This window comes from Onychomys torridus, chromosome 3, assembly GCF_903995425.1.
Source record: "Onychomys torridus chromosome 3, mOncTor1.1, whole genome shotgun sequence".
Classification (NCBI taxonomy): Eukaryota; Metazoa; Chordata; class Mammalia; order Rodentia; family Cricetidae; genus Onychomys; species Onychomys torridus.
In genome coordinates, this window is record NC_050445.1 from 102,475,449 (window position 1) to 102,763,806 (window position 288,358).

General features: G+C 46.5%; 1 protein-coding gene and 2 non-coding genes across 7 annotated transcripts; 2 read left to right on the plus strand and 1 right to left on the minus strand.

Annotated features, from left to right (window-relative positions):
• Positions 1-8,648: 8,648 nt before the first annotated feature.
• Srgap3 (SLIT-ROBO Rho GTPase activating protein 3) lies at positions 8,649-233,543 on the minus strand. Of its 5 annotated transcripts, none has more exons than XM_036180553.1 (22): positions 233,055-233,543; positions 116,605-116,797; positions 102,269-102,431; positions 84,057-84,119; positions 70,608-70,793; positions 66,001-66,129; positions 64,903-65,124; positions 62,531-62,632; positions 60,283-60,480; positions 57,169-57,253; positions 48,331-48,358; positions 39,240-39,270; positions 38,143-38,203; positions 35,906-35,983; positions 28,349-28,483; positions 25,371-25,476; positions 24,942-25,169; positions 22,295-22,374; positions 17,818-17,998; positions 16,284-16,433; positions 13,969-14,296; positions 8,649-9,456 (listed from the first exon to the last, which is right to left on the minus strand). In XM_036180553.1, the coding sequence occupies exons 1-22, from the start codon at positions 233,119-233,121 to the stop codon at positions 9,043-9,045; spliced, it is 3,228 nt and encodes a 1,075-aa protein (XP_036036446.1). In that variant the 5' UTR covers positions 233,122-233,543; the 3' UTR covers positions 8,649-9,042. The 5 variants fall into 5 exon arrangements, with proteins under 5 accessions (XP_036036446.1, XP_036036444.1, XP_036036445.1 ...); XM_036180551.1 differs by lacking the exon at positions 39,240-39,270 and adding an exon at positions 43,206-43,308; XM_036180552.1 differs by lacking the exons at positions 39,240-39,270; positions 233,055-233,543 and adding exons at positions 43,206-43,308; positions 124,047-124,089.
• Positions 106,529-106,601, plus strand: Trnaa-ugc. Its single transcript has one exon. It is a non-coding gene; the product is annotated as a tRNA-Ala (tRNA).
• Positions 233,544-255,314: 21,771 nt separating the features above from the next.
• LOC118581003 lies at positions 255,315-255,519 on the plus strand. The gene has a single exon (XR_004944643.1). It is a non-coding gene; the product is annotated as a small nucleolar RNA U3 (small nucleolar RNA).
• Positions 255,520-288,358: the final 32,839 nt, after the last annotated feature.

Genomic DNA, 288,358 nt, shown 5'->3' on the forward strand with positions numbered 1-288,358 from the left:
TTCTTTGTCCTTCCAATGACAAGATAAAACATCTCCTCAAGTTATACCAAGAAATGGGGTAGTCTCTCAGTGATTTCATGGCAGTGGGGTGGATACATACAGGTTGTTCTGATGCCAGGTCCACATGACTTTGTTCTTGGAGGCTCTGGTCTCCTCCATGGCCTTTCTACAACCACGAGCTTTGTTCTTCACACCTCACCTCTCCTGACTCAGTTTCCTGTTGTCCATAAGTGCCACCTCTCCATCTCTGACCTTGTCAGTGAGGCCTTCTTCCTGTCTTTGCTCCTCCCACTAATCACCCAGCATTTTGTAACTTTTTTGTTTTGTTTTGCTTTTGTTTTTTGAGACAGGGTTTCTCTGTGTAGCTTTGCCCCTTTCCCGGAACTCGCTTTGTAGACCAGGCTGGCCTCAGACTCACAGAGATCGGCCTGCCTCTGCCTCCCGAGTGCTGGGATTACAGGCATGTGCCACCACCGCCCAGCCATTTTGTAACTTCTCATGGCTCAGCTCACTAAGGGCCAGGGTTACCATCCAATCAACCACACTTCCCGTTGGGTCAGTGGCCATCTATGACTCAGGCCACTGGGGCAAGGAGATAAGGTTGACACCGAAAGTGTTCCCTAAACTCTTGGGGCATCAGGCTACTTCCTTTAAAAAGCATAGTGGGCAGAGCAGGGATGATTGACATTCCTTCTCTGACTCTGCAGCCTCTGACCATACAGCAAGTGGGCACTCAGAGCAGGAGGAAATGATATCAGCCTCCCCCAGTCCCTTGTCATAAGGAAACTCAGGTAGCCTGGGAAAGATATTTTCTCCAGTTAGCAGCCAGTGAATGGTGGAATTTGAACTAAAGCTTTTCCCTTGAAGCAAGTTTGAAGCAGCCAGTCACTGGAGTCCAGCAGTGTGCTCTGCCTTTCTACAGAGCACGGAGAGAAAGCAGGCGGCAGTGCCACCAGGGCAACAGAACTTGGGTGGTCTATGTGTGTGTCACAGATCGGCCTTTGGAAACCACTGTGTGAGACAAGCCTCTTCTCAGCCGCAGGTTCCTAACAAAGGGAGGCTCCATGGGTTGTGCCACTTGCCAAGGTCATTTATTGGTGCCAATCAAAGCTGAGGTCGACATGCAGGTCCAGGTGACCCCAGAGCCTTTGCAGGTAGACTCTTGATGGAAGCTGGAAGCTTGTCAAACCTGTGTGCAGGAGCTGTCGAAGACTGGAGTGGGTATGCTCAGTGTATGTGTGAGAGAGTGGTGGGGGCGGGGAGCAAGGCCTTGTCAGGATAGCCAGAGGCCTCTTTTCTTCCTGTTCCAACTAGTTTTCTGTTTGTTTATTTGTTTGTTTGTTGGTTGGTTGGTTTTGGTCAACTTTTGTCAACATAAGTTGGTGTTATCTGGGAAGAGGAAAGTCAATTGAGGTGGCCTCTAGGCAAGTCTGTGAGGCATTTTCTTGATCGATGGTTGCTATAGGAGGGCCCAGGCCACTGTGGGAGATAGGTCCTGGGTTATAGCAAAAAAGGTAGTCATGCTAGGCCACTTCCTCTCTCTAGGACTTGAGACTCAGGTCTGAATCCCCCCTGTCTTCAGTTTCCTATCTCATATGCTTAATATCACACCTACTGCGCATCCATACGCTGTGTGGAGAGCTAAAGCAGGAAAGAAAAAGAGGGAACAGAAAGTGTTTTTATGGGCTGGAGAGATGGCTCAGAGGTTAAGAGCACTGGCTGATCTTCCAGAGGTCCTGAGTTCAATTTCCAGTAACTACATGGTAGCTCACAACCATCTGTAGTGGGATCTGGCGCCCTCTTCTGGCCTGTAGGCATACGTACAGACAGAACACTGTATACATAATAAATAAATAAATCTTTAAAAAAAAGAAAGTGTTTTTATAATAGTAAGGACCAACATGGCACAGTGTAGAGAATCAATTAGAACTATTCCCATTATCAGCATTGAAAGGAAATTAATGAAGGGTCAATCTAGTCCCCAGAAGAAGCTGGAGCACACTTAACTCACTTAGCAGTTGTCAGTGTAACCAGCCTTCCAGCAGCAGACACTTGGTGACCACAGAATCCTGGGGACTGTGTCCTACAGCAAGCAGGGTAGCAGAAATGACACTGTGGAGTCCTAGTTGAGAGTGTGAGTTTACTCAGTTGTAAAGGAGGGAAACAGAATTTACCTCCATGGGTGCTTGTGTGGATGCGGACAGGGAAGTCATGTGAGGGGTTTTATAAGAAAATGGCCTCCAAAGGCAGTGGCACTATGTCAAGGTGTGGCCTTGTTGGAGGAAGTGTGTCACTGTGGAGGCAGGCTTTGAGGTCTCATACATGCTCAAGCCATACCCAGTGTCATAGTCTACTTCCTGTTACCTTCTGATCAAGATATAAGCAGCACCATGTCTGTCTGCATGCTGTCATGCTCCTGCCATGGACTGAACCTCTGACACTGTAAGCCACCCCAACTAAATATTTTCCTGCATAAGAGTTGCTGTGGTCATGGTGTCTCTTCACAGCAATAGAAACCCTAAGACAGCATGTGAAGCACTCTGCACACAGCACAAACTTGGTGGACGTCATCATTGGTAGTAGAAAACGTTAGTGTACTTGATTGAGCATTCTGTAATGTATCAGTTAGTGACCGCTGTGTAATTACCACCCTAAAATTGAGTAGGACTGAAAAACCATTGCTATGTCTCATTACTCACAGGCCTACAGGATAAGGCAGCTCTCAGAATCTCCTGTGGGAGGCTATTCTATGCTGACAGTCTGGATGGGGATGACAGTACCCTTGTAACTAGGAGGTTGTCTATCCCAACTTATAGCTGTCCATTCCCTCCATTAGGGATGAGCTACTTTAGGGGTAAGCCTGTGGCTCAGTTCTAAGGATAGAGAATCATGCCCAAGATGGTTGTTCTCCTGGGGCTGAAGAGGTGCAGCTAATAGAGGCTTTTAGCACTGAGTAGCCACTAGGCTGTGGTGGGCTAATGAGAAAAATCGCCTAAAACAATGCCCATCTCAACCTTGCCTCATCCTGAACTTGAAGATAGCTCCAGTCTGGGATTTCTAATAGTGCCAATTCTCTCTTGCTTGGGGCTGCTAGGGTTAGGGAGTTTGTTATTCACAAATCAAAAATTCTTAAACAGATCTGAGCAGGAAGTAAACATTTCAGCTACTGATCATGCGTACTTGCCAGTAAAGCAGCCGGACAGCTAAAATTTTCCCTTTGTGCAAATTTTGTGCCTCAGAGTTAGAGGCACTGTTCTGTGAACTGTTGAGTCAGAATTGATTGGGGTGATTGTTTTGTGCAATCAGGCTGTGAGCAGTGAGAGAACTGGAAGGATAGAAACCGGTGTCATCCATCTGTGTCCCCAATAGCTAACTTGGGGCCAGGCACATAAAAAGATAATCGTCAGATGAAAGGCTTCTGATTTGGGGCTCCTGGATGAGCACGGTTGCTATGACAAATAAGTGGATTGTGCAATGCATATAGAAATGTTCCATAGCCAAAGAGCCTGGCTTAGCAAGAGGCTACCATGGCTTGTGGGATATGGGTGGGTATGGTAGGCACTGGGAATGTGGAAAAGACCCATTCTCTTTTGTACAGAGATTGTTCCATGGAGATCCACCAGGGGTGGTGGAGCCTCAGGCCCTGAAGTCTTCCTTGACTGCAGCAGGTGGCTATAAGACCCTCTCTAAGGATCCTAGACCCAGTTTGGGGTCAGGAGTACATAAAGGCAGCATGAAGCACATGAAAAGCACATGGTTTGGTAAACAGATGGTTCAAATCCTTGCTCCTGCGCTTCCTACACAAATTGGTAAGGCAAGCCAATTAACCCCCAAGACCCTCTGCTTTACCTCTTGCAGGATTGAATCTAATAAAAACTTCCTGCAATGGCTGTTTTGAAATTAGATGAGGAATTTCCTGGGGGAGGTGTAATCTACTGCTTGGGACAGAAATGATTGGTTAATGGTACACATATATGCACACATCCATACCTACACCTATCTCAACAGTCCAAGAGGCTGTATTATGTTTAGACAACAAAGGATAAAATTTTGCCTATGCCTTGATACTAGACGTTAGTGCGCTGTGGCTCTGGCAATTGTTCCTTACATTTTTAGGACACTTCTTGGAATGTCAAACAGCTCCTGCTTGTCCCTGTCTTCCTTTCCCAAGCCCAGTCCTGTTTCCAGCTGTCTTCTTAGCTCTCTACACTTGAAGCAGTCAATCTTTCTTGAAACTTTGACCTTCAGCTGAAGTATGTCTTCAGGGTTGCCGGTGGAGGAAGGATGCCGTCAAAGCGAACTGAAGGCAGGAGTGCCACTCTGGGCCTTCTACCCACAATGGTCCCGTCACCCTTGCAGACAACCACAGAATATGTTTGAGAAAAAGTTAAGCTGTTTTATTTCACAGGATAGCTCCACATCAAACCAGCAGGCACCATCAGAATACACAACAGAGGATCCAATCAGACACTCTATAGGACGGGCATTTGGTCATAAGGTAGAGAAATGATACCCAGAAGAGGGCCACAGTTAGCATCACATGGGGACAGGCAACCAGCAATTCCCTAAGGTGGTTTCAGTTTGTTTTTCCTGTCACAATTTGAGGGAAGAAGGAAAGCAAAGAAAACAAAATAGACCAGCCACTCTGAAGCAATCAGAAGCAAACCTATTGCCAAACCATGTAAACAGTCACACTGCCTGGAATGAGGGCCTGGGCACAGAGCTGGCCTCGACCCACTTCCATCTAGGAAGGAAAGTGCACTCTGGCAGTTCCACTTCAAGGAACAGCTTTGTGATTTGCCTAGGACAGTTCACACAGAAAGGAGTTGTCAGCAAAGGGCAGCAATGGCCATTTGGCCAGTCCCAGATGATGGGACCATAGAATACTGCCAGATCAACCTCAGAGAAGCCAGGAGGTCTCAGACTGACAGTGAAGTCCCTTCTGGCAGCTCCCCTGGGCAGCTTTGAGTAGGAGGAACTCTCCACCTGGAACTCAGCTCAGTGGAGAAGAGACCCCAGAGAACCAGGGAAGTTGACCTGCACTGTCAGCATTAGCATGGCTAAGCCCCGCCTCAGCTCGCCCCTTCCTGTCTTTTCTTTTGTCATGCCCTTCCCTCCCCGCCCAGCAGGACCCACGACCACAGCTAGAAGCACCGCCCCCCTCCACCCCTGTCTGGGTTTCCCAAGAGAATGAGGCATTTGCTCTATCATGGAACCATCTGGAAGATGAGAAGTTAGGAATAGAGAGGCTAAGAGGGAGGGCCATTGTGTGAGTCCTCAGGGTTTCCCATCACTTGTTTCAAACGTATGTGCCCTGGCCACTCGACGATGACCAGGTACCAGGTCACGAGATGTCCTCTGCATCCATGCCTCCTGAATCAGAGGGTGGCACCCAACAAGGCACTCCAGGAGATGCCAATGAAGGGAGCCCTGTGGACAGGTCTCTCTCCCACCAGCTCCCCTTTGGTACCACAAATGTTTTAAGTGTTTATAAGGCAGATCTCTGAACTGCTGGTTCCAGCGAGTAGCCAATGGATGGCTCCGTTTCCCTGTGTCTCTTCTCACTCCGATTTCATTTCTTCACTGGACATAAACCTTTCCGTCCCTTAGGAATCAATCCATTTCCCTCCTGACCCCTGCTTTAGTGACTTCAGAGAAAAGACTCTCTGGTCTTAACTCCCAAGCCCACAATTCCCTCCAGTTGTGTGCTCTGTCCAGGTTCAAAAGGCGCTTCAAGGTGAAAAGTTAGCACTGGAAACAAGGAAAGGCGACAGTTGTTCCCAGGATCCCACAGCTCAGAGCAGCTCGATGAGGGAAAGAGGGAGGGCGGGGAGGGTGAGTGGGGTCGGAAGCTCAGCTTGTTCTCAAATTGATCGGAGAAAGGTCTTTAGTGGCAGCTGGGCCACACAGTGCCCAGGAAACTAGACCAGGAATTAATTGTCTTTGGTCAGTTTTAATTAAATGAACATCTTGCTGGTTCATTCCTAAAACAGACTAAACACCGGTTATACATAAAGACAAAAGGCTTGACCTCGGATGAGTTGGAAGTTAAGAAATCATTCTGTGAAGCCAAAATAATTTTTTTAAATGCCCGTTATCAACTAACTGATCAGTACAGCTTTCAGTAATGGTGATGAACATTGGTAGACACCACTTCCCCTTGTACACTTGGCTATATTGAGGACTACTAACTATGTTACTACACCCCCACCCCAATCACTGTACAATTAGGTTTCTGGTATTTGTTTTTACATTGATCTATCTACTAGGTGCAAAGATTTGGTGAGTGGCATTGGCTATAATGTAATTGTAGCCTTCTTTAAAAAAAATTACAGTTTCACATTTTAACAGTTACTTTCCAGCATTTAACAAATACAGCAATATATAGTGGACTAAAAACAGGCAGGAGTTGGAAGGGATGTTCACACTTGATAGACACGGATGGGACTGAGTTGGGGCCTGGGGGTAGCGGAGACATGCAGGGGACTAGATGAAGAAATGTGTGTGTGTGTGTGTGTGTGTGTGTGTGTGTGTGTGTGTGTGTGTGTTGGGGATGGGGGTGGACAGTGTTTTTCCATTTGTTCTTCATTAAAGCTCAGACTGGGGGTTGGAGGAGTTGGGGACTCGTCTGCCATCTGTGCATGCGCTTCCCCAAATGTGAACTCATCAGCCACTTGCCAATGGGGGAAATAGATGCTTAAGGAAAACAGCTGAGGCTCTGCTCTCGGGACATTTGGGGAGAGGCAGTAAGGAAAAATGAACCAAGTCAACCCAGAGACCAATCTGCACAGCCTAACTGGCATTAGGGGTGCCAGGTAACAGATTTGTAAACTCAATGTTTCTCTTATCCAGTATTCAGGCAGAGAATGTTCATTTTTGCCTGGGAGGTAAGTGGACTTCAAAATCTGGGACTAGCCCTGGGATACCAAAGAGGAGTCTTATCTCCTGGGCGCATAGCAGAGATAGAAATGAGGGCTTCTGGAGCCTCACACAGCCCACTAGGCCATCTGCCATGTCTTGCACAGATTCCAGCCCACCCCCAGGCTTTACTCTCTTAAACTATAAAATGGAGATATCATTATGTGCTCAAAGACAGAGGGGCCCATCATAGAAAGAGTTGAGAGGGAAGGAAGGTTTGCTGGCTCAGGCCTCTCCCTGACAACATTCTCATTTTGTGTCCATTCATGATCCTCCAGGCAAAGCAGAAAGCAATCCTCCCCCCACCCAAGTACCAGTGACTCACTAGGTCCCTCCCTGGGACAGAGGGCAAGTTGCTTTTTAATGGAGGACCCAAGAGATGGTAGACGCACGCCCATCAGGGAAGAAATGCCCAGGATGGCATCTCAACATGTCTGTAGGTGACAGAAGTGCTGTGTCCAAGGGTCACACAGCTCCTGTCTGGTGGGAGCTGGGACTCAAATTCTGGGTTTTGTACTATAAAACTCAGAGGCAGGCAGAAGGGGTGTGTGTGGGTGGGGGCAGGGAGATCCTTGGTTTGGCAAGAGGAAAGAAGGTAGACATGGTCCCTTAGGGGTAGATTTGCCTGTGATGCATTATCCAGAAAATCTCGAGGTATCTGGAAAACGGAGACAACAAAAGTGCAGGTAAAATGGAACCCAAAAGAGCCATGCAGAAGGCTTTCGTCCTGTTGCAGAATCATGTACCGTGTTTCTACCGCCATGTTTTGTCTACATTAACTGCTTTAGAAGAAGTGGAGGAAGAGGAAGGGAAGGGAGCATGGAGAGCATTTCCATTTTCATAAAATCTCAGCCCACGGTGTTTCCCAGCACAACCCTGCTAGGACGGAGGCCAAGGGCTGACTGGGCACTGAAGGCTCCAGTGGGGAAGCACAGTGTGCTGTGGCCTAATTTTCAAAGATGGTGTGACTCAACCCCTCCTTGCCCATTTAGTTCCAAAGCTGACATAGCCTAATTAGTAGAAAGAGGAAGAAGAAAAACAGGAAATATTTTGAAGATGAGAAAAGTAAACTTCTATAGTCACCACAGATTTATCCCTACAGCATGTCTGGGGTTTAAAATTCTCCATACTACTATTTTGGTTCTTGTGGAATTTGTTGTTGTTCTCTTTTCCCTAACCACGGGTAATGCTGTGCTATGATGGGACATAGCATCTCACCATCCTGCTTCTGCATACAAACCCAAGGGTCTTCACACCAACCTCCCCTGTGCCTTTCAGGGCACAGTTGACCTTTGGCCTTTGGGTGGCAGGGCAGGGTCTCTGGGGGTAGATGAAGGGTTTTCTGTGAAGGGTTCCCCACCTTTAGGAGCAGCCTGCTTGGGGGTACTGCCTGCCCCACCCTTCCTTGAGGGGCAGGCTGTTCTGGAAGGCCACGACTTCTGGAGACAGCTGGAGACTGTTTCTGGTTTTGTGTCTCTGCAGGTTAGTGGTATATTGCTTCGTTCGCAGTTACTGTGGGGCCTCTAAGCTCTCCCAGAGAAGTCCCTGCAAACCCCACCGAATACCAGTGGGAGATGTTTGGTGGCATGGGTCTGAGGTAAATCTAAGTTTCATAAAAAGAAAAAAAAAAAGGAGCGTCTATATACAGTTAGCATGTGTGTATGTCCAGCTCTCTAGTATATGTATATAGATGCATAAATATATATACACACACACCTACAGACACATACGTACACATATGCGTATATATGCACGTACTTATATACACACACATATATACGTATGTAGAGAATATCGAGAGAATAATTTTCCAGTGACAATATGAGAAGCTGGTAAGCATCTGCCTCAATCTTAGGAAACACTGTCCCTGGGACTGATCTTGCTCCAGCATTCCTTGGCATGTCTATTTGCCTACAAGAGGTCTGTGGCATTCACATGGCTGAGTCTGAGGTGCAGCTAACGCCTGGGCCTCTGCTCTCCACAGACATACACCCTCCCAGGCTGACCTTCTAGGATCTGCCCTCCAAGGCCAGGAGCTCCCTGGGAAGCAAGTGGAAGCCACCGAGGCCACCCAAGGCCATGGTGTGCTGCAGTGGGCCACGGCGGTGTCACTGGTCCTGCAGGTCACATAGTGCCAGACTTGTCTGAGGAGCTATTGGGAAACATCTTCTCAGTAGGTGTCACGGCCGGGCTGCCCACACCCGAGCTGCTGCTGCTGGAGGATCGATGCTGGACCACGGGTCTGACTGGACGCATTGGGGGTGGACGCAGCTGGGCACCAGCCAGTCGAGCCGACAGGGCAGGCTTGAAAGTGGTCATCATTTCTGTGGATGAGCTGCTGCTGCGGCGCATGGCAGCGTCAGGGTCTCGGATGACAATGGTGTGCAGGGGGCTGGCAGGCTCCGAGCTGATGGGGCCTGGTGGATTCTTCAGGGGCTCCAGGGTGTCCAGCACCACATCTGGCGCCTGCTTGACGGTGTTCTGTCTCTCAAGTTCCCGCAACTCATGCAAAGCTGTGCTCATGGTCTTCTCGATGTCCTGAGGACAGAGAGGGCTCTGGTCAACATAGGTTCTTCAGAGCTGTTAGCTAGTTCAAGACTTTCCAGAGGATGTTGGAATCCCATGCCCCAGAGTGATACCAGATCCCAAAGGTATCTTGTAACCAAAGCAGGGCTCAACATGAGCACCCCCCTGAACCTGCCCTGCACAAGAAGTCACCATCATAAAGGTAGGTCAGGTCGTAGCAGACAGACATTCATTCAGAAACTGACTCTGCTACTTCCTTGCTATGGAATGGCATGTACTTCTCTGAGCCTGAGAATTCTCACTGGTAAATTTCAGACAGTTATAATACTTACCTTGGAGGGTTGGTGAATGTATAAAACTCAAATCCATGCATGGCACCTGGTACTCAAAAACAGTAGTAATGATCCCCATAGCAATGATACTTAATGCTGAGCACTGACCCAAAGCTTTGAATAGCTTACTGATAAGGTAGGGACAACTGTTACACTAATTCACACATAAGGAAACTGAGGCTCAGATTAGTCAAGTACCTTGCCCAAGGTCACACAACTAAATAACACAGTCCAAAGTCAGGTGTCTGGCTCCAGAGTCTCTGCCCTTGACACTATTTTTTTTTCCTTAAGAGTCATTTTAGGGGTAGAGAGATGGGTTGGTGGTTAAGATTACTGTCTGCTTTACCAAAGGACCCCATGTTCAATTCCCAGCACCCACACAGTGGCTTTCTAACAGGCTGCACCTCCAGTCCCAGGGATCTGTCACCCTCATCTGTGTCTGGGGGCATTGCACACATGTGGTACACGTATACATGCAGGCAAAACACCCATACATGAAATCAAATGAAAAAAAAAAAAAAGTCCTTCATCCTAACATACAGATATTGAGAGACTTCACACTGTATCCTATAGAATTGTATAGTTGTATGTTGGTTTAAAAATGAAAAGAAATCCTTACCCACAGGGAAATTACTACCTACAAAACATGCAGTGTGCATCCCAGAGTGACAGGAAGACCACTTTCCTCTCAGCATTATGATCTAAAGGGCTTGTTTCTTGTTTAAAAAGTGGAACAAATTTAAATGGCACATAGGACATGGTTGTATCTGCAGGCTCATCAGAAAGAGAATACCTCAGGTGACAGATGTGAGGCAAACCAGGCCAGCCCGAGGGCCATGTACACCAAATCCAGGGCAGGGCGGGGCTGGAAAGTAGCACTGATCTAGAAGCTGGGCGAGCACCAGCCACTCTGAACTGCACTTCATCCGTCTGTGGAAAGCCCACATTTGCTGTGAAGGTGTGGTGAGAGCGTGGACATGAAGCTCTACAAACTGCCAGACAGTGGCCATCCAACTCCTCAGAGAGCAAGAGTCCTTGTTCACAGGGCTTTTAAGGGGCGGCCTCCACATCTGATCTGACCCAGAACCCACAGAGGGCACAAGGAACCTGTCTTAAAACCTTCACTCACAGGTGCCATGCCCAATCTGAGGGCACGCTCGCTCTTCAGCCAGCCCGGGAAGAAAATGCATAGCTCTGGGGAGACAGACAGGGCTAGAGCCTGGAAATACTGTAGAGGCCTCTATCCATCCGAGTCTTCATCCTCTCCTTCCTGGATCTGCAGGCAGCCTCCCTCCTTCCTGCTAGACTCCAGTGTGCCCAGGACACGTCCCCAAGCAGACTCTTGCTCACCTCACTACCCCAGTTTATCCCATTTGCTTTCTGTGTCCTGCTAATGACCAACACCAGCTCTCACGCTTCCCTGTCATGGTTAACTCTTTGCCTACTGTGCTGGCCATTTTAAGAAGGGGCCTTCAGGAGGTGCTTTATCCAGAGGCTTAGTTGTGGGTGACTGCAGGAAGGCCTCTTCTACCCATCTATTGTAGACATACTTGCAGGGTCACCCCAGCCTCCAGCACTGTTCTGGGACTTAGTCTCCTATTGCCCTCACAATCTCCCCTCCTCCCCAATTTGCTCCAATCCAATGGGAACTCAAATGTAAAAATGTCAATAACTAAAGTGTAATTTTCTCATGTCCCCATCCTTGGTAGAGCGTGAATGGGAAAGACAGAAAGCTCAGAGACAGGTGGGCTGAGGGGTTTAGGCTGCAGCCTTGCATTAGTCTGATGAGGGGTGCGTTAAGTCTGCCGGGTGAGGCCGCGGAGAGGCAGTGGGGCCTGGGACACAGGTGGGAATGGACTCGGTTTTCACCTCCTCCCCACTTCGGAGGACAGTATCGCTTATTTCCAAAACAGCCTCTTTACCTGGGCTTCAAATCTACTTTGTTCACATCTAGGGTGACTCCACCTACTATTCGGGGTTCTCCATACCACCTCCCCTTTGACTCCAACAAAGTCAAGGGCTCCTCAGATTGAAGCCGAGCAAGCGGGTGGCCATCCAGTGTCTTCTTGACTGTTTTCCAAGAGCGTCACTTTGACTTCAATCCATGAAAAGCACTATCCCGTTAGAGTGGGCGTGGACGCTGACACCGCACGGAGTACTGCTATGTGTATTTCCTCAGCTAGGCTAGCAAAATGCTCCTCAGATAAAAACTACAGAAGTCTAGAGATGGGATGTACCCGGTTCTTGCTAGAGTTCCACAATGCACAGCAAACTATTTCAAGGTTCTAAAACGTCTGTAAATATGTCTTTCTACCTGGTCAGAGTACCACAGCATAAATGATGCTCTAACTCTACTCTCTCCACTGGCATCCCGGAGTAGTCTGTGATGTATTAGGCACAGTGCCCCTGACTACGTCTGACTGTCCATGTAAAGGACCCTAAGCCAGCTTTAGGAAGCCCCAGCCTTGTTGTGATGGCAGTCTTTAGAAGGTGTTGGGTACTAGGGTGATGGTTCTCAAGAGGGTAGCCTTCAAGGATGGAAGGCCAGGTTGGCTGTCTCCTCTACTTGGTCTATGCCAAGACACCGACCCCAAGGACTCCCTGGAAATGGGCATCAGGATATAAGGTAAAGGCCATGTGTGCATGTGGAGTTCTAGCTGGTGGTGCATTGCTTCCAGCCAGGGGATTCTCTGAGGATCTTCCCTAGAGTCTTGTAAGACCATGAGCAGAAGCTTACAAGCTCATCTCATCCCCTTCTCAATGGTGTTCAAAGAGACTATCAGCACAGCAGATTCTCCCCAGCCTGCAGGACCTGCTCGTCCCTGTCTGTCACCTCTTCTAGTCCCTGTCTGTCTGTCACCTCTTCTAGTCCCTGTCTGTCTGTCACCTCTTCTAGTCCCTGTTTGTCTGTCACCTCTTCTAGTCCTTGTCTGTCACCTCTGCTCGTCCCTGTCTGTCACCTCCTCTAGTCCCTGTCTGTCTGTCACCTCTTCTAGTCCCTGTCTGTCTGTCACCTCTGCTAGTCCCTGTCTGTCACCTCTGCTAGTCCCTGTCTGTCACCTCTTCTAGTCCCTGTCTGTCACCTCTTCTAGTCCCTGTCTGTCACCTCTTCTAGTCCCTGTCTGTCATCTCTTCTAGTCCCTGTCTGTCATCTCTTCTAGTCCCTGTCTGTCATCTCTTCTAGTCCCTGTCTGTCATCTCTTCTAGTCCCTGTCTGTCTGTCACCTCTTCTAGTCCCTGTCTGTCTGTCACCTCTTCTAGTCCCTGTCTGTCTGTCACCTCTTCTAGTCCCTGTCTGTCTGTCACCTCTTCTAGTCCCTGTCTGTCTGTCACCTCTTCTAGTCCCTGTCTGTCTGTCACCTCTTCTAGTCCCTGTCTGTCATCTCTTAAATGACAGACAGCATTGAGGGAGGTACATAATGGACCCTTGCCCAAAATTACAGCTAGGGGAATAAAAAGGGAAGCTTTTGGGAATATGATGTCAAAAACAGACACAACCAGTGATGTGAACTCGCAAACAAACTGATTCTGTTCATCTGGCCAATGGGGGGAAAAATCATCCAAACAGAAAACATTCTAGAAGAGCCTGGAATATTCTCCATTGTGCTTCAGCTATTTAGTCCTGCTCATCTTGGGTCTTGGGTCATACCCAAGGGAATTACTTCCAAACTGTAGACTCTCAAAACATGATATACCCTCCCCTGCTAATTAAAGACACTCAGCCCTGCCGCCATTTCGGGATGGCAGTTCTCCTAAACTACAAGCTCATGTGGGTAGGGCCAGAGTACATCAGGTCTCCACTGTACTTCACTGTGAGTGGTGAATGTCACACAACAGGTGCTCAGTCAAGATTCGTCAATAAATGAATAATGGATGAAAGATGGATGGATGCATGCATAGATGGATGGATGCATTGATGGATACATGGACTCAATCACAGCATCTTGTGAAGAGGCCTGCTATTACCTCAGCCCCATACTCTGGCTACCCTCTCTCCAGCCTGGACACTGGGGGGGGGGTCTTTCAGTCTTTATAGGAGCTCTAGCTAGTAGCATGGGAAGGAAGCCAATTCACTGTCTTGTCTGGCTCAGTCTCAAGTTCCACCAAGGCCACTGTGGTTGCCCACTCAGAAGTTCCCACCCTCTGTCCCACTGAGTCTCACTGGCCTAACTGTCTTCTGTGGGGCCCTTACTTCTGCCAGGGCCTCAGCCTCCAGGGACTTGTGGTCCCCTAGGCTGCTGTGCCGGGTGGAGCCGCAAGTCGACCTCATGGAGAGCCCTTCTGCCAACGCCTTCTTGTCAGGGTAGTTGATGCTGCCAGCGCTCCCGAATGTCGCCATCCTCCTCTTCTCAGGGCTCTCAATCCGTCCCCGGCTGAGGGGGATTTTGTGGGGGCTGCTGGGGCAGGCAGCAGCTCGGGGTGGCGTGTCTATGCTGGGACCCAAGCCCCGGGGTGGGCTGTGTGTGTCGCCCCCGCTTCGGCGCCTGGGGATGGCCGCTCCGTCAGACCGTAGTCGTACTCTGCAAAGGAGCCAGGGGCAGGGAGCATGGGGCAGAAGTCAACCCTAGCCAGGCTCAGAATGGGCCAGCCAACCCCCATGCCATAACTACATGCTGATCTAGAGGAGCTAGCACAGTGAAGCCTCATTCAGCCAGACTGTACAATTTGGGCGATGAAAGGGCTAGCTCAGACCTGTGACACGTTCCCTAACGGGGAAGAGTAACTTGGCCCAGGGAGGAGGGCTGAGAGTGGGAGCCAGGCTGGCTGCACCGCTAACCAAAATCTAAGTCAGGTTCGGGCAGAAAGATTCCAAACCGGAAATGCTGTGGCTAGCTGTGGTCATACATACAGTCTGACGCCTTTCAGACTCCGGCTGGTTTGTAACACTGAGGCTTGACTGTACCAAAAGGCCACAGTAAGCACCCCTGGGAACGAAATACCTGCTCTCCATTGTCACCCACCAACCTCCAGAGAGCAGGGCTGTCTATACAGATTTCCCAGATGTCAGAAAACAGGTCACTGAAGGGTGAATGCCCCTGCACCTTACGTCTGTGGGTACCTTGTTCACCTCCGGGGCTCTACTGGTGTAAAAGGGTGTGAGCTGCTTATCAGCTCACGTCTGCCACAAGCTTTTCTGTATTCTCCCCAAATCCATTCTGTGAATCTGCTACATTGATGGACTATACCTCACCTGCCCAAATTTAAGTGGGTTTAGCAATAACTTAAAGACTACTGTGTCCTATAGAGGTCACCCAAGTTACAGAGGCCTCCACGAGGGTGGGGAGGGCTGGATGTGGATGAGGGTAGGGAGGGATAGTGGCTGGGAATGGACCAAGTTCCATGGGACTGGTGGCAATTCAAACCCTCTGCCCCAGCAAAGCTAAGCAAGCCTGTGGGTGCCCCAGTAGGACCAAAGCATAGGTGTTGGGGAGGAAGAGGCTTTAAGAAAGAAAAGAACAAGGTTAAGAGAGGGAAGAAGGGGAGGAAGAGAGAGGCAGGAGATGCTATGGTCCTTCTAGGAGCTGGGGACCACACCATTCTCCTCTATGGACCCAGCCTTCGACTTTCCCAACCCTGGCTTCTATAATCTTGCAGTGTCCAAAGCTGACTTGAGTAGACATCACTAAAAAGAGGCTTCAAGACCTCAACTAGAATCAATTTTTTTTATATCCAGTGTATGCTGCCAAAAGCATCTCTTGCTCTCTCTCTCTCTCTGTAAAGACTGGGTTGACCACAAGACCCTTCAGGCTGCAGTGGGGGTTAGGGGGAGGCGGGACAGACTTGGACCATATAAGAGGACAAGGCGTGGGTCGGGGGAGCAGAGCGAGACTGTTAGCTTTTCCTCTCTTCCTATTCCCAGGATGACTTGCACAGCTCCTTGCTGGTATATGTGACACAGTCCAGCCTCAGTGACGAGACTGGCATATCTGTTCCTACCACCCAGGGAGGTGGAGTCGGGTATTGATGGATTGTGAACTCTGTTTAAGTGGTGTGTTTCAGGGATAGGGGTCTGTGGGAGCTTTACAATTTAAAAATATTGTAACAACAGAAAGCTGGAAGGAGGCCGAGGAGCTGGAGAGAGAAGAAAAGCACTCTCCAATTTTCATCATATGTGTGTCTCTCTCTCATTATATTAAAATTCTAAGACAGTCTTACTATGTAGCCCAGGCTGGCCTACGATTAATATTTAAAAAATAAGAAGCTCTTTGATGCCAGCATATGTCTCCCTGTTCCTTCTTTCACACCTCCCTACTCACACCTGGAATCCTTGGGTCATTCCAGCTAAACCACCCAGCTGTACTCAGGGTCACCGTGTAGAATCCAGGGGCTATAAGAATCTCCTCCCCTTCCTGTTCTCTTGCTTCTCCCAAATCTCTCTCTCTCTCTCTCTCTCTCTCTCTCTCTCTCTCTCTCTCTCTCACACACACACACACACACACACACACACACACACACACACACACACATGGGGCACTAGCGGGACAGAAATGAACCCGCATTTCCTACCGGCCCATCACCCCCCCAAAGCCGTAATCAGAGATGTGCTCTGTGGGGGACTGGAGGTCATTCTTGGAGGAGGCCTTGTCATCCAGCAGTGGCCCGCTGCTGGCCTCACTGTCAGCCTTTTGGCTCAGGCTGTCGGAGAAGGCATCGTCCCTGGGGAGAAGAGAGACATGAATTGGCGGTGGTCCCTGTCCTCTGGGGGAAGGCCCAGGATGCCCAGGGCTCCTCCAAACCTGTCTGCACACACCTATGACTAGCTATTGCAGCAGCCCAGGCTGAGCACCTCCCCTCCACACATGCCTTCCACGATGTTCCAATGGCCAGGCTCTCTAGTAGGTGGCTCCCTTGCACTCCACCCCAATTCCATTGTTCCTTTTCTCTTTCTAGCTTGTTTTCTCTCCTAGACCCTCTCAATGATGGAGCAGGGTGGAGAAATGGGTGTGAAGAGTCTGCAAGCTGGAGCTGGAGAGATGGCTCAGCCACTAAGGGCACTGACTGTTCTTCCAGAGGACCTGGGTTCAATCCCCAGCACTCATGTGGTAGCTTACACTTGTCTCTAACTCCAGTTCCAGAGGATTCAACATCCTTACACAGACATATACTCAGATAAAACACCAATGCTCATAAAATAAAATTTAAAAAAAAGAGTCTGCAAGCTGAGCATAGGGTGCTGAGTGCTGAGTCTCCTAGCACAGGGTGCTGCATGCTGAGTTTCCTATGGCTCCATGCTCAGAGCCAAGCAAGGGGGAAAAGCTACCTCCATCCCTTACCTCCCTATCTGGGGTGCAGGATACTTGTGAGGAGGCCCTCTATTACAGCATCCCCTTTCTCATTCGCTTGGCCTCAGCCTTTGCTCAAGCTCAGCATTTTCTCTCCTACATCACAACATAGGCTTAGGGTTCCCTTCCTGTGGAGTTTGGCTCCATGGCCGCTTCCAGGACAGGTCAACTCCCCTAGGCCAATCCAAGCCAGAAGGCAATGAGAGCCCAGAAAGGACCTCACACAAAGTGCTGACTTCTGGAACTTTCCGACAGTGCCGGTTATTTGGGATGCGCGGTGTTTTAAACTCTTTAAACCATTAAAAATGGTTAAAAGAAAATGGGATGTTTGTGTTTCTCCAATCCCTGAGAAGGTCACATCTGGAACAGAGGGCTGTGGGCTTAAGCAGTGGTGAGCTGGTCACTAGCTCCAGGGAAAGCTCAGGATAGTGGAGGGGTATGAAAAGACTATGGGATGCTAGTGACCATAGTGGGTGGTCAGTGCCCTGGTTGTGACTCCTAGGTCTGGATGGTGGCTCCAGACCTAATACTATCTCTATATCATATGAAGGATGAGCAATGTGTGTATTTCTTCTGTAGATTTCCATTTAAAGAAAGTTAGTAAAAGAAACTCCATTCTTAGAGATCATCAAGATTTGATATTGATGCTGGGAGAACAAATTGCCAGCATATAACCCAGTATTCCCCTTCTACTGCCCATTCCAGACATCACTAATCTATTACCTCATTCTTCACAGAAGGCCCCAGTTCTCACTCACATGTCCTGTACAACTATGTACTGATGAGGGATGAGTCCATCCACACCATTGTGACGGCCCTCCCACCAGTCCTCTGAGGCACGGTGGTACAGGAGCAATGAGGCCCCTTTTTTGAAGGACAGCTCACGAGGGGACCGCCCCACATAGTCAAACTTGGCAATGGCCTCAATCTGCTCCACTTCTGAAAGAAAATAAAGAGAAAGAGCATCTGTGAGGTCAGAGGGGTGTCCCAAGACTCAGACAGCCTGAGCTTCAGTGAGGAAGATGGGTGGCAGGCGTGATGAGCACATGTGGGCTGGGGCTTGGGACCCCAGTACCCTAGGTTTAAACTCCTCCCTGCTGTTCAGTCTTAGGCAATCTATGTAACTTCTTAGAATGTCCAGTGAGTACCATGCAGTGGCGTAGACCTGGAATCTCAGTGTTCTGGAGCCCAGGGCAAGAAGACTGAGTCTGTAACCAGCCTGGGCTATATAGTGATAACCTATCTCATAAAAAATTAAATAAATGAACAAATACAAAAATTCCACAGGGAGCAGGCATGCCAGTTCCTTGTTTCCCATTGCATGATTATTGAAACTAGTTTGGCTAAGTGTGGTAATGCCTACCTATAATCCATGCACTTGGGAAGTGGAGGCAGATAACAGGAGTTTGATGCCAGCCTGAGCTACATGGACCCCATATCAAATGTGTGTGTAAATGTTTGAAGAAATTCATTGTTTCCTTTTACACCTCAGCATAATTCTACCCCCACTTTCCCATGAGTCCTTTTCTCTCTTGTCCACTTACACATAAGCATCACACACTGCCTGCAGGGCTAGATTCCCATCTCTGTTCACTCACAATACTTTCAGTGGCTCTTCAGCTGCCAAATGGTGAATGGAAATAAGGACACAGCACAATCAAAACTCATGGGTGCAGCTACTGCTTACACGGAAGTTTAGAGTAGAAAATGACTGTGCTAAGAAAAATCCTAAACCAATAACCTCTACCTCCACCTTAACAAACAGGAAGTGCAGGAGCTGGAGAGATGGCTCAGTGGCTAAGAGCAGGCTGCTCTTCCAGAGGACCTGGGTTTGATTCCCAGCACCTACAACTCAGCTCAGCTTCCAAAGGATCTAACGCTCTCTTCTGGCCTCCATGGGCACTGCATGCACACAGCACACAAGCACACATGAAGACAAAACCTCATATACATAAAATATATATGAACTATAAAAAATGTAAAGACATTAGAAGTGCAAACAGAAGCTAAAGCAAGCAGAGGGGGGAGTCGGACAGATTAAAGGAGAATTAAATGAGACAGAGACTAGGGGAAAAGATGAGGGCTAAGCCGCTTCTTTGAAAAAGATCAAGGAAATTAACAAACATTTGGCTAAATAAACTAAGAAAATAAAATAGAAAAATCACATTAATAAAATATAAAATCATAAATGGAAAAGGAACATTAAGGTCATTGGTTTGGAAGAAAAAGGGGAAGGAAATATAAATAATAAGGAAATATTACCAACAATTATATATCAACAAATTAGGTAAGTCAGATGAAATGGGCACATTCCTAAAAACGTAGACTACTGAAACTGACTTGAGAAACAGAATATCTGGGGCCAGTGGGATGGCTTGTCATGGAGCCCGAAGATGTGTTTGACCCCTGAGTCTTATATGGTAGAAGAAGAGAGCCGACTCCTGCATGTTGTCCTCCAACCTCACAAGAACAAACCACGATATAGGCACCCCCCCCCCACAATAGACAAATGTAAAAAACAAAATTTGAACATCTGGGGCCAGAAAGATGGCTCATGATGTACACATCGAATGACCTCAGTTCTTGCATTAAACATTGTAGAAAAAAAAAAGCTGGATACAGTGGTCCACATCTGTAATCTAGCACTTCTGTGGGAAGATGGGAGGGGGAGACAAAAGAGTCACTCAGGAGCTCACAGGTTAGACAGCCTATAGCATGAAGGGGCAGAAACAAGAGACACCCTGCCTCCACAAGATGAAGGAGAAAGTTGTCCTCTGACTTCTATGTGCATGCCATGTCATGCATGTGCCTGCCCATCACACATGCACACACACACATGCTAAGAATACATTTTTAAAAAAGAAATAGAAAGCCTGAATGGGTTTCCAAGAACACGAATCAACCATCAAAGCACTACTCAGAAAGAAATGCCCAGCCCCATATGACTTCACTGCTGAATTCCACCAAACATTTAAACAATAATAATTATTCACCAAGTTTTCCAAAAAGCACAAGAAGGGGAAACACTTGGTAACACATTTCATGAGGCAAGAATTATCTAACACAAAACCTGGAATATATCACCAGAAAACTGCAGACCGACATCTCTGATGAAATTTTTCTCTACAAAGTATTAGCAAATTGGATGCAGGGGTATGTAAAAGGAATTGTTCTCTATACCTGAAAAGAATTTATCCCAGGAATGTGAAATTGGTTTAACACCTAAAATTTCAATGAATCTTATCAGTAAAATAAAAAGGAAAAAAATGACATAATCATCTCAACAGTTTGCATTTGGCAAAGATCAACATCTTTTCCTAACGAAACACTCCACAGAAGAGGAACAGAAAGACACTCCCTTGACTTGATAAATGCACCTCTGAAAACCTTACTGCTGTGTGGGAGAGATGGTTCAGCCATTAAGAGCACTTGCTGTATGATCAGGGGACTGGAGTTCAGATCCCAGTATCCATAAGACAAGTCAGACATCTGTCACACACCTGAGACCTCAGCTCTGAGACAGATAGAGACAGAAAGGTCACTGAGGCTTCCTGGATTCTGGTCCAGCTGAAAATATGTGAGCCCAGGTTCAGAGATTCTGCCTCAAAGAAATAGTGATCATGGAGGGCACTCAATAACTTTTTTCTTATCTTCTTGTGTGCGCCAGGCATGAGTACACATGTACACATATGCATGAGAACACATATACACAGACACGAAAACACGAAAAAAAAGAAAGCAAAAGCCCTGGCAGCTAAAATTATACCTGTGGTAAAATGCTGGCTGCTTTCTCTGTGTGGTGGTTTGAAATGAGAATGGCCTCCATGGATTTGTATGTTTAAATATTTGGTTTCCAGTTAGTGGAACTGTTTGGGAAGGAATATGAGGTGTGGCCTTGTTGGAGAAGGTGTGTCACTGGGGGTAGATGTTGGACTCTAACCCTATGGCACTGTAAGCCCTAAATAAATTCTTTCTTCTATAAGTTGCCTTGGTCATGGTGTCTTATTACAGTAATATAAACTAAGACACCTCACAAGAAAGAAGGCAAGACAAGGGCCTTCATGAATATCATCAAAACAATGAGCAACAAAATAAAAACTGGATGAATTGGACTGCATCAAAATTAAAACCTTTTGTGCTTCAAAGGACATTTGGAAAGCAATAAGCAAGTCTTATAATAGAAGAAAACATCTGAAAATCATATGTGAGATAAGCAACTTATATTTATATATACTATAAAGTATTTAGTATTTATCAATACTAAAAAGACAAATTTAAAATGGGCAACAGACCTGAAGGCAGAATATTTACCGCTGCTTTCCCAGGAGATAGAAGTTTAGTGACATCCCTCAGCACCATGGGTCCTCGGGTAGTAAAGGGCAGTGGTGCTGCTTGGAGAGCAGTGGGGCTGTGGAGGCTAGCCCCATGTGTGGAGGCTAGCCCCATGGCGGGCTCAAGTAAGCAGGAGAGCCCTGCGAGATATTAGACCTAGACTCTGCCCACTATGCCTTAATGCGTAAGAAGGCCTGAGCCCCTTTTACTCAGATTGCTCATCTGGATGGTCCGATTTCCATAGAAACTAGCATGACTTCTCAGCTGGCAAGAGCAGAGGAATCAAGGAGATGGGTCCCCCCCCCCATCTCTACACACACACACACACACACACACACACACACACACACACACACACTTCTGTTTCTCTCCACACTCCTCACTACTGGAGCAATTCTCAGGTGCCCGTACATGGGGGACATCCCTGTAATCTCACATTGTCAGTCTGTTCTTGAGGAGCTGCTTCCAATCTGTTGAGGTCTGCTGAGAAATGAGGAACTCCCTGAGGACCCAGCTCATTCATCACCAGGTCCCAGGTCTCAGCAAAGGCCTGATGCAGAGCATATCCTTGAGTTGGGGCCAGGGATAGCAGAGAGACAGGACACTTTTCTCTTAGACACTTGTCTCTGGGGATTGGTATTGAACCCAGCAGGACACACAGCAGGTGACATGGGCCAGGAGTGGTATGTAGTAAATGCACAGCACCCACCAGGATCTGCTCTATGTGCCTACGCTGGGCCCAAGACTTGTATTAAGGCTTTCCTGGGTGCTTCTCTATGCTGAAGGACAACTGTGCTGCTTGGAGAGCTGTGGGGCTGTGGAGACTGGCCCTGTGGCTGGCTTCAGTAGGCATGGGAGGTCCCTGGGAGATTTTTTTTGCCCTAGACCCTCCCCTCTACTCACCTTCATCACTGGTGTGAGGCTCTGTGCCATTGTCATGGTCAACTTCATCAATGGTCCCTGGCTCACTGTGTGGGCTGTCACTGCAAGCAAACATAGGAAGAGATCATGTTGGGGACTTTCCTGAATACTCCTTTAGTGACCCCTAGCTCTGGAATTGACTAGATTGTCAAATGCTTGAGTATGAGGCCCGCGTGTATTAGAAACATCATCCCTAATGCCACCTTGTTTGGAGGTACAATCTAAGTAGAGGTGATTAGGCCACAAGGCCTGTGTCATCAGAAATGAATTGGTGTTGACCGAGGTTAGACTTCCTGTGTTAGCCCTGACCCCTTTGGGCTATCTGGCTTGTTCTCACTGTTTCTTTCCCTCTGCCTTCCACCATGGGATGATTTAGCATGAATGTCCTTGCTGCATGTAGTATACCTCTTAGTTTTCAGAACCTTGAGCTACACAGATTTCAGTTCATTATAGACGACACAGTCTCAAGTACAGTAGCAGACATAGGCTGAAATGCTTATGTGTTCAATGAGATTCAGATGGCAGTGGGAAACCACAAGCGTCTGGAGGCCAGGGCTGTCCTCATGGTGTGTGTGTGTGTGTGTGTGTGTGTGTGTGTGTGTGTGTGTGTGTGTGTGTGTGCACTAGGTTTTCATCAAGATATTGACTGGGTTCTAATACATACCACTGTATTAAGTAGAAAGGACACAATGACAAATCAAATGGACCAGGTCCCTGACCTCACTGTTCACATTCTAGGGAGAGAAAACAGCCCAGGTAATGAGGCCAGTGCATAAAACAGCTGCAAGATGAAATAATGATTTATAAGAAAGAACCAGGCTGACATGAGAGCAGCAGAGGGACCAACATAGAGTGATCTGGATGGCTTTTAATAGGAGGTGACATTTACGATGCCATTTAAAAAATGGTTGTCGGCAGCTCAGCTGGTAGTGTCTAGCACGTACAAAGGCCTGCCTTTTCTCTTTGGCCCCACACAAACCTGGCCCGGTAGTGCATGCCTGTAATTCCAGCTCTCAGTAGGTAAAGGCAGGAGGATCAGAAGCTCAAGTGAGCTTCGACTTATAATGAGTCTGGGGCCAGTCCAGGCTACACAGGACTGTTTGTAAAAGGACAAAAAGAAACAGACTATATTGTGAATAATTACCCATCGCCACCAGGATTAGATCCAAATCAAGGCCATCAGAACCGGCCTCCAGCTGACCTGTGTAGCCTGGCACCTCACCACCCTCCTGTCACACACCCCATCCCAACAAACCAGCCACTTGTCACTCTATGCTGCAGGCCTCAGAATTTCTCAGCTTCGTCCTCTGTGAACTGGCCCCAGTTTAAGTTGCTAACTTGGATCTTTCTTTACCTCCTTGAGAAGCCTTTCCTGATGGCCTGTGATTGGCTCAGAGGCCCCTTCTGAAACAGCTTGCTTCTGTCCTCTCAACAATCTTCCCACTGAAGCTAATCTTGCTCAGGTACCATCCCTGTCACCTGGAGATGCAGTCCCCAGAGGATGCTGTGTGGTCATGGGGGGCACTGCTGAATAAGTGTGGGGGTGGGGGAGACTGCTGAATGAATGGATTATGTCCACTGTACTGAGACCTTCCTTTTTAGTTTTGGAAATACCTTCACAATGACCATGTAATTGCTAATTTTCCAGTCTCATGGGAAGTGAAGAAAAGTGTAAAAGTTGCAAGTGTGTATTGTACATGTGTAGTTTGTGTGTCTAACCTCTCTTTGTGCTGAAATTGTGTGTTCTAGCTGCATAAGGGGCCTGTACAGTGTTAGGACAGAGAACTGTGACCAGACAACATTTGTGGCCCTTCATTGCAATTAAACACATCCATCTTCACTCTTGCAGGCTTAGCTTGGGGAAGGTAGCCATGCCTGGTTCCAAAAATGTTCTTGACTATTTCTCCTGATACAGGGAGAGCCATAACAGCTAAGAGAGCTAACCAACTAATGATCGTTGACCTGAGGTGGGACAGTCTCTGGAAGAGAGAACGTCTGGGTAGGAGAGGTTGGTGATGGGTATCACTTTCAGCTGTTGAGGTTCACAGAGAGACACCCACCCCTCCGCTTCCTGAGATAGGCCTGTGATACCTGGCCAGCCACAACATTATGAGAGCTCCTTAGACTCAAATGGGGTCCCCAAACAACTCCTGGGAACTTCCTATAGGAACACCTGGGAGAGAGAAGCTCTTCTTCTGCAGAGAATGGGTGACAAAGAATGGAACCGCTGGCTGGCTGCCTTCTGACAGCCACTAAGGGAGAGGCCGTCTGAGATGGAAGCCAGCACACAAGGCAGCAAAGCCAAGGGGCTGAGACTGCAGGGCTGGGTCCTGCTGACAACCGCCGAACCGCTGGACCCACACCTGAAGACACAGCGCCACATACTTCAGTTAAGTAAGCTGCAAATGCACAATGGGCTTAGGCTATCTGGAGGTGTGTTTCATTCCTTGAAACTTACACAATCTTGGCTGATATCTCTGTCTCTCGTGTGGGACTGCTGTGAAGCTCTCATGAAAAACTATGTATGATGAATGGACCCTAGTGTCATGAGAAAACTGGAAGGCTTCTGACTGTTCTTAACAACAACAGGATGATGTTAATGGTAATATTAAGAGGAAGGGCGCCTTACCAGTATTCTTCCCCTCCAGCCATGCATTTTTCGTACACAGGTCCCTCTAGCTCCCGCGGGCTGGGGAAGATGGCTTCATGGTGGATGATGATGGTTTTGATGACTTCATTGACATGCGCCTGGCAGGATACAGGGTCCTGCCCATCAGGGATGTGCATGAGGGTGGGCCCAAAGCAGATGGCCAAGTTGTAGGGATCCATCATGTTCTCATCACTGTACTGGGAAAGGCTAGGAGAGAGCAGGTACCCACTGTTCACCCACAAGGCAAATCCTCTCCCATGTTTCTTTCTTTTGAGGGGGAGGGAAGGACTTGACTCAAATGCAGGAATATTCTATATTCCAATTTATAACAGTAGCACTCATAAAAGTCTTGGGACACCCCTCCCAGAGGAGGCCAGTCCCAGAGGGCTCCCCAGGCCAGGTACTCACTGATTGAGGAATGCAAAGAGGTATCTCATGACCACGATGACCACGCGGGGCAGGGTGATGAGGATCTGCTGGATTGGGTGCACCCTGTCAGCTGGGTTCTCCAGTTCTGTAAGGCACAGGGGGTTCAGGATGCCTGTTACCCTTAGAAAAAGGCAGCGGTTATCTCCAGGCCTCACCTCCTCCATCAGCCTCATAGGGACCAGTCAAGATGGCTCTACTTTCAGTTGAGATTTGTGTGAGATCCTGGCCAGAGCCAATCAGAACAAGACAGGTTGGGGGTTAGCCTACTCTGAACCGCTTCGAGCTGGTCTTGAGATGGTGGAGAAACCTATAGCGAGGTGCCTGGAATTTGGGTAGCAGAGAATCTGGAGCAGCTAGGGACTGCCAGGAAAGAGCATTCTGCCTGAGGACCGAAGGAGTGACACAAACCTAGAATGGACATGGAAAGTCCAAAACGGATGGCTCTCCAGCTTCCTGGTAGAGGAACTGACATACTTCTTTTTATGGACTCAGATAGTCTCTGTCACTGGCAGCCTTGGAGTCCTGATGACACAGGCAGGGATGGTGGTTTAGTAAAGTGTGACAGGCACCAGCCACATCACAGGCCTGGCATACCACAGTCACTCAGCAAAGAACAGTGCAAACATAGGCTTCTCTTGAGTAACCTATTGACTAGATGGCTGGCACCTGCCCAGGATCTCATCTGAGATCTGTTCTCAGGTTGATCCTAGAGAGTCAAATGCTGGTATTATGGTCTGGCAGGCTGAGTAGTACCTATGGAGTTAGCAACCTGGACTATAAGAAGTGAGGTGCCAGTTCAGTGTGCTGGGCCAATGACGAGCCACACATTGTCAGTGATGTTTTCCTCACAGAGCCCCAGCCTTCTAAAGCCCTCTTTCTCCTCAGCAGCCAACATGACAGAGCTAAAGACACTCTTGCCTGCTTCGTCTCCTGGCCACCATTCTCCCCTGGAGTCTGAAGACTGTCTAGAGTCACGCTTCTCCATGAGTTGCTGTTGTCAAAGCTGGGGTTCTTGCTTCCTGACAAGGCATTGTGTGGGTATGTATAGCAAATAGAAGTCCATTCTGGCATCAGCACCCACATGCCCTGACTATGGAGGGCACGCAAATAGATGTTGCCAACCTTAAATTTCAACAGGGTGATCAATCCCTCTAGCTCACCTTCAAGACCTGACTGGAGGAAGCCTCACCCAGGTCAGATCACAGTCAGTTTTTTATGCATAAATAAATTCCATGGCTCCTCTACAAGTCCTCCAGGCCCTCCTGTCAGTCATCCATGCCAAGTACAACCCCTGTGGCTATTAACTACATTGTATTCTTAAAGACATTTTTTAAAAAGATTTATTTACTTATTATGTGTACAGCGTTCTGCCTGCATGTATGCCTGCACTCCAGAAGAGGGCGCCCGATCTTACTGTAGATGGTCATGAGCCATCATGTGGTTGCTGGGAATTGAACTCAGGACCTCTGGAAGAGCAGCCAGTGCTCTCAACCTCTGAGCCATCTCTCTAGCCCATCTCTCTCTCTCTCTCTCTCTCTCTCTCTCTCTCTCTATATATATATATATATATATATATATATATATATATATATATATATATAAAAGAACTCATATCACTCTGTTCTGAGAAAAAAGGAGAACCCTTTGTTATAATTAGGAGGTGGCGTACAAATATGTAACAGTGGGGATATGTTCAAATATATGCTGAGGGCAGGGATAGTGTCAGACCCCGTCTGTACCATATCCTTTATCATGCACATCTTTGGTAAATTTTACCTCATGAAATAGACACACAATTAATAATGAAAGGGAACAGTTATAGCAGTACACAAGATAAAGATCATTTAAAGTAATTCTAATTCTAGGATTTTAATTCTAGGATTTCCCATTCAAAACCCCCACACTGCAGTTAACTGGGGGTAACTGTAACTTTTGAAATCAAAAGCACAGAAGAGGGGTCTATTGCTCAATAAATGTAATGGGGTGCCACTAAATTACAGGTAGACTCTATTTACAAAGACTTCTGAAGATGACCCTGGCCATTGCGTTTGGAAGGAGGCTGATGTGTGTAGGTTTCTCTGTGATATACTCATAGCCCTGGACAGAACAGAAAAGACCCTCACACCATGTGACTCTGGTCGAGCACAGTCATGACCCATGCTGGGCCTGACTCCTTATCCACTCATTGCCCTGCACAGGACCTGAATTATGGGGATGTGGTCTAATGATACCGGCTAAGCCAGTGACATGGGGCTCAGACAGGATGGAGCCTTTGTGGCCTGGGGTTCAGAGTTTGGTTTAGAGTTTGGCATAGATCTTAAAAGATGAGCAGGAAGGAAACACTGAGGAAGGTGATGGACCAAGAAAGAACATGGGAGCTTAAGCATGCCCCTTCTTCTGTCCCACTCCCGGGACACATCCTGACTGCCAATATCTCTTCTGTCAAGTGCTCTCATGGCTAGCAGTGTGAAGATAATCTCCCGGGCAGTTAACTACCACCATTTTGCTTGTCTGCTGACCTGATCCCTAACCCTTCCATGGATCCCTATCACCCAAGGCACAAAGCTGTGTGGTCCTTCAAAGACACTCTGCTACACCTGATTGCACCAAACCTCTTGCACCATGCACTGTTGACCCAAGTGGTCCACTGCCCCCAACCCGTTTAGGTCCTCCCCCCACACCCCGCTCCCATCTTCTTGGCAGGCTTGCTCACATCACCCAGGTCTACTCTGACCCTAGGTTTCCCTATGCTTCTCCTCTTCACTCTGTTGTACCTAGGGAGCATACCATGTCCACTAGTCCATCGTGCCACTCACACAGCTGAGTTTTTAAGCTCTCTGAGGCCCATACTTCTCTCCTAGTATCCCTCTCCTGTGCCTGACAGGAGGAAGAGCCAGCACTTCAATTTCTATAAAGACCTGTGGAGCAAGGGGCCGTTCCACCTGGAAAATACTTACTAATAGTAGATATCAAATCTTGAAACCTTTCCTTAGGAAAGAGTGGGTTTTCCAGTCCTCGGAAATACAGTTTTAAAACACCAGCAACTGAATTGATATCTCGCTCATTTTGGTCGTCCACGAGGGGGTCTTCACCTGTGTGGAGACAATGTTTTAGCCTGGTGAGAAAAGGCAATCTCTCTCCAATATTGGAAGATACTCTGTTGTCAGATGGAATAGGAGGTGACCTGGCCAGCCTGGACAGGAGAAAAAGAGTATGAGAAAAGCCTGAGAACCTGCGATCCTCAGTCTCAGCATGTTTTAAATTTCCTATTAGAAAATGTTCAAATCCTCAGAAAAGGGATAAGCATCCAATCATAAATGTCCATCACCTTTTACTCTCCCCTCTCCTGAGTTTTCTCTTTATTATATACACCATGGCTTAGAGATCTGAGAACTTTTGACATCATAACACATTTCTCTTATGGATCAGCAGATTCTCAGCTAATAATAACTTTATCTAACTCAAGAAATAGACAATCCCTCCAAAAATAACATCGTACACAGCCCACATTCAAACCCCACCCACTCTGTCTGTCATGGAATTGTGTTTTCAAAATAATAGCACCATTTATGAAAGGTCCCACAATTCATGTAGGAGTTGGTAGTTGTTCTTTCTGTTTGTTTGTTTGTTTGTTTGAGACATGGTCTCCATGTAGCCCTGGATGGCCTGGAATGTGGGATAATCCTTCTGCTTCTGCTCCCAAATGCTGGGATTTCAGGCATGTGCCTGGCATGATGGCTGCCTCTTTGGTTTCATAAGTATAAAATGAACACCACTGTTCTTTGAGTGCTAAGTTTGTGTTTGATGATGTAGTTCTTTCTGTCTTATAGAAGACAGAGTTGCCTCATATTCTGGCTTTCTCTTATTTTCCTCATGACGCGATTCAGGTTGACTACTTTGGGCAAGAATAGAGACACACATGCCATATGTGCCCTGCTACTGGTGACACAGAACACCATGTTAAGGGGTTAGTCCCCCTTTTTTTTTCTTTAAACACCACAAAGGTATTTCCTTTTTGTAACAAACATGAGACCTGTGATGTGAGACTAGAAGTCCGGGCCCTTTACGCCCACCTGAGTCCCTGTGACCAGCACGACACACCCCATGGAGTCCATCTCCAGTCTTGCCTTGTTACCCTAGGAACTCACTGATTCAGTCAGCCTGGCTGGCCAGGGAGCTCCAGACAGCCACATGTCTGGACTCCCCAACACTGGGGTTTCAGAAACCTGCTGCTGCCCCTGCCTTCTACATAGATGCTGGATATCTGAACTCAGGCCCTCAGCCCCTCAGCCCCCCAAATCAGATTTAAAGTTTCTTGGAGAGAAGGTCCAACTTTACCCTTTCTCTCACACCTTACACATCACCATTTTCTTCAGTCTGACTTGCCTGCTGTGTTTCCTTTACAGCAGATAAGCAAATGTATGTACAGTCATCCCTCCCTACTCATAAGCTGTATATCTGTGGATTCAACAGTCATCCCTCCCTACTCATAAGCTGTATATCTGTGGATTCAACAAAAGCGAATGAAGATATTTTGAAGAAAAGATTGCCCCTGGGAACCAGGGAGATGGATCAGCAGGTGGCTTGCTGCACAGCACATTGATCCAAAGCATCCATATAGAAAGACAGATGTGGTAGTGTGTGTAATCCAGCACTGAGGAGGGGCAGACAGGAGAACCCCTACAGTTCCAAGGCCAGCCAGTCTAGCCCAATCAGCAAGTTCCAGATTCAGTGAGGGGCTGGGTCTTAGACATATAAGGTAAAGAAGGAAGACACTTAATGTTGACTTGTGGCACACACACACACACACATACACACACACACACACACACACACACACACACACACACACTCAAGAGACCCTGTCTGCACTGAACGCATGCAAACTTGTCTTTTGTATCTCTTCCCTAAGCAAGAGTTTAATCACCACATATGGCGTTTCTATTGCATTGAGCATCGTGAGTCATCTACAGAGGATGGGTGGATGTGCCTGCTGTGTGGGGGTCAATAAAAATGCTACATTTCAGAAGTGCACTGAGCACTGTTGGTTTTCTATCTTCTAGGGTAGTTCTTGAGCCAGCGCTCTAAGGATGGGAATGGCTGTTTATGTTCTTTAGACCCTTACTTCTACACAGAATGTCATTACATAAACTTGTTCCTTAGCGTCAACAAATTCTGGAAATTTCTCCAAATTACTTCCCAGAAGTCTTCTCTCTCTCTAATGGTGATGAAGAACCCTGTCACATAGGGAGGCCACACTTGACTCCCTTGACTTCTTACAGGTCCACATTTAACTTAATTTTTAGACTATAATTCTTTATTTAGCTATTTGTATGTCTATAAGAAGGTGCACACCTGGAAGTCAGAGGACAACTTGCAGACGTCAATTATCTCTACCCTATGGAACCCAGGACTCAAACTTGGGTCATTAGGCTTAGAAACAAGTGCAGTTATATCCATTGAGCCATATCACCAGCCGCACACTTGACTTCTTTAAGTCTCCTGCTGTGATCAACACTGCCATGGTGAATACCCTGCATGTGTGCATTTGTATTTGTGGAGACAGGTCTCTTCTCAGTTCCTGGAAGTGGGCAGCTTGGGTCATCTTGGGTGAGGTTCCTCACCTATAGTCAAAGCCCTCTCATGGGGCCACACCTTTGTACTCCTGCTAATGACAACTTCTTGAGAAGGCTTCTTCTCCAGCTCTGCCCAAGGCGTATTGCCAATCTCTTGAAGTTTTGTCAGTTGGATGGGGAAATATGGCATTTCAGAGGAGTGGCTCTCTGCAGTTTAACTGAGGACTGCTAAGCTGCTCTATTACTGGGAATTTTCCTGGGGGAAGTGAAAGGAAGCAGACAGTAATCTAACACCTCCCTGAAGGTGTTGAGGGAGGTTTGCACTAACAACCAGAACACCTGGCAAGCCATGAACAGATCTGGTACCCAACTTGGATCTCTTTCCTCTGCTTTCAGAGGAAGTGGACGTGTGTCAGCGGCAGCCTCTTCTAGTCGCAATGTGTTTGAGTGCCAATCAGAGAAAGTCTTCTCCTGTTCTGTACTGGGGCTTGCAGCTTATAGAGCATGAGCCAGAGACAGCTCCCACCCGCCCTGAATAAGCATATGTGGCAGCCCAGACACTGGTGTTCCCTAGGTTAACCTCTCAGATGTCCCCACCAAGGAGGCGAGAATGTTTCTCCCTTAATACTTTCTTATGAGGAAGGAAGAAAGAACACATTTAAAAATAACTGCTTTATTAACATGTTAACTTTCTATATGTGTATATACACAGACATATACATCATGCATACATACAAACACACATCATCATCATCATCATCATCATCATCATCATCACCATCATCATCATTTCTTGCCTGTTTCCCAGAAGGCACTTAATCCCTGAATGGAATTACCCTGGTGTTCCCTACCATCAGTCCAAGCCTCTGGTCTTCTGCAAGACCAGTCTATCTGGGTCAGGAATGACAATTCAAAGCTGAAGATCATGCAGATGATGGCTTTATCTAGAAGGAGAAGGAGAGCCAATGTTCCAGGTAAGCCTGATGGAAAGCTATGTCCCACCAATGAATCCTTGTGGAGGACTGAACTCCAAAGAATAAGGCAGCTGGAAGAGGGAGAACCATTGTGGAATGGGAGGAGAGGAACCAACTGCAAATATGGAGGAGGAGAACAGAGAACTCTTTGTTTCTTTTTTCTCTTTCCTTCCTCCCTTTCTTCATTCTTCCTTCTTTCTTTCTTTATCTGTGGCTGTGATGTGGGTCAGGAGATTCCCACTAGATGGGGACCCAGGCCTTGACAAGAGCAGGGAATTCTCTTCACTCACATGTCACCTCCACACGGGTACCCACGCAAGTGTCAGGAAGTGCTGGCCTTAGCTGAGAGCTGGGGAAAGGGTGGTTGCCCATTGCCACAAGCTCACCAACAGAGAAAGAGAACACAGGGAAAGGTTGGGGTAAGGTCCTGCCAGGGTGCCGGTCCTCTCCAAGGAGCACACCAGAGAATGCAAACAGGGAAGGTTCTGGAACAGTGTTCTGTCCATTTACAAAACTGAGGATTAAGGTCACTGTGGTGTCGAAAAGGGTGAGGAGTAGATTCTGGACATCAGGAGAGGTCGGGGCAGTGAGGCATGACACTGACTTCCTGGCTTTGCACATGGTGTTCCCTTGGCTTGGATGACTTCCCTTCCCTTTGCTTCCCTTGGCCCTATGCGTCAAGCCTCAGCGTAGGCACTTCCTCCCTGGAAGCCTTCCCTGGCTCTTCTCTCCTTTCCTCCATTCAGGCAGGATCAGGGGCTCCCATAGTAACCAGTACTCACTCCGTTCTGGCTCAGACACACCATTTGTTCATTAGCCTGGCCTCCCTATTCATAGGGACAGTTCTGCTTAGATTCTATTTCCAGGCCCTGGTCCACAGTCTCCTACAGTGCTCTTGCTGCATGCTTGCTGAGTGAACAAATGACTGACAGTTGCTAAAAAACAGCAGCATTTGGGGGCCTTCTGGTGTTAGATGCCCGGCATTCTGGAATGTTCCCCAGAGATGAAGCTTCCCTGTCCCCGAGAAGGCCACTGGGTGCCACAGCCAGTCAGAATTGCTCTCAATACCCCAAACCACAGACTGTTTCCTCTACCCTGAAGCCAGACATGCTCTATAGTGGAACTGAGGGTCTGGTGGACAGAGGCTTCACACCTTCAAGGAAGATAATAAATGTGGGAACTGGATGGCTACAAGTCTCACAGGGACTCGCTCAGAGCTCGGCTAATGGCATTACACCCTACACTCCTAAGCCAAGGAGGCTCCCATAAAAACAGATCAGAAAGTGCCTGCTAACCAGACCGGGAGAGCCTGAAGTAGGAAGATTATGAAGAGTTCAATGCTATGAAGCATGCTCCCAGCCAGCTGAGTATGCAGAAAGGAAAAGGAAAACAATGTGTGTTTCTTACTTACTGCCACTGGGATGGGATGTGCTGCTGGGACAGTGTTCTGGGATCACAGTCCTCAGCATCAGAACCACCCAGAGAATAAGGAAGTCAGAATGAGGAGGGATGTACTACATGTCTTTCCAAAATGGCATGAAACTGGAAGCCAGGATTCAGTCTGGGTTGCCTGCTACCCAGCTCTTTCAACTGTCCCTGAACTGAGGATGTGGGATGACCAGCGTGGGGCTTGACTCTAGAACCAGGGATTGAGATGTCTGAATGTGTTTTCTTGAATAAAGAGGCCTGAATTTCCAGTTCTACTATGGCAGTAAGCTGGGCACTGTGCAGGTAAAGGAGGGCATTTGAGAAGTGAGCTTCTCATGACACAGTGGGTCCTTCCTTTTCAGGGACACTGTCACTAGCCACCTGTCCTCGTCAGCAATTCTGAGGCCAAGGGAGGCTGCACTCAGTCAATCATCTGTACCTGTCCTGTCCTTACCACCTCTGTGTCATATCCTTCATTAATTAAAGTGGGAACTAGGAGGGGGACAGGAAAATACATGGTTGATTCCTCCTATTGTGTAAGTTGCAAAAAACACCCCCAAACAACAACAACAAAAAAAAAAAATAGTGCATTGGAAAAACAAAGAATTGGGCTAGTCTAGAAGCTACTCTTCATCTCCCAACTTTCCTAAGGTGTAGTTTCCCTTATACATAGAAACATGCCAAACTTCTTTCCAGGTTCTTCCGCCCAGACACCATCGTAAAGCCCACTGGAGAGTTACCAGTAAGAAGTTATAACTCAGGGTGAGCATCCTTTATCCGTCAACTTGACACAGCTGGAGTTATATGGGAAGAGAAAATGTCTCCAGAAGATTGACCTTGAGTAGTGATGGATGCGGAGGACCCAGCCCATTATGGATGATGCTACCCCTGGTAGGTGGTTCTGGGTGTAGAAGAAAGCAGGCTGAGCAAGTCAGTCTGCAGCATCCCTCCACAGCCCCTGCTTCAGTTCCTGCCTCCAGGTTCTTGCTTTGAGTGCCTGCCCTGATTTCTCCCAGTGATGGAGTGTGACCTGAGAGTTGCAAGCTGAAACAGACCCTTTCCTCCCCAAGCTGCTTTTGGTCATGGTGTTTTATCACAACAATAAAACCCTAACTAAGACAACAGGGTATGAGAGGCCCAGGGTGGTAGCTCATGTCTGCAATCCCTGTAGGCAGGAGGTTCAGAACTTCAAAATCTGCCTTAACTATGTAGTGAGTTAGAAGCTAACCTGGGCTATCTGAGACTCGACCTCAAAAACATAACAAGAAGCAGGCTGGGAAGATGGCTTAGTTGATGAAGTAAGTTCTTGACATACATAAGGACTTGAGTTTGAGCCCCTAAATCCATCTGTGTAAAAAATAAAAAGCAGCAAAAAATGTACAAAAATACAAACAAACAAACAAACAAACAAATAAATAAATAAATAAATAAAATCAAAACCAGTCAGGCACAGTGGCATGCTCTTGAAATCCCAGTGCTGAGGAGGTAAGGGCAGTCAGATCTCTGGGGTTTGCTGGCCAGCCATTCTATCCCAGTGTGTGAGCTCTAGGCCAGTGAGATACCCTGACTCAAAAACAAGGTAGGCAGCACGTGTGAGATGACACCTCTGGCCTCTATAAGCCATATGCTTTGCACATTCAAACACACACACACACACAAACACACACACACAAGTGCATATGTATACCTGTACATACATGTATACTCACACAGTCATGAAAACACACACACACCATGTGTGGAAAGTCAGGTCTGATAGCTCACACCTGTAATCTCAGCAGTTGGAAAGTAGAGACGGGAGTATCAGCCAGAGTTTAAGGCTCGTCTAGACACTATCTCGAAAATAAAGTAAAATAAAGCAAAGGCTAGTCTAGACATTATCTCAAAAATACAGTAAAATAAAGCAAAGGCTAGTCTAGACATTATCTCAAAAATAAAGTAAAATAAAGCAAAGGCTGGTCTAGACACTATCTCAAAAATAAAGAAAAATAAAGCAATAAAAGTATCAAACACTAAAGTGGGTGGGGCCAGAAGCTTTGGGATTTTAGAATCTTGGTGTCTTGGAGTGAGAGCAAGTATCCATATAAAAATCCACCTGAGTTGCACACACAGCCTGATGGTTCTTTGACAAGGTATCACTTGTGCAGCTGGTTTTGGCTGTGTCTGCTCCATGAAGTCAAGTGTGCGACTTTGCACTTGTGTGTTACACCAACGCTTCAGTGTGTGGAAGCGGAAGGTGGGTTAGCAATGCTCAGCGTGTGGTAAAAAAAAAAAAAAGGGAGAGAGCTGGGTGCTCAGAGGAGGACTGTTGAGAAGGATCTTGGGGTTTGCCAGTTTCTATGGCGTAAACACTTCCAATATGGCTATTTCCAGCTACCATCACTGTGTCATGGGGTGCAAAGTGAAGAAGAATATGAACACACAGCTCTTGAAAGCCATTATGGGCCCAGGGTCCCTGTGCACTACTGCCTCTGAGACCTGTGTTAACCCTGGCTTCTCCTGCCTCACAAGCTTGAGATGGTCAGTCCACACTCACCTCTCTCAAAGGAATTCTTGATGTCATTGACTTCAACTTGAGACCCTGGAACTCTGAATATTCCCTGCTGCTGGAGTCCTACAAAAGAAATAACACAAGCAAACAGTAAATGTAAGTAACACAAGGCCTAGAGTTCATCTAGCTCCTGGAATTATTGGCGGTTCTCTCCCATGCTTATCTCTTTAACCTTTCATTTTTTATAACAGCCATTCCTGGTGACAGCTCCTAGCTGAAACCCCAAGCGAGCATTGACGATGAACTACAGCTGGCCCCAATACTCAGACACGTGCAGAGTTTCATGTCTGTGAACTTCTCCTGGTTCTGACGGAAAATGTTGCCAACTACTTCTTCCCTCCCGCTTGAGTAAGTTCTTAAGAAAACCTAAACTTCGGAGTACATTCTGACTTGGGATTGGGGAATCAGAGAGTTGGAGGCACAGGTCAGGGGCAGAGTGCTTTGTCTTGTGGACACTAGGCCCTGGGTTAGGTCTCCAGCACCAAAAATTAATAATAAATACAATAAACTGGTTAGCTGGACAGAATTGCTCATATTATAGTCCCAGCGTTATCGAAGCTGAAACTGAGGTGGGAAGATTTTTCAGAATTCAAGGCCAGCCTGGGCTATAGAATAACACCCCTTTCCAAGAAAGAAAAAAGAAAGAACATGGACTCAATATTAAAGAGCAGCCACGCTGCTCAACGTGGAGTCTGACAGGTGGAGCTGTGAGGACCTAACAGCGACCCACACAATTGCAGGAATCAGAGGACCCGCCTCTTCCAAATGAAAACGACTGCAGACACTGTACCTTCCCCCGTCTCAGTTGTTTTGGATAGAACAATTCTTCATGCTACAATTTATTGTTTCCCCTTAAAGGTAAGGGTTCAGTGGACATTGGCATGGGCATGCTATGTGCTTTGGTTGGTTTTTGTCTGTTTATTTAAGCCTTTTCCACCGAGGCTAGCCACTAGATGGCCAGGGACTGATACCAACAGCTTCGAAATTTTCTTCATGTGTCATGCTTACTGTTAAACAAGGTATGCACCTGGATATTTAAGTTGTGACATGATGTGTCCAGGTTGACCTCAAACTTACAAGGTAGCCCAGGCCAGCCTCCAACTCTTGACGATCCTTCTGCCTCAGTCTCCCTAATGCTGACATGGCAAGCACACACAGTCACTTTTGAGTGCGGTTTTGCTTAGCATTTTTACCACCCCAGAGTCTTCTCCCAGTCTTCTGGGTCATTAGCCCTAACCACCCCACTGCCCTTCCTTCTGCCTGCCATCCCCCATTCTCCCCACCCCAGTTGCATGGCTGCTTTCCTTGGGGTTCTTCTCCCACTCCAGTCAAGCAGCCTACCCCCAAAGTTACCATCTACCTTCCTTTGAATTAGTTCCATGGCCGTGTCGCTATGAGACATTACATTATAGTCTACTCTATCCATGAGCTACTATGTTTAGTGACTCAACTTTAACAGCAGCTTGGAAATTCAAGAAAAAGTTGCATCTGTATTAGACATGTATAGATTACTGCTTTACTAGTGCCAGACAACATGATTATTTCTGTGCCATTTCCACAGGATTTGGTCCTATCTGTCTCTCTGGGTGGCTTGCTATCTATGGGAAGATTATATGGGTGATATGTAAAAACCACGGTATTTTATACAATGGACTTTTAAGTCTGCTGATCTGGAGGTCTGCAGTGTTCTAGATCTAAATCCCTAGAGATGCTAAAGGGTACTTACTACACTTCTTTTCCTGCTATGGACTTCCTTGTCCTGAGACTGTTACCCTGCAGGGATGACATGGTACTTGCTTCTATCGCTCCTGCATTCCTCACAGCCAAAATGGAGCCTGCTATCTTTTGAGGTGACTGAGTAAGTTAAACACAAGTAGCCCTCTGGTAATACCATGGTTAACAAATTCCCAACACCATTCCCTTCATGGCGCTTACAGTGTATCAACCCGAATGACTCTGAGTGAGGACAGAGCTGGAATAGTCCTTCTGTCCATTCCATAGCTGCTCCCCTGTGACCTGAAGTGCTGGGCCCCTCATACAACCTTCCTTCTCTCACCCCAGACATGCAGACTCCAAAGACAGTGCTCCAGGTACCAGCCATTCCCTGGAGCAGAGCAAGGACAGGAAGTCTTCCAGGATGATGGAGAATATCATTTTCCTCCAGAACAGTCCAGCACCTATTCCACAGTGAACTGAACACAGTGAGCTGAGAAGGCGCTTACCATATAAATTGATGAATCGAATACAGCTCTCGACTACAAGTGGTATAGCTTGTCCTGAATCCTTAAGAAAGAAAGAAATGGGAGTTTTATCAGGCTTGGCATCCAGCCACAGGCAAAAGACATTGCAAACATGATGATCAGGTCAAGCCAGAAGATTAGTACCACGTGATTAGTAGGAAAACAAGCAAGGAACTGCTCACTCTAGTCTCCAGGAATAGTTACCATACAGCCTTCGGTTAAGTGCAGAAGAAGGAAGGCATAGGATAAATTCAAAGAAATGCTCTCTCTTCTTACCCAGCTGCCAAGGAACTGGGCTCAGCTTGACAGGCAGACTGAGGGCAGGAGAGATGGAAGCCAGTGTGTGGAGGTGGCTGGAGTCTGAGCTTGAAGGATGACCTTCCTACTCCCACCTCCACTTTGCCCAAACTCAGCATCTTTTCCCAGGGCTTGGGGACGAAGAGGCAGATCAATACCTCTCTCTATTACTAAGGTGTCTCAGGTCAGAACTGAGAACACATTGTGGGTGAAGAAGGCCTGGCCCTTACAAGCCCTGTGAGAAGGGAAGGTAAATCTTATTCATACTGTTGCAACTTAAATACCCAGGTACATATTTTGCTTAACAGTAAGCATGGTATGTGGAGAAGTTCTAGAAGGTGTTAATATCAGACATTGGCCATCTGGTGGCTAACCACAATTTAAAAAGCTGAATAGGATGTAATTTAAATAGTTGTACCTAGGATGTGAAAGGACATTCAATTACACCTTTCTAGATAAGTCTACAGTTCCTGGTTGGGCAAGGGTCAATTTTCTTTCAGGGTTCTAAAGCTGAGTGACCTGTTGTTACTTCAGGTCACATCATGAGTACCATTTAAAACACAAAACAAAACTTGCTTTTAAAAGGGCTACATTAAATCACTAGCCTCCCCAGAAGCTAGTAACTTGGTGGGCTCTTGGCTCTACACCCCCCACCCCCGCTGATGCTGCATCTGGGGGTAGGATAGGAGACAGGCCCACTAAGCAACAGGGAACGTGGACCTTGCTCTAGAAGGCATTGATCTACTAGGTGCATGGGGCTTGTGGGCCTATCTAGTAAATACCTGGTTCCTGGTTCGAGCATTTCTTCTTCCTCTGATAACAAAAAAGAAAAAGAGACAGGCAGCAAAGCAGGAGAAAAAGAAAAGATTATGCAGGAGTAAGATCAGTTAGAGTATGCAGATCCTTCAGAGTCCGTGAATGCCAAAATGCAATGGCAGCCAGCAATGGTCCTGGGGCATTTGCCCAATAGCCTGCCCATGGGGAGGGGTCTCAGCCTTGGGCCTCCTAGGACTTCCGGAGCAGTCCCAGCCAGCATTCTAATGGGCTGCCTAGCCTCTTTCCCAGATATCAGTGATGGAGGGGCCTCTTTCAGTCCTTGTCAAAATGTAGGAAATGTGTGTCAGCATCATTCCCTATCTATGTCTAGTTTCTCCTCAACACAAGGCATTCACCAATGAGCAGAAGTCCACAGAAGACCTACATGGTTAGCCCATCTGCCCACAGACGGGATCCTTCATGTCTATTGCAAGCTGCTCTTAGAATTCACCTCTGGAATCTCCACTCTTGGACAGATGCTCTACTTCACAAAATCTTAGACACGGTCCAGCAGGTTGCACCAGATTCCAGACTCGAAACACACCTTGACATCCTTCTCTGGGTGGAAGCGTGGTTCTGCTCCCCTTCCCAGCTCTCTACTGTCATCCTGGCACTGAGACCCTCTGGGGACACAGAAGCTGGGAAGGATCAAGATGAGCGAGAGAGTAAGTTGGAATACCTTTACAACCTTGAGGGTGCACTGAAGCCTTTCTTCCCACATTGGGAGTATCTGCCTGATTTTCCTGGTCATGTGGGCAGTGACTTAAGGGTCTAGGCCGGAGCTGAGTCACACCCAAGCTCAGTGAAGTAGCCACGCTGACTAAAGGGACATGTGACTTCTTGGGGCACAATATGTCCAGTCTTGCCATCTCAACAATTGGGATCTGAGTTGCCATGATGTCAGCTAAACCCACATGACTTCCAGAACCCAGCAACAGCCTGGTCCAAAGGACTCTAGATGGTGTCCTAAAATGAATAATAGATCAGGCTTACACAGAGCCAGGAGTGTTCTAGGAACATACATGTGTCAGCTCATTCTATGCTCTCCTAAACCCACAGGGAAGAAGATTCCTCTCATTTTATAGAAGCCAGATGGGGACTCTCCACCCACCCTACAGGTGGGCCTTCTAGGCGTTACCATGGACTTATAATATAAATGGGGTCTCCTTAAGTCTGAGAGGGTAAAAACACAAGGGTTTGGGTCTTTATAAGGGCTTGTCTCAGGTAGAGTCCAGGAAGTTCCTAAGTCTGACTCCAAAAAGGCTTCCCCATAACTGACTTGGAGTTCCTCTCTGGTCTGCTAGGGCATTACAACCCCAGCAACACGGTGGGATTATCTGACCAAAACTCTGTCCATAGGCCTGTGTTTTTAAAGCTGAGGACTCTGTTGCACATTCAGACACAGGAAAATTAGAATAGAAACTTCAGTTCTACTCTCAGCAGTTGAAGGAGTGATGACTATAGATGCTGCCTTTCACTCTCTGGACTCTGGGATCCTTTGGAGTAAACCTGTGCCGTGCGGAGCTCTGGCGAGTCTGTTCCTAGTATGTCCGCAGCTGAAGTTGTTGAACTTCACTGATTGGAGGTAGCCCAAGTACAGAGGGAGTATTAGGGCATGCTGTCGTGTACCACAAACCACCTTCTGCTCCCTAGGCAAATGGCTATTATTCCGCCAAGTAGTCTGACGTTCACTCCAACAGAGTTGGGTCATCCCTCTTTGGAGATTTCTCTCCAAGTCGGTTGGCCCGTGTACTATACCATACTTCCTCTAGCCATTTCATACCTCAATGGCGCCACAAAGCTGAGCTTCCACTGAAGCTTGTGTGTGTCATAGTGATAATGGTGGAAGGATGTGCACGCATGCACACGTGTGTCCTACGTATGTGTGTATGTGTGTATGTGCCAAAGGTCAACCTCACAAGTTATTCCTCAAGCACCAGCCACCTTGATTTTGAACTTTCTAATTAGGCTAGGCTGGCAGCCAGGGAGCCATTGGCATCCATCTGACACCCTGGCGCTAGGATTCCAAGTGTGTGTTGCCATTCCCAGCTTTTTAACACCGGTTGTGGGGATTGAACTCATGTCCTCATGCTTGCAGGCCATACCTTATAATTGCCATGCCATCACCTCAGCCCTGGAGCAGACCAAGTATCCATTCTAACAGGAAGTTTTGGCACCAACGGTAAAGGCTGTGTACCAGGCTCTAAAGATTAGCCAAAATACCATTGGGGCATGGTGATGTAGTAGAGTAGCAAGATGGCTTCCCAAAGTAACCACCTGAAGGGGCCAACAAACACAGAGTTGAAGAATGTCTAAAGTGTCCATCAGGTACACTGTTAAGTTGCTTTATTGTCGCACTAGGAAGATAGTGAGTTCCACTAAAGATAAGACTTTGAAATAGTGTCAAATAAGAGTCAGTTTCTTCCGCGTACACTAACTGATCTCCCATTTCCAGAGTTCAGAGACACTCGGGGGAGGAGTCCCATCTCAGATCTCATTGCATCTTTCCCTCCTTCAGGGACCCCTTCTCTCCCGATCCTCTCTTTATCACCCCCCACATCCTTCCAAGCCCCTGGCAAGGCCACCCGGGCCCCAGCTCACAGCTCTTCTGCTCTGAACTGCAACAGCATGTTCCTGTGGGACTTCCCACGTGCCTCCCCTGCACTCTCGGCCCAGGGCTAGGCTCTGTAAAGACGGGAAGTGATCAGCCAGGAGCAAGGCTGAGTGGGAGGGAGGCACAGGAGAAGACAGAGGATGATGAAGAAATGCAGCACTCTTCTGACACAGCCCCACCTGCCGTGACCCTCACACAGTTCCTGGGGGACCTCTAATTTGTGGCCTTCAGTCCCCTGAGGCATCCTAAGGCACCCCCACTGTCCTTGTTCAGGGGAAATCCCTCCTCTTTCTCCAGCTCTTGTGCTGTTGTTCTGAGGACTCAGTCTACAGGCAGAGGTAGTCCTTTGACTTTGGATGGCCCTGCCTACCCAACCCATCCTCGAGGCTGACTTGGGCATGTCTGTAGCCCTTCTCTGTCCTCCAGGTCTGGCTACATCCTGACAGAGGCCAGAGGCCAGAAAGCTTGTGCATGGAGGCAGCCCCTGTAACTCCAAAATCATGACTGACGCCATGAGACTCTACCCTTCCCTACCTACAGTAGTCCTCTTTTCTGCAGAAATTGTCTTCATTGGCTAGTGGTGGGTTTTCAAACAACTGGTGACGACCTACCCTCCCTTTTCCCCAAGAACACATCTTGACTCTAACACCACCTTTGCCTTGTTCAGTTTGATCCTGGATGCCGTGATCTTGTACCCACTGCGGGTAGGGACAGGAAAAATGAACTCAGCTAAAACATTTCAATTTTTAACTTCAGCTCAATGCCAAGGGTTAAGCTAACACTTAGAAGGACTACCTCAACGGTACTCCCACCGTTCAAACCAACTACCAAAAGCCAAATTAAGTGGATGAAACTCTTCTTATGAAAACTCCAGGGCTTCCCATGCTCGTAGATACTTAGCCAACAAACTGTAGTTGTCTTGTATGGAAACCCACAGGGGCTCCCTTTGTGCTGTTCTCAATTAGTCTCCTAATGTGGGAGGAGGGCGTGAAGCTGAGGGGTGGAGTTTCCTCAGCTGCCCTTCAGGTGTTAGGACTACAGCCCCTGTGGCAAATGAGGCCAGCTGGCTGGGACCACTGTGCTGACAGTCCACCTCCTTTGTGCTTACATGATCAGACCCCTCCCCTTACAGCTGAGACGAGTGGCCACTTAGGGACCACTAGTCAGAAGCAGAATTCTCCAATGGAATGCTTCACTGAAGCCAAGAACAGATTAGAGTGAGAAGCTAGCTCCGTGGGGCCTGGCTAAGGGACAGGGAGAAGAGAGGCTGCCATTACTTTGGACTCATTCGCGGACTCCACGGCTCCCCAGCAAGTACCTTAATGAATGCTTCCATACTGCCGTTAAAGAGTTTATGGCTATACACTGAAAGAGGCCTAGGTCTCCTCATTTTCTGTGGTTTAGGGGGAAGACAGGGGGGCCTAAAGGAAAACGGAACAAAAGAAATCAAGAAAGCAACCAACATAAACATACCACTGGGAGAGATGCTCTTCAAACCCACAACTGGAGGAAAACACAAAACACAGAGGGGAGCCTCTGGGCCCTCAATACACTGGTTTCCCATGTTCCATCTGAAGGCCTCCGGATGGTTTAGATCTTAGTTTACCACAATGTCAAGCAGGAACAACACTCACAAAACACAAATGCATTCTACATTCTCAGGGGATGGGATGAATCCAAGAAGCTCCTGCAATGCCAACCAGAGGATGGCATCCTGCAGACCAGATGGAGGGGGGTCAGGGGAAAGGAGTGTCATCTGTAGTCCAAAAAAGCAAGAGACTTTCGAACATAACCGAGAGGGTTAATTTTCATAATTTTGGCTTGCATCTATCACCAAGGCCCAACTCCCAATGTACTGGGGGCACTGTCTTCCTAATGCCTCTTGGCATTTCAAAAGCATATGAATCATGTTTATTGCATAGATCTGAGAGCCAGATAGCTAGATGCCAGGAGGCAAGCTGCAGCTTCTTTAGGATCTGTAGGTGGCCTGGGATGTTATTATCCCACTCATCAATCAAATACACTTTTGATTGGAGCATTGTCAAATCCATTATCACACTTAACCCAGTATCTTCCCATTACACATGGTTCTATCTACAGAAAGGAAGGCCCAGAGAGAGCATCAGTCAGACATACCTCCATCCCCCTTTCCCTCCAAATTCAGGTTTTTTGGGTTTTCTTGGGGGGGGTTGTTTGTTTTGTTTTTTTTTTTAATTTCAAGTCATGGACATGGCACTGGGACACCTTGTCATTTCTAATGACAGACTCTCATCTGTCCCATTAGTCCTTGTCACAGGGGTCAGGTTGAAAGTGTCTTGCTTTGTTTTCAGATCTCTGTTCCCTGTGTTCTGCTTTTATCCACAGGGAGGGGAAACCTTATACCACAGTCCATGAGGAACAATGAAATGGCCATAGACACCAGACCTGTGTCCATAGTTGCTCGCCATGCATAGGCCTGGGTTGGCTTATTTGCTCATTTCACTACATAAACTGGCCTGACTCAAAGCTGCTGGCTCTCAGGGAGAAAGGTGAAAATGAGAAGGAAGCACCCTCACCAAATAAGGCAGTTCATTTTCAAATGGTTTGCTTCAAACTTTAGGAGCAACAAGTATATACTCAGCCAGGCAGATAACAGTCATATACAAGAAGCAAAAACCTGCCCCTTCCCCAAGTCTTGATTGATTTCTATATATGGGCAAGAATCTTCTGTATGTTTGTTTCTGAGACAGGTTCTCATGTAGTCCAGGGTGGCTTCAAACTTGCTATGTAGCTGAGTATGACCTCATACTCCTGATCCTCCTGCCTCAGTGCTGGGGTTATAGGCATGCACCTCCATGCTGGGTTTTATATGGTGTTAGCAATTGAACTCAGGGCCTCACGCATGCTTAGCAAGCATTCTATCAACTAAGGTGCATCTCCAGCTCACAGGCAAGAATCATATGGACTGTGGAACCAATGCAGATGAATGAGGGCTGCCCTGCCTCTCTCCTGTGGGTTTACTGTACTCAAGTCCTTTAGCAGTCCAGCCATGCAGGACAATCTAGCCAAGTCCTCCTGGATGTTTAAGTGTTGAGCAAAGGCTGCTAACTCCAGGACATGCATGGGCAAAGACACAGTTGAGTCCAAATAGCATGCCACCCAGTCAAGAGAACCAAAAGAAAAGCACAACCAAAATTCTGAAGAGAAACAACAGGCAAGATTATCTCCAGCCCATCTTGGATCTATGTGGATTTGGTTAGCTAAGTCCATGTCATTGCCTTTAAAAATGCAGTACATCTTTTTCTGAGGATGTGTGAAAACAGGGAGGGGAATTGCATACAGTAGATCTGCTTTTGAGTTTTCAAGTGTAGAAGCCAAAACATGATTGTCAAAAATGTGACACAAAGCCATAGGATCCAAATTTAGGGGTTAAGAATAAGGAGGATACAATATCCATTTGTTTTCGTAGTATTTTGGACTCCAGGGTCACTTCTTTATCTCACGTTGCAGGATTAACCTCCTCATGAGCCTGGGAGGCAAAGGAGGCCACAGAGATTTAAAACTTTGCCGAAGGCTACACAGGTGGGATCCGTTCAGAGCTGGGAGTTGAGTGTAGTTCTTCCTACTAGAGGTTCCAGCACAAGTATGAGGTTGAGAGAATGATTTTGCCAATTGCCTATTAAGCTCTCGTGGCCAGCAAGAATGGGGACCTTGGCATAGGTACTGAAAATGCAGAATCAAAAGCTTTAGAGAACCCAGGTGGAGGGTTTTCATAAAAGATCTCATAGGGATTCCTGGGTTTTGTTTTGTTTTTTAATTAATTTTTTAATTATTTGCAGAGTAGAATAAAAGGAAATAAATGTAGAGTACGCTTCCCCGTTTTCCCTGCCAAATCCAGAGTGTAAAACAAAATGAAGTCATATTGGTTGGTCCCTTTGTCCCCCTGTGGTGCACTGGGCACTGCCTGGAATCTCTGACAAGGAAACATAGCTATCCCAACTTTGAATGACATCAAATCGGTGTCCACTTACTGGAAGGCTGGGTGGGACACAAGGTGGGGAGGGTGGGGGCAGCTCAGCCAGGGGAAGTGGGGCAGCCTAAGCCTTCCGTCTCTTCTGCTGCTCAGTTGCAGAGCAAATAAAAAAAAAAAAAAAAAAAAAAAAAGGAAAGAAAGAGAGAGAGAAGCCGGGAAGACAGGAACAGAGAAGACCACAGAGGGGAGAGAGGGGAGGGAAAGGAAACCAGAGACCAATGTCCCCTTTCTGCCTTTCAGCTGGGAGGAAAATTAGTATCTGCTGGCAACACAGGCGTGGCCTCAGAATTAGTCTGTGACAAAAAGCGAGTGATTAAGAATTTCCCCTAAACATCCCAACAGATGTGGGTGTCAGTATCCAAAATGGTGGTGGCACTGATGCTCAGTGGCGGTGGGCTCTCGGAAGCTGGGGCTGGATGTGCCCTGAGCTGTGTTTGATTGGTCATGACATCAACTAGCTCCCTCTAATCAGGACTAGACCCTCCTGTCGACCCGGTTAAGGAGGCTGACCTCTCTTCAATGCACAATGATTAACAACTGGCATTTACATCCCACTTTGCTATGTTTAGCAATTCTTCAAAATACATTAGCACCTCTGGTCAGCCTGAATCCCAGGGCAGTGATGAATTGAGGGCATTAAAAATACAGCTTTTAAGTGTGAAAAAACTGCCCTTTAGACAGGGGCGAGAGCAAGTTGGCTGAGGGAGCCTGCACTGATGATGGCCCCAGATGACCCTGACCGTGTCTGAGAATCTACAGTTGGCACAGCCAAGGTGCAGGGACATCACCAAGGACCTCTGAGACTCATTTTAAAATCACTTTCAGATTGAACAATGAGGTCCACAAGTTTAATAATGAGCCAGAAAGTATCTGGCTAGGTCTGAAATTTAAGACAGGCTGCCTAAGTGGGAGGTCTAGCAACCTGAACTTGGATTTCTCAGGCCCTAGGCCAAAGCAGGTAAGAAAGATAGTATTTCAGAGGGAGTATTTAAATCTCTCTCTCTCTCTCTCTCTCTTTCTCTCTCTCTCTCTCTCTCTCTAGAGAGAGAGAGAGAGAGAGAGATATCCTGGGCTTTCCAGGGGTGAGGGATGAACCTGAGACTGGGCCAAGAGATATATTAAGGCCCCTGTTCCCATCATTCTGCTGGAGTAAGCTCCTTCTACTTGTATTTTGGAAATTAAAAGGCAGTGCGCCAGTTCATCTCACTTTGGTGTAAAATGGCTTCTGTCCTCTTAGGACTATAGTAACATTCTCCTACCAGAAAAAAACAGTAACAAATTTGGATTCTTCAAGAGTGGCCTACTCATCTGCTGTTTCACATGTGGGAGGGTCCTTGCCTGTGAATCATCTCCATGTTCCCAAACTGCCTGGGCCCAGATAAACAGCTGGATTCCTGAAAAGCCCTAAATCTCCAGGTCCAACATATTAAACTCCACAGCTTCCCAAGCCTTTGCCACGCCTACGTGCTTCTCCAAGAGCAGGGGAGAGCTGAAGGGTCATCTTTGCTCTTGCCAAGTAGGTCAGCTTTTCAGGATTCTGAGTCATTGGGAAGAATTGGTTTGGAAGGAGATAATATCATTGAGTCACTGAGCCCCACTACATGAGGTTAAAAAATAGCTCTCAACTAAAAAGTAGCCACACATGATAGAGGGCAGACCTCTGGGCCTCTGCTGGATTCATGGTGAACACTCAGATGCCAGGGCAGTGCTGGCTGCTTAGGCATCTAAAGCCTATGGAAGGCTGAAAGCTGCCGAGTGTGTGTTCACTGGCTCTGGTGTGCTCAGGGAAAGCACAAAGGGAGGTGGGCAAGGAGCTAGAAGGCAGCATGAATTGCCTATATGATTGGCCTCGTCAGTCCATCCAGTTCCCCCTGAACTTCAAGCCAATGTATGATGGGCAGTGCGGGAGCGGGGCGGGGGTGGGCGCATAATCTGGGCACACATCCATGTGTATGCAGCATGCACGTGGCCATCTGTGCACAGTATCAGCCAAAGCCTTAGCAACTGAGTTCCCAGGCTGGACCTGGACCACCTATAGGGAAGTTTGGGCAGTGGCCATGTAATATATCCAAGAGGAGAAAACAGCCACCCTATGGCCTGTGGCCTCTGCTAGTGCCTTTAGACACCCTGGGATCAACTACCCTCCCACTGGACAGGACCTCTCCCACTGTCCCAAAGCAGCTATGAAAGCCCCCTCCCTGTGGCCAGCCTGCAGGAGCGTGGCTTTGCCAGTCTAAAGCGAAAACAAGCAAGGCTGCCTCAGTAGCCACCGGACCCTCCCCCATCACCCCAAAGCCCCCAGAGGTGGTGAAAACTATCCAGCTCCCCTAGTTCCCGAGAGGCTATCTTCACCTTATACATCTACCCACCCACCACACCCTCTTAGACTTCAGGCAGCCAGTACAAGAACCCAAGATTCCCCAACTCTCACCTGGTTGTGCCGCACTCTGCTCTCTCCCCTGGGGAAAGAAAACAAAATTGCATGTTGATGGTTAATTGGCTTTGGTTGTGGTTTTCACCAGAGAACTTTCTTTCCCTTAAAACAACAACAATATCAGAATGAACTCATGTGTCTATCTACAGTCCTTCATTCCTGCCTCCTGCTTCAGGCAACGGCTAATCGCTCTGTCTCTCTGCAGGTTTGATAGGTATTTCATAGAAAAAGAATCACTTTCCTTGTGGTTTCTCTCCTGAATCTGGCTTCTTTAGCTTACCATAATTTGTCTGCAGTTCATCCATAGGTCATGATTCAGTAGTTCGTTTATTTTTATGGTTGAATAATATTCCATTGTGTGGACAGACCACAGTTTCTTTACCCACCTGTTGTATAACAGGTTCCTCAGAGTTTGAAGCATTGTATCCTGCAGGGAAGCTCCTTAAGCAGGAAGGTAAACAACTCAAAGTACTTTCAGGAAGTCTCTGAAACTGAATAGATTCACTAGCCAACCCCCCACCCACCCCCGACCCTGGCCAAAGTAAATATAAAAGCTGAGAGTCCCTCTTAGACTGGAAGCCAAGCTGCAAAGAGGACTTGATTGAGACCATACCAGCTGCCTGGAAGAAGCAGAAACCACAGAGCTCCCTGGAAGAGGTTTAGACCCACTGAGGCACCTGGAAAGGACCCTCTAACTTATTCAGCTGCCTGAGAGCAGTGCAGTGTGCTCCAGGTTTCCAGCTTTGTGACCTCTTCCCCGAGCTGGTGGTGGACCTTGTTGATGCAGCTGTCTTTGAGTAATGTCTGTTCCTGTGAGTAACCCCTCACCCATGTTCCTGTTAGTAACCCCAATAAAACTCATGGTTCACCAAGTCAGACTTTGATCTGTCATGGTATCCCTATATGGGGTAAGTCACACAATGCTGCCCCCCAAGGATCTCCATCCTTTAAATGTTCCCCAAAATGCTCTTCCCATGTCCCCAAACTATTCTGATATAAGTCTTCAACATTTCCATAAGTGACCCCCTCACCTGATCACTTCAATTGGAAGTCAGAGAACAGCTCTTCATAGCTCTCTGCCCTTTTTAACTTCAGTGGCCCACTCCCCTCCATCTTGGCATCACCATCTCAGCCCAGGTTCCTATCATCTCTAGCTGGAGCACTTGCCTTTAAAGTGGAGTTCCTACTTCACTACAATCTATTCACAGTTCAGCAGCCAAAGAAATAGCTTTGAACAGAATATGTCACTTCTTCCTCTTGCTTTCTAGAGCCCCCTGTCACATGTAGAATAGAACACAAGCCTCATACTCTGCATCCATAAGCTCTTCAAGCCACTGTTACATGTACATAGACTTCTTCTTCCTTTGGCCTTGAAGCCCCTGCCACAGAGTCCTGCTAGGTCCCTAGCTTGTTTGCAGGGCTTATCTTGCCCCTAACGTTTGTAGGGCTGCTTCTTGCTAGCCTTTTGCATCTCAGCTGAAAAGGAGGATCCAGAGCAGAGCTTCCTCCATCTGCAGTAGACAAGGGTTTCCCCAGAGTTCCTCTGTTGGCGCTGTCTTCACTGAAGCTTCACTTGTTTACTGCCAGCCTGTTGTCATTAAAAAGCACCATGTTCTATGAGAGACTCACATCTGTTCACCAGGAGAGGTGGTGAAGAACAAGTCTCATGTAGCCCAGGCTGGCCTCAATCTCACTATGTAGCTGACACTGGCCTTGGACTCCTGACCCTCCCTCCCACTCTCACTTTCCAGGTGCTGGATTACAGGTGTGTACCACCATGTTATTAAAACTCCTAAAGGGGATAGGAGATGGCTGGGTTGATAGAAGTGCCCGAGTCCAGATTCCCAGCACACACTTAAAATCTAGGTATGGCAGCATGTGGCTGGAGGCCCAGCACTGGGGGATGGATACGAGGGGACCAGGAGCCAGGCTAACGAACAGCAAGCTCCAGGTTCAATGAGAGATTCTGTCTCAAAATAGAAGTGGAGAACACACTATGCTGATCTCTGGCTTCCAAACATGAATGCAAAGGCAAATGTACCTGCACACATATATGCACATGCTGTGGAGTGTTGTTCTGTATGCTGTGAATGTGTGTTGCTCTGATTGGTTGATAAAGGATAAGCAGACAAGGAGAATTCTGGGAAGAGAAAGGCTGAGTCAGGAGTCACCAGCCAGACACAGAGGAAGCAAGATGACAAGGCAGAACTGAGAAAAGGTATCAAGCCATGTGGCTAAACATAGATAAGAATTATGGGTTAATTTAAGTGTAAGAACTAGTCAGTAATAAGCCTGAGCTAATGGCTGAGGAGTTATAATTAATATTAAGCCTCTGTGTGATTATTTTATAAAAGGCCATGGGACTGTGGGTGAGAGATCTGTCCCAACCGCAGGCCAGGCAGGAGACAGGGAAACTTCTAGCACCATGCATGTGCGACACACACACACACACACACACACACACACACCTTTGCTAAATACAAAGGTTTTGAATATTGTTTGGCACTAAGTATGAAATCATTAAAGGTTTATTGAATGGGTAAGTGAAGGAAGACCCCCACACACACCTTCAAGATGCTCCTTGATAAGTGACTATAATAGCCTACAAACAAATACATCCTGAAATAGGGGAACACGTGTCACAACACCAGTGTACATGGAATACCGTCCCCAGAACAACACACAAGCAAGAAGATCAGAGCAGGCAGAGTGACTTACTCCAGTCCCTGCTAAAGGGCAGTTTAGATTCCAACATAGGTTGTCTGACTTTACATCTGCAAACCTGGTTCCACCCACACTCACAGGTGGGTGAAAGCAGATATTTGCAGTAGAATTTGACTCAAACCCAATGACTTCTAAAGGTGGTACTTAGTTTTTAATAGTATCCCTTCCTTCTGGGCTACAGAGATCCCTTACCTTAGAAGATGCTCCCTAAGTAGGGATGAAGTGCTCAAAACAAGGAGAGAAACAGCATCTCCTTCTCCCATTAAACTGCACTGACAATGTAGAAGTCCAAGTCCTTGTACTAAGTTTTATCAAGTCACCGTGTGATCCTGCACAGCTTGCTGTCTTTTGGGGGGGCCTTGACATCATCGGTTACATTATCCCCAGGCACTGTGAATGCTCACATCCATTATCCACTCGGGAACTGTGGATGCTTACATCCATGAGTTTCACTTGCTGAACAGCAATAATAGGGATTTGTTCCCCTGGCACATCAGTGTCTAAAAATGGCCCCCATTTCCCCAACACCCCAAGGAGAATAAAACTCCCCACCTGAGGTCCTTTAAATTAGTGCTGCCAACAGAAATGTACTGCAAGTCACAGATTCTAGAAGCCAAGGGGCAAAATAGCAAAGTGAAACAGGCAAGGTGAATTCAGTGCTTGATGATTTAAAATTGTATCCTGCTTGACCCAAGTTATCAAAATATTGTCATTTTTTGTGTGTATATAAAAACCACACCACATATATATGTTATAGAATATTATTTTAAGGTGTGCTACATTTGTTTATGCTCTAGAACATCTTAATGATGCAAAGGTGTGTTGCATTCTTTTATGTTGCATTTATTTAACTCTATGAGTTAAGCTGTGTTGCTTTGCCCATCTTAAATACTTGATGGTCTAACAAAGTACTGAACAGCTAATTATAAGGCAGGAGAAAGGATAAGAGGGCCTGGCAGGCAGTGAGAATAAATAGGAGGAGAAATCTGGGAGAAAAAGAAGGAGGAGCAAGAAAAGGAGAGAGGACACCAGGGGCCAGCCACAGAGTAAGAGAAAAAAGGTATATAGAAGCAAAAGAAAGAAAAACCCTGAGTCAAAAAGTGGACGGGATAACTTAAAGTTAAGAAAAACTGGCTAGAAACAAGCCAAGCTAAGGCCAGGCATTTATAATTAAGAATAAGCCTCCGTGTGTGATTTATTTGGGAGTTGGATGGTGGACCCCCCAAAAGAGTAAAACCCCCCAACAACATATATATGTATGTATGTATATACATACACATACATCACTATCAAGCAAGATACTTTATATTCTCTTCCCTGTAAGCTAACCCTTCAGATTTTGTTCATTCTGTTCATCTCAATGAACACGACCAATCCATGTTTAAAGTGTTCAATGGCCAATGTGGTCCAAGGCCTTCACCTTGGAGATACAGCTCTAGATGGAATCTGACTCAATATTTGGATAAAGTTTTTTTGTTTGTTTTACTGTTGTTGATGGGGGGGGGTAGAGTTTCATGTAGCACAGGTTAGCCTCATTATATGATGGAGAATGACCCTGAACTTTGGATCCTCTTGCCTCCACCTTCCACAGGCTAGGATTACAGTAGCTGTTTTTTATGCTGCCTTAAGTATTGAACTCAGGGCTTTGTGCATGTTAGGCAAGCACTCTACCAACTAATCCCCAGCCCATACTGTTTGTTTGTTTGTAATAAAGAACCTAAGCATGTTTTTCCTCTATAGAAAGCAAGGCAGTATAGGGACAGAAAGAGGAATGTCGGGGGAGGGGGGTAACCTGAGGTCTGAGAATAGAGCAGTGAACAAACTGACTTTGTTCCTCAGTCCCTGGCCAGGGCTAACTGCAGAGGGTTAAACTGAAGCTATGGACCCAAGCAGGGGAGAAGTCAGGTAAAGCAAACACATTTGCTCTCTTTAGTTTGCTCGTGTGTCTGGCTCTGGGTTGAGCTAAATTTTCACGCAGATGGAGGCCTGTGAGAGCCCACAGCATCCTCGAAGAGGCTTCATGATGGCCTGGGATTGTTCTAGGGAAGGAAGGCCAGTCATACACCCATCCTTTCCCTCAGGGCTGCAGCAGCTGCTCACCGAGTACCCAGTAGTCTGTAAGGGCATTTCTGATCCTTCCTTTGTTTTCCAAACGATCCACTCTTCTTTGGGCTCGCTCTGGTCCAGTCACACTGTCATCCATCATTTCTCCCAACTCACCACTATTTCCTCTGTCCTGACCCCTCCTTCCAGTCTTTTCACACAGATGGCACCTTCTCAGGCACAAGGCGGGCCATAAATATGATGGTGAACTCATCAGTGAGAGTGAAACTGAAAACCTGTGTCTAGTGATAACACAGGCATCACAGGTCACCACGGTGTAACACATTCTCACACTGGTGGTGACACTGAAGTCAGCCCTGATGTAAACATGCCTACTACCCTGTCCTTATACACGTGGAGCACATACAATTACATGCAGCATGTAACACTTTATTGATGTGATTTCTACTATTTATGCTACATTAGATAACATTCTTTCTACTCCTAAAACCATGGGTTAACTGTGACACAGTGTGGTGTGTTATACCAACAGCACCCTCATCTTGGGTGTCTCCTGATCACATCATTTTCTCTTTTACTTGACTTAATCTCTTGCTGTGATCTCACACATGTATCATATGACCCAAGGGTGTAGCCAGCCTTGGTTTGTGTCAGAGCTGCTTGTGACATTCATACAGTGACAGAATTGCCTAATATATTTCTCAGAGGATATCTTCATCATTACATAATGCCTGCATACAGCTGACTGACTGCATGATCAAGAGGTAGTTCTTCCCTATGAGGATGGGACATCATTTGTCTGTGTGTCATGGCACCCTCCTCCAGGCCTGCAGAGTCTGTGCTTTTGGATATACGAGAGACATCTGAGGGCAGGGAGGAGGTAGGAATCAAAGGTTTAGAGCATGGTTTTGGGTGCCAACACACAGTCAAGGAATACCACCCCCTACCTTTCAGCTTTCTGCCTGCTTCCTCGCTCTCTCTGCCAACAGCTTTATGAATGTGGATTATCACTTCAAACACATATCAGAAAAGTTTGTTTTTAAAGCACTGTCCTTAACCCTCAGGGACCTGTTGAGGTTTTAAAAACATATTATAAAATATTGTTGGTACCTGAGTCCTAGGTGTTTAGTTCTATGACAAGCCAGACCACTTGGACCTGATAAGGCCCTGTTCCATCTCTGTTACAGATATTAAACTACTCAAACTTGAAGACCTTCAGCAAAGTGGAAATGGATAAGTATCTCAGGTAGAAACATTGGAACTTACAGAATACCCATGCCCAGAGTGACAGGGAGGTCACAGGAAAAAGACTCAGGGACAACAGCAAACTTAATTCTCTGGGCACTGAAATGACTACCACACAGCCAGTATCAGACTGGGAGTGTGTGCTCCCAAGAACAGCAATGCCAATCTGATTGGTACCCAGCAGCCTTTTCGAAATTCGCTTGTAAATGGAAGTGACCTAGAAGAATTTGTGCTTCTTTTAACTGGCAGGTTCTCTCAAAGTGATACTTTGGAGAAACAGAGGCACCACATGACATCATTAAAACAAAATAATATAAAACAAACAAATTAAAAAAAAAACCAGCTCAAATCATTTTGGATATTCCCTGGGGACTCTATTTCTCATTGGTTTTTAACCTTTTTTTTTTCTTTCTTTCATTTTATCCCTCTCAACATGAAATAGCTCTCTGACTACAGGAGAGGGCCAGAGACGAGGTATAACCATACACTAAGCCTGCACTTAGACCATCACCTACTGAGTGAAGAATCCAAATGCTCAGGTGGGGGTAAGGTTAACCCAGCATTAAAATTTAGAAGAATAGGTCTGGTATGGTGACACATGCCTTTAATCCCACCATTAAGGAGGCAGAGGCAGGTGAATCTCTGTGAGTTCAAGGCCAGCCTGGTCTACACAGCAAGCTCCAGGCCATCCAGAGCTACATAGTGAGATCCTGTCTCAATAAAAACCAAAACAAAAATTTAGAAGAATGGCTTTGATAAAGTTCTGAGCTCTGGCTGCCCTGCTCAACTCAAATTCTCCTGGTTGCTTTACTCAATGTCCTAAGAATCCATAACATACCTTTGTTGGATCATACATATGTAAAATAAACAGTGGTTTGGTGTAAACTTACTCAGTCTCTGTGTTTTGAATAATTCGGTGTTTATTAACTTTAGTTTATAATAGTGTATCAAAGACAGGCATGGTGGCCCACGCTTGTAACCCCAGCACTGGGGAAGCAGAAGGATCAAGAATTCAGGGCTATCCTTGAATTCCAGGCTACATATCAAGTTTGAAACCAGCCTAGACTACATAAGACCCTGTCTCAAAAAAACAAAATATGTATTTATATTCACTAATTGTGGTATACCATACTGACATAGGACTAATAAAGGGAAATTGAGGATGGACCGTATGAGAACTCTACAATTTTTAAACTTTCATGTAAATTAAAACCCATTCTAAATAAAATATTCATTTAGAAGAAGAAAATCTTCCCTAGAACTGACTAGTCTACCAAGATCTGTCACCATGGTCAAAGGAAGTACACTGGGCTTTTCTATGTCTGATGTGCTAGATGAGACCCAGTGGGGCTTCTGGGTACCTCTTAGCTGCTCCTCCATTTCTGAAGCAATGTTTTCCTAGAGCTCTTCTGGCCAACCAGCTCAAAACTCCATCTCCGAGTGAGGCATGGTTGATAAAACCCGGAAGAACAAATAGACCAGGAGCTATGTCAGCCGAAACATTATGATCGAATTGAGGCCATGCAGACAAGGGCAGTAATAGATTAGCACTCAGAGGGGAACAGGGAAGGGAAATCCCATAGACCAAGGACTCAACCAGGACCTTGGATTTTCAAAAAGTACTTGGATTCTAAACTTGGAAATCTAATTCCAAAGCACTAGTAGCTGCCCCTCTCAATACTGGCCCAATACTGAGATGTCAGGATGGGCAGAACTTAACAGATGAAGTCAATGCAGCTAACTTCTCCACACCTGCAATCCTAGCACTTTGCAGGCTGCAGGGATTGACTACAAAAGGGACTTGAGGCTGATGGAAATGTTTTCTATCCCCAGCTGGGTGATGTTTCTACATGGACATTCAAAGACAGCAACCTGGCTGGAGCATACTAAGGGAAGGGAGGATGATGGACAGGGTCAGGGAGGGAGGCAGAGGGTCTTGTGTGCTCTGGATATCTGGGGTTTTACTCCAGTGCCACTGGAAGCCTCTGGGTGGCTTCCAGCCTAGTTTTCTGATCTCTTATGGCCTGAACCCTACCATGTATGTATTTTTCTTCTCTGGACCTAGAACCTTGGTGAGACCCTCCAATAGGTCCCCTGGTGTGTGCTGAGAAATGCTGGTCCATGTGTCCTTGGATTCTGTGGGAGCCTACAGTGGTTTCCTAGTGAAATCTGAGCTTGCTTTACCCAGTAGGACTGCATAAGAGCATGACTCGAACACGGGCCTGGGTACCAGGTGTTTGGAAGGGTCCGTACTTGGCTGTATCTAGTAAGGGGGAGGTCTTTTGCCTTGCCCCTCAGTATTGCTATAAAAAGCCCTTTTGAGCTGGGCAGTGGTGGCACATGCCTTTAATCCCAGCACTTGGGAGGCAGAGGCAGGCAGATCTTTGTGAGTTCGAGGCCAGCCTGGTCTATAGATCATGATCTGGGTATTGACCCAGGTCCTCCCAAAGCTATCCTGTGTTTCTGTCTTTCTTCTTCTCGGCTAAGCCTATCATTTTATCTACAAGTTCCTTATTCCTCTCTCCTCCTCACAGGAACCCTGTAAAAGGTGGGTCTGGTCACCCACAGGATTCCCACCTCCTACTTATGGGGATACATCCACCACTTGGCCTTGCCTCTTCTTGCAGCCACATGGAACCCATCCCAGCCCCTGTACCAAGGTGGTTTTCCCATCCCGCCTAGTGAAGGCACAGGGGCTAGCATCAGGTTTTCTCTGCCCAGTGCTGGGTGTCTTGAGTTAAAGTGGCTCGGCAGCTCTGGGCCACACAGCAGTGCCCCTTGGGCTCTCTCCCACCGACTCACCTTCACCCAGTGTCTGCTTGAGTAAATCATGCTTGGCTTGCAGCTTGGTGATGAGGTTACTGCCATTCACATATTCTTTAAATTTCTGTAAAACACACAGGCATAAGGAAGTTAAAGGCCACACAGCCAAATGATGTTGGGGTCTCTGATTCTAAAACTCATCTTCCCAGCAGGGAAACCAAGTAGATGTCAGGCTATCCAGGACCTGGTGGAGGACAAGCAGGACTTTGTACCTGTTTTGAGCTATTCCAAGTGCCTATCTAAATCTTGGGGATCCCTGGGCCATGTAGGTTGGGTTGGGCACATAAGAGGCAGGAGAGTATGGCAGCAGTAGAGGCCACGTCTCCAGTGAGGGCTGTGGGCAGCACAAGGTGAAGGGCCCTTTGGTGACCAAAGCTCCACTGTGCTTCTAGGACCAGAGCAATAGGAAGAGAGCCATGCAGAGGCCCTGCAGCTAAGGCCAAGGGCTATCAGAGCAGAACTTAAGATGAGACTTTTTTTTTCCAAATGAGGAAGGGCTGTGCAGGCCACTGAGAAACCTTGCATCAGAAGGTTTATCAATACATATCAATGCACTGGAGACATGATTTTCTGGGAGGATGAGGTAAAGGGGTGTGCAGAAAGTGCTTTGTCCCAAATGCCAGAGAGAGAGAGAGAGAGAGAGAGAGAGAGAGAGAGAGAGAGAGAGAGAGAGAGAGAGAGAGAGAGAGAAAGGAGCCTCTCCATGATCTCGGAGGACAAATGGAGAAAGCTTGATTGTACTTATTCTAAAGAAACAGAAGCCTAGAGTTGGGTTCCATGCCGTGCAGCCTAGAGTGCAGCCCTTCCCATATCTAGATCCTCATTAGCTCCTCAAGGTAAGCCAACCATAGATTTAGGATGTCTCTCCAAATGTGAAACAGAGGACCAGCAACTTCATCACCAGTTGGGAAGACTGTTAACATGCAAATTTCCATTTCAAGATATCTTGAATCTAACCCTTCATTTCTTACTTGGGGAGGAATCACAGAGGCCCTTACACTTCCAAGTTTCAGAGCCCTGCTGAGGAAGATGAGAGATGAAATACTTGAATTTTAACTGAGTGCCCTGGCTCTGGGTAATGCACACCTTTGCTTCAGTTAGTAAATACTGACTTATAGGCTGGTGGGGGAGGTGTCTAACAATACCCTCCTCTGATTTCATCATGTCTAGGAATTAATAAAAAACAGAGGTGAGGTGTACACATAAAAGGTTGATTGTGCCTGAAGCTGTTGTCTGGCCTCCAGAAAATATACATACATATATGTATTTATATATGCATATACACATATCCATATGTATATAAAACATACACAAAAAACCCCACAACATCTTCTGATCTTGGTCAAAGACACTAGATTTCTTTAAATACAAGCAGGCTGGACCCCTTCCTCTGTTTCTGCTGCCTAGATTTTGTTCTACTACTGAAGTGACTTTCTTTTTATCCCTATATGCACTCCCTGCTCCCTAGAGACAATAACTTCTCTTTGTCAACACAGTAGGCCTCTAACAGGAGTAGTAGATGCCAGGAGTCATGAAGACTAGCTTTGTTTCCTTTCTTGACAAGGTCAAAGAATACTGATGGAAGAAATGAATGTCAACTATTGGATTGTAGCAGGGTTTTGAGTAAGGCTTACCAATTACAGTTGTATGCTAGAACTGGGTTAATTTGTGACAGGTTCTATGAGTATAATCCAGTCAACATCAGCCTAGCTGTGTGTCTCTAGTGACCTGATTGCCAGCCTTGGCAGTAGCCTGGCACAGCCATTACATTTTCTTATTAGCTACCTTTAAGGTACTGGAGGACATGCTCCATGAATCTGCACATCATACAAGATCTGAAAAGAGCATAGAGGTCTAGGGATTAGATTAGGATGCTGACAGTCTAGACCTGTGACATGAATCGATCAAGAGCATAGCTTGGGGAAGACCTGGCTACACACAGAGAAGTGTCAGCTGATACCACCTTAGCTTAAAAATAAAACAAGAGCCAGGTGTGGTGGCACACATCTTCAGTGAGTGTTACAAAGAGAAGTATTCAGGAGCTACTAGAGTGCAGAGGCTGCTTGAACCAAAGCTTATAAGGTAGGGCTAGAAGAAGCAGGGCACTCAGCCTGGAGGAAGGAAAAATCTCAGCTTTCTACAGCCAGGGAAAGACTGTTAGGTAGCATCAGCTTCACTCTGGTCACCAAGGAAAACAGCATCAGGACCAGTGGCCAGGAATCCTAGGGTGATACATTTTCCAAAGATAATAAAGATGTCAGCCACAACTCAAGCAGAAGAACTATGTGGGTGAACGAGAGCTTTTCGCCCTGGGCATTTGAGCAGAGTCTCCATGAGCTTTTTGTGGGATGTGCACCAGATGGAAGGTAAGTCCCTTACAGCCCCAATCTCCATGTTCAATAAGCCCAATATGAACTAAAATCTCAATTTCCCTTCCCCACTTTCCTCCTAGCCTCTGGCCAAAATGGAGGTCTGTAACTGGGATTTTTACAGGAGGGAGGTAGCAACTCATGAATAACTTGTTTGCAAAGATGAGGTCCTCATTTTCAAAGCTCAGTCACCAATTTAAGACAATAGCATACACAGAACTCTAGGTTGTTACCTGACTCCTTCACCATGTTCCTCTAACCCAGAGGTTCTCAACCCTTTAATACAGTTCCTCATGTTGTGGTGACCCCCAACCGTAACATTTCCATTGCCACTTTGTAACTGTGATTTTACTACTGTTATAAATCATAATGTAAATATCTAATATGCAGGATGATCTCAGGAGACCCCTGTGAAAACAGCGTTGTCTGACCACCACCACCACCCCACCAAAGGGGCCATGACCCACAGGTTGAGAATCACTGCTCCAATCCAACTGAATAAAACTCTTTGGTTCCTTCCAAAAGTATCAGTGACCATCACTCAAGATTAACGTTAATACCACCCACTACACTTCAGAAAACCAAGCCAGGCAACCTAATGGTAAAAAGCATGTTAGGAGATTTATGTCCTATTATTTTGTTGGCTCTCTCTCATTCTTTCAGGCTGCTTCCAGAGCCACAGGCAGGGAGTCAACACTGGCTCTGGGTCCCAGATGCTACTCACTGTGAAATAAAACATCTCTGTTTCCTGCTGGTTGGCTCTCCTTTTGGCGATGTTGATTTTGCTCATGTAGGTCTCAGAAGCGGCTGACTTTATAGACTCTGTAGATCGGCTGTGTTGGAAGGCGTCAGAGACATCGAAGTCCTCCACAGTCAGCATATCCTGTAAGGTCTGCATGGTGGCATCTAGGGTTTTCCTAACCTAAGGAAAAGCAGCACAAACACCTTTATTCTCCTAATGCCTCTGACGCCACTAAGTCCTTTTCCTGACAGTCACTTTGTTCCTTCACTTAATGTCTCTAGAAGGTAGGCAGGACAAGATGGCTGCTCAAAGGTAGTGAGGCCAATTGGTCGTTGGTCCAAGACCAAATAGCTGGCAGGGTGAGAAGCCAGATTGTCCATTCTAGGGTCATTTATTGGATTGCTACTGACTGAGGGACCTTGGGAATATCATGAGGCTAATGGAGTCAAGTTTCTCGGCTTGTGTCCCTGGTCTGGTTAGATAGCCTAAAGGAGGCTCCCCCTGTGGGTCACTTGGGCATGGTAGTCAGCAGACATGCTCTGGTGTCTTATCTCATTTCAGGAGGAAGGCAGCATCTGAGGGAGGGCAGAGGTCTGCTGGGACAGGAAGTTAGTTTACTGTCACAGGGTTTAGTTGGGACTCCAGCTTCCATCCTGGGTCCAGTGAAGTCACATATCACAGAGACTCCAAAAGCATGAGGACCCCAGCCTCACAGAAGCCCTGGGACGAGTGGGATCTCAGTGGCAGGCTCTATATCCCAGAGGTAGGTCAGTCCAAAAGAAATCACTGGCAGAAAACCAGACTCCATTTATTGTAAGACCATTGTCGCTCAAAGTCTGTCCCACTGCTCCTCAGCTGGAATATCACCCTCTAATGCTGTCAGGCTCCCTAGCCATTCATGGTCAAATGTTTTCCCATATGCAGACACTCATTGGTCTTTATGTTTTCATTTCTGGTGTTTTCTCATCAGAAAGAGGAAGAACTGTGGGGCTGTGTTCCTTTGATTTATTCTCTACCTAGAATAATATTTAGCATGTATTATGTGAATAAATATTACATAATAAAATACTTGTTGAATGAGTGAATAGATCACAATCAATTCTTTTTTCCAACATAGACCAATAGGAGCTGATTCAAGAACAAGCATATCCAAGCCCATCCACAGCCCACAGAGAGGGCTGGGTGCCTCACTCTCCTCCCTGTGGCCCTGATTTCCATCTAAATTCCATTAATGGCACTATCCATGTGAACCATTTAAAAGCCTTTGTGGGGAGACAGAAGATAGAAAGCAAGCAAGCAAGCATTCTGCCTAGCTCCTGTCTCTCTCTTGCCAGGTTAAAAGACGAGTCAGTTTGTCTTCTTATGACCTTCCCTAGACATGCTTTAGACTTGTGTTATCTCGGCTCTGTCCTAGCTCTGCCCTTTATAGACAAACCAGGCACAACTGTCCCTACTGTCCAGGATAGCCTGCATGACATCTGAAGACAGTGACCATGCCTTCTCACTTTCCACCATGACTGTACTTCTTGGGCATAAGTTTGTCACACAACCTTGGGTGGCACTGCCCAAATGCTGAGGTCCTTTCTCCAGGGCCCTAGGTTGGCTGGTGTTCCTCCTCTGGGTGGGGTATTTAGGTCTTAGTAGGACACAGCCTACCTGGCCTCTTCAGTCCATGTTAGAACAGACCCACCCAGTGTGATGCTGTAGCACGATGCAATATGGGAGGAATACTGAGCTAGTGAGACTGACCCATCCCCCGGGGCTTCACATCCATGATACATTTAGGGCAGTCTGGGCTATCTAGTTCACTGTGCAATTGTAAATACTTGCTCTGACTTCTGATGATAACCACAGAAACTGAGTGCCGAGAATGAGGTGAGAAAGCACAGAGTCAGTGGTAAGCACCAATCCTTCTACAGCTGAGATGGAGCCAAGGTTCACACTTTGAAACATTTTCCTGTGGGCTTTTCTCTATGCCTGCAGATCCGCAATCATTCTAAACATAGAGTCCTACTTCCTCCCGTTTTCTTTCCATTCCTGTATGCATTCTTGTACATTCTTGAGATCTTGTATGCAGCCTTCAGGCCATTAAAGATTTTTAGTGCAGGTAGGTTGTGTGGTTATATAGCCTCCCACCAGTGAACCACCATTTCCTATATATTCCAGGGCATGAGACCCCCGCCCCAACACAAGACCCAGGGAACTAGACCCAGGGTAGCAGCTCACTCACCTCCTCATTCTCAATCTTGAGAGTGGCCAGCCTCGACTGCAGCTGGTGGTACCGCATAAGCAGCTCTGTTTGGACGGGCTGCTGTGCACTGACCTGGCATACCTACAGAAAGAAACTCTGTCACTGCAGCTGCATGGAGCCAGAGTGGAGGCTATCATTGACATTCCACCCAGAGCCCAGGACACAGGTCTAGCAAGGCAGAGTGGTCTGCCCTGGGTCACCCACATTGGACACAACAAAGGCAGTACCAGATGGGAGCTAGGGTCCTCTTACTCCAGAGTCTACCCTCTTGCTGTGGCCCATGTGGCTTCCCAGTCACAATCTTCTACAATTGCACAGTAACTGTGGGCTAATAAAGACCTTGAACGTAATCTTGGCAAGCCAAATGAATCCACTGCAAGGCAGGAAGTTGTGGAATGAAAGCACTGCTTGAACAGCCCGTAGCAAGTACAATGAAGCAGAAGCAGCTGACAAGTGGCCCTGTCACCACAGGAATGCATAAAGATGTATCAGGGAGATGACTTTGACTATCACACTATTGGTCCTCTCTGTCCACAAGTTTCATGTCCACAATTCAGCCAACCAAGAACTTAAAGTGTACATAGGAAGGGGAAAAAACAAAAAAACAAACACCTGGACTAACATGGGCAGGCATTTTCTTTTATCATCCCCCAGACAATAGAGTACAACAACTATGCACAACGTTTGCATAGTGTTAGGTATGCTCCATAATGCAGAGATGATTTCAAGTATGCAGGAGGATGTGCACAGGTTCTTTGTAACCACTGTGAAGTTTTACATAAGGTGCTCATGGGGAAGCAGTCACCCACAGATACCAAGAGCAGCTGTGCTATTCTTCTGGAACCTTCCCTTCCAAAGCTGTTACCACTGTGGGCTAGGCTACCTGGTACACTGTTGTTTCTCACCGTTCTAGAAACACAAGCTAAGATCACGCGAGATAATAAGGCTGTTTGCTGAGTTAGTTATTCACTGTTAACTGCTAACTAGGTGGTCCAAGCTTCACAGTAACCTCTTCAGGAATAGATGACAGGCCAAAGCGCAGACCTGGGACAGTGGGATGTCTCAGGAAGAGTGGTGTCACCTTGTAGAAGTCCTCTCTTGTGCAAATGAAGGAAGTGGGAAAAGTCATGTAGAGTGGCCGCTGTTGTCATCTTCTAAGATGTCCTCTGTCCCTCCCCAGAAGCAGATGTTACATGTGGCCCAGCTGAGCTCCCCCTAGGCTTCCGGGGCGGGCTGGCTGGTTCTGCTCTCCTGTGGTTCTGCACCCACTTGCCTCCCAACTCCCAGAGGGAAAATGTTCCAGGAAAGTACAGGGAGCTAAATTCTACATGGGGACAGGAGATAGTGTCATCTGCACACTTCCTTTGTTTCCCTCTCCAGACCTCAGGAAGAGTCTGAGCAGCATGAGCATGGCAGGAAAGTCAGCTGTCTGGTGTGTGAAAGGCTCATGGTACGGTAGAGGGCATCAGATGAGGGCATCTAAGGTCTAAAGAGATAGAAGACTATTTCTAGGCAGACTGGAGCATCCTTGAGGTCTCCTAAACACATCTAAGAGGCAGCCTAAGGGAGGCCAACGTCCTACAGTTCTGTACGTGGGGATGTTAGCCAACAAGACAAGATGATCACCTGAAGAAGCTTGTGAATTAAGAGCTGACCCTAAGCCTCTGCGGTAAATTAATGGCATATGTACTCAAGGCTTTTTTTCTCTTCCCACAATGCTCTAGGAGCATGGGAGAGAACCGAAATAGTAGCTATGACGCTAACATGCCCTACTTCCAAATTTGAGGCATGGGAAACATATTCTCAAAGTCATGTACAAATGGCATTTGGAGGTGGGGCTGCTGGGAAGTGATTAGGACTACATGAGGTGGTGAGGGTAAGGCCACCATGATGGCATTAATGGCTTGATCGGAAGTAGAAGACAGACTGGAGCTACACACTTGCTCTGCCTTGCCATGTGGTAACCACACCACATCCTTGTGCATCATGATGGCCCTCGTGAGATGCCAAGCAGATGCTGGCACCATACTTTTAGACATCCTAGCTTTCCTCCCTCCCTGTGAGCTGAAGAAGCTGCTATTCCAATACCCTAACAATAGAGTTCCTCATGTTGTGGTGACCCCCCCAACCATAAAATTATTTTGGATGCTACTTCCTAACTGTAATTTTGCTACTATTATGAATCATAATGTAAATACTTCTGGAGATCAAGGTTTGCCAAGGGGGTCGCGACCCACAGGTTAAGAACCACGGCTCTATTCTAGGTTATTCAGGTTTAGGTCCTTCCATGTGGTAATGGAAGCCGGACTCATACAGCTAGCCCCCAAGCAGGGTTCTGGCAGGAAGCCTACCTCATCCCCCATGTGGGGCTGGAACTCGAACTTGAGTGGGGGGCAGAAGACCTGGCTGCACATGTCCATGACTGTGTGCTTGTCGCTCCGGGAGTCCAGGTTGTCCACGGCATTCTCCAGGACGTCCAAGCCCTCGTGCCGAGAGGTTTCCAGGTTATATTCTGCTGAGAGGTAGGTCCGAAAGGTGCGGGCCAGACTGGCGTGAAAGCCCAAATCACAGCACTTGGGGAGAGGCAAGCACAGAGGGCGCAGGTGAGGGCTGGGGCGGTGACCCGCAGTCACCTTTCAGTCCCCAGCACTTTGGAGTTCGGAATAAGCCATAGCAAACCCTCAGAGGGAGCTGAGAGCTGAGACTGGGGGACAAACCGAGCACTTCTGCTCCCCAAGCCCAACACAGTCTTTCATCTCCAGGTTTTCTCCATCCATGCTCTCTGGAATGTTCTCCAGCTGCTGTTTAGTTTATAGGTCATTTCCTTCTGGAAGTTTTCCTTGATGTTCTCCATACCAAGTTTGGGGCAGAGATCCACATGCCCCCCCTCCCTCCCTCACTGTGACCCTGGCCACATGCCACTATAATTGTCTATTAACTTGCCATAGGCAGGTGTGCTCCATGGGGCATGCTGGCTCTTGCCCACCACTGAGCCTCAAGTCCTAGACCACAGTAAGGTGCTTGGTAAACATTTGGCAAGTGAACAGACGAAAAGGCCAAAAGGACATTTGAGAGCAAGGTAAGATGGGGGTGGCTTTACGCCATTGGAAGGCTTGAGCAGACTGCCGCCCACCCCCACCCCCACGCTATGACTTCCAGAATAGGATATTCAGGGTTAGAGGAAGAGAATCCAGTACCCAGCCTCTACTGAGTGCCTACAGGACTGGATCCCCCACTTATCATGGAAGGGGAGACAGAGAAACCGTCCCAGTGCTAATGCAGGTGACACAGTCTCCCATCACTGCCACTTATAATATCCTTCTTCCAGCCTGGTGTTCTCCAGGGAGCCATGCACAGCCAGCTCCCCAGAGAGTCAGTGTTCTACTCTTTAGTGATCAAACTCATTCCTCCCAGGAGAATTTCCCCACCCAGCAACCCAGGTTGCTCACATCGATGAGATCGGACACATCGTGGATGTAGTATTTGCTGATGGCTGCGTTGGTGGCTGCCAGATTCAGCAGGTAGTCATTGCGAGCCTTCGTGCACTTGAGCTTGTTCTCAGAGTATTTGGCCTGTCTCTGGAGGGAGAAGAGGGAGACATCAGAGCCAAGCCGGCCAGAGGGAGGACCTATGATCTCCACAGGAACTGTCTGACAGTGAGGCTCACCTTCCAGGGATGAGATGCTTCTGTGCCAAGGGAGCACACTGGATCCTGAACTCAGCACTATACCTCATCTAGCACAGCTGCAGCCAACAATGATGTCATTTGTCACACAGCAGCTTCTGTGTGGTCTCTACCAGGTGGGTTATAGATAAGATACCCCACCCTCAGTACCTTCCATGGGCTTCCCAAACTGTTTTCAATGGCCCAGAGGTCTTCCAAGAAATGGGGTCTAGCCACCACTCCAGATCACCATTCCAGCCCCATCTTTCTGTATACTCCCCTTCTCTCATCTAACCTCTTGTCCATCTTCAAGAGACCAAGTCTATTTCTATTTTGGGTCCTTCAGAATCCTCATAGTCACATTCCTGAACTTGTATGTGGTCGGTTCCTTGATGTCACTCAGGTTCTTACCCAGAGTGATAGCCACACAAGCTACTGATGATGGCCTTGTCTGGTCTCCTGCATCTCTACTACTCTCCCCTTGCCCTACCACGTTTTCATAAGCTCTCTGCTTATGTGTTGACCATTGGTACCCCACAAGAAAGTGAACTCCATGAAGTGGGTGCCATGACTTGCCTTGCTTGTGGGTGGTGGATCCATAGCACTCAAAATAGACCAACTAAGGTAAGTCTTGGGTCTTTTTAAGAAAGGGGGAAAGGGAGGAAGAAGAGAAGAAGAAAAGAAAGGAAAGAGTCTGGGTCTAAATGGCAGGAGGAGTGGGGCAGAGTATCCAGAATTTTGCCAAAGCAGCTTTTGTCCTGGGCTAGCCCAGAAGGGAGGAGGCACAACGGACAATGCCTCCGCCCCTTTCGGATGATGAGTCTTGACTGGGTCTTTAAAGAAACCATGCCTTCAGCTAACTGCTCTTTCCAATTTCTCATTCCACATGAAAGCCAGCTTTGGAGCAGACCAGTCCCACTGCCAACCTTTTAATTCTCCCCAGACATCTTACATCCTCTCACTCTGGGACCACTCAGCAGATGTCTCCTGGAACTCACATTTTGTGCCAGCCAGGCACCTATCTGCAGAAAGTCTGAACACTCCTGACCCTATCTAGGGGCCCATTATGACCTTGAGACTGTTTTTCTGGGTTGACTTCATTTTTATAATTTTTATAATTATTGTGGCATCTTAGCTGAACTCATCTATTTATAGAGGAGGAAATGAGAGCTGAAGAAGGAAAGTGGCTTGTCCATGAGCCAAGTGGCTAATTAGCATATGGCTGCACCAGGAAGGAGCCTCTAGAATCCCAGTCAGTATCTTTCCACCCCAGCATTTCCTCTGGAGAGAAACCTTGCACCATTGAGCAGCCACTTATTATCCTCCTCTTCCTCAGATTCGGAATACCAACAGCCTACTTCCTGTGTCCATAGGTGTGTCTATTCTGGACGTTTTATGTAAGTTAATTTGTATAGTTTGGGGCCTTTTGTGTCTGGCTTCTTTCACTTAGCATGATATCATTTGGGTTCATTCACATTGTAGCATATATCAGGACTTCATTCATTTTTATGGCTGAGTTATGTTTTTCAGTAGCTGATGTTTGAGTTGTTTCCAGTCTTTGGCTACTGTGAACAGTGCTGCTGTGAATACTCACATACAAATGTTTATACAATTATGTTTTCATGCCTCTGGGGCAAATACTCAGGAGTGGCATGACTAAGTCACATGGTAGCCTGGTCCTTGTATATCTAACATCTGAAGAGCTGCCAGATGGCTTTCCACAGTGACAGAACCACTCACATAAACAACCTGCCCCTGACAGCAGTGCAAGATCTTCTGATTTCCATATCCTCATCCCTGCCTCTTCCTGCCAGCCTTTGTATCCTGGTCCTCTGGGTAGCTGTGAAGTACTACTGTGCTGTGGTTTTCATTTGCATTTCCTTCATTGCCAATGATGCTGATCAGATTGCTCTGTATTATGGACCACCTAGACAAGTTCTTAAGAATTGTCTATTTAAGGCTGGGTGGTGGTGGCACATGCCTGTAATCCCAGCACTCGGGAGGCAGAGGCAGGTGGATCTCTGTGAGTTTGAGGCCGGCCTTGTCTACAGAGCTAGTCCAGGACAGGTTCCAAAGCTACAGAGAAACCCTGTCTAGAAAAACCAAAAAAAAAAAAAAAAAAAAAAAAAGAATTGTCTCTTTTAAAAGATGGCTCAGCAGTTAAGAGTGCTGGCACCCATGTGGTAGCTCAAGATTGTCTCTAACTCCAGTTCCAGGGGATCCAACACTCTCTTCTAGTCTCTTAGGGTACCAGGTATAAAAGTGGAAAATTTACATACATACTGACAAAACATCCATACAATAAAATAATTTTAAAAAAAAGAAATGTCTATTTGTGGTGGTATTGTGTTTCCCAAAATATTGTGTACTCTAATAAACTTATCTGGGGTCAGAGAACAGAACAGCCACAATATTAAACATAGAGGTTAGACAGTGGTAGCACATGCCTTTAATCCTATCACTTGGGAGGCAGAGATCCATCTGGATCTCTGTGAGTTTAAAGCCACACTGGAAACAGCCAGGCATGGTAACTCATGCCTTTAATTCCAGGAAGTGAGGGCAGAAAGCCGAAAGGTATATAAGGCATGAGGACCAGGAACTAGGCTGGTTAAACTTTCAGGCTTTCGAGAAGCAGTTCAGCTGAGATTGATTCTGGATGAGGACTCAGAGGCTTCCAGTCTGAGGAAACAGGATCAGCTGAGGAATTGGCAAGGTGAGGTGGCTGTGGCTTGTTCTGCTTCTCTGATCTTCCAGCATTCACCCCAGTACCTGGCTCCAGGTTTATTTTTATTAATAAGACCTGTTGAGATTCCTGCTACAGTCTATTCAAATTCCCTGCCCATTTGGTATCAAGTCTTTGAGTAGATTTTCCTCACTTTCATAAATTATACCAGGATACACACACACACACACACACACACACACACACACAAACACATTTTTATATGCTTCCCAGTTACCCAGGTTCTGTTACGCTTTGTTCCTACCCAGTCTATAATTTTCAGAGCTAAAGGATCCTGTAATCATAGAATTAGGCCCACAGAAGAGCAGATAAACATCTGACGCAATGGCTTGCAGACAGAAGAACTCTGCAAATGTTTCCTGGTTGTGGGGAGTACATGGATATGGAATATTCAGCAAGAAGATCATAGCCTTTGAAGAAGAAAGGGAAGTCACAGATGGGTCCTGCCCTTCAAAACTCCCTGGCCATAGCAGACATCATTAAGTGATCTCAGTACCTTTTCAACTAAGCCTTGATAAAGCTTCAGAATCCTCAACAGAGCACTCTGGCCAGCCACTATCAATATATCAGAGCCAACATGAACAATAAGACTTATTTATCAGAAGCTCAGGGAGAGGTGTTAATATAGCATTTAAAACCCCAGCTTATATGCTGGGGAGAGGGCTGAAGGGGTAAAGTGGTTGCTGTGTGTGCATAAAGACCTGTTTGGATCCCTAGCACCCATGTGAAAACTGAACTCAAGTCTGTAACTCCAGAGCTGGGGAAGGAGTAGAGCTAGGAGACTCCTGGGGGCTTGATGGCCAGCCAATCTAGTCAGTCAGTGCACTACAGGTTCAGAGACAGACCCTGTCTCAAAGAGTAAGGCAGAGAGAACAATAGAGGAAGGTACTTGACGTCAGCCTCTGGCCTCTACATACCTACACACAGGTGAGGAGCACACCTGCATACAAATGTGCACACACTTGCACACAACATACATAAGTAAATGAACAAACCAACCCCAGGCTATCAGACTCCAAATCTTGAGCTCTCTCTACTTCATCTACAAAAATGCCTTGTAGCACCCATCCACAGTGATTCTGAAGCTTCGGTCTTTGACATGGCCATGACAGTTTTACAATGAGCCCATAATAGCTTTAGATGTTATTTGGCACAGCCTAGAATTACCTGGAACAGAGTCTCAGTGGGGAGTTGTCTACAGGGGTTGGACTCTGGGACTTAGGAAATTATCTTAATTGAGTGAAGTGAAATGGGAGGACCCACCCTGAATGTGTGACACTATTTCATTGGCTGAGTCCTGAACTTTGTTAAGTGAATAAAGCTAACTTTGTTAAGTGAATAAAGCTAGCTTAGCATAAGCAAGCACTCAAGTGTGTTCATTTCTCTCTGCTCTTGACTATGGATGTGTTATGATTAGCCATTTTCAGGGCCTGCCACTTGGATGCCCCTGCTGTCATGGACTGTAACCTAGAACAGTGAGCTAAAGTAAACTCTTTCTCCCTCAAGTTGCTTTTTGTCAGAATATTTCACCACAGCAGCACAAATGGAACCAGGACAGGGCCCTTTATCCTTCATGCAAAGGGGAAGGCAAGTCTGTAGCTGAGTGCATGGCTCTCCTCTTCGTGCCTTGTCCCATTTCTCCCACTCACCTTCTCCTTCATCTTCTCAATCTTCTTCACAGAGCTGCGACGTTGGGGCCGGTCCTCATGCCGAAGCAGGTTCATGCTGAGGTCTCCTGACTTGTTGAACTGTTTCTCCTCCTGCTTCTCAGCCTCCTTCAGCTTGCTTTCTGCACTGATGCTCTCTGAGTGGTACATGTGGTAGGTTTTCATGACCTGGAGACACATGCGTACAAGAAACCAGTAGCCTGTTATGGCTCAGCGTGGTACATCTTGTTCCTGGCCCCACCCCAAGTTCCACATAATTGTCTTCCTTCCCGTCATCCACTCATCTTAATTTTTTTTTTTTACTTCTGCTCAGACTCCCTGAGGGCTGGAAATGAAGATGCTCCTCAGGTGTACCAACTTTATCATGAATGACATCATCATCACCCTCTTCTTCATCATCATCAACATCATTGAGGCTCTACTAAGTGTCAAGCATGAGCTAGTAGATGGGAAATTAAGAAGAGCCATCACAACCCACAGGTGGTATGGCAAGCTGGGCCCTCATTAGCTGTCCTCTGCAGTCCTGCTAGCTGAGACCCTTATATTCTACCTCCCATCTTTACTCCCAAGTCAGTGGAAAAGCCCTTAAAACGGGCTTTGCAAACTGCCCTGTTATATAATCTAATAGATACTCTGTGGTCCCTGGAATACGTTCAACCTTGGCTATACAAAGAATTCCAACAAAGCAAATTGCACTCTGCTACTCATATCCTATAACAAAACAGGATATGATTATAACGGGGAATTCTGAGCCCAAAGTTTCATCCTGAAACCTTTCCAAACTTGCAAAGTGTCCTATGAATGAGACATACAGTCAGCATTTCCTCTCAGATCTTGGTGGAGACTTCTCTACAGCCCACCCACATGGCTCACTTGCAGTTTTTCCCCAAAGCCACAAGAACCCACTTCTCCCTGATTTCACCCATTCCAGTATGCCAGTTTCAGGAAACTCTTGCAAACCCCCACAGCCCATAAAGTATCCTTACTGGAACATGCTTGACATCTAGTGGCCAAATGGAATGACTGCAGCCTTAACAGGTGAGCAAAGACGTCCTGTTGTTCCCAAGGGTCATTAGGCCATAGTTGACAGAAAGGGCATACGGTCAAGAACTGGAAGTGTCTACTGCAGTCTTTTTGGGGTTCCCACCTTCCCCTGTGATGTCCCTCCATCCCTCTGTGCTCAGAGGTACTCAGCTCTGTGGCTTTGCTGACACGCTGCGGCTGCTGCTGTTTGGATCTAGACACACACACCCCTCCTGGGTTTAGTGATGATTGCTACATTAACTTTTCTACTCCAGCTCTCTGAGCGTGCTCATCTCAGTAACCATCTATCATCTGTACTGAGTAGTTTATGTAGGTGGTAGAAGCATTGCTATGTGTGTCTAGATCAGTGATTCTCAACCTGTCAGTCCCAACCCTTTTGAGGTCAAACAACCCTTTCACAGGATTTACCCAAGACCATCAGAAAACACAGATATTTACATTACAATTCATAACAGTAGCAAAATTATAGTTGAGATGTAGCAACAAAAATAATTTTATGGTTGGGGATCACCACAACATGAGGAACTGTTCTAAAAGGTTACAGCATCGGGAGGGTTCAGAACCACGGCCTAAATCATCGGCCCCATCATTCACACGTGCCTCTGTCTAACTGCTCCAGGGTGGCTTCCCAGCTGGGTGTCCCCACTTCCCATGTTTTCCTCTGCCTCAGTTTCTCCCCTCACATTGCCTTTTTCTTTCACTCCTCTTGAGCCACACGGTGTTCCTTCTGTGCCCTACAACCCGAACTTCCTGGACTGTTCTGAAATTCCCATGCACGAAGAAAAACAGAGCCCCGGAAACTTGGGGCCCAACTGCCTGTGATCCCACTGAATCCTGAGCCCAGGTCGATAGGGGGTTTGATTGTACAGGATGACACGTCAGGCAGCTGCTGCTGAGGAGTTTATTTGGAGGCCTCTCTGAAATGAGTTTATTTATACCAGAGCCCTCTATTGTTGCCTTTATTTAACGACGGTTATCCTTTGGTATTCATGAAGGGCTGGTTCTCAGAACTCACCACGGATGCCAAAATCTGCAAATGCTCAAGTCTCTTATATAAAACAGTGCCATAACTGTATAAAGGCTGAGTGTGTCCTTCTGTAGACCTTAAGTCATCTCTGCATCACTGGCAATAAATGTTACATAATAGATGCTATACTATGCCGAGATAATTATAAGGAGAAAGTCTGCCCATGCTCAGTACAGACATTTTTTTCTGAATATTTCCTGAAGTTTCTTGAATATTTCCACAGATGCAGAACTGACAGATACCCAGAGCCAGCTGGACCTGAAACACAGGCTTCATCAAGGAAAGACTTCAGTTCAACAGCCTAGAAGAGTCTGCTTGATGTTGCCAATTCAGGATGTGTTAAGTCATATTTAAGCTTATCTGGTACTTCAGAGTTTACAAATATCTTTCAATTATCTGCTTCTATTGAAGGAGCATTTCAAACCATCCTTAGCATACCCTAGGAGGCAGTATGTTATCAATTAAAATGGTAATAGCTCGGGTGCTGGTGGCACACTCCTTTAATCCCAGCACTCAGGAGGCAGAGGCAGGCAGATCTCTGTGAGTTCGAGGTCAGCCTGGTCTACAGAGCGAGATCCAGGACAGGCTCCAAAGCTACACAGAGAAACCCTGTCTCAGAAAATTTAAAAAAAAAAAAAAAAAGCAATAGCACCTAAAATTTACTGAGTATTTCCTCCATGTTGAGCCTTGATCTAAGCTCTGCATACACCACACTATTTATTTTTCACAAAAAGCCCATGATAAAGGCACCTGTGATCTCTGATTTATACGCAAGGACCTAAAAACAGCTCAGCCAGCTTCCTTGAGGTCAAAAACGCTAGCACAGGTAGAGTCAAGGTTCAAAGCCAAGATGGCTGACCCCACTGTGGGATCATGGGCACATGTTTGTAGCTCCTTCTTGGTACACTTCCTTCTACCATACAAAGGGATGTCAGCATCCCAGAGCTCACAGGGCTTCAGAAGAATGTGGAGTCTAAACCATCCTACTACATTCTAGGTGTCTATGGAGAGGATGTATGTATTCACGCCCTCCTGGTGATGTTCAGACAGGGGTAGATATAAGAAAGAGGAGGTGCAAAGTGACTGGCCTTTGGCAGCTGTACACTAGGATAGGGCATGTGTATGTGTGTGGTCCAGAGGCCTCCATCCCACATGATCCTAGCATGGGGGTTCTAGGGAACAACCTCAAAAGAACACATAAGTTGGGGCACTATCTTGGACTTGTGTGTTCTCAGAATGTAAGAGCCAGAAGGTCCTCTAGGAATCCTGATGTATTAGTCACTCCTTCAAAGAGACAGACTGGAGACTGGGTCTTTTGCCCCCTAGGCCTGGTCTTTTCTAGTAATCATGCTACCTTTTGCTGTGTTCACATGCCTTTCATGGCTTCCCAAATACCCAGATTCTGAAGGAGGGAAGTGGTGGAGATCTTTTAGACCCTCATTTAAATGCAAAAGATAACAGAGAACTTGGAAGTCAATAGCATCCATACGGAGACATGCTTTGTAAGGCATCAAGAAGATCAGCTGTTAGGAAACGTTTTCTCAGAGATGCAGTCCAGGTGTGCCTTGATCCTTGGGTAGGGCCAGCCCAAGGCACATCAACCTCTGCCTGCAGCATTTGAGTGTGAGTGAACTCCTGGGCCAATCTGTTACTAAGACATCTAAGAAAGAAGGGACGTTCTACAATTTGTTTGATCACCCACTGGAGTGACTTACGATCCCCATAGAACTTAATCTCTATTTTCACTTGCTCATTTTTCATGTCTATAGGCTGTCTGGTCCCAATGTAAAGTCCTGAGGTAGAACCTTACCTCATTCCCTTTACTAGAGAGCGGACAGGTCTCCATCAGGTGTCACTGAATATCTGCACACGTGCATGCATGCATACATGCATGCATGCAGGTGTAGATGGATGGTTGAATAGATGGAGAAGTGGAAGGGTGAATGGAGGGATCCACAGGCAGAAGGTGGAAGGGAAAGAGATGAAAGATAAAGGAAAGGATGGAAGAAAGGCAAAATGGGGAAGATACAATTCATTCTACTGCTTTTGATCTGATGACACTATTTGGAGTTAAGGAGAAGTTATATCCTTCATCATTAAATACTTCTTCTGTAGCTGGTACTATATTAGGTACTCTATCAGGAAATACTACAGAGTATAAGCCATATGCAGTCTAATAGAATATACACCGTGGTGGCAACATGAACAATGTTACTAGTTACTATCACAGGAAGTGGTAAGAGCTGTGATGTGGGACGTGCAGGCACTACCGGAAAACTTCCTGGGAAGTGATAGCTAAACCAAGCCTTGAAGAAGGATTGTTGTTATCTGTATGAACAGGGCTCAGGGCTCAGGGCAGGGATGGGTGGTTTAGACAAGGAGACTTTAGCTCAAGAGAAGCAGGAGCTGAACAGAGTTGAGGAATAACTGATACATAGAAAAATAGCAGGTGACTGGTCATCAGAGCCATACTGCCTTAGCCGTCACCTCCTCGCCCTGCTGTCCCCTCAGTGGACATCTGTTGTTTTTCTCTGCCTGGGATCATCTAGTCCCCCTCCAAGAACAGCTTCCTGATTTTATTTGAGGAAACCCCCAAAATTCCCCTCCATTATTCTCAGTCCCATGAAGTTCATGGGAAACTGACATGACCTCTAATCCTGGCAGTGGCCATGAGAGCCAGGCCTGGCCAACTGGCAAACACCATTTCAATCTGGTCATAAGGATGGGGGCTAACAATCCAAGGCAGACTAATTAGATGCTACCCTGCAGACCTTATGTGAAATACCAAGAAGAGTGTGGCACTGTGATATTAGGAGAGTAGGAGGTCAAGAGGGGACAAAACTCAATAGGAGACGTTCCCACAGAGGAAAACTAAGGCAAAAGAAGGAGCTACACGCTGGCTCCCAAATAAGGAAGGAAGAAAGGAAGGAAGGAAGGATGGATGAATGGATGGAGGAATGATAAATGGGTAGGTAGATGGATGCACAGTGAATGGGTACATTACAGATGATGGATGGATGGATGGATGGATGGATGGATGGATGGATGGATGGATGATGGATGGATGGATGATGGATGGATGGATGGATGGATGGATGGATGGATGATGGATGGATGGATGATGGATGGATGGATGGATGGATGGATGGATGGATGGATGGATGGGAGAAAATAAGGAAGAGAGGAAGAAAGAAGAAAGGAAGGAGTGAGTGAGGCAAAGTTCTCCCACTTTAGAACTAGTGAGTATGTTGGAGGAGAAGGAGATCTACACTTCACTGTGATTAAATATTTATCAAGCAGCTGTGTGCCAGGAATATACCTAATGCCCTCAAAATATCATAGTATAGATGACAGAGGGACCCTCTGCCCTCAATGTACACACTGTATTGATGAGCTGGACCATGAAATGATAGACAAGTGTGTGGGTCCAGATATGCCTGAGCCACCAATAGATTGTAATGTTCACCTAATTGGTGCTGTGGTGTGAATGGGTGCCCCAAAGTTCGGGCATTAGAACATTAGTTCCCCAGTGCAATCATGTTGAAAGGTGTGGGTTGGTTATTACAAGCGTGAATTTAATGTGTCATAAGACAGATTCAGACTCTTCTCACTATCTGTGGCGGCGCTTTCCTGGCCTCCTGTTTTCTGCCCCAGATGGCATAGCATGAGAACATTCACCATGTGCCAGTGCCATGCTCATGAACCTCCCAGATCCCAGAGCCTTACACCAAATAGCATCTATTTTTAATAGATCGCCTACCTAGTCTTAGATACTCAGTTATAGCACCACTAAACACTAAAACAGCCTGTCTGCGCTGGATTCCTGGTTTCCTTCCCTTCCAATTGACCAGTTCCCCATATCAGTCCTGACCCCAACCTGTCAAGCTTAGGGCAGCTCTGAATACTGCTGACTGGCAGAGCACAGGCCCCTCCCACATGCCAGCAGCTGCCTCCCTGCTGCTTCTTGAGGCCAGGTGCCCCTCCCTATCATGCTCTGTCAAATGCCATCTCATCTCCCTTGACTTTCTGGCTCAAAGATTTCACCAGGCCACCTCACTTCTCCCATTCCCTCACACTGTGTCAGATCCCCACACAGGAGTTCTCTTCCGTGCCTAGCCACATCTCATCATCCACACACAGATAAGCAGCAATGGGTCCACCAGTGGCCGAACAAGCATCTCACCGGACAGCTGGGAGAGGTGAGAAAGCCACCCAGAGAGAGACCACACCCCAGCTGGCAGGTGATGGCCCGACAGAGCCACCTCCCTCTGAGTCTAGACTCACTCCTCACATGTTTCCTCATGGGCAGGGTGGCATAAAGGGGAAGTGCAAACAAACAAAAGCCCTCCAAGTGCCCGAACCCCAGGCTAGTTGACTATGTAGGGTCAAGGCATCCCCACAGGTAGGGGAGAAATTTCCATGTAAGCCAGGTGATTCTCAGCATCCCTAGTGTGTTATGAACCCCCTTCAATGCTCCTGGGACCCTTTTGGTGCACATGGGAACTAAGCCTCACACTGATGCATCTTCAGTGCTTGTCTCTGCCTACAGCCACCCAACAACGGAGTGAGGCTACATTTCATGGCAGTTGCAGAATGCTTCTTATATACCAGGTTGCCTTGTGCTGCTCAGGTGAACTATACCATCTCCTTCTAAAGCCTGCCTGTGGAAATCCAATTGGCCCTCTGTATCTAGGTTTCCACTCCCTCATGATCAATCTACTGCAGACCGAAAATAGTCAGAAACTATTTGTACCCCTACTCAGCATGGACGTTTGTTTTCCTTGTTGTTATCCCCTAATGAATGGAGATAATGACTGTTTCATAGGGTCTCCTTGCACTGAGCATCAGACATAAGCAAGTGTATCTGAAGGATATGGGATGGTTTGTGTAGGTTCTATGCAAGTACTATGTTGTTTATGTAGGAACTGTGTTCTTAGACTTTGGCATCTGTGGGGATCCTGGAACCAGTCCCCTGTAATTACTTGGGACAAATGTAGTTGGCATATATTTATGTAACTAGATAATATATTTCCTTAAGTCCCTCAGGGATGGGTGCTTGAACCTAGGAACTCTGGCACAGGCTCAGCCACTCCCCAGCCGGGTGACCCTGGGCTTGCCACCTGACTCTTCTGTGCCTCAGACCTACCATCCACCATATTATTGTGGTAACAATGCCTCCTCCTTCCGAAGATCATGGTGAGAACAAGACTGAATTAGTACAACGGGAGCATACGGACCAGCACCTAGCCTGTGACCAGCACCTAGCCTGTGACCAGCACCGTATGGGGGAGGAGAAAAAACAATGGCCATGGAAAGGGTGTGTGGGGACAGTGGCTCCCACTCATGGGAACTGAGTGTGTGAGGCATGGCGGACATGTGCACCGACTTGGAAAAAATAGCTATGGAAGGAGACCCCACTAACAAGACGCCAGTAACCTAGCAACTGAGGTGGTGTGGGGGCAGGGAGAAAGCCAGGCAAAGCAGGGGGAGAGACTTCCTGCTATGCCTCTTTCCGTAACAGTTTAATTATGGTTGTTTCTATTGTTTATGGAGAATCCATATTATCTATTTCTAAACTTTTATGAAGCCTTTTCCCCCATTGTATGTGTGGTGTGCATGTATGTATACACATGTTTGCATATGTGAGCATATGGGAGCCTGAGGTCGATATTAGCAATCATCCTCCAACACTCTCCCACTCCTTCCAGGAGGCAGGGACTCTCAATCAAACCCAGAGCTCTCTGATAGCCACTGAGCTCCTCATCCATCTCCAGAAGAGAAGCTGGAAATAACCATGTGTTCCCAGGAAGAAGAATCAGGGGCTCTTCTGATGGGGCTTATAAAGCCCATGTTTTCATTAGTGTACAAGGCTGCTTTTCCACTAATTAATTAGGACAGGGAAAATTTAGAGGAAAGTATTCGATGAGTTAGAGGACCCAATGGCATGTAGACACGATACGGGTTGTGCCTAAATGTTATTCTAGAAGATGCAGGGGACGCTCTTGACCAGCCAGCCTAGTCTCTCTGGTGGGCTCCAGGCTGGTGAGGTATCCTGTATCAAAGAAGGTGGATGGTGCCTGAGGAACGACGCCTGAGGTGGTTTGCTATCCTCTACATGAGTGCACATACATGTACATGCACATACACACCGTCACAGGAAAGAGACAACATTACGAATATTTTCCTGGAGGCCCAGAGTGGATTTCATACCCTGAGCCTAACACACAACTAAATCAAGTTTGACCTCTACAAGGTACAGCCTATTCATTACTCCAGTTAGCATCTATCAGCCACTAGCTTCGGCTAGTGTGGGCACCTGAATGAAGCCCTCCCCATTTTGCTCTCAACAGAGAAACAGGGTGTCTCCTGCAGCCAGAGCAGAGCTACTGAGCACAAGGGAGGGCTGAAGTGGCCTGCCCAGGGTACCAATCAGTTACCAAAATAACAGTTGTATCTCATGACCTAGAAATATAATGAAAACCTAAACATAATGTTAGCTGAAGTTGTTGTTTCGGTTTGTTTTTGTTTCTTTGGAAGGATTGCACCATGATCCACAATCTCGATCTGTGCTCTCCTTTTCTTCCAAGTCAATATGTGATCAAAGACTATAATGTGGAGGGCTGATGGGAGTTCAGAGAAGTAGGGGGTTGACAGACAGATAGAATTGATCGACATCATCATTACCCTCAGCAGGGCCCCTAAGCAGACAACCTCTTCCATGGACCATTGAGAAGGAAAAGAATAGGGCTGACTGAATGCAGAGTTCTTCTCTACCCCATTCATTCCTTCCTTAGTCACTATGCCTGTGAGCCTAGGGCTGGGGAAACAAAGGGAGCTGGGAAGATACGTGCAACCAGGATTTTAAATAGAAACTTCTAGCAGTAAAGTCCAGGAAGTCCATAACGCTCCCAGAAGCTGGGTGGCTGTGACAGCCAGCCAGACACTGCTCAGGCATGACTTTAGCACTGTGACTACAGAAAAACAGGGAGTGTATTTTTTCTATCTCAGGACCTGGGAGCTTTACTGTAACTTGCTTTGGGTATTAGCAAAAGCGGTTACTAGCAGAAGTTTGTGTATTGGAGTCCACTCACTTTGGGTTCCTTTTTCTTAATCATCCAGAAAACTGCCACCACATGACTGGCTGCAGCCCAGCTCAAATTGCCAACCCAGAGGCTCACAAGCAAATAACATGGTAGGTTGGAGGCAGTTTTTTAAAGAAGCAGTTGAGCAATCAGCATGCTCAGCCTCATGTTCTGTCACGAGCCCATGCACTTTAGTCTTGCCTGCTCGCTCCAATCTAACACTCCTTGAGGCAAAATCCATGACGTTCACTGTCTGCATGGCGTTTCCCATTCCTCTGCTCTAACCAGCACTACGGGAGCATCAAGGATGGGAAAGATGCTGACAGAGAGAGACCAACTTCTCTGCTGTCGTTCCCAGTTCCTGGACAGCAAAGATTCTCTGCTGCCACAGTGGGAGGCCTGGAATTTAGGGATTAAACTGCATTTCTAAGTAACTGTGGTCATCCCTCGGTATCTATGGTGATGGTTTCAAGACACCCTTTCACACATATCCAGATACCAAATTCTGTGGATGTTCAAATCCCTTATATAAAATGGTGCAGTGACTGTAGAGAACCTACACCCTGCACTCCCTAACTCAGATCATCTTGACAGTTCTCACAGTACCTAACACAATGTTTCACTGTATAAATGGACATTATACTGTGTTGTAGTACTTGGGAAATAACAAGATAGCTGCATGTGTTTGGTAATATACCATATTTAAAAAAATATTTTTGACCCAAGGTTGGTTGAACCTATGTATGTTAGTTAGCTGTTGTCACTATGGCAACGGTTGAGAGAAATTGAAAGAGGTTTCAGAGATTTCCATCCATGCTTGGCTGATGCCTTATGGTGACACAGAGCATAATGAGTCAAGAATGTTTGTCAGAGCCAAGCGGCTCACCTCCTAGCAACCACGAAGCAGAGAGACACAAGGGGGCCAGGGACAAGACACCTTTTAACGCCATGTCCTCAGTGACCTGCTTCCTGCAATCAGGCCCCACCTTCCCTACCTCTCAATGCTGTCTTTAAATAAAGCTGCATCGGTGCATGAAGCCTTTAGCATATGAGCTTTGTGTGTGTGTGGGGGGGGGGTATTTAATACTCATATGGACACAGGGGGCCACAGTTAGCAATATGGAGTATTTATTGTTGGTACCTGAGGCCCCCTCTTCTTCACACACACCCAAAGAAGAGAGAGTTGTGAGGCACTGGGCCCTTCCTCTCCACCAGCTCCTGGAGCACCCCCAGCAGGCCACTGTGAGCATAGCATGGCAGAAAGAGCCTCATGGGGTGAGCCAGCCACCTACGTGTATGTCTGATGCCAATAGTGTTTCTGTCCAGCTGCCCTAACTTGTGGACAGAATGGGCAGCTAAATACACAGAACCTGCTGGGTTCAGGGCACCAGTACCATGAGGGACATGAGATGGCATTATCCTCTCAACCTTTGACACCACCTGATGCTATTGAGTCTACAAACCATAGGAAAATGATCAGCCCTGGTTTTCACAGACAAAACTGAGAGGCGAAGTCATGTTGCCAACACCACACAGTCTTTGAGATTTAACAGTGTCACTCACTCATCAGCAAAGACATGACTCCGGAGAAGACACTCTACCACAAGGGAACAGGTGCAGACAACACGAGGTTTTTATAAGGCTACAATAGGACTCAAAGCCCAGAGGTGGCATCTTTCTGAAGGTGTTAAAGTTTGGGTTTAAAGTTTAAACTGAGTCTGACTCAGATGGACAGAGGATAAAAGCATACAGTCCACACAGGCAAAGGAAACTGCAGAGTGAAGAAGCAGAGGAGGAGGTACTGGTGGAGAGTATAAACAGTTCTCCTGGCTAGTTTTTATTGTCAGCTGACTATAACCTAGAGTCACCTGGGAAGAGGGAATCTCAACTGAAGAACTGCCTTGGTCAGACTGGCATGTACGATTGACTGTGAGAGTGTCTTGATTGATGATTGATGTAGGAGGGCCCAGCCCACCTTGGGCAGCACCATTCCCTGGGCATGTGGGCCTGGGCTGAATAAGAAAGCAAGCTGAGTATGAGCAAGTAAGCGATCCCGAGAATGTGGCAGTAAACAGTGGTTCTCTACAATTTCTACTTCAAGCTCCTACCTTGAGTTTCTACCCTGACTTCCCTCAATGATGAATTGTAACCTGGAAGTATAAGCCAAATAAAAAACCCTTTTCTCCCCAAGTTGTTTTTGATCAAGTTTTTTTTTTTTTTTTATCACAGCGACAGAAAGCAAACAAAAACAGACAAAATGAGGTTCCCAGATGGAGGATAGAGGGAAAGTTAGAGACCCAGGCAGGAGCAGTGAAGTCTGTGCCTGGAGCTATGGTGCAGGACTGCTGTGGAGAAAGTGTTCCATTCTTAGAGGGACTGAAGGAGCATAGGAAAGGCCTAGCCTGGGTAATGACCAGTGTCAGGAAATCCTCTACAGAATCCTAAGCTAGACAATCCATTTATTCACCAACCTTACACACTCATCACTGACCCCATCCCTGTGAGTACAGACAACAGCCTATCACACCCATTGAGGGTGATATAATAATGGCAGACATGACTAACGGAACACAGACTCTCTAGCTGATTGTGTACTCTTTTGTACTAACGTTAGTGTGTGTGAGTGTGTGTGACCCCCTCAGTGCAGTTGGCCCTCTATAGCTGTGCTCTCCACATCCCTGGAGTCAACCAACTGTAGGTTGGAAATATTTGGGGACGAAAGTTTTATCTATACTAAGCATGAACAGACTTTTTCTCACCACTAAACAACACAGCATAACAACTGTCTGTGTAGCACTGAAGCTGTATTGGCTGTAGTAAGCAATTTAGGGATGGTTTAAAGTACCTGGGAGGATGTATGGCATGATACCACTTTATACAGAGACCTGAGCATTTGCAGAATCCCTGTAACCATGAGGCTTTCAAGAACCAATTCCTCCAGAGACTGTGGGAGGATTCCACTGTTCTTTCTAGTTGAAAATTAGATTTGACCCAGATTCTGACTTCAGACTGTCTGCTTTCTCTTCACCTCTTTTCTCTGTGGTATTGGGGTGAATCTAGGGCCCTGGGCATGCTGGATAAGAGCTCTATTACTGAGCTAGACACCCAGGCCTATCTTTACTTTTTTATTATTATATTTTATATATTATAAGACATATATATTATATATTATAAGATAAGTTGTTCAGGCTTTGCCCATACTCTGTAGCCTGGGCAGGCCTCTAACTTATATTCCTCCTGCCTCAGCTTCCTAAGTAGATGGGATCAAAGGTCAGTCATCTATCTATCTATTTATCTATCTATCTACCTATCTATCTATATTGAAGCAAAGTTGGAACATACTCTCCCTATTTGATATCAGTAAAAATAAAAGTCTTATCCTAGGTCCTAGAGCTTCTGGGGTCAACACTGGGCTTTCCACCTGAAGTACAGGCCCTGAGCCTAGGCTCTTAGCCCCCGATGAACCCATTGCTACCACCATGGGTATAAATATAGAAAGATAGTAATAACAAAGAGAAAGGGCTTCATGCAGCCTGTACATATTCACATGTTAAATTAGGACTTTTATAAAGAACCCCTGCATACATAAACATAACAGTCTACCTGGCACTTTTCCTGTTGGGCCTACTGTTACCCAAGGCTATCTATGGGGCTCTCCACACTCCTCACCAAGAAAGCCAAAGTCTGTTCTTGCCCTAAAGTCTAGGCAGTGTGTTCTCCACTCCACTGCCTTCCTCAGTTCTAATGCCCATCTCAAGTGGGTTAGGCCTTGACTCCAAAGCAGGCAACAAGGTCAGCCATGGGCTAAACTGTGGTGTTCTCCACCAAAAACAGGCATGCTCACTATTTCACTTCAAGTTATTCTCAGAGCAGGGTTCCACTGTACAGACAAAGACAAAGGGATCTAGGCAAGCTATGAGCCTGTCTAAGACCATAGTCTCTAAGTGGAGCCTATGTCACCTGACAGCCAAGTCCATATCCCTGCCCTCTGGATATGGAGCCCTCATACCGTGTTCTTCCATCCTCCACTTCAGGACCTTTGTGCTCATAAGTAACACATCATATGTCTGGAAGATCATGTTACTCTCTCACATACTTTTTTAACTTACTAAACACGGCCAGGACCCATTCCAAACATAAGTAATCAGGATTTGGGGTCATGAGTCATACCTTCCTGATGACCATCTGTCACTCCAAATTCTGACCTGCCTCCCTCCAGATATGGGTGCTAAAGACAAGAGACCCAAACAAATAGCAATGGTCCTGGGTAGAACTTACTGTGTAGAGCTCATTGGTCACCTTCAGCAGCTCCTCATGCATCTGCAGGCCAATCTCTTTGCTCTGGAATATGAAAGAATAAATGTCAGCACACAGAAATGGTCTGGTTGTCCCTTCAAGTCGCCCAAAAGTAACACACATACACCCAACCTCGTGATTTTGAAGTAGGAGACAACATCTTCCAAGGCTGTCAAGATAAAACTTTAGATTTACCTCATCGATTTTTAATTATCCCTTCTCCTCAATCCAATCTATCACCATGTCCTACCTTCAAACTGCTCACTCCTTTATACTGTGTAGCAGGAATTGGGGGTCCCCTCCCATCACCCACCTCTACTCTCCCTACTTCCTAGTAGAACCATGTGTTCAGTCTGCATTTGTCCCTCCAGCCCAGTTCTTCCAGGGAACCTCATCCTAACTCCACACGGTGGATTGTTCTTTGTGCTCATATAGTCCTGGGCTGTCTTAACTAGACAGAGAAGCAGAACTTGCATGATGTAAGAGAACATTTTAACCCTTCTACCAAGTGCAAGCAAAATTCTACACAGCCCCAGTTGGTACCAGCGGGCATATAAAGACAGAAAGAGGATGCTGCCTTAGGAAGGCAGAGTAAAAGCAGCCTGGTTCCTTTCATTACTATCTGAGCACTGATTGACCCCCAAACTCAGAGCCAGCCTCTAGTCTCCATCTACTTCTGTGGCTTAAGACATGTTAGCCTACGTTCTCCTGCTACTGTAGCTAGAGCATCCTAATGCACACAGCCTCATCTTCCATCACCCATTCCTAGAAGAAGACATCCTCACTATAGACCCAGGGCTCTGAAGCTGCCTTTTTGCCTAGGCTGGGGTAATATTATGGAGGCTGATAAGGCTCTGGCTTCATTCAGAGTGGAACTGGGACCCACTGAAGGCTTTTGAGTGGGAGAATAGTATGCTTAGGGTCATACCTCAGGAAGAGGAACATGTGCATAAAGTATGGACTGTGGGGAGGGGTTGGGATGGGGCTGGAGACGTTCTTGTATTTCCTCAAGAGAACTGTAGACCAACATATGGGACCTGCTGAGTCTCAGCTCATCAACTCCTAGGCACCTCCCCGGAGCAGCCACAAAATTGATGCTTGGCAGGCAGCCCTCAAAGCATCTTTATTATTGTTATTTTTTTCCTTTTTAGCCAGAGCTGGTTAGGGAAGGGAAATATTCCCAATTACAGTTCCAAATACTACTGAGTAATGAGCCCAAACCAAACATTCCATCAGGGACAAGAGGCCAAAACCAAAACGATCTTCAATGGGTCACCACACCCAAACCTTAGGGACTCAAGTGACAACATATCGGGCCTCATTGCCCACATATTTTGCATTATTTTCATGCCTACAAAGGGCACTGGATGGAAGGCAGTTCCTTCACATACAAGGTTGGGCCAGAGAAGGCTCAACCATCCCAATCTTGCCTTTCTGACATACTGACAGTAAACTAAAGCTAGCCAGTTACAAGGGCCAGCCACCATGAAGCAGGTGTCCCCAGACTCTTTCTCCTCAAAAGCTAATCCCAGCTAAATTTACTTAGGGACAACTAACTCTTTATCTGGAACACATTTCTATGAATGGATGACAAGATGATGGGCAGGCTGCCTGCCTCTTCCTAGGAAAAACCCTACCTTTAGCCTGAAGTTGTGACCATCACAATCATTTCTAGGCTTTGCCAAATATCCTGGGCAGCTAAAATCATTTCTCAGCAAAATACTGTCTGTCTTAGGCAAGGCCTCCAAGCAGCAGCTTCTTTGGCCTGCAGGCATATTTTGCTTGGCCACTTGGTGCTTCTAGAAAGTCTGAACTCTTTCCCAGCATTTAACAATCAAGATATTTCCCTCATAAACTCCAATGTTCAGCTACTCTGGAAAGACTAGATGGTCCAGTATTCCAAGCTCTGTGTCAAGTATGGCAGTCTCATGCCTTCTGGCTGTCCATGGGGCCCAGGGCCTCTGTTCATCAGGCCATGACCTCGGCTTGTCCCATAGAGGTGTTTCAATTTATGATTCAGAAACCAGAAGTCATTTTAGAAAGGAGTGGCCATCTGCACCTCCAGGTGCTCGTGAGGATGACAGCTGCAGGGCCAGGACATCTAGGATGAGAACGGACTTCAGGACAGATGCTGCCAGGATCCAGAGTAACGGCACAACTTTCAACCCAAATTGGATTGCTGAAAAACTCGATCTGAGAACAGCCATCATTGTGCTGTCAAAGGTTGACACTAGGCGAAGACCTGAAACCCAGCCTCATGCCATGGGACCCATGACCCATGTGGATTCACAGAGCCCTAAGCCCTTGCTTGAGTCTATGTTCTCTCTCCAGTTCCGCCCTAGCTTTGGATCCATTCACACCTGCATGGAATATCTAGCAGAGACCGGCCTCTACCAGGCACCGCAGACAAAGCTGAGCAGAAAAGCCCTGCTTTCAAGCAGTATTTAGCAACAGCATTTATGAACATCTTCCATTTGCTCGATACTGTTCAGAGTCCCTTCTAAGCACTGTCTAATTTAAACCTTTAAGGTAACTACTACTGTTATTCTCTTTGACACATGGGGAAAGCTAGAGGTTCAGAAGGCTTGAGCATCTTGCCCAAGATGGCATACCTGGAAAATGGTAGAGCCCAGAATCAGCTTTTGGTTGGTCTGGCTCAAAAGCCTGGTCTGCTTCTTCAGGACTCAGTGCAAAGTGAGGACACACAGGTGAAAAGTAGCCACAAGTCCAGACCACAGGCAGGTGGGAAGAAGGCCAATGTTGCAGGACACTGCCTATGTCTCTGATATCCCTTCTCTATCTGCTCAGGTATTGCCATGCCCCCACCCTCAAAGAAAGTCTGCTCCTTTTTTTGTTGTTGTTCCAATTGCTTTTCCATCCCTCCTTCTAAGAGAACATGAGATGTGTGTGGACTGGTCTGTGCCTGACTGATCCACTGGACATGGACTGGCTGTGACAGAGTGACCTGGAAACTTATCGCAGGGATGGGAATCACAGAAAGAATTGTGGCCCAGGCTGAACCAAGAAGATTCTTCCTTGGGGGCATTTTCTGTGAAATGTTGCTCACAAAGACTTGCATACAAGAGGAACTCTATAAATGCTCACAGATACTTTCATGGGTGCAGTTTAAAGTTAGAGAGAAATAAAAGATGGCCATTTTTATCCTTCTTCATCAAAATAAGCAAACATTAACTTACATCAATGTGATGAAATGACAGAGTTTCTCTTGTAACGACACAGTTCATGAGTGAAATCAATTCCATTGCTATGAAGATCCATGTGTGACTCGATTTGGTTTTGAATGCATGGCTAATTATGTTTTTTTGGGAGAAACCCTTACGACTTTATTATAGAACTGAGATATAGCTCAGAGGTGGAATAAGTGCTTAGTATGCAGAGGATCTGGGTTCAGTCTCCAGTACCACATCCAAAAATAAAAACTCCCAAAATAGGCCTGCCTTAATATACCCTAGGACTTTATGAGGTACGTTTAAAAAGTTCTGTTCTTAAGGAGTCTGTCCACATCCCCATATAACTAAGTCAAAGACAGGCCATTTTTCTAACACTAATATCATCTTCTATATCTCCTACCTTTGGAGTGTTCATCCCCACCCAAACCATGCTGAAAGCTAACCCTTCAAAGCCATGTGGGAATAATATTGAAGGTAGTTAGGACTGGTCAAGGTTGGGAGGATGGGGCCCCCATAATGGGATTAGTGGCATTTTACAAAAAGAGAGATCCCAGGGAGCTGCCTATGCTGTCTCACCATGTAATCTCTGCACAGTCTTGGGGTTCTGCAGTATCCACCAGCAAGGAGGCCTTCATTAGTTATCCTCCACCCTTGGACTTCCAGCCTTCAGAACTGTGAGCACAGCAAACCTAAACTCTTTAAAAATGACCTACTCGGAATCTTTTAGTTACAGCAACACAAACAGACTAGGACAATATCCTAGACTAGCATGGCCTAATTATGTTAAGTGAGGCCTCACCTATGCCCCAAAGACAATAATCACATGTTCTCTCTCACATGAAGATCCTAGCTTTGAACCTTTTTGTTCTGTGTGTTTAACCTACAGTACTACATGTGGAAGCCAGGAAACTGGAAACAGGCTACTAGATATGAGTGCACGCTTCTAGAGAGGGAATAGTAAAATACAGGCAAAATAAAAGTGAAAAGGAGGAACACTGGAAAGTTCAAGGAAAGGTCTGTGTGGAGGGGGATGGGAGGATGAAGGGACGAGGTGTTGGCTGAAGGCTTAACCAAAATGAAGGGTGCATGGAAAAAGGAAACACGGAAACCTACAATCTCATAACTCAAGAAAAAAATTTCAATTAGCGTAGATAAGAGAATACAAGTGTCATAAAAGGAGACAGAAGAAACCCCCTGAGTAGAGAAAGGGGGATTGAGGAGAGGAGAGCTTAGGGGATGGATTAGTAAGGATCCATGAAAAAGCCCTAATATGCATTTGTTAAAGGAGTTTGAACACAAGGACCCTACATGGGTGGACAGTGCCACTTCTACAATACATGGGCTATAAATGAAAATCTCAGTGCCATGCATGGGCTACCTCTCCACGAGTTATTAGTCAGGAAGGCCCCAAAGGCTCCAAAACAACACAGCCATTGCCACTGCCCTTGGCTGTCCACCAGAACTACATGGTTAGATCATACTGCTGAAGACATCATTCACTTTAGGAGCCAGACATAGAGAAATCAACATCAAATTGACCAGGAAACTCTCCCTGCTGGCTAATTTACATAGTAACCGAAGGTGCTATGTAAGTTGGGGAGAGTGCAAAAACCAGCAATGGTCTTACTCAGCACAGGACCCTGCATGCTGCCATACCGACCTGCTGGAAATACATGCTCACTGGTGCAATAGGGATATGATGGGTATGGGGGTAAAGTCTTCTGGCTGAACGTGAAACCGGCTCCATAGGAGGGATTTTTGTGCTTGGTACTGTGCACCTGGTTAAAAGCCCAAGAGAAGAGATCACAGAGCCTAAGAAACAACCTACTGTTGCTGTTTTACTAAATGATCCTGCTGTCAAGCTGCATTCTAAATATTTCTGTTGACACTCACAGATCTGTGCTGCCCTCCCCCTCCGCTTTGGTCACAGGGCTTCTTTTCATGTGGGTTAATGCAGAGACTCATAACTGGTCAAGGCACCGCGTATGAGTAACTGTGAGTGCTCACCTATGGATGGGTCGTCTGTATCAACCTCCCACCCTCCAAGGCTCAGGAAACTTCACAGAAGGAAGGGCAGAAAGGATGGGGAAGGAAGTTGTGGCATGAAGACTTCTGGATACGACATGGTTTCTGCCCATATCAACTCACAGAACTGTTGTAACCTGCACAGTACCATCCACAAGATCAAGGCAGTCATGGTTCCAGCATGGATCTGGGAAGGGGCCCTGAGGACCCACCCTTACATAAGGAGCTCTATGGCAGTTGATGCCTGCTGAGGAAGGGAGAGCCACACTCCCTTGAGGACGAGGCCATGGTAGGTTGTCCATGCCCAGTGGAAGGCCTCATACTCATGTGCATGTGGGCAGCACGGACTGGACTCAGCGGGTTATTAAAAACAATTTATAAAAGAAGTTGTCCCCTGATCTCCACATGTGTGCTATCACATGCACACATTGCACACACACATACAGTGCTATCACATGCACACACATGCGCATACACATACACCAGTCAATTAATGTACATTTGTAAATGTTGATTTAAATAACAAGACTCCTCCCTTCACGTCTCCAAGGAGACCATTCTAAATAGTCCTCTAAAACACTCTTGGTGAGAAATAACTTCGATCGACTCTCAGTCATCCCTGGGGGCCTCTCGTCTGTCTTTGTTTGACTAGATGTTCTCATGCCGTGACCTCCAGGGCCATCCTAGAGTCCTCCTCATCCTGGGGTTACAAATAAACAAAAGTGAACAAATACAATGAAACAACAGGAACCTTCCTCTCTTTCCATCCTAAGCCCTGAGCACCCTTCTACTGTCTCCCATCCTCTGGCTTGTTTGCTCATCAAATCACAAACTTAAGACTTGTGGGTGCCTGGAGTATGGAGCACTGGCCAGTGCCCAGAACCACTGTGTTCTTTCTTTTGTCCAAAGCAAAGGCTTAAAGTCATGTCCCAGAGGGTATGGGCCTATCCTGCTTGTCCTGGAAGGTCAGGGTCCCCTGAACATAGCTTTCTAGGCTCTGTGTGTTATTGCCTCACCCCCTTAGAACATCTCCTCAGCCTGGTTCCTATCCCGACCTTAGATAATCTTCTACCTGCTACTAGTTGACTTTTCCCTGGTCGTGACCACCCTCAGGGGTCTTCTTCTTCTCTCAGAACTAACTCTGTTCCTGCTGCTGCAGCTCCCAATGTGATCATTCCTGTTTCAGCAGCAAACCTGGCCTCAAGTCTACCCCCACCTTCTCCTCCTCCAACTCAGCTGTGGTTCTCAGTCTCTCCTGGGGACCTTTACGAGTCTGAAAGCTTCCTTTTCAGAGCTGCTACAATAACTGACCCAAGGACACCCAGAGATTCCTACAGCTGTGCAAAGGCCCCATAGGCTCCTGGAGTTGAGCTTGCTTCCCAGCTGGTGACACTGTTAGGGAAGGTTGTGAAGCCTGAGGAGGCAGAACCTTGCTGGAGGAAGTGGGGCATTGGGAGTGGGTCTTAGAGTATTATAAACTAGCCCTACTTCCTATCTGCTCTCCGCTTCCTAAGTCTGGTCCAATGTGACCCCTGCCGCCAAGCCTTCTGCATGACAGACTGCATCCCATCCCCAGCTGTAAGCCAAAGGAAACCCCTCTCTTAAGTAGCTTCTTGGTGGGTATTTGGTCACAGGGATGAGAAAGTAACTAACATAGCTATGAAAGAGTGACCAACGTGGTCAGGATAGAAGTTTCTGGATTTCTAGTACTGCTACTACTACTATTAACCACAACACCTGCATCATCACTCATAACAGTGTTTAGTGCTATTACTAGGAATGGTACTTATCATTGTAGATCATGACAGTACTAGCTACTGTTCCTGGGCCACCTATGTTATGCTGAGTACCGCACTAACTGCTTTCTCAGCTGATGCCTGTGTAAGCCTAGATCAGCCCTTTGCGGGAGACACTGATCAGACCCCACTTTGAAGAGAAGGATGCAGAGACTCAATAAAGGGACATCATTTGCCCACTATTACTGAAATAATAACAGCATTCTAGGCCGTTCCAGTCTGATGCCTCAGTTTTTCTGTTTGTTTGTTTGTTTTCTGGTTTTGGAAATATTTAAAGATAATACTAGCACATGGATGTCCCTCTGCCTTGCTCTGCTTCAGATCATTGTAAATACCAGATAACATCCAGCCCTCAGCACCAGCTTGTAGACTCAGTTGTCAGCAGTGAATAAGTTCCTGCCCAATCCCCGGCCTCCCTGCAAGCAGAGATGGTGCAGAATGCTGGGCTGTGTCTCTGTGGGCATAGAACTTGCCAGAAGTAATCTTTCTTGACTATGTCCTGATGGTGGCTGACAATTTTCCATTTTCTTTTCTTTTCTCTGCTAGAATCTCTTACAGATGAGAAACTAATACCTGAGTGGGACAGCTTCCTGTCCTGGGAGTAGGCAAGACAAATTTCTGATGAAACCCTCCAGCTCCTCAGGTCTGAGTTCGGGGTTTTCTCCCTCTCAGTGCTGACTTAAAGCCTATGGATGCTCTTGGGTTTATCTGCTCCATTCAGAACTCTCTCCATCATGTATTACCACTAAGTCACTGACCTAAGACACTGCTTTAACTCCCCATCACTTTCCAACATGATCTTCTGTTTGCTTACATGGTTTGTGGACAGGAGGAGAATGAGAATTGCACTGGCATTTCAAACATGCCTTTACATGTGTGTTCACTCATCTATTCACCACCTTTCACCCATTCACCCACCCACTTATCCACCCACTTATCTATACAGCCAACCATTCACCCACCCACCCACCCATTCATCCATGTACCTAACCATTCATCTACCCATTCACCTACAAATCCATTCATCCATCCACCCACTCACCACACTCTCACCCACCCAGTCATCCATTCACCCACCCAGCTACACATCCACACTTTCACCAACCCACTCATCCATTCACCCACTCACCACACTTTTACCCACCCACTCATTCATCCACCTACCAACTCATCCATCCATCCACCCACCATTTTCATCTACCCACTCATCCACTCACCCACTACTTTCACCCCCCCACTCATCCACCCACCCACTCATCCATCCTTCGACTCACCCACACATCTACCTATCCATCCACCCACTCACCTACTATCCACATTCCACCTCACATCTACTCTCCTTCCTTTCCATTTCTATGTCATCTTCCCTATCCTGGCCCTGAGAATATTCTACTACTAGCAGTATAAATTACATGTAAAAAACACACGGAGCAACAGGTGACTTCCCCTTTTGGGCAAAGATATAAAATGGACGTGGCAAATTAGTCACTCTTTAGCGTGACACTGAGCACTTCACCAGTGAGACAGAATTCTTGGATGAATGAAGCTCAGTCAAGAAGTTCCAGCAGCTCAATGATGTCTAGAAAATACAACCCAAACCTCTCTGGCAGAGACACTCAAGAGCCTTCCTGACCCAGCTTGCCCTTACTGATTTCCACCCACACTTCAAAATCCCCAATACTTAAAACATGCAGAAAGCAGAGAACACATTACTTGAGTTTAATAATTATTAAGATGTGGGCCACTCTTTTTCCTTTGAAACTACTTTAGGAAGTAAACTGTTACAGAGACAGTTGAAGTCTTTGGATCTTTCCCAAGACAAGAGAAATCCTTGGGTCCTTCCTCCCCCTCATTCCTCAACAGCTGTTCTATGGCTGGTGTGTCTGCTTACAGGTCTACAGTCACCTGGCCTTATTCCAGACAGGGGCCTAAAAACATACAATTTTCACCGGGAATCTACATTTTACTAAAACACTGCTCTGTGTTAGAAAAGAGACTGTTGAGATTGGCTCTCTCTAGCTCATGCTGGCTTCAAACTCAACATCCCTTCTGTGCAGTCTTCTCAAGTGCATACAACATTGTGTGTGCAAATGGCTTACAACATTTTCAGGTTATATGTGGTAGTTTGATTGTATTTGGCCCCCATAAGCTCAGAGGGAGTGGCACTATTAGGAAGTGTGGCCTTGTTGTAGGAAGTGTGGTCTCGCTGGATGAGAATGGATGATACAAGCCTTTAATCCAGACCTTAAGGCTAGAGGACACATCCTCAGACTGGGCCACACCTTCTGTTGGAAGTGGGTGAGCTTTGAGGCCTTTTTCTCAAACTTCCTCCTAGGAAATGCTGTCCAAAGATACCATGGTTGAAGAAGCAGTTTGCCTAAGCATGCACACACACCCTTGTAGAGACAACCCACAAGCAGTAATTAATCAGCACAAGGGCCCAACCTCTAGGCATAACTCAGCAGGCGTGTCTCTCAGCTTCTTTATGACTCCACCACACACTTTGCCCCTTGATGCCTCCTGCTCCTCATCCTTTTTCTTCTGCAGGTGGGACCCCAACCTGCACTGTATCTCCAGCTGAGAGTCAGCTTCCCAAGGAAGCCAAGCTGGGATCTATTCTAACCATCAAGGTTCACCACAGCACTGAACCCTCAATATCATGCCTTCCTTGAACCTCCTTCTAAAGGAACTTGGGTAGGGATGACCACCCCTCCCCATTGCTTCCAAACAAATCATTTCTTTGTATCTACCTCAACTTCTATAGTACCCTGTTAGCTCTGCAAGGGGGGGCATTGTATTTAAATTGTTTGTCCTGTTCATCACCTGTCTCTACCACTGAGCTAGACGTATCTGAAGTAAAACTACAGCTTCTACCTTCTTGAGTTTCCTTATCTGTAAAATGGGACAATGGCAGCATCTTCCTCCCAGACTTGAAGAATTCAGTGCACACAGAATGCTCAGGGCCCTGCCCAGAATAAGCACTCACTAATGGTTTTTTGCTACAATTGCTTATCTGCCATCATACTAGCACTAGTGTATGTGTACTGAGTGAGTAGGAAAGGCTGCTGAGGCCTGTTTCACAGGCTGTCTCCCTGGGAGACAGTGGAGACAGGCTGAGGTCCCTCATCTCTTTGTTCTCCCCACCCCAGTGCAGACCTCACCGCTGGACCCTCCAGCATGCAAACCCTCACTCTCTCCTGCAAGAAAAAAAAAATGAAAAATAAACTTGGCTTTGAATCCAAGGCCATGGCTGCTTTTGATCTCTGTTACAAAGCAAAGCAATTATTGGACACAAAAGCCCTGATTTATTTATGAAATGCGATGGACATCTTCGAGGCGGGGATGAGAAAACTCACTGAAGACCAGGTCCTTGTTGCCACACAGTGAATGGCTGCTTTCAAACACAGGCCCCCCAAATGCCCTCTCGTCTCTGCTAAGAGTCTCTCCTCATTAGCGCTTCTTCCAGAATGCTGCAGCTTCCAACAATCAAATTCACATCACGGCCAGGGCAAGTAATTAAATTCTACAGGCATCGGAGTGCAGAATAATGGATGGCTATTGTGAAAGTAGCCGGAGGAAACGGAATGAGGCTGCAAATGGGGTGGGCTGCAGTAGCCAGTCTCGGAACAGTCAGGGGTGAAGAGGTATGAGTGGGACACACAGTGACCCTCCCAGCTGGTATACTGAATGCAGCTGGATTCAGAGCTGGGTCAAATACCTGGGTTTGGGGAAGAGTATTCCCTCGGCAGACATAGGCCTTGGCTTCCTTAACTGCAGAACAAGGAGGCTACCCTGGAAGCCCTTCCCATGCCAGTTTCCACAATCAGCTGAGAGCTGGTTAGAAATGCAGATTCCCAGGCCACATTCTAGACTGACTGGCTCAGCAACTGTGACTGTGGATCCCGGAAATCTGCTCCTAACACATCTCTAGGGGACCTGCCCCAGGCTAGACGATGACACTCACTGGCAGCTAATGTTTAAAGGTGAGACCACAAACTCAAAGGCAGGCAAGGCTGTGGAGAGGAAATAAAGGAGTCAATACAACATTCTGGACAACAGTAGGGAAGCTGGGCAGCAGAAAGCTCTGTTTGGTTTGGTTTGGGTTTGGGCTTTGTGAGACAGGGTCTCTAGTAGCTCAGGCTTGTCTAAAACTACTATGTAGCTAAGGCTGGCCTTGAACTCCTGATTCTCCTGCCCCCATCTCCCAAGTGCTGGGATTATAAGTAAGTGCCACCACACCTGGTGTGAAATCTGCAAGTTTTAAAATGTTGGATCTTCATGAAGTGGTTCTCAAACTGTGGGTTGTGACCCCTTTGGGGGTCAAACAGCCCTTTCACAGGGGTCACCTGAGACCACCAGAAAACACAGATACTTACATTACGATTCATCACAGGAGCAAAACTGCAGTGATGAAGTAGCAACCAAAATAATGTATGGTTGGGGGTCACCCCAACATGAGGAACTGCATTAAAGGGTTGCAGTGTTGGGGCATTGAGAACCACTGTCTTAATGTCATAACCAAGCACGTTATGTTTAAGAGCTGAATTCACCTGAGACTGCTGTCTGCACCCTCACTTCTGGTGTGCCTCTGACCTCCGTCAGGATCCATCTGTTCTGTCTCCTGAGCTCCTGCCTTGCTCCAGAGCTCCCAACCCCCTCCCCTCACTTGGCAGACTCCTATTTACCCTTTAACACTCTCACTGTTAACTCATTCCCAAGTCTCGGTCCCACTTTCTACATCCCGACTGAAAACAGAGCCGACAAACTGTCACTAGAAGGTGTATGGGTTACTTTCCTATGGCTGTGATAAAACACCAGCCCCGAGGCAACTTCTAAAAGAAAGGGTTGAATTGGGCTTATGATTCCGAGGGGTTAGAGGCTGTGGAGGTAGGGTGGACACTGAGAGATCACATCTCCAACCACACACAGAAAAGGAGCCTTTGAAACCTCAAAGCCTGGCCCCAGGTCCATCCCTCCTCCAGGAAGGCCACACTTCCAAATCCTTCTCAAGCAGCTGCTAAATGGGGACCAGTTCTCCCCATAGAGTGTAACAGGCCCCCAGACCTTAGCACAACTGACTCCATGATGGAAGTACCTACCATTCAGGCTGTAAAACTCATTACATAGACAGCACCTGCCAAAACTAAAACAAAGGCCTAATCCATCAAAGTCCATAGTTCTGGGAAAGTTTCTAAATGTACTAACCTTGCTTTTTAGTTTCCGTGGTTCCGCATCTGGCTAACTGTTCTTGTTATGTGAAGTATGTCAACTTGGAACATGGTTTTGTGCTCAAAAGCTCATCCTGAGAAAGGCTCAGTGCTACACTGGGATCCTGAACACCCAGTGTAGTAATGGGCCAGCTAACAAAGACTTTGGCTTAAACCCATGTCCAAGTAGTCTTCTCTGGTGAATACCCCACAACAATGGGAGACGGCTCGTTCAAATCACCACAGAAGGTAACACATGCAAGGACAACATGAAGACCTTATGACTCGGGCCTTCCCCACAGAGGAGGAGTTCATGCCTCTTAAGAAAACTTCCTTCTTACGGCCTGAAAAATCACTCAACTGACTTACCAGAATCTAATAAGAAGAAGTTTTAAAAAGACAATCATGGGGGGAGCTGTGCAATTCAGGCCAATTATAAAGTTGATGGAAAAGCAAAAATATCTGGCGGTTTCAGCTGAGACATGAGTGTCAATCGTGAGCTGAGACTGCCACCAGAAAAACCAAGCATTTTCTTTCTTGGTGCTACTGGAGTTGAAGTGTTTGAGCCAGCCCTCTCCACTCCAAGCTGGTCAGTTCTTTCTCCTGAATGCTTCTCACCACAAACTACTACAGGTCAGAGAAAATTCAGAGTAACCCGTGGTGAGGGTAAGCAGCTTCCAGGGAGACCGCAAAGCAAACCATAGAGATGACCCAAGTGAACGGGAATGTTTGTCTCCAGGCAGCGAAGACCTGGGTGGACCACCTTGATTTCGGTCTCCAAGCAACAAACCGGTTTCTGCACTTATAGGATATTTGTGGCCCTCAAGAAGCCAAGAGCAGAAACCTTATACTATTCCATTTCTGCACTGAAGGACTGTCTATTGAGCACAGCTGTCCCCAGACAGAATGGGCAGTCCTGAGAGGTAGGGCGTATCCTTTGTTGAGGCACACCTAGTTAAACACGATAAAAGGACTGGAGTAGAGAGTCCAGGGGACATCTAGTATCTCTTTCCTCTCATAAAGACACCCCAGCTTTCCTTGGGGAGCCACCCTCACCCATCCCCAGCTCTGTGGATCAGCAGAGTTGAGTACCTCTTCCTCCAGAGGTAGGCTTCTTCCCTACACTTAGGTGAGAGAGCTTCCTCACCACAGGGGCAGGGTCAAGGGTGATCACATGTCTGTGCTGGACCAATCAGATTCAAGCCTAGAGCTGCTGGAGCCACCTGGTCCTGGAAGTGGGACAAACTAACTGAGAAACGGCTCCTCATCAGACCTCTCCCTTGAAAACTGGGAAACAGACACCAGAGCCATAGAGCAGAAATAGAGACTGTTATCTGAAAATAATCTTTGTATCCCTAGAAGCACCCCCATGCCTCAAGCCAAGGGCATCTTGAAAAGCTGGAAAGCCTTTTCCTCCTTCAATTCAAGCAGGGGGAATTGTATTTCTGTTGTCCACAGCCACAGGACCATTTCAGATTGCCTCTAAGACCTCGTTCAGTCCCACTCTGCTCTGTCTGAGCCAGACCCCTCCCATTAAAGCCAGCCACCTCCAGGAGCTTCAGGAATGCCTTTCCCTAGTGCTGGGGACTGAATGATGGGCTAGTCATGCACACTAGTCAAGTGTTCAGTCTCTGGGCTACATCCCGAGCCCTTCTGTTATCGAACTGGGGCGGGGTATCACAATCTGTGCCCAAGTCAGGCCAGCAACCAATAAACCAATAAAAAGAGCCAATTTAAAAGTGGAAAGAAAAAAAAAGTCACATTGAGAAGAGGGACAAAGAGCTACAGAAAACTCTCAAGTCCACTTTTGGGGTCCTGAAGTGAGATGGAAGTTTAAACAGACAGCCAAGGATGTGCACATGTAACATGTGGCAGTCAAGGTGTGGTCCCACCCACTGACTCATCTTTGTCTGGAATTCAGTCTCATCCTGAAAGGTTCTGACAAGTTCTGATAACTATGGGAAGTATCTTACAGGAAGACAAGTACACACACACACACACACACACACACACACACACGCACGCACGCACGCACGCACGCACGCACGCGCGCGCTCTCAGGGTCTCACTATGTTGACCCGGTTAGTCTGTGGCCTGAGCCGGCCTTGAACTTATGACGAACTCATGATGACTCAGTCTCCAGAGCCGCTGGATGACAGAGCTGCACCTCTAAGAGACACGAGCTTCTGGAACTTGCAATGCTCCCACTTCTCCGTAAAACCGAGTCCCGTGGGCTAGGGAGTGGCTCAGTGGTTAAGAACACACTCTGCTCTTGCAGAGGACCCAGGTTCAGTTCCCAACACCCACGTTACTGCTCACAGCTGCTTGTAACCCGCATTCCAGAGGATCCAGTGCCCTCCTCTGCCCTCCACAGACACTGCACACACGGTACACTTACACACATGTAGACTATTTATGCACATAAAATAAAAATAAAAAATAACCAAACCAACCAAAGGAAACAAATGAAACCCGAGCTATGCAAAGGAGAGCAGGAAGTGATGAAGGTATGAGGCAGATAAAGATCTGGGAGGAGACGGCAGCAGGGCAACTACTTCAGGCCCCCGGCAACCATCCCTGGCCTCCCGACTGCCAGAGTAAGACTGGGTGGGTGGTCAGGAAACACCCCATCAAGCACTAGGACCCCAAGTTGGCCACATACTTCCATGCCAGGGACCCCTAACAAGCTTCCATTTCTTGAGTATGTGTGTCACACCTAATGTTGCCACTCAACCTGCCTTTGCTCTTCCAAGTGGTCCCCAGTGTAGGCATTGTACCAGACCCATTTCCCAGATGAAAAGACTGAGGCTAAAGAGATTGGCCAGGGTAATCAGTGAAGCATTACAGAGACAAACTTTAAAAGCCTTGCCTTGGCTGGGCGGAGGTGGCGCACGCCTTTAATCCCAACACTCGGGAGGCAGAGGCAGGTGGATCTCTGTGAGTTCGAGGCCAGCCTGGGCTACCAAGTGAGCTCCAGGAAACGTGCAAAGCTACACAGAGAAACCCTGTCTCGAAAAACCAAAAAAAAAAAAAAAAAAAAAAAAAAAAAAAGCCTTGCCTCACTGATGGTAAAGGGCTAAAGCCACATTTAGACTCTCCTTGAAGCTGCCCAGGGCTTTCTCTCATCTATATAAAATGGTGTGTACCCCCACCATTTGCCCAGGACTTAGTCCTGAAGTGGCTGAGAGAAATATAAGAATCCCCCTCTATAAGGAGCGTGGGGCTCAGCTCCAGTTATATATAATGTGGGCACAACAAAGAAACCTCACTGGGCTAAACCAGCCCGGCACACTGGTCCCGACTCTCCCAGCCCACAGGGGCCAGGTCAGTTCCTTTGTTCTACAGGACAGGCCTGGTAACGAGGCAGCCAGGAGCTCAGCTGTGGACATTTTTCATTATTTTCCGCCCTGTTAACCCCCATCACAAGCCAGGCTGCTGTCAGGCTAAATGAGAACCGCAAAGATTTATCTCACTTGTCCCAGGGCTCAGCGCCGGGCGGGAGGGGGGGGGTTCGAGTCCTAAAGGCCTGGACGACCCTTCCTCTCTGAGCCATTCCCACCCAGGAAAAGGCTGTGACAGCAGCAGCGGGCGGGGGCCACACCAGGATCGGGACTCCAAACCAGCAGACAGCTAAAGCTTGTCAGCGGGCCTCAGTGAAGCACTGTGGGTTTTTTTCTTTTTGGCACTGTATTTACCTTTCTAACTATGTTTGTTTATGCAAATATTAAACTCAGACCACATTTCATAAACACAGCATCAAGAAGAAACCAGAGTGTTTCGCAGGGTGGGGAGGCTGTGAGGAAGCAACTACAGCTCTTCTGTAGAAGTCGTCCTCGAAACAGACGAGCCACGCACAGACCTCAGAAGGATGGTTCTATTTGAAGTCAGCAGTTTGGGCCCTTCCTTGTGGGTCTAGCAACCCTGGGTCACCAGATCGCTACATTGGTACCTGGGAAGAAGAGCTGAGCTATACTGGGGAACAATCACTGCTGTCCCAGGGTCACAGCCAGCTTTCACAGAGCAAGGCCAGGCTAGCCTGTGCTGCCACCCCGCCACCAGGGTGTTTCTACCCATTTCACAAATGAGGAAACTGAGGCACAGGAAAAATAAGTCATAAGCCCAAAGGCACATAGATCACACCAGACTAACTTATCCCCTCTAACATCAGCTGGGATGGTCTGTTAGCATTTCACAAATGAGGAAACTGAGGCACCGGTTTAAGTCACAGGCCTGAAGATACACAGGAATCATGGGTTTAAAGGGATAGTACCAGGATTATTTTCTTTCTAAAATATTAAGGAATTTAAACTCCTGCTGAGCTGCTTTTCCCCTCCAGGAACAGCATGTCTGACCTTCACACAGGTCCCCAAAAGCAGCCGATTTCAGCCTCACTCAGCAAATTAAGAAGGTTAAGAGACACACCCATTTTACAGAAAATCCAGTTCTTCACACATTTACATAGAGCCTCCATTGTGCTAGACGTTGTGTAAGACACTTGGGACAAAGGCTTCAAAAAAATCAATGACTCTCTTCACCCTTGACTACTGGATATTTCTGGGTAAAACCTTTCTTTCAGCACTGGAGTATTCCACCAAAGCTTTAAAAGTAAACCAGCTTTTGACCTATGATTCAAATTGTGGAAACTGATCCTAAGTAACAATGGATGTGGGGAAGTGTAGTGACATTTGTGTATCAAATAAAGATTGCCTGAGGATCTGAGGACAGAGCCAGCCATTAGATTAAACATAGAGGCCAGGCAGTGGTGGCACACACCTATAATCCTAGCACTCGGGAGGCAGAAATCCATCTGGATCTCTGTGAATTCAAGCCACCCTGGACTACATGAGATTGACTCAGTCTGGGAGAGAAACAGAGCCAGAGAGTGGTGGCACACACCTTTAATCCCAGTACTTGGGAGTCACACACCTTTAATCCCAGCACTTGAGATCTCAGGCCTTTACTGCCAGTATTTGGGAAGCACACAGGCCATTAATCCCAGTACTAGGAAGGAAGTGAAATGGCTGGGTGGAGAAAGGCATATAAGGCGTGAGGAGACAGGAACTAGGCCTTTTGGCTGAGGACTCAGAGATGTTCAGTCTGAGGATTCATGGAGACAGGATTGGCTGAGGAGTTGGCGAGGTAAGAAGTGACTGTTCCTTTGTTTCCTTTGATCTTTCCTCATTTACCCCAATATCTGGCTCTGGATTTTTATTATAAAACCATTTCAGATTCATACAACAGGAAGAGCTCACAGTGGGGCTTTTTGTAACAATAAAATAATGGCATTTACTAAAGTGTTCAACAGAAAGAGACCAGGTACGTAGGTCAGCGTAAGTCAATATAACAAAATGTTGTGCAGTCGTTCAAAACAGAAGCAAATTTTCAATGTAGGAAATTTCTGACAGAGAGCATTACCTAAGTTTGGTAGGTGACATAAGGAGGCAGTAATATCAAAAATACAGTGTAATCTTACACAGGGGGAAATGTGTATGTATTCTAGAATGTGCACATATTATAGGCACTCACAGGAAATATATTTATATAAGTATACATAATGAAATTTCTAGAATTTCAAAGTGATTGACTGATAAAATTTCTGTTGATTTAAATTTTTGTGCCCATGTCCCACCTCCATCTTTCCAGACTGCCTATGGTACATGTATACTACACACCTAGCTGTGTAAAGGTGTTTACTCCATCTTTCCAGACTGCCTATGGTACATGTATACTACACATCTAGCTGTGTAAAGGTTTTTACTCTTGTCTCCATAGGTGCTAAAGTGGTTGAGTACACACTGTCTTTCAAAGACGCATACAGAGGTCAAATTTGGGCTGGAGAGTGAACCCCTCTACCCCCTGGATCATTCAATACCTGCTTTTCTGGTCCCTTGTCCCCAAAATACGTCACACCCTAATGGTAGAATATTGTCATGGCCAGTCTGGGAAAGAGACCTGGGGCAAATAGAGTAGCTCACCTTTTTGAAGAGTCTGATGACATCCTCACTGATCTGGGAAAGGCGGACGATGACGTTGTTCATGAAGATGTCATTGAGGGTGGCATGGTCCCGGCTCTCCCGCCGGGTCTGATGCAGTACCAGATACCAACAGTTCACAGGTGAGAGGAGGTATTGATCCTTCCTGTGGGAACCAAGATGGCTCAGGTTGGCCTCACGTCAGTTCACGTGGTCACCCACTTTTGATCCTCACAGTCACCTTCAAAGTTAATCTTACTACACTTTTTAAAACTATAGAAATAGGCCAGAGGACTAAAGTGATATTCCACAGTTATAGAGTAGTTCTAGAGCTAGACTTTGGGTCACTGACTCTGTCTCTGTCCTGGACGATCTATGCCCACCTTGAACACAGCACTTGCCACATTCTCTTCCCTCTTCTGGGAAGAATCCATCTCAATGGGGCTGAGACAGATTGCTCTGAAATATTTCATGGTTTCTAGGTCTATGCAGTCGGAAAAAAAAAAAAAAACAAAAAGATACTTTCTCTCTGCTAACCTGTCTCCACTAACCTACAGAGTCCCCTGGGTTACTGACACCTTTGTCCTTCCCTAGGGAGCTCCTGACCTCCCAGAAACCAGTGTGACAATAATGATGCTTGAAAGGCCTGAAGGGTTTGGGTTCTGCACGTGGGAGGAGGGGCAGAGGAAGGCACGTACCTACAGGACAAATAAGCCTTTGTCCCCGAGAGTGGCTGATGGAGTCTCAGACCAACTCTAGCTGGACATTGTCTAAAATGGGATGTCACACTGTGATCCCCTGAAAACATATGAGAAATGCACGCCCCAGCCTTGCACTCTGCTGTGAGTTGAAGTCTGAAGATCTCTGATCTGTGTTTCACTGCTTCCCAAGCTAATGAAACAACACCAAATCGCTCTCTTGTCTCTGCTTTCCCAAAGACCCCTCTGTGGGGCTCAGGAAAAGACGGACAAGAAAGAAAGGCAAACAAAACCCTAAACTCAAAGGCTATTGATGACCCCATCTTGTCACATGGCATACCTGAGCTGGGGTTCTTAATCTTCAAGCCCCAATCTTTCTCTTATTGTGATTTCTAGGGTGAAAAGAAATATTGGAAACGAGGCCCACCACTAGCTCCAGAGAACCTCAGCTTGCCTTGTTGCACCCTTGTCCTGAATGAGGGGCTCCTCAGGGAGCTGGCTAAGTAAGGAAAGGCGGTTGCTAAGTCAGTAATGGTGTGGAAGGTAACTGCTGATTCCCTCCATGACGGTGCCCTCCTCACCAGGGCCCACTAGAGGTGTTATGGAGAACAGCCCCATGGACTTCTGGCATGTTCCTCTCTCACCATCCCCCCAGCTCCTGGAATTTGAGAAGGTAAGAGAAGAAGATCCATTTAACTTCAAGGAGTTTTTTCTTTTCTTTTCTTTTTCTTCTATCACCAAGTGGGCTGAAAAATCTATGCAGCAAATGTTTAGGAGAAGAGAATTTGAGATGGAGGCAGTGGTCACCAGCAGCACTGGCTTCACTTGGGAATAACTGGGAATACACATTGTCAGGGTGCACATGCAAGAAGATACAACCCTAAAGAGGCATCCTTTGCTGATACACTGGAAAGATCTGGAATGTTAAAATTCAGCCCAAGCTGGATTCCCTGGGCATTGATTGAACAGAGGGTCCTGAGTTCCTCCACAGGCGACTGTAATACAGATTCTGCCTTGAAGGGGCTCCCTGTCAAGAGGTTGAGACCAGAAAAAAAAAAAAGGAAAAGAATTAAAGAGGGAGACCATGTGGGTCAATAATGCAGATGCCCAGAGCATCCATTTGCTGAATTTAAGGAGGCCCAGCCAAGCTCCTCCTATGCACTTGGACTCCAGTCCCTTTCCATGGCCAGCTCTTCCTGCTGGGACCTGCACACCCTACCTGGTCCACACTAGCACCTCCTTCTTCCCTGGTTCCTCCCCCACTTCCTGTAAGTATAGTTCAAATGACTTTTCCCTTCAGAGAGCAGTCCCTGACCATGTGCTCCGACAGCAGTTCTCAAGCGTCCTCTCTGGCCTGCGACACTGGCATTACATAGGAGTTTGTTGGAAGTACAAACCGTCATGAGCACTGATCAGAAACCCTGGAGTTTGGCCAGGGCTTCACATGCCCTCCTAGGGATTCTGACACATGTGTGGCTCTGAGAACTATGCTAAAGTTCAACTTGAGTGTCTCCCAGTGGCCCATGTGTTAAATTCTCGCTTCCCAGTGTGGTGTTGTTAGGAGATGGGGGAATCTTAAGTCTTTAGTTCATTGAAAGCACAGCCTCGTGTGACCCCAGCCCCTCCTCTTCCCCTTCTCTACTTCCTGGCCATGAGGTTATCAGCTCTGCTGTGCCATGAATTCACACCACACCATAATATGCTATGCCCTACAAACACAACACGGAAGGCCTGAAAGCCCAATTGTGGACTAACACCTACAAGACTGTGAGCCAAAAAACAAAACAAAAAACTATAAAAACCCTTTTCTCTTAGAAATTGGCTGTCTCCTAGAAGTCCTTGTAGTTTCAGAAGGCCACCTGATATATTCTGCCTTTAATTTCTATGCCTCACCTCTCACCTTCCTGGCAGCTCTTAGAGAGCGGATACTGTTTCTGTTGTAACCACTGTGCTCAGGGCCCAGCGAAGTGGCAACCATGGCAGAGATGCTGTGGAAGTGTGACCCTTGAGAAGAGATTTCATTTGTGCTGGGTTTTTGAAGGATGGATAAGGGATTTCCAATCAGAAGTGCGTGTGTGTGTGTGTGTGTGTGTGTGTGTGTGTGTGTGTAAAAGAGAGAAAGAGATACAGACAGACTGAATAACAAATTATCTCAGGAAGCCATGAATTCTGAGACTACACCTGGAAGATTGTTGGAAATGAGAAACAGGATGGAGGCTTCATTGTGTCAGGTGTGGAGTGTGTCAGGTGTGGAGTGTGTCAGGTGTGGAGTGTCAGGAGTGGAGAGTGTCAGATGTGGAGGAATGTGTCAGGTGTGGAGTGTGTCAGGTGTGGGGTGTGTGTCAGGTGTGGAGTGTGTCAGGTGTGGAGTGTGTCAGGTGTGGAGTGTCAGGTGTGGAGTGTGTCAGGTGTGGGGAGTGTCAGGAGTGGAGAGTGTCAGATGTGGAGGTGTCAGGTGTGGAGTGTGTCAGGTGTGGAGTGTCAGGTGTGGAGTGTGTCAGGTGTGGAGTGTGTCAGGTGTGGAGTGTGTCAGGTGTGGAGTGTCAGGTGTGGAGTGTGTCAGGTGTGGAGTGTCAGGTGTGGAGTGTGTCAGGTGTGGAGTGTGTCAGGTGTGGAGTGTCAGGTGTGGAGTGTGTCAGGTGTGGAGTGTCAGGTGTGGAGTGTCAGGTGTGGAGTGTCAGGTGTGGAGTGTGTCAGGTGTGGAGTGTGTCAGGTGTGGAGTGTCAGGTGTGGAGTGTGTCAGGTGTGGAGTGTGTCAGGTGTGGAGTGTGTCAGGTGTGGAGTGTGTCAGGTGTGGAGTGTGTCAGGTGTGGAGTGTCAGGTGTGGAGTGTGTCAGGAGTGGAGAGTGTCAGGTGTGGAGTGTCAGGTGTGGAGTGTGTCGGGTGTGGAGTGTGTCAAGTGTGGAGTGTCAGGTGTGGAGTGTCAGGTGTGGAGTGTGTCAGGTGTGGAGTGTGTCAGGTGTGCAGTGTGTCAGGTGTGGAGTGTGTCAGGTGTGGGGGGTGTCAGGTGTGGGGTGTGTCAGGTGTGGAGTGTGTCAGGTGTGGAGTGTCAGGTGTGGAGTGTGTCAGGTGTGGAGTGTGTCAGGTGTGGAGTGTCAGGTGTGGGGTGTGTCAGGTGTGGAGTGTGTCAGGTGTGGAGTGTCAGGTGTGGAGTGTGTCAGGTGTGGGGAGTGTCAGGTGTGGGGAGTGTCAGGTGTGGGGTGTGTCAGGTGTGGAGTGTGTCATTTGTGGGGGATGTCAGGTGTGGAGTGTCAGGTGTGGAGTGTGTCAGGTGTGGAGTGTCAGGTGTGGGGAGTGTCAGGTGTGGAGTGTGTCAGGTGTGGAGTGTCAGGTGTGGAGTGTGTCAGGTGTGGAGTGTGTCAGGTGTGGAGTGTGACAGGTGTGGAGTGTCAGGTGTGCAGTGTGTCAGGTGTGTAGTGTGTCAGGAGTGGGGTGTGTCAGGTGTGGAGTGTCAGTTGTTAGATAGGTGGGCAGAGAGATGAATAGAGGATGAAGATGATAAATGCAAGTATGGATGAGCAGTGCGTAAGTGTGAACATTAATACAAGGCTTAAAAAAGGAGGGGTTGGGGATTTAGCTCAGTGGTAGAGCGCTTGCCTTGCAAGCACAAGGCCCTGGGTTCAATCCTCAGCTCCAAAAAAACGGAGTAGCACTCATGAAGGAATCTCGGTTCAGGCAAGGGGAGTTGGTGAGTGCTGGGCGGGAATATTAGGAGCACGGAAGTGTAGACAAACACTCCTCAACGGTGCATTTCATCCTGAAGAGCTGCTGGAAGGAGGAGCTGGAGAGAAGGGTGACTCTGAGATCTGCCTTTGGGAGATCTTCCGTTGGGAGGAAGCCAATGGTAGACTAAGAGGGGAGCTGCAGGGAAAGAAGCAGGTTTGGGCAGGAACACATCCCGTCCCCCTATCCTACTACTTCCTGGGTGGTGACGGAGGGAGAGGATTAGAGCAGAGATGCCATAATTGAGCTGTTACTGAAACTGCTGCAGGGGCTTAGCTCAATCTGAGATGCAAGAATTGAACAGCATCTGGGGAATTAAATGTGTGAAAATTATGGACGTTTCAGAGGAAAGCAAAAAGGCAAGTGATTTTGAAAGCGCTCGGAAATGCTAGATTGACTTTAATGACGGCCTTTAATTGGGTTGCCTGGCCAGAGCAAAATGGTACAGACAGACGAAAAAGACAGAACCTGTGGGCCAGGAGGTGGCACAGCCCAAGACTGGGCTAAGGAAGAATGTAGGAGGAAGGAGGGGAGGAGCAGAAAGAGGAGGAGGAGGAGGAGGAGGAAGAGGAGGAGGAGGAAGAGGAAGAGGAGGAGGAAGAAGAGGAAGAGGGGGAGGAGGAGGAAGAGGAGGAGGAGGGGGAGGAGGGGAGATAAAGCAGCTAACGTGTTGAAGAGAGGTCTGGGGTTCCTTCAGGCTTCCACTCATTGTCTCTGTGGGTACATGCATTTGCACATGTGTTCACATGTGTGGGTGCATGCATTTTGCTCATGTACACATGGACTAGTTCATCTGGGTGCTGTGTGTGTAGATGCTCAAATTCTCTGGTGAGCCTGTACCTGAGCCTTCTACTTAAGTAAGAAAGATGCATGAGAGACGGGAGACAATGCTGTAGCCTCATTAATTGTATCCATGGGAAGGAGGCTGCAGAGCCTCTCCATACCAAACCCAGAAGTAAGGTGGTCATTGCTGTCTTCTGTTGGATAACACTTTCTAGACTGAGGATCAAAGCCCGGAGTGGACATGCCCAGAGCAGAGCCGTCTGGGTGGAGAACTATTACCAAAGGGCCAGCAAAAAGGAGAAAAGAGCAAGCTGGCAAGCTGCAGAGCCACTTAGGGGTCCTGCAGGATGCTCTGGGGTGAGACCCAGAGTGACAAATGTGGCTGGGAAATATGGTAGAGACCAACAGCAAAGGGCCTTTAAGTACCGTTAAAGAGTTTGAGCTTCATCCTGAAGTCATCGGGGAGCAATAGAAGGGTCTAGAGCAGTGGTTCTCAACCTCCCTAACGCTGCAACCCTTTAATACAGTCCTCATGCTGTGGTGACCCCCAGCCATGAAGTTATTTTCACTGCTGCTTCATACTGTCATTTTGCTGCTGTGATGAAGCGTAATGTAAATATCTGTGTTTTCTGATGGTCTTGGGTGAATCCTCTGAAAGGGTTGTTCCACCCAAAAGGGGTTGTGACCCACAGGTTGAGAACCCCTGATCTAGAGCAAAAGGCGTAAAGGGGTCAAAGTATTTTTTTCTGCCCTGGCAGTGGGACTCTGGGAGGCCAGGGGCAACATCCAGGGACCAAGAGAGGCGTTGAAGGACTCAGTGCCTGGGTACTGGCTGGACTTGAGGGCCAACTGAGAAGGGTGAGGACGAAGACTCCAGGACGGCACCCATTTCCTGGCTGGGCACGCAGGGAAGCAGGAGTGGCTTTTGGGGAATGAAGAAAAGGTTAGCAGTTTGGCTGGGAGGAGAACCATGTCTCCCCCCAGAGAAGTTAACAAAGCTGCAGTCCGAGAGGCAACTCTCCTGACTCCCATGACTAGGGACAAGGAAGGAACAGGCAAGGCCAGTGAGCCATGTGTGCCTTCCAAGCAGATACCCACTCTGAAGCTCCACCCAGCACAGAAACAGCTAGCCCTGCCTTCCCATAGCCTCCCTGTCCTGTTTGCACTGCTGTGTGCGGAGTACTGCTCACGCAAACAAAGAGCTGCACATGGAGGTTCAAATGAGGAGTGTCCTCTCTCTGAACACCTGGTCCCTGGCTAAGTGCTGTCTGGGGAGGTGCAGCCTTGCTGGAGGAAGGACATCACCGGGCACAGGCGTGGGGAGTTTAAATCTCACCTCACTTACAGTTTTCTCTCTTTGCTTTATGTTTGTGGTAGAAGATGTGATGATCGTTCAGCTTTCTGCCACGGCTGTCTGCTGCCATACCTTCCCAGCCATTAAGGCCTCCCTTTTGGAACCATAAGCTGACAAAATAAATTTTTTCTTCCATAGGTTGCTTTTGATCATGGTGTTTATCACAGCAACCAAAAGCAACTAATATGCGAGGTGGGCTATCCATAGCCGAGATCAGAGTTAGAGCTAGCCCTTCTGTAGAAGGCTGGCATCTGTGACCTCCGTCACAACGGTACCAGGCCCTCACTACCTCACTGGGCCATCAATAAGCGCCACTAAGGTGAAACAGAAAGACACCTGGACCTGGGTGTGGCGCTCTTCTATGTCTTCCTTCTAGCAATGTGACAATACACAGGGCACCTATGCTTGTGGCCTTGCCACTCAAACCTAGGAGAGGGCTCCCTGGTCATTCTTCAGCAGCTCATCTGGGCAATGCCTTTATGATGTGCCTTCTGTAGGGTCGGGTTCCGAGATGACCATGAGTGCATGTGTGGCTCCTGTTCTCCACACAGTAGACAGTGTGCTGGGGGAAGACAGACTCACCGGAGGCATCTCGGGTGGGTATAGAATTAAATTGTCAGAAAGTGCTAGAGTAAAGGGGCATGTATGCCATGAGAGGCCAGGGCAAGGGACTTGAGGCCTGACTTTGAGGTTCACTGAAGTGTCTAAGAGGAAGGAGCAGTTAAGGTGGGCTTCTAAGAAGAATTAGAGGGGGTTAAGGGAAAGTACTAGAAGAGTGGCCTCTCTTAAGGGCAGGGAATTTGGTGCATGTATTTAAGGGACTAAGTAAAGACCAGCATGGATGAAGCCTAGGAATCAAGATGGGTAGGGTAGCACTGGGCGGTGGTGGTGTATGTCTTTAATCCCAGCACTCGGGAGGCAGAGCCAGACAGATCTCTGTAAGTTCGACGCCAGCCTGGTCTACAGAGCAAGACCCAGGACAGACACTAAAACTAAACAGAGAAACCCTGTCTTTATAAAAAAAAAAAAAAAAAAAAAAAAAAAAAGATGGGTAGGGTAAGAATGTTGTATCGTGAGGCTGGGGGCCCTGGGATGCTGGGCCCTGGGGTGCTGGGGGCCCTGGGGTGCCTGCTGCCTCATCCCACATACCATCGGCATTACCCTGGGACTGCAGAAAACAGTAGCTGGAGCACAGGCGACAGATCAGGATGGAGCTCCTCAGGAACCTCTGCTTCCACTCTCCTTTCCCTGGGGTCACCTGTTCTTTTTCAAAAGGCTCCCTGGGCCTGATACCTAGCCCCCTCTGCTGCCTTTTCTTGCTACAGCCCCCTTTGAGAAGGTACCAAAATGAAGGGAGCCAGCCTTCCCTCTCCCAGGCCCACTGTGAGCGACTTCTGGGCTTTTCCCATCCTGCATCCAAGCCTCTCCCCGGCAGGCAGAAGCTGCTGAGCTAGGACATAAGGGCAGAACTTCCACAGATGTACATATTTTCTTTTTTTATGGCTAGAAACTAGCAATGAACATTTCTGGTGAGCCACAGCTTGCTTGCTTGCTTTGGCTAAGAAAGGTGGGAATGAGGTTCCAAGAAACTGAAGCTGGAGAGGCCAAGCTTTGCCAAGATATAAGGTAGGAAAACGAAATTAGCAGCAAGCTAGCTCTGCCAGCTTCCCGGCTGGGGGCTGGAAAATTCCGCTTAGCAAACAGAACCCAGATCCAAGCCTGCAGAACCCCAGAGGCACGTGGATCTAAATCCAGTGTCCTGGGATCTTGGGATCTAGAGAGCATAAGTCCCAGCAGTTGACACCCTCTTCACAAACCAGATCCCTGTCTTTGGTCAAGTCCTGAAATGAAAACCCTTGCCCCATTAGGAAATACCTGGGCAACCTCTCCATCTCCTCCCCTGCAAGCCTCTGTGTCTCAGTTTATCTAACAGAAAAATTGATGTGACATGTTGTTTATACAGAACCAAGCAGAGGAAGGGTCTATCCAAGGCTCACCTGGCCAGTTATTTCATCCTTCAACCATGGGTCCTGAGTTAAGACCCATTGAGCCTGGCCTTCAAATCCCTTGATTGTCCCATAGGGGTGATGCCACCTCCTCGGACTCTCTGCTTCCCACCAGAATACTTAGAAGGGTGTATGGGCTAAAGATTGGTGAATGAATTTGCAAAGTATAAGGTCCTATATAATTCTTAAAACCTACTCTTATTCTACCTACCTGTTGAAATGGAGACAAAACTAAACTCCTACATACTACATGCCCTTTAAATCCACTCATCATTCTTAATACAAAGTTAGGGTTCTGTTGATGCAGATGTAATATATACATATGTATGTATAGACACACTCAGATAAGTCACAACCTGGTTGAGAGCTTGTAATTCACTGATTACGGGCTGAGGGCTCTGGGGAACGTGTGTGGGAGCAGTGTAAACCAGATGGAAAGCTGGGAAGAGGAGAAGGGCTGCAGCCATCACAAAGAGCACACTGTAAGATGCGCTTCAAGAGCCCTGCTACAGGAGAGAAAAGAAAACCGGTGACAGAACATGGGAGGTGCTGGGAGGTGGAAGATGATGGGAGGTAGAAGACAGGAATTAGGAATGAATGAATGAATGCAACAGTGATAGAAGATGGATGCTGGGAGATACAGATGATGAAATCTGGAGCTGATGGATGGCTGAAGCTAGAAGGTTGAAATGGCAGAAGGAAGAGAGATGTTGGAGGTGAGAGAAGGTGGACCAGGGACAATAGAATGTAGAAATAACAGACATTTGAGCTGATAATAGCAGCAGGATGGAAGCTAGAGATCAGGGAAAGTGATAATTTTCTACAAGAAACTAGAAACAGGCCCCAGTGTAAGCTTTTGCTAACATCAGGATTATCATATCCCCAAACCCAGGCTCAGTATCTCCCTTTGATTTTAATTTTAAACGTGTGTGTGTGTGTGTGTGTGTGTATGTGTGTGTGTGTGATATGTGATATGCATGCACAAACCCATGCACACACAGAGGCCAAAGGAGGACACTAGGCATCCTTTTCTATCACTTTACACTTTATTCCCTTGAGGCAAGGTCTCCCACTGAACCTAGAGATGGGTTGGTGACTAGGCAAGGTCTCCCACTGAACCTAGAGATGGGTTGGTGACTAGGCAAGGTCTCCCACTGAACCTAGAGATGGGTTGGTGACTAGGCAAGGTCTCCCACTGAACCTAGAGATGGGTTGGTGACTAGGCAAGGTCTCCCACTGAACCTAGAGATGGGTTGGTGACTAGGCAAGGTCTCCCACTGAACCTAGAGATGGGTTGGTGACTAGGCAAGGTCTCCCACTGAACCTAGAGATGGGTTGGTGACTAGGCAAGGTCTCCCACTGAACCTAGAGATGGGTTGGTGACTAGCCCCAGGGATCCTTCTGACTCCTCCCTCTCTGAAGTGCTGTCATAGACATGTGTAAGCACACATGGTCTTTATGTGGGTGGTTTCGTAAATCTGAACTCGGATCTCCACACTCAAATACAGAATATTCTTATCCCTGGAGCCATCTCTCCAGTCTATTGTTGTCTTTTTCTAAAGACATTTACAGAAGACTTTCCCTGGTCATAGTTTCTTTTTTAAAATGCTTGCCATAAACAGAAGGTACCTGAGAAAGTACCGTTAAGGGAGACAAACAGCATAATGCATTCTTGGGCAGGTGCTGAAGCCTGAGGTTTGTTGAACTATTAGAGAGGCATTGCCAATGCAGGAGCGCCAAGGAGGCTTTCTCCTCAAGGATGAACGAGAACTGAACAGTTATGGCTCAGGCATCACCAGTGAGCCTTCTTTTATTTTGAGGAGCACTGCTCAGTTCCGTACTGTGTTATGACACAGAAAGAGACAGAGAGACAGATGCAGAGATAAAAAGACAGAGACAGATTAGAAATGCCCCCCTTGCTTCAAGTACCTAGCGGGATGAAGGTGGCTGGCAGATCTAAAAACTGTTTGGTTCCTCGCTAATCTGACCTGTGCTCTGTGAGACCCACAACTAGCCAAGCCAGAAGAGAGACTTTGCACAAGAGCCTTTCCCAGACCCCTGATGCTCACACAGGTCTGGTTAGATGGTGACCCTCAGCAAGCACCAACACGGGCAGAGAGCCAAGGAAACGGACCTGCCATGCAGCGGTACAGCCAGAGGCACTTTGTGCTTGGAGTCTGACAAACCAAGACACCAATCCTGCCTGTACTGTCTGCAACCAAAGCTGTGTCCTCAGCAAATTAATTTCCCCAAACCTTACTAGCGTCAACTAGGAAGAGAAAGATGTACCTGTTCTGCATGTCATGAAAGTGCCACTAAGAGGGTGACCTTGGAGAGAACGTGGCACAAGGTAAGGTAGACACGAGGAAACATGGAAAATTAAACAACTTACTGGTGTGACTTTGGCCATGGGAGCAGTCATAACTATCAGTAGAAACACAAGCCCAATCTGAGGGCTTCCTCCATCCCTATCTCTTCTGCTCAGACCTTCAACCTGCGTTCTCTGTACACCAACTTCAAATTACATGTTGCAAAAATGCTTTTCTGTCAAGAATAACCTGGAACGCTTAATACTATCGTTTTAAGACATGCTGCAGCTGTGAGAACTGTGGCTTTCTTGGAAAGGAAGGCAGGTGGGATCCTCCCTCTCAACTGCTCTGTGGAGCTGGAAGACACTCCCAATGCTCTGGCACTGAATATCTGCACAGAATAGTATGCGGTGTCTAGCCAAGCACCGCCTAGCTCTTTCCAAACTCTGGCTTTTCCCCCAAATACTTGTAATGTGTTTAAACAGAATTCTCTGCTGCTTTTCTCTGTGGTTCTCAGAGCAGCCAGCATCATTTAAGCTTGGACAGGGGATTGTCTTGAGACATTTTCCCCTGAAACCAAGAACTACCAAAAAACCAAAGGAGTCAGAATGAAAGGGGCCCTGACTCCCCAAATACAGGGTACTATTTGAGTGGAATGCCATTACACTTTGGGATTTGTATAGAATAGAGCTTTGAATATGGGGTCCCAGAGAGCCCTAGTTTGCAAAGTATAACTACTTATCCTAGGAAGGGGAAATCTTATGGTCATCTAGCTTTCAGAAAGAAGACAACAGACTTAGTACAAACCTCTCAGAGCCTTCTACACACTGTACTCAGCTGTTAAGAGCAGTCAGTGGCTGGGCATGACAGTGCACACCTTTAGTCCCAGCACCCAAGAGGCAGAGATGGGTAGATCTCTGTGAGTTCAAGGCCAGCCTGGTCTACATAGTGAGTTCCAGATACAGAATTTGTTTTCTTTTCTTTTTTTCCTTCCTCTACCAAGTATCTCAAAGTATTGGTGTTTTAGAATATACAGCTCTTGGGAGAAGTCTTGGTCACAGGAAACCTCTGCCTCTGCAGACCAAGCCATCTTGTTTCAACCAGACCACCCACCCACCTGAGAAGCAGACTCAGGCCCCTATGTGATGCCCTCCAGGGCATCTTCTGCCAAGGGGATGTTCCTGTTCCAGCCCATCAGAAGGAAAAGGCAGGCCCCTCCAGAAAGGGCAAGACTGTGACTTCTATGCTGGTGACAAGGAAGGTAGACAGTGAAGCCCACAAAAAAGACTGAAACCACTTGTCATCTAGAAAACCATCTGGTGGCTGACCACCAGAACCCCAGAAAGGCTTGCTGCTGCCCCATTGCTTCTGATGCAGGAGGCTGAGAGAGGCCACAGACTCTGCATTTTGGAGACTATTTTACCAAGCCTTACACACCAGCCTCTTGGTGGTCCCCATTCTCCAGCCAGGAGGCCACTGTCAAGGTCATCCGTCCTCACAGCACCGCAGAACCAAGTACCAGGCACCTGAGTGGGGAATTTGCTCAAATGGTTTCACCAAGCTGAGGAAGTCAAAAGTACACTGCCCACTATGACAGTTCTAATTACCACTGGACATTTATTCAAGAAACATTTGTACCAACCGAGGGCAAGCCTTCTGCTAGCTGCTAGGTACCCTTGCTCACTGGTCATCTTCTCTGTCATTTCAGACTTTGAAACCCAGTGCTCATCCACAGAGGACAGACCAAGGCCTCAGCCCAGGGTACTAGCTTTGCCTCGTTCCCAACACAATCCTTCCCATCTTAAGTCAGTGAAGGATGACCATCTGGATTCCTCCTCCTTCTCTACAAATGTTCAAGCTCCCCAAGGAGAATCCAGGAGCTGGCATCAGGCCCTGTAGACACAGGGGACAAGAAGTCAGTCTCTCCTTCTACCATATGGGTTCTGGGGTTGAATCACAAGTTGTCAGGATTGGCAGCAAGCCCCTCAGGCTGGTGAGCCACCATGACAGCCCTAGGCCTTTCTTTAAATCAAGTGCCACATGGAACTCGACCTAGCTAGGTCTGGCCCTAAATTTAGTACCTTCCACAACTGTAAACATCCCCAAAGCCCAGGGAGATTAGAAAAAGCATGGGCCTTAGGGAGAAGTACCCACAGGACAAAAGAAAACACCCTGACCTAGAGTAGGACCTGGGTTTCAGCCCCAATTCTGTTGCTAACTTGCAGTGGCATCTTCAGCAAATCAATTCCGTCTCTGAGTCAAATCTCTCAACTCAAGTAAAGTGAGTAAACCAAGAATTAATAAACCCCCACCCTCCCCTCTTTCCTCGCTCTTTTCTTCCCCTCTTCCCCTTTCCCTCCTCAGCTAAGCTCACTGCAGTAAGAATAAAACACCCAAGAAGCACCCTTCAGTGATGAATCTGTAAGACAGCCTGGCTTCTCAGGACATCTAGGCTGAAGGCCCAGAGCACAGCACAGACCCTATGAACGGAAGCAGCAGCCAGGTCACTGAGCACCCTGGAGTCCAAGGTGAGTCAGCCTGCCCGGAAAACTCAACTTCCAAAAGCCATCAGGGCTGGACCATCACATTAGCGTCACGTAGAGGGTCTACCCCAGCTGCGATGGCCTGGGTGACCTCCTAATTAGACTTTCATAGTGAGACCAGCAGCCCTGTTGGTCCAACTGCCAGCTGGGGCACCCATCCGTCTAGTGGCTGAGTTAATGAACCCATGAGGGGCTAGTGGGGCTCATTATAGACAAGGTGAGGGGATAAGGGACCCCTGTGTCCTCAAGACCTGCCCTCCCCCTCTCCTCCATGCTCACACATAGGATGTTAGGGCAGCTGGTTTCAAATCAAGAGGAAGGAGGGGCGAGTGATGAGACCCCAGCTGTGCACACCCACTGTGGAAGCAATTCAGAGTGTAACTACAGGTCTTCAGAACCTGCCTGGTCAGATAGACACCCTCAGCACTAAGAGTTTGGGGTGTGAGCAATTAGGATATTAGAGGGTCTGGGTGTCATAAATAAGAAGGTAGGACAGTGTTTAGGTACTGAGGTCCTCCAGAATAGCAAGGAAGAAGGATGCCTGTGGACCCAGTGCATGAGAAGACGTCTACTCTAAGGACATAGAAGCTGAGGTGATACCCAAGTAAAAGTCAACCAGATAAAGCCAGGATGTGACGAAAGTAGGTATGGAGTCTCAGCTGGGCATAAACAAAGGCAACTCTGAGCCACTCATCTACTCTCTACAGCAACCTTGTGCGCGAAAGTCATCTGCAGCTTCACTTGGTGCATGAGAACAACACGCTCCTGGAAGCCACAGAACCCAGCACCTTGCAGGACCTCACAGGTCAAGGTCCAGTCCTGGCCTCCTCACCCACTCGTGGCCTCCTTCGCTCATTGCCTCTGCCAAGAGCCCTCCTGCCCAGCGCTACCTCCCACCCCATGACCCACAGCCAACTTCTCACTTGAACTGGTGTTCCCGGGAGCTGCGGATCTTGGAGGAGAAGCGCTCGGCCAGCTTCTCCAGGCTTCGGGAGTATTCCAACTCGATTTCGGCTTTCCTGCGGAAGAACTCCTGCAGGTCCTGCAGCAGCTGCAGCCGCGACTCTGACTGCTGCTCCAGGCATTTGAACTGCTCCACCAGCTGCATGCGGATCTCTGCGGGAGGCAAGGAGCAGAGCATCAGGCCGTGGCTGGGGACAGTAGAGGACCCATACCCCCCAGAACTCAGACAGAGCCCCAACTTTGCTATGCAGAGATTTGGCAAGGGCCTCTTTCTGTTCTACAGTCTAACTTACTGTTTCCCAAACTTGAGTTACTCCACTTTGTCATCAAGGTTCCTGACTGATGCACAGGACACCAGCTACATGTTACTCAACATGATTAGCAATTAGCTAACTTTTATCACTGGAATAAACTTGTTTAAACGCAAAATCTATCTATTCATCTATCTATCTATCTATCTATCTATCTATCTCAAGAAAAGGGGGAGCCCTTGTAGCCTGGGATACTGGAAATGAGTGCTATGAAAATAACGTTTTTAAATCCTATTTACTCACTACAACCAGGGTTTGCCAAAGGGCCAGAGACCTTGCCCAAGAGGCTTATTCTTTGTCAACAAAAAGGAGGTGGCCCAGGGAAAAGTGTGAAGATTTTTCTCATTAATGCAGGCAGGACCCAGAGAGCATCAGAAGGTATCCGGAGCCCCAGTGTTCTTCAAGGTCCTGCCTATACTGCTTTCAATTACTCTAAGCTCCTAAACATCTCAAGTACCTCTAGAAGAACCTAGTCCACACTTGGAGAAGTATTGACTGATAGAGCTGGGTCTGGGCAACCAGGAGGAATGTTCAAAAGCTAGGAGTCGAGCTAAAAAAAAATAAAAAATAAATCTTACCTCAGTCTTTAAAACCCTTAACAACCTTAAACGTGTCCTGATGTCCTAACAGTCACAGCCCAACATTTTGTCAAGTCCTAATACCTTCACTGCCACAGTTCAGATGAAGAAACCCCTTCTTGGGTCCTCAATAGATTCATCTCCTCAAGACATCCTATTTGCTCTTTCCTGACAAACTTCTCAAAAATACCCCAGGCTCCCCTCTGCCTAAAGCTTCCATTCAGCTCTTTAGAATGGGTTCTCCGTCTACACACCATTAATTTTGTAAATCACTCAAGCCCATCCTTGAATTGTTCAGTGTCCCTTCCCATCATCACCATCATCTAAGAGGTCTACACACTGGCACAGAGCTACCTGGGGACATAGCAAGACTTCCCAACGGGTCTGCAGACAGGAGTATGGGAGAATGCACATGAGAGCCTCATTGCCAATGCTATGCTGTCTAGCTCTGCCTGAGAATGCCACCCTCCTCCCACCTCACTCTTCACAATGGGTCTGTTCCCGATTTCCAGAAGAAAAACCAAGACTGCATTTACCCAGAGTCTAACTATGATGGAGGACCCCAAAATGACAAAAATGTCTATGTGTCCCAAAAAGAATAATTCCAAATACTGGTGCTAGAAAATCCTTCCTCAATTCAAAGGATCACAAACCCTCTGTGCTCTAATTGATTAATTAATTAATTAAATGTAACTTTAAAAATCAAAATGTTTATTTCAATTTGTATATAGGTTAAAAAGATTAAAAAGAAATATGATAACCAATTTTTAAGTTTTAAGCATAAAACTATTAAGATAAAATTCTGTGAAGGAAATTGAAGGGAATTATGAATTAGAAAAGATAATAAATGATATAAAAAGTTTTATACCTTTGGGTTCTCCTGATGGACAGTGAAGAATACCGATGTATTACAGAATTCTTCCTAGAACCTGGCAATTCCACTCACAAATACCCAAAACAAGTCAGTGCTTACACCCACCCAAAAATATTCTCAAGAATCAGCTTTATGACTAAGCATTAGAAGTCCAGTAAGAACGGAAGTGATGTTTCGCTCAGGAGAATGCTATGCGGTGAGAAAGCATGGGCTCCATAGAGCTGTGGTGATATTGCACCCCCAATATATTGTGCACCCTAATAAACTTATCTGGGGTCAGGGAACAGAACAGCCACTAGACATAGAGGCCAAAAATGGTGGCATACACACCTTTAATCCTAGCATTCTGGAGGCAGAGATCCATCGGATCTCTGTGAGTTCAAGGCCACATTGGAAACAGCCAGGCATGGTGACACACACCTTTAATCCCAGGAAGTGACGGAGGGAAGGAGAAAGGTATATAAGGTGTGAGGACAAGAAACTAAAGCCTGGTTAAGCTTTTAGGCTTTTAGCAGCAGTTTAGCTGAGATCCATTCAGATGAGGACTCAGAGGCTTTCAGCCTGAGGAAATGAGATCAGCTGAGGAACTGGCAAGGTGAGGTGGCTGTGGCTTGTTCTGCTTCTCTGATCATTCAGTGTTCACCCCAATATCTGGCTCTGGGTTTGTTTTTATTCATAAGACCTTCTAACAATTCGTGTTACATATAGCAGAGGCTTGAAATGCATGGATCTCATGTTTATTGAACCAGCCAGGAAAAAATGAGACCAGGAAGAGTAGTTTGCAGCATTAGAGAGAGAAGCAGACACTTTTCGGGGCATGTTCACTCAGAGGAACACAAGGTTGCCTTCTGGGGTTCTGGGCATGCTCAGTACCTTGATCTGGGCAGAACATGGGCAGATGAATGGAGCTGCACCCCATATGTGCATTCTTCTGGATTATGTAAAACCTCACGAGAAGACAACTTTTAAAACTACAATGTTATTGAGTTTTAGTTTGGTCTACTTTTAAGAGAATGGTGCAAAGTTATTCTAAAATACCAATATTTAAAACGTGGTAGAAATATATCCTTTGTAACTACTTACACTAAGACTGAAACATGTTAAATGTCAACTAAAACTGTAGGACAGCAGAGACTTTTGAGTTCATCCTGAGGGTAGACAGCAGGAGGCCCACACTGCTGCTCTGCGGCCCTGGTGGGAGGGCCCCTTCCAGCAAGGCCTGGCGGACCCACTGGCCCACCACCATCCCCAGCACACTGTGGGACTCCTGGCATCAGGGATTTCCAGGACTGGTTTGGATGATGGTTGTTTTTATTCTCTCTGAGGTCTCCACAAATGAAATCCAAGCTCTGAGTGTAGAGTCTCCCAGAACAAAACAGACCCATCAGAAAACAGTACCTGTCCAACAAGCTACTAATGCTTATGTTCCTCTGCCCAGCCCACAAAGCAGCTGACTGTGAGCACCTCATCTGACACACAAACACACACTGGAGTCACACACAGATAAACACAAAGTTTATACACAGAACATAGTGCATGCCACATACTCAGCATTAACCACACACTGCTCACCAACCTCACCTACCAGACACACTTAGACAAAAGTCACATTACAACACATGCCACACATGCACACACACACACACACACACACACACACACACACACACACCACGTCTTCATAATGGCACACACTCATGCATACACAAATATACACATACATGAACGAATGCATACACACATATACCACATGCATACACATATACCACAAATACATACACATGTACACACGTGCACACACTTGCCACACACACTTGGTGTGGCTACTATCACTTTTTACACACAAGCGCGAGTGTGGCCCTCACGCATTATCAGTTTCCACAGAGGAAGAACAAAGGCTTTGTGTAAACTAAGCTTGGAGGCTTGGCAAAGATCACATTCTATGAACTATCACCAGCTGCGCAGGCATGTGTGTGCATAGGCCCATGTGTGTAAATGGATGGAAATGCTGACACTCCTGTGAGACCCAGCTGCTGTATCAACACACAGCCACGACAATCCTTCTCAGATACTCCCCTACCAACTTTCAGACCCTCCACTGTTAGAACCATCTCGATGACGCCAGCGTTTCAAGGGCTCATGTTCTGGGTGCCTCTCTCATGGAAACCACAGGGCACCCCTAGAAGGAGGGTACTGCTGGTGTCCCCAACTTCACCTCTGTAGTTGGGGGCGGGGGTTGGCTCAGAGGACACCATCAGGCTAAGGTCCTAAAAGCTAGTGCAAAGCTGAGCTAGGAATCAGACTCACTTCCCTCTGAAGGTGACAATAAGGCTTTGGACACTACAGAGACTGAGGTCCACCAAGAGTGTTTTCCATGCTCAAAGAAAACAAAGCACAGCCCACCGTGGATTCCCCCCTCTTCTGCCCCTGGCATCCTGTGCATAACAAGAAGATGCCGCTTATTAGAACAACTCCAGGGCAGCGTCAGTGGCCAGTGTTCTCATGTTTTAGAGGGGAAGCTCATAAATCATACTGCGGTGACAGGAGACAGTTTGGAAGGGGCAGAGACGCCTCCCCTAATGCACACAGCCAGCTAGAGCTTCCAAAGTGGGGGCAGGTGGAGTTGGGCTAGATGGAAGTCAAGGTGTCTAGCAATCAGAGACCTCCTCCCATCCTGCTCGGCATCCTATCCTGCTCTTTAACCCCAAGGGAGTTGGTTCCCAGTCTCCTGATTTCTGTCTCCTCCCCTTTAGGCTACTAGGAGCAGGCTAGGCCTTAGCTCTTCCCCTTGAAGACTTCACAGAGAGAAAAATCAGATCAAATCAAATGGAGCTGCTCCCCAGGCACAGCCTTGTGCAGTAGATGTCCCCCAAGGGGAGCCATCCAACCAAAGCATGAGACAGTGAGACAGAGGCCGGGGAGGGGGGGATGGGAAGTTGTGCCAGGTTTCGACCTCAGACCCTCGGGCTGAGGACAGCTTCCCTGACAACCAGTACAGCCTTCTGGTTCTACAAACAGGGCACGAAGTTCAGAGAAGGGATACTAATCCTACAGCCCGGGCCTCCTGAACTATCATCACCCCCACCCCACCCCCGTGTCACTCTCCTGATGGACTTCTCAGTAGCCCCCACTGCTCATAGGGTAAAGGCTGTATTTCTCTGGTCCTCAAAACCTAAGAACCCACAGCTTATCCACCTCGTCACAGGAGGCCCACTCTCCGGGCCACAGTCTCACCAAAGCTGCCGCCCATGGCAATAGGCAGGGCCATGCACTGTGCTACACAGCCTCCCAAGCAGATGAAGAGCCATGGAATTAGGAATTCAAGCTTTTCTTTTCTTTCTTCCTTCCTTCCTTCTTTCCTTCCTTCCTCCCTTCCTTTCTCCCTCCCTCCCTCCCTCCCTTCCTGTTGTTTGTTTGTTTTATTTTTGGAGACAGAGTTTCTCTATGTAGCCTTGGCTTTCCTGGAACTCACTTTATAGAACAGGCTGGACTTGAACTCACAGAGATTCATCTGCCTCTGCCTCCTGAGTGCTGGGATTAAAGGTTGCGCCACCATGCCTGGCTCAAGCTTTTCTCAATGAATAAACTAGGTTGGGGTAAATTCCAGTTTGCCCAGACACTGGCAGGAGGTGCAGAGAGCTCCCATCTCCTCCGCCCCTGCAGCTTCTCTTCTCCCGGATGTTTTTGCTGGCTACATTTATTGCCACAGAAGAACTAATGCAGATACACTCTTATTTTGAGCCTGTATTTTACATTGGGGTTCTCTCTTGGTGCTCTGTCTCCTGAAGGGTTTAGGCAAGTCTTTTCTTGACAAGTGCCACCATGATCATCCCATACAACACAGTTTCACTGTCCCCAGAGTCCCCTGTGGTTTGACTAGTCACCGTTCTGTCACCCCTTCCTGTGCCCAACCTATCCTTTCAAATACCCCTGTGTGTTTTCCCATATGCCCCAATCTTACATTCCCCAGAATGTCTAGAGTTTGACCCTTTCAGGGGGCAGCCTTCCTAACCAGCTCTTTCTCAGCAACATGCATTTAGAATGTTCCCATATCATTTTGTCACTTGACAATTCATTTCTTTTTATCACAGACTAATATTCCGATGTACAGGCGACTGTGAGTTTGTCTATTTGCTTATCTACTGAAGGGCATGTTGAGCACTTCCTATTGTGGGCAACAATGAATGAGCTGTCATGAACATATGGATGAAGGGATTTGAGTGAAGATACATCTTCAATTCATTTGGGCAAAAGATCCTTTAAAAAAAAGTGGCTCATGGTGGTGCACACCTTTGATCCCAGCACTCAGGAGACAAAGGCAGGCAGATCTCTATGAGTCTGAAGCCAGCTTGATCTGTGTAGCAAGTTCTAGGCTACACAGGACTACACAGTGAGACTCTGTCTCAAAAAAATCAAAAACCAGGAAAAAAAAAAAAAGATTCAATTTTTGAGAATTTTTTTAGGTTTAAAAAAAAAAGCAATTGCATTTTTCTAAACTTTTAGGTTAATTTCTTTCATATGTATGAGTGTTTCACCTGCATTTATGCATGTTCTCCATGTGCATGCCTGATGCCTGCCCACAGAAATCAGAAGAAAGCATTGGATCCCCTGAACTGCAGCTACAGAAGGTTGTAAGCCACTATGCGGTGTTGGTAACTGAAGCCAGGTCCTCTGCAAGAGCAGCAAGTGCTCCGAACCACTGAGCCTCTTCAGCTCCCAAAGAACTGTACTTTCCAATAGAAAAATAAAAGGCAATTTTACAAATGTTTAACATGGTCAACTCCAGTTGTATTAATTTTCTGCAAATGAAAACATTCTGATCCTATTTTCAGTCCCATAAATTTCAATACAAAAATTCTGAGTCAGGCCGACAAAATGGCTCAACAGATAAATAAAGGTGCTTGCCACCAAGCCTGACAACCTAAATTCAATCTTTGGAACCTGCTAACCTGCAAGTCATCCTCTTGACCTACACACATGCACACACACACACACACACACACACACACACACACACACCACGCATGCACGCACGCACGAACGCACGCACACTCACACTGCGGAGCTGCTTAGATTTGCTTCATCATAACCCTGTTGGGGGGTGGGGTGGCTGGTGGGGGTGAGGTGAGTAGAGGATGGAGGTTTTAAGTCAAGCAGAGCTGGCCCTGACTGAGGTGACTCTAGAAGTTTAGCTGTTGTGGCTGATGTGCAGGTACCAGGACAAGCAATAGTGCTTACTTTGCTCTTGTTATTGGTTGAAATTTTCCATAACAAAGAAGAAAACAGCAGCCCAGTCCGAAACTTGATGCCAAGCTGAGTTCTGGTGAACAGGTCTGGCGGGTGAGACCTGCCAGCTTGCCTGAAGGCCTCTGCCCCCAGCCTGCAGATAGCCTCTTAGGTCATGAACAAGCATACCAACTAAAACAGAATACCAGCTAAAAGAGCATTTTCAACGCAGCTCCCAGTCCCTGACTGATCTGCTCTGATCTGCTCTGTGATCCCTGTCTTGGAATGCAGGGGTCACCCTGCACCCCTTACACTGCCTTTCAGGGTTGAACATCCCGAAAAGCAAGTTAGCATGCTCTTACCCAGTCCCAGCCTCCCGGAGCTACTCAGGATGGCAAGCTGGTGGGCCTTACCTCCATGTGCACCTCTCCTGGTTGTCATGGTATCTCATAAGACTGTTGGTATTATCGCCCCATTCTGTAGATGAATCAGCTAAGACTTGGGAGGAGACATTTGCCCAGCGCCACCTAGAAAGTGGCAGAACCAGAGCTCAAAAGGCTTGAGGGGCGGACAAGATCAGGGCTTGTCCCCCATGGCGGTCCATCCCAATGCATTCTGACTTTGAGGAGAGGTCCTCCTGTGGTGAAGGTCCTCAGCTCTGTGGGACAGCAAAGCAGGCTTTGGGGGGGTCACCTGTTATCTGTGAGCTGGAGCAGGTTTCCTTTGTGAAATGGAGAAAATACAATCAGCCCTGTATTGTTGTAACAACAACAACAAAATAATAACTCAGAGAAGTCTCCTAACTGTGCTTGGCATTTGTTACCATCACACTGCCCAACTCAGCAGCCACTAGCCATGGGTGGCTATTTAAATTTTATTTGACTATTGCATGTATGTGGGGTGTGTGTGTGTGTGTGTGTGTGTGTGTGTGTGTGCGTGTTCACACACATATGGAGTGCATGTGAAGACCCAAGGTTGATGTTGAATGTCTTCCTTGGTTGCTCTCTCCACCTTATTTATTGAGGCAGGAACTCTCACTGAATCAGAACTCCCCATTTTAGTTAGTCTGACCAGCTAATTCGCTCCAGGGACGCGTGTGTGCGCGCACACACACGCACACACACACACACACACACACACACACACACACACACGCACGCACGCACATACACCCCTTCTCCACTTCCTACACCCTGAGACTGTACGCAGGTCACCACACCCACCGGCTTTTACACAAGTTCTAGGGATCCAAACTATGGTCCTCATGCTTGCACAGCAAAAACTTTACCTGCTGACTCAGCCCCCAGCCCTAAATTTGATTAAAATCAAGGTCATTCTTTCAGCACATGCACCTCATCCCCAGCTCTCAGACTCACACATGGCTTGTGGCAAATACCCTGCAGACTGCTTCCATGGGGGAGCACTGATGCAAGACTCAACAGAATTACTCATTACACCCATTTCCTTGAATAGAAATGGAAGCCCAGAGAAGGCAGGATAGCACTGGATCCTGTGACTCACATGTGTGCACATCTGCCCCAATAAGAGCAAGCAGTAAGGTCCACAAACTCCCAGAACATCAAGGTGATGAAGACCCTTATTGCCCAGCCCAAAACCAAGCATCCTGACAGGGTCCCTCCCCTCTCATTCCAACCCCAGAGAAAATGGTGTGGTGTCGAATCATCCAGCTAATGTCCCCGACTTACCTTATCTATCCTCACCAGGTGTACACTGTAAAGCCTGGGTGTCCAGTTACTGTAGAGGGCAGGTGACTCTACCTGTCCTGCAGGGTTGACACCAGCATTGGACTAGAAATAACATGCCAGGTACCTAAGGAGCTCTAGGCACACAGCATCTCTACAGAGGTGGCCTGACATAGAACAAAGGGTACATGCTCACAGGCTCTGGGGACAGCCAGCCTGGCTTCCAAATCTGCTTGTCAATGGTGAGAGTTGGTACGTGCATAAAGCATTTCACACAGTATGTGGCACACAGTAGGGATGCAGTCTGGCCAGAGTGGTCCCCCAGGGTCCACTTCTGTCTCAGTTGTTCACAGCCCCACAAGGAAGGCTGTGTGATCACACGAACAGCCCTTCTCCAGCCTCCCTTACATGGAGCAGCAGCTTTCCTTTGGCAGCCCCCTGACCATTCGCCCAGCTCTGGGGCCTCCCTGGCAACCAAGGGCCTCAGCTGCAGGTCCCAGGCAGCTGCTGCAGCAGTTACCCTGGCAACCTGGGCCCAGGCCCAGATGCATCTGCTTTGTTTTTGAGCAGCAGGGAGAAGCCCAAGAGACCAGGAGAGTACCCCTCTGTAAGTGGGTCCTTTCAGAATCCTTCTCTGCCAGGCTAGCTAGTTCCTGGCACGTCATAACTTTCTCCTCTGCCTCCTTCCTCTGACCAGGGTCTCAATTCCTTCATCAGCCTTTACCAAGGCAGGCAGGTTAGCGCCTACCACCACTCTGACCATGAAAGAGGTAGTTATCACACCATTCCATAGGTGAAAGAAACTGAGCAAAAGAGAGCAAAGAATTCACAGGATACAAACCAGGCTGCCCCGGACCCACGGGAGGCTCTGCCAGGTCCTGCCAAGGGTTAGCAGGGCTCGCCAGGGTCCCAGGAGAACCAGCCCTAGGATGAAGCTGTTTCTCTAGCCTGGATAAATGGGTTCTATAGTGGCCAAAGCTAGGTCTGGCATCAAATTTGACTGCACTCGGAACTTGGCCTAGACACCGTCGAGTCATGTGACCTGGAACAAGCCAGTTCATCTCTGGCCTGTGGTTTTCCCATTTGCAAATGGGAGGGAGTTAAAAGCAGGCATTTGTGAAGTTCAATATTTTCCACGGATCTCTGCTAAAGCCTAGGAGACAGTTTTCCATTTCACAGACGACAAAGAGACACAGACATGAGGTGGCTTGCCGAGCTTCATCTGACAGAGTCTTTGGGCTGCCTGTCTTACATCACATGCCAGAGGTGCTTCTTGAACAATTCAGATGCACTACTCATCAGCCTGCTTATGCACCATCATTACTTGGGGAAGCAGAAAATCAAAGCCTACCAACTCCAGAGACTTCGTTGAAGTAAATCCTAGCTGTGTGCAGCTTACTGAGGAGTGGGGTACACATATGTTGGGAAGGCGCTAGGTGATAGAATTTGCACTTATTGTTCCATTTCTCACCCCCACCCCCACAAAAAGCATGGTCTGTAGGCTAGCATTTAAAAATAACAAGAGTTCTTTTGTAATGATGATGGAGATGTTAACCAGGAAGATCTTCCTCACATAAGAGGAAGTGGTGTGTTCCCTCACAGGCCCCCTACACTCAAGAATTAGCATCTCATATATATCTGAGAAGATCAGCTGGGGGGAGGGGAGGGACGAGGATGAGGACAGGAGAGTCGCACTTCCCACAACCATCCAAACAGGAAAATCCAGTTCTGCAGTTCCTGCTAGCAGGAAGCAGTCAGCAAAAAGATTCCATCAAAATCTGATGAGGTGGGAGAGCTTCCCCTAAAATCTGTGCTGTGTCCAAATAATAGCCAGCCCTTGCCTTGAAGTCAGACTTCTCTGCATTCCAGATGTTCAGTGAAAAGCAAAGGACAGGCAGGGTGAAGCCAGGCCTCCTCCTGCCCAAGTCCCTGAGTTAAAGTCGACTGTGATCAATCTCAACATAAGATTAATATTCACAACTCTGATGCCCAGTGGTCCCTAAAGGATCAGATGCATTGAAATGAGAAAAAATGAGAAGTCATTAACGCTGAGAGCATCCAGCTGTGGCCTCTGACTCAAGATGCCTGACTTTTTGTGGAAGAAGCAGAGAGTCATGGCCAGCCTGGAGGCTTCTGAGCCTATCACAGACCTCACTGCGATCATTAGGTGATCTTTAGGAAAGAGTTGTCCTATACTCATTTAATTCGTAGGGGTTTGGTTTGGTTTGTTTTGTGGGGAGGGGATTTCAAGATAGGTTCTCTCTACGTAGCTCTGGCTGTCCTGAAATTCAAGGCTGGCCTTAAAGTCACAGATCTCCACCTGCCTCTGCCTCCCAAGTGCTGGGATTAAAGGCGTGCACCACTTCGCCTGGCTTGATTCATATTTTTAAATCATTACTCTTGCATCTTATTTTTTAGTACTAGGGACCAAACCTAGGACTTCTCAAATGCCAGGCAAATGCTGTACCACTGAGCTGCATCTCCAAATCATTTTCTTTTATGGGATGCTCTATGGAAGAAGGAGTAGCTGTAAAAATAAATACGGCAAACATAAAAGAAGGTTAGTAAGTTCTCTAGGATTCCGCAGCCCGCGATCTGCTTTCTTTTTTGATAAAAAGAGGTTTGGTGAGGGTGAGAAGTGTTGAGGACATGCTGGAAGCAGGCAGAGACTGCTGGGTCAAAAGAGAGGCAGAGGGCAAACCGAAGAGCGAAGGACTGTCCCTTTCTGTGAGCCAGTGAGGCCGCTGGGTCTCTGCAGACCACCTAAGATCATCCCACAGAATGCCATCCTATGTGCTCGTCCTTCACCTCAGGTAACAGTGACTGGTTGCACCATTAGTTCACAACAAGGAAAAGCAAACATATTGTCTCAACCGAGGTAGTGCAAGAGCCTGGGCATCCAGGAGGCACAGTCTACACGGTCTATGTAGACTCTCATATCTACAGTTTTCCTTACACACGTCTTTTTTGCATCATTGTTACAAAAGGCGGTTAGCACAGACCCAGAACCAGCTTGTGTTGTTTTATGAGATAGGGTCTTGCATGGTTGCTCAGTCTGACCTTGAAATGCCAAATAGTTGGACTACAAGTGTACACCACCATACACAGCCTCATACATGTTTTCAAATGAATAAGAAATGATGCACAAGGTAGGATAACAATGATCCCCTAAAGATACTTAATTCCTTAGTCTGTGAACACCCAAATGTTACCTTCAGGGGCAATAAAGGACTTTGCAGATGTGACTAGACTAATGATGTCCAAATGGTCCTTTAATGCAATGACATATGTCTTTACTAGACAGAGGGAGAGGGAGATTTGGCACAGAAGAGAAGGCAATGCAGCCATGAAACTGACTCCTGGGGAGGCGACAAGCCAAGGAATGCCAGTAGCCAACAAGAAGAGACACAGAAGTGATTCTCAGCCTGAGCCTCTAGAAGAAGCAAGCTCTGCTAACACATTGATTTGCACTAGTAAGGTGAGATGGATTTGGGGTTCCTGGCTTCCAGACATAGGAAAGAGTAAATGTGTGTTTTAAGTCAGCAGATCTGTAACCACTCACTACAACAGCCATTGGAAACTAATATAATGGACATTGCACCATCTTGAAAACCCCATAAATAATTAGCATGCAGTCTAAGAGGTGGGTGGAATAGAAAGCACATCTGTACAAGAGAGCGAAGGAGCAGAGACAGAATCGTGCATACAACAAGACCACCACCTGCAAGAAACTCCTAGCTCGTTAGGCATGATGGTTTATGTCTGTAATCCCGGCATTTGGAAGGTAGAGCAGGGAGATCAGGGGTTTAAACTTATCCTCAGCTAAACAGTGAGTTTAAGAAAAGCCTGGGCTAGATGAGGTCCATTTTTTAAAAAATATTAAATAACAACAAAACCCAAACAAACCCAGAAAGTCCCTATGTGATAGGAAGATGAGACACCCCTAATTTAAAAAAAAAAGCACTAATGATTTAAAATGGATTCAGAGACATTACAAACATGCACCCAAACAAACAATGTATATATTGAGGATATTTATCACAGAATTGTCTATAAAAGATAAAAATGAGCCGGGCGGTGATGGCGCACGCCTTTAATCCCAGCACTCGGGAGGCAGAGGCAGGCGGATCTCTGTGAGTTCGAGGCCAGCCTGGGCTACAGAGTGAGTTTCAGGAAACGTGCAAAGCTACACAGAGAAACCCTGTCTCGAAAAAAACAAAAACAAAAACAAAAAAAAAAAAAAAAAAGGACTACAACGTATCCTGGCACACCTATGAAATACGCTCCTGTGCGGTAAAAACTTTGTCTCATAAGAAGAGTCTGTGGCCTTAGAACACAACATATATATGTATGTATGTATGTATGTATGTATGTATGTATGTATGTATGTATGTATATACATGTATATATATATATATGTCAAATATTAAAAGAAGGGTACAGAATGGGATTGTGGTTTAATGCTGCCTACACATGAAGGGAAGACTGAAGAACCCACCTCAGAAAATCAGCCATGATCACCTTTCGGCATGGTCATAGATCAACCTACTCCCTCAGTAGATGTTTCCCAGGAATTGATGTGCTCTACCAGAGTTTAGCAAATCTCCTCCAGAAGCCAGACAAGACATATTTTAGGCTTTGCAGACACACGGCTTGTGTAGCAACTACATAGTACAGACTTTGTTGAACATTAGTAGCCACAGACAATAAAGAAATGAATGTACATGGCCAGTTTTATTGAAACTTTATTTACAAAAATGGGTAACTGGCCAGGTTTGGGTTGAGGGACAGAGGATGCCAACTTCTATTCCATTTGCTGTTTTGTTTTGCTTTTTTTTTTCCCCCAAAGCTTCTTTACAACAGACATTATTCTTCTGACATAAGGAGAAGCATCACATTTTGCAAAAGATCAATGGACCCTGGGAAGCTCATAGCTAAGCATCGTAGGGCAGCATCTCCTCTAGGGGTGAAATCTAAAAACATTCCCCCTGGAGGCACCTGTGTAAGAAAGTGTGACGAGCATACGACTGGGCAGAAAATGTTCAAACATGCATACTGTACAGGAGCCTTCAGCTTCTAACGTTAGGAAAGCCAGGAGAGTGGCCCCCTACTGCCTGAGAGCTGTCTCTGCCTCCATCCAGTGTGAATTCACCTGACAGTGACAGGACACAGGATGAATTTCCTTGACCTTCCGATGAAAATGTCACTTGGAAGGATAGCCAAGCTCACGGTGAAGTCCAAACACTTTATGCATATTGTGGCTACTGCTCCCAGAGGCTCACCATGGAATGGAAAGCTGTTCCAGCCAGGCTTCATGATTTATGTTTCTGAAAGCCACATGAGTTATGATCCATGACCTCATTCTCGCAGTCTGGCAACTGTGCACTTTCTTCCCAATTGGTTTTTAGAAGGGAAAGAAGGAGAAACAAGAAGGATCTTGTTCCGTGTGTGTGTGTGTGTGTGTGTGTGTGTGTGTGTGTGTGTGTGTGTGTGTGTGTGTGTGTATGTGTGTGTGAGTGCATGTGTACACACGCATCCTCTTTAACATTGTAAAGGCCTGCAGTGATTCTCAAAGGGGACCTCAATTCATTCCATAACAGGAATGCAGGTTAGATTTCTAGGGTCAGCAAATGGCGCCTGATTATTTGAGTGGGTCTAGCTAGCTTATAGCCCACATCAATCAAGCTCATTCACCCACCATTACCAAATCCTATTGCCTATCAGTGAACCCTCAAAATAAAGTCTTCAGGAGACCCTCTCTGCCTCTGGGAAATACACAGAGTAAAGTAAGACGTAATAAAGGGGGTCCAGATAAGTGCCTCCTCAAACTCCAGCTTCCGCATCTTTAAGGATAGCATTTGGGGGGAATTACAAAATCAGTCCTCTAGCAGCTTACTAATGGTTAAAAGCCCCAGTGCAGAGAGCGGAATATCCATGTGTGCCACAGTCTGGTAAGGCTTGATGTTTCTCAGCTTTCTGTTATTGTAACAGATACCCAAGACAAATCAATTTAAAAAAAAGGGAAGGTTTACTTCAGCCCTGGATTTTAAGGCGTCACTGCATGGTCACTAGGCCCACAGCTTTGAGTCACCAGGGGCAAGGAATCAGGGTATATGCAGGAGAAGAAAGAAAAAAGAAAAATAGAAAATATCCAGAGGCCTAATATCCTTATCAAGGACATATTTCAGTGACACCTATCTAAGAAGCGTGGCAAAGTTTTAAACTGGGTTTTCTATGTATACGAGCATGTGATATACATATACATGTACGTATGTATACGTATCAACACATATATCAAAGAGTTCCCTAAATAGTAAAAGATATACAAATGGGGTTAATCCTTTTGGTATGTTTATTATTTGTTGTACGGGACTATAGTCCAAGCCAAACTATCACCATTTTCATGACTTGTAAAAGATCCTCACAGCAGGGTCTGTTGAGTGTGGGTATACCACATAGGAGGGGCGGGAGGGTGTGGGCCCCTCACCTGAGTATCCAGCCACACCTCTCAACCAGTCGTAAGCAATTCTGCCCTAACTGCACATGGTCTGGGAGAGGCTGGAGTATGCAGGCTGAGAAGGAGTGGGGGTGTCCATCTGCACAGCCGTGAGGGAGTCGTTATCCAGCTGGGAGCAAAGCTTCCAGTGAGACTGTTTGAAGGCCACCCATGTCCTAGCCCCTCACCCACTGCTCTGTAGGAAGTTTATACACTAAGCTGTTCCCCAGAGTGAACTTTGGTGGACTCCCACCTCAGTTTGTTGATGGGACCTTGGAAGGAGAGAGCAATTTTGTTTACTCCCTCAGTGAGGCATTTTAGCAATGCTATTACTTTATTTGAAACCTTGCTCAGCCAGTAAAGTGCCCATCTAGCATGCACAAAGACCTGGCTTCCATGTAAACCAGGTGTGGTAGTGCACAGCTGTAATCCCAGTGCTTTGGGAGGTAAAGACAGGGGAATTGGAAGTTCAAGATCATCCTCAACTACATAGCAAGTTTGAGGCCAGTGTGAGCCACCTGAGACCTTGTCTCTAAACAAAACAAAGCGAAAGCATGCTGCCTCCAGATTAGCATAAATTGTGCTTGCAATCTCAGTAACTATGGTCATGACCCAAGGTCAATCAAGGAAGAAGTGTTTGTGGATCTCTTCTAGACATCTCTCCCAATGCTGTAGCAAATGAGAGTGGTCAGGCTGGAATCCAGTCCTTCCCAGGGGCACTCAGAGTAAGCTCTCACCACCCCAAAATAAATCCATTTGTCCTTCTCACACAATGTGGAATTCTTTGCCAAGCTCCTATTCCAGGTCCTGAACCAAAGTGGAAAAAAGCCTCCCTCCCAGGTGTTAGCTGTCGCCCGGCAGCACTGTGCAGAGGTCTCCCTGCTTCCTGCTTGGGCAGTAACTCTTCCTAAGACTTCAGGCAAATGGCTTTACTGCCCTAGGTCAGTGGGTCAGGGGATTGCCTTTCCAGTCCAAAGCTGTGGGCCTTAGATTCCACAGGAAGTGGGAAAGTCCACCCCCACCCCCACCCCCATTAAGAACCAAGTGAGCAGTCCCTCAACAAACCTCTGTGCTGCATTTTGGTCCAAATAGGGTCAGATGCTCAGCAGCTTACTGGAATCACCTCCAGCCAGGAGCCTAGCACCTGCACTTACTGCCTGGCCAGGAGCTCCGCCCTCCCTCTTCCCTGGCCTCACTCATTTCTCCCCAGCACCAGTGTGGGCTGCCCAGTACAGTCTGCTCTAGCTGGAACTGGGCGACAACAGATCCTAATTTCCGCTGTACTGCATGTTCCCTTCTGTCTGACTGTCTTACATTTGCCCTTCTGAATGAGAGATACTGCTGGGGGCTGGCTCACTGGGGAAAAGGAATATGCCACAGAAGTCTTCTGCACTCTAAAGAGACTTCAGAATAGGAGATACAGAGTGTTAACAAATGAACAGAGCAGAAGCACAAAAGCCTGTAATACCCACTGCTTGTTGTGGTCTCTTGGAAAGGTCAAGGGATACTGAGCAAAACCCTGATCATTACTGGTTCTAAGCCCACCCCCCACCAAAGAAGGGTATACAATGCCTAGACAAACCACTGATATGAAAAGATTGGGTTTTACTAGCCAGGAGTGATGGCACATGCCTGTAATCCCAGCACTCAGAAGGCAGAAGGATCACAAGTTCTAAGCCAATCTAGGTGACCTAGAGAAACTTTGTGTATGGAGGGAAGGAAGGGGGAGAGCTGAAAGGGAGAGAGAAGGAAGGAGGGAAGAGGGAGGGAGGGAGGGAGGGAGGGAGGGAGGGAGGGAGGGAGGGAAGGAAGGAAGGAAGGAAGGAAGGAAGGAAGGAAGGAAGGAAGGAAGGAAGGAGTGAATTCATTCTAGGGACCCCAGTGACCCTCATAGTCAGCATTTCCTTCTAGGAAATGACATAAAAACCTGTGGTTGTGAGAAGGCCTCACCCATTCCCACCCTAGACCCTGCTCCTCCCTAGCTGAGGACAGTGCACCTCAACTTCCCTGTGAGTCCCCTGTACCCACAGGCACTAAGACCAGAGATGTATGGGCTATGAGACTTTAACCCAGCTACTTTTTATTAGGCAGCAATTCTTTGCCAACCCTGTCTTATGTGATTTCTAAGTTTCCCTAGCACAAGGAAAACACAGCTCCCATTTTCAAGATGAACCTAAATTTAGAGGTCAAACAACTTGTGAAGGACACACCCTCACTTCTGCTCTCCACTCACACAATCTCTAACCAGATGTAAATACTCATAATTAATTCATTAATCAGTTTATTAAATAAAATACCCAGGCCAGATGTGGAAGCACACACATTTAATCCTAACACTTGAGAAGCAGAGGCAAACAGATCTCTGTGAGTTTGAGGCTAGCCTGGTCTACACTGAGAGTTGCAGGGCCCCAGAGCTACACAGTGAGAGCCTGTCCAAAACAACAACAAAATCCCCCTTTCTAGAGGCTGGACCCTGCTGTCTGTTTGACTTCCTCTTCCAGAGAAATCAAGAGCAAGGCAGGGGGGTCAGTGCAGCCACCAGGGACTAGGCTTGGGAGTCCTAAGGGTAAGTGCTAATGGCCAGTCCATTCCCAAGTCCATCTGCAGGGCAGCTCATACATCTCATGCCTTTAAAATGACCGTGAACCCTAAATAACTTATGGCTAAGCAAAGTAGGAGTTCTGTTAAGACTTCCCCGAGGACACTGGGCTCTGAAGTTCTAAAATGCTGCTGCAGCCACACTCTGAGCTCAGGACTGGGTGAGCCCAGAGCTATACCCCACCCCCACCCCCTAAGCCTCAGCTGCTTTGCCTGGGGGGGTGAGGCCAATTCCCTGATTGTGGGGACAGAATCAATTAGCCAGTTGAACCCTCACTGGGAGGATTCCAGGCAAGATGATTCATGCGAGAGGGAAGAGAAAAATGATAATATGCTCTCGGTGAGAAGCATTCAGGCGCTTCCTTTTGCACCGCAGGAACTGGCCACATTTGGACCCAGGTGTTTCCGCAGGCCATCCAAGGTCCAGCCTCTGGAGATATGTGATGGCTTGTGGAGAAAGGAATGCAGCCTCGGATGACATGGCCTGTCCAGAAGGCCTCTGCACTGAGCACTGGCCCAGCCCCTGAGAACCTATAACCCAGACCTCACTTCTGCCTGCCATCCTGCTAGGTCTTTCAAAATGTCTTCTCTGTGTCTCGGGGGAGTGGCCTCAAGCCCTGCCTTCCACCCAGCTTCTCCAGAGCCAGAACCGGTTTGCAGCACTCTTAGTATTGTCCCCCAAAGCCAGGGAGAGAAATGCCTGTGGGTCCAGTTTAGCCGCCATGCCCAACGGAACCTCCAGTTTCCACTGCAGAGAAGTCATTGCTAATCACCGAGGGCCATAAACTTTCAAGAGGGGAGAAATGCCTGCCTCGCCAGCATCCCTGGAAGGAGAAACTACTCCTGAGAAATGATCAAGTCCAACATTTCAGGTAGATGAGCCTGAAAGAACACAGGGTACAATCACAACGATTTTGCACATAGAGATCCTCTCCCCCCAGGGTTTATGCAGAAGTAAAACATTCAGGGTATCTTCTTTGTCCTTTTCTTAGGCCACAGGAATGTCTTTTCAGGCCAGTTTGTCCCCTGCTTCTCATCTGAATAAAGGAAGTGCCATTGGGTACAGCCTGACTTGTCAAATAGAGACTCTGGCCAAGGTGGTACCCATTCCTGTTAATACCTTACAACCACATGATATGTTATGCTTTTCAAAACTCATTACAGCCATTATTTATGAGAGCCCATGGGGCTTCCAGTTACCAGGGAACTCAGCTGTCGGGAGCCTGGGTTGCCAGGCCAGTGGACATGTTTTTGGTCTCACTACACACCCTCTCTCCACTACCCCACATCCTTGCCAATGCTGTTGGCCAAATGCCTTCAGGGGACAATCTGGCTAGGTCTTCTGTCACAGCACTTTACAGTTTGCGACCCTTCCCAAGTCTGAGAGGATACTAGAGAAAGGATAAACAGATGCCACTCAATGACAGGAGAAATGTGAGTGACACTCAGGAGCCCAGCAGACAACTGTGACAGCAAAAGGCTCCAGGAGTATGAACTCCAGACCTAGCCTTTTGGTGCTTTGCTGAAAGGGTGCCTCCAGAATGGCCGACTCCTTCAGTCCTTCCTTGTATCCCAGTCTTCACCATGTGAGAGCTACGCTCTGTCCTTGGATCTGAACTGGCTTTTGTTTAGGAGAATGTGGTGCGCCTATTCCCACCCAGGCCATCACCAGAGGCTTTCTCAGTGTACGCTGTGGAGCTATATGGCTCTGCTCACCTTAGCAAAAGACCCAAGCTCAACGTGCAAGCCAGCCCAACTTGGATCAACAGAGCTGCCTAGTCGACTCCCCAAAGAATGCCAGAAGAATAAGCAATAAACACCTGTGACCAAATGCCACTGTGGGTTCTGCAGCTGTCAGACAGTTCTGTGGCAGGTGCTGACCGATACACACCACTTAGCATCTGCGTCGCCCACCACCCACCAGTTCCTGTACCACCCACACCTCGATGATTTCATGGAGCATGTGTGTACTAAGTTCCTTTCACGTGTCCAGCACAGTGCAGGCATTGGGGAGACAGGGAGTGGAAACCTGGGAGTAGGGCAAGCAGAGTGTCACTGTGGCCCTGGGGATGGGAGCCTAATAAAATGCGGTCAGGAGAGGTTCTCAAAAGCTATGACAGTCTGAAGTCCCAAGAGGACCTGGCCAGGCAAAGAGTTGTGATACCTGGAGAGAGATACTGGAAAGAATGTTCCAGCAAAAGACATAGTCTGGCAGCCCACATAGCTCTGAAATACTCACACCATCCCTCCAGATCTACAAGTCACACATCCCTGGATTCAGCCAACTGCAGACCAAAGAAGATGCAGTTAGGCCTGGGCTGGCAGTGTCTACATTGAACGTGCACACACTTCCTTTTCTGACATCGTTCTCCATGAAACAACAGCTACTGACACAGTACTTGCATTGTGTTGGGTAGTATATGTTATCTAGAGATGATTTAAAGTATACCAGAAGAAGAACCTATGTTGTCTGCAAATCCTACCCCATGCTTGATTTAACATGGCTTGAGTATCCATGACAGGGGTGGGAGATTTGTGTCAGAGAACCAGTCCCTGGAGGATGCTGAGCTCTGACAGGGTCAGCCTTCTGAAGGTAACAGGTGGATTCCACATCCACATTGTAACTAGAGTCAGTGGTCTAGCCTGGGGGGTATCTGCAGATCTGCAGTTTCTCATACAGGGCCTGAGATAGGATATGAAGGAGTGCTGGAATTTTCAATGCTGTTCTAAAGCAACCAGTCAGCAAGAAAGAAAAGCTATACTTCCCCTTCATGGAGAAAAGGGGGCAAAGAGACCCCCAAGGAAAGCTGTACACTGTGGCATTCATCACTTACCATTCACTCATACATCTGGCTCCAAAGCACGCGCTAGCTGGCCACAGTTTGGCGAGCCTTCCCTTGCACGTTATGCAGGACTTAAAGATGACCGGGCCTCCCAAGTCAAAGAAAGCAAGGCAGCTCCAGATGTGAGGCACAGGCAGAGCACAGGCGGTGCTTGTTGGAAGCAGACACTGGGGAATGTGTCTTGAAGCTGGTTCAGAACAGGAAGGTTCTATTTTCAGCTAGGTTTTGTATTTACCTGGGGTGGCTTGGCCAGGGCCTATAGTTCAGGTGTAGCTTGGAACAGCTAACAATGGTAAGGAGCAGAGAGGGGTTCAGAGGGAGCTGGAGGACCTCAGAAGAAGAAGGCAAAATGGGCCACACCTGGCTGAGCCAACCAGAAAGACGAGTCAAGCCTTGAAAAAAACTGAAGCCTGTAAGTCCCAACTCATTCTGAACCCTTAGCATTAAAACAAGGAAAAGTGAGCTGCGAGAGATTGCTCCTCAGTTAGGAGTACTGGCTACTCTTGCAGTGGACCCTTGTTCAATTTCCGGTACCCACATAGCAGATCACAGCCTTCTAAAACTCCAGTCCAAGGAGGTCCATCAACACTTCTGACTTCCTAGGGTACCAGGCACACTAGTGGTTCACAGACATACAGGCAAGCAAAACACCCATAAACAATTTTTTAATTAAAAGAATATGGAAATCCTAGGAAGGCAACTGGAGAAGAAAGGTGAAGCCAGAGCAGGGAAGTTCTGAGATGCCAGGAGAAGGAGGCTGCATTCTGCCCAGACGGTTGAAGGACAGGACATCAGGGTGCATTTCAGGAATATTCATCTGGCTGACTAATGAGATAGGTTGGAAAGGAGAAAGTCAAGCCAGGAGGAACCAAGCCAGGACTGTGAAAAGCAGACAGATGTGAGCAGACAGAAACAGATTCACACAACTGGACAGCTGGCTGGATGGAAAAACAGCCAAGCATCCCAAGGTTTGGTGTCTATGAGGGCGGCTGTGGCGTCCACAGTAACAGAAAACCAAGAGGAGGCTGCTGGGTGATGGGCAGGGTGCTGCTAGCCATGGCGAAACTGTCTGGGAGGCAGCCAGCAAACTGCTAGAGGCAGAGCAGAGATAAGGAAAGGAGGGGGACCCCAGGACGGGGCTAGAGACAGCAGAGGGATGAGAAAGGAGATTGCTGAAGCCGCGGAGGGGGAGGAGGCAAGGAGAGGTCAGGTCCGGAGGGAAGCTCTTGCGCGCCTCCCTCCATCATCCCTCCTGGGCTCTGGTTGTGTCCTGCGGAGAATGTACCTTCCTGAGGGCAGGGCTAAGTAATTACCTGTTTGGTTCGCTAGTACATCAGCACATCAGAAGTGCTCAACAAATCTTTGCTTTACAGTGGCAAACCCCTGGAGAGGGGAGATTATGAGTATCCTGCCGCCGTCATGGTACAACACAACACGGTCCCTACCTCCAGTGACAAGACCTAGAAGAGATGGTGGATGGCTATCCGAGTTAGGGACAGGGTATCCTGTCCTGACTGTTTCCTGCCCTCTACCCCTGCTCCAGCACCCACCCCAGTAAGACATGAGTTGAGGTCAGTAGCAATGGACACTAGAGCCTGGGCTGGTGGCCACACGCCAAGCAAGCAGGTGGAGGAGCCAGTGCAGAGATGGAGGACAGAAAAACAGGCAGAAAGAAACAGAGTCAAAACATGCACAGGCTCCGAGAGACGAGGAGAGCAGCTTCTCTTCCTAACCTTCCAGTTTCTTCACAGGAACAGGCTAAGCTTTGTTCTCAGACCTTGAAGGTCGTGGTGGACACCATCAGGGCTGGAAAACTGTGCCGACCTTCTAAGGAAACTTTTCCGGTGGCCATCCATATCCATGGCCAGTCATGACTTACTGTATACAGTGCATTACAGTAATATTTGCATATGCATAGTGAATGCCTTAATGTGTTGCAGAGTTACATACAGAGAGACAATTATGTAAATAACCTCTTCATTGTCCTTCTTTGCTAACTGTCTGTTTCGATGTTTGTGTAAGACGAATTATGTATAAAGGCTCAGGAATCCAGTTCCAACTCAAGGCAACAGAGTGCTCCATGGCAACTCAAGCTGGCGGAGCCCCTGATTGGGCCAGAGCTCAGCATCACACTCCTAAGGGCCCATGCCTGGCTTTCACAGATTACAAACCCATCTTCATCCCAGGCGACTCCTTCTGCAGTCCCAAGAGTGCTCACTGCAGTACTTGGCCAATAGTACAAAAGCAGTAATAATTTGTAATAGTTACTGAGCAAATCTTACATCCCAGATAGTATTCTTTTAATCTTCACAGCCCCTCTGTAAGGCAGATGCCATCATTCACAAAAAGAAAAAAAAAAAAAAAAGCCACTTTGCCCAAGTCACATGGTCACACAGGAGCAAAGTCAAAATAAAAACTGAACCTGCCCAACACCGAACCCATGTCCTTACCAAATTCCACCTTGCCTCCTGTGATGAGGACGGTGATTCAGTGACATTAGATTGTTGGGTGCTAAACAATTACTAATATCATTTTACTTTACAGAGTTTCAAAGAAAAATGTTTTTTAATGCTCAAGATCATAAAATGAAGTAGCAACATAAACATGCAAGCATTTAAATTATATGTAATCAAAATATACATGTGGTTAAAAATGAACAAAATGGTAGTTGGAAGGACACTATGAATTATCTTGCTGCAGGCACTCCGTGGAGCACGTGCACACAGTCCGTGTTAGTGTGTAGTTTTGTACACACTAAATCATTTGAAGGCAGTTTTCCGAGATTAGGGGCTGACATGCTGACTTTGGAACTTAATCTTCCTGAGAGGCAGATTCCACCTCTGGGGAAGCCTATGGCAAGAGCAGGGGGACAACCTGAGGCTCTTGACTCACCCTCCAGCCCCCCTCCGTCACTCCTGCTCACATCCCCACCACTTGTGTATCTGGTTTGATTTCAAAGAAACTGAGCCTGTCTCCAGCACAGCCACCCTGCTGTTTAGAAAACGCAGAGGCCGGAGCTTTTGAGAAATTCCTGTGAATTACCACACTGTCACCACACTGTGGACGGCACTGTTTGCAATTAAAGAGCTGGACACAGGTCACAGTGCCTTGGAAGTGGTCCACACCATTTCCTAACTGTCCCTGGTTGTCTGCTTCTCCCCTCTCCCACTCACTTTCTCACCTTGGTTACCAAATAGTGTTCACCCCCCCCCCCCCCAAGGAATGAGCAAAGTCACCAAACAGAAAAACTTAGAAGGGCCCAGCTTCCAGCTTGTGTGCATTTGACATGACTACAGCCATCTTGAGTCGCTGTGGCTGTGACTACCCCTGCCTGGGTTTTTTTCTGCAGTTTCCCAGCAAACTACAGTCAGACTGGTGTGCACAGCTTTCTGGCTGGACCTCCCTCAGGGATGTGTCTAACACATAGGAGCTTGAGAAAAACCAAGTCCTTCCCAACTTGCACTGACACTTTGGTCCTGAGCTCCCCCATCCCACCCCATGGACCCTTCTTTCTGACCCAAATTACAGAGAACCAACTGGCCTTGCTGCCACCCAGGGCCACAGTCCACACTTCCCTCGGCAAGTCTCTCAATACATTGCATTCCGTGCACCGGTAGATCTGCTGGCCTCTCTTCAGCCTCAGGGACAGTCCTTAGACACTAAGGTGGGTTTACCTGGAACACAGCTCTTAAGGAGAAAAGGCATGAAGAAAATGACAATATTTAAATATCTCCAGCACAACCAACCCCACCCCCAGCAAATGCGTTCCCTCCCAGAGGCCCCTGGGCTGTTCCTACCTACAGGTCTGACAGCCCACCCCCACCCCTCTCCACTTCTCAAATTCTTCCTTCTATTTCTAGGAGGAGCAGCACCTCCTCTCTAAAGATTTTCCTGCTCGTGGGACAGGCGCTGGAGAGCTGAGGCGACATTAAAGGTCACTTTCTGCAGAGCAGACAGTTGTCTGAAGTTCTGTTTAACCTACAAGGGGTTGAAGAGCTTCGTGGTCTAAATATTTTTGTTACAAGTTCTCAAAAGCCAGGAAATTTCACATAAAAGTTCTGGCTTTCTGGGTTGTCTTGGAAAAACCAGAGATCTGGAAACACCAGGCTTCCTTCCTCCAAGGCAACAATCAGATGAAGGCTGCAGCCCCTTTCCAGAACCTTTGTTTTGTTTGTTTTTTGTAAACAAAGTTTTACTTTTTCTTTTCTTTCCTTTCAGCCAATAGTCATGTAACTTTATTTCACCAGTACTTAGACTCAAGGTTCATTTGATTGATTGATTGATTGATTTTTTTTGAGGCAGGGCCTCATGTAACCCAGGCTGCCCCTGAACTCACTACGTCACTGAGGATAACCTGAGACTTTCAGTCCTCCTGCTGTGATTACAGACAAGGGTCTCCACTGGTTTATGGAGACCAGGAAAGAACCCAGGGCTTCCTGCATGCCGGGCAACTACTCTACCAACTGAGCCACAGCCCCAGTCCCAGCTCTACCCTAGGCTTTTATTTTCATTTTATTTTATTTAGTCTTACTACTCTTTAACTGTCTAGATATGTTATAAGTCCTTTTTCTCTTGCTTTAACAAAACACCCGAGGCTGAGCATTTACTAAGAGGAAGTACAAGATCAAGGAGCCTCCTGCACTCAGCCACCAGGGAAGGGGGCATCACAGTGTGATCAGTAACATCACACAAGAGTAGAAAGAGGGATGCAGGGCCCAGCTTGCTCTTTGATAGTAACTCACTCTCATAGGCACCCACTCTGGTCCTGGAAAAACTACATTTTTCTTTTCTGAAGGAGGCCCTTCTGCCAGGCCTTGCCTCTTAAAGGCCCAACCTACACACCAACACTGAGGACCAAGCTTCCTAGTGACCCATGAGGACACACTCAAACCAGATCCAAGCCCAGGCATCCTGTAGAGCTTCTTTGAGCTAGTGTCAGTACATATCGAGCATTCTACCTTTTGCATAATTGAAAATGCTTTTACTTCAGCCCTGCCGCCGTGGGCTAGCAGAACTGAGCCTGGACTTCCGGGCTGACACCTAAGTTTCCTTTGCATGAACTCTCAAGGTTCCTCTGAGATCTCTGGCACTAGCTTTCGGGCCAGCTGTCTTTCTTTGGAGGAAATGTGTTTATCTTTCCTGCAGCTACTAAGAAAGTGTTTTTGCGGTTCTGAAGTGGCACTATGACCACTTCATGTGGATATGTGGATTTATTTATTTGTTTATTTTGGAAACAGGGTCTCACTGTGTAAACCAGGCAAGCCTGGAACTCATACAGATCCACATGCCTGTGACTCTCCAGCGCAAGAATTAAAGGCGTGCACTATCACACCTCTGCCTACAGGGATTTATTTTTTCATATGTAACTCATGGTGCTTTTTCAATCATAAGGACTAATGTTTTCCCTCAATTATGAAAAAAAATTATCTTTGGTATCTTATCAAATATTGATTCTTATGTATTTATTCTCTCTACTCTCTTCATCCCCCACTGAGAAACTTTGAGCCTTGCAGAGACTCTCTATGTCTTTTAACTGCTTTTGCCTTCTTTCATGCTGTTCCTCTGGGCTGCATCCCTCTGAACCGACCTCCAGTTCATCAGTTTTTTCTTCAGTTATGTCAGACTGAGCCAATTCTATCTATTGAAGTTCTATTAATGAATTCAAAATGACATTCTATATTTACTGATTTCCAATTGATTCTTTTTACATCCTGCGTGCTTGTGTCATTTCTTCATGTTCTCTGTTTCATTATTTTGCTCTTTCATTGTTTATTGAAATAATTCCCTTGGCTCTTTGGAGATTCTCAACATACAGATTTGAGTTATGATATTCTTTTGCTTGTTTCTTACAGCCTGGGGTGACTCCATCTGCCTATTGTTGATCACGCTAGCTAGCCATTCATTCATGTTCCTTAGTACTAGTTTTCCTCACAAATGGTTTTGAGTTGGAATGGCCATCATGAGTGGGGGTTTTGACGGGTGGGTTGGCCAGGGACTGTCCACAGGACAGACTTGAATTTGCCACAGCCTAAAGAGCCAATCAAAGAAGAGTGTTTGAAATTCCCATCCCAGATGAGAAAACCCACTCCAACCAGATTTCAGGCAAGGAGCCTGGCTGTGGAGTCCCACCTCTCACGGGGCACTCTGAGACCTGTTTCCTCGCCACCATGTATTGCTAACAGGGTGACCACTGGCTCTTGTCACCAAAGCACTGGTTGCCAGCTTAGAGTGGAGAAGAACTGACTGGTCAGGCAGTAAGATCGGGTACATACTTCCCAAGGGATTTGGGTTAATTCTGGGAAAGTGAAGGCAACAAGGAAATGCCTCGGAATATATTTCAACAAACAGGATGCCTGTGAGCAAAGAAAGGCCTGACCTCTCTCACAGGGTACCCCTGTACCCCTGCATCTCCAAGTGGATAAAAACATTAATTATCCTACTTGGTTTTGAAAAAAAAAAAACCTCAAACATGGTCTGCTAAGTTTGAGTGTATCCCTTAAAAATGTATGCACTGGCACCCTAATCCCTCAAAGTGACAGGGTAGGGTGACACCCAGTGAGAGGTACCTGGGCCATGGAAGTGACTCCTTATCAATGGATCAATGCCTTTCTCACCAGAATGAGTTCTTGATCTCTCGAGACTTGATTAGTTATCAAGAGAGCAGGTTGCTACAAAGCAAGGGTATTCCTGTGTTCTTTGCTGCCTGCCATCAGCTGTGTGCTCCTCCACTGTGAGCTGAAGCAGTGTGAGGCCCCCACCGGCAGCTAAGCTCAGGTGGCACCATGCTCTTGGGCTTCTCAGCCTCCAAAACTAACTGTCAAAATGGGCTTCTTCCCTATAGATTTATCAAGCTTCAGATAGCGTACTGCAGTAACAGAAATGAACTAAGTAGGATCCATGAGCTTATCTGAACCTTTCAAGATGTTTTGGGTTGGGGAATAAATTTGGGGGGGGGGTGGCATTACATTTCAGAAGTGTCACGTGAACAGTGACAAGTGGTATTTCTTAAGTGTTCACTTTGGAGCTATCTAAGCGCTCTGTGTAGAATAGCAGCTCTGAGCCTCAGAACAGCCTTGTGAGGCCGGTACTTCGTTATCCTACTGCACAGAAGGAAATAGAAGCTTGCCTATGGCCCATCACCAATAATGACGGAGTCTGTTCCCCAGCGCTCCCCCGGTTGATGTGATGCGGCAAGGTTGAGCTCTCTAAATCACACTAGCGGACAGTAAGAATTAAAGTAAGAGACTCCTAAGAGGCCAATGAAACCTAGGCCAAAGGGCTGAAGACAGCTTACACGTCTCTGACCCACATATATGTGGGAACCACAAAGCAGAAACTGCTTCAGGCAAGAGGGAACACTAAGGGTGTAACACAGGAAGTCACCCAGAGAAGTGATCCTGGAATATTATTTTTCCCCTCAAGGGAATGTTCTTCTAGGGGAAACAGACTCAGGGTTTGCTCTCTTGCTAGTTAATAGCTGGTATTAATTGCACCTGGTCCTTACAGTGTCTTGTCTCTGTATTAAGTCCAACCAATGACTGTCAGGTCTGGGGATATGGCTCATGTGTCTTAAGCATGTACTGGCTCCATTTAATTCAAATAACACACACACACACACACACACACGCATATGTGTGTGTGTGTGTGTAAGAAACAATCCTGTCAGGTATTATCTGTTGTGGCAGCAGTGAGGCTGGGCCCCCAAGGGCAGCTCAAGGCTCTAATGAAACCACAAGATCAACGTCCATTTCTAGCCAGGAGGGAACACATAGCTAAGCCACAGTCAGTTCCTTCAGGCTCTCACATCTATCCCAGCCTCCAAAGACTCTACACAATTCTTTCATAGATGATACCAGCCTTTTGCAAAGAGTCAGGGGCAAGGAGGGGACTGTAGGCAAACAAAAGGCGTTCTTCACCAGGTTTTCCCCGGAGGCTTTACTCAAGAGCCACAGAGGACCAGGAAGCCTGTCATTTTTGAAGCTATCCTGTCAGGGTGACTTACGAAGGTCGCGGTGTAAAGAGGCATCCACTGGCTGTCAACATCCTTTAGTTCTCACTGGGTAAAATCTATTTGCAGTCACATTCCCTGGGGTTCACATCGAACTTGTCTGTATGAACAATTATATTCACATGTGTGATTGAAATGATCACCTAAAACCCCCAGGAGGTGGGAATTAATTATCCCCATGTCCCAGACAGGGAATTATCTGGTGCCATCTGCCTAGGGTCCCACAAGCCAGAAGTAGGGAAGTGAGAGTTCAGCTCACTAGCTTGAACTACAGAGACTTTCAGGAGCTCTTCTTCTACATGTTGGCAGAGGAGGCAAAGCCTAGAAGTGCAGCCCAGCTCCACAGTTGTGTCTCTTTGGCAGGCCAAATCCGGATTTCCACCAAGATAGTTAATGCTGAATACCCCTTGACAGCAGGTTAGCCCAAACTGTCTACTCCCAGTTACTCTCAGCTGATTGCAGCCCAGCTAGGTCCAAGACATCAGCTAATAGAAAGATCTGAGCCTGAACTACTCTGAGAACTGTTCTTGATTCCTGACCCATAAAGGGTGTGTGACATGATGTTTGTAGTTTTAACTTGCTATGTACTGTTATAACCTTACAACAATAAATAACTATTTCCTGTGTGAAGCCATGGTGTAAAGAGTGAACAGAGACACCAGTGCCTGACACAGAGAAAGTACTGTTACTTCGTGTTAAAATCACACTCGGCAAAATTCCCAATTTTAAAAATTATAGAAGGGGGCTGGAGAGATGGCTCAGTGGGTAAAGCACAGGCTGTGCAAGTGTGGAAACCTGAGTTTGAATCCCTGCAACCCACATTTAAAAAAAAAAGAAGAAAGCTGGGAGATGGGGGCTGGAGAGGTGGCTCAGAGGTTAAGAGCACTAGTTCTTCCAGAGGACTCAAGTTCAGTTCCAAGCACCCACATGATGGATTACAACCATCTGTAATTCCAGTTCGAGGAGATCTAAGACCCTTTCGCCAGTCAGTGATGGTGCATGCCTTCAATCCCAGCACTCAGGAGGCAGAGGCAGGCAGATCTCTGGGTTTGAGGCCAGCCTGGTCTACAGGATGAGTTCTAGGACAATTAGGGCTACACAGAGAAAAACCTTGTCCTAAAAAACTGACCCAAAAAAAAAAAAAAAGACAAAAACCAGCTGGGAGGGTAGCAGGCATCTGTAATCCTAGCGCTCCTACAGTGAGATGGATGCAAAGACAGGAGCATGGCCAGAAGTCAGTCAGCCTGACCTCCACAGCAGGGAACAACAAAAGAGAAAGAGAGAGCCTGCCTCAAACAAGGTGGGAAGCAAGGACCAACACCTGAGGCTGTCCTCTGACATACACACGTCATTGTGTCCACACTCACACATGATCACGCATATACATGCACACACATCATACACCAAAAAACACTGAAGAAATGATATGATCACAAAATCAGTTCAACAAAGCACAGTGCCCAAACTAGAGAACGAAAATTTGACTCAGAAGAGAACGCTCTCAAGGAGTTCCCACAAAATGCTTATTAAATACTAATTAATGAACAAGAATAAAATACTTGCTAATTAACTTTATAATGGAGAAACCTGGCAGAATCTATCTTAATCAACCAATAAATGTCAGTACCACCGGAGATGGGATAAATCTGCTCCTCATATCCCTCATGAAAAGAACACGGCCGCCATTCACCTCTGTTCACTATTGTTCACCTCTGTTCACTATTGTTCACCTCTGTTCACTATTGTTCACTGCTGTTCACCACTGTTCACCTTTGTTCACCACCGTTCATCTCTTTATCCTCTGTAGTTTGTCTAGTGGCAGCCCTGAGTCTACCCAGCAAATGGAGTATCACCAGCTTTAGCAAGGAAGGAAACTCTAATACCAGCAACCATGTGGATAACCTCCAAAAAAAATTGGACGGACACAGAAGGACAGTCATATGAGGTTGTTAAAAGTACTCGAATTCACAGATGGAAGAAATAGAATGTGGTTGCCAGAGCTTGGAAGAGGAGATAAAGGGGAGTCAGTGTGTTTGAAGGAGACAGAATTTCTGTTTGGGAAGATGAAAGAATTCTGGGCAGGGATAATAGTGATGGAGTACAACACTGGATGAGTACTCCATGCTACTGAAACACAATGGCTTTGATTAAAACACTTAGATGGCTGAGATAACAAATTTAATGGTGTTATTTTAATTGCATATGTATCTACATACATATGAATACATATTACACACACACACACACACTTTTACCACACAAGCCTAGTGATCAGAGTTCGACTCCTAGAACCTGAAACAAAAATCCAGATGTGGTGGCACACATCTGAAATCACAGCACTCACACAGTGATGTGAGGAGGAAGGCAGGAGCATTCCTCTGAAGCTCTCCAACTAGCTAGCCTGGAGTACACAGCATGGCCGAAACATAAGAGACTTGGACTCAGTGGATGGGCTCCTGAAAACTGTCTTCCAACCTCCATGTCCCTGCCATAACACACATACACCTTCACACACACACACACACACACACACACACACACACTAAATATACAAACACATAGATATTTATCTCCACAATGAAACAAACAATCCATTAAATATGATAAGATGATGCAAAAAGGGGGAATCACGTATTAAAATGCCCTTTACATCCACTAAGGTGACTGCAAAGAATCCTCATTGCTGAAAGGCACGTGGACTGTTGGGACCCAGTGTTTGGGGAGCTGAGAGCCATGTCTACCTATGAGCTCGCTGACACAATTCTGAATCTTAAGCAGCCCTATAGTCTCTGTCTCACTTACAGGCCACTGTGATAAAGCACCCAGATAAACCAGTGAGGACACTTCCAAGCCCCGGATAGGCGGCCTGAGATGATCTGTCAAGAGAACACATGCAGGGTGTGTCGGCTTTGGATGAAACACCAGAGTTGGGCATGGCCAAGAAGCATGAGCCCATAGGCCAGCAGGCAACATGCCTGACCTCATCATTCCACAGGGTCCTATCCAGACCCTGGGTGAAGAGTTAGCCTCTGTGAGCCTTGGTCCTAAAGTCATACAATGGGGTCAGTCAGCATTTCTACCTCCTACTATGCTGAGGCTCCAGATGATGTGTGTAAAAACGTCTGATGTGCTAAAGATTCCGAACAGTATTGTAACAGCGATAGTACCTGCAGTGGTGAATGGACAGGTTTCACAGGCAGGCTGACCTTCAGCCCCAGCTGCTTATTTTATGAGCCACTGTGTGATTTTGAAATGTTCTCCATCCTGCCTGGGCTTCGTTTTCCTCATTTATAAAAAGCGGGTGGAGACCTCTCCCTCTCCTCGGGCTGTTAAGATTAAGTGAATTCATACAGGTAAGGTTGCTCAAGGGTTCTGAAACAGCCAGCTCTGTGGACACCATCTGCCCCAGGCCTCCATCTGACTGGACTCCCTAAAGCCCGGCTGAGACAAAACAGCCAGAGCCCTCATGACAGGGGCTGAGCAGTGTGAGCCAAACCCAGGGCAGACCCAGCCAAACCAAACAGCGGCCCAGGGGTGCTCCTACCACCCAGCGCCCACTCCCAGGGGAGAGACCACTTCCGACTGGCCAGTCTCCAGGGCAGTTCAACCAGGGAAGATGAAGGAGAAGGAAATCAGATTGTTTGCCAGGCCTCCCTCAAAAACAAGCAGTGGGCGGAGGCCCCTTTGCTGGCCTAACATTTGCTGCACTTATGGTCTGGACCATAGGTATTCTGAAAATGTAGAGTCCATTGGCTTTCCCACTGGTTTTTTCCTGTGGCTCACCACTAAAGCCAGAGGGCTAAATTTAGGCCACTCAGCTGCCAGGTCCAGCTGGAAGGCTGCCATTATCAGAGCAGAAGGGGAGGTCAGGTGGGACCATAGGAACAGGGCTGTAGACCCCAAAGGCCTTCCGGACGTAGGGATCCTGGCCATCAGCCTGGTCTGACCGATGTGATAACCTCTCCTCAGCACCTCTGCCTGCAACAGAGGGTTTAACGGACGCCTGTGCACTGAGGGCTAAGTGAGTCAAAGACCCCAGGACGGCACCAGTGAGAAACCTTAGTAGGAAACACTGACTCTCACTGTGGAAATCTTTGTCACTGTCACCACCGGGATAGACTCAGCTCAAGCTTTTGCATATGAGGAAGTTGGGGTTAGCTGTTCTATTTCCACTGACCCCACACCCATTTATTCAAGGCACTGCACTACGGGCCATCCCGGCACCTTCCAAGTGATGTCTTCGACATTCCCAGAAGCTGTGAGCATTTCTGTGTTGACATTACGGGTCACACACCTAGTAAATAACACAGCAGGGTTTGAAACTCAGCTGGCCTTTAGTAGGACCTTGTAATCTAGACCCTGTAACCTACCACATCCATTAGAGAACTGGACAGCTCAAGGACACCCAGCTGGTGGTGCTAAGCTTGGACCCTGACTTCTGGACATCAGACTATTACTCTGTACACTCACCCTGCACACAGAAAGATCCTGCTTCTGCAGTCAGGAAAATAAGTGGGGTACACACTTAGTAGTCCTCACACACAGGTCTTCTGGGGCTGCAGGGGCAGTGCCCAGCCCCATGTGATGCATGAGGAATTTGCACAGCTACCATTCCCACTGAAGGCACAGCCTGCTATTCCAGGGGCTGGATGAAGTGCTTTCCACTACATGATTATATCAATCAACGCTTCCTTGCCCCTTCTCTGTGCCTGCTGGCCTGACCTCCAGGTGAGTGGAGTCTCACAAACCCACTGGGTTTGGAGACAGCATCTACCTCTGGTTTCCCACCGAAAGTTCACAGACAAGCTGGCATGCGCAGGGCGGAAGGCCAAGCCTTGGATGGGAAGATTCTGAGTTCCCGAGTTCTCTAGCAGTCCCTTGTGCTATATTCAGAGGGACAGAGAGGCCTCCTGGAAAGGGAGGGTCATACCATCTAACTTGGAGAAGGAACTCATGTGTAAACCACTGCGTCAGCCAGCTTTCCATCACTGTAACAAAATGCTGGAAAGCGTCAACTTAAAGAAGGGCAGGTTATTTCAGCCCACAGACAGGTTCAGTTCATGGTCACTTGGCTCTGTTGCTTCAGGGCCTTCAAGGAGGCAAGACATCATGACAGGAACACGTGATAAAGGGAATCTGTTTGCCATTGGATAATCAAAGACAAGGACAGAAAGGCTGGAGGTCGCAGTCTGCTGTTCACGGACATGACCACCATGACCTGAAGACTTCCCATCAAGCCCCACATCAAAAGGCTCTAATATCTCCCAAGAGCTCTACAAGTCCCATGATACATGGGACTCTCGGAGACACTTCAGATCACTGTGGGTACCTACCGCGATAGCCACTAAATCAGGCAGCTGTGGAGCCATCCCCAGGGAAGGTCTCATGCCCAGCTCCATGGAAGCCAGTGTGAATGATCCCTTCTCCAGCCCACATCTCTGCTCCTCACCTCCTTCCCCCACCATCCTTGTGAGCTACAAAGGCCATCCAGTGAGTCATCTCTCTATCCTTCTGGTCCCTTCACTCAGCCCAGGCCCTTTCTGACCCCTTCTGTCTTCTGTCTGCCTCTTATGCATAGCCCTTCCCAGCTCCCTGATCATGTTGCCTCTCTTCCATAAAACCCATCTACAGCTGGCTCTTCCCTTTCTAGTTTTTTTTTTTTTAATCACATTTATTTGTTTGTTTGTTTGTTTGGGGGGGGGTACCATGGCTTATGTGTAGGGTCAGAGGAGAACTTTTGGGTCTCTGTTCTCTTCTTCTACCAAGTGGGTCCTAGAGATGGAACTAAGGTCATCAGCCTTGGGGACAGGCACTTTTTACCCACTAAGCCATCTCTCCAGCCCTCTTGCCCTGGCTCTTAAGATAAAGGCCCAAATCCTTAACAGAGCCACCAAATTCCCAGTATTGCCTCTGACTAAATTCTTCTAGGCTTGAATGTGAATATCACCATAGGCTCATAAGTCTGAGCATGTGGCCTCCGTCTAACGGCACTCTTAAGGAAGGTTATAGAACCTTTATGGAGGTGGGTCCAGCTGGAAGAGATGGGTTGCGACAAGATGGGCCTTTGGGGGGCAGGGTGGGGGAAGGCTGGAGAGATAGCTCAGGGGTTAAGAGTACCAGCTGCTCTTCCAGAGGACCCAGGTTCAAAACCCAGCACCCACATGGCAGTTCACAGCTGTCTGTAACTCCAGTTCTGGGGGATCCGACACCTTTACACCAATGCACATTAAAAAAAGATGAACCTACAGATTATGATCTGGTTTGGGTTCTCCTGAAGGTCTCTCTGCTTCCTGGATTGTCCTTACAGTGATGTAACCACCTGCCTCTTGCTCCCTCAAGTGATCTTATGGAGCCGGAGCCTCCTTGACGGCTTCAGCACACCCACTGGACTGTGGTGTGAGGAAAAAAAAACCAACTTCCGATTTAGTCGAGCATCACCTGCATACTACTCAATTTTCCATTATTTATAGACAAACCACCACCACCACCACAACTACCACCACTCCGGAGCACTTATGTCAGCTGTGCTGACACACAGCCTCCCTCATAACATAGATCCTGGCCACTGTCTAGCGCCATCTTATAGCCACACTGATGGTCAGTTATCATCCTGGCTTCATCTCATCTTACCAACCTAAGTGTCTTCTACTCCCTATCCCCTTCAAAGCTACCTCTGATCTTCAGCCTCCTGGGAAGGCAGCCCTGGGCTTCTTACTCCTTTCTGTGAACCAACAGCAATGAGAGTGTTGACCTACCCTGCAGCAGCAGCAGCAGCAGCAGCAAGCCTATATAGCAGGAGAAGATCACTGAGGGGCATGCACCATCCTCCAACGGGCTCTGTCCATGTCCCTTCTGCCTGCCCTCACCTTGGCCTTGCCCTCACTGCTGATCTCACCCATGAGTCCAATTCTGGTCAAGATACAAGAGCTCTGATAGACGTATCTCCTGGTGATCTCTCTAATTCCCTTCTGCACTTACACATTTGACACTTGGAGTTCTCCAACATCCATCTCACATCCTTCTCCTAAGTTCTAAGGTCTGGATTCCCAGGACACTGTCTCCAGGACAGCTGCCAGACACCCTGCAGTACATCCAAACAAAGCCCACCCTCTGCGCCTCTCCAAACAGTGAGCCTTCCCCAGGTTCCAGGCTTTGGGCAATGGCAGTCTCAAGGTATTTGTGGAATGGTTAAAGGTGTGCATGGTTCTGAGGCCTGGTTTGACTCGGACAGCATAGAAAATGTGTACTGGGGGGGGGGGGGGGTGAAAGGGAGAGTGGGGGGGGTGATGAAGCTGACAGATTGCAGAGACCAGCCCAGAAGGAGTGGGAAGTTGGACCTTTGCCAAGTCCTTAGCTTTGGGTAGGCTTCGTCCTTGGAAAGTGCTGATTTTGAGGAACACCCCCAGATATGAAGGATGCAACTCAGGGAAAGAGAAGAAGGCAGCTGCGAACTCTCCCTCCACTTCCCAACAAGATCACAGCTCAGACATCTCCCAGCCCCCACCCTGCCTTGCTGGGTCCCCCGCCTCACTCCTCCCTTCACACACCACCCCCAGGCATGCTCAGCAGATGCAGCCTGGAGAAAAATGCCTCCAGGGATGACCAAGAAACCTCTTAATGACAAACCATGGCAGTTAGAGCGTGGGCACAGGCCTTTCCAATCCACAATGTGCTTTCTTCACAAACATCTACTCACTGTCTCCCGGCCACAAGCCTAGGCAGTCGGTGACATTCTCTTCCTTCTGCGGGGGGACTAAACAGAAGCTCAGAGGGGTGAAAAGACCCATGGGAGGTTACAACAGAGAGTCAGAAGGAGTGCTAAAATGCATTCTTCCCTCCTCAGCTAGAGAAGCAGTGAGAAGACAGGTGTGACTTCTCCAGTGCTTTGCTCAGAACCACACAGACTCAAGACATTGCACCCAAAGCCCTGTTGCTGCCTGTGTCCCAAACCTAACCATCATCCAGCTGCTCTGAGTAAGGAGAGGAGAGTGACTGGTAGGACAGCAGCCACCCACCCCATCTCAGGCATTGCTGGGGGAACCCTGCTGGAGAACCCAGAGCTCACACAGAACCAGAGCCCGTGTTCAGAAGGAACAATTCCCAAAGCTGATTTCAAAATGAATTCCTCATTTCAGGTCAGCTGAGCTTCTGAATCCTGCTCTGACAACTCTCCGAGGTTCAGAGGGGGCAGAATGGGAGTTGCCTGATATAACAGACACTGTAACTGTTAGAGTACCACCAAAGAGCTCAGAGATCATTCTGGACTTTCAGCTGTTTCTTTGTTTCTGTGTACCTGCTACAAGAGTGCAAAACTGTTAAGAAGTATTTCTCACACCAAGAAGCCTGCAAAGTGACCAGTTAGCCCTGCCCACAGGCATAAAGACTAGAGGAAGAAAAGGAGAAGGACTATTGGCTTCTAATCTCCCATTCATTCAGTTTTGGGGATTCCTGCCCTATGTTAGACACTGGTGGTACAAATATGCGTATTTATATTCTGCTATGTTGCAATGGTTCATAGCAGGCACCCTGACATCAAGCCTCATGGTGAATGTATATGAGGCAGAAAAAAAGAATGCATTTTCACAGTTCCCCAGGAGGTGACAAGATTTTAGCCTCTGCTGGCCCCTCCCACCAGATGTACTGTGTGCAGTCACAGCCAGACTGCCTCCTATTACACAAGCCCAGGCAAATTCTAAGCCTTTCTGTGAGTTTCCATGTCCATCTAGAAGTTGAGGACAATAATAGTAAGCATCTTTGAATACCATGGAAGATGGAATTAAATAAATCATAGAAAGTGACAAGCACAAAGGCTCACTGCAAAGAGGTGATGGGGTGACATCCCAAAAAGCCAGTGAATGGAAGCTATGGTATGGCACCAATTCACTTCACACCTAAGCCACCAAGCATCACTTAGCTCAGCCTATGATACAGATGCACAGAACAACAGCATTAACCTCCATTAGGAGAGCAAAGTCATCTAATGCAAAGCCCATTTCAGAATAAAGCATTGAGTAGCTCACTGAATTCATTGACTTCTGTGCTGGAAGGGACAAACGGAATGGCTGTATAGGTACACATTACACCGTTGTACTGCCAAAAGAACCGAAGCTGAACTGCCCTAAGTGAGGTACTAACTAAACTACTCCAGCTGTCCCACACAAGACCCAACTCTTGCCCTCGGGGAATTTGAAGTCTAGTGGGAAGAGCACATTGTAATATTATATCTGTTTATGTGCAGAGTTGTGGGCAGATGTGATGGGCATGACTCAAAAAACTGTTCATTCACAAGACTTTATTTTATGTGCATGAGTGTTTCGCCTGCATGTATGTACATGTACCACTAATATGTAGAACCTGGAGAGGACAAAAGATGGTATGAAATATCCTGGAACTGGCATTATAGACAACTGTGAACCACCATGTGGGTGCTGGGAATCAAACTTGGGTCCTCTGCAAGAGCAGTCAGTGCTCCTAAGAGCTAAGTCATCTCTCCAGGCCGGGGACACTGTTCTTGAGAGATAAATAGGAGTTGGGTGAAGAGTGAGAGAGAGTGGGCCAAGGAGGGGGACATACAAGGGTATAAGAACAACATGTACAAGGAGGTGCCATGTGCCATTGCATATTCCACGAACCGGGAGATGTTCCTGCAATCCTAACTGCTGAGTATAAAGCCCTGCTGAGCTTTCCTGCATAATACATGAACAAGTAACTCCCTCTGGGGTCCAAACTCATGAGTCCCCACATGTCACTCAAATCCAGAGTAGGGCAGGCAAGATGGCACAGCAGCTGGGGGTGCTTACAACACAAGCATGGTACCCTGAGTTCAATCCCTGGTACCCACGTAGAGGTAGAAACAAAGAGCTGTCTCTACAAAGGTAGAGTACTGGGGTACTCTAAACTGGAGGTGCCTCTGGCAACAAGTGGGCAGCTCAACAAAAGCAGCAGCACTTCCTAAAGGACAAAAGGGTCGGGGGAGCTCCAGGACCCTTGGGTTCCATCCAACCATTTAGGTCAGTCCCCATCCCCCTCTTGCCCCAGCCTCAGTTTCTTCGGCTGCAACAATAGGCTGGGCTGAAGTTTCCCCACAGTGGGAGATGGTGCACCATGACTTCCTGGAGTCTGGGCTCCAGCCCAGCTCTGTTTGACATTTGTGGAGAAGATATGGAAGACAGAAAGGACCTGATAAAAGAGGTCACTGAGGTTTGCATCAGTGCCATTTAGATAGTAGGCTAAAGGCAGGAGGTGTCAGTGGCCTTCAGCAGAATGAAGGTTCCCAGGGCCCATGGCCTTCAAATCTACAAACCCCAAATTCTGGACACACAAGAAGTTTCCAAGTCCACAAGCCCTGTGCTCAGGCAATACAAGGAACTCCTAAGTGTCAAGTCTTCTAATATGATCTTTCTGTTTGGCTCTAGGAGATCTCCTTCATCTTTGTGCCCCAAGAAGATTCATATGAAGACCCAGGGCAGCTATGATAGGAAGGGATGGGAGGGGTTGAGGGCAAAGAAGCTGTGGGTAGAAATGAAGAGAGCATTCTGAAAGGACAGGAAGAGCAAAAGAATGTGTCATACCCTGACACAACCAAGAGAGATGAGCACAGGCTAAGAGTCTCTGGAAGATGTCCCAAAGAGCCCAGTCCTGGGTCTTCCTTCATGGAGAAGGTACATGACCTTCCCCACGGGACCCCTCTCCCCAAAGGCACATGGACAGTCCCTGTTCTTACTGTTGTTAATAGCATGGAAGGGGCATTAGAAAATGCCCCTGCTGTGGCCTTTCTTCACATCTCTGTTGAGTGAGGCAGAGGCTCTTGTGGGGTCATCTTCACAGTGTAGGGCCTGAGACTCAGGGAGGTGGAGGGATTCCCCTAGGTTCCATACAGCAAAGGCTCAGCCTGGGCCTTGGGCTCTATCTTACCCAGGTTTCCATCTCCCTCAGCGGTTCATTCGGGGGAGAGGAATGAGGTTTGTGCAGCTCCAAGGAACATTGCGAACACCTCTGGACAACATGCTGCTATCCTGAGACTCAGCTCCATTATGCCCTCAGCAGGCAACAGCTCACAAGCCTGAAGATGCCAATCTCACCCCTGAGCATCCAGCCCCTGCTTCCTGTGTCTGTAATCCCAAAGTCCTACAGCAGGATATTGTGAATCATTCTCACAGCATCCTGAGAGCCTCTGAGGCCTCCACTGGCCTCCGCAAAGCCCCCAGACAAAGGTTCAGTGACCATTATACTGTCAGATCTGCTCCAAGTTCAAGGCCAACCATGAGCTCATGGCCAGAATGTAAGGCTGAGTAACGTGAGCCACTGTCCCATCATGTGATTCTAGAGCATCTGTGAACCTCAGTTCTGTCCTCCTGACCTAGGACCACCTCCTCTGGGATCACGCACAGTGAATATTCAACATGGTCACCCAGCACATCTCACAGGGTAATGAAGGTTTTTGTGTGTGTGTGTGAAATGAAACAACCTTCTAATAACACATATGATATAACTGAGGTTCTCATTACTGAACCGGAGGGCTATGAAAACATTTTTGTTAGAGTATCATTAAACTCTTCTTACTCTTCTGAAAGGGTATTAATAGTAGTAGTAGTAGTAGTAGTAGTAGTAGTAGTAGTAGTAGTAGTAGTAGTAGAATTTGTGCTTGAATGCTTCTGACATGTGCTGACCCACAACCGCAGGGTAAAAGCACTGGGTGCCCCAAAGCTATATTCACTTCCTCAGCTGCCCCACCAAGGCACTGTGGACCATGTGACCTCAGCACCAGATATGTATGGCCTTGGTTTTGGAAACTGAATGTCCGAGATGATGCCTTGGGCAGGGTTAGTTCCTTCCAGGTATGTGAGGGAAAGCCTGTTCTAGACCTTTCTCCCTACTTCCTGTGGGTTTACCAGCAATGTGAGCATTTCCGGACTTCCGTGGTGCCACCTTCATCCCTGATTTCCAGTTCTCCCCATGCACCTGTCTGTCTGGCTGCCTCAATTTCCCCCTCTCAGAAGGACCCTAAGTCTTTTGCAGTAGAGCACACCTGAATGGGATCATCATCCTTTGTCTGCCTCTGTAAAGATGCTCTATCTAAACAAGGTCATATTCATGGCCACTGGTCATAGGACTTGCAGAAAACCTCTAGGTGGGCTATAACACAACACATGACAGACGTTTTCCCTCAGTTCTCCAGACCTGTATCCCCAGCTCACATCTACCTCTCCACGTCCCTGCCTGTCTCACCTGTTTCCAGTCAAGCTCCGGGTTAACACTGTACAGTGTTTGTCCCATGACTTCAAGATCTATCCCATGACTTCAAGATCTACTGGTCTCTGGCCCTGACAAGATCCTTCCCCGTCACTAGGTGGAAAAACCACAGACACCGGTCAGAGGTTTAGAAGGATAAAGTGCTCTGGCTCTCCACTCACATGGTAGAGGGAACTGGGAGAGGAAGTTAGGCATGCAGAAAAGAAGGACTCCCCCAGGGCTGGTTACACTCTGGAAGGACCCCAGGAAGGCTTCACTGCAGAGTCTGGGTCTAATACAGAACAGACTTAAGATGGCATGGTGACGTCACAAGCAGGAGGTGGGGGGAGGGGAACACAGGCAGAATCTTGTGAGAGGCAGCCTGGAAGTTTCAGAGTGCTGGGCTGGGAAGACTAGAGGCCTCTGCTGGAGTGTGGGCGTGAGGGTTAATGCTGGAGGCTTGGCCACATGGAGCCCACTCTGAGCCAGGGGTGTTTCCCACACTCCTGTAGAGCAGGGATCTTCAGCCAACCCAACAGGCAGAAAAAATGGCACACTCAGGTCATGTGTATCTGTGCACTGCAGGTCTGAAGAGGACATGCTTCTGTGACAAAGTGAAAGTCCTCATGCTTGTTTTGAGCACAACCCTGAGTCTCCAGATGCCAGAGGCTCCTGGCTCTCCCTCAGGCATTTCCACTGAAAAGGCTGACATCCTTGAGAAGGTGTCAGCTGGAGTGTGAAGGACACCTACCAAGATACTTGAGGGTGTGCTAAATGAAAACAAAATGGTTCCTGTACTCTGGCAGCTCAATGGCTAGTGGGAAAGACAGACAGTCAAAGGAAGGTTAGGACTGACTGGAACAAGAGCCAGGGCAAAGAGCAGGTGGGTGAAAGCAATCCCTGGGCCTGCCCATTAGCAAGAGGGTTCCTGCAGGAGTTCACAATGAAAGGATGCCTATGTGCCAGCTTCACACAGTCCTGCCAATTCACAGCAGCTTCACACATGTGGTTCCCTGGCTCCTTCTACCTGACCCTCACCGTCGTGCCTCCTCCTCTCTCCATCCTTGTGGCTAGAACCTGCTCTTTGCCTTCACAGAAGATACCAATTCTCATGCTCTGAACAAATGGATAAACAAAGTGTGGCCCATCTAGGAGAGCAGAATACTCTTCGGCCCTGGAAGGAGAGGAAGCCCTGACCCGTACTCCAGCATGGACGAACTTTAAGGATATTATGCTAGCAGAAGAAAGCCAGTCACAAAAGGACAAACTGTGTGATTACACCTGCGTGGGGTCCCTAAACAGCCAAATTCAGAGACAGAAAGAGATTCTAACAGGATTGCTAAAGGCTGGCAGAGGTTGGAAAGGGAAATTAGAGGCTTAGGAGGACACAAAGCACTGCTCAGTTTCCCAAGATGAAAAGTTCCTGGAGATGGATGGTGGTGATGCTAACACAGTGTAAGTGAACTGAATGGCCTGCACACCCAAGGAACGTTAGGGTACTAACTTTATGTTGTGTGGGGTGGACCACAGTGAAAACCATTTCTAACTGAGGCTAGTGCGTATCAAATGGTTAAATAAGGAAGTAAGAATGTCAAGGCGGAAGGGAGGAGGAGAAAAGGGGGAGGGAGGAAGTAGGAAGGAGGAGCATTGCAGGCAGAGGAACAGAATCACAGCAGACAGAGGTACCCTGCCACTTCATTCGCCCTTATTTTGCAGCAAGCCGCACACAAAGGTCTTCATACTATCTCTCTTAGCTACTTTTTCTATTGCTGTGAAAAAACAGTTTGACAAATCAACTTAAGGGAGAAAGGGTTCATTTTAATTTTGGCTCACAGTTTGTAGTTACAAGTCTATCGTGTCGAGGATGTCTCAGCAGCAGGGGCTTGAAGCAGGTGGTCACTTTACATCCACGTTAAGAAGCCACAGAGAGAGATGTATGTGTATGCTCAGCTCACTTTTTCCTCTTTATACAGTCCAAGATCCCAGCCCAGGGGATGGCACCACCCACAGTTGATAGGTCTCCCCACCTCAATTAACCCTAGTTAATATAATCCCCCATAGGAATGCCTAGAGGACCATCTCAGGTAATTCTAGATGGCATCAAGTTGACAATTAATATCAGTCATCACAGTAAGCATGCCATTTAATAGACCAGTAAGGCCCAGAAACAAGAGCCACAGAAAATACCAGGAACCAAGAAAGAATCCCCACCTGGCCTGAATTTGCCTGTGTGTGCCCAGAAGCACACAGAGGCCAAGGAGGCCATCATCTTCTACTTCTGCAGTAGAACTCATCTAGGTCCCTGGCAAGACAAGAACAGTCCAGGACATCTGTGAAGCTCCACTGTGCATTTGACCCTACCACCCGCCTTATGAAGAGCAATCATGACCCTATTTGATAGAGGAAGACACTGAGAACAGTGAAATGCAAGCCTGGGCTTGTCCCTGAGGCTCCTCCATAAGCCCAAGTCATGAAGAAGGAGCCCTGTGGGTGGTGTGAAGAGGGTGAGGGCAGATGGGCATTGCCTAACTGGCTGGCACAGGCCAAGAAAGCCCTCAGAGCCAACCCCTCAACCTCACAGAACCCCCATAATTCCCTGGGATGCTTAGGAACACCCAACTGTTCCCTACCCTGTCAGCCAAACATGCAGGAGGCTGGGCAAATGGCTGGCCCACTATCCAGATGTTCTTACAATATTTAGGCACAAGCTTAAATCCCAAACCAAAATTAATTTTGTTAATTAAAGAGAGAAAAAGAAAGCACTCCTCTCTCTGGCCTCCCACAGCAGGTTGGTTTATCTTTCTAATGAAGGCACCCCACGGCTCACCTTCTGCTTTGGTTTATTATGGTTTCACATGCATTGTCCTGTCACCCTACCAGGTGACAGGCATAGAGGAAAAAGAAGTCATAGTTTTTGTTTGTTTGTTTGTTTGTTTGTTTTGGTTTTTTGAGACAGGGTTTCTCTGTGTAGCTTTGCACATTTCCTGGAACTCACTTGGTAGCCCAGGCTGGCCTCGAAATCACAGAGATTCGCCTGGCTCTGCCTCCCGAGTGCTAGGATTACAGGCGTGCACCGCCACCACCACCTGGCAAGAGGTCATAGTTTTTCTTTGCTTTTTTTATACTCAACTCATAGCCCAGAGCCAGAAGCTACAGAAAGTTCCCCCATAAACATTTACAGAAGGAATTTACATTTCACACTGAACTAACTCCTGAAAGGGCCTCAGAGCAGCACTCTGGAGGGAAGCCACAGCCAGCTGGTCTGAGAGAAACCTGTGCAGTGTGAGTGCCATAGGTGGGTGGGGCAGCCTAGGTTGGACAATGAGATGTGGCTTCCTGTCCAAGCTTCTGGCACTCCAAGCACCCTGCCTGGTACAGGACACACTCAGAAAATATTTGTAGAATTGGGATTGTGCCAGGCCTACATTCTTCTGATGTTGGTCCTGGTCAGGGTAAACCGGCACTTTGCCAGCAAGTCTCAAAGTAGGTATGAACCTTAGGATGCCCTGGGCATTTGGAGAGAGACAAGGGTAAGTTAAACAGAGGCCAGCTGGTCCCACTGTAGGATGGGTCACATTTCAGTGATTAAAGAATTTGGACACATACCAGATCTACTGCTGCCTACACAGTAGCTAGAGATTCATAACCCTCTGAGGATTGCTTCCTTCACCTGCTGTTTGCTACACCAGGTTATTATGGAATGACACGGGACAGTAAGATGTGACTGTAGTTCAGATCTGGAACGCTACTCAAGAACCGTTGTGTTGAAAGTTTGGCCCCTTGCTTGGTGTTCTTGGGAGGTAGTTGTGCATTTACAAGGTGGGGTCTCCTAGTGGGAGGCCTTAAAGCATTGGAGGTGTGCCCCCAAATGTGGATTGTGGAACCCTAGTTCCTTATTCTTTGTGACTGCTTCCTGATGCAGGGATCGATCCCACCCCATCAGGCACTGTACTCTAGTGTGCTGCCACAGGCCCAAAGTCAAAGGCCCAAATGCTCATAGATGGAAACCTCGACATTGTAAGCCAAAGTAAACCTTCTCTCCTTCTAGTGTGCTTTATCTTGGGGATTTTTGGGGAAGACAGAATACACAGGTGCTCAGGACACAGATCCCCTCAATAAATGTTAGTGACAGTCACAATCATTATAAATACATGTCGTTATTAACATAAACAGTGGTTCTCTAAGAGAAGGGTGTATTAGATTACTCATTCTTTCTCAAATTTATTTGAATTGTATTTATTTGAAATTTATTTATTTATTGGTTGTGGATTTTCACCCACAACCAATCACTGAGGAGTCTCCACTGAGGCACATCAGGATGAATCTGTGGCTCTTGGCTTATGTCTGGGAGGTCCTTGTTTCCTAGCTCTGCTGTGAGAGTTGTCTGATGCTTTATTGTATTAGTTACTTTCTCATCACTGTGACAAAATACCTAACAAAGGCAACAATAAGCAAGATCCAGATAGTTTCCGTGGGCTCAGAGTCTGAGGGTGTACCCTATCACGTCAGGGAAGGCAGGAGAGCTGCTCACGTGGTATCCACAGTCAGGACACAGAGAGAGATGAACGCTGGTACCCAGCCACTGTCTCCTTTTCATTCAGTCTGAAGCCCTGGCTCACAGAATGGTGCTGCCCAGATTCAGGAGTGGCTCTTCTCAGTTAACCCTTTCTGGAAATATCCACATAGATAGACACAGAAGCACGGAGGTTCTAGCCTGCCAAGTCAGCAATCAAGATTGACAGCCATATTTGCTTTTTCTAGACTTTCTATTCTAATCTTTTCTTTTCCTTACATGCTGGAGATCAAAACCAAGGCCTACCACATGCTGGGCAAGTGCTATACCACTAAGCTGTACTCCAGCCCAGATTCTGAGATGCTTTCTGTTTTGTTTTGTTTTTTGAGACAGGTTTCTCTGTGTAGCCCTGGCTGTCCTGGAACTCACTCTGTAGTGTGACCTGGCCTCAGACTCAGAGATCCGCCTGCCTCTGCCTCCCAAGTGCTAGGATTAAAAGCATGAGCCACCACCTCCCGGCCTATTCTGAGATTCTTCACATGAAGTTCGGAGACTGACTCTAGGGACACATGCCGCTAAAAGTCCAGGGGAGCTGAGAGCATGCACGTCCCTCTCTACTCTTAGGCTGCCAGCTGTTTGTCTGACACTCTGCCAAGCGCAATGCATACCGAAAGCAAACTGGTCCTTCCCTTTATGGAGTCTCCGTTAGGCGGGAGATAATGACACTAACCAAACAGTCATATAAAATATAATTTTTAAACTCATCACTATTCTAATTGTACAGATTCATGAAATATAGTGTGATATTCTGATCTATGTATTCTGTGTATAATAATCATGTCAGGTGAGAGACCATTTCTAACTTCCTAAACATTTTTAATATATTTGGTAATATACAGAACTTATATATATTTGTGAGAGGGTGTGAAGTTTTAATACATCTAGACAGTGCAGAACTGTTAATCAGGTGATTAACATGTCCCCTTTTCATCATTGTCATGTGATTGGAGCCTTTCAGCTACGATGCTCTAATGATTCATAAAATATAGATTAGGTTATGTGTGTATTAAAATTTAAAGCTGCAGTTGAAATGAGTTTGGGGAAAGGTTCAAAGAGCCATAAAATACACAAATGGGAGGCATTCACCAGGGGAGAGGGAACATCAAGTTCAGGGCCCTCCCATGGGTCTAAGGAGGAGGCCACGGAGTGAATTCAAGTAACAGTGAGGCTGCTGGGGCAGTCTGGGACCTCAGAGGCCACACTTAGGAGTCTGAAATGTCTTTCTGGGAAGAGGGTTTCATTGTATTCTCAAGGAGCCCATTCAGGGGCTCATTGCAGATGCCCAGGTCACTGGCTTCTCTCACGGACTGTCAGAGCAGCCCTTAGACACTGAGATTACCTGTAGTTTTCATTTGCCAAATAGCCACACCCCTTTTCTTACCCCATCCCACACTTAGGCCTTATTGTTGCTGGGAAACTAACTCTACTTTTAATTCTAGGACAGATCATGTGGCCCTAGCCTGGCCAGTAAGAGAAATGCAACCCTACTCTGAGATGGACCTGTGACCGAGCAGGCCCCACAGACATTAGTGCCAGGACTGCTGGAGGAATTCCTAGACCAAGCTCTCCCAGCTAGTGAGGCTAGTGGACATCAAGCCGAGAGCAGCTAGAAGTCACCTTGAGAGTTCCAAGGGTGAAGCCTGCCTGTAACAGAAGTCCTCAAACCTGGAGGGGGCCCTCCCCTGACATCACCAGGTGAATCATCAGATTCTGACTGCCCATAATCAGAACTCCCCCTTATCAATCACATGAGCCAAAAGTGCCTCTTTCCAGCACATCTGAATTCTATTTCTACAGCCAGTGATTCTTACTGCTATATTCAGTTTTAAAGGGATAGATGCTGAAACTCACAGTTACACAGGCACATAGCATGAGGGTCTCTTGACTCTCAGGCCAGGCTTGCAACCAGTCCCTTTGATGGCCCCTCTAGGCTGAACTCCATTCTGTTCCCTCCCCCACAGACTTTAGGGAGAAGGAGGTCTGTGCCTCTTCCTTCCTAACCTCAAAGATCCAGAAAGAGAAACAAGTGGGGGATGATGTTTGTTCCCCTACAGTCCTAGAGATGACCCCAGGGACCAGTTTCCTTCTGTGGTTGGGACAGGAACAGCCTGGCAAACCCTCAGGCCACAGTTGAAGTGGTCGCTTGAACCAACTTGAGCTCCTTGGCTGCTGCAGTTTCAGCCCCAGAGCACTGCCCATCTTCCCTCTCATGACTCACCAAGCACAGCCTCCCTCCTGCCAGGCGGGTTCCTCATGCATACCAGCCTCCACCTTTCTCTTCGCCTTCCTTTAGAAAAGGCGTCATTCTCAGGCCATTCACTTATCTAAGCAACACACTGACTAACATAGTCAATTGCCCAAGGTTTAACATCTGCCCTTAAAATCCACTCTTCACAATCAGTTAAGCTGAGCTCAGAACTGAAATGAAATCTGCAAACATTTCACGTCTTCTCATTGGCCCCAACTTAATTCCCTAACTTTACTGGGCTGAGCAAGTCCCTGCCTGGCGGGAACCCAAGTTCTTCTTCTATCACACCTGACTGGGAAGTCACCTCTTCCTGATACTGAGCTCTCAGTTGCCTGGTCACACCTCTTGTAGAAGGTGGGAGTCTAACCTTCTGGTCTACCTGACCTCCCCACTGCTCTCTGCATGCTTCTCTGGCTATGTCAGGTAGGAGAGTTGAGCTGCCCAACTAAAAGCAAGCAGCACAGAGGTGACCAGTCCAGTCGACACTCTGGAGTCAGATATACCTGAATTTGAATCCTAAAAAAGTGTCCTGGGGTAAGTTACTCATCCCAGCTAAGTCTCAAGTTTCATATCTGGCAAGTGAGAATAATCAAAGGCATACAATGGCTGGATGCTGATTACTGACACTGTTGTTAAAGATGTCACCCAAGGTAGTCACTGATGGGCTCCTGGTGGCTGCAGCCACAGCATAAAACAACCAAAATGAGTCTACAAACGAGAAGCTGGACACTGAGTTCCTGAACGCCTCTGTCTTCACTTTTTCACCTGTACAATGGGCTGTGCCTGCCTCATAGGCCAAGGGAGATGTCCAATGAGAGAACAGAGAGAACACCAACCCCTGTAGGGCTTTGCAGTTCACAGCACACTTTCCGGTGCTGCCCATATCCTGGTAAGACAAGGCTGTAAAGACACACAGGTGAAAGGAAGGGCCCAGGGACACACAAGTAGCAAGTGATTAGAAAGTCTAGTCCAAGGACACAAAGTCAATAAATATTTCAGCTCTCTCTCTCTGCAAGCTATGCTGTCCCCAGGGTGAGGGCAGTCAGGCCGACATTTCAGAGTATCTGTCCCACTTCTTGGCATAGTGAGGAGAAGTTTGACGTGTCAGAAAGACTCCCAAAGAGAACACGCTTCAAGATATGTGTGACAGTACTGGGAATGTAGCTTACTTTGTAGAGTGCTTTCCTACCATGCATGACACACAGAATTGGTTCACTAAGTGTGGTGGTGTTTGCCTATAATCCCAGCACTTGCAAAGTAGAAGCAGGAGGATCAAGGTCATCCCCAGGTACAGAGTGAGTTTGAGGCCAACCTGGGCTAAACATGAGAGAAAGAGAAAAGATGGTTATGAGTTCTCCTCTCCTGACCTTCATAACCCCAGGAGAGTTAGCTTGGAGAGGACACAGGGTCACCCACAGAGAGTAAGATAAAGGAAGGGACACCCAAATACAAATGGCAAATACTAGGGAACCTTCAATGGCAGAATTCTGTCTTCAAACACAGGCTTCTGGGTCCCCACCCACAGACAGACAGAGTTAAAGAGGGTTAAGGGTGAGGCAAGCTCACAGCCACAGAAGGTGAGGCCAAGCGTGGAGTTCTTCTGGGTCTGTAGAGTCCCTGTCCCTCCTCTCTCTCCCCATGTTCCCTCTGGACAGCAGAAGCTGCCAATCACACCCTGTGTTCTCATCACCACAAAAGAGGACCTAGGTTGAAGGTGTCAGAATAGTCCCAGACACCGTGGGGTAGATGAACTTCAGGTCTGACCCACTTCCTGTGGACAAGTGTCATCAAAGTGACTAGAGTCAGAAGGCATGGGCAGGAAGACATACCCTGCAGTCACACCAGAAACCCAAAGCCAGCAAGCTTCCCAAAGTCTGGCCAACTCTTCAGAGCCTTGCTGGGTCTGGGCTCCTCTGTGAATGTACCCTGGCCCATGCAGTTGCCAGAGAACGTCCCCTGTCTGAAGGAAACACAAAGTATTTCTCCCTGCCCCATGCAGATCCTAAGCTGAACAGGGTCCCGGGGGCACCTGGCAACATCCCCTTTGCAGGGTGAAGAGGCTTTTCTCAGTGCCCCTAGTAAACTGTCCACTGGCTTCTGCACCAGGAAGTGTCAGTCATATTGGGTGAGTGACATCATTCAAAGACTCAGGACAGTAGACAAGAAGCCCTGAGAAGTCTCCAGTATTTGGTTTAAGGGATGGAAAGGCCAACCTAAGGGGAAAGTATGTTCATTTTCTGTTCCTACTGGAACAAAGTTGCACAGACTTGCAACTTAGTAGAACCCAAATTTATTGTCTCGCAGCTCTGTAGGCCATTAATTCAGATAGAGCTGAGTTTTCAGTGAGAGTCTTACAAGGCTGAAGTCAAGGTGATCGCTGCCTAAACTCTTACTCGAAGATTCTGGAAGACTCATCTTCTGGGTGGATTATGATTGCTGCAGAATCTAGTTCCTTGCAGTTAGAGCAAGGGTCTCCATTTCCTGGTGAGCTGCCAGCTTGGGGAGGACATCCTTAGCTCCTCAGGTCTCTCTCTAGTTTTTGCATGGGACTCCTGTATCTCCGAGTCAAAGATAGGACAGATAGAGCCTGTTAATTCCTCCCTTCCTCCTGCTTTACCTCCTTCTTCTTCTCTTCCTCCACCTCCTTCTCCTCTGTTTGGTTTAGTTTGGTTTATTGAGGTGGTCCTACTATTATAGACCAAGTTGGCTCCCAACTCAAAATCCTCCTGCCTCAGCATTCCAAGTCCTTATACAAGGGTAGACCACTTCACCCATCTGGTATCCTCTGCTTCTAGCCAGAGAAAGTTCTTTGCTTTCAAGGGTGATCCAAAATGACCTTCATAGTTTAAAATTGTTTTAGGGTACACTGAGTCCCCCCAAATATAGACTGAAGTTCTGACCCTCCAAGGTCTCTAAATGTGACTATTAATCATAAGGTCTTACAGAGGTGACCAAAATAAAATGAAGTCATCAGGACAGGTCCTGATCCAATATGACTCATACCCTCAGACACCACAGAAGAAAGGTGGCATGAAGTCACAGGAAGAAGATGGCCATGAACTGGAAGGAGGCAGCTGCAAGCCAACACTCTAAGGATTGCTGGCACATACCCAAGGTCAGAAGAGGCAAGGAAGGATTCTCTTTTAGAGCAGTCAGCAAGAACACGCTTCCAGACTTCCAGTCTCCAGAACAGAGAGGCAAGGCATTTCTGCTGGTTTTAGGCCAAGCAGTCTGGATGTCTCGCTGCAGCAGGTGCCTTCTGCAGTAGCTCTTCCGCTCTCACTGGATCTTAACCACCCCCAGGACCCATGTGTTTACACTCTGATCCCCAGGGTGGCGCTACGAGGAGATGGTAGGACCTTCAGGAGGTCCTCAAGTCATTTTGGACACGAATGAACTGGATTATGGGACTGCAGGCCCTTCCTCCTTCTCTCTTTTGCTTCCTGGGTGTGGGGTGACTGAGTCTCCTCTGCCAAAGCTCCCGCCATGTTGCCCTCTACCACAAACTGAAAAACAATAAGGCCAACGCACCAGTACTAAAACCTCAGAAACTCTGAGATGAAGTCAACCTTTTCTCTCTATAAACTAACTGTCCAGAACATCTGTTAGAGTAACAGAAATGGAACTAGCACACCTCCACAGGAAGGGCTACTGCCTGTAAAATATCCTACACAAACACACACAAACCTAAGCCTGGGAGAGCACATTCTAAGATGTTAACAGAGTATCTACGCCAGGTAACTCGGGCTTTCTGTACATTTATTGCAAGCACATATTGCTTTTACAGTCTTAAACTACTCTTAATTCAAGCACATACCTCCCCCTGGGAACTATTGAGCATGTCCTTCCACACCCACATGGTTATGCCATCAAACACAAATTCGCTATCACAGACGCACACTGTACTAGTTGCCTAAAGACCTCCTCCCCAGCAGCAGCCCTAACCCCCACCCTCCCCAAGCACAGCCTCCGCAGCCCCTCCAGCTGTACTCGGAGCTGAAACTCAATCCTCTCTGGCTGGCCTCTTTTGTACAGCCAGATGCAGTAACGATTCCAACCCCTCTTGGATCTCAGCTTGCAGGCTCCTGCCTCCTCTAGGAGCTGCGTTCTGAAAGGCTCTTTGTTGCCAGGCAGAATGCTTTCTGGGGCAGTCTGAAAAACACTCTGCAGACATTTCCATCTGCTCTCAGAAGGCTCCTCTCCAAAGAGGCTGAAGGAAGAAAAGGAACTTCACCAGCGCCCTACCCCCTCTACCCCGCCCCCAGCCCCCCACCCCATACTGCCTGCATCCACCATCTCCTCCCGGTGCAAGCAATCAATTCATTCATCTACAGAGGGATGGAACAAGGTGATGCCAGAGGCCATGGTGAGGAGAAGCATGATAATGCACCTCCTCTCAGTCAAAGCCTTTAACACTAGTTTCCAGGGACTGAAATGATTTTGTTCTCAGCAAAGCATGGGGGCAAAGGTGCTGTGCATCTTCAATACTAGAACTTGGAAAGCAGAGACAGGAAGATTGGTAGCACAAGGCCAGTCTGGCTACAAGAGATCCTGTCTCAAAAACATCAAAAATAAATAAATGTGCAGACATGGTACCTGCCTTGATATAAATCTGGCGGCAGTGGGTACTGGCTGTGGGGCCTTCCGGCTGGGGTGTTCAGGTTTGATGTGAGGCTTGAGGTAACTGTGCTCAGCAGATGCTCACTGCTCTCAGGAATGCCATTATTGTCATCAGATATGCAACCACAGGTCCTGCCCTGAAGGCAGCTACCGTCCCACATGGGAGCCAGGCAGAGTCACTGTGTAAAAGGCATTATGTGGAAGCTAAGATCCAGTGGATGATTAAGAGATCATTTAGAGCTTTATGGGAAAGGTTAGAAGAGGTGATCCAACCAGCCCAGTTCCTCATGCTGGCATCTCTTCCCAAGAGCCTCTTCCCCACCTCCAAAACCTGCCCTTAAGCAAGAAGGTCTAAAGGAGCCCCAGCCCCGCCCTACATCATCCACGGCAAACCGTCAGGGCCTCGGCTCACTTGTTCCTAAATCCCTGTCTGCGGCTGAACAAGGAACTTGCGTCATCCCTTTGTTCCTTGTTCTCGTTCTCACCCCCTAGACCACAGTTTTCCCCTTCCATTTCCAAGAGCTCCTGACCCCGACTCCCCTGTGCTGTGTTCTAGCAACCTACTGTACATCTGTGGTTTCACAAACACTGCTGACCCCTACGCCTGCCTGCACGTCCAGCTCTCCATCAGACTGAGCACCCTTGAGTACCATATACCGTTTGCACCGAGTTGAGCTTCTCCATCCCCATCCACTTTGGTCTCAGCCATTTCCAGTCCCTGTCATTAGACATCCTGGGCTCCAGAAAAGGGAAGAGAAGATGGAGGGTGGAGTGATCTAAGAAGAAAGCTCAGAGGAAGGAGTCTTCTGTGAGCGGGACTCAGTAAAGAAGTGCATGAGTGACTCTCCATTTATAAGGGGGTTGCTGGGCAGGTGTTGAGAAGTTTTGATGCACGAGATAAGAAGAATAAAGAACAGAAACTGGGGCTGGAGAGGTGTCCAAGCAGTTAAGAGCACTGACTGTTTTTTCAGAGGACCTGGGTTTAATTCCTAGCAACCACATGGCAGCTCACCATCATCAATAAGTGCAGTCCCAAGGGATCTGATAACCTCTTCTGGCTTCTGAAGGCACCAGGCATTCATATGATATACAAGCAGACAAAGCACTCATACATATAAAGTAAATACATACATAATTTTAAAAGAAGAATAGAAACAGACTAAAAAGAGCTTGGGAGTGGGCTGGCAAGATGGCTAAGTGGGTAAGGAAGGGTGCTTGCAATCAAGCTTGATGACCTGAGTCCAATCCCTGGGCCCCACATGGTAATAGGAAAGAAACGACTCCCAAAGCTGTCTTCTGATTTCAAGCTTGCTGCCTTCCAGAAGGCCCCCAGCAGCACTGGGTGGAAGGGCAGGCGGTGAGCAGAAGGTGCTGTGTCTAGTTAACCTGTACTCCTATGCTCTGCTAACTGCCCAGACAACTCAGCATCCCCAACCACACTGCCCTTTGCAAACTCTGGGGCACTTACAAATAATTACCAACTCCTACCTGACCCAGGCTGTACCCTACTATTCCCACCAAGCTGTCTGAACCCCATGACCTATGGACTCAGAGTCTCCCATGCCTCACTCCATTCCTCTTGCCTTAGAGGGCTAGCTTAAAAGAGTCCCCCAAGGGAGCTTTGCCTACCTCTCCCAGGGAATCTATCTTCTCTCCTCGCCTGTGGTCTCACAGTAAGTACCTAAGTTCCCCTCATTACCTTTACCACACCGCCTTGTGATTATGTCCTGAGGACAGTTCCTTCATTCTCTCTCTCTCTCTCTCTCTCTCTCTCTCTCTCTCTCTCTCTCTCTCACACACACACACACACACACACACACACACACACACACACACACACACAGTTGTACAAGTTCCTTGTGGGAAATGATGCATGTTTGAATAGAAACTGTGCACTTAATACACTTAACCCTCCAGCGGGCTTGCAGTCTCCTCTAGATTACTTATTTCTAATACATGTCAGCAGCCATTGCATCTCACTGTTGGGAATGCTGACATGGAAATCAGTCTGTCCTTGTCCGGTATGGATGCCTTTTGTTTGGGGTTTGTTTGTTTGTTTGTTTGAATATATCTGAAAAAAGGTCAGTTGAGTGTGCAAGTGCAAAAGCCTGTGTCTAAGGGAGGGCCAACTACATGAAGAGTGTGCCTTCCTTACTCAGTCGGTAATGCCTCCAGCAGAAGGATGCCATGCTATTCATTCTGTACCAGCACTGAGGATACTCCAGAAGTGCTTGATGGCCACATTCTTTGTTTTTATTTTTTTTTTTTTTGGGGGGGGTACAGATTTCATCACAGAGTTTCTCGGTGTAACAACCCTGGCTGTCCTGGAACTCACTTTGTAGACCAAGTTGGTCTCAGACTCACAGAGCCTGCCTCTGCCCCACTGAGTGTTGGGGTTAAAGGTATGAACCACCACACCCAGCATTTTTTTTTTTTTTGGCCGTATTCTCAATGCCACCTAGTGCTGAAGGTACCTATTGGAAGGAGCTATCCTCCAAGCTAAACTGCCACCATCTTCATGAGATCATCTATGCCTACCTGTTGCCATTCTCTCAAAAGAGGGATAGGGAGGGCCACTGGACCCACACCTGATATTCCAACCTCTCCAGCCATTAGCCTGCAATTTTGCCAAAATGTCATGTAATCTTGGGGTCTAGGGGAGGTGCCAGGGTATACAGGCTGAGGAAGACTAAGGGGAAAGGCCCTGTTGTGTGACTATAGGGAAGCAGCTGCTTTGGGGTCACCCACACTCCTGCCATGACCTTATGGCTATACTCATTGGCTCCTCAGGGTGCTCTGTGATGGAGTTGTGCCTTGGGGTGTTGGTAGGACCTTACGAGAAGAGGTTAGATGCCACTTACGTCTCCCCCAAGGTAGGAATTTTGGCAGCAGCACTAAGCATGAGGTATAAAACCACACTTAGGCCTTGTATAAGTTGCCAATCAAGATCACTTACCCCATTTTACAGGTACATCACCCAGCTAAAAGTGAAACAAAAGAATGAGGCAAGACAAACTCTAACTCAAGCTGCCCATCTGGCCCTGGGAACAGTCACTCTACATCCTTAGGTGGCCCAGGATAGATGTTTTATTACAGTTATTGAAATCTACTCAATTTGGGTCAGTCCAATCAATAAGCTCCATTTGAATAAACACTGAGGGCAGTGTGCTTTACAGAGGAGAAGCTTAATATTCTGACAGCCTGGAGCAAGGTTAATTAGCCTGTTCTATAGCTAATGAACACTGAATTCTCCCTATATCTTATTGTTTTCTTTGGCAGACGGTTTTCATAGCAATCTTTCTGTAGCAGAGCAATGTGCCTACAAGATTAGAAGTCCAGGGTGGGTAGATTCACTGAGGAAAGGGCAAGGGTAGGATTTAATTACCGCACTTTCCATAGTTGAGGGGAGATGGACAGTAATTGCGGGGGAGCCACTCCAACCCAGCACAAACCCTGTGCTAAAGTGCCCAGCATTCATCCTCTCCGTGTGTCGCATTCCTGTAACTCCAGAGCCAGGGCAGTCTACCACCCTCCTCATCACCAACACAGTGCTTCCTCCCATGTGCTCCTCTCCCCTCTCCACAGCAGCTCCAGCAGCCAGCATGCACTCCTTCCCACCACCCCCTTTCTGCCCCTGGCCTCAGCACCCCTGGCCTGCACATTCCAAACTGTCGCCCCTCCTCTTGCTGCTCTGTGTTGGTGAATATGTTCCCTGTCACTTTTTCCCTCTGCCAATCTCTTTGATCTCTTAGGCCCTCTCTCCAGCTTCCTCTTGTCTCCTGGTTGTGCACTCCCAGGTGATCTCACGCAAGACGCGTAATATGTGGCTTACACGATCAATGACATCCTCAGAGGACCTTCACATCTCAAAAGTCATCAAAAACAGAAACAGAACTCAGGTCCACAGCCAAACCTTGCACTACCCACTTGCAGAAGCCTATGGAGGCAACAGCTCTGGCCTTGTGGCCCAGGTCCCTTTCTGTGGCCATCCCACATCGAAGGACGCAGAGGAAGGGAAGAAGGTGACCATCAAACAACAATCACAAGCAGCTGTGTACGGCGGCACACACCTGTGATCCGGGTACTAGGGAAGTTGGAAGCAAAATAGGAGTTCAAGGCTATCCTCAGGTACATAACTAACAGGAGGCAAGCTTGGGCTACATGAGACCATTTCAAAACAAAACAAAACACAACAAACAAGAGACTGCAAGCAGCTGCCTGCACAGATGTACAGTTCCCTGTATATATTATATATATTATATAATATACATATTATACCTCAATCACAAAAAGCACACAGCCTGGATTAACAGCACTAAACAACTGTAGTAAAATAGAGAAATAAAAATGTTAATTCACTTTTCTAGTCCTCATAATGTCCCAGGGAAGTCTGCACAAGGGAACTGTATGGATTATGAGCAGGTAATTGCCTCCATTTGTGATGATATACAAGCATCTGTCTTCAAAAGAACTGGCAGAGTGGAAGGCCTAAAGGGAGGGCTACCGGAGATCATCTGAGCTACCTTTCCCTTGTCCAGAGTAGGAGGCTAAGCAAAAGGAGGCTGGCTCGGTCCAGCATCCTCTCCTCCTCCCCCTCTTCCTTTCCATCCACTCCGGTGCTAACAAAAGGTCAGGTGACCAAAGTCGAATAGGGCTGGGGAGCTCAGAAGGATCTTCCCATGGTTCCTGAGTAGCCTAACAAGACCAGTTACAGCACAGCACATTTTTCTCCCTTTGATGGATGATCACTTAATTCCCTCCTTGATTGCTTTTCAAAAGCAATGTAAATTAATGTGAGCCCACACTGGGAGCCCACAAAAGGCAAGGCTCTCTGCGAATCATTAGTACATGATAATAAATGCAAATAGGGAAAGATGCAAAAATGGCCTCAAAGCTAGTACTTCCTCATCCCGGGCCACCCTCTTCTCACTGGGGATTCTCTCTGCACTACTGAAGAAAAGGATTCCAAGAAACTTGAAAACAGCCTGTGATTCTTGACTAGGCAGCTAGGCTCACTGAAAAATGATGAGAGGGAAAACCAGATACTGAGAGAGAGCATCAGGTGACTGCTGCAAAGCTGTGATGGTTGCTCTTCACTGTCCAATCTCCATGGAAACACATTCTGGGTGTGTGTGAAGGGGAGCCATCCATTGGGCTGAGACCCCAGACTGAATACAAAGGAGAGAGCCGGCTGAACACCTGCATTCATCTCTCTGCTTTCTGGCTGTAGATGCAACATGCCCGGCTGCCTTTCACTCCTGCTGGGTGCCTTCCCTGCCATGATAGTCTGCCCCTCGCACTGGAGCCAAAATAAGCCCCTCCTTCCTCCCTTAGGTTGCTCTCCTCCGTATTTCGTCACAGCAACAAAGGTAGACTACTTGTCTAGACGTGTGCCACTTAGAGGACGTATTGTTACAGACAAGGACCCGCCATAACTTTGTCCCATTTGCCCAAGATTTTCCCCTATAAACCTGAGTGTCACCAATCTTGTCAACTCTCTCTTCTTGGCCAAGGGCAAACGGTTCCTGCTTTGGTAGGTCCTGCATGTAGTTTTGAGCATGCTGACCCACCTCTCACCCTACAAGAGGTTTCTGTGTTTAAAAGCTTGGTCCTTAGTGTGCAATGTTAAAAGATCTAGGAGCTTTATAAAATGGGGTCTAGTGGGAGGTTCTAGGTTCATTCTAGGTACGTTCCCTCAGAACGGATTAATTCAGTTCTCAGAGGACCCTGAATTACCCCTCTCAAGAGTAAATTATTTTAAAAAAGAATCCACTGCTTTACTCTGGTGTTCTGTGTGGTAATATGACCCTTCTTCCTGCATCCACTCCTGTCATTGTGGTGCCATTCACCATTGTGACCCTGGCGTGCCCTTTTCTGTGTAAGTACTCAGCCTTGTGGCTGTTTTGTTATGGTAACGGTAATAGACTAATACAGACCTACCTGCTCTTCCTCCACGCAGAGTGCCTCCCACTCCCCCTCCAGCATCGTCAAACCTATACCACTTCCACAGCTTTCTAAGGCCTCTTTAAAGTCTTCTCAATACCTCAACCCTTCAGAAGAGTCTCCTGTTATTCTAATGGGTGAAACAGACATTTCTAGAGCCCACCACTGTTTGCATTCTGTTCTTACACAGTAGGATTGAGTTTCACAGCCTTCCTTGCAGACAGATGTGAGCATGGGCCTGAGTTCTGACCAATGATTTCGTAACACAATAGGGAGCATCTCCTCTAGGCCTACCCCACAAAGAATTCTCAGGTGTTATTCTTTCTCTTTCCATCCACAGCTGAATGGAAATTCTACAAATTTTAAAGTAGAGTCCAGCCACATCCTAGAAGAAGCCTGGGTCTCTAAATGGCTATATGGAGCCAATCTTCCCCCCACCAATTTAAAATGAGTTTGCAACAAGTTTTTTGTTGTTGTTTTTTATTTCTCAAGATTTTGATACTGATTTGTTAGAGCAAATATTTGACATATTTTAATACTTGATAGTACACAGACTTTGTTTCATCTGTTGGTCCTGACTTATGGCCATGGCTGCCTTGTTGGGGATTGTTAGGTAGCAACTGAGCTCTCAACAAAAGACCATTATGATTGATTAATTTTATCTGTCAGGGGCAAAATTGAAACTAAAAAAAAAAAAAAGTTTAAAAAAATTAAATGTGAAGAAAGCCAGGTGTGTTGAGAAACCCAGATGACAAGAGACCATGTCTCAAACTCTCTGGGTAGCTGAGGTTGGCTTTAAACCCCTGATCCTCCCGCCTCCACCTCCTTAGTGCCAGGATGACAGGTGCACACCACCATACCTGGTTTGTTTTAACTTTCAGCGGCCCCTGGAGGGTGGGTTCACAGGATCCTAACAGCCTATCCAGGTCCAGCAGGAAATCGGAGACAATGTCCAGACAGGAGACGTCCTTCATCGTTTCTTGTCCCTGACCTAATCCGCCCTATCAGTTTCCTCTGACCAAGCTATGATGAAAGAGGAGATGTTGACTTTAACATAGTACCCCAGATAACTTTCTGCTTCACACCCGGCTCTCCCAGCACCTCACACTGTTCTGCAGTCTAGAGTTAAAGACAGGAGTTAAATCCAACCTAATCCCCATAACCATTTCTAAATGTTTACATGTCACCTATGACAAGAGGATGTCCTCATTCAATGCTAACAGAACACCAAGAAACGTAGTATGATCACCCTACTTCACAGGTAGTGTGGCAGGTAAGTAACCTGCCTGAGTCTCCAGCACCAGGATGTAGCAGGCTGAGGATTTAAACACAGTAAGAACACAGAACTGGATTTAGAAGTATCCTCAACCAATGGAAGATTCTGGAAATTTCACCAAAACAAAGTCACTTTGAGCAAAATGCCCCATTGAGGCTTGGCGATCGTCTCAACAGCCTTAAGGTCTGAAGAATAAGGAGAGAAATGTCCTAGTTACCACATCAGGAAGCAGTGGTAAGGGGGAGAGAGACTGGGGAAGATCGGGCAGGAAGAGGGTACCAGCTTCACTGTGATGTCAACAGAGACTAGTGGCCGCCAAAGGTCACATTTGCTCCAGCGATGTCCCAGAAGGACAACTGTGGCATAATGGAATATCACAGGCTGGCTCCTGGCCCCAGGGCTTGTCGCTTCAGAAGAGAGAGGAGCCCATCCATGTATTTATAGGCCTGAGGCTGGCACGAAGCAGAGCCACCTGGGGTCACTTGACATCTGCGTTCATGCACATCCCCCCGTGTTTTCCTTTGTGCCACTCCGCTTTAATCAGCCTGCTGTTTGGAGCCTCAATTAGAACTTCACACATGTCCAGAGCCAAAGGACCAAGAATCCCATAGAAGCCTCGCGACCAAAACAGAACTTGAGACTAGAGGTTCAGCAAGGTCGGCCCCAACCTGGGATCAAAGGGGAGTCCAGTACCATGTCACACTTGGAGGTAGGTGTCTTGGGGACAGGGGAGCACACCACTTCGGGTTCCACCAGTCACCCCTTTTATTCTACAGCCTCACCCTAGAAAAGTACCTTTTAGTCTTTGAGCAAAATCCTAAATTCAAGGTCTAGCCCAAGAATCAGCACATTTGGGAAGACTTCCCGGAGCTCGTGCCTACACCATGTCCATGCCCTGCAGAGAGGAAGAGGACAAGTCTTCCTCTATACTCTGCTCTTCATCCCCCAGCCCACTCCACACAGACAGAAATGGGCACATGTGTGGAGCCATCTGGTTCCCAGCCTCGGAGAGATTTAGGTGACATCAGGCAAGACCTGGAAGCAGAGCTAGGACCACACCCCATTGTCCCCATGACTACAGTGATTAGTATGTAGAGAACCCTGGGGAGACAAGCCTGAAATTGAATGTGCTATCCACATTCCTCCATCAGGAGCAAGCACTGCTCTTATAAGTACAAAAACAAATTTTTCTAATGGACCACATGCTCCCCATACTAAACAATAGAATCCATGTTGCATTCTACTGCATGTGCAAACTGAGCATGAAATGACCTGCTGATGGCAAGAGGCATAGAGAGACAGGAAGTGAGAAGAAGTATCCCTGCATGGGGTCAGGAAAAGCTTCACAATAAGGGCTGTTTCCCTGTGGACCTTTGGATAAGTAAAGAAAATGCTGAGCAGAAGTGCATCTGTATATAGACTAAACAATACAGTTAGAAGGTCAAGTGTGTAAGAGAGACCACTGGAGATGAGGCTGGAAAGCATGGAAGGAAGGGTTGACCCACAGGTGGTCCTCAAACTGCACATTCCAAAGAAGGAGACAGACCTGGACCTGGACCTTGGAGGCACCTCTGAGCCCTTGGACTTTTTATCACCAGGGTGTGGGTCATACCAACCAGTTTGTGCTAATGCTATGCTTCATAGGGAAGGCCTGCTCTTGTCTGCCTGGGGTCCTAGACTACGCTATGTCAGTTTGGTTTCTGAGAGTAGTGGAGAGAATGGAGACTAAGTAGCTGAGGTCAGTTACAGGACACATGCACACATCTGTGACTGTCCCCAAAGAGACATCCTGGATACTGAGGCACAGGGAAGTTTCTGTAGCTGCAATACTTTTCAGGTGATGTCCTACATCATTGCGGGGTCACACCATGTGTGGGACCACACTGAGGAAACTTTTCAAAACTTTTGTCCTTGGCTGACTTCAACACATCCTTTTACTGCAATAAACCACCACACTAGAACAGCTCTTCTGAGTCTGTGAGTCCTAGATTATCATCAAACATGAGGGGGACCTTAGAGGTCCCCACTATGGAGGATCAGTGCGAGACAGGGTGACAGACACTTTGCCTAAAAGGTGAATGAGTCTGAATTTACCTTGCATTAGCTGGAATGGAACTGAAAGGTCCGAGCCCAGGGCTGGCATGTCCAAGTCAAATGCACATTTCTGAAGATTCTTCAGGCTACAAGTAGAAATGGGTGGAAGGGAAAGACAAGACTACAGCAGGGAGACCAGGACCAGGGAGGAGCTGGGTGAGCCAGTCCCGGTGAGAGCTGATGAGCCCTTCATCCAGGCCGGAGCTGCAGAAGGGAGCTGAATTCAAGAGCTAGCCAGGACATGCTGCAAGAGCTAACCAGTTCCACTCCGTGGGGAGGACTCCAAGGCAACTGACGGAAAATGGACCGAGAACTGAGGTGAAGCTGAGGCCTAGGGGGTGTCTCACCTCCCCAGTCCAGCCTGATGCCTTTGGCTTTATTCATCCTGCAGCCCGGAGCCCAGGAGGGTACTTCATCCATTCTTGTTTCTCCCCCGGAAGTCATCTCTCCAGTCCTCTGCCCTCAATGGTCACCAACTTCATTCGCTCTCCTTTAAAAGCCTCTCGGAAGAGAAGCACTTGGCCAGTCTCCCTGACCTTGATCTCCTTGCTGGCAGAATCACAAGAAAGGCATTAGACGCTTTGCAAAATGGGAGGCAGGGGCAGTGGAACTACAGACATATAAGCAGATTTCAGACATCAAGATGGGAACCTGGGTGTGGTACCACCAGGGAGGGGAGACCATGATCCTTGGATCTTAAAGTAGGGATGCATCGGAGAGCTAAACAGTGAGAGAGAAAGGCTCCCTGGTCTATGCAGAAACCATGACTCCTGGTATTGCTGGGATGGCTCCAACAGTCTCCACAAGCAACACAGAGGTCTGTCAGAGGCAGCCCTAGGGAGGGCTCATTCCCCGCCTTCTTTGCTTCTCTGTCCCATCCCATCTGCATCCCAATCAACACACTAGATGCACTGGTCCTCCTGGCCTTCCTGCCTGCTTTGCCTGCTCTGCAGTGACAAGGCTGCAAAGGGAAGGAGGCCCAGGAGGAGAAAGGCAAAGTAGGTGAAATGCGGATGAGATCCATCAGTCCCTGGACCTCAAGTAGATACCTTAGAAAAAAGCCTCACATAGTTTTCCAAATGAGCTAGTAGAGCAGACGGTTGGAAGCAGAGGCTCTGGAATGGAGACAACAAGGACTGAGATCCAAACAGGTACTGAAGCTGTGGACCAGGCAAATCACTATGTACTTCTGACCTTCAGATTTCCCATCTGTACAAGGTGGAGCAAAGCCCGCTCCTCAGCTAGTCGCCATGGGTTTAGTGAGCTGGAGTGTAGAGCACTTGCTTACACTACGGGGTCGGTAAACACCATCTATTTTTACTGTGGGCTCACTAAGCCTGGAGGTCTGAGGGGAGACTTCTGAGCTTCAAGGTCTACAGGTTCCACAGGAAGGCGTGCTCCAGGCTGGTGCTCCTTACTGGAACAGAATGGTTAAGAGCACATCGTCTGAGCCAAGCACAGCTGGAAACCTCTAGAGGGGTTCTGTGATCCCCACTTTGGCAGATGAGGGAACAGTGTGAGGCCACAGCATGGAAAGAGGGATTTGGACAGAGGACTAATACTGACCACTTTAACCACCAGGTACCATTTTGTTTACACTCTGACTTGAGGCACCCAAGTCTTCTTGTTTTTAATGAGTTTCCATGAGGAGAAGCAGACAATGGAATAAAATTCCTTAGCCTAGGGCTCTGGGCTTTGTCAGTGCTTGGCTGTGTGACCTGAGAATTAGTCTACATCTCTACCTCACCCCTCCAGCGTTTTCTGGAAGAATGCTCTTCAATTGAGGACATGTACCCAGGACCTAGGAAGAACAACCTTCAGAGAGACAGCAGAAGAGACCACCATGCTTTGTGTGGGGGATGGGACACTTCTCAAGGAGGCAGTCTCCCAAGAGTGAGTGGGCTTCAGGACTGGAAAAGAAAGGTAGGAGGGTGCTTGAGGCATGGGAGCAGATTAGTCCACGACAAACCAACCATGATGCATTTGATGGACCCATCTAGCAGACTGGACAGGACCTCCTAGAAATAAGGCATGGCCCCTGGACTACCCATGAGGGCATCAACAAATGGGAGGAGGGGACATTTCTACGGTTGTAATGTGATGAAGAAAGTTAGATTATTGTCTATCAAGATGTGTGGCACGCTGGGGGAGGTGGCATATGCCTTTAAATCCTAGCACTTGGGAAGTAGAGGCTGGAGGATTATAAGGTCCAGGACAGCCTGGGATACATAAAAAGGTTCTGGCACATGGGCTACAAAGTAAGACTCCATCTCAAAAGACTTACTATTTATTGTTGGGGTTTGGGGAGTATTTTTGTCTTGTTTTCTAATTTACTTTGTGTTTTGTCTGCATGTATGTAAGTGTATAAAGTGTGTGCCTGGTGCCCATAAAGGCCAGAAGAGGACACTGGAACCCTGGCTGGGGATGGCAGCAAAAGACCGTCTGAATGCCTAGGAACTAAACGCTCTGTAAGAGCAACAAGTGTTCCAACTACAGAGCCATCCCTTCTGTCCGATTTTTGTTGTTTGTTTGTTTGTTTTGTTTTGTTTTTGACAGAGTCCCAAGTAACCTAGACTAGTCAGGAACTAAGTATGTAGCCAAAGCTACCCATGAATTTCTGGTTCTCCGGCCTCCACTTTCTAAGTGTTGCAACAGTAAGCACTTGCTACTATGCCCAGCTCCTTTTTTTTAAAAAAAAAAAAAAAAGTAAATTTAAAAAACAAAAGTGTGGCTTTTTGGCAAGGTCTTTAAGGTGCCATTTGTACTTGAAGGTCTGGAGCCCGAAGGTCCTTTCTGATTATCTAGTACACTGATAGGAGAGAATTTTGAGGTAGGGAAATATTGTAGGATATTTGCACACTATGTAAAGATGTATTGCTGTGATTGGTGCAATAAAAAGCTGTACAGCCAATAACAGCTAGGCAGGAGAGATAGGTGGGACTTCTGGGCAGAGAGGAAGAGGAGACAGATAATCAAGGCACACAGGAGATGCCATCTAAATGCAGAACAAGTTGGACACACAAAATGGGAGAGAGGTAAAAGCCACGTGTTAGAGCATAGATAAATAAAAATGTGGGTTAATTTAAGCTATAAGAGCTAGTGGGACAAGCCTAAGCTAAAGCCAAGCTTTCTAATTAATAGGTCTCTGTGTTGCTATTTGGGAGCTGGCTGGCGGGACAGGGAAAGACTTGTTACAGGGGAAGGGTGGACATTTCTAACTGTGATGCCTTTGCTTTTGTTGTTTGTTTGTTTCATTGGTTTTAAATTTTTAGTTGGAGAATATACACACTATGAACAATCCTCTCTTTGGCACTTTTCCAGAGGCCTTAAACTACTGTGAGAAGTCTACAATGTTTCTTTTTAAAATGATAGGTAGAGAGTGAGTCCGAGAGAATGCAGGTGCTACAGACCCATGAAAGCTAACGACACAGGAGCCTTCAGATTTGAAAGTGAGCCTGATACTCTCAGTCTTAAGACGGCCACATGGCCCAGAGAATGGGAGGCAACAAAGGTCACACACCAACTACAGAAACGAGATTAGAACTCGGGTTTGATCATCCCGCTGCATTCCTCCACTCTTGCTTTGCTCCCCCAGAGGGGAGAAAAAGAAACTGTGTGTTCTTTTCGAGGACACACGCTTGCCCTCCTCTAGAAGACACACAGCAGAGAACCCACCAGGCTCCTTTTTTTTCACTGTGACCAAAAGAGACCACCTTTCCTTGTAACTCAATCTCAGAGAGCTCTCCTCAGGAAAGGATGATTCAGATGTCAGGGAGTGCAGCCTGGAGAGGACACAAATCCTGCAGAAATCTGTCACTCCCGAATTCATCGTTCTGTAAACATCACTTATCAACTCTGGGAAGGAAAGGGAAGTTGACATTTTGATGCCAGTGCCAGCCTCTAGCTATTGCCTGGGACTTGTCAAAGGAGTGGCCTGTTTTCCAAACAAAAGTCTACAAGCAGAATTAGCTCAGAACTTGTGAGACCAACTTGGACCTTATCATCATGCTGAGATTATAAACCTGGGATTGGCTTGGATGCTAGATGGCTCTGGGATCCCAGATGTACTTCTTAGACTCTGAAGGCCTCAGTGTACCCACTTTCAAATAAAAAAATAGTTCCTGGTAGTTTTGATATTTCAATAACCACCAAACATTGTGCAAAACAACAGTTTATGATTCTTGGACTGAGCCACACACATACTATATATATAATGCATAAAGAGAAAGAATTATTACTCTTCTAATGTAGTGTTAGAATTAAACCACACTGTTGTTCAAATGCTGAGAAGGCTTCCTTACTGACATGGAGCCCTTCAGGTGCACTCCAGAGGGAGCTCATGGAAATAGAGTATGAATGTGAACCCTTTCCAAAACTGATCTGTCAAGTCAGCCAACAGAGATAGAATCTGACTCCAGTATAGAATCCAGAGGGCATATCAGACATGAAACTACCTAGCCTGCTGACCCTGGTTTCATCGCTGCTTTAGGCTGAGTTGTCCATTGCTCTCCAGAAGCTGGGGACTGCCCTCCCTAGAAGGCCCGTAAGTATTAGACTGGTCATTAGTACTGGTTCCAGGAGAGAAACTTCCTGGCACCGCCTCTCACCATCATTTACTGTGTGCTGGTGCTTTCAGAGTGGTGAACATTCTGTAGTCTTGATGGCCTCTGCTGTATACGTCCATCAATACTTAGTATGCTTCTTTTCATCTGAGGTCTATTCTCTCTTGGCCAACTGAGTCAAGAAAGACACCTTGTTTGGATTCCTACACACAGCAAGAAGGAGGGTGAGGGGAATAAGCAGAGAGTAACTCACTCTTTTTATACAAAATCCCCTCAAGAAACTACAGGACCCATTTCTGGGGCATGTGACATGTACAGCCACCTAGCCCCTAGCACTGTCTTCAAATTCCATTTGTGAACAGGGAATCACACAGTTTCTCATTTTTTACTGAGTCCTGTATACCATGTAGCAGGCTTCAAACAACCATGGCTAATAGTGAGCTCCAGGAAAGATCACATGTCTGTCTCCAGTGTTGTCTCTAGCATGAGAAAGTACAAACTGTGTACAGAAAATTCTCCCGTGCAAGGAGAGGCCACAGGAGGTGGGGCCTTTCTCTTTGCTCTGAAGAACATTCACATGTCACCAAGCAAGGGTAAACACTCACAGATGGGCTGGAGGAACAGGCCAGCACACATTAAAAACTCAGCCTGTAGAAAGAAAAGCAAAGGGAAGACAGGAAGCAGGCAGGTGCATTGTCCTCTCCACAAATCACGGGACACTTGCCAGCACTTCTCTAGGCAACAGCCAATTTCAGCAAAGAACCTTAACTAGAATCTGATACATTTCCCTTGCTGTCCCCATCCAATATCTGCCCACCCACCCCCTTTCCTCCCTAAGCCAGCTATCTCCCATCCCCAGCACTTCTCAGCAGCTAAAAGCCTGGAAGGTTTAATCTCCAAGAAGGATGCTCAAGGGCCCTGTTATCAGGTCTGCTTAATTCTGCATTTGCCACGGGCTTAATCATCTGCATCAGACCGCACTCCTGTGACTCAGTCGCTCACACTCAGTTTAAAGGAGCAAAGCTAAGAGTCACTGCCCCTCAACAGCCCCTCAAGGCACTCATCAGCACAAATGCAGACTGGCAAGGCTGGGGGAGGGAGCAGCTCTGTCTTGTTTGTCAATAACACTAAGGTTCCAGGCGACTGATTGAATTTTTTTAATGTCATGGCATTTCATCCCTCCACTGTCAATCAAGTGATTTCAATGGCCTTTCTTTGTTTATTTTGTGTCATAGTTAGGGTGGTTCTGCTCTGAGCTGCCACATCGCCTTCACAGGTCTCATTCCCAATGGCTTCATCATATTCCCTGAAACGGCTGTGGCCATGCAACATGTAAACCAGTCCCCTCATCTGGGCATTATCACATACATTCTGCTTATCTTCATTTTTTAAGGGACACAGAAAATGTGTGCATACTAGTGGACATGGCAACCACAATTTCCCAGTCCTGGGATGTGCCAGGCTGTCAGGTAACTGCAGTCTATGCCCAGTAAGAAAGGCAGCTGTTTTGTTAGTGCTTGTACTCATGAGGCAGTGCAGCCGACCCTTGGGGACAGCAAACGCTTCAGCTATGGCTTATCACTCTACAGAGCCCATGGTTCCCAGCACAGGGTCCAAACAGCTTTAGCTCCTCCTCCTCCATTCTTTAAGTGGTGGCTATTCTAACCAGCTAGGTAGATACCCAGACTCAGGAGATATATGCCACAGGAAGGACATGGTGCACAGGAGTGGCGCCATTTTGTAATGTGAACAAACTCAAGTATTGTTTCACTGTGGACACAGACATGGCCAACAAGCTGGGGCTCCCCATCTCCCTCCACCCATTAGAACTTGGAAGTGGTTGTGACATGCCTTTACAGCTACACCTCTAAGCACCACATGGTTTTCATCATCTAAGTGCTGGGGCTGGGAAGGCCCTGGACATTCAGAAAATGTTTTCCCTGCAGGCCGGATGCTTATGTGCAAGCACAGCACTAGCGTAGATTTCTCTATACATTGAAGATTTGGTTTCTTTGGGAATGAAAAAAAAAAAAGGTATATGTTATAGGCAACCATGTGATATCTTGACATCTAGGTACAATGTAATATTCAAGACAAGCTGGCCTCGAACTCACAGAAATCCACCTGCCTCTGCCTCCCAAGTGCTGGGATTAAAGGCATGCACCACCATTGCCCGGCAACATCTGTCATTTCTTTGTGGTAAGTTTTTTTGAAATATATGGTACGTTATTCAATATAGTCACCCTACTGGACAAAGGCCTTGGTTTGGATTTTTAGCACTGTTAATTATCACTCTTGAGGGGCTGGGGTTCAAATGTTGGCTCTGTGTCTTCTTACTGGCTAGTGAGACCCTAAGGAGAAGCAGGAGTATTCACAGCTCATAGCACAGTGGACAGAAAGTGCCTTTATGGATTATATAAACACCCTACAAGTACCTGTTGTTTTCTAGTGTGCCAGACCCTGTCCTAGAGGAATTCATAACACTTGCTCCTGACTCCTGAAACCTTGACATCAAAATTAAACAGAGAGCTAAAGACAAAAAAAAACAAAACAAAACAAAATCATTGTGTTAAGTGTCCTCAGTAAAGCAGTGGGGTTGGGGATGGGGATTTAGCTCGGTGGTAGAGCGCTTGCCTAGCAAACTCAAGGCCCTGGGTTTGGTCCTCAGCTCTGGCAAAAAAAACCAGTGGGGTTTTAAAAGGGGCTTTATGAGTCACAAGGTGCAGCACCATGCTGTGGATTGGCTAGTAATCAAGAAAACTGCATTGAAAAGCCATCTGACAAGAGCAGAGGCAGACATTATTGAAGTCATACACATGGTTTATGTGCTTAGAGGGGAACATCTAAGAAGAAAAACAAACATCAGGAAAAAAAACAACATCCCTTAGGGTTAGGATCGTGAGCCGTGGAAAAACCATGTATGTATCCTTTAAGTGCAACCAATGTAGTTTTTTTAAAGATAGATAAGTTAAACTACAGAAAGTAAAATTGCCTTACTTGAATAGACTTTATACCTCTAAGATATAGAAAATAGAAAAGACACTCTATACACTGACTATGCTACATGGGAGGAAGTCGGCAAGAATCTTGTTCAGTCCATGAATGATTGGCACCTATGATAGGCTCTTCACTTAATCCTGTGATAACTAGAAAGATAAATTGCCCACTCTCCAAGATTCTACCCTGGGCTAGCTGAATATCATGTGGGATCCAGCAATCAACAACTTACTAAGGTCACTGTTACATGTGCTAAAGTCTGAAAACCATCAATACCAGTGATGGCATGGAACTTTTCTGATGCAGTCCAAGCCAAGCCTCTAGCCCAAGATCACTGGCTATAGTGATTTGACAATATACAGCACAGGCCATGAAATAAGTCTAATATGAGTCTGGTGGTTCCTCCTTCAAGCCAAGTTCCAAGACCTCCACCCTCTGCCCTTGAGAGACAGCCAATGCTGCTCCAGATGGACAGATTCCTTAATCTGGTACATATACCATTTTAATGCCTTAAAATTGGGTTTCTAACAGGAGTACTCATTAACATCAGACCAGCAGGAAGGACAATGACAGAAGCCAGCTGTGCTCACTCTTGCCCTTTATGAACTCATGCCCTCTATGAACTACCACTTCTACCTCTCCCAGCTCAGGCTAGCAGACCCCTAAGATCCTGAGCAAGCAAAGGGCAGTGTGGGCTCCTCTGAACCCATGGTTGATGAAACCAGTGTTAACGCTCAGGTGACAGGAAGACCTCGAAGCCAAGACAGATGCTCAACCAAATGAAGCAGTTCTAGGAGAAAATGAAGGCTTGCCCACTAAGACATCTGCTGTTCATTAACCTCCTAAGCAGAACTACAGCAGAGCCATCTGCTGGAACAGACTCCAGAGGCAAAGACTTCCCCACCCTGGGTATCTGTGTAAGCTCCCAGAAAAGGCCTGGCCTCGAGCAAAGAGAAAAAGAGAACAATTCCATTTGTTCTCAGAGCTCTCTGATTCCTTCCAAAGTTGGGAGCTTCCAAAACCATGGTCTGGAAGCGTCTCTGTAGAGATGCCATCACAGAACTTAATGTTTGCCATGCGGCAAGCAATCTGACATCAAGGAAGCGTTTACTCCACGTCAAGTACATGTGACACTCAAGGAGACAAAGAATGGAGATGGAGGGTGATGTTGGGTCCAAGTAACTCCTAAGTGGCCCAGCTGACAAAGAGGAGGGAAGCCATCCTGTCTTGGGAGTCCCACATAGGCCAGGCAATGAGCTTGGATGGTTCAGAAGGATTTTGTCGTTTTGTCTTCACGGGTCCATGTCCTAGGGATTGTTAACTTGTCTTTTACAAATGACCGAGCAGGGTTTCAAACTCAGGTCTTCCAACTCCCAGAGAAAGCAGCTGGCTTCGTTCACTTGTGATTATGCCGCCGAAGCCACTGTCTTTGGTTTGGGAGGATGGGTGGGAAGGGTGGGAGGAACCGTTACAACAAAAGCTATTTATGGGGCTCTAACAAAAGATTATGCATGGATGGGGCTCAATGCTTTTGATGCTTTTCAAGATGGCCAGACGGAGGCTTGAAATGTATCCATGGAAACAGCCAAATCAGCTCACCCCTGAGGCAGTTGGGATGGGGAACCCTGGAAACTTCCTTGATGGAGAGAAAGACATGGCAGCTCCCACTTCATTGCTAGCCCTAGTCTTCCCTGGCCCCACTGCTGAGACAATTGAAGAGTCAGTCCCCTACTAAGACATCAGCCGCTGGAGATACCAGGCTTTCTATGATTCCAAGCCTTTATCTCCTTTCAAGATCCCCAGTTCCAGGGAGTCCAAAAACCCCTTGAGGTAGTCACAGGATAAACTTTTCTAGTCTGCTCCGCTCTAGCAAGATCAGGCCCTAATCAAGACCTTTCCTCTGGAGCAGAGTTCCCCCACTCCCACCCACGCCAACCTCTAGTCTCCTTGTACCTCATCCATATGCCTCCTCCTACATACTGACCTAGCTGTGCCCGACCTCTGGAAGCTTCATTTCCAAGAACATCTCAAGGTCACATTGGGCCCAAATCTTCATGGAGCCTGCAGTCCGTGCACTTGGTGCCTGGAAGCCTGGCCTCTACTGATCTTTCTGGTGAGAGCTCATCCCCACTCGGGCAGGAGTATCATGTCCCTAGCCTCCACCATGGGGAATAGTTAGTTAATGGCTCTCAGCTGAGCCTTTCTCTAGAGCGTGCTGCCCTATGCAGAAGAGCCACCTCTCTTCAGGTCACAGTCCTCTGGAGACAGGCTGACTGGAAGGTACAGCACTGAGCCACATCTATCCATTCAGACCAACTCTAAAGACCACACCCATCTCAGGTGCCCCTGAGAGTTCATCGAGGCTTCCAATGGACTACACCACAGCCCCGCCCCTTCCCCTGGCTTCCAATGGACTACACCACAGCCCCGCCCCTTCCCCTGGCTTCCAATGGACTATATCGGAGCCCCGCCTCTTCCCCTGGCTTCCAATGGACTACACCACAGCCCCGCCCCTTCCCCTGGCTTCCAATGGCCATCAGGGCCCCACCCCTTCCCCTGTCCAGTCTTGCCTCCTTCCTGCTTGTGCAGAATCTTTATTGTGAGAGCAATCTCCAGTGGACTTGCCCAGAAGTCAAAAACTCACAGATTGGTCCCCAGAGAACACAGTGCAACAGAGATAATGTCTTCTTTAAACTGGATGGCACCAGAGCCCAAATCCCTCCTGGCCACATCTCTGAAGCTATTGTTTCTTCCTATAACCAAAATAATCACCAATACTCCCAAGCTCATGAGTGTTAGTCTAAGCACTGAATTCAATTCTAATGCTAATTCTGCCACATACATGCTGGACACCCTAAGAAGTTACTTCACCTCTCTGAACCAGTTTCTTAGCTATAAGGGGCTCATTGACTACTGGAATGGTTGCCCTGGCAGCTCACGGCAGTTTAAATTATATTACTCATTTGTCATTACTGAAAGCTTGCACTCCAGCCTAGACACCACTGCCTCCTAGAAGCACCCCCCAGCACTAAAACTAGAACAGGAAACTTCATTTTACATCCCCGCAGTGCCTGGCCATACCTCACCACGGCTCTTACTACATTTTAACAATCTGATTTTTTGCCAAGGAGCTCCAGGAGGGAATGTGGCTGTGCACTCAGTGTCCCTTTGTGCCAAGCTCACAGCCTAGCACATGCTGGCACTTCAAAAATATCTGGAGGAGCTGGACAGAAGGCTCAGCAGACAAAAAGCCCTTGCCTCACAAGGACTAGAACTCAGATGCACAGGACCGTGTACATGCCTGGCAAGCATGATGGCATGTTAATCTGGCACTCAAACCAGAAACAGCAGATCAAGGGAGCAAGCCGGCTAGGTAGACTAGCCATATCAGCAGGCTCTGGGTTCCACTGAGAGACCTCAGTAAACATGGTGGAGAGTGAGTGAGGAAAACACTTGATGCCTGCTTTGTACCTCTACACACACATGCGTATGTACCCACATATGCAAACATGCATACACACATGCATACACATCACACATGCCAAAACATTTATTTTCTTGGAATCTAGCAAATGAAGCAAGAGAACCCTGGCACCGATACAGCCCTTTACAAATTATTTCCATAGGTCAAGACTTCATCTGTATTTTCATGGCAACCTTGTACCCCTTCTTGATGATGAAGACACAAAGACTACACCCGGATGGAGCCAGATAGGCACAGGGCTTCCTTCCCTTCCCCCACCTCCCAGCGAACCCCAGAGAGACGATGAAGACTGCAGACAAGGCTGGTCTCTGCCAGCTGGCCCTCTCCTGCTTCTGTGACTGCCTCATCTGGAGATCACCACCCTAGCAATGAGCGAGTGAAGAGACTATGGGAGAACTGGAATTTGGAAGCCACTTAAACCCCAAGTCAGAATACTTCATGTGTCCAAATCCCAGCCAACAGGGCCTTGTGACAGCTGGAGCAGGCAGAGAGCCTAACGGAAAAGCCAGAGGCACAAAATCCTGAGGCCCTCACACACACAGCTCTGGGTTGAGCACTAACAGCCTCAACAACACTGTCCGAGTTGGGGAGGTTGCCCCACTACCCCAATATATACACCCCACCTTATGGCTGCCACCCAGCTCCCTCCTGGACTTGAACTAAATGTGTTTTGTCATCTAGTGGCTTCAGCTCTGAACTTATCTCCCTTTCTGTGTTGAACACTGGCTGTCCCCACTCCCTGAGTTCCCTATCAGTCAGGAGATAAAATGGGGGGAAGGGAGGGGCTGGCACACAAAAGCCCTTTTCCAGCTTCAAATTACAAAATCTTCTCTCTCCTGCCCCATGGGGAGGACAATTCTACACCCAAAGGCGGTACCAAGCAGATCTTAACTCTCCCTAAGGTCTTTTTTTTTTTAAGTGCTAATCGAATGCATGATTTTCCCCTAAAGAAACTGTGATAATACAATTAGTGACACACAGAGACCTAAGCTGGGAAAGGCTGGTCCTCCCCACCCCCAGCCTCAGCAGCCATAGGAGTGAGGCTTTGAAATGAAGAAATCTATTGTCTCTGGGAAGCTAAATCACAAATCCCAGCAGAGTGGGGTTGCTGGGAGCCACCCTTTGTAGAGGCGGCCAAGGGCTGTGCAGGGCAGGCTTTAGAGGAGCTGTGCCCAGGCCTATTCTACCCACATCTTGTTTAAGCTTCCACCAGCCATAAATATTGATCCCCATTTAGAATGTAGGGACTTAGCAGTGTAAACGCCTTGTGGGTCTGAACTGCTGAGAAAGATTCTTCAGACCCCAGAATGGGGAAAGAACATCCAGAGCATGGCTGACTGTCATCCAAAGATATGTGGGATAACTCCAGACAGGGTACCGTCTAGTTGATACACAAAATAAGTCATACATGGTATTTTAATTCAGATGCTCCTGTAGCCACGTTACCAAAAAAAAAAAAAAAAAAAGAGTTGAGATTCATGCTAATGTTAATGCTGTATTTTCTTTACCCTGAGTATTCAAACTGTTACTACTTACATATGTAATAAGTATAAAACATTATTAACACAGCATTTTATATTCCTCTCTCTCTCTCTCTCTCTCTCTCTCTCTCTCTCTCTCTCTCTCTCTCTGTGTGTGTGTGTGTGTGTGTGTGTGTGTGTGTGTACATGTGTGTGAGCACATGTGGAAGCCAGAAGTCATCCTCCATTATCAGTCCTCAAACACTGTCCACCTTGTTTTTTTGAGACAGAATCTCTCACTGACCTGGAGCTTGCTACTAGTCTAGGCTAGTTAGCTAGTGACCCCCCAGAGATCCCCCTGCCTCTACCTCCCCGCAGCACTGGGATTACAAGTACGGCACAGCTTTTTCACATGATTCTGGAGTCTAAACTCAGGTGTCCAGGTTTGTGCAGCAAGCACTGTCCCCACCAAGCTGACTCCTCAGCCCCCATTCTTTGTATTATGTAATTTGTACTTATAACCATGTCAACCACCTCTTGTCTACTTACCAGTCCCTTGTGGCTGATGGCTACTACACTGGACACAACTCTGAAGTCTTAAAGTTGGTATCTAATTTAACTTTTGTAACTAGCCCTTGAATCAAGCATTACCATCTCCATTTCAGAGGTGAGACTCTAGGCTCTAACAAAATAAATGAGCTGGTATCAAATCATTGTAGCATCTACACCTTCCTAGTCCTACATGCTGGCCATTTCCCTGACTCAAGCAAAGCAGGATAAAAAACAACAGCAGTAATAGATCCAGTGTGAATAAAATGCAGGTGCCGTATTTCTGCAAAAGGGTAGAAGTAACTGAGATGTCCATTATCATATCAATGGACAAAGAAAGCATGGCCTACCTATACAATGGACCTTTAGTTTTAAATAGGAAGGGGATTCTAACACACACTACCAAGAGCTGGACTTTGAGGACATTGTACTAAGTAAAAGGAGGCAGCAACAAAATGATTCTACCTGCAGCACCGGTCCTCTGAATTCTGCCTGGCCAGCTCCTCCTGCCATTGAGACCTTTGCTCCAGGAGTCCCTGACCCCAAAAGTCTTGTATTTCCTCCTTCAGAACAGGATACACTTTTGGACCTCAGCCCAGCACCCACCCCCCTATTCTCTTAATTCTCCTTCACACTATCATTACTAGGCAGTACAGTATGCTCTTCTCCCCTGCCATGACCCTCTTCCTCCCCTGCCATGACCCTCTTCCTCCCCTGCCATGACCCTCTTCTCCCCTGCCATGACCCTCTTCCTCCCCTGCCATGATCCCGTTCTCCCCTGCCATGACCCTCTTCCTCCCCTGCCATGACCCTCTTCCTCCCCTGCCATGACCCTCTTCCTCCCCTGCCATGATCCCGTTCTCCCCTGCCATGACCCTCTTCCTCCCCTGCCATGACCCTCTTCCTCCCCTGCCATGATCCTCTTCTCCCCTGCCATGACCCTCTTCTCCCCTGCCATGATCCTCTTCTCCCCTGCCATGACCCTCTTCTCCCCTGCCATGACCCTCTTCTCCCCTGCCATGACCCTCTTCTCCCCTGCCATGACCCTCTTCTCCCCTGCCATGACCCCCTTCCTCCCCTGCCATGACCCTCTTCTCCCCTGCCATGACCCTCTTCTCCCCTGCCATGACCCTCTTCTCCCCTGCCATGACCCCCTTCCTCCCCTGCCATGACCCTCTTCTCCCCTGCCATGACCCTCTTCTCCCCTGCCATGACCCTCTTCTCCCCTGCCATGACCCCCTTCCTCCCTGCCATGACCCTCTTCTCCCCTGCCATGACCCTCTTCTCCCCTGCCATGACCCTCTTCTCCCCTGCCATGACCCTCTTCTCCCCTGCCATGATCCTGTTCTCCCCTGCCATGACCCTCTTCTCCCCTGCCATGACCCTCTTCTCCCCTGCCATGATCCTGTTCTCCCCTGCCATGACCCTCTTCTCCCCTGCCATGACCCTCTTCTCCCCTGCCATGACCCCCTTCCTCCCCTGCCATGACCCTCTTCTCCCCTGCCATGACCCTCTTCTCCCCTGCCATGATCCTCTTCCTCCCCTGCCATGATCCTGTTCTCCCCTGCCATGACCCTCTTCTTCCCCTACTAAAAGGTATCTTCAAGAGAACAGGGAATCCCTTGTTGGTTACTATAGCCTAGACCCTAAGTTGGTACATGGGCATAATCAATGCTCAATGGTATTTGCTGAATGAATGGATGGGAGGAAGAATCCATCAAGTGCTTTATTGAATCCCTGAACAGGGAAACACGATCCTGCTCTTGAGGGACTGAGGGGATTCTGGGAAGGGAGACTTTTGGCACTGGAACTAGGCAAGTCCCAGGCAACCCGGACAAACTGCTCATCTCTTCTCATCAGACACATTTTACCAGATAAGAATCTCAGCCCCAGAGACCCAGAGACAAAGGACTCCAACCAGACCAACTCTGAGTTCCCTTCCAACAATCTAATCTTTTCACTTTTCAGATTTGTTACTATTTCATTTAACTCTGGCTCAGAACATCACTACCTCCCCAGCCTAGTGATGCCAACCAGTGAGTGACACCAACTTATTCACTCAAGGGGTATTTTTCCGGGTTCTCTTCCGTGGTGCTGGGCTGTTCTAAGCAGGAGGTTACAGCTTCTGTGAAGCATGGCTTTGTCAATATGAATTTTAATGTGTATATTTGAGGTTTACAGCAGGCTGTGATGGGGTAAATATATAGTTCAAAGTTTACTATCTTGAGGCAAATTAACATTCCTGTCATCTTGAATATTTGCTTTCTTGTGACAAGAGCAACGAAATTTACTTATTTAACAAAAAAATCCTTACTAGAATTCCTTTTTGGTGAGAAGCCTCTTGTTGGGCACAGTTCTCTTAATTACGATGCCCATCTCATATCCAAACCTCACACTTGGTCTTCCTCCTTGTGTCCTTTTCCGGCCTCTACTCACCTCCCACCACCACCATCACCATCCCTAGACACCACCGCTTGATTCTCTGCCTTTGTACTGTTGACTTTTAAAGGATTTCACATGTGATTTTCATTCTTTATGTCAGTATTTTTAATTTTCTTTTGTTTCATATATTTTTAATATTTCCTATGTAAGTGATGTTTATTCTCTAGCTCTATTTTGTTAACCTTTGCTTTTCAGTATCATGTATGAATAAGATCATGTAATATCCTTCTTTCTGTATCTATCTTATTTCACTCAGTGTGATGCTGCCCGGGTCCTTCACTGTTGTGGCAAATGCAGGCTCTCCATTTCTACAGCTAACTGGCATTTCATTGTGTCTGTGTCTATACACAGATATTTATACGTAACAGAAGCTTACCTTATCTCCCTATCTCTGATGATATGATGCTCTTTAAGCACAAGCTCACAGTACAGGCACACCCTAAAGGTGCAGGTCTCATCTCTTCAGAGTCTATGTCCAGTACAGGGACCCCACAAGTTACTTTTATGACCAGATAGTCTCTACTGCCACATAAAGATGGCAGCATAGAAAGGCTGTGCTTCTAGGTTGCCCAGATTCAGTTTAAAACTAAGGTCTGCTGTGCACAAACTCTGGGCAAGCCACAGCCTCCCTATACTACTCTCTATAGAAAACAGACTCTGGTGAGAACGGGCGCAGATCATCTCCACACTGTGGACTCTCTGGGAAGCAGGCCTCAAGATGGAGACCCCCATACTGGAAGTGAGTTAGCACGTGATTTTAGCTTCAAACTCCACGGAAAGGCAGAGAGGGGGGTGGGATCACACACTGTGAGAATCCTGACTATGGAGCAGTGCCAGTGAGGTCTCAGTAGACTCAGAAGGGAACCCTGTGCTGAAATGACACTACACAGTTGGTACAGGCTGGGGTGAAGAGGCCAGGACAATGAGAAGGGACACATTCTTGGATGACATTGTTTTCACCCTTTTGGACATTTTCCTCAGAAGGCACATAGCAAATGCTATCCTCCAACAACATCCCAAGACCCAATGAAGACCTTCAGTCTTGAAGGGATACTAGAGTTTAGATCTTGAACTTCAGTCATGGGCCCTGGCTTGCTTGGTCCATGGGTTGGAGATACTAGAGGCAATGAAATCTTCAAGAGGTCGGGCTGAGTGAGGTTGGGTCATTAGAGGCATGCCCTAGAAGGAGATTGTGGAACCATCCTCTCTGTCTTAGCAATTTTTGCCATTGCTGTGATAAAAAACTCCAACAAGGAGAAGGGGCGTCTTCTGGAAGGTCAAGGTTACAGTCCATCCTGGCGGTGAAGTCACAACAGCAGGTCCTGAGGCAGCTAGTCATAGTGCATCCACAGACTAGAGGCAGAGAGATGAATGCTGGTGCTTGGCTCACTTTCTCATTACAGAGTCCAGAATCTCAGCCCAGGGAATGGTACCACTCACAGTGGGTAGGTCTTCCCACCTCATGAAACCTAAACAAGGTCATCTCCCACAGGCATGGTCAGAGACTTGTCTCCAAGGTGAGTCTGGGTCTCATCTGGTGAACAAATGAAATTAATTCTTCTCTCTCCCTCTCCTCCTCTCTCTCTCTCTCTCTCTCTCTCTCTCTCTCTCTCTCTCTCTCTCTCAATCTTCCCTACCCAGGAAGTGGGCAATTTTACTCAGCCACACTTTTCAGCCATGGTCTACTGCCAGGCCTCAAGCCTAAAGTGATTATGGCCTGGAGCCCAAAGAAACATTTTATCTTTATAATCATCTCAGGTAGTTTGTGAGAGCTGCCTATAATGGAAGAGATCTCTGTATCTATCCTGATATTTGTGTTTCTTTTTTGAGAGCATGTAGCCCAAGGCTGCCCTCATGGCCACCATCCTCATGCCTCAGACCCCCAGTGCCAGGAATTACAGGTGGGCACTATCACACTTGGCCAGACCTCCACACCTGTTACAAGTAGCACAGACAGTGAGTGTCAAACCAGTGACGTCAGCTGCAGCACTATGGTCTCCCTGTGTTCTACCTCAGCCCTTTGTCCGACCCTCTCCATCATCTCTGCCCTCAGTGGGATAGCTTCTGGATGGATCCCATCTTCCCACCAGATGGTAAGTTTCACATCTGACTCACTTTTTGTCCCTCTCACAGCTACACATGGCCCACTCAGCTTCCAGGGCAGTTCCTAAATGAACTGCCTCTCTTCTCCCAGATCTCTGAAATCACTGTGGATTTTATCTATGATCTTCCTACCTTAGCATCTGCACCCACAGCATGCCCCATGGCCAAACTGCACCCAGGCAAAGCAATGCTCACCTAGAAACCACTAGGCTCTGCAGCTGGACTTGGCCCCACCCCCTTTTCTTCTGCTACTCAGCCCTCTCTCCACAGGGCAAGACCAAACTCCAATTGCCAACAGACAACTAATTCTGCCGTAAGGCAAACAGAAAACCCAGAAGTGTCTAAGGGATGTGTCCCTTCTCCTGTGAGCACAGCAGACTTTCTACTACCATGAGATTTCTATTTTCTTTACAAGGAGAAAGGAGGGAAGGTTAGAACTACAACCCAGAGATTATGTTATGTAAAGCGCGAAGCGCAACCATGTGATCTACTCGCATGCGTGGAATAGCCACAAGGGCCTGTGTGCGCAGGCGCAGCCCAGCCTTTATAAACTGGCGCCATGATTCCCGGCTCCATCTTTACTCATGTGTCCTTTCCACAGGCCTGTGCACCTCTGTCTCTCTCCCTTATCTTAATAAAACTCTTGTTAGTGGATTCTGTCATGTTTCGTGACGTTTCCTCACAGGGTAAGAGTGCCGCCAATAACCAACACCATCACCCAGATGCTCGTTGGATGGAGCCATGCAACATCTCGGCTTTCTCCTCCTCACTCTTCTCAACTCCCCCTGGGGTACTGCACCTCACTAAGTAATGCCGTGAGATGCAGCCAGGGCTCTTCTCCCAAGGGACCTGGTGACGTTAAGACGTACAACATTTGCACAGCGTGACTACCATGAACAAAAGGGGTGTTGGGGGAAGATCTTGCCTGCCTCTGCCTCCTGAACACTGAGATTAAAGGCGTGCGCCACCACTGCCTGGCTGTCCTATTCTTTTTAAAGATCCATTTGTTTTTTATTTATGTTTATGTGTGTCTGACTTGGTGAGGGTATACACGTGCACTCAGTGTCTTTGGAACCAGAACAGGGCTAGAGTTACAGACAGTTGTGGGCCACCCAAGGTCGGTGTTGGGAACCAAACTCAGGTCCTCTGACAAAGCAACAAGCATTCTTAATGCTGAGCCAACTCTCCACCCCTCTTTCTTCCTTTCATAGCCTCCTCCCCCACCTCCTCTTTTTCAACTGAGGTCAAATTTACAACCCTCTGGTCTCGCCTCCCTAGTGCTCAGATTTCTTGTGTGCATGCTTGGCAAGCATTCTATAGCTGAGCTATAGCCCCACCCTCCTTTTGCTTTTCTAAAAAAATTTGAGACAGGGTTACCAAGACTAGTCTTGAACTCACTCTGCAGTCCAGATATGGCCTAAACTTCCCACCCTCTTTCTTCAGCCTCCCAAATAGCTGGGATTATGCACATGACCCACCAGGCCCAGCTTGATTTCTTGGCTGTTTGTTGAAGCATTTTGTCAACAAAATGTTGTGAGAAGAGCAAGTATTACTTTTATAATCTAAAGATGGACACCTAGGTGCCAGAAGAGAGTAGCTCAGAGCTAGTGTATTGTTCTTAGCACACACATGGGTCTAGATTTTAATCTCAGCACTGTGCATGCACATGCACACACACATATACACACACACAAATACTAAAATGTATAGGTAATTAAAAAGGGGGGGGGGGTTGTTGAAAGCTGACTGTTCTGATAGTGTCTGGTCTCAGCTAAAGATAGCACATCTGGTCACAAGCTGTATGGAATCCCTAATTCTCCAGGCTCTACAACAGCCTGGAAAAAGAAGTCCAAAAACCACCCAGCTCTGTCTTTCTCTCATTCCAAGATCCCTAAACAAAGTGTGACTAATTCTGCTTCCCAGCCACCTTAAAGCTGGAGAGAATGAGCAGTGGTTCTCAACCTTCCTAGTGCCGTGACCCTTTAATATGGTTCCTCATGTGGTGGTGACCCCCAACCATAAAGTTATTTTTGTTGCTACTTCATAGCTGTAATTTTGCTACCGTTACAAATCACAATGTAAATGCTTGTGTTTTCTTTCTTTTTTGTTTTTTGTTTGTTTGTTTATTTGTTTTTTTCAAGACAGGGTTTCTCTATGTAGCTTTGTGCCTTTTCTGGATATTGCTCTGTAGACCAGGCTGGCTGGCCTTGAACTCACAAAGATCCGCCTGCCTCTGCCTCCCAAGTGCTGGGGTTAAAGGCGTGTGCCACCACCGCCCAGCTAGACCTGTGTTTTCTGATGGTCTTTGGCGACCCCTGTGAAAGGGTCATTCGCAACCCCCCCAAAGGATCTCGACCCACAGGTTGAAAACCACTCCCTTAGAGAGGTTTGTCACCAGCACATACCATCTTGGGATTGCACAGCTTACAAAGCAACAGAGTCCTCAAAGGCTGGTAGAATAATCTGATCACTCTTGGCCAAGACAAGGGACACCAGGAAGTCCTGATGGATACTGTCAAGCCATTGCTCTGTCTGGCAAGAAATATAGTTTAGACTGATGTGAACCCAGAGCCTGGTGCACAGTAAACAATTAATAAATGTCTTCTAAAATAAATGCTGCTGGGCTAGAAGAGGGAAGTTGAAGGCAGAGCATCCTGGAGAGCCAGTCCACAAGGCAGAAATACTAGGGCTTGGGAAGGGATGGTGCTAGCTCAAACAGGCCTTGAAGGCAATAGAAAGACACTCACTTCTCCTAGGTCATGAGATCAAGCTGCTTGGTGAAAAGCATCTCCGCTGGGTTAGAGGGCTCACTTCCCAACCTGGTGCCCTTGAATAGGGGGCAATCTGCACAGCCAAAACCAATGGTCTGTGTTACGTTACGTCTTCACTCTGAGGCCATTTGGAAATGCCCACCATCCTTGCCAGGCTTCTAGCTCAATTTATTCACAGGGATGGCTGGCCATAAGGAAAAACCAAAATCCTGGAGAGCTATCGTTATGGTCAACAGACATCTGCCAATGGGTGATAGAAACCTAAAGCCCCAAATTCTGCTCCTCTGAAAAGGAATGTGGAATTCACCTCTGCCCACTTGCTCGGCTCTGCACCGTGTTTTGCAAACAGAAAGGCCTATGTGTGTTTCACACCCGCTCACAGTGAGGGCAGTTGTGTTCTTCTGCCCCCAACAACGCCCGGCTGGCCTCTCTTCGTCTACTCACCTACCAACAACCTCCGTCCCGTCTACTCACCTACCAACAACCTCCGTCGACGTTCTAAAGGGAATCTTTCCAAAGCGGAAATGTGATGCTGTCGCCACCCTGTTCAAAATCTCACATACAATGGCTATGTGTGTATCCCCAATCTGGTCCGCAAAAAACAAAGAGGCATGGGATATGATATGAGGCTCTCACCCTCACCCACTGACTCAATAGAGGAACTTAGGAAAATCTCTTGTCTTCTCTGGGTCTCCCGGATCACAAGAGGGCTTTGGAGAAGGTGGCTCCAGGGTTTGAAGGCACAGTGGCTTAGATTTCAGTGAGACTGAAGAAGAGCGGCTGCCTCCCTCCCTTGTTAGGGTTGGAAAAGATGAAATCTGATTGAGAAGCAGGAGCTGGAAAGGCTAACCAGCCCCCTCGCCTCAGGTCTCTTTACTTTGATTGTTTAGAGTCAAAAAGGGGGCATACAATGATAACACTATGTTACAAATAGAAAGGAGGTGAGTTTGCCACCTAACTACCAGCTCTCCAGCTCATCCCCTCAGAAGTATCAGATTCTTGTTTTCTTTGAACCAGAGCCGAGGGAGCAGTTTTAAACAAGTCTTGGGTTTTTGTTTGTGTGGGTGTGTGCGCCCTCGTGCTCGGGCGCGAGCTAGTAACTTGTGGACTGCAGGATGAGAAACCCAATCCTCTTGCCGTGTGTGGTAAGTTCCCTACAATGAATTCTCCTCATTAGTCATAGCTCTTCTCTGCATCTCATGGCTGGAGACTCGGTCTGTTTCCATCTCTCTTCAGCCTCTGCCCTGAGTTCTCTGGCCTTCTCTGCAATCAGGGATTCCACAAGCACAGGTCAAAACTGAAATAAGACATCTACATGCCCACCAGAGGGGCTTGTTTGTGGGTTTGAACTGGTCTTAAAGCTGTGTTTCCTTTTGCCATGGAGATTAATATAATTCTGTAAGTAACTGCCATTTCTCAGACAGTGTTAGGAAAGTTTTGCTGGGTAAATAGGAAACATGGTCAGATGTTAGCAGTCAACCAAGGGGAAGAACTCTGGATTCTGAGACAGAAAACCCATATCTGCGTGCAAAGCTGGTGTCTTTTCCTGCCTGCAGACATCAAAACTGCTCCCTGCACCGGGCAGGTTCTCCAGGAGCTGTGAGGCTCTCCTGGGATCTTAGGCATTGGACTGAGAATGACTCCCCTTGCTTCTCTGCTTTGGTGTCCTTCAGGCTTACACCGAGTCTCACTGGCAACTTCCCTGGTTCTCCAGCTCCACACAGCCTAGCATGGGATTTCTCCGCCTCTACTGTCACATAAGCAAATTCCCCAAGTGAATCCTTCTCAGAATGTGTGTCCACTAGTTCTGTCTCTCCAGGGCACACTGACCAACACCACTGCTCAGATGGCCTGAACATCACCAACTGATAGGCACGCTTTAGAACAGCGGTTCTCAACCTTCCTAAATGCTGAGATCCCTTAATACAGTTTCTCATGTTGTGGTAACCCCCAACTATAAAATTATTTTCATGGCTACTTCAAAACTGTAATTTTGCTACTGTTATGAATCATAATGTAAGTATCTGTGTTTTCTGATGGTCTTAGGTGACCTCTGTGAATGGATTGTTCTCCCCCAAGGGGTTGAGACCCATGAGTTGAGAACCACCATTTTAGAAGTAGCTCTGCCCTCAACAGCCTCTTCTCTAAGCCTGTTCTTTCCTTACTATATCTGCTTACTGCCTCCACCCACAGAAACAGCCTCTGTTGCTCACCTGGAAGCGGGGCCAGCCCCAGCCCCAAGAGAAGAGACTGTGTGGGGTATGTTTGAAGCTGTGACAATGACCAGAGATGGGCCAAGAGGATACTAAACAACTACAATATAGCCCTCAAGTGAAGGCTTGCCCTGTCCCAAAGTCTCTGTCATGCCGGCTCCCTCATCACCTCTCCTTGGCTTCCTAGGCCGCAGGCTGGCAAAGCCAAACATGGAGAGCAGATGTGTGATGCAGACAGCTGAGTGCGTTCTGAAGAGTGACACTATTGAGCAAAAGCCCATGGAGTTCTGAAACTCCACACTGTCACAGCAATCCTAACCACCATCCAAGGAAAAGCATGCTTTCTGACCCAAAGGGTGACTCCATGAAGGTATGCAGAAGCTAGACACTTGTCAAAGCCACAGCGACACACTGAACTGGCCATCTTATCCTCTGCAATAGCCTAAACGGGAAAGTGACTCCAGCACCTAATGACACACAAATGGACATTCAAAGTGTGGCGTATCCATGCAAAGGGATATCATTCAGCCTTGTAACAGAAGGAATTTCAACCCATGAACCTTGGAGAACTATAATATCAAGAAACGTCAGAATTACAGTTGGTTGCTATTTTTAAACATGTTTAATATCTTTATTTGTGTGTGAATGAATGTGGATATGAATGTGTGTGTGTGTGTAGTCAGAGGACAACTTACAGGAGTTGGTTCTCTCCTTCCACCCTGTGGGTCCCAAGGATCAAACTCAGGTCATCAGGTTTGGTGGCAAGCACCTGTCCCCACTGAGCCACCTCACTGGTCCCCAGAGTAGCTGAGGCTTTCACAGGAGGTATGCAGCATTCTCATTCCCTAACCAGGGACAAAACTATGGGTTTCAAACCAGGTTTCGCAGTTCAATAAAATTCTAGTTTCCTCTAAAATGGAAGATGGGGTGCTACAGCATGGATCTGGAGTGTCCCCAGAATCTCATGTTCTAAAAACCTGGTGTCCAGCTTCCTGTTATTGGGAGGCCATGGTGCCTTTAAGGGGCCCAGGAGAGCTTCTGGTCATGGAGCACTGAACCCAGAAGAGACCCATGGGATCGTATATCCTCTTCTGGAACCCAGCCTTGAGGGGAACATCTTGGTCTGTCACGTGGCCCTGTCATGCTATGCTACTTTATCACAGGCCAAAAAGCAATAAGCCCAAAACAACCAATACCTCCAAATCCATGAACCAAAATACTTCCTTTTCTCCTTCTTTCTATTTTTATTAATTTTTTGAGAATTTTATAATGTATTTTTGTCATATTCACCCCAACTCCTCTCTTTAGTCATATTTCCCCCATCTCCCTGCCCTCCATAACTTCATGCTGCTGCTGTTATTATTATTCAATAACCCATCAACTACAATTTGTGCTGCCCATATACTCCTGGGTGTGGAGTGTGGGGCCATGCCTTGGAGCAGGGTCAGCCTACCAGGATCTAAACCCTTAAAGAAAACTACTTCTCCATCCTTCAGAAGCTGTCAACTAACTATTCATAGCTCCTCAGTTGGGGGTGGGAGCTCATGAACCCCCTCCCACTCCCCTTGAGAATGTTGATTGGCTTGATCTGTACGGGTCTTGTGCAGGCAGTCACAGCTGCTGTGAGTGCATTGGTCCTGTCATGTCCAGATGATACCTTCCTAATGCTGCGACCCTTTAATACAGTTCCTCACATTGTGGTGACCCCAGCCATAAAATTATTTCATTACGACTTCATAACTGTGATTTTGCTACTGTGGTGAATAGTAATGTAAATATCTGATATGCAGGATATCTAGTAGGCAACCCCTAAACGGGTCGCAACCCTCAGGTTGAAAACTACTGATTTAGACTTTGTCCTCCAGACCTCTGGCTTTTACAATCTTCCTTTGTGTCCCTGAGCCTTGGGGAGGGGGTGTGACATAGACATTCACAGTCATTTAGTCTCTGCACTTTGACCAGCTGTGAGTTTCTGCGTTAACCACCATCCCCTGCACAAAGAAACTTCTCTGATGAGATCTGAGAGATCGCTAATCTGGGTTCAGCCTGCTGCATCTGCAGCAACACCTGGAGCTGCTGGAAGGGGTGTAATTTCCCAAATGCCTATGGCCTGATCCAGTCCCCACCCTGGGTCTGCAGCTTTGTCCACCTTTTCTAACTTTAAGTTGACTGTCTTTGGTATTTGTCACAGCACGGAAAAGTGACTGATACAGGGAGACCTTCAAAGAGCATTGAAGGAGGGGTAATACCTCAAATGTTTAAGGAAGGACAATTACCTACACACACACACACACACACACACACGCACGCACGCACGCACGCACGCACGCAAGCATGCATGCAGCAGAAAGAAAAATTGCAACCTCACTGTGATGGAAAGAGACTTCACTATGCTGGAAGCAACTGTGCCCCCTCCTCCTACCAGCTGCCTAGAGAGCCACAGAGGCCATGCTGGGACAGGAGAAGACAGGACCGTGATGGCTCAGAGGGTGTAACCAGAGGTCCCTACCCTAACGTGGAGTTCTTCCTCATGTATTGAACCACCCACAGTGGCAATGCCCTGAGAGAAGAGGAGAAAGGAGTGAGGAGTCAGCACAGTGATGGCAAAATACACCTTCATGTTTATGAAACATTCTGGGGCTCAAGCCTTCCAGGCACAAGGCAAAGCTGACCTGGTTTTCAGCTTGTTGCTAGGCCCTGGGTTCCACAGCTCTCGTATCAATTTCATTGGTTTTCCTGGTATTTGGAGTACCTCAGTGTTTAGCTTGGACTTCAGATTATACAAGAGATGTCAGTCCTGTAAGAGGTTTATCGGTGGACTGAAGAGTCCAGAATGGTCCCCTTCTCGATGAGAAGATGCCCTAGACACATTGCTCAGAAACAGCCTACAGTCCAGAGAGCCAGACTGCTCACATCCACTCTAGAAATGAACTAGGTGGAAGAGGCCACTGTTGTGGTTTGAATGTTAAATGTCCCCTACAGGCTCGTGTTTGAACATGTGCTGGCTAGTTTTATATCAATTTGACATAAGCTAGGTCATCAGAGAAGGAACCTCAAATGAGAAAATGCCTCCATAAGATCTGGCTATAGACAAGCCTGTACAGCATTTTCTTAATTAGTGATTGATGTGGGAGGGTCCAGACCATTGTGGGTGGCGCCATCCCTCGGCAGGTGGTCCTGGGTTCTCTAAGAAAGCAGGCTGAGCAAGCCATGAGGAACTAGGCAGTAAAAAGCACTGCCCCGTGTCTTCCCCCACCATGATGGACTGTGTTTCCTCGAACTGTGAGCCAGAACAAGTCCTCCCTCTCTCCCTCACACTGCTCCTTGTCAGATGTTTGATGGCAGCAATAAGAAAAGTATCTAATAACAATGCGGACGGAGGACTTTGTGAATGTCAGGAAGCTGAAGTGTGTCCAGGGAAAAGAACAGAGGTGGGGAAATAAACCACCCAACTCATGGTGGTAGAATTTAAGCCTGAGAAGGATTAGCAAGGGAAAAAAATACCTATCCCAGTGCAATGCCCTGAGCTCACAGCCAGGAGGACATTCTTTCCTATAAACCACGAACACAGCCTCAGAATCCTTCTCCACACAGCATTGGCGAGTGCCACACACATGGCACTGGGCACATCACGCGGGAACTACCCATCCCTGAAGAGGAGTCCATAAGAGTTGTCTTCAACAAACGGAAGGGTCCAAGAGTCCAGAAGCTTAGCCTCTCTTTGGATTGTTCTAGCGAGACATTGTGCGGTTCTATTCAGGAAGACCCTTCTACACACCTTTCAACAAGAAGCCAGCCTGAGTCCCTTGCAACCATTGGTAGACCTTTTAACCATGAACTGCATGGCTGTCAGGGGCCTACATTGGCAGGGCACCCAGGTAAACACTGTGAGACAAATAAGGATTCAAGGTTCAGACACAGCACAGACTGAGCATCTATGGTACAACAGAACAGCCACTGGGTTATTGTGGTAGGTATTTTTGTTCCCATTTACAGAGGAGGGGATGGACTAATGCCACAGCTCCAGGGCCTTCACCCTTTCTGCCTGCCTCTACAGACATCAGAGATGGCCTCTCAGAAGCTAACCATCCTCAATGGACTCTATACTGGTTGCTCTTTCATCCCTGAAGATGCTGCCCAGATTGTGAGGCCATGACCCAACAGCTGCTGTTTTAAAAGCACTCAGGGGCAGGGCTCACTTCCCTCACTGCTGGTCAGCAGGCATCTTGTTTGATCACTACATCCCCAACCAAGAGCTCACTGCACACAGGGGCACAGATGGCACCCTTGACACTGGACTTAGCGTCTGTATCCTAAAATCCCAAGCACTATCCCTTTGTGTCAAGACACTCCAGGCATCTGTGCCAAGGCAAAGGTCACTAAATTGGTTCAGAATCTCAAGCCACACCAATCACAGACTCTTGAGATGATCAACTAAGCGAGGCTGTGAGTCCTAAGCCACTGGGACAGACAACGGGAAGGTTCTTTCAAGAGGAAAGCTGGCTGGAAGAAAGGGGAAAGGCAGTGACTACATTTTCCTTGCCAGCCGGCCGCTGCCCCCTGGTCCACTACTGAGTCCCAGGGGACTCTTCCTCTTCAGCCTCCATTCTCTCAAACTCCACCTTGTACCACTCTGATGGTAAGGCATGGCCTTTTGTCCCCAGTGTCTGAGTCTTGTCCCTAAAATCCCCAGCCCCATGGCCAGGCCGTGCAGTGGCCAGATTGGACTTTCTCTTGCACGATACAGAGCTAGGGGTAGTTGTTCTGTCTAGAAGACCCTCTGGTTAGTGTTAACAGATCACTGTGGGCTGGGGCTCTTGCTACAGTGCCGACTTTCCTGAGTGTATTTCTCATTGCCTTTGAGAGTTAGTTAACAACACTCAGCTCTGGCCAAGGACCCTTTCCACTTTAATCCTTCTGTTTAGAGCATGTACTTTTAGGGATTTATCCTTACCAATCTGCCTTGTTAAAACTCTGCTTCCTGATGCCTTTGGGAATGAATACTTGCTGCGGAAAGCATCCTTAGGTACACACCAGTTGTACAGGACTATGCTCGGACCTACAATGCAACCTTCATCAGGAGCTCTGCTGGGCCTACTGACAAAAGATTATCACAGCGGGCCTGTTGGCTGTTTACTTTCCGTCATAGAAGGAGGCAGAGTGGAGAGTCATGGGACCCTCACCTGAGTATCTGGACCACTTCTCAACCAATTGTATGCAATTCTGCCTTAATTGCACACGGTCCTGGGGGTGGGGCTAGAAGATAATAGATGTGGAAGGATGAGGGAAGGGGGCTCCAGCCCTGTGGAAGCCATCATCGCTGGGGAGTACAGGCCTTCCAGTGTGGCTGCTTGGAGATCACCTATGCTCCTGTCTGTAACCCCTCACCCACTGCTCTGGAACGAGGCCTAATGAATGCATTGCTTCCCCCAGGTGAACTTTGATAGACTTGCACCTTAGCAAGAGGGGTAGACATTGCTGAAGTTTCTCCCAGAAAAGGAATTTTAGCAACAACATCTAAAGGGAGTGAATTCTTCATGTTGAAGAGATACCTGCACTACTCACACCAGTCAAGATAAATCCTCTAGCTGCCCTTTAGGCTCTGAGGAGATCAGAGAAATGGGGGTGGCACATATTCACAATGGAATGCCATGTTGCAACAAAAAATACTGCAGTCCTGCCATCTGCAGCAAGGTGGGTGAACCTGGAGGGCACTATTCTAAGTGAAACACGCTAGGCAAAGAGAGCCAAATATGGCGGGTTCTCATTCCTTGTGTAATCTGAGAATACTGTTCTCGGGAGAAAGAAACAGTGGTTACCAGAAGCTGGGGAGGGGAGGCCGAATGAAGGATAAAGAGAGACTGGGAAAGTCACAGGTAGATGTAAGGGACACATTTTGGTGTCCTTCCGCACAGTCAGACGACTAAAAATCAGCAGCTGTTCTAAAACATCTGGTTGACAATGTCCTCACCATAAAGGATTGATAAATAGTTAAGGTAAAAGGTCGACTAGTTATCCTGGTAGGCTATCACACACTACATGCATGTTCTGAGACATCATATCATATAATTGTTATAGGTAACCCATAAATGAAATAAAAAGATAAAGGCCCTTCCCAATGGTGTTGCCCAACACAACCTCCTTCTACCTCTTGATTATACTCAGCATCTTCAGAAGTTAGTTCCTTACCTCCATGACCATTGTCTCCAGTGTCTGAGGAAATAATCTAGAACATCTGACAGCTTGTTACTACTAAGTGCTTGTTTTATTTTCCATTAGTCTATAAAAATGGAGGGAATAAAAGAATTCTACTTGGCTTTGCATCTCCTCTGTGGGGCTTCCTCTAAATTGGTACCCCACCAACAGGGTGGGACTCCGGCTGACACAGTTCTGTTAATCTCAAACCAGTGGTATAGCAACAGGTTTAGGGTTGACCTAAGTTGAGCCAATGATACTCCCTTACTAGCAATGCTGAAGGAGAGGAAAGAGGAAGTCAGGAGAGAAAGAAAGAGAGGAGGAAGGTGGCGGGGGAGGCAGTCTTAGAGGTCAGTGGGCAAACACTGTCTACTACACATGGGGTCTAAATATAAAGCCAGATGGTTTCCTGAGGAAGAATAAAACAGATGTGTAGAGAGAAGAAAACAATGAGAGCAAGCACAGTTACTGTTATCTGGAACAAACCAGGGCTCCCCAGAACCCCAGTTCCTGGTGCTAGGCCATCCTGGGACCATCTTGTTATCTGAGTTTCCGGGGATAGCCCACATCCCTGTAGTCAATTCTCCTCAAACCGCCACCAGCTCCTGCTGGATTCTGATGCTCTCAGTCTGAGTTCTGAGCAAAGGCACACACTAAGTGCTCTCTTAGTGAACTCTCGTACACTGCTTGACTACATTCCTGATTCATCACCGTAGGTTGAGATTCCAACAGCCCCAGGGAGACCTTGGTCTCTATCTTCCACTAAGTGTTTTGAAATAAAGACCTCCAACTAGGCAACTTCCCTGACAGTCACCTTCATGCTTAATAACACAAACACCAGCCACACAGATGCCAGCTTCCATACAACACCTTCATGCACCTCTGCACACATCTGGACTGTGCAGCAAGCACTAGAAGCATCTTACCCCCACTCCCATCTGTCTTTTGCTCCAAAAGAGCTACAAATAATGAAAAGAAATATGATTCACAGTCATCAGCTCAGAGACATATCTGACAGCCGTTAGTGGTCACATACCCTGAACAAGGCATTCCATGCTCATCCAGTAAAGACACTGTTGCCCAGACTGATCTGAGGCCAGAGCATTTAGTCCCTGTCTAGGACCCTCTGCCATTTAGAGCAGCAGGAATGTACTGCAGAACGTTCTGGAATGGTATAGGGATCCTAAGCACAGCTCATGAGTCAAAGTTGGTCCCCAGCTTGTTTTATAAATAAAATTTTATGGAGCACAATTTCATCCACTCATTTCTCTATTGTCTATGGATGTTTTTGTGGGGTAGAAGAATTATGAACGAGACTGTATGCTCCACAAACCTCAAATACTTACTATCTGGCACTTTCTAGAAGTTTGGGTGTCTAGAGGATGCTAACAGGCACACCATAAAGACAAAATAGTATATAGGTTAACAAGTTCAGGAGACAATCAATTAAGTAGATTTCTTTTAATTTTATGTGTGTGTGTGTGTGTGTGTGTGTGTGTGTGTGTACTATACATGTATAGTGTATCTGTGTGTGTGTGTGTGTGTGTGTGTGTGTGTGTGTGTGTGTGTGTAGGCTAGAGGACAACTTGGGGGAGTGGTTCTCTCCTCCCACCATATGGGTTCTAGAAATCAAACCTGAGTCAAAAGCAAGAACTTTGTTCACTAGCCTACTCACTGGCCCTAGGTTCCTTTCCTATATAGGACTTATCAGTACCTTTAAGGGATAAATAAAAGCTAGGAACCTTAAGAGGAAACTCATCAGAGTGTTTTCTACACTCATCTGAACAGAGAACCCTCTTCTCAGTGACCTCTTAAGGGGCCAGTGACCCAAGTCTAAGGAGGTCCTCATCTGTCAACCAGAGACCAAAGTCGTCCCAGGATGTTGTCGGAAAAACCAAGTGTATAGGTAAGGATGTGCTCTGGAGTCCACAGGGCATGTGACAGCTGTCCCTCCCCAACTCTGGCTCCTTATCAGCTGCTGCAAAGACAGACCGTCTCCTTTCACCACAGCAGCTGAGGACAGACACAGGCTTCAGGGAGTCACCTGTCTGTCTCAAGAACCTGCTGATTGTGAAGTGCCCCTTGGCCTTCATAGAAAAGTGCATGATGGAGAGTTTAGCATGGGCTGTGCTGCAGTTTCATCCTTTCCCATTACACAACACCCTGGGGGCAGACAGAGCTTCCCCCCGGTTTGACTAGCTCCCCACACTGCCCAGGAGTGAAATGGCTCCAGAAGTTTCCTTGTGCAAAGTCATTTCACAAACTGCGGGGCTCTGAAGGGGTCAGGTGCTTCTGCAAAGTGCCAGACGGCTTCCTCGGCCACTCTACAACAGACCCCTCTGTGTTCTCACAGCCAACTCCATGTCTTTAAGCCCTACCACATAATATTTGCAGCAAAGGATAGTGTCACCAAGTGTCACCCAATCCAATTCATAGAACAACTCGTTTAGATACAAGATGTCTCTACTTTCTGACTGAGACCTGTGGGCCTAGGGAAGGCAGAAAAGGAATCAGGGAGAAAAGGCCAGGACTCTAAACCAAGAAGCAGGGTGTTGGTGTTGAAATGCCATGCCATTTATGAGTGGAAGGACAGACCAACTCCGGATGGCCCCAGGCTAGTTCTTCTGAATAAATACTGGAGAAGCATGGGAACTGGGATAGAGGGAAGAAAGCAAGAAGGTAGGCACAGAGATCACTCCCTACTCTACCACAGTCCTGCCAACTGAGTTCTCTCCAGGCAGGTTGGATGGCACCTGCCAATCTCTACCTCCCATCCCCCAAGACCCTAGCATCTTCCAGATGCCAAGTAATTATGGGGTGCCCCGCTAGTCCCAAGAGGTAATACCTTCCTGAAAACTGCCACAGTTCACAGACCCTTTCATATCTGTGGAAGAAGAATCCTCTGGACCACAAGTCCTTAAAAGCAAAGGTTAGTCTGGGACTGGAGAGATGGTTCAATTAGAAGCACTAGCTGCTCTCTCAGAGGACCAGGGTTAAGTTCCCAGCACCCATAAGGCAGCTCACAACCATCTGTCACTCCAGTTCCAGAGGACACAATGCCCTCTTCTGGCTGTTAAGGGTGCTGCATGCATGAGATATATACCCATACAGACAAGCAGACTGCCCATACACAGATAGATAGATAGATAGATAGATAGATAGATAGATAGATAGATAGATAGATAGATAGGCAAGCAAGTTTTTTAAAGGTCAGGAAAAGACAAAAGAGAAATGAAATTCAAATGATAACTCACTAAAAGAAAATGCTGAGTTAATTGCAGAAAAAAAAAAAATCCAAATGGCCACCAGAGAGCTTTACTGTGGACAGCTAGACAAGTAGACCCTGTGTCTAACCTAAAAAACAATCAGACCAGCAGTACACTTCTTAAATGACAAGCCTGAAAACCTAGCAAGGACTAGCTGTATCAGGTGTCCCAAGAACTTCAAAATTCCAGGTTGAACAATTTTGGTTTGAAAACTCAAGAGCAAAGAGACAGACAAAAACAGAATACAAGTCCAGCCAATTCCATCATGGAGCAGGGAAGCTGACCAACAACGTTGAGGTAGGCTTTGCCCCTCTGGACTCCTGCTCTGGATTAAGTTCCTGTGATTGCTGCCACCAAATTCCAAACCTTCCCAGCTAGAGTCAGCTCTTTCCTAGCCCCTCCCAGACCCTAGCAGCGGGGAAGCCAGGCTCTGAGCCCAGAGTAGGCAGCTCTTAGAGAGGGTGGTACTTGAGCAGGAAACCCCATCTCAGATCTTCCCACCCTGTCACACTTGAGACACCAGATGTGGGGAAAGAGGTGTCCTATACATCAACCACACAAGCAACCCCCATTCCACTCAACCCACAGCATGCAAGCATACATACATACACACACACACACACACACACACACACACACACACACACACACACACACACCTAGAGATAGCCTTAGGCCCCCATCATCCATGCCAATTACAAGCCCCATATTGTTTCTCCTGTGCTACTGCCTATAAATCAGGGTTCCCCCAACCCACTCCCTATAACCCATTATTTCCTAGAGTGTCTCACAGAACTAAGGAGACACTTCAGTCCAGTGGTTCACTATAAATCTTATCCACCAGGACACAGAAGAGGAGCAGAGGGTGAGGTGTATAAAAGAGGTGCAGAGCGTCCATGACCTATTCAGGCATGCCACCATCCTGGAATCTTCAGGTCTTCAGCTATCAAGGGCCTATCTTTGGGCATTTATGGAAGCTTCACGATGTAGGCATTACTGATTGTGTCACTGGCCATTGGTGATCCGCTCTATCCCTGTTCCTTCCTGGAAGTTGGAAGTAAGATAGAGCTGAAAGTCTCAACCCTCTAACCCTGCCTGGGTGAAGATGTCTATACAAGACTCCTTTTGGAGACCAGCAACCAGCTAAGCCTACCAAAAGGCTGCCAACCATCACACAACTCATTAGCATACAAAATCCTTTGAAAATCCCAAGGATTTTAGAAGTTGTAAGCCAGGAAAGAGACAAAGACCAAATACCTATGTCTCAATATCACAGTGCTTCATGTGAAACCCGGGGTCTCTAAGCAGGAGCCTCGCTCAAAGTCTGCCTGAGAGCGACCACGCCTCTCTAGCACCATGACCTCCATCCCTCCTAGCTACATATTCCCAGGGCAAGGACAGTCAGCCAGCCCTGCCCAAATGGAAGATCGAATCTATGTGCCAACAGCTTAAGGGATTCACAGCAGAAGAGGCCACCAGCCCCCACTGCACAGGCGGATCTCTGTGAGTTCCAGGCCAGCCTGGGCTACCAAGTGAGTTCCAGGAAAGGTGCAAAGCTACACAGAGAAACCCTGTCTCGAAAAACCAAAAAAGTCCTAAGGATGAAGATTTAGACCAGCCTAGGGATAAGCACTGGGTGCCTCGGAGCCACTCAATGGATACACAGGGTCATTTTTCTGAGATGAAATCACTGGGAATTGGTTGTGTAGAAGCCACAGGGATAGACACCTCTTCTCCCTCCCCAGTGGACTCCCAACTGCCCACACTACTGAGCAGATGAGCAAGTGGAGTCAAGGATGGCTCCCTAAGGAAGTCCTCAACACCCCCAAAACAAACCATGATGCTATGGTCATTAATTGCCATCAGTACAGTGGCCACCACGGGTCCAACAGGTCACCTAAGTGGGTGGAGAACAATGGCCAAGTGAGAGCTCAAGTCATTTAGCACTCAATCTCAGCTGAAGCTGCCCTGCAGGAAGGCCAGGCTCAGGCTGCCAGACCCTCTCTCTGTCTGACTCTTTGCAAAGGTGCCGGGAGGCCAGACTGATGTGAAATCTTCTCATTTTTACACACTGGCATCAAATTCGCATTTTTAAAAGACACAGCCTAGCCAAACAAAACATTTGAGTCTGTGCTTGGCCCACGTGCTGTCTGACTAAAGACTCGCCTACGAGTCCAGTTTGTAAAAACTACCAGTAATGTATAAAACAGCTCCTGTCCCCTGTGTCTCCAAGGAGTCGGGCAAGCAGCCAGGGGTGAGGTAGGGGCCGGAGTAAGGACAGCGACCTCCATCGTCTAAATTACTTGGTGAGAAACAGTCCTTCGTATGCCCATTGTGAACACACAGCTGCACCCAGTCAGCAGCCTCTGCAATGCATCCTGCTTTCTTCTTCCCCCCAGAAAGCCAGACTTGCCGCATTGTTACAGGAAGTGTTCTCCTCTGCTGGGCTGCTCAGAGTTGACAGCAACCTTCCATGTCACCTATAACAAATCTCTTTCTGGAGCCTCAATCCCCCACTGGGACAATCTTGGGCAGGGACATCTCACTGAGCCTCAAACACCTCCTACCCGGAGAGAGATCAAGGCTTCCTGATGCTGCCTGCCTGCCTCTTCAAAACTGTGCTAACTGTTAGAAAGATCTTCTAGACACTAGACTTCTATAAACACAGCCTCACATCAGATTAGGTTTGCTGGCAGCTGCTCCCGGTGACTCACACTGCAAGTCACTGTCAAGGCCAACCTTAAGTCTTTTCCACAAGTGCTGTCACTGAGCACACGGCTCAGCAGCCTGCACTTGGCCAGAGGGATTTTTCAGCCACAAGGGTGAGAAATTCCACTTTTTCCCTATTAAATTCCAGCCCACCTGCATGTTGCAATCAGGTGGCCTCTCACTCACAGGTACAAACTGAGCTCCTTTTAAGAGGACCAAGCCCCTGCCTCCACCCTGAAGATTGTTGAGGCCCATGGTTCTACATTTTGTGATTTTTTTTAATCGATAACACAGATGGTACGGTGGACCCCTGCCAGTAAATACAACCTTCCTTCACTCTACTTCTCCCAAGCCCTCTGCAGGAGATCATATTTATAGAGTGTTGACTCCAGGTTGATCCATTCCTCCAAAATCAAAGACCTCAGATGCCTCAACGAGCCAAGCAGACAGCAGGGAGTGAAACAGGCCAGTGGCACTAGAACAAGTGTGAGCCCCTGTCCCTGGGAAGATGGAAGAGGATGGCCATCATTCTTCCCTCTAAGAAGGATCTTCCTACTTGGTGAGAAATGCCAAAAGTCTGGATTTTTATGTGAACACTCCTGGTTTTTTCTCTTTTTAAAGAGACCCTCTTGGTTTTTAAATGTTGGAAATGAATCAGTTTCTGTAAGTGCTACAGAGCCAAAGAAAATATGCTAATGATCTAACTTGCCTGCAAGCTGCCATGGCTGCTGTAACTGTTCTAAATTTCATTCTTGGATCCAATTGAGCTCTGCAAATCTGGGTATGAACAATAACAGAGTATTCACACCGAGTGTGGCCTACGCTGTAGACAATGGGTAAGAGCCGAGCCTGGACCATATTATCTAATCCTCACAAGAGTCCAGTAAGGTAACCAGAAGGGAGAAACTGAGGCAGAGATAGAAAATGGGCTTGCTGGAGGCCAAGAAAGTACTAACTGCTGAATCTGGGATTCCATCCTAGGTCAGTGTCTGACTTGACAGTCCAGTCAGAGTGCTTGGACCAGGTTGGGCAGAATTGTTCTTTGTGAAGTATGCAATGATATTAAAATTGTCACCTTATATTGAAGGAATTCTCATTACCAAAGACATATCATGGGGGCTAGGGAGATAGCTCAATCAATACAGTGCTTGCCACACACACATGAGTTCAATTTTCAGCACCTGTGTAAGCCAGGCATGGCAACACATGCCTGTACTCTTACTGCTGGGAAGGCAGAGATAGGAGGATTCCCAGGGCTTACCAGCCAAGCATCTAGCCAAAACAATGAGCTCTAGATTCAGTAAGAGACTCTGTCTCAAAAATAATGTAGAGAACACCCAAGTGATTAAAGATACCATACATACATACATACATACACACATACATACATACAAAACCAAAAAAATGTATTATGATTATGTATTATGATAATGATTACAGGGATAATTAAGGACACTATCCATCACACCCCTAGGTCCTCGGTGGCCTCCAGCAGCTTCAGGCTTATCCTCAATCCTCCTCAATGATAATTCGTAGGCCAACAGTCTTTGACCAACAGCCTCCTGCTCTTGACTCCAACTTCAATCTCATCCTCAAAGAGATATACAGTTGTATACCATTTGCTGCTGAGGAGACATATGGAGAAATGAACACTTATTGGGCAATCTCACTGTGTAAATATTATTGGACAATCTCACTGTAGAAGCATCAGAGAGTACACTTACACAAACTCAGATGATGATGAAGCCACCAGGAGGTATCACATGGGACTAGGTTGTATATGTGGTCTATGGTTGGTTGACACTTTGTTCTTCAACAATGACAATAATGATGGCATTTCTGTTGTGAGATTTTAAAAGATGATGGCAGTTTGGAGGCATTTTCTTATCAAAGACATCAAATTGTGTGACATATTGGCATACTATGTTCATTATCCAAGCCAATCTGGAAAGGCTCATTTGAGACAGAAAATAAAGTATAACTTCTTAGCCTGATCCAGAAGTGGAAAACCAGAGGCCTAGAGGAACGAGGCAGCTTAAGCAAATGTACAAAGCAGCAGGTGTGAGAGAAGGGATCAAGGGCACTGTGATGGCTCATCTTGACTGGCAACCCAACTGAATGTACAATCACCATGGAAACACACCTAAGAGAATATCTATGAGGGTTTTTCCGAAGGATTTAACTGAGGAGGGGAGACCCACTGGAATGTGGACAGAGCCAATCCAGAGGTGGGAGGGTCCTGACTATGGGCTGCCCCATGCTCTTGCTGCCATACCTTCCCCACCACAGTGGACCGTCCCCTCAAATCCACAAGTCAAAGCCAACTCTTCCTTGCTTAAGTGGCTTTTGTCAGGGGTTTTGTCTAATACAGGGGCTGAACCACTCCTGGCCAAGAGAAGGACAGTATCCTGTGAACCGGTGGCAGCTGGTCACGTCTGACCTTCCGATCTCCCCATCTGAAAGAGTCAGAGATGTGGACATGTATACAGAGTTGACACCTCTGTTAACCTCACAACAAAACAAGTCACTGGCCACAGACCGTCTCTTGACTGGTGCTGGGTGTCAGACTGGGACAGCAGTAAGTGGGAGTGGTATCAGTTCACTGTTTTTCTCCTAGAGCAGAGGGTCTCAACCTTCCTAATGCTTCGACCCTTTAATACAATTCCTCGTGTGTGGTGACCCCCCCACACCATAAAGTTATTTTGTTGCTATTTCATAACTGTAATTTTGCTACTGTGATGAGTCATGAAGTAAATATTTGTGTTTTCAATGGTCTCGGGCAACTCCTGTGAAAGGGTCATTTGGCCCCTTTTGGATGAGAACCACTCTCCTAGAAGATGCTTCAAGAGCACAAAGAGAGACAGAGATGTCCAAGAGGCACTGTTTAATCTTTAAAGGCAACATGACCCAGCTGCTGGCTTCAAGGCAGGTACCCTACAGGCTGAAGATGCAGACCAGACCTCATTGGTTCTCTGTCCAGTTCTTCCTAAGAGCTCAGCCTGAGCTGGTTCTAGGCTAAGCTGTGAAATTCTCAGGAACAGTAGAAGATCAGTGAGATTAGAGCAGGAGGGGAAGGGGGTGCTGAACTCCAGTGAGCTCAAGGCCAATTCTATTTGCTCCTCCCAAATTAAGGTCACAATTAAGGTCATAGAAATCTACTCACTGAGTTGGATATGGTGGTACAGGCCTGTAAACACAGCACTCAGGAGACAGAAGCTGGAGGATCACCACAAGCTCAAAGACCAGCCTGGTCTATACAGCAAGACTCTGCCTCAAAAAAAACTACCCTCAGAAAGGAAAGATTAGATCTATGGACCAGCTAGTTTAAAAGATGAACCAAAATCCTGGAGCATGTGCTTTCAAGGGGGTCAAAGGTAAAGCCTGGATGGTTCAGATCTTCTCCCTTTTTTTCTGTGGCTGGTTGGGTCTGGTAGAGTTTTGGGAATAGGAGCAGGCATCCATGCTGGTTCCTACAGGAAGGGATCAGGTGCTCCAGCTCTCTATGTGGGCTCACAGACTCCAGACCTGTTTTAGTTACCCTGGAATAATAGAGCCATGATTCAGGCATGCTTGGAGTTGGGGGCACTGGGTGCCCACCCTACCTACAGCCAAAGGAGTGCTCCATGTGAAGAGCAGCACACTGGGGTCTCTCCTTTCTCCCCTTCTCTTCTGGTTTGGATGCCACAGGACTTGGTGGTTCTCTGAATAGCTACTCAGTACTGTGTATTGAGCATCTACCACATGCCTGCTCTGGCGTGAGGCTCAAGGGTATTTCCATCACTGTCCCTCTTGAAAAGCAAGAAACTGAGCCTTGGAGAGACAGAGCTTTCCCATGTCTAATAAATGGTAGAGCTGGAATTGGAGCCCAGATCTTTTAAGACTGCAGAAGCTGCATTTTTGTAATTACTAATAAAAGTAGGTAACATCATTGGAGTCCTTACTGTGCAGGACACCGAGCTAGAGATTTTGTGCATTGCATCATTTCACCTAGACAGATTACTGTCTTCACCTAACAGACGAGAATGCCAAGGCTTAAAGGGGTGGCTAGACTCCCCAAGTCACACAGCCAGACACCAGCAGACCTGGGCCATGACCATCTTCACTTCAATATCAGCAACTATGTCTCTGAATGGAAGTATTTATTTTTGACTTGTCAATGGTGTGAACACAACTGAAACTCAGTAGAAAACTGTATATCTAATTTTAATTTTGATCTTTCCCAAGGCTAGCAATGTGCAGTATGACAATACTGGGTTGTTGTTTGTTTGAGACTGGGTTTCTCTCTGTAACCTGGCTGTTCTGGAACTCACTCTGTAGACCAGGCTGGCCTCGAACTCACAGAGATCCACCTGTCTCTGCCTCCCAAGTATGGGGATTAAAGGTGTGAGCCGCTATCCAATAATGTTTTTCAAAGCTGGGTGATTATAGCAAGCCACAGCTCCCAGTCAGCCCGAGATCACCAGAGGAAACCAACACTCAGCAATGCAGAGGCTTCTCCATACCAGCATTCAATAAATTCCATGAGCTGCTAAGCATTCTGCTACAACACAAGCTTTGAGCTAGATAATTCTGCCCACTGTAGGTGTTCAGAGCATATTCAAGGTAGGCGGGACATGGCTGCAATGTTGGTAGGTTTAACTTAGCCATATTTTTAACTTATCGTGAGTTTATCAAGACACTGAGCCTCTGTGCCAAGCCTGCCTTCACTGGCTCCTTGCCTCTCGAACTAGATAGGCATGCTAACATCCTTACCCAAGCATCCAATTAGAATCCCAACCACATAGAGCCTTTTGGCAGGCTACTACAGGCTTCACCTAGTTGAACAGCAGTCTCTGTAGAATCAGCGTGTGTCTAGGCGACCATGACCTGTCTCATGGTGCTGGGTCTGGCCTGTGCGTAGGCAGCTGGTGGGGAGAATAGGCAAACTGCAGGTTCATGGCATTACATGGACAAAGACACAAGTATCAAAGCTGAGTGTGGGCCTCTTTCCTAACAGCAGGCCTGCGCCCCAGAGACTCTACTGGATTTGCTCTAGAGTCATGTGTTTCCCATCCCCCATGCCCCCCACCCCCCCCCCTGCTGCCCCCAATTCTGGATGACAATCATCAGGGTCTTGGAGACCATGGAGCCGCCCCCTCCCCCTCAGTTTGGTCCAGAGAATCCTTCCAACTTTGTCAGGCAACTGGAATTCGTCCCACTCGTGGGAGACACGTTTTTACCACCAAAGTCCGGAGAAAAGGCCACGGAGAGCCCTGGTCTGAGGAGCCCTGAGAAGGCTTTTTCCAGGCCTCTAACGGACAATGGGTGAAACTGGGGGCTGTGGGGGCATTACTGTTTCTTGGGAGATCTTTCTTCAGAAGTGCCAGGATTTGCTTTTCATAGCCTCTTTTCATCCACTCTGCTCCCCTTGGAAACTGCACCCACATTTGATGGGTTGGGGAGCGGGGATTGCTATCGCCTCACATAAGTGGCCAATTACATTGTTCAGACTGAAGTTCCTGCTTCCGTCCCAGCAGTGTCATTTCTGATTGGGACTGAAACTTATCTTTTAAATTTTTAAAGATGTCAAAGGTAATGTTTTCTAGAAAACAATCTTAACATTTTCATAGGATTACACTGAATGATTTGCCCTTCCTTTTTTTATTTATATTTATTTATTTATTTTGCCTTTGATAGTCCAAAACTTATTTTGAATGCCTCCTGTGTGACAGGCTCTAAGCACAAGGATTCAAGAATGAATAAAATGAGGCCCCTGTGTTCAATGAACTCATGGGAAGCCAGACACGTAAACAAGGCCACTGTCGCAGCAGCGTGTCCTGGGGAGGAGCCAGACAAAAAATAGAAATAATGAGCATTGTGTAGCCCAGTGGAGTTCACTTTCTCACAAACCGCCTCATCTGAGCCTCACAGCAACTACAATGTAGGGCAGACAAGCCCTCTGTTAGCAGCCAGTGGGGCCGGATGGAGAACGGAGATGTGGCTTGTCCCAAAGACAGACCAGGGATAGACAACTGGGTCTTAGGACTGTCAGTCCCAGGCTCTGGCCCACAGCACTTCCATATTCCCTGACTTAAACCACAGTTCAAAGATGGAGTAACTTTCACTCCTACATCTGTCTATCTTTTAGGAGTCTGGAAAAGTGTGTGAATGGGGGTGGGGGGTGGGGCGGAACAGTCTCCCTACATGAAATCTGAATTTGCTACACAGTCCTTCAGGTGGTCCAGAGACTATGATAGCGAATGCAAAGTAAACAGCAAGCTATTGACCAGTGACTAGAACTTTCTTTCATCAGAACCCCCTGCTGGGAACCTTTGGTACGTTATCTCCATTACAACAGCTTCCCAGGAAGCTCAGGTCCACAGTCCAGGGTACGATAGTCCCCCACTTGGACTAGTTAACATTTTTACGACTTTTGAATGCCACTGTGTACTAAGGATCCTGCTGGAAATTCTGATGTGTCATTGTACACATTGCACACACACACACACACACACACACACACACACACACACACACACACTGAGGTACTGTGACCCTCCTTTCTCAAGTGGGAAAAACCAGTGCACGGAAAATCTAATGCCTTTTCACCTGTTGTGGACTTCTCATCAGTCTGACGGCCAGGAGCCGATTCAAGTCTTGCAGGGCATGGTGTCTGCATTGTTAATGGCGCCTTCCACATTCTAGATTCTCTCATGAATCTAGTGTGGATTTTGCTTAATTCTGCACAGCCACGGTGCTTGTCACATCTTCAGTTGATCCACAGCTTTTCTCCTTAGAAGTGGCTACTCTGTGACTGTGTTCGGTGTCCTGAGGACAGCTATTAGAGTGTCCTTTTCTGGAACTATTTTGATCGTTTACACCTGCACTTGTGCTTTTCTCTTGGAAGTACTTAGACCTACTGATCCCTTAAATATTTGGATGACTTCTGACCCTTTTCTAAATGGAAGGATGATTCTGTCTGGATCCTAAAAAGCTCTGGAAATAATTGCAATAATATAAGCATGGCCAATATGATCCAGCCTTACAGATCAATATCAGAAAATCGCCAACAGCACTTTCAACCATTTAGATCTGTCTGTTACAGGTTCCCCCTGTATTCTGCACAGCCTCTTACATAACATTCAGCACTTTAGTAATTACAAGTTACAAGGTGTATTCCCCATAGAATGATAAAGTCTATGAAGGAAGCAAACACAGCAGGCGCTCAATAAATACTTGTTAAACTAAATCAACTGAGGTGGGCTACCACCTTCTCAACATTTCTCTCACACTAATTCCAGGAACATAATTCTGTGTTTCTGGCAGAGAGTACCCAGGCCTCTGCTACTTTTGAAACAGAGTTTCAGTGGTAATAGTATGCCAAGTAGAAGCCAAAGACACAGAGAAGCTCAGAATAAGGCCTAAGAGGAACAGGCAGGGACAGAGCCTCAGAGCAGGGCAAGGGACAAAAGCCAAGTGAAAATGTGCCCAGATGGTGAGGGCAGGAGAGCAGTCCGTTATCAGATCTCTGGGGCCAGGGATAAGGGTTGGCTGCCTCAGTTTTCCCAAGGTAGCACATCATGAGAGACCCAAACATCCTATCTAACGAAGCGACTAATCAAAGTAAAGACGGTGCCATTGGCCAACAATACTCATGGCTGCCTCTCTGATCAAAACACCTAGCCGGGCCACCTTAATGGAAAGAGGATTCCTTTTGACTGGCATTTCCAGAGAGAGTTCAGTCCGTCATGGCCAGGAAGTGTGAGCAGCAGCTATCCCCATTGTGTGGATGGGAAGCAGAGCTAGACTGCACCAAAGGCAGATCAAACCTGCAAAGGCCTGTCTCTAGAGACTACGGCCACCAGTTGGACCCCACCCCCTAAAAGGCTCCATGACCTTCAAGACAGCGTCTCTAACCAAGGACCAAGCTCTCACATATGGCCTGTGAGGGACTTGACACATTCAAACCAGAACCCTACTAACTCTGCCCGAAAGTGTCCTGATGAGACCAGAGGACAAGAACAGTTATCACTCACAGGTGCCACTAAGTCATAGAAATGACACCCACTCTTGTTAGTCCTTGAAGGAAACTAAGGTACTTCAGTACTTTATTTATAAGACCCCCCCCCATATTCCTTTAAAGTCACTGGCACTAAAAGCTATAGAAGGAAGCGTTTTCCCCTTAGGAGCAATTGCACCCTGCTGAGCTCAAATCCATGTGAAAATCTGACCACCTGGGAAAATCTAGGCTTTTCAATGAGATAAATGGCCAGAAAACATATACAGCAAACTACAGATTTATAGGTTCACAGTGAACTAGAGATTGCAAATCCCTTCACCAGTGGTGGAAAGAGGAGGGCAAGTTGCAAACGCTTAGAGCAGTCTCATATCTATTGCTGTGATAAACACCATGACCAAAAGAAAGGAAGAGAGGGTTCATGTCAGCTCACAACCTATAATCCATCATGAAGGGAAGTCAAGGTAGGAACTAAGGGCAGACCCTGAAGACAGGAACTAAGGGCAGACCCTGAAGACAGGAACTAAAGCAGTGGCCCTGGAGGAATGCTGCTTACTGACTTGCCAGCTTGCTTTCTTTACCTCCCTGGACCAGCACAGCCCACATCAACCATGAATCAGGAAAACACCTACACAAATTTACCTATAAGTCAATTTGAGGGAGACTTTTTCTCAATTGAGGTTCCCTCTTCCCAGATGACTCTAGCTTGTGTTAAGACGACAAAAAAAAAAAAAAAAAAAAAAAAAAAAAAACCCTAACCAGAGGCAATCAGGAACCCTAAGAGTATCAACAACAACCAAGGAGCCCAGAGACCACCGCAACAAGAAAGGTATGGTGTTCCAGAGAACAGTGGCCAGTGGTGAGGGCGAGCAGCTGTAAAGAATGATCACTTTCCTCAGGCAAAGCTCTCCTTCGAACGTTCCCTGCCAGGAACAGGAGCTGTCGTCTGGGGCCCAGGAGGGAGGTGGGACTGGAAGAGGCTGGAAAGGGACACTAAAACTGAAATGGCTTCAATAGCCATGGGTGGGGAGGCAGTTCTTCATGAGAAAGCTCAGATTTACACACATTTTGTTTTTAAAATCTGCAGAGAGCTGGGTCAGAAATGCTCAAGACAAGACATGCACCACAACAGAACGGGTCCCAGCGTCGCTTGGACACTCCCTAAGAGACCCATCCAAACGCACAAGGCCCCACCTGGGCAAGTGATTGGTCACTGTTAGACTGTGCTCTATCCTGTATCCTCAGGCCTGTATCCCTGTCTATCTGATTTATAAATTGGCATTAAAGATTTATTCTCTCTCTCTCTCTCTCTCTCTCTCTCTCTCTCTCTCTCTCTACATACAGATATAAAACATATTTGAGAGAAGAGATACATGTGAGGTCTAGAAAGAAATACACTGAATGCTTGTAGTAGTTACCTCAAGAATGGCTTCTAGACTTTTCTCCTTCTTTCTACATTTTTCTTTATTTTCAATATACTGCATGTGTAACACACCCATAATCAAAAATGAAGTTGTAAGAACTGTGACTTTTGTGGTCAAACACTTCATTTGTAACAGCAGTATTCATAGTATCTAAAACACAGGGACAGTCCAGTGTCCACTGACAAACAAGTGAGTAAACACAATGTCATCTGTCTGAACCTGGAAAGACAAAGTAGGAAAAGCCAGGGTCTGAACGTGGCTCTGCAGGTAAAGGTGCTGCCACCACAGAACCCGCATGACGGAAGGGAAGTACGAGCTCACACTAGTTGTCCTCTGACCTCCACATACACACATGGCACACACATGCCCTTACCCCACGTACATATATGAATACACAAATATATATATATACACACACATACATACATGTATAAATGAAATTTAAATTTTTTAAATAAAAATTTTAAAATAAGAAAATTCTGATAAATGCTATACCACAGACGTGTGTTTCCACACTGGGGAAATAAGCTGAGCTCACTGTTCATCATACCCTCTCCACTGTCAAAGACTCATGGGGCCTGCTGGTTGGGAAGCACTTCAGTCTCTCCAGGACAGACTCCCACTCTCTTCCACCCATTCTGGGGTCACACATCAAACGCCTCAGCATTTCACAAGTACCCAGGCCCTTCTGTGCCCCCTAAGCCTTGTGTACATTTTATTCTCGCTTCATAAAGTGCCTTCCACCACCCAGAGAGCTTCTACTTACCCTTCAAAATCCTACCCAAAAATTCTTGCTGCTCTAATAACTTCTCCAGTTTTCCTAGGCATCGACTTAACTTCTTATCTGAATTTCCACAAAGCTCCGATACTCTTAGCACAGTATATATCATCGTGTTGTCCATATTTACAACCATCTTTCTAGAAGACTAGAGTCTGTGAAAGAGAGGAATGAGGGGTACACCTTGCCCTTTCCATGCTCCAATCTCACGTGTATTAAGAATTCAAATAACAGACTGTGTTCCAATTCCCTGAAGCATTCCTGTAAGTAACCACTGTAAGTCATGTTAACTAGGTAGCTCTGCATGGATGCAAGAGCCCCGTCTCTGAACCCTCTATCTTCTTATCTCTCAGCTGTGCTGGGGGAAGCCTGGATCTGCTTCATTCTGGAGATGTAACAAAGTCCATCACAAGGATACCTACACACAAGCAGTCAACAAACACTGTGAGCATCTGTTAGACACCAGGAGCTCTGCATGCTAGAAAAACACAAACAAGAGATTCCAAAGTTCTGATTTTGTTTGCCTCCAATTTGCCATCCCCCTGATTCAACCTCGAGAGGCTGGAAAGACAAGCATGAACCACTACAAGCAGCCTTCAGCATTAGCTCTAGAAAAGAGAATAAATAAACACAGAGGGGAAATCACAGTGCAGTCCAAGCGCTGGAGAATTCAAGTCAGCTGCTCCATAAAGAGCTACTGCATGGCTATTGGATAGTCTGGAGGCAACATGCAACCAGAAAGTTGAATACCAAAGAGCAAAGCATGTACATGGCTATCCAGAGGAAGAGCATTACAGAAAGAGGGGGAACTGGAGAAGTCAAGGAATCAGCAGAGAGCGAGAAAGCAGGAAGTGAAGACAGAAGAGAGTAGATAGGCAAGGAAAGAGGTGAAAAGACCATGGTTTTGTAAATCCAATCTGGGGTCCTCAATGAGGGACTCCACGGCACACTACTCAAGGGCTTTAAACAGAGGTCATCAGACATCAATGGTAAGGATGCCCTGACCCATTAAAGAATGGCTCTCAACAGGTGGGGGGCAAATTTGTCCCCTGGAAGTCAGTTGGTTACAGCTAGAGAAATGTTCGCTTGTCACAAATTGGGGCAGGTTGGCCACTGATATCTAGTAGGTAGAAGCCACATTATACAGCTAAGCTCCCTCAACCGAGAAAGACCCAGATCACAACATAAACGGTCGGGGAGAATCCATGAATTGGAGGTGTTGCCTCGTCCCAGCAGGAGCTAATGGATATTGCATGCTGGCAGTAGAGAGGGAGAAAGCAAGGAAAGTCCCGCATGCTGAACATGGTCGCTTACATACTTCCTTAAGCTACTCCGCCCTTCTCAATCCACAGCGCATTCCATGTTCAGGGATGGAATGGAGAAGGAGCCAGTTCTGGCCTTTGGGCTTTCAAAGGCTTAGTCCTTGAGAAGAAGAGAAAGAATGTGGCTGACCAGAGATGTAGCCCACTACAGTGTTTGCCTAGCATATATGAGGCCCTAGGTTCAAACAAGGCCAAGAATATATGAGCACCTGTCTCAAACAAAACAAAACACAAAGAAAAATGAACACTGATAACAGCTGGAAGTGGTCTGGAGAGACCTCTAGACTTAGTGGTTAAGAGTGCTTACTACTCTTGTACAGGAACCAAGTTCAGTTCTCATATCAGGTGGCTCACAACTGCCTATAACTCAAGCTACAGGGGATCTGACGCCCTCTTCTGGACACTCAGACACCTGCACACACACACACACACACACACACACACACACACACACCCCAAAGTCTGATTGCATGACATGAAGATATCACCTTTTCCTCTTGTTTTATGCTATGTACACCCACACACATGCACATGCATGTACACGTATGCACACATATGCAGATGAAGATTCCCTATGCCAAAGAAGAGAGTAAGTAAAATAATGTGAATATAGATGTCACAGGTCTATATGGGGGGCAGGGGGGGCGGGACTCTGTTCTCTGTTCCACCAATCACAAGGGAGGGAACAGACAGACTCATGGGAACTGAAAAGAGACAAGGTTTCTATTAGAGCAGAGATCAAGGCTCATAGGGACCAACCAAGATGGGCCAGAGACAATGGGCCAGAGTCCCTCTGTGTTTGAATGACATGATGCCCCACCCCCAATTCCTGCATATTCCATACAAGAAGATGAGGAAAGAGGACACACAAGGGACGAAGAACAACTGACCACTGAAGAAAAATGACACCCCAGCTCTGTAGTTGCCACACTCAGCTGACAGTAAATGCAACGAGTGGTTCACAGTCACCCTGTGCTGCCCAGGTTCCTCCGGATCTCAGGTCATGATCCCACAGTCACCCTGTGCTGCCCAGGTTCCTCCGGATCTCAGGTCATGATCCCACAGTCACCCTGTGCTGCCCAGGTTCCTCCGGATCTCAGGTCATGATCCCAGAGAAACAGTAGAGAGGCCCCAACTGGCCCAGCTGTGTCTGTCACCAGCCAGCAAAAAAGAAACATGAGATGGAAATCAAGTGACAGAAAGAGAAGAAAGGGTGTTTCTTGTGCCTCTGGGTTGCGGCCAAGGTTGGTTCATTCAGAGCTGCAGGAGCCACGGGCTCTCCATTTTTTATCTGCATTGTTGTCATTGGGCACAGACCAGACAATTCCAGGGGCAGTGCAAAGTCCACTGAAGGCACCTTGACCATCCCCTGACCACCATGCGCACATACCCCACTGTCACACACAGACAAGCACACCCACACACAGCAGCACATGATGATCAGGACACAGCTGTTTCCAAATTGCCACTTAAATCTGTAGTTGAGCACTCTGCCATTGAAAATGTCAAAACCCCCACGTTCTTAGTGACCACAAAGCAGCACACTGACATTACTTAGCAGAACTGGTGTGCATTTGTTTTCCTGCGCCGGTCTTCAAACTGTCTCCTGAGAAAAGTACTGAAGGAATCAGAGAATGTGATAGTGGGCAAAAAGAAAAGGCACAGACTATTCATGAGTTGTGAGGGCTGACATGTTTCAAACCATGAAGCAAGGAAGGATCTCACAAACTAGTTGGGGAAAGACGTTTTCAGGATGGACGAAGTTTGGGGAGACTGGCCTGACTCTACAGTTCATGCCCAGCACTGCCAAGGTTGTCTGAAGCCCTGAGAGAAACAGGCCAATTTCACCTAGTGTACCTAGAGTTTTCAAGACCTGTTGGAGCATACAAACTATTTTCTTTCACCCAACACCTCTTACATCCAATTTCATTTGATACACTTCAGGAAACATTACCCCAAACACAAACTGGTAGAATGAGTCAACAAATTAGAACATACCCAAAGTCCAGTTCCTGGACAGCCAAGATACTGTACAAAACCCAATGAGCTACCAAGTGAATGAGTCACTTCCCAGTGAACTCGAGGCTGGCACACCACTTCCTGGGTCCTCTCCGAGGCCACAGGTTCTTCAGCTCAGCCACTTTAGGGACAACAACCCTGTCCCCTTCCCAGCAGCTACTCAAGAAAGGACTCAACTTCAGGAGTCCAAATCTCTCCAATCATCCCCATCCTACACACCCTCCCACCATCTTTCCAAAGTACCTTACAATTCTGCCACCGCAATAACCTACTTCTCACCAGAGCGATGCACCCATTGATGTGCACTTGGCTGCCCCTAAGATGGCAGGCACTACCTAGGCTACAGCACCGAACCACGCCCACTCTGCCCAGCCTTTCTCTGGAGGAACCTCTGGCTTTCAAGGCCATGTTGCCTCCGGGGGCATTTTGTCTTGCTGTGCCAATGGAATTGGAAAGATTCCTTTTTGAACCTAGTTTTTCTGTGGTTCCCTGAGAAATCTAATATAAATGATTTTATTTCTCTAAACTTCAACTCTTCATCTAGAAACGTGTGGAGTCTCTTGTAGAGGTAGAGGGATCATAAAACAAGAGAAAAAATGCAAATTGCCCCCCCTCCACTAAATAAAGCTATATAGCCCAAAGCAAGTCACATCACAGTACCAAGTGGATGATAAAAGCGCTAATGAAGAAGGCAAGTCATCACTAATATATATATAAGCTCTGACGGGGAAAAATTCAGGAAATGGCCAATATAGACATTTTGATCTGCTGATGAGTGGCTAGAAGGGAAGCTTACCAGACTGCACCCCATGAGGCTTGTCAAAGACCACTGGCTTCCAACACAGCCTTCACCAAGTCTCCACTAACAAACACCAGAGACAAAGTAGGAAACTCAGCAAAGCAGGAATATTTCTTTGCACAGTAAAGCGCTTCCTCTCAATGGAACAAGGAGAATGATATTCTAGATCAAGTGTCAGTGTCCTCCAAAATACATATGGGAGCCCCACCCCAATATGACGGTATTGAGAGGTGAGGCACAGATTGTGGGTACCTCCAGATGTGACTGTGCCCTTAAAAGAAGAAAGAAGCTTTATCTCTGCCAGCTCTGTGCTCTGAAGAAAGGCCAGTGAGTGCACAATAGGATTACAGCTGTCTACAAGCCAGGAAGTGGTCTCTCACCAGAAACCTAATTTGCTGGCACCTTGACCTTGATTGCCAGTCTCCTGAACTGGGAGAAAGAAGGAAAAGCCACGTAGCTGGTGTGTTTTGCTGAGGCAGTCCAGGCTAAGGGAGGTAGCCAAGGAAACACTTCCCAGCCACACTCAACCAATTGTATGCCAGGCACACTGAAGGAACAAAGATGGCTACATGCATTTGTTCATGGATGAGAACCTAAACACTAGATTTCGATGGAGAGTAATAATACTAAGGGGAGAGAGGCAGATCGAGGGAACTGTTAATTCTGCCTAGGAGAGTTGAGGCAGCATCTTATGTAGAGGACGGTCATCTGAGCAGACTTTGGAGGGTGATGGGGTTGGACAAGCAGTGGAGGTATTGGAAGGAGAGCAAATGCAAGCATAGGAAAAGGCTGGTGGTAGAGAGGAGTATGGAGGATTTGGGGGGCTGGGGAGACTTCTAGTGTGGCTGGAAGACCACGGGTCTATCTTAGAGAAAATGACAAGATGAAAGAGGAAGTTGGTGACGCTTACTCCAGTGATTTTATGGACTTCAACTTAAAGTATCCACCAACATGTTTGGTTAGACAGGGTAGAATTCTTCCAAGTCGGGCCATCGTTTAAACAACCAAGAGATCTTGTTTCAGTTCAGCTTTCCTCCCAGCAGCGGGAGAACTGCCACCTCGGGCTCACAGGCCAGCCAGGCAGTGACAAGCTGCCCCTCTGGAACGGCCCTTGGGCCACAGTTCCCCCCCACGGATCCCCCATCCAGTATGCTTTCCTTCTTTTATCCTGTTGAAATGTGCACTCTGAGAAGGCTCCAGTCCTCCTAAGGAGCATGTAGGAAGCTCTCTGCAAGACTGAGATCATTCTGGCACTCAGTTGCAAGATTGTATTGTGGGGCTTTTAAATTTTCTTCCCTTATTTCACATCATTTTTCAAGGAAGGTCTTGATAATACATAATATATGTGTGTGTGTGTGTGTGTGTGTGTGTGTGTGTGTGTGTGTGTATAAAACAAGACTTAACAAAGTAGATAGTCAATGTTTGTTGTATGACTATGTGAACAAATGAGTAACAGACATTCCTGAATGTTTATCTTCTATATCAGCTCTTTTTTCCCCAACTTTTTCGCTTTCACTATTAAAGAGTTATCCTAAAATGAATACAAATATCCCTAAAGTTGTCACGGCGCTCCTGTTTCCCTCTTCTATCGGGTTGAAATGGAAACGGGAGCACCGTGAGGGAATGTGGAACAGACCATTATGTCTGGCAGTGAGCTCAATTAGAGCCCAGGGTATGGAGAATGCAGCAGATAAGATCCCCAAATGCTATCAGTGATCTCCAAGGGAACTGTGGAGGACAGGAGGGATGCCAAGAAGCTGGAGACAGGCAAATGTTCTGATTTTCAAAAAGGGAATGGAGTGCCAGCCTGCCAGTTTCCAGATCGAGAATGTAATTTCACTCTCAGGCAAGGTTCACAAGCAGATTGTAAAGGGACACTAAGACAGGAAGTGTCCTCTGTTTGGAGCCAGTATGGGGGAACCAAGAACAAGGCAGGGCAAATTCACTGTGTTTCTAACAAGATTCCTAGCCTTGGAGAGCAGAGACGCCCAACACACATGCATGGTGTAAGTAGTGAACAGTGCAAAGCACTAACGGAACACCTGGGAAATACTGGCTGAAGTATTGCAGGCAGCATGGGGGAGGGGAGCTGATGTCTTTCTTCCACCACATTGACAGAGTACTGATAGTTAAATCTTTGGGGCATCCTCTTGGCAAAACTTCTTTGAGAACATGAAGCTTCCCTGAAAGTTACTGACATCTGAGGAAAAATGGAAAGATGTGGGTGGGCTTAAAAGCGGCAACAAATGGTCACACTCAAGTCTGACTGTGCATTTGGACAGGATGTGTGCCCTCAGGTCCATCATAATTGTCACCACTACTAATGTCAGCAAGGTGTGCCATCTGCCACAGATCATCTTCACTCTACCCTCCAAGCACCCAACACATTGGGATTTGCAGCCCACGACGCAGTAGGTCTGAGGAGAGTGAAGGACTGGGGTGTGGCTCTGTTGACAAGAGTGTTTTAGTTAGTGTGCAGGAAGCCCTGGGTTCAATCCCCAACATAGCTTACATAAACTCAGCATGGTGATGCATGCCTGTCATCCCAGTACTTAGGAGGCAGGAGTATCAGGAGTTCAAAGTCATCCTTGGCTACATAGAGCAAGGCTATCCTGAGGTACATGAGAAACTCCCCAGAACGCCAAACAGACACGTGAGGCAAAGAAGACAGAGAATGGTAGTGGACCTTGTTACCAAAGCAAATGCGGTTAACTACAGTCAGGGCACAACCAGAGGCTCCCAACACAAATGTGTGGGCGGTCGCAGAAAAGGGTCTATCCTGTTCTAAGAAGTCCCCAAAAAGAAACTATAGAACCAATGTGGAGGATGCCATCTAAGAAAAAATTCCAAGAGCCACAGCTGTCAAAAAAAAAAAAAAGTGTGTAGGTCTGGAGGATGCTGGGTTTTCCATCCCAATACAAAGCCATTGATTCAGGTATCTGAGGAGGCAAGAAAAGGCTTGAATCTAAAAACATTCACGATGGAAATGCTGTATGAAAATATCCATCCTTTGTTAAGTCAGTAAATGCCTTAATCAGAGACAAAAAGGAGAAAGCCAACAGAGAACTCAACATTGTTCTAAAAATCCCAAGTTCCCCTCACAAAATCCACGTCTCTGAGACCTGCTTAGTGAAGTAGACTGGTTGCACCAACCTGGCCAGATGCCAGGGCAAAAGGGACGGGCACAAAGCATTATTTTTGCTCATTGGTCAAACATTCCTCAGAGACAAGCCACACATGCAGAGGGACGATAATAAGAGGGAAACAATGGGGTGCCATCAAGAAGCTGCCAGTCCCAGCTCAACGCTGCCATCTGCTACTGACAGCAATCCTTCAAAGGGCGATGTCAGCCCAACAATGTACCAGGGACATCAAGCCTGGGAAGAAAACGGCCTTGCGACCTTGGGTAAGTCACTGAACACTGCCCACCAGGGCTCAGCTCCTTACCTCTGAACCGGCTTCACACTAACCCCTTTGCACACTGTGCAGGCCAAGAGCAGTGATGTCTGTAACTGAGCCCCAGAAGCTGGAGGTCCCTGGGTACATCAACCCTTTGGCAGTGATTAACCAACAAGGCTGTGGATGGAACCCAAGGCCTGGAACATGCTAGGCAAGTGCTCTACCACTGAGCTACATGTCAAGCCAACAAATAGAACGGTTAAAGAAAATATTTCAAAGGGCTTCAGGTGCAGCAATCCTACGATCTCAATCTTAAGGATGCCAGCTACAAAGGGAAAAAAAATGTAAACTAAAATAAAGAGACCAGATCTTCTGGACCAATTTCCTGAAGAAACTCATTATCATTGCCTGGTATTTGCTGGTTGGTTGTTAAAATAAAGGTGAAAGGTGAAAAGGAAGTGAATTAGCCAGGGCAATTGATGCTCTGTGGGTCCTCAGGAAAGGTTGACTAGCTTGGTGGTAACAACCCTTCAAAGAGGAGATAAGCAGATTTCCTACCAAGACGAACTGTCCAAACATCCCCTTTTCTTCTCTGTCATAACATTTTTATGGGAATCTCAATTTAAAAAAAAAAAAAGGCAGTCAAGATTTTCTCAAAAAATATATAAACTCCTTAAAAAGTAGATATACAAAATTGAAAAACCAGCTTTTGTTCCGAGCAGTTGTGTGAATCCCCATCTCCAGCAGCCAAAGGACTTGTTTTTAAATTGTCCGCAGGCTGATACATCTAAGTCACTGCTTCTGACACTGAGCTAAAAACTAAGAAGGAGGTCAGGAAGAGGAGAGATTTCTCTTCCTTTCGCCCTGGGACCCACCCAGGGGCCATCAGCAAGCTGGCCTGGCCCAAAACTAAGACAAGGGAAAACACAAAGCCCCCACCCCCACCCCACGCTCACTCCCTTCCCAAAGCTTCCCCCACTAGCTGAAGGTTGAATGCAGCAGGCACAGGACAGCAGGCAGCCCGAGGCCACTGACTTCCTGGGGCGTGGAGCCCTGGGGCAGTAACAGGCGTGGCATCCTCAGCCACGAGCACCTCCAAGCAGCACTCTACACTGGGCAGCACCTACACAGCTTCAAAGCCAGGCCTCCACACCCACTGAGGATGTAGTCTGCCCACTCCATGTGAGACCACAACACACCCTGTGTCGCAGCAAGGAGAACCAAGGAGCAGAAAGAAAATGAGTGCTTCAGCCCCAGCTGAGACCTCTCTCCAGGCACAGGCTCTGCAAGGGGAAGCAGGACAAGGAGCCTTCAGCTCTCCTTGCTAAAGCAGTGCTTTTCTAAGCCCACCATCTGGCCTGAGGGCGGATGCTGCCTGCCTGCATTTAGCTGTACAACCGCAGCCCTTCTCTGCCTCAGCCAGCATGGATTTAGGGAGCGGCTTCTGCAAGAAGTGTGGGTTCTATGCCACCAAGGCTGGAACCAGCACCCAAAGGTCATCTCTCTCTCTCTCTCTCTCCCTCTCTCTCTCTCCCAGCAGGCAGACTTTCTCCAGAACCATGGGAGTCAGGCAGCACCTACTAGTCCAAATTATACACTGAGGTGTTGGCTGATGACCCAAAACAACTGTGTACAGAAGGACCAGGGCTGCACACCAGCAGATAATACATTTTCTGCACAGAACTCTCTCTCTCTTTATGCCTAAATGCCTGCATTAGTCTGGATCAATATGTCCCATAACAGTTAATCCATGGCAACTCAGACCAGGCAAGAAACGCCTCTGACAAAGAAGGGCTGCTTAAGGATGCTGTACCCCCCACAGCCCATACTCATCCATTTGAATTTCAGCCCAGAGAAGGCAGCAGAGGCAGAAACAACCACCCACAAAAGCCAAAAGAAGGGGTGGGGAGAGCAGATCAGAAAATATATACATAAATAGCAAAGGGCTTTCACAGTGGTAGTGAAGGGGAGGAGGCCTTGACTGTCAAAATGGCCTTCGAGTGACATATCACTGCCAAGATGATGGAGTACCGGCGGCGACACTCAAAGTCAGGTGTAGGATCTTCCTCACACACCTGCAATGCAGAGATTCCTGCCCTTTCTGTAATTCACGCTCCCAGCCCAGGCGCTATCTGCAGTGGGAGCCAGTCTGGACTTGTGCAGCCGCCGCTGATCCTCCTTACAATAAGATTGTTGCTGCATAGCAACTTCTCAGGAAGGCAAGGAGGCACAGGAGGAGACAGCAGAGGGAGAGACAGGGGAAGGGAGAGAAGGCAAAGTCTCGCGGCCCCGCAGCTCACCTTTTATTTGGGCTTCATATTCGGCAATGATCTCTTTGTCTTTCTTGAACTTAGTTTGAGATGACATCTTCCGACGTGGCAAATAAGAACTGACAGACTGCTTGATTTATTTCTCCTTTTCTTTCCAAGTCCTCTCCCAAGCCTGGGTAATCACACAGCGATAGTCGATTTCACAGGTTTCAAGGCTAATCTCTTTTACTTGGCTGCAGAGCTGGGTAGAAATCCTTCTTCGTGGAGGAAAATGCTCTCTGCTGGCAGGGAAATGGCTCTGGTGGCTTTCTCTGGTCAGCTCCTCTTGCAAAAGGAGAAATCACCCTGGGAGTACCATAACCTGTCCCAGATTTCCAGGGTTTTTCTTCCAAAATAATAATAATAATAGCAGCCAAGAGCACGAGCACATACACAAACACTCACGAGTGTACACTCACCCGGACACGCTTCCACACAATTGTGCTGTGCACACACCCATCCACACCACAAGCGCGCACATACACACATGCACACACACACACACACACACACACACCCTCACTCACACACCCTCACTCACACACATCCACACACTCACACATACACCCTCTTGCTCACTCATACACACACATCCACAAGAGGCGCGGCGCCTCCTGGGTCGTGTGGCCAGCCTCCGGTTCGCTTTGGAAGGCTCTGCTAAGGAGATGGTCAGGTTGCCAAAGGACCGGTCATCTCTCATCCTCCCTCCGGTCGGTCGGCGCCTCGGGTCTGCTGTCGGGTGAGGATCAAAGCCAGGAGAGGGAGATGGAAGTTTTCCGGCTGTAGTGTCTTAGCTCCGCCGGACCCAGGGCTGGACTGCTCACCCCGCAGGGCTGGCGGAGCTCTCCCCCACCGCCCTCGTCACTAGACTCCGCCTCCCGGATTTTATAACAACTGACACATTGTAGCCTACGGGAGAGCTGAACTGGCTGCAAGCAAAAAGGGAAGAAACGTCTCACAAAAGGAAGGCGGCAGGAGGGGAGAAAGGCAGGTTGGGAAGGCCTGGGCGGCTCCGACAAACTCCAGCTAGCAGTAGTTAGGCTAGAGATTTTTCTACCCAACACTGGCAGATTCTTTTCTTAGCGTGGTGAAAATCAATTCAAGCCCTCAAACCATCAGCTATATGACAAGTTGTCACTCTGCCTGAGTCTCTAGCAGAGGGCCCGATACATGCAGGGAAGGGCACTGATATCTTTGGAGGATTTGCTTGATCACAGGGACAATACCAGAGGTTTCAGCTTTGCAAAGTGGGGGGGGAGGGGCTGCAACCAGGCTCAGAGAGGGTGGGACAGTGCAGTTCCACCTCCCGGTGTGCCTGGTTGCTTTACTAGTAAAATGAGCTCTCTTTGGAGGCTCTCTCTCAGGCGCACTTTCACCAGATAAATACCCAAAGCCTATTCAAGGGCCCGCTAGAGTTATACAAGGCAAGAGGTTCCCTATGATGGTAAGACCAGAACTGAACTACATGAGTGAATGATAGAATGTGGTAGGTAAAAAGTAACAAGCGCCAAGGAGAATTAAAAATATTGCAGAGCACGGGGTACCTTACAGGGCTTTTGGGGGGTTGTGTAAGAACAGAAACTTAGCTTGGCCCAGTACCTGGACAGATAGTAAGCCCCCTATAAATGGCAGCAATTATGGTTACCCCAGCATCCACATAAGTACCAACGTAAGTGTTCTCTCACAGGTGAAAGAGTACAGACCTAGATGGTGGAAAATTACTTACCCAGGGTCACCAGCATTCCAAACCAGACAACAGAATCCACCAGTACTAAATACTCTGTAGGAGTCTTTGGCATTTCATTAGAAAGACCAAATCCCTTGACGTGTACAAACTTCAGAAAGTCCAGTGATGTGTCAAACTATAGGACTGCTGGCCTCTGGAATTCCACAGGAAGACTGTCATAAGAGTGTCTTGTCCCCAAGAGTTTCCTGAAGGAAACTTCTCTCACTTTCTCCAAATAGGTTTCATCTTCCACTTATCTTCCTGGAGTGACCAGTGTGTGATTTGGCTTGGGCTTTGAAATGAACAGGTTATCCACACCAGCCCCAAAGGGCTCCCCAGCTAGAACGGGCCTGGAGAGGTAGGCAAAGTGAGGCAGGGTCTTCCTACCAAGTGAGCAGTGAGTGAGCATCAAGGGCTGCAGAGGGGAATGTCCAGGATCTGCCTGAGCAGAAGTCTACCTGGTGAATCATGAGGCTTATTATAGCTCTGGACCCAGAGACAAGAGGTCATAGAGCTCATAAGCAGATGCCACAGCCCACATCCTCCTGCCTCACCCTTCCCAGGGACATGCTAGGGCCCTCACAGTATCATTAGAGGAAGATACACTCAGAGATTAGCCTCTCTGCTGCAAGCCTAGATACTCAAAGAAAAATGGAGTAAGCATCCTATGCCCTGGAATGTGAATAAACAACTAGCCAGATTCCTTCCTGTCTCTTCTAAGAGCCTGGAGCCTATAAGCCTGGAGCAGGTGACTCCAACTGCTCTCTGTATGTTACTGGGGGCAGGAACCCAGTAAATGGCAGTTCTAACTATGAGGAGAATTTAAAAACCACATGTGCATATCAGAGACTCACACAGGGCACCAAGCCATGGGAATGTCCCAAGAAGCCGTGTGTCAATGAAGTGAAGTGTGTCAGAAAACCCCTTTAGAACAGCAAGGGCTGGGTTTCTGTGTAAGAAGGATGGTGATACACTGTCTGTCTGTGTGGAGGCCGTAAGTGGCCTCCGTGCCTTCTCAGAACTTCAGTGTCCTCATCCATCAAATGACAATCCCATGGAGACCCCACCAAGGGGGCCAAGGATCAGAGCTGGGGACTTCATGGAGAGAGGGAGGAAAAGAAAGGCTTGTAAGGCACAGTCACAAAGATGTCACCACGCATAATGAATCCATGTTGTCTCAAATCTTCTGCCCCTGGGAAGAGGTGAGTGGCCTGGGCAGGGCCCCAGGCACTGTGGCCTCATCCTGTCCCTTCCAACCTTCCCCACAGTCACTGGAGTCTGGGGTCACTCAGCTGCCCTTCTACAAGAAACCCCTCCAAATGGCCATTGTTCTTTGTTGAATGCAAACCAGTTGCTATTGCCAGTGTTTACTCTTCACAGGACAGTAACAGAAACGGGGCAGAGCCATGTAATTCAATCTGTGTCCTCCCAACCAAGTATTGGAATACCCCTGAAAATACTCTCTTTCCCTCAGGCTCATTTCCTGAATTATGCTAAATGTTATTTTATTTTGTGTGTATGTGCTTGCCTGCATGGATATAAGTGTGCCTTGTACATGCCTGTTGCCCAAGGAGGGCCGAAAGAGAGTGTCAGTTCCCTGGAACTGGAACTGTGGGCTCCTTGTGGGCACCAGGAACCAAACCTGGGTTTTCTACAACAGCAGCCAGCACTCAGAATCGCCTGTCATCCCTTTAGCCCCCAAAGTTACTTTTTAAAAAATTATTTATTTATTCTTATTTTATAAGTATTGGTGTTTCACCTGCACGTATGTTTGTGTGGGGTGTCAGATTCTCAGACAGTTGTGAGCTTCCATGTGGATGCTAGGACTTGAACCCCGGTTCAACTGGAAGAGCAGCCAGTGTTCCTAACCACTGAGCCATCTCTCCAACTCCTAAAAATCTACTTTTTTATCAAAGCCTCCCTCTGTACAGAGAAGAGCCCAAGCACTCCATATAGATTTTATAAGATGGGTCCTTATTACAACTCGTTAGGTCTGGTGACACAAACTTTTTTAATAGATTTTTTTAAATTAGGTATATATGCCTGCATGCCAGAAGAGGGCACCAGATCTCATTACAGATGGTTGTGAGCCACCATGTGGTTGCTGGGAATTGAACTCAGGACCTCTGGAAGAACAGCCACTGCTCTTAACCTCTGAGCCATCTCTCCAGCCCAGTGTAAACATTCTTGTTTTCGAGTTGGAGAAACAGAGGCACAGACCAGAGAAGCCATTTTTCCAGGAACACAAAGCTAGCTAGTAACTACACCTACTTTGAAGCTCATTGAAATCCAGGACTGACCAATATTAAGACCCCAGAAACTAACCAAAAGAGGCATCGTGCTCATAATAATGGCTATCAGTTCTTTACATTGCTTTTCACTCTATGCCTATGTTTGTCTAAATAGTTTCAAGTGAAAGTTTTCCATTAAACAAATTGGAGGTTAAAAATATAAGAAAAGCATCACAAATGACCATCGGTGTGGCTTAAATTACAGTCACAGAAGAACAACACAAAACTCATCCGACCGGTTTCTTTTCCTGGCAGGAAAGAAAGGAAGGGGTGGGGGGGACAGCGTGATGCCTGTGAAGGAGGAGTGATCAGAATAGTTTTTGGTTTAAGGCAATTTCATTTTTCTGGTCAACTAGAAACACTCCCTGCCCCGGCTCGAGATGACTACTTCTGTGACATTTTTCCACACTGCTACCAGCAGTTCAGAGAATTCTGGCCTTCAATCTTGGCTCTGCAAAATGGAAGCAACTATATAAGTCAGCCAGTTGGTGATAATGTGGGTGTAGCTCAGTGGAAGAGTGCTTTGCCCAGCACATACAGGCCCTGCAACACACACACACACACACACACACACACACACACACACACACACACACACAGCATGCCTTGTGCGTATACACTGCTTATTATTCTAGAAAGTCCTCTTTGACCCTGGGAGCAAAGAGGACTGTTTTGCATCTCTGTCCTGCTGATAGAGAGTAGGTAGATATGTGGAAACTTTGATGAGAGAATTATACTATAACCCAAATAGAAGGTTGGCCCCTCTACTGTCTCAAGAGTCAGAAAGTCTGGCAAATTCAATTCTAGAACAAATGGTTTCAAAATTCTGCCTGGTAAGACCACCATCAGCCCCAGAGTCTTCAGGGAGCACCAAAGAGCGGCAGTGTTGAGAAAAGCTGCTTTCTGGACTGACAAGGAAGTCACACTCCAGACCTCACAGCCACCGGCCACCTGCATAAGGCCTGCACAAGGTCAAGTCGGTCAAAACTCTGACACAGGTGGTGATCTGCAGGCTCTGCCCTGTTCTGAAGAGCTGTTTGCTATGGATAGATAGCTTTAAGGGGGAAAGAGAATCTTCCTTCCTTCCTTCCTTCCTTCCTTCCTTCCTTCTTTCCTCCCTCCCTCCCTCCTTCTTCCCTCCTTCCTTCTCTCTCTCTCTCTCTCTCTCTCTCTCTCTCTCTCTCTCTCTCTCTGTTTTGTTTTGTTTTGTTTTGTTTTGAGACAGGGTTTCTCTGCGTAGCCCTGGCTGTCCTGTAACTCACTCTGCAGACCAGGTTGGCCTTGAACTCAGAGATCCACCTGCCATTGCCTCCCAAGTGCTGGGATTAAAAGCGTAAGCCACCACTGCCTGCCTTCAATATGATTATTTTTAAATTTTAATTTAATTGTATGTATGTGGGTGTTTTGCCTACATGTATGTCTATATACTATGTATGTACCTGCTGCCCATAAAGGCCAGATTAGTATGTCAGATCCCTTGGAATTGGAGTTACAGATGGTTGTGAGCCACCATGTGGGTGCTGGGAATTGGACTTGGGTCCTTTGCAGGAGCAGCCAGTGCTCTTAACCTGTGAGCCAGCCCTCCAGTGTCTGTGGTTAATTTTATATATTATGTATTTTTTAAATTTACTTTTTGTTTGTTTTTTGAAACAGGGTTTCTCTATATGTAGCCCTGGCTGTCCTGGAACTCTCTCTGTAGACCGGGCTGGCCTGTAACTCACAGAGATCCACCTGCCTCTGCCTCTTTAGTGCTGGAATTAAAGGCATGAGCCACCACCACCTGTGTAGTTGAATTTTTCCTATGTCCTACCCAGTCCACAGCCGCTCAGACCCAGAGACTTATATTACTTATAAACTATATGGCCATGGCAGGCTTCTTGTTATCTAGTTCTTATATCTTAAATTAATCTATTTCTATTTAATCTATAAATTGCCACATGGCTTGTGGCTTACTGGTACTTTACATCTTGCTTTTCATGGCAGCGGTGTCTCCTGACTCAGCCTTCCACTTTCCAGAATTCTCCTCTCTGCTTATTCCACCTATACTATACTTCCTGCCTGGCTACTGGCCAATCAACATTTTATTTATCAGCCAATTAGAGCCATACATATTCACAGCATACAGAAAGACATTGCTATCACACCTGGCTATATTATGTATTTTGCCTCAGTAGTACACAAACAAATCAGTTCTTCAAGTGTATGATAAAAACACCAACAGCCTAGAGGAAAAGTCAGTGAAGGCTGTGATTGACAGTTCACAGAAAGGGAACTTGATATGACTGTTATACACTTCCCTCATGGTCAGCATCTATCAGACATGGTTAGATCCAGAGGCTTTAACTGGGTCAACAAGACACTGTATCTTTCTCTAGCTCTCCATCCTGTAATGTGTCAGGCTTTGCCCATACAACGGTAAAGGTGACCCCCAGCAGCTCTAAGTTCTCTCAACCTGGCAATCCCAGCATGGAAGACAAAGTTTATCTGTTTGTTTGCAGTAATTTCTGGGGAAGACAAACAAACAAATAGCCTGGGAATGGTCAACTAGCACAGGCTAGCCCTGAATCATGGCCATCATGGCCAAGGGGTTGGAATGTTCTACATAGTGAGCCTGTCCCAAAACTATAGAATAAAGACTGTCCCAAAAAATTAACTTGGCCCAAGAGGTGGGGTGAGTTCCCAAAAGAGTTTTGATCAAGGTGCCATTCCAGAAGGAAAGGATTCATAAAAATCAACATTTTGTCTGCTAAGAGCTACTATTGAACACACAGGATAGACCCTTAGCAGAAGTGGTACCCATGGCATGACACCACCTAACTTTGATGTTTCTGAAGTACCTTCTCATCTGAAGCCACAACCTTAACCAGGCCTGTAGGTAAGACTACTCCCACTTTACAAATGAGGAAATCAAGGGCCAGACGTTCCATAGCTAATAAAGGGGAGAGCCAGGCAGGAAATCAGTACATCTGATCCTGCAATGATGTCCCCACCTCCACCCCCACCCCTACCCCACACACCAGGCACCTACTAAAAGACACCTGGATACACATTTAGAAGCCCAGAGTCCTGGGAACAAGCTCTGTTATAAGTCTTGTTGCCTAAAGAAAAGGGCAGGTGGGGCTGAGGATGTGGCTCAGTTGGTAGAATGCTTATCTTCTGCTCCCAAAGCCCCAGGTTCCATCCCTAGCACTGCATAAACCAGAAGTGGTGACACATGCCTATAATCTCAGCACTAGGGAAAAAGATGCAGGAGAATGGGAAGGTCAAGGCCATCCTCAACTGCAAAGTGAGTTTGAGGCCAGCCTGAGGTAAATAAGACCCTATCTCAAGAAAAGAAAGAAGAGAGTGACAGACACACAGAGACAGAGAGAGAGAGAGAGAGAAAGAGAGAGAGAGAGAGAGAGACAGAGAGACAGAGACAGAGACAGAGACAGAGACAGAGACAGAGGGAGGGAGGTATGATGGTGTATGCCTTTAGTCTCAGCACTTGGAAGACAAAGACAGGTGGATCTCTGTGAGTCCAGGCCAGCCTGGTCTACTTAGTGAGTTCCACAGTAAAACTCTGTCTCAAATGGATTTAAAAAAAAAAAGCAAACATAAGACAGAGACATGGAGAGAGAGAGGAAGAGAGAAAGGATGGGGGAAGGAAGTGGGAAGAGAGGAAGAGGAAGGAAATTCATCTCTTGAACATCAGGACATGACAGTGAGCATGAAGGTAGTGGTGAGGGAACGCTGCAGAAGCCCTGTGCCTTTGTTCCATTATGCAGCCCAGATGCCCCCTTCATCAGCCAAGGGCTAAGCAGCCTCAGGGAGAGAGGTTCACAGATGGCTTCAGAGTCCAGATCCTTATGAACAAGGGACAGGCATTCAAACACTGGAGCTCTGGCCTTCACAGCTAGCAAAGTCCACACATTTCTAAAGAGGATGAGCCATTTTGACTGTGGCATCCACTATGTTTGAGATCTTATCTACGCAAACAAGCCCAGCCACCGCCCCCCCTATCCCTCACTCATGGTCCCCAGGGGAGGAAATGTGGCTCTGAGAATCCCCTCATCCTCTCTTTCCTGATCAGCCTGCTTGGAAGGAAGGTGTGATCTGTCCCTGTAGAGGAGACTTCTAGAGTCTGCAGTCATGTGGGAGAGCCTGTCTAATCCATGAATGGTTGGCTTCCCTTTCCCACGCACCTCAAACCATTTCCCACAGTTGTCTTTAATCACTAATTAAGATAACGTTCTGGGGTTGGTAAGATGGATCATTGGCTAAGGGCACTGACTGCTCTTGCAGAGGAGCTGGGTTCAATTCCCAGCACCCACATGGTGGCTCACAGCATTCTGTAACTCCAGTCTCAGGAGATCTGATACCCTCTTTTGACTCAGTGGGCATGGCAAACAGATGGTGCACAGACATACACTCAGGCAAAACACTCATATACTCTTAAAAAAAAATCTACAAACAAAACTGATGCAAGATCTCATTTTATAGCTCAGGATGGCCTCAAACTTACTCCCCTCCCTCCACCTCCCACATGCTAGGTTTACAGGTGTATGCCATACACAACCAGCAATGGGTTTTCTTTTTTAATTCTGAAGTATGATATATGCAATGGGTTAAATGTTTGTGTCCATATTCATAAATTGATAAATTGATGTCCTGACCATAAGTGCGAAAGGATTTGGAGATGGGCGTGTGGGAAGAAATCAGGGTTAAATGAAGTCATGAGGGGATGGAATGGGTCATTATGGTAGGATTAGTACTACTGAAAGAAAAAGAGAAAAAGAGTCAGCCAGAGAGTAATTTTCTGTCTCTCTCTCTCTCTCTCTCTCTCTCTCTCTGTCTGTCTCTCTCTCTCTCTCTCTCTCTCTCTCTCTCTCTCTCTCTCTCTCTCTCTCTCTCTGTGTGTGTGTGTGTGTGTGTGTGTGTATGAAAAAAAAAGAACAATGAGAAGGTAGCCATCTAGAAGCCAAGAAGAGGCCTTCACCAGAGCATGAGCATGCTCTCTGGTTTCAGATTTGCAGCTTCTACAACTGTGGGAAATGTGCTGTTATATAAGCCATGTAGTCTGTAGGATCTGATGTGGCACTTGGGACAGGAAGCCTGAGGAACCATTGCTTCAATGGTTAAGGAAACATTGCAGTGGTGAAGGAAACATTGTAAAGGTGAACAAAACATTGTCATGGTGAAGGAAACATTGTCATGGCAAAGGAAACATTGTCATGGCAATGGAAACATTGTTATGGCTAAGGAAACACTGTAATGCTGAAGGAAACACTAAAGGTGAAGGAAACATTGTTATGGTGAAGGAAACATTGTAATGGCGAAGGAAACATTGTTATGGCTAAGGAAACACTGTAATGGTGAAGGAAACATTGTTATGGCTAAGGAAACACTGTAATGGTGAAGGAAACACTGTCATGGTGAAGGAAACACTGTCATGGTGAAGGAAACACTGTCATGGTGAAGGAAACACTGTCATGGTGAAGGAAACACTGTCATGGTGAAGGAAAATTGTAATGCTGAAGGAAACACTAACGATGAAGGAAAAATTATTATGGTAAAGGAAACTTTGTAATGGTGAAGGAATCATTGTAATAGTGAAGGAAACAAAGATATTGGGAAGGAAAAGTACTGAACCCAAATGGTATGAATGGACAACTTTTATGAATTAATTTACTCACTCATTCAACAGATATCTCTTAAGTACCTAGTATGGAGTAGATAATCGAGTTAAATGCACTCACAAGCCAGGCAGATATTGTTCCTACTGTCCCAGAGATCACAAGTAAACAAGCTATTATAATTCAACTAAATGGAAAAAGTTCAGGGTGACACGGGATCTCACAGTAAGACCACTTAAGGGCTGACTCAATGGAAACAGTGCTCACCTAGGCTGCAGTAAGTCCTAGGTTGGAGCCCCAGAGACAAGTAAAATTTGGTGTGGTGTTACACACCTATAACTCCCCAGCTCTAGGAAGGTGGAAGAGGGTCAGAGGTTCAAGATCAACTTAACCTGTCTTCAAAATAATAAAGACCAAAAGGGGCATGATAGTGAACATCTTTAATCCCAGCACTGAGGCAGAGGCAAGTGGATCTTGGTGAGTTTGAGGTCAGCTTGGTCTACAGAGCAAGTGCCAGGACAGCCAAGGCTGCACAGAGAAACCCTGTCTCAGAAAAAAGAAAAAGAAAAAAGAAAGAAAGAAAGAAGACAAAAAGATGAGTCAGATAAGATGTGCGCTGTTGCACTGAGAAGGGTGGGGCTTTGAAAGCATTACCTTACCTTACTGTTTCCCTGTGTCACATCAATGATGTCATCCTCTAGGTGCTACTGATGTCTGTCTGTCTTTCTGTCTTTTCCTTCCTTCCTTACTTCTTTCTTTTCTTTACTTCCTTCCTTCTACCTTTCTTTCTTTTCAGATAAGAAATTATCTCCTCAGCTGACTGGTGCTAGCTGGAGCTCACTGACTCTGGACTGACAGCTTGGGAACCTGCACGGGACTGAACTAGGCCCGCTGAATATGGGTGACAGTTGTGTGGCTTGATCTGTTTGTGGGGTCCTTGGCAGCAGGACCAAGACTTATCCCAGGTGCATGAACTGGCTTTTTGGAGCCCATTCCCTTTGGTGGGATACCTTGCTCAGCCTTGATACAATGGGGAGGGGCTAGGCTCTCCTTCAACTTGGTATGCCAGACAGACTTTGTTGACTACCATGGGAGGCCTTACCCACTTTGAGGAGTGGATGGGGGTAGAGCAGGAGGGAGGTGAGGAGGTGGAAGAAGGGGAGGGAGGGGGAACTGGGGTTGGTATGTAAAATGGAAAAAATTTTAATAAATAAATATATTTTTTTAAAAAAAGAGAGAAATTGTCTCCCACAGAACAACCATCAGGAGTGTAGCCTCCCTCTGGAGTTAGCTGCTTCCTCTTTGTCTTTGGATGCCAAGACCTCCACATCTCTCACCAGAACACCTTCAACAGCTCCCTACTGGCTCATCTGCCTCTGTTCTTGCCTCCCTACTAACCTTTTAATTCAGGAGCCAGACCAGTAATGTGTAGCAAATCATAACATTTCTCTCGTGGTCTCCACTTGGAATTGAATACATACTCTTCCCCTTGGCCCTCATGGCTAGGCCTGTGATCTCACCTCATACCTTTCTTTCTTGCTCCCTGAGCCCTGCCGTCTATATATATACACACACATGCATTCATGCATACACAATATATATATATATATACACACACACACATTCATACTTTTTTTTTTCTTTCTGCAATGTTCCAAGTATTGGCTGTTCAAGTAGATGTTCCTGAGACCTTTGCCTGGTGTCCTCTTCTCAGAAAGCTATGTCCACACTTCCTTTCCAAATGACAAGTCTAGCACACCTCTGTGTTTTGCCTTCATTGCATGACAATATCTGAAGTTTATTACTGTTACATTTGTTCACATAATGACTGTTTCTAGACTCTCCATCTCATATCCCTACCAGGCCAGTATGTCTAAGATAATTTTCTGTGATGATGAAAATGTCCTATACTTGTGCTATCTATCCATTGTGGTATAATTTGGGGTTGCTACTGAGTACTCCAAACACAACAGATTTGACCACAGAAACAACTTTCATTTGGGTTTTATTTTAAGGAGTTGAAATGTAAGGAGTTGTATGTGGCTGGAGGTTAGTGCCTGTGGTGGTTTGAATAAAAATGGCCCCTTAGGCTCACAGGGAGTGGCACTATTAGGAGGTGTGGCCTTGTTGGAGGAAGACTATCACTGGGGATGGGCTTTGAGGTTTCAAATGCTCAAGCCAGGCCCAGTGTCTCTCTCTCTTCCTGCTGCCTGAGGATCTAAATATAGAACTCTCAGTTCCTTCTCCAGTACCATGTCTGCCTGCCATGATTCCCACCTTGATAATGGACTATACCTCTGAACTGTGAGCTAGCTCCAGCTAAATGTTTTCTTTTATAAGAGTTGCCATGGTCATAGTGTCTCTTTGTGGCAATAAAAATCCTAAGACAGTGTCCTAGCAGAGACACTGTAAGGATGTAAGGAGGCAAGGATCATGACTGTCTCCCCTACAACAGGACCTGACATGTGCCATGAAGTTGAAAAACATGTCCATGCTGCACAAATATAGACAAATGAAACCCCATGGGACTTCTACTCTGTTCTCTTCCCTACTGTAACTGAAGGCTCTGCACCCCCACATCACCATCAACCCCCAGAGTTTGTTTACTGCACTGACCTTAGGTACTTGGCAGAAGCACCAGGTGCCAGGGCAGCAGAGTCAATTACTCCCTCCACTGCTCTCCATTTGGAGCCCAACACCTCCTGTGAGGGGGGTGGGTGGTAATGAGGCCTTACCAGACTCTGGGAAATACTGCAGCTGCTTCCTATCCAGTCATCTGGGCTTTATGGAATGTGGAAATGGCTGGGCCTATAAATCCATGTGAATCATTCTATTCATCTTCTCCTCCTCCTCCTCCTCCTCCTCCTCCTCTTCCTCCTCCTCCTCCTCCTTCTCCTCCTTCTCTGTGTAAGGTTGGAAGGCAAGAGGTGGGAGAATAAGTCAGTGTCAGGTCAAGAGACTGGATTCAATTAAAATGGTTTTTGGACTCAATCGCTTTAGGAAATAAAATCAGCATCAGGCTGAATAATATATATTTTTTGCAAGTTAGGGTCCCTCCTGGGTTCTCTTTAAGAAGAAAGATAATTCAGAACAGACGTTAAATCCAGTTTTATGTCTACTCTGTGAGGATTAGGCCACCTACATTATCCCACAGTGCTAAGACCAAGTTCCCCAGCACCACCACCTCTCCAACAGCCCTAAGTGATGATTGAGAAAGAGTTAGCCCCAAAGGCTTCTAGAAAGTACCTTATGAAATTGTACCCAGGGCTATACAGGAGAAGGGCAGGCACAGATACTTCAAGGAATCAACCAAGATAGAGAATCCCACAGAGGGCAGGGGCAGCTATTTACGGGACAGGACAGACTAAGCTCCACTCCACGAAAATGGCTCTGAAGTTGTGCTTCCCAGAGAAGCTGGCTCTTGCTGCAAATAAACATAGGAAGGATCCAGTGCTAAGGATGGGAAGGAAGCTCCTGGGCCTGTCCCAAGATGCTGGGGTGCTCTTATGAGTGAGTTACAGCAGTTCAATGAGACGACTCTGTTTTCTGTGGTACATCCCTGAGAACTGCCTGTGATGTGATTTAGGGTCCCACAGCAAAATAGCTCTCTCTTAGGGCTGAATTTTTACCTGAGTTTTATTTTAAGGGATTGGAATGTAAAAACCCACACATAGCCTCCGGTTATGCACTGGACAGGGCCACTCCACCACTGTAAGGAGGCAGGGACCAATGGTGTCTGTGATTATCCCCCCCCCCCACAGTACCTGACATGTAGCAGGTTGCAAATTAGCGTTTGTATGGGGAAGTGTTTGTGATGCAGTGGGAATGGGGAATATACCTATATGTTGTATGGATAGAGCTCCTGGGTATCAGGTGCACTGAAATGTATAAGGTGGCATTTAGGAAGCCCTGACAATGTGCAAGCTTACACACAAAGCCACTGTCGATATAATCTCAGTGAATTCCCCCCCCCCCATAACAATTCCAAGACAACTATAATATTTCCACTTCACAGATTAGAAAAAGTGGGGGGGGGGGGCTCTGAGAGGTTAAGTCACATGCCACACTAGAGAGACTTATGAAAAGCTGAGGTGGCTACTAGTCAACATGAAACAAGGATCTGAGGCCTCATTCCAACAGCCTATAAAAAGGTGTGTCCTAGCTGACGGTGGTGGCACACACCTCTAATCTCAGCACTTGGGAGGCAGAGGCAGGCAGATCTCTGTGAGTTCGAGGCCAGCCTGGCTACAGAGTGAGTTCCAGGACAGGCTCCAAAGCTACACAGAGAAACCCTGTCTCAAAAAACAAAAACAAAAACAAAAAAGGTGTGTCCTATCAAAAACCACAATGTCATCTTAGGAGGGAACTGGCCATAGACTGAACTATGTCCCCACAAACCAAACCCATATGTGGATATGATTCTGTCTCAGGATGGAATTAGTGTATTAACCAAAAAGAAAAGATAGTTCTCAAATACTGATATATCAAAAAATCTGCAGGGTTTCTTAACCTACTTCTGAATGCCATATTACTGTTTAAGAGACCTGGAACAGGGCTAGGAATTTTATATATCTTGGGTTCTGCTGAAATTGAGAACAACTATTTTAAAGAGAAAAAAAAGGGGGATGGCTGGAAAGGTGGATCAATGGGTCCAGTACTTGCCATGCATGTACAGTAACCTGAGAGAGAATCCCAGAACCCATGTAAAGCCATGAATGGAAGTACACATCTAGAATCTCAGGACTCCTATCATGAGATGAGAGGCAAGAACAGGAGAATTCCTGGAAGCTTGTGGACCAGCCACCCTGGTACACACAACAGTGAACAAATCATGTAGATGATAAGGACTGACATGGGAGTTGTCCTTTGACCTCCACATGGGCTCTGGGGTATTGTGAGATATCGGATATGTTACTGTGACTGATTTAATGAAAAGCTAAATGGCCAGTAGCTAGGCAGGAGGTATAGCAGGGACTTCCAGACAGAGAGAACTCTGGGAAGAGGAAAGGCAGGGTCCCCAGCCCAAGGTAGAGGAAGCAGGATAGGGGAGTACGGAGTAAAGGTAACTGAGTCATGTAAAAAAAAAATGTAGATTAAAAGATATGGGTTAATTTAAGTTATAAGAGTTAGTTAGAAACAAGCTTAAGCTAAGGCTGAGCCTTCATAATTAATAAGTCTCTATGGTTTTCTTGTTTGTTTGTTTGTTTGTTGTTTGTAAATTGTTTGTTTTTCTCAAGACAGGGTTTCTCTGTGTAGTTTTGGTGCCTGTCCTGGATCTTGCTCTGTCCATGCTGACCTCAAACTCACAGAGATCCTCCTGGCTCTGCCTCCTAAGTGCTGGGATTAAAGGTGTGTGCCACCACTGCCAAGTTCTATGCTATTTGTGTGTGTATGTGTGAACTAGCAACCCAAAGAAAATCTGTCTACAAATGGCATCCAACATGAAGACTTGAGTATCCAATCATAGAGCCTGAGAAAGAAAAAAAAATGGACAAAGATTTAGATGTAGCTTTCTAGTCCTGCAGTTTCTCAGGTAGGCTAGTGCCTGGCAGCATATGAAGGTACAGCTGCTGCCTGTGGACTGGAGCCATTCACCAGTGCTATGTGCAAAGCTGAGCTATGCTGTGGCTGACATAGCAGTTTAAGATTTGTGGCTGGAGAGATGGCTCAGTGGTTAAGAACACAGGCTACTCTTCCAGAGGACCTGGATTCACTTCCCACATGGCCACTCACAACTGTCTGTAACTCCACTTCTAAAGGATCTGACACCCTCACATAGACATACATGTAAGTAAAATACCAATGCACGTAAATAAATAAACAAATCATTTTTTAAGAAAAGGTTTGTCTCATAAGATCAAAGAATGTTGCAGATGCTTAATCAAGACAGATCCAGGTGGAAAAATAAGAAAAAAAAATCCTAAATAGGTTACAGTGTGTTTAAAAAAATGTATGTAGGCTTAAAAATAAAAAAGAAAATAGATATAGACAGTATAGAAAAATAGTTTATAAATAATAAGATAAAGTCTTTAAAAAATAATATGAAAAAGATAAGATGAAAAATACACAGAGAGTCTGGATCCTATATGGTGTTGTGCTAATTTTGAATTTCTTTTTGAATGTTTTTAATGCTAACAGACAGAAAATAGCAGCTGTTGAGAGACACTGGATTGTGGAAAGAACTGCTGAATTAAACCAGCCTAGATGCTTTAGGAATGTCTTAACTTTAATGGAAGTAAAAAAATGTGTTGCTTTAAGCTGGTGGTAGTGGCGCATGCCTGTAATCCCAGCACTCAGGAGGCAGAGGCAAGTGAACCTCTGTGAGTTCGAGGCCAGCCTGGTCTACAGAGCTAGTCCAAGACAAGCTCCAAAGCTACAGAGAAACCCTGTCTCAAAAAACAACAACAACAACAAAAAAAAAAAGTTTTGCTTTGGGCTTATACTTTTGTTTCCACAGAAAATGAACAGCTGTGGGTTTGTTCAAGGTTAAAGAGGATCAGATTTGATCATGGGAGACCCCTTGAAAATCCTGGCTACAGACATAAAGAAATAAACCTGCTGAGTGGCAGTGGCACACACCTTTAATCCCAGCACTTGGGAGGCAAAAGCAGGAGATCTCTGAAAATTCAAGGCCAGACTGGTCTACATAGTGAGTTCCAGAACAGCCAAGGCTACACAGAGAAACCCTGTCTTGAAAAACCAAAAAAAAAAAAAAAAAGAAGGAGGAGGAGAAGAAGAGAGAGGGGGGGAGGAAGGAAGGAAGGAAGGAAGGAAGGAAGGAAGGAAGGAAGGAAGAGAAACCTGAACAAAACTACAAGACAGGTGACCTTTATTTTATCTGTTCAAACATAAAATTAAAAATCATCTTTGGATGGCCTGTGTACATACATGCAGATATATATGTTACCTTTGAAAGTTTGTGTGTTTTCAGAGCTAGGAGACCAGACATTGATGAAAACAGGTGGCACAAGTGATCCGGCCTCTCAGACAGCCTCTGTTGCAGTTTCCTCTGAGTTCTACATCCAGAACAGCTTCAAGGCTGCTGGCTGAGGTGGTCTAGCCTCACAGACTACTCCAGCCAGACTTCAGATAAGCCCTACATTTTCTCATCATACTGAGACTAGACAACAGCTAGCTCTCCCAGGACTTGACCATTATCTCAATTTTCTTAGGACCCCCCAAAAATACCATCACCCCCCAGACAATAGGAAGCAGTCTAGAGAACATAATGCCCACATTCTCAAGAGGTGGAGTGGGTGGCTTTTGGTCATTCAATGGGTTATGGATGTTTGTCATCATTGTTACTAGTCATGGTCAGGGAGAAAGCTGAACAAAGGAGATTAGATTAGGGTTCTCTTGCTAAAAGGAAAAGGGGGAATATGATTTAGAAATGGTTGGATAAAAGGGTGGATTGTTGAGTCTACTTTTGAACAACCACTAATCTCAAATATCTTACATTGCTATGGAATTTTATATATTGATACAAATTTAAGGATATTTTTGTTATATTGTATATATGTTTCTATTATTGTTTAAGGTATTGTACCTATTCAGCTCATTTTAAAATGTAATGTAAAGGTTTGCCCTTGAAAGCTATTTAGGATAATAAAGAAATATAGGTTAATAGTCATCTAAAACAATCAAACTTACAGTCATGTAAGGTATGTTTTCAAGGTCATACAGAGATATATTTTAGATAGACAGGTGGTCTTCAAATACTTCAATGACCTACAGAATATGGCATTTAAAAATGTTTTAATAATATATGGCTTTTCATGACAGTGAGACACATCTGCTCCTGGCAGCACCAATTTGCTTCAGAAAATGATGATGGGCATCAAAGAACCTCCTTACTTTGTGGCAAAAGCTACCCATTTGAGCAAGAAACTGCCCTTGCCTCAACTGCTGACAGTATTCTGTTCAAACTGAACAAGCAGGACACATAAGAAGAAATGAAAAACTTTGCCAAGACAAAGTAAGATAGTCCTTCAAAATTCCTGCTTCACAGGAGTCTGTCAGATATTCTAGGCCTGTAGACTGCAGATGGAGGCCCCAATGTTGCAGAGGAGCCTTGGGTGACTGTCCAGCCAGCTGTTTCTCTCATTTCTATAGTTTTGAAAGTTGTTTGCTCTATACTTCCTGTTTACTCAGATAATATTATAATATTATATCCTTCTTGGGTCTCTGATGGAGTTTAAGACTAGACAGTTATAGTTACAGTTTTCCTTGTTATCAGATTCAGGAAAGAAACTCACAAAAGAGTTGTAAAGTGTATAAGGTTGAGAGATATAAAAGCTTAAATTGTTTATCCAAGAAAATTTTTTTGTTTTTGTTTTTTGAGACAGGGTTTCTCTGTGTAGTTTTAGTGCCTGTCCTGGATCTCACTCTGTAGACCAGCCTGGCCTCAAACTCACAGAGATCTGCCTGCCTCTGCCTCCCAAGTGCTGGGATTAAAGGTGTGCATCACCACTGCCAGGCTTCTAAGAAAAAAATTTAAGGTCTAAAACAAATTAGTTGGTAATACAAGTAAGGATAGAAAGTGAATTAGGTATAGAAGTTTGGACTCAGCAAGATAGGATAGATAACGGAACATTTTCTATGAATTTGCCAAATGCAAATAGACTGGACATTGTGAATGTAATTCTTATCTGATAATTGTTCTTATTGTAGATAGTTTTACTGTGCTAGAGTTAAACCTTCCTTTTATTTAGAAAAAAAAGGGGGAAATATTGTGAGATATTTGACTATACTATGTAAAGATGTGTCACTGTGTTTGGTTTAATTAAAAGCTAAATGGTCAATAGCTAGGCAGGAGGTATAGCAGGGACTTCTGGACAGAGAGAACTCTGGGAAAAGGAAAGCCAGGGTTGCCAACCAGAGGCAGAGGAAGCAGGATGGGCAGTACAGAGTAAAGGTAACCAAGCCATGTAAAAGAACAAAGATTAAAATGTTAATTTAAGTTATAAGAGCTAGTTAGAAACAAGCCTAAGCTAAGGACAAACTTTTATAATAATAAGTCTCTATATCATTTTTTGTGAGCTGGCAGCCCAAAGAAAAATCCATCTACACAGGGGCACACATGAAAGCACATACATACACATATCATAACACACATATACACAAACTATAACTAATCAGTGTTTATCTATAGGAAGTGGCTCTATGGATGATGATACTTTTTATTATCTTTTTGAGATTTTAAGATAATTACATCACCAGGCAGCAGTGGCACACACCTTTAATCTCAGCACTCGGGAGGCAGAGCCAGGTGGATCTCTGTGAGTTTGAGGCCAGCCTGGTCTACAGACCATCTCAGCCTTCCTTAGTTGCCTATAATTTTTTGTATAGGGTTGAGGCTTCCTGGGCTTTCCCCAACTACTTCAGCATTTCTATGGTTGTTGTCTTTGTTCAGCTCATGTTTAGACAGTCATGCTGGTAAGACTTTATGGGCATGGCTTCTGACATTCTTAGGAGAGACACAGTCTCACAAAAACTCACTGATCTTCTGCATCTTATAACCTTTCCGCCTCATCTTCCTCAACGATCTCTGAGACTTAGATGTAGGAGTTCTATTGTAGATGTATCCATTGGGACTGTACTTGACAGTACAACAGTACCTGACATGTGCCATGTAGTTGAAACACACGTTCAACAACTCTGAATTTTTATTATTTGTAGTTTTCTGTAATGGTTTCTGTCTGTTTCAAAGAGAAGTTTTCTTGATGAGGGGTGAGGACTACATTTACCATGGGTTCAAGGACAAATACTTAGAATGTAGTTAGGGATTGTGCTGGTTTAGTAAAGTGATGGCTGCAGGTTTTTCTCCAAGACCCATGGCTTCACCAGCCCTAGGTAGTTGGCATGATCTTCCTCTTGTTGGGCAGGACTTAAGCCCAGTTAGAGAACTACTGGTTACAGCCAAGGCAAGTGTGCCGCTACTGCACCCTTAGGGTTATTGTGTCTTGCTGGTCATTGTTGTGGTTCATAGACATCAGAGCTGGACAGGACTGTTGGTTGCTTCCCTCATTTATAAGCTTGCAATGGTGCCTTCTGGTACCATGAAAATTGGTCCTCAGAGTGGAGGCTGCCAAGTCTGTTCCAGCTCAGGGACCTCCGGACCCTGCATCTGAAGTACATGGTGTTCTTCATCATTATGAATTCACCTTAAACCTCTGGGGAGCAACCAAGGGCAATAAAAATGGTCTGTAATGTTTTGGAAGTCTCTTGGACAACCCTGACCAACACTTGAAAGAGGGCTTCCTTATGTCTGATGTTGGGGTTTTTGATCTTGAAGGGAGGACTGTAGACCCAGATGGAAAATTCCATTTAAACTATATATGTAATGTATTTTAAACACTGAATGATGATTTTTAATGCCATATAATATTACTATGTTATATTTAATGTTGATAATAAGAATGTATGCACTAGCGGGACATGATGGCACATGCCTTTAATCCCAGCACTTGGGAGGCAGAGGCAAGCAAATCTCTGTGAGTTTGAGGCCAGCCTGGGCTACATAGTGAGTTCCAGGACAGCTAGAGCTATGTAGAGAAAACCTGTCCCACACATACACCAAAAAAAAAAAAGTGTATGTGTTTTATAATCAATTTAAAATACATAAGTATGGGGCTGGAGAGATGACTCAGTAGTTAAGAGGCTGCTCTTCCAGAGGTCCTGAGTTCAATTCCCAGCACCCACATAGCAGCTCACAACCATCTATAGTGGGATCTGGAATGAAGTTGATAGAGTACTCATATACATAAAATAAATAAATCTTTAAAAAAGTATAGGTAAAAACACATGAGCATTATTACAGAAGTAACAGTTAATCCTTAGATACAAATGTATCAAAGTCAGTCCTATTGCACGTAAAATTAAAAATCAGACAAAACTAATCCATAGTGATCAAAATCAAACATGACTGCTATGGAGATAGAAGGGTCTATCAGAAAGGGTCATAGGGAATAATGAGTAAGAGGAATGCTTACTTTGATGTGCATAGTAGTCCCTCAGGTTCATATAGCTATAGGAACTAATCAAATTGTATAAGCTCCATACATTTTTCTATGTGAAATTTAACTCAGTAGAAAAAGCCACTATGGTCAGCAAAAGTGTCTCATATGCACAGCATAGATATCATAGTCCATATATCTACATGACAGCTCTAGTTATAAGTATGCAAAACTGATACATACATAAGAGTGCTAAACAGATGATAGCATACTGAATCAAACAGAGCTTGGAGTCTAATAAAACTTCATTTCTATTTTTGCTGATATAATATTATTTGTGGGGTGATGTGTGTGTGTGTGTGTGTGTGTGTGTGTGTGTGTGTATGAGAGAGAGAGAGAGAGAGAGAGAGAGAGAGAGAGAGAGAGAGATTTCTTTTTAATTCAGCTCCTTTTTGTAAATGCTGCTGGTGTTTTGTGCTACTGTTCCAGGAAACTACACTTCTGACATCAATAACTGCAGAAATCAGAAGGCAAAGGCTTGACGGGGGAAATATAAGAGTGATATGCCACCCAGGGTCTCTTTTGGTTTGGTTTGGTTTGGTTTGGTTTGGTTTGGTTTGGTTTGGTTTGGTTTGGTTTGGTTTGGTTTGGTATTATTGTTGTTATTGCCTGTGCATTTGGACTAAAACTCTCACTTTCCCAAACGTCTCAAGTGTTGGCTGTCAGGAGTAGCCAACTCCAGCTCCCCTCAACTCAAACATGGCCCTGAATCCAGGTGATCTATCTGACTTGAGGGATAGAACCTCTCTCAGTAGTCTCTTTCAAATGACTGCCAAACAGAAGATTCATACCTAGCTTTGGATGACACTGAAGGACTGTTTCAGGTCAGAAATTCCTGTGGGCCTGGCAGTCAGCTGCACTCACAGCCTCAGAGGTGTCTGCTGAGAGCAGTCCCATGAACATGTTCACACATCTCTAATATGAAGATGGGAATTCAGTGTAGGGCTATTGGTGCCCCTACTGAAAGCAAGCTGCCATTTCTTTTTCTTTTTTTTTCCTTAAAGATGTATTCATTATGTGTACAGTGTTCTGTCTGCATGCCAGAAGAGGGCACCAGATCTCATTACAGATGGTTGGGAGCCACCATGCGGTTGCTGGGAATTGAACTCAGGACCTCTGGAAGAGCAGCCAGTGCTCTTAACCGCTGAGCCACCTCTCCGGCCCAAGCTGCCATTTCTTAGAGTTGGGTTTCTGTTCCATGACTGGCCCAGCTAACAAGGTGAAAGAATGTTGCAGTAAAAACATGACAGCTAAGGAGAAAAAGCAGAGAGTAGCAGAGGGCATTGCAATGTATGGGTAATTTTATTCTTCTGACCTGCCTCCTAGAACTTAAGTCCATAGAAGATGAGTTAAGAAAGACTATACTGGGGCTGAAGAGATGGATGGCTCAGCAGTTAAGAGCACTGGCTGCTCTTCCAAAGGACCCGGCTTCAATTTCCAGAACTCACAGAGTGGCTCACAACTATCCAGAACTCCAGTCCCAGGGGAAGTGATACCTTCTTCTGGCTTCTGTGGGCACTCTGTACACATGGTGCACATGCATGCAGGCAAAACACCCATAAACATAAAAAAATAATAAAACAATAACTTTTTTTTTAAAGGAAAAGCTATACTTGAGGACTATTTCTATTGTAACCACAGAAATTTCCCTGACCATATAGAGTTCCTGAAACCACGGGAAGGAGACATAGCATTCTTTCCTGCGCACAAAGCCACTGATGATGTCGCTTTACCACAATGGCTACATGCCATTGATGAGCAGCCTTCTCTTCTTGTGGGAGAACAAGAAGAAGGCGCCATGTGAGTGGTTTCTTTCAAACTTGAGGGGAAAATATGTCTTAAGAGTAGTCAACATTATACTAAACAGGGAAAACCTAAAAGTGTTTTGTCTAAAATCTGGAAAACACAACGTTTTCCAATTGCCTCTGCTCCTTTTTTTCCTTCTCTTTTTTTAAATTTATTTTTATTTCATATGTATAAGTGCTTTTTCTGCACGTATGAATGTGTACCACATGCATGCAGTGTCTGTGGAGGCCATAAGAGGTCATCAGCCCCCCTGGAACTGGGTCTACAGACAGTTAAGAGCTGCTGTGTGGGTGCTGGGATGCAAATCTGGGTCCTCTGGAAGAGAAGCAAATGTTCTTAACCACTGAGCCTTCTTTCCAGCCCTAGTCCCTCCACTTTTATTCAACATAGTACTTGAAGTCTTTGACTAAAGTGCTAAGACCAAAAGAAAGAAAGAAATGTGATATAAATTGTCAGAGGAGTCAAACTGTCCCTGCTGTCATAGAAGTGCCATATGCTGACAAGGTACCATTAGAACTCAGGGACTTTGTCCCTATTTTCAGATAGCATGAGCCTACACTTAAAAGAGCTGTAAGAGTCCACAAGAAAATGTTTAGATTTGACGAATTCTTTCAGCAAAGAAGCAAGACACAACAATCATCAGCTTTTTCATATACCCGTAGCAAACTAACTGCACACACACACACACACACACACACACACACACACACACACACACACAGGAAAAAATATGGAGGAGGGGATGTTGGGTGGGGATCTCACTTACAATACTTTCAAAGGGAATAAATCCGAGGAATAAACTTGACCTCTACAATAAAAATTTTAAGACACTGAAGAAAGATTTGAAAAAGTCCCTAGAACATGGAAAAATCCCCCATGTTTATGGTCTGGCAGAACTAACATTGTGAAACATGCCAATACATTATCAAAAGCAATCTACAATGCACAAAAATTAATTCAAAATATATGAAACACTTTAAACTCAAACAGCTAGGGAAAAGTACTTCCAAGTAAAGACATACACAAAAACTTCCTGCGAAGGATTCTAGAAGCACATGGAAGAATTGCAAGAATTGACAAGTGATACAATATGAGCTAAGAAAAAACCTTCTGCACAGCAAGTAATCACCTGAGCGACATAGCCCATGGACTGGGAGAAAATCCTCGACAGCCATGTATTAGTCAGGACATTAATATCTAAAATTAATGTTAATAACTAATATCTATAACTCAAAAATTAAACAACCCAAACCAAATCACCCAATCAATAAATGGCTCAGCAGGTAAAGGTGCTTGCCAGCAAGTCTTAAAACATAAGTTCAATCCCTGGGGCGAACATGATAGAAGTAGAGAAACAACTTCTATATCGCCCTCTGACTGTGGCATGTGTGTAGTTGCACACCCACACATGCACACACCTACAAAATAAATTTAATAACAAATAAATGATAAAATGAACTGAGTAGACAGTTCATAAAGAAGTAGAAAGAGCCAATTAGTGCTTGAAAAAGTTCTCAACTTCCTTAGTCACAGAGAAATTCTCATGAAAACTGATCTGGGGGCTAGGGAGATGGGGGGATGGCTTGTAGCCACGGTAGGCGCTGATTACTCTTCCAGAGGACCTGGGTTCAAGCTCCAGCACCCACATGGTGGCTCACAACTGTCTGTAACTCTCATTCCAGGGGATCTGACACCCTCTTCTGGCCTCCACGGGCACCAGACAAGCACATGTTGCCCAGACATACATGCAGGTGAAGCAATCATTCACATAAAATAAAAAGAAATATTTTTAAAATATATAAATAAATAAAACTGCTTTGAGATCCCATTCAACTGAGACAACTGGCATAAAAAATAAAATAAATGGCATTAAATGCTGGCAAGGATCTGGATAAAAAGAGGAGCCCTTACTCATTATTGGTGGGATTTGGGTAGCCACCATAGAAATCTGCACGTTGGTTCCTCAAAAATCTGAATTCGGAACTATCAGGTGGCTCAGCTGCAGGACTCCAGGATACAAGACAAGGGCTTCAGTCAACAAAGCACAGAGATGCCGGCGCATCTGCAATTATTGCTGTGCCGCTCACAGCAGTCAGGAAGTGGAGAGAGACCAGATGCCCATCAGCTGCTGAAAAGAAAAACAAAGTCATGACATCTGCAGGGAAATCATTATGTTACAGGGAATAAGACAAGCTCAGGAAAGAAAATGTCATGTTTCCCCTCATATATGGACATATGCATGTGTGTCAGTGTGCTTCTGTGTGTGTATGTGTTTACATACATGAGTGTGTTTGTAAGTCATAAAACTAGGAAGGGATTGCTGGGTGGTGGTGCACGCCTTTAATCCCAGCACTCGGGAGGCAGAGGCAGGTGGATCTCTGTGAGTTTGAGGCCAGCCTGGTCTACAAGTGAGTTCCAGGACAGGCACCAAAACTACACAGAGAAACCCTGTCTCAAAAACTAAAAACAAAACAAAACAAAACAAAAAAACTAGGAAGGGATCATGAGAGGGCTAGGAGGAGATCTTTGGGAGTGGGGAAGAAGAGAAGACATACATATGATAAAAAAGCAGAAAGGGGAATGTCTGAAGGAAGGACAGGGACAAGCCAGAGGGAGGCAGGAAGTGTGGCTGGTGATGAGAGAGGGGAACACATGACAGAATATAATGAATCATGAAAATGCTGCAGTGAAACCTGTTACTTCCTGTGCAAACCAAAACCTTTTTTTTTTTTTTTTTTTTTTTTGGAGACAGGGTCTCCCTGTGTAGCTCTGGCTGGCCAAGAACTGGTTATTTAGACCAAGGGGGTCTTGAACTCCCAGAGATCCTCTTGCCTCTGCCTCCCAAGCACTAGTATTGATAGCGAATTTTAGAAGCGCCACACCTGGCTCTGACAGGCAAACAACAAAGATGGGCTGAGGAGACAGCTGAGCCTGCAAGGCATTTGCTGCACTAGGTGGAGGACCTGAGTTTGAACCCCCAGAACTCCCATTAATAAATAAATAAATAAACAAATAAATGAATAAATAAATAAATAAAGTGGGTACAGCTGCTCATGATTCTAATCCCAACTCTGAAGAACAGCCTGGCTCACTGTGGCTCACTGGCCAGCCAGCCTATACTAATTAGTGAGTTCCAACCCTGTCTCAAAAAATAAAAAAACAGATGTATGGCTTGAGGAACAACAGCAGACTTGACCTCTGGCCTCCACCCATACACAGCCTCAGACATACACATGTACACACACACAAATGAACAAATACATACCCTACTTATATCTCTATCTTTTATATTTCTTACATTTGCATCAAAGGTTTGACTGAGTGCTGCGGTTTGGCTACCCTATGCCAGGTGACTGCAGTGAGCTGGGTGTGCCAGGAGACCCTTTCATCTCAGGGCTTCAGAGCCCGAGGCAGGGAAATCAGGAGTTCAACCTGAGCTACACAGCAAGTTCCAGCCCAGCTTGGACTACACAAGTGATCCCCATCTCAGAAAACAACAAACAAACAGAAAGTAAATTAAAAAAAAAAAAAAAAGATTTATTTTTATTATTTTAACTCTCTTTAGTTCCCTCTCTCTCTTTCTCTTTCTTGCTCTGTGTCTGTCTGTCTGGTGTGCATGAATACAATTGCCTGAGGATTCCAGAAAAAATGTCAGATGCTCTGAAGATAGAGTTTCAGGCAGTTGTGAGCTGCCAGATGTGGATACTAGGAACAAGACTCCAGAGCAGTGTGTGCCATCTCTCCGGTGGTAAGCCATCTCTCCAGGCACCCTTTGCTCAGTTTTTAATCTAGTTACTGACTTTTCCATCGCTGTAACAAGCACCTGAGATAATCAACTTCAAAAGAGAAGGGTTGTTTTGGTTCACAGTTTTGGAGGGTTCCACCCATGGTTGTTTAGCACTGTTTCTTTAGGCCTAAAGAAGCACTGAATGGCTCACTCAATGACCCCAGGAAGGAAAAAAGAAGGAGGAAGACGAAGTCCCACAAGGTCCCCCAATGACCTCCCACTAGGCTCTCACCTTACAGTATTTCCACCTCTTAGTTGCACCAAGCTGGGGACCAACATGGGCCCTTGGGGACACTTGAGATCTAAACCACAGCAAGTTTGATTTGTTATTGCTGGGCCACAGAAACTCTTGCTACAGCCTAGTTACTAACTCTCTCTCAAGCACACATTGGCAAGTTCTATCTCCTACAGCATTGGGATGTATTTCAAGTTTTCATGTCAACTAATTTGCCTGTTCTGTTTGTTATTTTTTTTTTTTTGTCTCTGCTCTTAATGTCACTACCAAGAAATAATTACCAAATCAATTGACCAGATGTCACATATCAAAGATTTCCTTCATATATTTCTATGTTTCTCTGCTTTTGAGACAGGGTCTTGATAGGTTATCCAGATTGAAGAGGAGTTTGCTATGTGGCCCAGGTTGCTGTGGAACTCACAATCCTCCTGCCCCTACCTCTTGAGTGCTGAGATTATGGGTGTGTACCACCACAACTGGTCCATTTATGTTCTCTCTAAAAGTATAATAGTTTCCTTTCTTACATATGGGAGCTAATTTTTGTCTAAGATGAAATACAAAGACAGAATTTCATTCTTTTGTATCTAGCTACCTATTTTTCCAAAAAAAAAAAAAAAGTTTCTTGGAAAGACCATGTTTTCTCCACCAAGTGGTTTCTTGGCACTTTGTTGAATATTATGGGTACTTCATTTGGTTCTGTTGGTTTATCTGTTTTCCTATATGCAGGTGACCACTTTTAAATATCCTTTCAGAGTTATTCTATTTAAGGCTGGAGATGTAGCTCAGTTGGTAGAGTACTTACATACCATATTTAAACCCTGAGACTCAAATCCCAGTTACCACACAAACCAGGCACAGTGACACAAATCTGTAATCCTAGTATTCAGAAAGTGGAAGCAGGAGGATCAGAGGTTCACAACAAGCCTATGAGATTGCTCAGCAGGTAAAAAAAAGAACCTGACTGAGTTCGAGTCTCAGGACCTATGGTGGAAAGAGAGACTTGACTTCCAAGATGTTCACTAATCTCAAAATGTGTGCTACAGCATGTGCTTGCACACACACACACACACACACACACACACACACACACACACCACAGCACACATCCACAAATAACAAATTAACTAAGTTCAAAATCATACTGAGACAAGGCAAAACAGTATAGAGATTCCTCCATTTTGTATTCTTGCTGAGGCCATCTCAGGTTTAACTAGAATTTGATCTCCTTGATGGAGAATCCCATGGAAAATTACCCAATGCTATTCTAGGAACCCGTGGTCAAGATATCCCAAATAATTTAGCTTCTGTTAAACTGCCTACTTGTGCAAACCTCCCCTCCAGCTAACCACTTATCTTAGCTTCTGTCAAACTGCTTACTTGCTTAAAACCCCTGCAGCTGCCAAGCAAGATGCCAGGATGTGCTTTCTGCCTTTAAACATCCTGTTCTCTGGACACTCAGTGCTACACATCAGTCCTGAATATCTGAGTAGTAGTCCCAGATGGCTGGAATAAAGACTTTTCAATTGGCTGTAAACTGAGTGGGCATCTCTGGTGGGTCTTCATAACAATAATTTGCAACTTAGCAAGCTTGAGGCCAGCCTGGGATACATGAAGCCTTTTCAGAAAGAGGAATAGGAAGAGGAAGGGGAGAATAAATATTCTGCTCAGCCTCCTGGAACAAAGGTTTTCTACTCTTATCTGTTCCTGTACCTACTCTGTAAAAGCAAACAAAAAACAAAAACTAACAAACAAACAAAACCAACAACAACTTTGTAGCCTTGGAACCTATCGAGTACCTGGTACACAACAGGAGGGTTGCTTTAATGCCATCTTGCCACAAATTAAAATCACTTGAGTAGGGAGCCTCATCTGAAGAATTGTCCTTACTGCCTTGATTAGCGTGGGAAGGTCCATGCTGATGGTGGGGACCTCTTCTGGTCAGAGCCCAGATAGAAAGACTCAAAAGGATATTTATTCTGCCTTTTGCTGCTTGGCCTCCCTCTTGTTTCAGAGTTGATTGACCCCATTGTTGCTGCTGTTGCTGATTCCCTCATTGACAGTAGAACCAAAATTTTAATCTTTCATCGTGGAATAGGGACCAGTGGGTCTCAGGGAACTTCCCAGATGCCCAGAGCCAGACTGCTGAAGCACCATGCCTTGTGAACCAAGTGACTTCCAGGTGTTGCCTCCCCAGTGAGAGCTATTCTGGGACTATTGAACCACCCAGCCTCAAGGACTGAGTACCTGACTCTCAGTGGCCCAGGTGTGATTTGGTTGTTGATACTATTTTAAAGCTCACTTAATAAATTTTGGGTGTGTGTGTATGTGTGTATGTGTGTGTGTTCATGTGTACACGTGTGTTCATCCTTGGTTCTGTTCCTCTAGGGAGCCCTGACTAAATCAAAGCTCCAAACAAATGTGACTCCCACATGCCAAGATCCTAGTAAGCAACTTTGTGCTCACCCCTTGTCCTTGAAAGTAACTTTCCATTTCAGTTCATCTTTGAAAGAGGTCAAACTCCACACCACTGGAGCTGGTATCATCTTGGGGGAGACAGGAGAGAAAGTTTATCTTGTGTATTAGATGTCAAAGATTTCATAAAACTTTCTGTGTGTTTCTCTCTTCCTGCAAGGCCTTCCACTACTCAGGCGTTGGCCTCAGAGCATCAACCCATTCCTCCAAATAAGAGCCTGATTAACTCAGCAGAATTGTCTATTGTCCTTCAGACTGAATGCTTAGGACTCCATCCTCCCCAACTTTATGCAGTTGATCCAAACTTTTGCACAATTACCTGGGTTTCCTAGAAGGAGAGAAGGATCCTGATTTCTTTTCTGGTCGACTTGACACAAGCTAGAGTTATCTGGAAAGAACCTCAGTTGAGAAAATGCCTCCAACAGATTGGCCTGTACAGCATTTTCTTGATTAGTAATTGATGTGAGAGGGCCCAGCCTATTGTAGGTGGAACCACCCCTGGGAAAGTTGGTCCTTGATTGTATTTTTGAAAAAGGTAGGGAGTGGCAAGCCAATAAGGAGCATCCTTCTGAGGTCCCTGCTTTGGTTCCTGCCTCCAAGTTTTTGCCTTTAGTTTCTACCCTGACTTCCATCCATTTAAAGAGCCAGGCTGCCTCCATCTTAGTTTCAAAAGCCACCTTATAGTAAAGACAAACTAGGTTCATTCCTGTTTATAATCAATCTGTGTTTCTCAAGGATTAAGCTAGGCCCCACCTGTAACCTTAACTACAAATGATTCTGTATTGCCTGTTCCAGGAAACGACAACCATGCCTTTGTTTCAAAAAGTTAATTCAGCATCTTATAACCCTACCTTTGTTTCAAAAAGGTTGTTATGGCTACCATGTTATGAGTAACTGTTGTTACGACCACCTTGCAGTCATATCTTTGTTTCATGAGGTGATTATGACTAACTTGTTATGCTTATGTTCTGTTCCTGTAACCTGCCTAGTTTGCCTACCAAATCCTCCATTTAGAAATTCCCTACCCCTGAGCCATAAAAAGTTTGTCTTCCTCACATCCAATGCTGACCTCTGGAACCCCACCCAGAGGGGGTGGGCAGCCCATGTACACAAATTTAAAAAGCTTGCTTTAATTAATTGCTTGCTTGGCCTGATGATTTGGGTCAGTGATCTTTCTCCTCCCAACTTTGAGATGAACACATTATGGACTATAAACTGGAAGCTGAAATAGACTCTCTCCTCCCCAAGTTGCTTTTGATCATGGTGTTTTATGACAGCAATGGAAATCAAACTGACACAACGGGTTAAGGGAGGGAAGAATCTATTGCTATGAAAATAAGATTTTTCTCCATGTGGTTTTATAAAGACGTATTGAAAGAATGAATCAACCAAGAGTATCACCATCAAACATTAGTCATTGTCAAGACACTATACCTGCCAGAAGCTAGAGCTCCCCTAATCCCAACCCCTGCTCCTGCCAATTCTTTACTGGGTCCTTGGTTTAGCAGAAACCACAGTAAAGCCATGGGTCTGATTAAAATGCCTTCTGCATCACTGAGGCATTCCCTAGTTTGCTTCCCCCTGTGTGTACATCTGATTTCTGAGTTGCCTGTCTCTCTGGAACCTCCTGAGTCAGCATCCTGTCTCCTGGTCTCTGGTCCAAGTGAGCATCTTCGGCCTGGCCTCCATCCCTGAGGATCTGTGCTCATGGAGTGTTTTTTCCCACCTTAGCTCCACTGTTTCCATTCTTTCCTGACCACTGGATACTATGGGAGGAAAAGAGAACCAGTCTTGTGTTACCTGATCCTGGCTCTATTTCACAATACTGTGATTAACAGCTTTCAGCCAGAATGTTTGGGAGGAATACTACACTGCCACCCACAAGACACTGACCTTGGACAAGTCACTTGATTTATCTGTGTCTCGCTTTCTCATGTGAAAACAATATTATACTCACAAGTCTGAGGTTGAATTAATACATACAGTCAGTGTTCAGTTCCTGTGAGCTGTTATTGTAACATGCATACCTATAATATAACTCATACATGCTCCTCATTTAGTTCTAACAAAAATCTCCCAAGTTGAGTACTGCTCTCCCTTACACATAGATTTTACAGAGAGGAAACTAGAATCAGAAAAAGTGAGTAATCTGCCCATTCTGGGCCTTGGTCCCTCCTGCTCCATTCATATGTTGAATTCATAGCCCCAAGATAACAATACCAGGAGGTGGGGTCTTTAGGAGGGAACTAATCCTCCATGGACAGGCTTAGTGCCTTTGTTAGAGAGAACATAGAAAGCTGCTGTTATTTTGCTAAATGGGCACATCGCCAAGCTGGTGAAGGAAGTTTTGTTTTGTTTTTGTTTGTTTGTTTGTTTGTTACAGTGGGCTGCAGCCAATGCAGAGACTCATAACTAGTCAAAGTGCTGAGAATAAGTGACCATTGAGTGCTCAGCCCTATCTCACCCCTAGGCTCAGGGAGCATCGAAGAAGAAGGGGTGAAAAGAACGGGAAGGCTGGAGGAGGGAGAAGGGCTGTGCAACACTGTCTCCTGGAAACAAGGCCATTGTACTCACGAACTTGCCAAGGCTATGGTTACTACACACACCCTGCCCAAGACAAGCCAATCAAAAATGCCATCCCAAGGCCCCCCCTCTTTCTGAGGAGCTATTGACGGTTGATGGCTGCTGGGTGATGGGGGGGTGTTGTGCAGAGGTGCTGGTCACTGGTGTGCGGCCCTACTCCCATGCATATGCAGGCAACATTCACTGGAATCAATAGGTCAGAAAGAATGAAGAAGATAGGAAGGAAGGGAGGAGGGACGTGAAGACAGACAGGGAAAGGAGGGAGTATTGGGGAACAGAACAAGTGGGAGGGGCATTTGGGTTGAATATGAGATACACTGTATATTTGTCCTAGTTAGTTTTTGTCAACTTGACACAAACCATCTGGAAAGAGCCTCAGTTGAAAAAGGCCTCCATCAGATTGCATATAAGCAAGCCTGTTGGGCATTTTCTTGATTAATGATCAATGTGGGAAGGCTCAGCCCACTGAGGGCAGTGACACTCCTGGGCTGAGTGGTATAACAAAATGGCTGAGCAATCCAGGGGGAGAAAGCCAGTAAATAGCACTCCTTAATGGCCTCTGCTTCGGTTCCTATCGCAAGTTCCTGTCCTGCCTTCCCTCAGAAATGAACTATGATTGGGTCGTGTAAGCCTTTCTTCTCCAAGTTGCTTTGGTCATAGTGTTCTATCACAACAATAAATAGAAAGCAAGCTAATATATATATATAATTGTCAAAGAATAAATTTAAAATATTCTAGAAGGGGACGGCAGAGAACTGCCTTGTCTCTCCCACTGTCTGAGGACCATGAAGAAAGTGTGTGTGTGTGTGTGTGTGTGTGTGTGTGTGTGTGTGTGTATGTGTATGTGTGTGTGTTCTATGCCATAAACCAGGAATACAGCTTCACCAGACAGATAATCTGCTAGGGTCTTAGACTTCCAGCCTTTATAATAGTGAGAAATCTCTGTTGTTTATAAGCTACCCATAGCAAGACACTTAAGGACTTAAGGTTTTCAGCAGCCTAAATGACCAAGACCATTACAGAGGCATTACAAATAAAAGCAAGGTCTAAGTGAGGGTCTGTTTGTGCAGCAGAACCACGCCTTTTCCACTGTGTCAGGTTTCTACCAAAGCCAATTATCTCCAAGGTACACAGTGGACAAGGCTTCCTTGGGGGAAGAGCTAGGCAAAAGAGGACTCCAGCTGGGGCAATTACTAATTCTTTATGGCATACCTAGGAAGTCATGTAGCGAAACAAAATGAATATTAAACCAGACTTGAAGTATACAGTCCTGCTTTACCACTCATAAGCTACATGCAAACACAGCCAATCTTCAGTGACTTCATCCCAGAAAGAAGACGCTAATTCTGTGTTTATAGTGAAAATGCTACACATGCAATCCCATGGTAGAAGGGCAGAACTGGCGAGTGGGAAGTCGGTAAGAAGATGACACAGGTCCTAGAAGTTATCCAAGTGTGTGAGTGCCCTTTAAAGTCGGCGTAAGTGTGTCTCGGATATGACTAGGTAAAGGTGATGAGAGAGTACGATAGAATTCTGAAAGCAAATCAGAGCTACTGAGAAGTCAGTGCAATGGGAAGCAACATGAGCATCCCAACTGAGACAAACACAGTGGATGCAGGACAGTGGCCGACACGACCTGGGACTAATCCCAGGGCCAAGACCAAGGTCAGCTTCTTGGGGGAGAAAAGTCTGGGGCTCAGGCCAGGTAGGTGCTTTGATATAATTGAGGACATAGCCAAAATGCCTGTGCTGATGGAGCTGGTGCCTCTGGCTTTGGTTGAGTGGACAGCTTGTCCCTCTTCAAGGGCCAGCCTCAGCAGGCTAAGGAAACCATAGCAACCACAAGTTAAGAAAGACAGATGAAAAGCTTGTAAACACAGCTTCCAGCCATGTGGCATAGCTTTGGGCTCCTAGGAGACAGCCACATAAAAACCAGTCTAGCTCATGGCGACCAAGCAGAGGGGACTATTTCTGGGCACCACTGTGGGCCAACTGAGAGCCTACAAAGCAGCCAGGCAGCACAAACACATGGGTCTTGGTGGGTTGCGAATCTAGTTATTCACAAACGCCGAATGGCCAAGTTTGCTCCCTACTATTGCAGCTGCTATAGCTACTGTGCTGTTGAGCCACACACACCCTGCGGGACCCACCTCCCCTCCCCACCTCCTTGCAAACTTCTGCTCCACCCTTCAGCCGGAGGAGTTACCACCAGCACAGAGTGGTAGTGCCGGAGAAACCTGCTGACCAGCTCTGTGTAGCTCTGGCATCAATAACCAGCTGCTTCATGCAATTTCCTGAGCTGCACAACTGGCAATGACAACCTACATTTCCATCCATCATCCACAGTGATGGTGGGGCCTCAGCGGGATGCTGATAACTCCATTTTTCAAGGCCATGGCCAAGCCTGTTTTTCACTTCCGGAGAGTTAACTGTTTCTCTGCGGGACTTTGTGTGATAGTCCCTACTGAAAACAATCATTGAGTAGGACATAAAGTCTACTTTCTCTCACTCTGATTTTCCAAAGGCAGAGCACACACACAAGGGGGGCAAGGAGAAGAAGGAAGAGGAGAGAGAGAGAGAGAGAGAGAGAGAGAGAGAGAGAGAGAGAGAGAGAGAGAGAGAGAGATCAGCAAATTCTTTTCCCCTGATAAATACTTGAAATTTTAGGTGCACCAAACCCAAATAGTAACTATGGCAACACAAGCCATTCCAATAAGAGGACAAGGATTATTTCCAGCACAATAGCCTGGTTTGTGCTCCAAAAGCAGAGGTAATGTTGGCTGAAAGCAATTCCTGAATTGGGGTTTAAAAAAAAATCTACCAGCATTTGAAGCTTTATGCTTAGGATTCTACTTCCAGGCCCTAGGAGTAGATGACAAAATGAATTGACTGCTGGATCTCTAGCCTGCCTCTTCAAGAGAATGAGCATGTCGCCTCATCCTCTTCTTGGTCACTCTCCAGCCCCAAAGCCATCTAAACCTCAGGATTCGAAGAAATCTAAGAACACGGCTTGGGAAAAATCACAAAATCAGGCATCTTGCCCAGGCTCTTTGGGATCATGCCTCTGGAACCCCAAGGGCAAAGGGGTGTTCTGACCTGGCCCATGGTTGAGGAAGAAGATATCTAACCTCATTTGTTTCTCAGATTGGGAAACTGAGACCCACAAAGACTAGGATGCTTGGCTATGGTCACTCAGAATCAGATGGCCACATGAACCCCTGTTTAAATCCACTGGCTGTGTAACTGGATTTGTGTTGAGGTCTTTTGATCCATTTGGACTTGAGTTTTGTACATGGCGACAAATATGAATCTATTTGCAATCTTCTGCATGTTGACATCAGTTATGCCAGCACCATTTGTTGAAGATGCTTTCTTTTTTCCATGGTACTGTTTTGGCTTCTTTATCGAAAATCATATGTTCATAGATATGTGGATTAATGTCAAGGTCTTCAGTTCCATTGGTCCATATGTTGGTTCTTATGCCAGTACCAAGCTGTTTTTATTACTCTAGCTCTATAGTAGACTTGAGGTCAGGGATCGTGATGTCTCCAGAGGTTGCTTTATTATACAGGATTCTTTTAGCTATCCTAGGTTTTTTTTTTTTTTCCCATATGAAGTTGAGTATTGTTCTTTCCAAGTCTGTGAAGAACTGTGTTGGGATTTTGATGTGGATTGCATTGAATCTGTAGATTGCTTTTGGCAAGATCATCCTGAGTGAAGTAACCCAGACTCAGAAGGACAAACATAGTATGTACTCACTCATAAGTGGATACTAGATGTGAGGGAAGGGATGGCCAGACTGCAATCCACAGCTCCAGAGAGGCTAGCTAACAGGAAAAGACCCTAGGAGGGACACATGGATGACCCAGCAAAGGAGAAGTGGATGAGATCTACATGAGCAGATTGGGAGTGGGGGGGGGGGTGGTGGAGGGCGAGGAGTGAGGCATGAGAACATAGGGAAATGGGAGGGTCAAGCTGGAACAGGGACAGAATGGGGGGCAGGGAGGGAGATAGCATGATAGATGAGGACATCATGGGAATGGGAAGAGGCAGGGTGCTGGGGAGGCTCTCAGGAACCCACAAGGATGACCTTACCTTGGAGTGCTGGCAGTGGTCTAGAGGATGCCTGGACTGGTCTACTCTGGTGACCAGTCTAAGTGAATACCCTGTTATCATAGAGCTCTTGTCCAGTGACTGATGGAAACAGATGCAGAGATCCATGGCCAGGCACCAGGCTGAGCTCTAGGAATTCAATTGATGAGAAAGAAGAGGGATTCTGCAGGCGGGGAACCTCAAGATGATGATGGAAAGACGTGCAGAGATGACCAGCCACACTAGTGGAAGCCCATGAACTTAGGCTAGTGGCTGTGGAGCTCCCATAGGACTGGACTAGGCCCTCTAGATATGGAAGACGGTTGTTTGGCTCAAACTGTTTGGGGGGCACCCAAGCAGAGGGATCAGGATCCGTCCCTGGTGCATGGGCAGGCTTTTGGGAGCCTGGTGCCTGTGGTGTGAAGCCTTGCACAACCTTGGTTGAGGGAGGAGGGGCTTGGGCCTGCCTAGGCTCAGTGTGCCAGGCTCTGCTGACTCCCCATGGGAGACTTTGATTTGGGGGTTGTGGGGATGTGGGGTGGCTTGGGAGGGAGGGCTGGAGGGTGGGAGAAGGGAGGAGGTGGGTTCCGTGGGTGGTGTGTAGAGTGAGTAGAAAATTTCTTAATAAAGAAAAATTAAAAAATAAAAAGCCGCTGGCTGCAGAGGAGAACAAGATAGCACTTGATGCCATGCCAAGCTCAGTGTGGCGCTGGCAAGATGGCTCCCTGGGCAGAGAAGCACTTGCTGCCAAGCCTGACTGCCTGAGTTTGATCCCTGGAACCTGAGGTAGAAGGAGAGTCAGACCTCCCAAAAGCTCTTCTCTAATGTCCACATTTGTGCAGTGACGTGTACTCTCATACTCACTCACACACCCACAGTGGGAGTTTCTAAGAGTCGCATGTGGAATCTAAAACCCTTTCGGTGGACTTTGTTTGGAATTTGTTGGGCTTTCTGGGGCTGGGGATGGAACCCAGGGCCTTGTGTGCACTAAGGACATACACACTCTTCCACTGAGCCACATTCCCAGTCCCTCAGTGAACTTGTCACACTCTATCACAGTACCTACCTATTGGCTATTTTATATGGATTTATTTCTTTACTTATGTATCATTTTTGGCAGCACATATCCATTCATTCTTTGACGAATATTTGCTCACTGAGTTAAGCAGATCATCCAAATAGTATCACATTTCATTATCCAATATATAAACTAAGTTAATTACCAATCTTACGAGATGGGTCTTCAAAGATGGGCATGATGTCTAGCTCACTGGAGGCAGATATTCTAATTTCCACTTGATAACTGTAATGGGATCTTTATAACAAATACCATCAGCCATTTTCCTTGCCAGGCCCCTGTTAGCTGTTTGGAAATCATCTTCTAGAGAACTATAATCTTTATCAATGGATAATTGTTACTGGTAAAATTATTTACTATTGTCTCTCATAGTAATATAAAACAATCACATATTAAGAGGTAACTTATAATAAAATGAAGGAACCAAACATAGCAGGCTCAAAGGACATGTTAAAAAGCACCCCCAGGGGCTAGGCTAGGGAAGACACTTGGAGAGTAAAGGTGCTTGCCAACGAAGCTGATGACCTGAGTTTGACCCCAAGGATCCATGGTGGAAAGAGAGAACTGACTTCAGCAAGTTGGCCTTTAACCTCCGTACACACACCATGGCATGTATTCTCTCTCTCTCTCTCTCTCTCTCTCTCTCTCTCTCTCTCTCTCTCTCTCTCAATGGAATTTTAAAAATTTAAGGTACAACTTTATAAAGGATGAAAGAATGATCAAAGGAAAGTGTAAGTGGGTAGAAAACTGTCTTTCCTCATTGGATGGGAAAAGATAGCCTCCCACTAGGCAGAATTCATCCACATATCTATAGGCAAGATCATTTTGTTTTGTTTTTGAGCCAAGGTCTCCTGTATCCCAAGCTAGTGTCAAACTCTCTTTGTGTAGCCTTGGATGACCTTGAACATCCTGATCCTTCTGCCCCAACTCCAGAGTGCTCAGGTTACAGGCATAGACAACTATACCTGGTTCGTTTGGTGCTAGGGATCCAACCCAGGGCTTCCTGTGTGCTAGTCAAGTACTATACCACTGAGCTACACTCCAGCCAGCGAGATTTTTTTGTATTGCTACAATTTGACAGAGTTGTTAAATAACTCCCACAGAATCAGAATCAGCTAAGGAGTGTGCACCAAACAATATCAAGTTTTGCTTTGAAGCACAAATATACTTTACAGTTTTATGCCACTCATTTTTTCATGCATTGCACACACACACACACACACACACACACACACACACACACACCTTCAGTATGCTACACAGGTCCTTCATATGTACTCCCCATTTAATAAAACAAAATATTGAAACAATGTGTGCACATGAAGGCTGACATTAATTGAATTAATCATTTGTACTGCCTGATCAAAGACACACAAATGAAAGGAGGTTTGCATTTGGCTTGGTTTGATTTTATCACGTTTGGCAAAGAAGAACATACTGGCTGCAGCCCTCATTTCAGGGATTCCACACCCTTGGATTCAACTCTTGGGGATGGAAATATGTGTGTTGGGGGTTGGGGGGAACCTTACATCTGTACTGAATAGACACAGGCTTTTTCTTTGTCACTGGTCCCCAAATACAGTAGAACAACTGTTTACAAAACATTTGCATTGTGTTAGGATTTATATGGATCTAGATTTAGCATCAGATGTAAATACCATGCCATTCGATTTGGAGGGTTTGAGTATCCACATATTTGATGGGGGGAGGGGTGACTAAAATCAGTCCCCTGGGAACAAACAACAGGATGGCTGTGCCATGGTCTGGTGCTACTTCTGGTTTCTGATGTAGGGACAACTTTAACAACAGCCTATAGAGTGGGAGCTAGAAAGATCGCTCAGCACTTAAAATGCTTACTGCTTTTACGCAGGACCAGGGTTTGGTTCCCATCATTGACGTGGCAGCTCACAATCAGCTGTAACTCCAGTTCCAGGGGGGGGGGGGGGGCTGACACCTTCTTCTGACCACTGCATGTTCCTTCATGCATGTGGTGTACAGATAGACAGTTGGGTACATTTACATACACACAAAATAAAATTAACTAAGGTTTTATAAAAGCCAATGCAGTGAAATAGGGTCATGTAACTAAATGTGAGGTCATGAAAATTCTGCCAATAGTAAACACATGACAAACACAATAAATTTGAAATCAAACATATAAGGAACTGAGGTTTCCTGAAGTTCTTGTCCAGGTTGCACTATGGCTGATTTGTGGTTCTGAACACAGCGTGGCTATTTATGTCATGCGTGCCCTCGCACCATGTGACTACTGTGAATGCCATCTGAAACGACTAAATATCAAATTATTTATTTCTGTATTGCTGGAATGTTTGGCTTTATTTCTTTACTTTTGTCTTGGTGGGTTTTGTTTGTTTGTTTGTTTGTTTGTTTGTTTGTTTTGAGACAGGGTTTCCCTGTGTAGTTTTGGTGCCCATGTCCTGGATCTCACTCTGTAGACCAGGCTGGCCTCAAACTCACAGAGATCTGTCTGGTGCTGCCTCATGAGTGCTGGGATTAAAGGTGTGCGCCACCACCACCCGGCTCATTTTGTTTTTTTGAGAGAGGGTCTCACTGTGTTGCCCTGGATGACCTAGAACTTGGCCCCATGAACCAGGCTGAACTCAAACTAGAAGAAATCTCTGTCTCTGCCTCTTGAGTCACTGGGATTAAAAGCATGCACCACCATGCCCAGCTAAATTACTTGATTTTAAAAGTTAGTTTGAATTTCTGTCTCAAGCTTCCTAAAAAAAAATTGTTCAGTCAATTTTATTTTGGCATTAGGACAGAATTTCTAACAAAAACTAAACATCCTTAAGCATGGTTGTGCCATTTTGTACTATGCATCTCAGCAAAGCTGTGTTCTCAGCATTGATGATTATAAAATCAAAACATCAATCAACTCTGAAGGCTGTTGAAGATGCCCTTTGTCTTGCAGCATCAAATACTCATCCAAGATCTAATTCCTTATGTAAAAATAAGCATGTCATCTCATTAGTATGCAAATTTGCTTTAATCTTTAATAAATGGTGAGATGTGACACACACCAAAGAATTATTCTAAAATAAACTTCTTCATGATCTGTAAATGTTTGATTCTTTTATAAATCTATGTATTCAGGGTCACATAGAAATTTCTCAGGCAGAAGGGACTATGAGCAGAGCCTGAAGGAAAGGCAAATCAAAACCATCATCTTCCCCAGATAGAACAGCCATCATCAAAGACAAACACAAATGCTGGTGAGGATGCAGAGAAAGGGCAGCTCATGAGTGACTGCCAGAAGTGTACAGCCATGAAGGAAAACAGTGTGGAGGGCAAAAACCCCAATAATAGGAGCTGCCAGGGAGCTTGTGGGAAAGAGGTTACCATACGTGAAACCGGGGTTTAGGGCTCAGTAAAATGGAACTGAGGTATCATCTAGGACTTCTACTGCAGTGTGTACTTCCAGAAGAAAGGAAATTGGAATGTCCAAGATATTTACACTTCTACTTTTACCTATTCCAATGCTATTCACAAAAGCCAGGAAAGGGACTCAACCTAGGTGTCCATGAACAGACAAAGAGTGAGGGAAATGGAATAGACTGTACAAGGGATATTTTTTTAAAAACTTCTTTATTGATTCTTTGGGAGTTTCACATCATGTACCCCAATTCTGCTCACCTCCTGGTCTCCCCATGTCCTCCCCTCATCTCTGCTGCACCCCCTTAAAAAAGTAAACAAAACAAAGTAAGCAAGCCAACAAACAAAAACAAAACAACAACAACAAATCCCCTGCTTCTCTTTCTTTCCGGCCTCTTCAACACCTCCTCATTAGTCCCAATGGCACCAAGGGCCTCATACAGTCTACCCTTTTGTCCAATCAGCTTTACGGGCAAATGTTCATTGAATGAGTCACTGTTCTGGTTCAAGGCCTCTGGTTTCTGGTACACCATCATCACTGGATCCTGACCGGAACTCCTCTGGGGTATCCCTTGGCTGCCTTGCGTCGTGGAGATCTGTGGGTGTTGTTCCACAGGACCAGTCCCTTTACAAGCTTCAGCAAGTCTTAGATGGGGTAGATGTTAGGGTGGGCCAACTCAAGGCCCGACTGCAAGCCTGAGAAGGAGCCAAGCTGGTCAGTCTGGGCCACTGGGGCCACCCACCTCAGGTGAGGGGGCAGAATCAGCTCACCTAAATCCATGCCCTCAGGGTCAGTTCAGCCTCACCTGTGGTGAGGGGTGGTGGCCATGTCTCTTGAGTGCAGGCCCCAGCTCTCTTGTGGTAGTGTCCAGCAAAAGTCTAGGCCAGCTTTTCCAGGGTCAGTGAAGGGCAAGGCTTGCTCAGCATGGCCCTCTGATTTCATCACTCATGGTTCCTATGGTCCCCTAAGGTGACACAGGCCACAGACGTCAACACAGACCCCAGCTGCAGCTGGACCATGGACCCAGACATGGCCCTCAGTTATTAGCTTGGGCCTGGACATCATCCTGGTTCTGGGTAAAAGAAGGCCACTCAAGTCACCAGACACTACTGAAGCCTCAAGTTTCAGACCCAACCCTGGGCTTTTATGCGACCTTTGGTGGCAATATGGGACCCAGACTTCAGCACAGACCCCAGCTATGGTAGGACCATGGACCCAGACATGGTCCTCAGCAGCAGCTGGATCTGGATGTCACCACTGCAGTGCAGGCCACTCAGATTGGCACAGGCCCCAGCATCAGTATGGCCCTCAGATACCAACATAGCCCTCAATCTCAGGTGTCTGCATGACCTTTGATGGTAACAGGAGCCTCAGATATCAGCACAGATGGAATATTATTCAGACCTAAGAAATGACCATCTGCCATTAATATGATGAGCCTAGAGAACACTATTGTTAAGTTCAATAAGCCAGACACAGAAGCACAGATGCCATGTTCTCACTCACATTGAAAGCTAAAAAGAATTTGGTCTCCTAGAAGTCTGAGAGTAGAACTGAGATCAGGCAGGGAATGCAACTCAGTGGTAGAGAGCTCACCTAATCTCCCAAGGTTCTGGGTTCATCACCAGTAATAAAAAATAAAGGAAAGAAAAATGTAGGTAGAGCAGAGACAAACCAGGGGCTGGCAGAGGAAGAGGGAGAGAGAAAAGTTAAATAACAGGAAATGATAAAAAGACAGAGATAGGAGACATAAACTCTAGTGTCCTAGAACACAGCAGAATGAGTGTAGTTAACTCCAGTTCAGTGTGTGAGAAAGAATTCTCACCTTCTTCTGAAGACAGCCTCCCTTGAGAGGTATATTTCATATTCCCTACAAGTGGAACCAAAGGAACAGCTTTTTCTCTGAGGTGCAGAGACCCCGAGAAGCTAAACAACAGGTCTGGCTCACTTCCCACCTCACCTCAGATCATGTCCCTCTGAGCCTGAGAGAGTCATCCCGCAGCTGACCTCATAGACTGCAATTCTTATTTCCCTCTGTTCTTCAAACCTAAGCCCAAAACACACAGGGTTAGCAGTCTCCTGGGTCTTTACTTCTCAAGACTCTTGTGTCAGCTAACACTTATATTAAGTAAGTTTGTATGCTCTTGTTCTTGGTAGAATCAGTCTCTTTTGGAGGGCTCAGCCATAAGCCTAGTGATGGATAGGAAGAGAGTTCTTCCCTCTTTTCCCAATCCCACACAGAGCAATATTACATGTGTGTGTGTGTGTGTGTGTGTGTGTGTGTGTGGTGTGTGTGTGTGTGTGTGTGTGTGTGTGTGATATTCAAAATGGATCATCATCTTAGTCATCTTCCACCTCAAAAGAAAAGAAAAGATTAGCTGGGTATGGTGGTACAAACTTGTTACTCACTGGTTGTGGTGGCGCACACCTTTAATTCTAGCACTTGGGAGGCAGAGGCAGGCAGATCTCAGTGAGTTCGAGGCCAGCCTGGTCTACAGAGAGAATTCCAGGACAGGATCCAAAGTTACACAGAGGAACCCTGTCTCGAAAAAACACAAAAACAAAAACAAAAACTCGTTACTCTAGTACTGAGGAGGTGGAAATAGAGAATCGGAAATTCAAGGCCATCCTTGGCTACATAGTGAGCTCAAGCTTAGCCTAGGCTAAATGAGACCCTATCTCAAAAATAAATAATATTAAAATCCATAAAAATAAAAAAATAAGACATTAAGACTGTAAGTTCTTATTAAATTAAATTAAAACTATAAGTTTTAATTATTTCCTTGTTGCTTTTCCGTCAGCTTACCAGCTGCACCTGAATCTACTGGTATACTGATATTTTAACTACAGTTAGCACTCCCCACAGACCAGGATTTTTGGTCCCACTGCACCAGCTCAGCCAAGGCTGCCATATGTAGTTTTAACTAAGTCTCTATCTTTCTATTTACCAATAAAGACTAGGCAGTCAGATGTTGGGGTGAAAACCTGCTAGCTCAGAGAAGCTGAGAAGCAACCACCTGACCTTCCCTTTTGTCCCTTTTGGCCAGAGACCCAGCAATAGAAGCGTCTCTCCACTGGTCCCCAACCAAGAAGACTACACATCTCTATCTTCCCTGTGCATCTCTCTATCCAAACTCCTGGCCCCTCTGCATTCGTTATGGCTAATTCCTGTCAAACAGCCTCTGGCTCTGCCCCCTGAGCCAAGGTTAATTTTATTAACAGTCTCAGAGTTTCACAGTTTGATCAAATATCCCACAACACTTCCTCTTCCAATTTCCAAATTATTGTTTTCATATCTTTTGTCTTTTTTTCCCCCAGAGCTGAGGACCGAACCCAGGGCCTTGTGCTTGCTAGGCAAGCGCTCTACCACTGAGCTAAATCTCCAACCCCTGTTTTCATATCTTTAAGTTCTTATTTTTTTCAACAACTCAAGACATAGGTATTGCCTTCTGAAGGTTGTTTTCTCTATTCATGTACTGATACTTTCTTTGGTCCTCACGCCTTCCACTGCAGACCCTCCTTCTACATAAGGTCCAGAATTTCACTGCTATGGAAACTGGAAAAGAGATTCAGCAGTCAAGAGCACTTGCATTTTTTCCATTTATCTGTGTCCCCCAATAAAGTTTATCTGAGGATCAGCAGGAAAAGCCAGCCACTATAGTAAACATAGACGCAATGGTAACACATGCCTTTAATCCTATCATTTGAAAGGCAGAGATCTATCTGGATCTCTGTGAGTTCAAGGCCACACTGAGAACAGAGCTAGGCATAGTGGTACATATCTTTAATCCCAGCACTAACCATAAAGGTCTGGAAGTCTGTACAGACAGACAGGAAGTGACAGAGCTGGTCAGGAAGAGGAAGTGATGTAGCTGGGCCAGATAGGAGTTAGCAGACTAGAAAGGCATATAGGCATGGGTATACAGGAAGTAGGTCTCTTTGAAAGCTGCGGAGTTGGTGAAGTGAGGTTGGCTGTGGCTTTTCCTATTTCTCTGATCTCTCAGGTTTTAACCCTGATATCTGGCTCTGCGTTTTTTTTTATTAATAAGACCATTTAGCATTTCGACTACAAGAGGACAGTAGCATGGTTCTCAGCACCTATATATCAGGTACAACCACCTGAAACTGCAGCTTCAGGGGAGTCAGTGCCCTCTTCTGGCCACCATGAGCATGTGCACACACACACACATATACACACTTTTTTTAAATCAGAATTTCACTCGTTATGAACTCTCTCAGGCTTCACCTATAAATACCTTCATTTCCTCCTCTTTTTGAAAAATATTTTACCACATAGCTAATCCCAAGAGATTTCTTTTCTCTCAGCACATTTAAGATTTTTAATTGTTTCTACTATTGCTGACACAAAGACAAAGGTGTGGGGGTGGGGGAGGGTAGTGGTTGTCTCCATTCTTTAAAGGTCTTCTGTCTTGCCCTGTTCTTCAGTTTTACTTATGGTATGTATGGGTATGCATTTCTTTTTGTTTCTCTTATGTGAGACTCACTGGATTTTCTGAGTGTGTAGAAATATTTTTCAGCAATATTGAAAAATTCTCAGCCACTATTTATATACATATTAATTAGATCTTTTCATTCTGTCTTCCCCATCTCCAAAACTCTCTTTTTTGCTTTCTATCTCTTTGTCTCTCTGCCATATGTTCTAATTTCTTCAGAATTTCATCCAAGTTACCAATTGTCTCCTCAGCTACATTTAATTAACTGTTGAATCTATATTCCATTTCTGGAAGTTCTTTTTCTAAAATCTACCTTGTCATTTTCAAGGTGTCTTTACTTTCAACTTTATCTCCCATATTCTGTTTGTCATCTCTGTGAGTCTCAGTCTGCTGCCCCAACACTCCTATTGTCTTGCTTTATTATGTACTATTATTCTTTCTCATCATGACCTAACATTTCTTCTTTTTAATTAAGAATTTTTCTATTCATTTTATATGCCAACCACAGATCCCCCTCTCTTTCCTCCTCCCACTCCCTCAGCCTTCCCCTACAACCCACCCCCCATTTCCTGCTACAAGAAGGTAAAGCCTCCCCTGGGGAGTTGGCAGAGCCTGGTCTATTCAGTTGAGGAAGTCTAAGCCCCTCCCCCTGCATCAAGGCTGTGCAAGGTGTCCCACCCTAGGTAGTGGGCTCCAAAAGCCAGTGAGTTAACATTTCTTAAACTTCTGTCATAACACACTCCTGTAAGCCTGGAGGAGACCAGTGAACTTGGTTTTGCTGTGCTCCCTTGGATTACTGCCCATCTAACAGCACCCTGCATAAATTCATGTCTTCCTTTGGTCATCAAGAGATTTAACCTGTGGTTACAATTCTAATACTCAAAGAAGATTTCTTTGTGGGGGACCTCCATTTAATCTAACTGCTTAAGATAGGCAATAATTTTCCACAGAGAGGATTTTTACCTTTACCCTTACAGTAAATCACCTTTGCCCCAAAGCATGACCATTTGAGATCAAAACCATAAGATAAGTTATATTAGATCCTTCCCTTGAGCAGAGTTCAAGTTTTGGAGCCATAAAAACCCAAAGGTCAAAACTCACTAAGTTCAGAAAGTGTCTAAGAGGCAAAAGACAGCTTTACTTTTCTTAGTTTTTTACTTAGGAGGACTCCTTAATTTGCTGGCTCACATGTATTTATCTATCATCTGTCTATCTATCTATCTATCTATCTATCTATCTATCTATCTATCTATCTTGGCTTTTTAAGATAGGGTTTCTCTGTGTATCCCTGTCTGTCCTGGAACTAACTCTGTAAACTAGGCTGGTCTTGAACTCAGAGATCCACTTGCCTCTGCCGCCTGAGTACCAGGATTAAAAGCATGTGCCACCACTACCTGGCTCATGTGTATTTTTTGTTTTATGGAGGTAGTGTTTTGGTTGTTTTGTACATGAGAGAGAGATGCAAGCATACACATGTGTGCATGTACACACATATGTACACATGCAGAGGACAAAGGAGGAAGTTGGGCATCTTCTTCTATAGCTCTCCACCTATTCCTTGGAGGCAGAGTCTCTCCTGAATCTGGAGCTCCCTTTTTTTTTTTTTTTTTTTCCAGCTAGGCTGGCAGCTATCAAGGTCCAGCAATCCTCCTGCCCCTACACTTGGTGCTAGGGTTGCAGGCTTGTTACATAGGTGCTTGGGTCCAAACGTGTGCCTTTGTGCTTGAGCAGCAAGTGTTCTTAACCGCTGAGACATCTCTCCAGCTCCTGAACATGGCTGTCAAATATGAGCCAGCATGCTTAGCTGCTTGCAGCAGGAAAATCAGTGAGGGAACCTATTCTGGCTTGCTGCCAGAACACAAATCCACACAAAAGCATCTGCCATGTGAATAATAAAGGGATTAACATGGTCTTCTTACACACAACAGGACAAGGAGGGTGGTGAGACTGGAACAATAGCCTAAGCTGTGGGCACACCTGAGCAGCTCAGCAGGGACTGCGCAGTGAGGAGCACTGACTGCCATTCTGCATCTGAGCTTGATCCAGCAGGTAGTGAAGGAACTTCCAAATTTGGACAATGATTCGTAGTTTTTCACATTAACATTTCAGTAGTTTATTATGGCTTCTTTTTTCACCTTTTCTCATTTTCCATATGTATGTATGATGTGTATGATGTGTATGTTTGTATATGGATATTTTGCACATGTATGTATGTGAAAAGCCCAAGATTGAAGTCAGGAAACATCTTCCATCACTCTTTCTCCTCAATCGTTGAGGCAGGATCTCAGTCTAACCAGAGCTCACAATATGGCTAGTCTTAGGAGACAGCTTGCTCTGGGAGTCCCTGTCTGCCTCTGGAAGCTAGAACTGTATAGGCAGATGGCATGCCCACCCAGCATTTACATAAGTTTGGGGGATCTGAACCCCAGTCCTCATGCTTGCACAGCAAGTGCTTTATCCCCTGAGCCACCCCTTCACCCTAAGTTTCCTTTTAAATAGTATTTCTCAAAATGTGGTCCAAGCTCTGCCTACATGAAAATCCTCTAAGTCACCCATCAAAACTTGCAGATTCAAGCCATGCCCCCCACCAAACCGGTATCCCCAGGGAGGGAAATAGGGAGAAAAAAATTCCAGAATGTAGTGATTTGAATTTTAACCAGCTTGCAAGCAAACATTATGCATAATAACATAATCTATGCATCAGAGTGAAGCTTTCCAAACAGTTGAAACCATCAGTGGGTTGGGAAATCCATTTTTATGAATTAAAGTCAAAACTCTAAAGGTTGATGATAGCTGCATGAAGCCTTGTTAAGGTAGGAAAGTGTATGGGCATGTGCAAGTGTGTGCACGTGTTCCTGTGTGTGTGCATGTGCAAGTGTGTGCATATGTTTGTGTGTGTGTGTTTGTATGTGTGTGTGCACATGCACTCTAAACTGTGTTTTCTATACTGAGTTTTAAAAAGTTAGACAGGCCCTGCCTTAAAAGATGTCTCTCCATTATTTCAACAGATTCTACCCATAACTTAAAAAAACGGGGGGCGGGGGGTGTCCAGTGTAATTGGCTGAACGAATCGAATGCCCATAACAATCTAAAGCATATCTATGTGTGTGCATGTACCAGTTCGTTCTGGCACTCCCTGACTCCAAGTAGAGTGAGCAAATGAAGCATCCATCTCAGTGTATGTGGCTGGGAACATGCTGTTAATCGCCACCTCCCCAGGGAGGCTTCCTGGTTTTTGTCAAGACAGCACAAGGCCTGTGTTCCTGATCTCATTACATCTCAGCAGCTTTGTACAAAGGACAAGGAGGACCACAAAGTTCTGGCAAAGTGCTGTGCAAGATTCTGTCGTACTGAGTTTTGGTCCCACAAGTAGGTTGTGGGTCGCCCCTGGAGTACTTTGGCTGTGTGGGAATCTTCCTTGTCCTGATGCTTGCTGCAGTCAAATGATTCTGCAGCCTTTTCTCAAAAAGAAAAAAAGAGAAAGAAAGGAAGGAAGGAAGGAAGGAAGGAAGGAAGGAAGGAAGGAAGGAAGAAAGAAAGAAAGAAAGAAAGAAAGAAAGAAAGAAAGAAAGAAAAATACACACCCACTGGGCAGTGGTGGCACACGCCTGTAATCCCAGCACTCGGGAGGCAGAGGCAGGTGGATCTCTGTGAGTTCAAGGCCAGCCTGGTCTACAAATCGAGTTCCAGGACAGCCTCCAAAGCTACAGAGAAACCCCGTCTCAAAAAAAAAAAAAAAAAAAAAATACACACACAAGCACACACCATACACATGGAAATACACAGACACACATATGTGTATACACACACATAGACACATATGCATAGGCACATACACATACATACACATGGAAATACACACATATAGTAACACATGCATGTATAAACACACATAGACACATGCACACACATAGACACATATACATGTGCATACAAACATTGGTCATCTTCAACATTACTCACAAATTTTAATCATTCGTGTCACACCTTGTATTTCTAATTCCCACAAACATCTGATACAATCATTTATCTTTTTCGAATTGTACTTATTATTATTGTGTGTGTATGTATGTGTATACAACATGTGTTTGAGTGTGCTTGTACCATGTCATGTGCATGGATGTCAGAGGACAACTTCCTGAAGTGGGTTCTCTCCTTCCACATTAACATGGGTTCTTGGGATCAAACTCGGTCATCAGGCTTGTGTAGCAAGTGACTTTACCAGCTAAGTTGTCTCCTCAGTCCATTTACCTCTTTCCCATAAGCTGAGTGACACAAATAAGGTTTTCAAAAGTAATGTCTTATGTCATCCCTGTAATTTGAAAACTAGTATCACTTGGGAAAAATGCCATCTGTAAAAATAAATGTGAGGAGAGAGAAACATGATCACACTCAGGTTCAATCTTGTTGCTGACTGAGCCTCTGAGATTGAATGAAATCTGTTCTCATTGTTCAAAACCATTCAGACAGAGGAAGACTTGGGTGTTTCTTCTTAAAGACCAGTTGGAGTTGAGAATGTCAGCAGAGGGGAGCTTGGGGAAGAAAGCACTTACCACAGCAACCTCCTCTTCTCTCTTAGATCTTCAACTGACCAGGTGGTCTAAGATTTACAGACTTTTATGTTAGCATCTCAGACTTGGAGAGACAAAGGTAGAGAAATCTGTGTGAGTATGAGAGCCCCCTCCAAAGCCTCTTACAACCCAGGTGGCTGTGCCTTGTCTTCAGAATGGCTATCTCGGTAGGCAAAGCCTGGGAGTCTGTGTTTCTATCTAGCAAGTTCCCATAAGGAACTGGTGCTGTTGCTGCAGGCCACTCTCTGAGAACCACTGAATTCATCAATCCTGTCTGTCTCTCTCCCAGACCCTACTCAGGAAGTCTCAACTTTTCAGCTCCCCACACGGCCTCCTTTGCTCTCTGCTCTCCTTAATCTTCTCATCTAGTAAGAACACCCCCTCACTGTTTCCACCCAAAGGGAACATCTTATTTTTCCTCACTCCACAAAGACCACGCTTTGAAACATTTTCTCTCAAACAAAATACATTTATTAGCTGATAACGAATTCACTTTCTCATGTTTTATTAATCAAAGACTGCCAATCAGAGCTTCCAGTCAGCATGGGGTAACTGGTGTTTCTATACTGAGTTGATATAATTCTAGGCCCCAAGCAAAGAAACCCAATGTTTTGGTTTAATTAGCCAGAGCATGTCATCTCTGGTAAATAGGCGCTGCTGGGTTTAGTCTGTTTTGAAACCTGGAAAAAGCACACAGGTCCCCTCTCCTCCCAACCCATCACTGCTCTCTAGGACCCCTGGGAGCCTAAGGTGCTCAGATTGGGACCACCTCATAGATATCACTCCTGTGGTGATTAATCACTCATCTTCTGTAATTTCTTCTACTGTTGTCCCAAAAGAGCACAAAGGGACCATATCTGACCTTTGCTTTTAAACTGTGTAATGCCTCACTTGGGACTATAGAATAGCAACAGCCAAAAAAATTACAAAGGCTAGACAAAACTACTGATTTAAATTATATGTTTGATTATAGGACATTTGTATCCAGGGAAGAACAACGCAATTAAAGTTCCTCTGCTGTAAAACAGTCCTGCACTGGAGATAGGAAAGTAAATCTTCAGTCAGCAAAAACCATGCGCCTTCTAGGATTGGTACAGACTTGAAAATAACCACTTGCCTGGGGAAATAACCAGGATGTAATTCCAGTTGACAACTGTGCTTGGTACCTTCTAGAAGGATGGTAAAGGAGACCAATTGACACGAGCCCAACTTACTCAGAAGCAGACAAACAGTCTCTGGATAATTCAAAGATCTAAATGAATCCAATCTGCCTTCCTCAAGGGGATGACTTCTACAATTCTATTTAAAACTCCTGGGCTGGTTTGAATACAGAAGTCTCCACATAGGCTCAAGCATTTAACCGCTGGTCCCTAATTGGTGGCACTGCTTGAAGAGGTCATATATAGGAAGGCACAGCCTTGCCAGAAGAAGTATGTCCCCAGAGGCAGGCTTTGAGAGTTTAAAGTCTCACTCCACTTCCAGTTCCCTTTCTGCCTCACGTGTGTGACTGAAGACGTGAGTTCTCCACTTTGTGTTCCTGCAGCCAGGCCTGTAGCTTGCTACCCTGCTTCCCCACCCTGGTGAACTCTCATCCCTCAGGGATTATAAGCCAAAATAAACTCTTCCAGAAGATGTATTTGGTCATGATATTTTATCACAGCAACAAAAAATAACTAACATAACTCCTGTCTCCCAGAAGCCAAGAAGTGGTGGTTGCCATCACATAAACCTACTTGATTCTAGCCACACTTTATCCTAAACTCCCTTAGCAATACAGTGCATGGCATTGCTATTGAAATTTCAAAATTGTTCCCTGCATCCCATTACAGTGTCCCAAAACTTGACTTTTTAAAAAATATATTTATTTATTAAAATTTTTTTCATTTTACATATCAACCCCAGTTCCCCCTCCCTCCCCTTCTTCCACCTCCTCACCTCCCTCCCACTCTACCCCCATCCACTCCTCAGAGTGGGTAAGGCCTCCCATGGTAGTCAACAAAGTCTGGCATACCAAAAACTTGACTTTTATAGAGTAATTTCTTCATATGGCCTTGACATAGACATCTTGAAAATGTAAAAGGCCAATGACAGCAGGCTTTTATCTCTCAGTCTCTTCATATGTCTTCTTGCCCTACACTGGTGAGAAGAACCCTTCAATACTATTACTAACTCTGCTTCAAATATTTCACCAAAGAAACCCCAAGAAATTCTTTTGACTACTGATGACTCTGAGGGTAAGAAATGCAAAAGGCAAGATTTGGGAGGCTGTTTTACTTGTCTAAAGAGTTATTAGATTTGACTAATTATGCAGCTTATCAACGTAGACGATCTTATGAGTGCCATGTGATGATCTGCCCCATCATTTGTGCCTGATTAAATAACGTAAATTGAGCTTGAGAAGCCTTCTTCTAATCAGGTTCCTGCTCTGGCCTGTTGCTACGGCAACTTAGGGCTCCAGCCAGGAAGACAGCAAACGTATTACACACTGCTCCATCTATGTTCTCTCTCTCCTTTAATGCCCTCAGAGCCAGTCCATACTTCATACTGTACATGATTAGAAATACGTTATGCCTGTGAACCTCCTTTTTCCTCCAATATGGAAACCAATTGTATTTACATTTTCTATCATCATCTCCTCCATGTAGCAGGAACTAAAAAAAAATCTTTAAGGTTTAGTTACAGTTGGTGGGTTGAATGGACCATGCACATCTTTTCCTTTCCCTTCCTGAGACCCTACTTAAACTATGATCAAGAGATTAAAAAGGAAACCAGTGGTGGCACATGCCTTTAATCTCAGTACTCTGAGGCAAAAGCAGGCAGATCTTTGAGTTTGAGCCTAGCCTGGTTCCTAATGAGTTCCAGGACAGCCAGGGCTACACAGAGAAAGCCTATCTTGAAAAACAACAAAAACAAAGAGATTAAAAGGGGATATGTTCACATCAACCTGGAAAGTGGAAAGTACTGTAATGGTGAGCCTGAGATTTTCATTCCCTCCAATCTTTGCTCCTTTCTTATGACACAAATTATGAGTGTTAGCATCTACCTCCTCACAAAGGACCTTGGGGTGCCCATTCCCAGTTGATACATCAATAGCACAACCCCTAACCCAATAGCTGAGAGGACATCTTGGAAGAGGAGATGAAAAGACTGGAGAGCCAGAGGACCAGTACATTTGCATTGAGATCATGTCTTCTCTAAATGACAGGGAAGCTGTACCCATGAGATCTCAACAGTGTGGCTGCCTAAACAAGATCTTAACAACAACACTGGTTGACACACCAATGTGGACAGGGGAAATCACACAAGGCTCCACTCCTAGATGAAGAACTATAGGCAATTAATAACTACAGAAAGAGGGAGAATCAGTCTTCCCCAGAGATGAGACTCCCAATGGGCTCCCCAATACCAAGTGGTGAGCCCTAAAAGCACATATATACAAGCAATAGTGCATGAACTCTATAGCTGAAGTTTTTTTCTGTGTCTCATCTGGTCCATGGCCAGGACAAATCTCTCTTACCCACTAGTCCTGCAGCTGCTTGCTTGGACCCAAGTAAACACACAGAGGCTTATATTAATTAAAACTGCTTGGCCATTAGCTCATACCTACCACTGACTAGGTCTTACATTTAAACTAATCCATAATTCTTATTTATGTTTAGCCACATGGCTTGATACCTTTTCTCAGTTCTGCCTTCATATCTTGCTTCCTTTGTGTCTGGCTGGCGACTCCAGAATTCTCCTCTCTGCTTATCCCACCTATACTATACTTCCTGCCTGGCTACTGGCCAATCAGCATTTTATTTTATCAACCAAATCAGAGCAACACACATTCACAGCATACAGAAAGACATCCCCAGCAGAACTCCATAGGTCTTATTGATATATTTGTTAATTCATATATATGTAATAATAATAATAAAAGAGAAAGAGGGAGGAGACCTAGGAGAGTTAGAGGGAGGAAGAGGGAAATGATTTAAATATAGTACACATATATGAATTTTAAAAGTAAATACAAATAAAATCCTTTAAGAATTGAGATTTTTTAAAAATTGAGACTTTTGAAAAGAAAAACCACTGGTAGGCCCATGGAAGTTCTAATAGGAAAGAAAAGGACAGATTTAGGAAATAATGCAAAAGATAAGAGAAAGAAAATGAAAAGACATTATTGACTCCAAGAAAAACAAAAAGTTATACAAGGAAGGAGATATAATCACAGCATACTTTTTAGATTTTAGGCAGATAATCATTATATAATATTCAATAGTATAATTGTAATTGATATAATACAGTAGTCAATATACAACATTCAATATGTTCATTTGACTAAAAGTTATGATTTCTTCACAGGAATTTGCAAGAAAGGGTAGAGAACAAGTATCAAGCTTTATCTCAGATATCAGCAAGTTAAGAAGAGATGATGTCTACACTGACTCTTTTTTTTTTTTTTTTTTTTTTCTTTTTTTTTTGGTTTTTCGAGACAGGGTTTCTCTGTGTAGCTTTGCACCTTTCCTGGAACTCACTCTGTAGATCAGGCTGGCCTTGAATTTACAGAGATCTGCCTACCTCTGCCTCCTGAGTGCTGGGATTAAAGGCGTGTGCCACAACTGCCTGGCTACACTGACTTATTAAGCAACAGCTTTGCTAGCATTTTCCTTTGGTATGCATCACTGGATACTTTGATGACTGCAGTTTAGAACTTTTAGGCCTAGTGACTTGGATCCTTTCTGTGGAACTGGTGTAAATTCATTCTCCACCTGGTTTCCAGGGACAATGTGGGAATAAAGCATTGAGAGGAGGGGTTTGGGGGCTGGTGAGACAGCTCAGCAGGCAAAAGCATTCACCACATAAACCTGGCCTGAGTTCAGTCACTGGGACCCACGATGGAAGGAGAGACTCAACTCCTGGAAGTTGTCTCTTAACCTCTACACATATGAGGTATGCATACTCATGACCACATTCCCAACATACACTCATGCATACACACAGGCACAAACACACACACACATCACCATCTTATCATCATCATGATAAATTTAAAAAAATTTTTTTTAGTTTTTGAGCCAGGGTTTCCTTGTATAGCCTTGGATGTCCTGGAACCCACTCTGTAGACCAGGCTGGCCTGAAACTCACAGAGATCTGCCTGACTCTGCCTCCCAAGTGCTGGGATTAAAAGTGTGCACCACCACCACCCAGAAAATTAAATATTTTTAAAGAGAATACAGGTTTCTAATTCATACTGGCCAAATATTCAGCTTGACTTTGTCACACTTTCATTTAAAAACTTTCTTTTATATGTACAAATGTCTGTTTTGCCCGCACAGAAGTCTGTACCACGTGCATGCAGTACCCACAGAGGCCCAAAGAGGGCGCCAGAAAGACTGGAACTGGCGTTACAGATAGTTGTAAGCTACCATATGGGTTCTGAAAACTGAATCCACATCTTCTACAAGAGCAGTAAGGGTTCTTTACCAGTGAGCCGTTTCTCTAGCCCCAACTTTGCAACTCGTTTTGTTTGAGATCCTTGACAGATAGCTCAGGCTAACTTTGAACTCATGTTCCTCTTGCTGTTCTATTACTCAAGTGATAGAATTGCAGGCACACATCTCATCTGCCAGCTCCTGTCACAGTGAATGGGTCTAGGCATCAAGACCTGGCAGCTTCCAAGCCACCAGGAAGAACAGGCTGAGAAAGTGGTTACAAGGGAAGACTCAGAGTGATGGACAGTCATCCAGGTGCCAGACATGCCATCCCAATCATGTCAGTGCCACCTCGTGAGAGACTATAAGCTAAACCAAGAGAGGAATCTCCCAGCTGAATGCCAGACACTCCACAGGGTGGTGAGGTAAACACAGCATACACAAAGTGCTCAGTGCGTGTTACCCATCACCACCACCACCATTGCCTTGCACTGCTTACTTCCCAACCCTTCTCCCTAGTCACTCCTATGCACACTCTGGGGGCACAATCATTCTAACATTTGCTCCTAACAAGTCACACTTCACACTCCTCGTGTGTATCCTGGAATGGCCTTCACTCACCACGTCTGCCATTTATCCTTCTGGGAAAGCTTTCTGGATCTGCCCACTCATTACAGCACTTGTTCCTGTGATTCTCTGAGCACTTACCTTCTGTCTTTGTTGAGGGTTTTCCCTTTTGCAACCTACGTGACCCCC

Excerpts from the sequence above, each read along its gene's own strand:
- Srgap3 (XM_036180551.1), bottom strand. The coding sequence starts at position 233,121 with ATGTCATCTCAAACTAAGTTCAAGAAAGACAAAGAGATCATTGCCGAA. Across the intron at positions 57,254-60,282 it reads CAGAGATGTTTTATTTCACA|AAATTTAAAGAATATGTGAA; the intron begins GTGAGTAGCATC and ends TGTGTTTTACAG. Across the intron at positions 14,297-16,283 it reads TTTGGGGGGGTGATGGGCCG|AGTACGACTACGGTCTGACG; the intron begins GTAGGAAATGCG and ends GCTCCTTTGCAG.